This window comes from Carettochelys insculpta, chromosome 9, assembly GCF_033958435.1.
Source record: "Carettochelys insculpta isolate YL-2023 chromosome 9, ASM3395843v1, whole genome shotgun sequence".
Classification (NCBI taxonomy): Eukaryota; Metazoa; Chordata; order Testudines; family Carettochelyidae; genus Carettochelys; species Carettochelys insculpta.
The window spans coordinates 33,955,299-34,185,937 of NC_134145.1; the positions used below are offsets into that span (position 1 = coordinate 33,955,299).

The following is a 230,639-nucleotide window of genomic DNA, read 5'->3' on the forward strand; positions in this document are numbered from 1 at the left end:
TGTTGGGGAGTCTTGTGATGCGTTTTATTCTATTAATATGATATATACTTTTGCACAACATGTGCCTTGGATGCATCTATAGACTAGTAATGTTAAAACATTGACTTCCTAGTATTTCAGTTTGGAAATTGTTCTTTATTGAACAGAATAATAGCAGACAATTTGGGGTCAGGAGCATCTTAGAAACTGCTAATCTATACCATGGTACTATAGTATAGCATGTTAACGGTATTTAGAGATTTTAGTTAGATAATATTATCTATCACTGTCAGCGTATAAGCTACTGTATTATAATGGTTTAGCTAAAGCAGTTTGCTATGAGTAGTATCAAAACAAAAAAAGCAGTCAAGTAGCACTTTAAAGACTAACAAAATAATTTGTTAGGTTAGCTTTCGTGGTTGTTTTGTTGGTCTTTAAAGTGCTACTTGACTGCTTTTTTGTTTTGATAGTATACAGACTAGCATGGCTCCGTCTCTGTTACTATGAGTAGTATAGTAGACTTTGAGGGTTTTTTTTTTAAATGCCTAACTGTGGTATCCAAATTAGATATTATGATATTTAATGGTATATTTTTATAGGCACCAACTCAGAATATTTCTTGTGATGTCAGAGAAACCAAGTCATTACTAGGCCTGGTTTGTTTGTACCCTGAGTTTTTTCACCTTACATTTTAAATCTCACCTAATATTCTGAAAAAATAACCATAATGAAATTTGTGTACACGTAGAAAGGACATTCAGACAGCCCTGCTACAATGAAAGTATTAATTTATTTAAATCTAATAAATGAGTCTCTGAAAGAAAACCAAAGTAGTCATCAAAAATGTGAGTTAATGGGTGGGTGGATAATTTATATAGACACATTCTACTGCAGAGGTCAGCAGCCCCCAACATGTGTTCTGTGGCAGGACCAGGTCAGAGGGCTCTTTCAGAGGGGGAGAAATGCAGCCCAAGCAGCCAGAAGGACCTGCTAGATACAAGAAGGGCAATTGCAAGCAGCTGGGTGGGAGCTGACTCAGCCAAATTGGGGCCAGCTGACTCCACTACTGGTTTGATAAGAGCCTTTAAAAACCCTCCACAATTAGGAGGGGAGGAGAGAGAGGGAAGACTAGAGGAGAGGTATAGGAAAGAGACTTACAGAGCCTAAATTGAGAACAAGGCAAACCAGCTTTGGGGCTAGGACAGCAGAAGAGGGAGCCCCAAGAGCAGTGGCTGGGCTCCCTCCCCTGGAGACCTATTGCAAACCACAGCCCCTGGGAGAAAAGGAGTGAGAGACTGGCGAGACCAAAGCAGCTAACATGAACCATGGTCAGGGTAAGAGGGACCCTTGCCACAGTGCCAAAAGTGGCACATGTGCAGATTTTCATTGGCATGTGTGGCAGAAGCTTAGCTCCACCCTTCCTCCCCAACCCACCTAGGCAGTTGCTCAAAGATGTACCACCTGTGGATTAACAGAAGACCAGCTAATACTACCAGCCACCACCTAAATAAAGACACAGAGCTTTACCATTTATTTATTAAGCTGTTGTAAGTAGCACAGTTAGTAACTTTAAATGTATCACAGGCACTCACTGTACACAGAAGTCAAAAGGTTGAATTTTGGCACTCCACCTTTGAAAGGGTTGCTCTCTCCTGCTCTATCATATTTTTTTTGTTATGACCAAATTATTACTGTCATGAACATTATAAATAATCTGTCTAAGAATACTCAGGACCAAACTCAGACAACGAAAGAAGGGGAGAAGAAGAAGAAGAAGAGAGCATCAAAAACTACCCCACACACCTTTAACAGCTACCAGTACCTGCCCCTTCTGTGATAAGATCTGCAACTCCAGAATTGGGCTGATCAGCCATCAGCTGACGCACAAATAGCAGGGTGACAAGATGACATCCATGAGTATTCAAGCCTGGGGGGCTCCGTTCCAGCAATGGTAACTTGAAAACAACATCACAGTGGGACTGGTTAATCTGGGAGCAGCACAACCTTTGTCCCAGGGAGTTTGTTTAGAAACAGAGGCAGCATGATTAACATAAGGTTTGTCATTAAAGTGAGCCAAGGATTGCTACATGTCATCTGATGACCTGGGTCTTTGCCCACAAAAGCTTATGCTCCAAAATATCTGTTAGTCTGTATCCGCAAAAGCAATGAGAAGTCCTATGGCACCTTATAGCCTAACACGACTACTGTTCTGATACTAGGGGCCGGGAGATTATCCCAAAAGCTTTGTTAGGTACTCCAGTCAAAAAGGTAAGAAACAAAAAGTGGGCTGACAGGGGAGTTTTGTGAAAGCAGCAGCGAGAAATAAAGAGGCATTATTTAAAAATGGAAGTTAAATTCTAGTGAGGAAAACAAACAGAAATGCCATCCACTACTCAGGCAAGACAGCAGAGCTCGTCTCCCACTCTCTCCTGCACACACACCAGCCTGTTTCCTGAACCTCCCTCCATGCTCCCGGCCCCCTGCCCTGAGTCCTTCACCCCTTGTCACAGCCCGCTACCCCCAGCCTCCCTACACACCCCTAGTTCCCTGCCCTGACTCCTGCATCCCCAGGAGTAAAGGAACTTCAAAGTTGCCCCAGCATTTTGAAGTACTGGTGGGTGAGCCGCGACTCGACATGAGCCAGTACTTTGAAGTTTAAAACTTAGAAGTTGCTGCAGGGGGGAATTTGCACATGCAGAGCAGCACTTCATTAATTAACTGCCAACACCCTACTTACCATCCTCCCTTGAAAGGCGGGTGGTAGTGTAGACACAGCCTTTGTTAGTTTTTAAAGTGCTACGTTTCTGCTGCTTTGTTTTGTTGGAATTCAGACTAACACAGCTACCTCTCTCACTTTCATTTTACTTAGTCATGGTCCTGGAAGTTTTCCATTTTGTAATCATACATCTGAACACTGACACTGTTAACCATAGCTGAAGTCATTGTCCCAGATCCATTTCCGACAGTTATTAATCCTTCAAGCATAGGAGTGCAGCGTTTATATTTGTTTTGATGAGATTAACAGCTGAGAAAATGTGTTCCACTTCTGCAGTTCCATGTGGAAGTGCTAAGATCAATTTCCATGTCTGACAAGATTTGCAAAAACAAGAGTTGCTTGTCATCCCTAGTAGTTTTACTAATTCGATGCCAATATTCATCATCGGCATCTTGAATTATGGTCATAATATTGCTCAAATCTGCAACTTGGTAACCAATAAACTCTTTTTCTAAGCAATCAAAATCTGCCACAAGTACAACTTATGGAAGACACTGAGCCAATTCCAAAATGTCTGAAGCTTCCACTGTTGTTCTCTTTTGAGGCTTGAACACCGCGATAAGCTTCAAAATTGTTACCGATGCGCATTCTCTTCTTCGCTGCACTTAATGCATTCATACAGAATGTAGTAACATCAGCCATGAACTTGTTCACTGCTTGTAAATTATCCACATTTGTCAATTGTTGTCTTGTATCAAATCTAATGAAAATGAATTCTGCTAGTCTAAAATATTCCCTATTCAAGCAATCGAAGTCAATTAGTGATGTCTTATCAAATGAGAAAAGAACTTCAGGTCCGATATGTCCCATTAGAGGTTTTAGCAGCTGGGAACCCTCTGAATGTAAGTTACGTAGAATGGGAGAATTTGCTTGAAGTAGTTTGTTAAATGCGTGCAGTGTTGCCTGCAGAAATAGCAAATAACATTTGACAACTGGATCTTGCAGTTGGCTGATAATTTGATCCACTGTAACCAAACAGTCACTATCATCCCTTGACTGAAAATAGCTTGTAAGTGCATTGTATTGATTTAATATGCGGTTGATCCATTCCAGCAGACTCAGCCACTTTGTCAAACATAATTGTAATATTAGCAGATAGTTTGCCTCTAAAAACTCCTGAAATTCTTTGTAAACTTGCACTCATTTGCAGCTGTGTGCAAAATGGTTATGAATCTCTCTGCAAAGCTGTTCAAATACCTTTGGCATTGCCTTGCATGTATCAGCTGCACACAAAGCAGCAACACAGCAAGTGCAATGAATATGAAAAATATGAGACTGTTCAGAGATAAAAAAAAACACAAAAGCATTGAATTTCTAGTGCCTACCATAACATTGGCTCTGTCAGTCCCCAGCACCATTACATTAGCAATTGGTATTTCACCTTCAGCGAGACATGCTGTTGTGAGTGACTTTTTCCCTGTAAGTAGCTATGTTATATGTTGGTCTCCTGTGGGATTCCATTTTGAAAAGGCAGAATCCATTTTGTGAAGAGGTCAGATGACACTAACACAGGCAGGCTGGGTCAACCCAGGTTCAGCTGGATTTTCCCCACCTTTTTACCACAGAACTTTTGTGCCATTGGTGAAATAAAAGTCTGTGCCTGTCAATCAAGGGGGGAGCTGAGCAACAGTAGAAGCAGCAGTTCAAGATCCAGCTGCAGTTCCATCAGAGCATTCCTTCAGACAGCCACCACATAGGGTCAGATCCATCTCGTCATCTCTCATCAGCAAGTTAGTGAAGCTGCGCATCACTTTATGGGATCTCCCTGGTGTTCCTTCCAAAGAGCTTTCAAATAGCTCGATGGTAGAAGGTCCCAGGCTTCAAGCTGCCCTGCCTCACCATTGACTGTAATGTTGTTCTTCTTGCCCAGGGTCTTCGCCATTCTCTTCTTTCCTTCTCCAGTGGATATTTTGGGTCGTAGCCTTCAGGCCTAATTATTCCGGCTGCTGTGGGTTATGGTTATTGTAAGTTATAGTTGTTGTTATATGATGCTGTGTTTATTAATTGAATTGTTATTTCCCTCTCCTTACTTATTGTAAATGTGTCCCTGAATACGTGTTTTAAAACATGTTTTAGTGTCCATTTCTTTCTAATTTATTGTAATTTACTTGTGTGTGATCCTCACTGACTGTTACAGCATTGGCCAGGAGGCCTGTGCTTCTGAAACAGGGACACCCCAGATTTGGGGCTTGCTCAAATTTAATAGTTGCTTGAGTCCCTGAGGTAACAATGGGTTGAGGGCATCAAAAATAGCTTCTGCCATTGCCTACTTCAAATTGACAAAATTTGTATTGAACTTTACCAACATCAATATCAAAATATAGAATGACGAGAGCCATTTTCTCACTGGTAGATATCAGTTGACTTGCCATTTTACACTGTTGGTGGACAAGATTTCAGCTTAGTACACAATTCCTTTTTGGTCTTTTTTGCTACAACATTTTAAATCATTGATGCTTTAGTTCTTCTGCACGTGAAATCTTTTGCAATTTTGGAATCAGGAAACCAATCAATGTTATCTGAGATTTTATCCTTCAAACTCAGTGGTAGGTTTTGCCTGGCTAAGAAGGTTGCTACTTTTAGTTCACATTCTGTGACCATTTTCTGGTGATTAGTTACTGTTGTATTTTCTTTAGCAATGAAACTCATAATTCCAGGGTAAGATCTCCTTGCAGACATTATGCTTTGGTGCTTACCACTTTCAGCATGGCTACAAATACCTCACATTCCACCAGAAGCTATATGGTAGTTCCTCAAGTTATGTGAGGGTTGTGTTCCCATGCACCTTAGCATAACTTGAATTCCGTGTAAGTCGGGGCGGGGCTTTTTCCCCGGCAGAACACACATTCTGCAACCGCGAAGCGGCAGGAGCACCTGAAGCTCCTTTGGAAAGGTAAGTCCTGGGGCTGGGTGGGGGCAGTTGGGGAGGGTTAAGCCTGGCGATGGGTTGGGACTGTGGGAGGGTGGCAGGGGAGTTAAGCCTGGGGTGGGTTAGGGCTGCGGGGGTGGGGGGGTGGAGTTGAGTCAGGGCCGTGCAGCCCTGTGGGGGCTTGAGCCAGAGCTGCATGGGGGAGGGGGTAAGCCGAAGCCATGCAATGGGGTGGGGAAGGGGGTTGAGTCAAAGCCAAGCACAGGGTTATGGGGTTGAGCCCGAGCTGGGCACAGGTAGGAGGGTGAGCCAGAACCCATGGGAGGGGTTTGAACTGGGGCTGGGGGAAGCGGGATTTTTGAGTTGCGCTTAACTCATGTTAATGTGAGTTATGTGCAACTCAAAATCACGCATTGAAGGATTACTGTACTGAACACCTACAATCACAAGGCTGGAAAGGACCTCAGGAGGTCATCTAGTCCAGCTCCTGCTTCAAACAGGATCAACCCCAACTAAGTTATCCCAGACAGGACCTCGTCAAGCCAGGACTTAAACCTCTATGGATGGAGAATCCACCACCTCTAGGCAACTCATTCCCATGCTTCACCACCCTCCTGGTGAAGTAGTTTTTCCTTTTTACAGCAAATGCATTTGGCATAGTGCTTGCTTTCACTGTCTACGCAAATCCAATCTTTGAACTCACTGTCTGCTAGCCATTTGGACAAAAACCTTTACCTTTCGATTTCTTAGTAACTGGCTCATCAGGCGATAATTCACTGGAGTCGTTACTCATTCTTTTCAGTACAAGCCATTCTTCTCATAGATTTTGACATTGTAAACTTTAATGGTAAACACTGTTAAATTACATAAGTTGCCAATGTATTGATGCTAACTCTGCAGGATAATGTAGCTAGTACATGGATCATGTGACTCACGTTACATCACCTCAACCATTCAGCTAAAAAAAACAAATAACTAAAACATCTTATTTCCACTGCTCTGCAGTAAAATGGCTGAAGCAGCACAGAAGACACTTAGTTGCTATGGAATAACTGCTGTTTAACTTTTATTGCCCTTATGAAATTTAGACATCTAGTTTTAATGGACACATCCAATTTCTGAATTTTTTATTTAAAAATACGGACTGTCTGTAAATTTACAGACATTTGGCAGCCCTGGCAGGGACTCTGCAAGCTGCCTGTCCTCTTGTAAGGGCAGGAGAAGCTCAACTGTCTGTTCCCTTCCTGGGGTTGCCAGGGTCTGAGGAGTTCTCTAGAGTTTAACTTCTTCTCCAGTGCTGACATGATTTGCAGGTAGGGAAGAGCAGGGCCACTGCAGACCAAAAGCAGTTCCTCACCCTTCTATACTAGTGCAGGGTTTCCATACCCCATTACAATGTTTAAGCCCACTTTTCTAGACTATCCAATGCAAGGCAAGAAACATTGGGAGATTTCTGTACTATAGATACCACCACAACAACATAGCAATAGTGCTGCAGCTGTGCCTGTAGACACTTGCTTTAGCAATTCAAGAGTTTTTTTTTTTTCCTATTGCTGTAATCAGTCTACCCACCTGAGAGATGATAGCTATGTTGGTGGAATACTCATCAATCCTAGGTGGGTTTATACTAAAGCTTAGGTCTGCTTTTTTCTGTTTTAGGGGTTGATTGTGAATTTTTCACAACCCTGAGTAATTTGCTTTGTTGACTGTAATAACAGGTGAAAAAATCAGGTCTTGAGCTGCGTTAGGCTTTGTCTGCACTAGCACTTTTGTCAGCTAGGCATGTGAAAAAAAATTAGACCCTGACAAATTAATTTCACCAGCAAAAGTGCCAGTGGGGACAGCCCTATATCAGTAGGAGATGTTCTCTTCTGCCAGCATAGGGAGTGTCTGCATGGGAGATCTTACATCAGTGCTGCTGCCTCAGTACAGCTGTGCTGCTGTAAGGTTGTGCAGTGCAGACATAGCCTTAGAAGCAGAAAGGCAACTGAAAGTAAGGGAACGTCCCTGAGAAGGAGCAGGACAATCCCAGAGCTTTTTGGGGCAAAGGACTCACTGGAGAGGCAGTTTTGGACATTGTCAGCAAGGAAAAGCCTGCTTTTTTTTTTTTTTTTTTTTAAAAAAACTGATCAGGAAAGCAGAACTTTGTGAACAACTTTTGTAAATAAAAAAAGATTGCGCCAAAGAATAAACCTGACTTATATAATCCATTTCTCCTTCTAAGGTTGTGTCTAAACTGCAGGCTTCTGCCGGTAGCTACAGAAGTCTGCTGCTCTAGTAGCCCTCTGCTGACATCCCGGTCATCCTCGTTCCACAAGGGAGAAGGGATGTCTCAGCAGAGGCTTTCCCCCCTCCCCCGCCCAGCATTTGGTCCCGTGTGGCCAGGCCAAATGTTGGGAAAGCCTCTCCCGACAGAGCTATCGGCAGGAGATGCCCAACACATTTGTGTAGCTTTTGCCGACAGTTCTTGGCAATCTAGACATAGCCTAACAGAAACTGTTGATACCACAAATATTACCAAACACATTGGGCCAAAAAAGGACAACAGTAGTTTCTTGAGTTGCCACATTTCATTCTCATCCATGAGGGGACAATCTCCCAGGACTAAACAACCCATGGTTAACATCTTGGAGCTCAAGTTTAAACGTTTGAGCATTGTGTTGATGCACTTCAGTTGGAGCTCCACTATCAAGTATAGTATTTGTTAATTTGTAATGTTACTTTAAAATTGAAGATTGTATTCTAACCTCTTGGAGACAGAGGAGCGTTATACTCCTGGGACAGGACAATTGTCAGTCTATCACGATTGTTGACACACCATGCAATGGTCTGTCAGTAGCAGATTTCTAGTATTTTATTAATCTTTATGCATCAGATACATTTGCCTTTCTAGATCACCTTTCCAATTTTTATAGTTAGTATGCGCTGCAGTACAAATATAGCCCTTAAACATTTTTTGCTTCAGTTACAAAAATTAACATCCCCTCAGGACAGTTACTTAGCAGATGTTGCTGTTTTGTCCACAATAAAAATCTCTCCTGGACATCAGTGAGGTCAGAGGCAGGGCTTTTTTTCTGCCACAGCACCATGGAATGGCATTCCAGCACCCTTTTTTCTTGGCGCCACAATTCGTAAGGCGTCTGGGCAACTTCGAGCCTCATGTGCCTTGTCCAATATGCTCGCCGGCAGCGGGGGAGAGGGGTGTGTGTGGCAAAATATGGCTCACTAGAGCCACGCATGTGGAGCACCCCTTCCTCAGCTCTGCACATGTGCAGGTCTGGCTGGGAGCCCCTCCTTAGGTTCCAGCATGGCTCGTGTGGCTGCACCCAGGAGCCACATGGCTGCTGCTGGCTTGGCGGTCCCAAAGGCCCAGCACAGTGCTAGTGCTTGCATGGCTCCAGCATCCCAGCATGGCTCCAGCTGGCACAGCCCCTGCGATGGCAACTTACCAAGTTGCCAACATTCACTTGTGGGGGTGCGGCAAGGGCTGGGGGGTACCTGGCTCTGGAGGAGCGGGGAGGGCATTCAGGTCAGGGAGTTTGGGGAAGAAATGGAGCGTGGTCTGCAGACTCCATAGTTTTTCATTAAATTTAATGAATATTTTTTGTGGCAGCTCTCTCATGAAGATGGAAGCAAAAAAAAAAATTTATGAAATGAGCATGAGAAGATTCTGCAGACACTTCAGCAAATTAGTCCCTCCCGCCCCGGAGTTCAGTGGAACTACTCACATGTATAAGTGTTTGGAGGATCACTGCTTTGGACTTTAAATTTGTTATTAGATTGTAAATTTATTCTAAGAAAAGAGAAATCTTATTCCCAGCCATCTAATGGACTGTAAAATCTTTAGGGGACTTCATTTTGTCTTTTGTACAGCACCAAGCACTTAGATCTTTAAGAGTGTATAATCACAAAAGAAAAGCACAATCCCAGATTTTACAGTGTTATCATCTGGTAATAAGTATCAGAGAGGTAGCTATGTTAGTCTATATCTTCAAGAACAAGAAGTCCTCGGGCACCTTATAGACTAACAGATATTTTGGAACATAAGCTTTCGTGGGCAAAGACCCACTTCATCAGATGCATGAGTCATGCATCTGACAAAGCATGTCTTTGCCCACGAAAGCTTATGCTCCAAAATATCTGTTAGTCTATAAGGTGCCCGAGGTCTTCTTGTTATCTTCTGGTTATGTTATCTTTGAGTCACTTAACCTCTGTGCAGGTGGTCAAAGCATTTTTGTCTTGTTGAAAAACAAGATTTAAAACCTCACTTACACTAAGTCTGTTCTCAGTCATACCATATAATCTGACGATCCTAGTTCTGTTCTAATGCAGCGTTGCTTCTTTGTTTCTGACTGTTCAGCCATCTAGAAGCACGATTAAAGTCAATTCCCATTTCATCAGACATACTTAACTTCTGTTTTCAATTTTTGATAGTCTTTCCTCCAGCACCATATATTCCCAACCATAGATTCCTGACTATCCTTTGAGCCTGGGCCCTCTTTTTTGTTGTTTTTAATTTGAATTTAAAGAGAACTCATAAAATACAGCCTGCTCTGGGGCACTATGTGCCCTGTGATTAGTTAAAAATATCATGCAAAAATCATTATGAAAATGAACAGCAGCAAATTCCCCCAAACTCATTTATGGCACCAGCTAGCAATAATGTTACAGACCAAATATAAATGTTCTTACCAGTCACAGATCAGAATGCAAAATAACTCACCAATCCTTAAAGGTCTGCTCAAGATGATCATTTTGCAGCTTCCTTGTAAGAAATAGATTTAGGGGAGGGGAATAAATGTCAAAGTCAAGGAGCCAGGAGCACCTTACATACCAGATGTGTCCCAGTTTGAGTGCCTCTGCTGACCTCAGCTGCAGCAAAGAGCAGAAAAGCCATTTGTTAGGCAGGATAGTCCCAGGAAATTTTGAGCTTTGTTGGTCAAAAATGAATACCTTAAACAAACTCCTTGTGGAAACTTAACAGGAAGTGAGCACATATTTTGGAGCACTGGTTTTGTGTGTGCCTGACAGGTCTCGTTTAAACAAGCAAAATATTTTGTATGAGAACCTAGAGAAAAAGGAAAGCAGTGAGGTGGCAAAAATTGTACTTGACACAAAATTGCTTAAGTTAGTCTGGAGTGGAAAAGAGCACATGCACTTCAAAGAGGTCTACCCAAGCTAGGTGAATGTGCAACAGAACAGCTAATGAAAATCAAAGCTGACAAATACAAGGAAACATACATTGCAAGAAATAATTTCAATTGCTCATCTCTGATTACAGTCAATTTAGAACGTATCGACTCACAAAAAAAGACTTGGTAATCATTGTGGCCATCTCAATGTGCAGCAGGGAACAGAAAAAAAAAAGAAAAGCAATTAAAACATTAGGGCTATGGCTACACTAGCCCCACCCTTTCAAAAGGGGGATGCTAATGAGGCACTGCAGTGAATATGCAACACCTCATTAGCATAGTGGCAGCCACAGTACTTTGAAAGTGCTGCTTTCACTCACGCGTGGCTCATCTATACGGGGCCTTTGGAAAAGACCCCACACACTTGGAAATTCCCTTATTCCTATAACCTAATAGGAATAAGGGGATTTCAAAGTGTGCAGGGTCCTTTCGAAAAGGACCCTGTGTGGACAAGTCATGCGCAATCCAAAGTGGCGCCTTCAAAGTGTTGCAGCTGCCATTATGCTAATGAGGCACTGCATAGTCATTGCAGCACCTCATTAGCATATCCCAAAGTGTCTCATTAGCATTCCCCTTTCAAAAGGGGGAGGGGGCCAGTGCAGACATAGCCTAGACCATATAAGGATGTGGCCGGTTTGGGACTCCTGGAAGGGCTCCTCCACTTCTGGGTCTGTGGGTGGCCATCTTGCCCCACTGCCATGAGGGCCAGACAGCCTGAAAGTCACTAGTTTGGGGGTGTGGGGGTTCCCCACCTCACCCAGGTGGGTGAGAGGCAACAGTTCGGTCTTACCTCAGACAGACCCTGGGGAAATTAACTCAAAACTTCCAGAAAAGAGCCCAGGCCTTAGGTCAGGGCAGGCAGCACACAACAGTTCAGGAGGACCAGGCCCTGACTCAGGACAGTACAGCACACAACAGACACTCCGCCTGTGCTGAAGGGGGTGGTGGGGGGGGGGAGACTGACACTCTGCAGGTGGGTGGCAGGGGGAACCCTGGTCCACTCACTCCGCCGCATCCCAGCTCAGGGGCCCTAGTCGCAGCAGCACGGCCTGCTGCACAGGTGAGCTAGGAATCCAGACTGCAATATGCTGACCCAAGATCCTTTAAGGGTCCTCTTACCCCCTGGGCCACTCCCAGTCTCCCCCCACCCCAGCACATACCCACAGTCCAACTGACATCTTGGCTGTGTCTACACGTGCCCCAAACTTCGAAATGGCCATGCAAATGGCCATTTCGAAGTTTACTAATGAAGCGCTGAAATGCATATTCAGCGCTTCATCAGCATGCGGGCGGCAGCAGCGCTTCGAAATTGATGCGCCTTGCCGCCGCGCGGCGCGTCCAGACGGGGCTCCTTTTCGAAAGCATGCCACCTACTTCGAAGTCCCCTTATTCCCGTGAGCTCATGGGAATAAGGGGACTTCGAAGAAGGTGGCGTCCTTTCGAAAAGGAGCCCCGTCTGGACGCGCCGCACGGCAGCAAGGCTCGTCAATTTCGAAGCGCCGCTGCCGCCCGCATGCTAATGAAGTGCTGAATATGCATTTCAGCGCTTCATTAGTAAACTTCGAAATGGCCATTTGCATGGCCATTTCGAAGTTTGGGGCACGTGTAGACGTAGCCCTTAAGGCTTACAGGGTTCCAGGTCTCCCTGGGGTCCAGCTGGCCCGATCCAGGCCTGCACAGCCTATGGGTTCTGCTGGCTCTGGGTGCAGGCTAAGGCTGGTTCTCCCACTACCTCAGGCTGGCTCAGGGTGCAGGTTGAGGTGGATACTCTGGTTGGTCTTCCAGATTCCACTGGGGTCCCCAGGGCATCAGGATCAGCAAGGGCCCAGGCAGCCCATCCCAGGCCTCAGCCTCAATCAGCCACTCCTCCACCTCCCAGGCTGGGAGCCGACAGGCATCCTCTAGCTCCCCTGGGGTCTGGCCCCCAGTAGAATCCTCAGGCTGACAGGCAGGAAGCACAGAGCTATTACCTAGCTCCTCCAGAGGCTCAGTGCCAACTGAGCCCTCAGCCAGGGCTCTTATAGCCCTGGCCCTGCCTCCTGACTTCCAGTCAGGTGACTGGGTGGGGCCAGGCTCCAGGCAAAATGGCTGCCGGAAGAGCTCCTTCCCTTCTGCACCTGCCCACCCCAAAGCCATTGAGGTCCTTACCACCCACCTCCGAGGCAACCTGTTGCCCGATAAAGCTGCAATTTTCATTTAGCTACAGTATGACCAACAAAAAAATGCTTTGGCTGCAGCCCATAGATAGGGTCACTTGTGCTCACCTCATGACAAACTTTGTAGCCTTACTCAAGAACCAAAGAAGCTCATATTGGTTACTATATGCAGTATCCCTTGCTACTTTTGTATTGCTATATTTGGTTATTATTTTGTGCTGCTGTTCCTATACACAACAAAATACTATTATGGTTAAACCAATGTATCCAAAAGAGTATGTAGCTTAGCAACCAATTCTGTGTTTTTATTGCTTATATGCATGTTCATAGTAACTCTTTACTTAAATAGCGATAAAATGAACATGGCTTAGGTATCAGGAGGGAGAATATGTTACAAATCATAGGCAGTTAGCATGAGTGAGTGGTGCAAATGGTTAGCATGAATGAACTAACAGCGAATGAGCAGAAGACAAGCCAGTGCCTCAGTGAATAAGAACATAAGAATGGCCATACTGGGTCAGACCAAAGGTCCATCCAGCCCAGTATCCTGTCTGCCGACAGCAGCCAATGCCTGGTGCCCCAGAGGAGGTGAACTGAAGACAATGATCAAGTGATTTGTCTCCTGTCATCTGTCTCCAGCCTTTGACTAAAGGCTAGGCACCATACCTTACCCCTTTCTAATAGCCATCTATGGACCTAACCTCCAAATATTTATAGACTTGTTCATCAATTCAGGTCTGAGCCAGTGTCCCGATGGATTATGGACTTGTTTGGACATGAACAGAACTGCATGCTGAGAAAAGCAAAATTTATACAAAAGAAGGCCTGTTCCTAGATAACATGTTAACAAGGAAGAAACAAACACCATTGAAACTTGCTCACTGCTCAGGGTTGTGGCAAGCAGAATTGGGTGATGTAAGCAGGATGTTTCAAAGTTGGTCATGGATAAGCACCCCACCTGGACTGAGGTCCTGACCAATAAACTGAGTGGCACCCCACTCAGGTTGAGGGTATGACCAATGGACTGAGCAGCACCCCACCTGGATTGAGGGGTACAACCAATGAACTGAACATCATTCCCTCTAGACTGCCTCCTACCAAAAAGATAAATATTACATCAGTTTGCCACACAAGTCAGCGTCCATCGATTCAGCATGTTGGGTTGACGTGCTTGTTGGACTCTCTCTTCAATCAACTAACCAATGTTACTTGTGGTCTGGCCAGCCCCAGAGGGTGAGTGTGAGTGTGTATGGGTTTATGAGTGTGTATGTACTGATTGGGTTAAGAATTAGGCTGTTAAATTGCAGTAAAATTAGACAACCATTCAATCTATACATTACTTTTGATTTACTTTCTGATTGTTAACTATTCAACTATTCAGTTTAAACATGGTTTTTAAACGGTTACCGTAGGTGCACGCAGCCTCAGAGTTATGAACACCTTGGCAACAGATGTTATTCATAACTTTGAATAAAATATTAACGGTGATTCTTTCAAAAGTTTATAACTGAACATTGGCTAAATACAGTAGGGTCATGACATTTGCGAGGGTTCGGTGTTGAGAACCCTCACGAATGTCGAATTTTGCAAATAGCTGGATGCACTGCACAGGTAGCTAGGGCACCTTGCGGCGGCTCCAGAAGCACCTCACGGGTAGCTATGGTGCCTCGCGCTGCACAGTGGCAATAGCAGCACTGCCTGGACAGTTACAGTGTCTCACGCCCCACGGCGGCTACAATTCAGAGGACAATGAGCCACTCGTGAATAGCTGAATTCTCGAATGTAAATTTGCGAATGTCATGACCTTGCTGTACACCTATGAAACGTTACTATGCAGAAGAAAAATGCTGATTTTAATCATCTTAATTTAAATAAAACAAGCACAGAAAGTTTTATTACTTTGTCAATTTTTGTAAATATTTCCCCCTTTTAGTAGTCTACGTTTAACACATTACTGTGCTCTATGGGATTTTTTTCCTCATGTCTTCTGCCTGATTGTGTACTTTCAGTTCCAAATGAGATGTCTGGCCAACAGGTCAGTTCGCAATGCTGATGATCATAACTCAGAGATTCTATTATATTTCCATCCAAGATTCCTGCATGTCTCCATTACCTCTTTTACCTGTTGACAAACCACATGTTTGTGTGAAATCACATGTATTTGCGTAAGGGAGGTGGTTTCCAAACCAAAACCTTTTTACTAATGTCAGTAGAATGGTTGTCTTAAGTGGGACTACTCACGTGAATATTGCATTTACAAAATTAGATGCCTTATTTGGTCACCTCCACTCTTCTAGGAACAGTATAGTTCATTTAAATTTAGATTTCATCATAGGCAAATAGATTTTCAGCCATCTGGAAGGGGTGTATTGCAAATTAAAGATAATTAAGTTTTTAAATTAAAACTATATGAGAATTTAGCAGCTGGTAAGTGTTTTCAGTTGCAAGCTACAAGCCATCTGCTGAGTAGAATCTACATACAAGCAGAAGAAAATAAATTCAGTGATATAGAATTTGGACTTTAATTGTTTAGCATAAAGTTAGTAAATGTATGCTTTCTGGAGAGGTTCATAAGCAGGACACAAATCCCAAATAGACAGAGTTCTATAATTAGATTTCATGATCCAAGTAACAAGTGTAAACTACTCAGGCAGTATACAGACTTGACATGGAGTTACAGACAGTACCCTTCAGCATTTCTCTCTAACTTGCCATCCAGGGAAGCTTGACTGTGTAATAGATGGTCATTTTACACCAAAGATCACAGAATATTCAGGTTACTTCCAGTACCAATCACTTACTAAAGCCAATTTCTACTTTAGATCTCACACAAAAGATGATGTGTGTAGCCAATCCTTTAATAAACCGACTAGGGTTTTATTAACTAGGAAAAAATAAATAAGAGAAGTATTTAAGGTTAAAATAAATAAACGTACATACACATGAGTTGCAGTCTTAGATTTCAGGTACTGATAGAGCTCCTGAAATATGTCAGCTTTCTATGTCCATTATGGCTAAGCTAAGTTTGTCCTGGGACTCTCTTGCTTACGTTGAGGAAACTTTGCCCCTTAGAGTCCAAAGAGCCCCAAAGATCCCACATGCTTCTAATCAAGGATTTTTGTCCCTGTCTCCCTGGAGTCCAAGATGATAGGACGAGCTGTTCAGCCCAGAACCTCTTTGAAGTTGGGGTAATCAATATAGTCATCGTTCCACAACTACCCTTTTTTTTGGTGATTCAGTTGTTTTTTCCTGATTGGCAGGAGGAGCTAACACCTTCCATATGAATCCTGCATTTTGTACTAGGTAAAGCTTTTTGTGGTTTGGTGAGTTATAGCATTTCAGAACATTTTGCAATTTTAGAGTAAACACTTCAATATTACTTTATAGCATGGGATAGTGGTATTATAAATAGGAATAGTTAATACATGCAGCATCCTAAAAGCATTCCATAAAGTCTAAACACATTCTTATAAGATTAATATCTATTTAACTATACTAACCCACAGATAAGCCAGACTGTTGTCCAGTTATGCATTGCTCTGTGTTCAGTGAAGCCTGTGGTGGGGCATTGTCAGCTTTACACACATACCCAGAATACAATTGTAAATGGCTAAGGAAGTGTAAGTATAATAGAATCTCTAACATTTATTTCTTACTGGATAGATATTTCTCAGCCGTTTACTATATGTTTAAATTGCATCATTGTCAGATCCAGAGCAGCATTCCCTGGATTTTTCCTAGTAGACTTGACTTCGAAGTTTTATCTTACTGTGACTGTGGAATGATTTAAGGACACAGGTAGGTCACTTGGCATAATTGTTGTTACAATGTAGACAACCCCAAAATACACAGCTTCAATTCACAGGCTCACATACCTTTAGGGATTTAAGGACACAGTTAGGTCACCTGGCATAATTGTTATTACAATGTAGACAACCCCGAAATACACAGGTTCAATTCACGGGCTAACATACCGTTAGGGGGTTATGATCTCATTGCTCATAATATTTGCAATAACTTATTATTTATATTCTGGTAGTGGCTAAAGGCCTTGTTCTGCAAGGCCCCCATGTAAGCAAAATGATCAGGATTTCATGGGGGCAAAAGTGATATTAATTCTTCATTTAATTTGGTTTAGAAAGCAAGGTTAGCATCTAAGCTAGGCTCCAACTAAGCTTTCAGTTAACCTTTTACAGAAAAGAATGAAGGGAGAATTTTTTATGATCATCGTAGATGCAGGGATGCTGGGACTGCAGTAGAACCCTCTTCCTTGAAGTAGCAATAACAACCAAATACACGGTCTCCACCAAATACATGGTTTATAGTTTGTTCAGTGGCTGTCAGTATCCCCACTATAAAAACTGTTTTAACACCTCTGCATGGGAATCAAGCTCTGCCTGACACGTGTATACTTATTAATTCATATTTATGTTTTGGTACTATTTGTGGTTCAATATATTTGAATTGTAAGTGAAATCTATAAATTCATTTGGAACCAGAAGTGATGGCTTTATTCTAGAACAGGTGATCAAAATATTTGTAATTTGGCTGAAGGTATAGTGACACTAATGTTACTTTCCACTCTGGGTTAATGCATTGCACCCATGTTAAGCTTGTACCAATATGACTCACCCCATTTTCAAACCTAATAAGAGACTAAGATTGATTGTGACAGCTAATGTGTTAGTAAACATGTTCAATCCTGTCTATACTAGTGTTTTAAAAGGTGATATTTAATCAGTAGTTTTAACTTCTTAAAGAGTGCCCAAGAATAGTAGGTAGTCCGTCGTGTCCGACGATGACATCTTGAGCTTCCACAGGCTCGTTGGTTGTGGACTCACATGTGGCTGAGGAGTCCAAGCTTTGAATGGCATGGGCGTTCACAGGGGGGGCAAGGGAATTGTCCTGACTCTGTTGGTGTGGCTGCTGCTGTTGCTTTCTTCCTCTCACGAGCATCAATGAGGCGCACGCATCGCTGTCTTCAAAGCTGTCATACGCATGTGGTACGAGAGCTCACCACCCTGTTCGGTCTTTTGCATGCTGCTCTAGCTTATCTGGTTTTAAACCCGCATGAGCAATGTTGGCCTTCACGCATTCTTTATACCTCTTGTGAGGCCTACTTTGATTCTTTTTGCCCTGGGAGAGTTCACCATAGAGGAGTTGCTTAGGGATTCTTGACTCCTCCATTCATATGATGTACCCTGTCCAGCGAAGCTGGGCTTTCAGAATCATGGCTTCAATGCTTATGGTTCCTGCTCTGTCCAGGACTTCCAGGTTCATAACTCTGTCCTGCCATCAAATGTGCAGTATTGACCTCAGGCTGTGTGTGTGGAAGCGCTCCAGCAATTTTGTATGTTTTCAGTACAAGGTCCAGGTTTCACAGACATACAGGAGACTGGTCAGGACTACAGCCTTGTACACTTCCAGTTTAGTGGACTATCGGATATTGTGCTGATTCAACACTCGCGCTCTCAGACGTCCTAGTGCCCGGCTGGCCTGGCAGATTCTGGCATTGATTTCTTTGTCAAGGGAACCATCATTGGCTATCACACTGCCAAGGTATTCGAACTCCTCTACTGTTTTTAACTCTGTTCCTTCAATAAAGATTGAAGCAGGGAGAGCAGCAGATCCTGGAGCAGGTTGAAACAGCACCTCGGTCTTTCCTAGGCTGATGGTAAAACCAAAGAGGTGAGTGGCATCAGCAAACTTGCTGACAATGAGCTGGAGATCAGCTTCCTTGTGTGCCATAAGTGCACAGTCGTCAGCAAAAAGGGCTTCAAGGATGAGCCTCTCAAGCGTCTTGGTTTTAGCATTCAGACGACGAAGGTTGAAAAGTGACCTATCAAGTCTGTATTTTATGTAGACTCTATGATCCAGGTCCCTAACTGCGTGGCTGAGGATGCATGTGAAAAAGAGGTTGAATAACACTGGGCCAGCACGCACCCTTGCTTCACACCATTGGATATCTCAAATGGATCTGAGGACTCACCATTTGAAAGAACAAAGCCAGTCATGTCATCATGAAACAGGCATATGACGTTAACGAATCTTCTCAGGCAGCCAAGTTTTGACAGGATAATCCACAGGGCTTCTCTGTCGATGGTGTCAAACGCCTTGGTCAGGTCTATAAAGACAGTGTACAGATCCAAGTTCTGCTCTATGCACTTTTCCTGGACGTGATGAACAGCAAAGATCATGTCAATGGTGCTGTGGCCTGGGTGAAAACCACACAGTGTGGCACAGTGAGGCCGAAGAATACTGCAGTATAAAAACAACAAGAAGTCCTGTGGCACGTTATAGACTAACTTATTTTGGAGCATAAGCTTTCGTGGGCAAAGACCCCTTTGTCAGATGCATGAGTGGGGGGCTCCAGGCATCTGATGAACGGGGTCTTTGCCCACAAAAGCTTATTGTCCAAATTATCTGTTAGTCTATAAGGTGCCACAGGACTTCTTGTTGTTTTTGAAGATACAGACCAACTAAGCTTCCCCTCTGATATTTGCACCATAAAAATACTCATAAACACCAGAAGCTGAGATGATATGGAACAGAGTTTCCCAGGGCGCACTCTTACATGGTGTAAACATGGTTCTGCAGCGTGAGAGGACTAGAAAGCCTAGCATCAGAAAAAGCGTCGTTGAGAGAAAGCTGTAAACTATGTGAAGTGCATTTATGTCAGATAGTACACCAGAGATTATTTACACCTACCACCATTCTCCTGTAGTGCTGATAGGGCCCAAGGATATTGTCAAACTCTTTTTGTATTTTGATAATAACTGCAAAAAGTATCTACCTGGAGATGATTTAAAAATTACATTGAAGATTTTGAGTTGCTATCCATCTATTAGCACCCATTTGTGATGTTTGATTTAAATTTACAAGAGGGGTTTGGTAATTTTAGAATCAAGAGTGGTAGCGCAATCTAAATTCCTTCTTTCTCATTCCTTCCCTCTCACCTGCTTTCTTACATTTTAAAATTGAGGATACTGTTTTGATCTTTCCATAGTAGATGCATCATAAGTACACTATCAATGATGCTTAAAATTATGCATAAAAAATGCACCATATGTACAGTCTACAGGAAGATCTCAGGAGGGTTCCCTGACTGTTTGCATGCTTAAATAATACAGGGAAAGTAGTCTGAGATCTAATTGTTCCTCCTTGCTGAACTGTGGTTATAATGACCATCTGTACCTAGAGCTGGTTAACATGTACTGTTCTGACACTGTGTCTGATAACACAATAAGGTAGCAGAAGTTAATACTTTTACAACAGTTGGTACCTGAACTTGCATTTATATGTTCCATTATGTTAAAAGTTTTTTTAAAATTTGTTTCTGGTTATGTGGTTGTTCTCTCAGCATGCATGGGGCACAAAATTGTAAAATATTTTAAAAAGCCATTCTAGGCTAGACCAACCCCAGACAACTTCACACTATACTAAATATCTCCAGAGTATTGAACAGTCATTGTAAGCCTTTATTGTGTACATCATAGAATTATATTTTGAATCTGGGATCTCACTTTTCCTTGGTGCTGTTAGGTACATTTAGTGAAGGGTGGAGTCACTACTTCCCCTACACTTTAGGTTATGCCTCCACTGGATGATATGCTGTTACATGTTCAAATTAAAATTTTAGGGTATATCTTCACTGCAGAGTTAACCCAGCCTTTTAGCTGGGTTTTAGTCCAAACCCTACTATCCGTTCTTGCACAAAAATTTCAGACTGAAGAGTTAGTTTACCAGACTGAGCAAGTACCAGTCTCCATTTTAATTTGGATTTGAACCTGCACACAATGAAGTTAAATCACTTGAATGCTGACAGTCCTCCAATGCCTTACAACAATTCCACTTCAAGGACAGATAAATTCTTCCAGAATTGACTGGAAAAGAATCCTACACAAAGAAGTCAAAGATATGCTCCCAGACAGACAGGCTACAACTACATGAGAGGGTTTTTCTGGCAAAACTGGGCTTTTGTTGGAAAAACCTGCAGCAAGTCTACTTGCAAAATGTGCTTTGTTGACAGTCTGTTGACAAAACTTGGCACATTCTCCAACAGCATTATACCTCTCTTCATTCTGGTATAACACTTTTCTTGACAGTTTCCTGTTGACAAAACAGCTGTGTAGATGCTCCAGGGCTCTTTTGTTGATGGAAGGGCTTTTGGTTCATTGGGCAGCCCTGTTTGCAGAACTTCTCGTCAGCCATTCTGTCAAGAGAGGGCCAGGCAGTCTGGCTGCTCTCTGTCAACAGAGCAGATTGCTTTTTCAATCTGCTTTTATGTATAGCCGCAATCTGTCGACAGAAGTTTTGCTGGGAAATCCCTTCCAACAGTCACTTCTGTCCACAGACATTTCTTGCATAGCTGTAGCCACGCAGGAGATATGGTAGGGTAGGGCTTGCAGTCAGACATGTCTAACCTAGGTGGTCAGACCTAGATCAGCTGTGCTAACTTAGCATATCCTCTATAGGCCAAATTCTCATTTCTCCTAAAGCCACAGAGCTTTGAAAATATAAAACTGTAAAGTATATTCATACCCACTTTAAAACTCCTTTATACTGCCTATGCACAGTAAAGGGCCATATTTGTAAGTGGGAATCAAGTCTAACATTTTAATTTATTTGTGCAACACTCTTGAGTGACTACTTGTTAGAAATCTGCTGTTTTGCATAGTAATTTTGGATTCACTCACAGCAGTGTTTATACTAGAGTTTACTAGAGTAAAAACAATGAAGAGTTTAAACTACAAATTTTGAGTTTATATTCTGAGAAGTTTTATTGTCCATTTTCATTATGTCATGGGTACCTGGTATTATAAACATAAGGCCCATCTATACCAAGGTGAGCTGTATTGGAGAAATCACACTTAAAATATGGCCATTATCCCCCAGAGTTAAAATATGATTCCACCTTCCAACACAGAGGAAAGTCTGAAGTATGATGCAGGGACACTTAGAACATGGGGACTGTCCCCTCATGATTAATTTTGTACTATAGATCATTCATCATTCTGAAAGTAGCAGTGTGGTGAGTTATTTACCATTTATTTTTCAGAACAGTTCCCCTTACTTTCAATTCTAAACTTAGAGGCTGTGTCTACCTTACAGTGTTTTGTCGACAGACGTTACTGCCTGGCAGAATCTCTGTTGACAGAATGCATCCACATCTAAAACTGTGTCTACACTACAAAATTCTATCTACAGAAGAGGCCTTCTGTTGGCAAAACGAGGGGATGTCCACACTACAACTAACTAAACTAAACTAACCCCTGGGTCTCAAATTTTTGTGTATGAACAAATAGTAGGGTTTGGACTAAAATCTAGCCAGAGAGATGGGTTAAATCTGTGGTGAAGATACACCCTAAAATTTTAATTTGAAAATGTAACAGCATACCATCCTAATTGAAGGCATAGCCTAAAGGGTAGGGGAAGTGGGAAGTCTACTACACTAGAATCTGTTGACAGAACACAACCTTTTTCCCGGCAGAGTTATGTCTTGAAAGTTTGAGGCATAGCGCCTCTGTTGACAGATTTTGTCAACAGAAAAATAGTGTAGATGCTTTGGTGGTCCTCTGTCAACAGAGAGTGTTTCCGGTTCACTGGGCAGCCCTGTTTGCAGAGCTTCTGTTTGGCTGCTCTGTTGACAGAGGGCTGGGCAGTCTGGCCTCTCCCTGTCAACAGAGGCTGTTGATAGTGTGAGCCTGTATTAAGTGTGGATGTGTTCTGTAGACAGAGGTTCTTTTGGCAAAACTCTGTCAACAGGGACTTGTGTAGACACAACTTTGTAGAGTATACCCAGCTTAACAGAGACTTCCCATCAACGCACTCTGTTGACAGAGAGCAGCCAGACTGCCCAGCCCTCTGTCGACAGAATAGCTAACCAGAAGCTCTGCAAATAGGGCTGCCAGATGAATCAGAAGTCCTCTCTGTCGACAGAAGGTCCCTTGGAACTATTCTACTGGTGACAGAATCTGTCAACAAGGTAGTTATGCCTCGTACGGGAGTGACTTACTCTGCGAGAAAACTGCTGCACTCCGTCAACAGTTTCTCGACAGAATGCATTTGTAGTGTGGACACTCCTTGAAGTTTGCTGACAAAACTCCAGTTTTGTCAATAACATTCTGTAGTGTGACATGGACAGAGGCTTTTGTGAAAGTATGATCATGGTTAAAGTTTCTTTCTTGTTTTCTGTACATATGATATAACAGACAACCAAGACATTGTACATCCTCCCAGTGTGGATAATACATATTTTCAGGATGTGTATAATGGACAAACAATAACTAGTCAAAGAAGGGAAAATAAGTTAAGACAAAACTTGAGAGATTATCACTTTCAAAATCTTTAAGGGGGCAACACTAGTGCAGGTTTGTTCTTGTCTACACTTATAGCTAATTGTTGTCAGCCCCCGCTTCAGCTAAATCAGTTAAGCTAAGTCTACCTTACAGAGTTCTGTCAACAGAAGAGGCCTTCTGTCAACAAAACTAGGGAGTGTCCACACTATAAATGTGTCCGTCCTTTCGAGAATCTGTTGACAGAATGCAGCAGTTTTCCCCACTGAGTTCTGTCTTGACCATATGAGGCATAGTGCCTCTGTCAAAAAAATAGTGTAGATGCTCTGTCAACAGAGAGGCTTCCAGTTCATTGAGCTGCCCTGCTTACAAAGCTTCCGTTTGGCTCTGCCGTTGACAGAGGGCTGGGAAGTGTGGCCACTTTCTGTTGACAGAGGGTGTTGACAGGAATGCCTGTATTAGATGTGGACGTATACTGTAGACAGAGGTTCTGTCAAGTAATATCTGTCAACAATGACCTCTGTTGACAGAACTCTGTAGTGTAGACACAGCTTTACTGAGACGGGTCTACTTCTTAAAGTACATAGAAAAAAGTTGCAGATATTAAACTAAGCCCAAAATGGATTTTGATATGACAGATCATCTACATGATCTCTCCTCTACGTATCTTCACAGGAATAGGTGTGACTAAAGTTTCGGAAAGAGACATTTCAGTTGGTAACAACCTCTATCAAGATATTCCTGTCTCTCTGAAAGTGAATACACAGCACAGTAAGTACATTCAAATATTTTTCTGATACTCTAAAAAAAAATAGAAAATGAAGCAGAAATGTTCAATCACAATTCATAACAAGTGTGTAGACCTGACATATGTTATTACTGTATAAGGACTTATCAACCCTGAGGTTTGAGTATACCCAAGGTGTGGCTCTTCTTGATTACTTTGGCTGGTCAGAAAGCACGTAAAGGCTTTTGTTCACTCAAAATCATGTTAGTTATACATGTCTCACATTACAGTAGTCACAGCTGCATGAAGGGTTTCTGAAATAGATTGAGTTTCAGTGCTATTGTTGATTTCTCTTCACTGAATGTACCAATAGCGTTGGGAAGCCTCGTTCTACTCACAGCCAACTATAGACTTATAAGATTTGTTATTTCAGTTGTTTGTGCTCTCAGAGCTGAAGTGGACAGTGTAAATGGATACTTTAAACATTAGTAATATCTTTACTCATAACAGGGTACTTATACTTCAAGGGGTGGGGTGGGGAGAGACGGCCTGGCATAGCATGAGTTAGTACTTTGGGGCAGTTGGGTTCAGCCTCACTGGTACCTAGTTATTTGCTTCCCACGTGATGGTTTTGTGCTTGTGCTTGGATTAGGTGACCAGGCATTACATGATGATAGCTCCAGAGTTGGGCTTCCTATAACACCCAATCTGCTCCAGCAGTCAGGTGAGATAATGTATGATCTTGATTTGGCTTAGTAGCGATCTGGGTTTGATATGAGGGAAGAGAGGATTTTTTTTTTTTTTTTTGTGAAACCACAGTCAAAAAGGACTGGAGAAGAAGTTTATCTTACCAGCCAGAGGGAAAGACCTGACTGAAGCAACTTCCAATGAGGGGCAGGAAAAAAAGAAGAAAAATTGCCTCCCCCAGAAAATTAAGTGTGCAAGATGAGGGATGTCACACATTGGCTTTCCCTTACTTATTTTTAGGTTAATAAACCAGTCCCCAGGAGGAGGGAGTAATTAGAAAACATCACTGTGATGGTTCTGTTTCCCCATAGAAGAGGAAGAAAAAAATAGCTGTATTAGGCTCTGTCATTGAATGAAGTAAGACCCTGTTAAAAGACCTTAAAAACTTCATAACTGACAAGGAGAGAAGTTCCCCTAGTATAGATGCTGCACAAGGGATCCATCAGCTGCATTGCAAAGGCTGGTGTAGAGGAATGCTGGAGGTATGATGAGCATATTGAATAATGGGGTCAGATCATGCAGGACAATGGAGCTTTTTAGCAGTGCTGTAGCGCATGATGCTGTTGTAACTAATGTTTCACCCCAGCACTGTACAAATTATGCTGGAGTAGCTCTCGCCCTCAGAGCAGCACAGTACTGGAAATGGGCAAAGGTTATCTAAAGCTCAGAATCTCACCCCAATCTCTGTTCTAGATAACTGAAAAAACAAGCAGTCATGTAGCTCCTTAAAGACTAACAAAATATTTTATTAGGTGATGAACTTTCATGGGGCAGACCCACTTCTTCAGATCTGGAGATACGTGTACAGCACTGACAGTTTTATAAAACAGATCTGAAAAAAACTGAAATAAAAAAATGAAAAATCAGCTACATAGGACTGAAAGGGGGTGGTGGGGTGAAAGGTGAGGAGCAGGTGAGCAAAATACTAAGTGTCCTGCCTGAGATCCTTACAAATATCAAAGAGTGGGAAGCTGTCTTTGTAATACATGAGGTAATTGCTATCTCTATTAAGGCCAAGCCTCAATGTATCAAATTTGAGCATAAACTGCAGTTCACTCATTTCCCTTTGTAATCTGCTGTTAGAGCCTCTTTGTTGTAAGATGCATATTCTTAGGTCTTTAACAGTATGGCCCACTCCACTGAAATGCTCACTGACAGGTTTGTGTGTATTCTGATTCTTAATGTCTGCTATGTATCCATTCATTCTTTGGGAAAGTGTTTGTCCAGTTTGTCCAATATATGTAGCAGAGGGACATTGCTGGCACGTGATGGTGTGTATCACATTTGTTGAGGCACAGGAGAATGAGCCCCTAATTCTGTAATTAACGTGGTTAGGTCCAGTGATGGTATGGCCAGAAAAAAATATGTGAACAAAGTTGGCAACAGGATTTGTTGTAAAGAAAACTTCCAGTACTAGTACTACTGTGGTATGGCCTGTGGTTGCTAGTGAGAATTTTCCTGAGATTAGATGGCTGTCGGTAGGAAGGAACAGACCTGTCATCTACACCTTCTCAGACTGTAGCATCATGTTCCAATATAGGTTTTAGGTTGTTGATGATACGCTGCAGGGATTTGAGCTGGGGCTATAAGTGTTGTGTTATTCACAAGTTACAAATTGTGTTCTGTTATTCACCTTCTCTAGGCCTATCTTTAAGTAGTTGGTTTCTGGGTATTCATCTGGCCCTATCAATCTGTTTTTTTTTTAAACTTCTCCTGGTGAGTCATTAAGTTTTACAAATGCTTGGTAGAATCTTGAAATTTTGGTCTCTGTCAGTAGGAGCAGGGCAGATGTGATTGTATCTAAGGACTTGAGTATAAACGATGGATTGTGTGGTGTGTATTGGATGGAAGTTGGAGGCATGCAGTTAAGTGTAACAGTCACTGGGTTTCTGGTAGAGAGTGGTATTGATCTGGCCATCAGTGATTTGTACTCTGGTGTCCAGGAAATGGATCTCTTGTGCGGAATGGTCAAGACTGAGATTGATGGTGGGTTGCTGGATGTTAAAATCTCTGTCGAAGTCTTCCAGAGTGTCTTTAACATGAGTCCAAATGATAAAGATGTCATTGATGTAGTGTAAGTAAATGAGGGGTAATAGGGGACAAGAGCTGAGGAAATGTTCTCAGTCAGCCATATAAATGTTTTCAAAACAAAAAAGCAGTCTAACTAAATAGTTAGTCTTTAAAGTGCTACTGGACTGCTTTTTTGTTTTGATAATATATAGACTAGCATGGCTACCTCTCTGTTACTGTAAAAATATTAGCATACTGTGGGGCCATGCAGGTGCCCATAGCAGTGCTGCTTATCTGGAGGTATAAGTTGCTCCTAAATTGGAAATAATTGTGGGTGAGAACAAAGTTACACAGGTCAGCCACCAGATTTGCCATGGTAACATCAGGGATAGTGTTCTTAATTGTTTGTGTAGTACCCAGAAGCACTGAGACCTCACACCAGAGCAAGTGAAGTCTCTGCTCTACAGCCTTGGCTGAGAGCCAGCTGGTCTTCAGCTCATGGGGTAGAGCATAGGGCTTTAGCCCCTATGATCACAGGCTCAATCCCTGGTGCCAGCAACCTGGGTCTGTCACATTACACTTGTAGTCCATCTTCCTGTTGAAGATTGGTGTAGAGAGCTTCTACATCCATGGTGGCAAGGATGGTGTTGTCAGGAAGGTTTCTGAATTTCTGTAGTTTCCTCAGGAAGTCAGTGGTATCTGGGAGACCATTAGGTGTGCTGATAGTGTAGGGTTTGAGGAGGGAAAATGCTCCTGTCAGGGGTGGCAGCCTGACTCTTGCCACCCCCACAGGAGCAGGGAAGTCTGCTGCCTCTGACAGAAGTTTACCTGCTCCTGTCAGTGCTGGCAGCTGCTTTTGTCAGTGGTGGCAGCTGAAAGTCAGGCTTTTGGCTGCTACCCACAGGAGTGTGGAAACTGACCAGAGCAGCAGCTCCTGTGAGTGGTGAGGAGCTGGCACCTGGCTCACTCACTGCCCAAGTCGGTCAGTTTCCTGGTTCCCAAGTGATGGGCAGCCCAGAGCCAGGCTCCCCCCAACTCGGTCACCTTGCCCTGAGATTTGCACAACTTGAGTGAGTGTATCTCAGGGTTCTACTGTCCCTTATTTCAAGCTAGGGCTACTTAAAGGATAAGGCCTCCAGCACTGAAGCACAAGAACCAGATATCTGTGGGCAACTCCTGGGACTGAGGTTATACCCTGGCTAGGAAGTCTGATCTGCTTCTTTGATCTGTTTGTGAGGCCTTCCACATTCATGTCTGAACCTGCAGGCCAGGCCGTTCTGAGGGGGAAAGGGGAGAACTGGGATCCTATCTAGCTAAGCACCAGGAGTCCCAGGACAAGACAGGACAGGACAGGACACCCCTGCACCATCTACACGTGCTCGATGCTGCCTCAGCAGGGGACAGGACTAGGTGACCTTGGGGCATCCCTATAGCCCCGTATTGCGTCGCAGAGCGCTCCCGGACGGGGGAACTGGCTGCGTGGGGAAGGGTCAGCAGTTAGGGGGTACTGTGACGGCGACCAGCGGTGTGCGGAGGGAGGCCTGCGACCCCTCCCCCCAGAGGTGTGACTGAAGCAAGGGAACAATAGGTAAGCCTGGAAAACGAAGAGCCCCTAGCCGCTCTGCTGGAACTAGTTCCGCGAGGGAGGAGTGATTCACAGTGACTCGCCGCAATCACGTCTAAAGTGACGTCTAAAGTAGTTCCTCTTTGTTCAGCGGCGGGAAAGGCAGTCTGCGATAAGTGTCCTTCCGCGGTCGCTAGACCTCCTCCCCCGCCCCCTGCCTGGCGAGGGCCGCGCGGCCCAGGCAGGGCGGGGGGTGAGGTGCTTTGTTTTTTCCCACAATGCACCAGCTTCTCCTCCGCGGGAAACAAAAATGGCGAACGGCTGCGGCGGAGCCGGGCAGTGTGTGAAGCGGCTCTGACCCTCTCCCGCTCTGCGCCCGGCGTGGGCTGTGTCAGGCGCTGTGCACCGAGGGCTCGGCCGCAGAGGGGCTGCGTGGGGAGGGGGCTGAGCCCGCTGATTTCCCTGCATGAGGCGGTTGGCACCACTGGAGAGACCGAATGAGGTGAGGGAGGCCGGGCTCTCGGCGGTGGGGGCGCCCGCCCATGCTGGGGTTGGTGGGTCGCTAGGGCTGCTTCCCCCGCCGTTCCCCCACAGGGGGCTTCCCCAAAGGGGAGGGGGAGTCGGGCCCCAGGCTAGGGGCTGGGACCCCACCGCTTCAGCCACTCTTCCCCCGGCGCTGTACTCATTGTGGGCACGTCTGCTCTTGGGGTGGGGGGGGGAAGACGACTTCAGAAATAACAGCCTCTCCGAGACTGACTATTACACACCGGTAAAAAGGGGATTTGCAAGTCCCCTGTGGAGACTAGACAAAGGGGAGAACAGGAATAGAGTCATCTCCCCATCTTGGGGGTCCGGGAGGGAATCTGGGTGTTGGGGTGTTGCTGGCTATTCAGACTGTGGCCTTGGACAGCCGTGTATGACTATCGACAAAGCATTTAAAGTATAAGAAGAAAAAGCAACACAAAGGGAGGGGGTAGTTGTATTTGAAGGGCTAAATTTTCTGTATATGTATCTTTTACAGTAGCACATTTCATCTCAAATGGACTAATTACAACAAATGTAATAGGTTGTGCTGTGCTGAGAAACTTTTTAGATGTTTCTTTCTCAAAACTGTCGAGGTTGGAGTGCCTTAGCATAATTATAAAGCATTTGCAATACCCTTTTTCTTAGCACTTGAATCACAGAAGGAAATGGATTGTTTTCCTTGATTTTAATAGGTAGTAATAAAATGCTTTATTTTTTCAAATGGAGACCACTGTCCATTTGGCAACATTTTAAGGGATTGGCGTTACATGTACCCACTTGAAGCATTTTCGATATAATTTGAATGAACGAGACTATATAAAATGATAACCTACACCATTATTTCTGTAGGCCGCTATGTATCCCATGAATTCTGAGAGTTTCTCCTTGTTTATAAATTTAAAAATGTTGAAGCATGTTAGCAATATATTTAAAACAAGAATGATGTACTACTGTAAACAGTGTAGAGTGTGCAGGGGGGGAAATTATGATGGTACTAGACAAAAAATGTCAGAAGCACCAAAGTAATAGGGAGAATAGTTTCTTTTAATGTATATTACTTGTAACTACAGTAAATGAAAATGTTGGCAGAAATATTTAAGTTTAAAACAGATTTCAAGTTACAGTTCAGTTAAAAAGCATTTGTTAAAGATGAATGGTTAAAAAAGCATGAGTAATGCAATATTAGAATATAAGATAAGTTGACATCATTTCAGTTTGTATGAAAAGAGAAGTGGAGAGAGAGAATAAGGCGAAACAAAGAGATTGAGAGCGAAAGAAAGGGAAATGAGCAGAAGGAGGCAGTGAAAGGGGGAGGGGGAATATCTGTAAGGAGCTGCAAGCTTGTGAGATGTGAACCCTTATTAAGACTGTTCCTGAAAGAGCTTTAATGTTGTTGTGACATTTTGTGTGGCCGTGTGGGTTTGGCAGAGCTAGGCTATGGTGTTTTCCTCTAAAATGTTTCTTCCATTTTGAGGGTATATGCTTCTTTGTACATGATTTTCACTTTTATAATAGAAATATTAAGTTCCTTTCAGTTTGCTCTGGATAAGGAGCTGGGGGGGGGCAGGGCTGGGGAGAAGGCAATGTGTGTGAGAGAAGAATAATAAATAGCATTTGGCTGTTAGTAGCATTTGCTATTGAAGTGTGGGCATCCATATTCTTGGGAGACATTTGAGGAGGAAGGTGATAACATTTTGGGTATATCTGAGAGTGGCTTTAAGGAGTATCTTAATCACACTAAGTCTGGTGGCTTTTTTTTTTTTTGGTAACATTAAAAGTACCACTTTATTATATAATAGTTAAGATTAAACTTTTAATTTGTTTACATACTTACCTCTGTGTGTATCACTGACTTCCTTAGGTAGCTGGTTTTTTTTTTTTTTTTTGCCTTGTTTGTATGTGCCTCCCTCTAGGGAAGGGAGGAAAAAAACATTTCTTAAAAAGCCAGGAGAAAGATTGTAAAGCCCCAAATAATGCTAGAGGGTCCCTGAGGCAGTGTAATACCTGAAACTACTTTAACATTTTGAAAAGAGCTAGATTTCAAGCTGACAGCATCAATTCAGAAACAGATCATCCTGTTAAATGTACTGGTGGTATTTGTCAGGGAGGTTGAACTTAACCTTGAGGGAAGAAAATTAATGATGGATTTTTTTTCTCAGTCAGCTCTGGCACATTTTTAGTGTTAAGTGGCTTTAAAGATCTCTTTTTCTTCTGCTTCTTAACTGTAGATTATGTCAGAGAAAGAAACTTAGATAAGATAAATTGCTCTTTTTAAAGGTCAATCCTGTTTTAGGATGGCCTATGAGGAAATGAAGACTGAGTTCTCTTTATGGACTTTAAGAGTTGGAAGGTAGACTTCAAGTTTTACAGGTATAAGGTTATGCATTTGCAATACAGCTTGAATAGCATAAAGTGCCTTGGACCTTAGGAAGCCACCTGGATGTACTTGTCCACCTTGAAGTATTTGGATCTGGCATTACTTACAAGGTGCTAGATACTGCACAAACACAAAAGGTTGTTCTTAACCCAAGGAGACAGCACACTAAAAACATTTCAGGCAAAGGATCTAGGAAGCGAAAACAAATAAAGTGAGATTTATTAATGTTGTCTTACTTTTTCCTGTTTCTTCTATCGTCTGTTTATGGGCATGTGTATATAATATATACTATAACATGTATATATAAAAAGACACACACACAATCCCAAGTGAATGTATAATGTTACTGTTCTAGTAATAGATTCATGGAGACCAGTCCAACATTCTGTGATAAGCCTTTAGAGAATTTTATGAATCTTTGTGTACCTTTCATAAGAAATGACACTAAATCTTCCATAATTCTATAATTTAATTTTAGCGATTTGAAAATCTTCAGAGAATATGAACACAAGCTAAGAAAGTCTAATGCAGGGATTCCCAGCCTGTGGGTTGGGACCCCAACATGGGTCATGATTAGATTTTTCTAAGGGTTGCTGGCTGGACTCTTAAGGAGCCGTTTGCAGTCACTTGAATACACAGCTCCTGGTCCCTGCCCTCGGATGCTGAAATGGAACTAGTTTAATTAAATTGAGTCTTCCTATTGCAGGTGGGGGAAGGGAGTAGGAGGGCTGCAGGGGGGGAGCTGGACAGAGGTGGAGGTGGCCCAATGAAGGGGCAGTGGGGGGTCAGCAGTGGCAGCTTGGTACTCCTCTGTGAAGTTGATGGGGTTGGGGGGGGCTAAGACAGGTTTAAGCGTGTAGATGTGGGGGTGGAGGGTGCTGAAACCTGGTCAGGGCTCCATACCTCAGCCAGCTCTTGCCGCACTGCTGTGATGTCCACTGTTGGGATCCCGCTGCTGGCGCAGACTTAAGCACCTCAGCCTGCTTCAAGCCACGGGGCTGCAGGGGTTCCCCCCACAACCCAGCCAGGGGTCCTGCATCTGGTGGTGCCAGCCAGGGCTCAGTGCCCTAGCTGGCTTCAAGCCACGGGGCTTCAGGGGCTCCCTCCATCCAGAGTCCAACAGCTGGCACTGCCAGTTAGGGCTAAGCACCCCAGCCGTCTTTAAGCTGCAGGGGGTTCCCCTCCATGCCCCAGCTAGGCTCCCAGCTGCAGGGCTGCCCAGGTCCCCACCCGCTGCCCCAGGTTTTTGGAAATCTTATGCAGGACGGGCAGCCCTGGCTAGAGATCCTGCAGATAGGGTTGCCTGTCCTACCTAAGTTTTCCAAAAATATGGCAACCCTAGCTTGGAGGGGGTGTTCTGGAGCTTAGAGGGGCTGAATAATGTGGATGAGTTGTGCTTTGATGGGATAAACCTATTGGAAAAGCAGTATGAATAAATAAAAAATGTTCTGTGGGTGGTCAAGGTTTCTACCAAGTGTCTAACCAGAGGAAAGAGGAACTCGGAGTAAAAATGACCGCAGAGATTTTTTTCCAAAAATTTTTTTTAATAATCTTTTTGTGGGATAGCATATGGCATGATGCTCACTTCTGATTACAATTAGGAGTGAGGCAAACTTTAATGTTTAAAAGTAGAATGAATATTATCACTGAAATGAGTGTGTGAAGGCTTAAAGAATAGATTTGTGAGATACTCAGTCCATTGGCTTACAGTAGTCTCTTGAACTATCTAACACTTTTAAAAATTTACAGAAAGCAATAGTGACAGCCGTTTATCAGTACAGTAGATGCCCAATTTACACTAGGGTTGCATTCCTGGGCAGCCTTGCGTAACTAAAATTTTGTGCAAGTTGGGGGGGGTGGTCAGGAACCAGGCATTAGCCTGGCTCCAGGCTCCCCTGGGTTTGCAGGAGTAGGGAAACTGACCAGCGCACCAGCACTGGTCAGTGTCCTGGCTCCCCCAGTGGCATGCAGCCAGGTGGCATCCTGGCTCTCCTCTGCTGGTGGGAGCCAGGAAACTAATCAGCACTGGTCAATTTCTTGGCTCCCACAGGGGCAGGAGCCCTGGAGAGGCCACAGTAGGGTGGCTGTCTGTCCCCCAGCTGGGGAAGCTGGGTGGGCAGACAGCTGAGGCAGAACAGCTTCTCCCTAGCTTCCTCCAGCTGGAGGGGCTGGCGACTGGAGTGGGGAGCTGGTGGAGGAGCTGCGCTCCCCCCAGCCCCTGGGGACCCCAGGGTTTTGACTCGCATTAATGAAAGTTAAGCACGAGTTGAAATTGTGTATAGTGGGTGTTTACTATGTAAGAAAATCAGAAGAACATTGATTGCATAATTAGTAATACAGCAGAAGTAAGAGGGATTATCTCCAAAAATAAAACAAATAGTTTTACACTGCAAAACCAGTTATAGATGTTACCAATCAAAGTCCACCTTACTGTACATTTAATGTTCAAAAAAGCCAAATTTTTATAAAGCTGATTTGGCCAATTTTTGTCTTTGTCCTATACTTAAAATATCCTCTACCTTTTACAATCTAGCATAAGAACTCGAAGAGTCTAGCCTCTTGCAGTTCTTTGGCAGAAAGGCTATCAGATTAAAACAGTAGATAAAAATAGATTTTTTTAAAAAGTATTTGGATTTTTAAAATTTAAACAAGTTGATTTTTTTTTTAAATCATCAACATACTAGATTTCTTAATTAAAAACAGTTTCATAAAACGAATTAATGGCTCTAGTCTGTCCAGCCTAATTACTGTCTCTTGCTTCTGAAAAGTTCTGGGCTTTCAATTTCTGTTTCTCATCAGACTAAAAAGTAACGTGCAAAGAAAGACATGAGCTGGATATGATTGTTTTTGTTCTGTGCTTATGTGGCCATGAGCCTTGGCCAAGCACGGCAGAGGAGTTAGAAAAGAAACTTCTCTTAAAGACAGAGAGATAATGGGCGTGTCTAGACTTAGAAAAAAAACTTCAAAATAACCATTGCTAATCGCCAAATTGAAGAATACTAATGAGGTATTGAAATGAATATTCAGCACCTCATTAGCATGTCACCAGCTGCAGCACTTCATAAGTGCCACCTTTTGCTCATGCATGGCTTGTCTACAGAGGTGTCTTTTTTGAAAGGACTCTGCAAACCTGGAAATCCCCTTATTCCTATCAGCTGATAAGAACCACTTCTCAAATTTTCTCTTTTACCCAGGCAACAAATTTCTTCAAAAGATTCAGTTGGTAGGAATAAGGGGATTTTGATGTTTGCAGGGTCCTTTCAAAAAGGACATCTGTGCAGATGAGCCACGCACAAACAAAATGTGGCACTTTTAAAGTGCAGTGGTCAGCGGCATGATAATGAGGTGCTGAATATTCATTTCAGCGCCTCATTAGTATTCTTCGATTTGGCCATTAAGATAGCCATTTTGAAATTTTTTTTCTTAAGTGTAGATGTAGCCAATATGTAGGAAAGGATGGTGGCAGGATGGAAGGGGACAGTGGAGTAGACAAGAAAGAAATAGGGAAGACATTTATCAGTTCACACATCATTTTATACCCTCCCACCCTTTAGCCACAGAGACGCTGTCATGGCTTCTGGGCATGAGACAGGCCCTATCAGAGAATCTTTTGAAGAAATTTGTTCCCTGAGTAAACGGGAAGATGTGAGAAGCGTAAGAAATGGTTGCAGGGAGCAACTGCAAGAATGCAACCTCATAAGGAAAATAGCTTATTGAGAGAAAATTTTGTGGGTAAAGTGGAGTAGATCAACTGGTTAGTAATGTAAATGCCTTGCTTTGCAATGCATCATTCTTTAAGACTGTCTTTTAGTATATATGTTATTTGACAAGTAAATTTCCAAGCTGTGTTCTGTGTGGATGTTGCGAGAGAGAAGTTTGTTAGCTAATCCTTGTGGCTTGGTTAATTTACGCTTAGTATATGCTAGTAGATTAAGTTGAATTTAGGTTGAATTTCTAAGAACTCAGCCCACACTGCAGGGTCCAGTCTGCCAATGGGCTCCTAAATTTTAAGGGCTCCCAAAGTCAACTTTTGTACGCGTGCTTTCCACAAGGAGACACCCCAAAATAGACCTTGCATGGTTGACTTCAAGGGTGGTGCAGATGGAGCTTTGAAATTCCAGGTTTTCAGCCTCCCTAGAGGTGTCCTACCGTACTCCCATGTGATGACTCTGGCAAGCGTTTTCAGCTCCGCTGCTCTCCAGGTGTTCAGGAAATGGCCCAGGAAAGTTTGAATTAATTTCCTATTTGGCCAGCCTGGTGAGCGGAACAGGCAGAACACCTCAGGTGCACATCTGGCTGTGAATTCCCAGGGTTGCAGATGAGCTCCAGCATGCAGGAAGCAGGAAATCCTAGAACCTAACTATGGTGGTGGGGAATGAATCTGTGCTGGCAAAACTATGAAACAGCAAAAGAAATGCAGACGTCTGTGCCAAGATCTTGCAGGGCATGGTGGAAAAAGTAGACATCAGGGATACCCAATGGTGCCATGTGAAAATAAAGGAGCTCAGGTAGGCTTACCAGAAGACAAAAGAAGCAAACACTTTCTGGGTCATTGCTGCAAACATGCTGCTTCCATGAACGTCTGCATAGGGTTCTGGGGGCGGGGGGGCAGCCAGTAACCCCAAACAATCAGTAGATACTGCTGAAGAGATTGCTCAGGAAGTGTCTGTCAACAGCAAGGAGGATATAGGTGAGGAGGTTCGCAGTGGTCAGCAGGCAAATGGAGCGACTGATTTCACCAACAGCCAGGAACTCTTAGACCTTTTGGATTTCATTCCCTTCCTCCCAGGCCATTTCACAGCCAGACCCTGATGGCAGGGAGGGCACTAGTGAGTTCTCATGTTTAATCATGTTACAAGTGACTTAAGGCAATTGGGCGTGATCTCTGGTGGATGATGTTTCTACATGGCCTGGGGCTCCTAGAACAACTTGTTAATGCATCTGGAAACAGTGTGCGGATTCTCCTTACCCATCTTCGTCAAGCTCTCACAGGTACACTTCAGTACTTCTCCCAAGGTTTTTGGGGAGGCTTGCCTTATTCTGACCACCTCCATAGGACACCTTTCCATGCCAAGCTACCAGTAAGTTATCTGGTTTCCTAGCACAACAGAGCAGTGCAGTATATTGACCAGCCTTCTGCTCACATTGTCAGCATTCGTTTCTTAATGTTTATTTGAAGCAGGTTGATACCTCTCTTTGCAATGTAGAGGAAGCAGGGGAAGGAGCATTAAGCTATTGTGATAGCACAAGCTGCTCTGCTATGTCTGGAACACTCTCCCTTCCCAGTGGAGCTTGGGGAAGGGAGAGAAGGAAACTTTCACTGTTTCAGCCAAGGGAGAGAGGAGCACATGGCAAACATGAGAGATGCAGCCCTGATAGCAAAAGCCGCACTGGCATGCCTGCCCACCCTTCACCTCCCTTCCTTTCCCTATGCCCCCGTGGGGAGGGAAAGGCTCAATGCCCTGGCAAAGTGGGGAAGAGAAGCACACAGAGACTGCTGTAGCCCTTAGTGTTGCCCCCCGCCCACCTGCTTGCAGAGTGCACAGCTGCAGAAACTGCTTTTGTAATCACAGGCTTGAAAGCATGCCCCAGTCTGTGGCTTACCATGACTGGAAGCCAGCTGAGTCAAGCAGGTCCCTTAAGATCTCTGTGTAGTACTTGCTGGAAAGAGGACACTTAAAAGGCAAAATTTGCCCTGGCATGCAACACATCCCTATTGTGTTCCACTAAGGTATTTTTTTCAGGAGATGTCTTTATGTTGTAAAACTTACATCTCTGTAGATGAGATCTCCTTAATGTCCGGCCTTCACTTATGTTTTGTTGCAGTGTGCTCAACAGCAGGCTGTTCGATCACCGCTCATACCCCCTCAGCTGTTAGATTGGCATGATCTGAAGGAGAAAATGAACACAGGAAGATGAGCATAGAACACAAGAGAGCCATCTGCATGGCTGGGTCACAGTTAAATGTGTAGAGGAGAACCATGCTGGAAGCAGGCTGATTGTGAGGAGACTACTGAGAGAACATGAAGTCCAGACCCTAGAAGAGATGAGGCAGCAAACAGGTCCTGTGTGCAGGAGTGCAGACCCTCACTGCAACCCCTGCTGAACTACATGCCCTCTTCACCATGTTTCCCTAGCCTCACCCCAGAATGCGAGGGTGGGATGGTGGGGGAGAGTCAAAGCAACCTTGCATTCTACTTCCAGGGATGCTTCTAAGAGTAGAAGGCTAACATTCCTTCACCTGTGATGGCAAAATGCCCTTGCTTACCCGTGCCTGAAGTCCCAGCCATGAACTACATTAGTTTCCTCTGAATAAAAATAGTTAAACCACTGTCTCTGCTTGGGGGCAGGAGGGTTTACAAGCACACATCATTGTGGGGGGACCTCCTTAAGAGCAACAGACATGACTGGCATGTTGCTGTCTGGTCATTCATAAAGCTGTTTTTCAAAGTCTCTGATTTAGCAGTGCCCGTTGCTGTATTCTCCTTATTACCCTAGTGTCTGACTGGTCAGTGATCTGCTTCTCTCCTTCAACCTCCCTTGAAATTTTCCTGCATGCTTTTACATAAATTATGAAGTGCACAGCATGCTCCCACCGCAAGGAGAATGTTGCCTTTGCTAAGGTCCAACCAAGTCAGTAGTTTCCCGCATGTGGCTTTTAAATGGCCAAATGTACATTCTACTACCATTTTGCACTTGCTCAGCCTGTAGTTGAACTGTTCTGTACTGCGGTCCAGGCTCTCTGTGTATGGCTTCATGAGCTAAGGGAGCATGAGTAAACCAGATAATCCAGAATCTCTATTGGCATTTCCATTTGTGTAGATTTTTCTGGTCTGGGAAGAAAGTTCCATTCTGCAGCTTTGTAAGCAGACCAGAGTTCCTAAAGATGTGTGTATCATGCACCTTTCCCAATCATCCCCTACTAATGTTGGTGAAACAACCCTTGGGAGCCACCAGAGCCTGCAACTCCTTGGGGTTTATGTAGTCTGTGGTAACATGGTCTGGTGTCACGAAAAGGATGTGTATTCCCTCTTTTACCCTGCCGCAGTTATAGAAGCCCATCGTGGCAAGATGATCCACCATGTCCTGCATGTTTCCCAGTCATTGTCCTTTGTAGCAGAAGAGTATTGATTGCCTTGGTTACCTGGATGACAGCAGCCCCCATTGTATATTTGCCCACTGATCAGTGGCATTGCAGGTTTCCATAGAGCTATTGCCACAGGCTTCTGCAGTGTCAGCAGGTCTCGTTTTGATATAGCAGCACCTCAGGGCAGGGGAAAGCCATTCACAAAATTTTGTGAAAGTAGCCTCACGCCTGCAAAAGTGGTGTAGCCGCTGCTGATCATCTCATACCCACAGAAAAATGCAGTCTAACCAGTCTGAGCTTGTTTCACAGCACCAGAAGTGATGCTCTGCTATGTATAGAGTATTGAGTGCAGCCAGTATCTCCCTGTTCCTCCTCTTCAGTGTTTCACGTTCACCTATGTCTGGGTTCTCCTCAGAGCCTTAATTCCCCTGAAGGGTGCTCAAGCTCTGTGCATACTGCAGCACAATGTGTGAGGTACTCATAATACTTGTCACAACAGCTTGAAGCTGTGTGGCTTCCATGCTAGCTTTGCAATGATAGCTGCATGGGTATGAAAAAAGGCCTCAAATGGTTTTTTTTCCATTGCTTTATAAAAGGACTGGAAGGAGACAAGTGTACCATGGGATGCTGACAACACACACGCAGAACCACCCAAGGCACTTTTTTGTCCCATCAGACATGGACAAAAACCCACAATGCAAAAGTGCAGCAGGAACTATGGGATAGGTGCCCACAGTGCATTGCTGACAAAGTCAAAGCTGGAAACCCTAATGGGGACACATTCTGTCAACTTCATGTGCCAATGTGGACATGTACCCTCAACTTCACAGAATTGAGTGCTACAAAATTGATCTTAAGAAATTTGACCTAATTTCCTAGTGTAGACATAACCTCATTTAACAAGGTTTAGAACGTGTCACCTGAGTATGCAGTACAGAAAGCTTCAGTAAGAGAAATTTAGAGGTGCCAGTTGCTACTGAGTATTATTTTCTTATATAATACATACTCCTTATTTTGGAACATCGTGGCTAAAGATCATAATGGTGATACCATTCATCTATTTACTATTTTACTTCAGCATAACTTTGCTTTTCCAAGGCAACCCCATTCTATACTCTATTTTTGAAAAAACAAATATGAGTGAGTTCAATGCACTCTGTGCACCGTCTGTTTTAGCCTTTTTGGTAACTTGATTTAAATCAGTGAGGGTTTTATTTTTGTGATTGAAACTATGGTTTAAATCAATTTATTGTCTTGATTTAAAGCAGTCTCCCTGAATAAAAGGGTCATAATTAAATATTTTTAGCTAAAAAACCTAAAAATAGTATCATAGCTTAGCAAAATAGCTACAGGAATAAAGGGAAGCAAAAAGACTTTTCATAAATACATTAGAAGCAAGAGGAAGACCAAAGACAGGGTAGGCACGTTGCTCAGTGAGGAGGGAGAAACAGTAACAGGAAACTTGGAAATGGCAGAGATGCTTAATGAATTCTTTGTTTTGGTCTTCACGAAGAAGTCTGAAGGAATGCCTAATGTAGTGAATGCTAGTGGGAAAGGGGTAGGTATAGAAGATTTAAAAAAAAAAAAAAAAAAAAAAAAGTTAAAAATCACTTAGAAAAGTTAAGTGTCTCCAAGTCACCAAGGCCTGATGAAATGCATCCTAGAATACTCAAGAAGCTGATGGAGGTTTCTGAGCCTTTAGCTGTCATCTTTGGAAAATCATGGGAGACAGGAGAGATTCCAGAAGACTGGAAAAAGGCAAATATAGTGTCCAGCTATAAAAAGGTGAATAAGAACAACACAGGAAACTACAGACTAGTCAGTTTAACTTCTGTGCCAAGAAAGATAATGGAGCAGGTAATTAAGAAAATTGTTTGCAAACACTTGGAAGGTGAGAGAAGATGATAGGGAACAGCCAGCATGGATTTGTAAAGAACAAATGTCAACCCAATCTGATGGCTTTCTTTTATAGGATAATGAGCCTTGTGGATAAGGGAGAAGCGGTGGATGTGGTACACCTAGACTTTATTAAGGCATTTGAAGCAGTCTTGCATGATATTCTTATTTAAAAAAAAAAAAAGTAGGCAAATACAATTCAGATGAGGCTACTATAAGGTGGGTGCATAACTGGCTGGATAGCCATACTCAGAGTAGTTCTTAATGGTTCTCAAGCCTGCTGGAAAAGTATAACAAGTGGGGTTCTGGAGGGGTCTGTTTTAGGACCAGTTCTGTTCAGTATCTTCATCAACAGTTTAAATATTGGCATAGAAAGTACGCTTATTATGTTTGCAGATGATAACAAGCTGGGAGGGGTTGCAACTGCTTTGGAGGATAGGGTCATAATTCAAAATGATCTGAACATATTGGAGAAATGGTCTGAGGTACACAGGATGAAGTTTAATAAAGACAAATGCAAAGTGTTCCCCTTAGGAAGGAACAATCAGTTTCACACATACAGAATGGGAAATGACTGTCTAGGAAGGAGTATGGCTGAAAGGGATCTAGGGGTTATAGTGACTAGCTAAATATGATTCATTAGTGTGACGCTGTTACAAAAAAAGCAAACACGATTCTGGGATGCATTAACAGGAGTGTTGTGAGCAAGACATGAGAAGTCATTCTTCCACTCGTCTCTGTGCTGGTTAGGCCTCAGTTGGAGTATTGTGTTCAGTGCTGGGCACTGCATTTCAAGAAAGATGTGGGGAAATTGGAAAGGATCCAGAAAAAGAGGATCAAGAATGATCAAAGGTCTAGAGAACATGACCTATGAAGGAAAGAAGGCTGAAAGAATTGGGCTTGTTTAGTTTGGAGAAAAGAAGATTGAGGGGTGCATGATAGGTTTCAGGTATCTAAAAGGGTGTCAAAAGTAGGAGGGAGAACTTGCTCTCCTTGGCCTCTGAGAAGCAATAGAACAAGAAGCAATGGACTTAAACTGCAGCAAGGGAGGTTTAGGTTGGCCATTAGGAAAGAGTTCCTAACTGTCAAGGTGGTCAAACGCTGGATTAAATTGCCTAGGGAGGTTGTGGAATCTCCATCTCTGGAGATATTTAAGAACAGGTAGATAAGTGTCTGTCAGGGACAGTCTAGCCAGTACTTGGTCCTGCCATGAGGGCAGGGGTCCTGATGACCTTTCAAGGTCCCTTCCAGTCCTATGATTCTATGATCATGTGGAAGATTTTTTCAGCAATATTGTGCATTAGATCTAATATTTGTGCTGTTTTTGGTTCATTCTAATTGAACATAAGTTGAACACTTTTTTTTCAATATTCTGTACTGCTAACTATGTAAGATTGGTCCTCCAGAACTGACAATATGTTTAATGCAGCAACGAAGGGTCCTGTGGCACCTTATAGACTAACAGAAAAGTTTAGAGCATGAGCTTTCGTGAGTTAACTCACTTCTTCAGATGCATCTGAAGAAGTGAGTTAACTCACGAAAGCTCATGCTCTAAACTTTTCTGTTAGTCTATAAGGTGCCACAGGACCCTTCGTTGCTGCTACAGATCCAGACTAACACGGCTACCCCTCTGATACTTGACAATATGTTTAATGTTTTTCTCAGTCTATTTCGTTTACACTTTACTAATGGTAAACTATTTTGAGATGACAGATTTCATACCTTGAGATCTGACACAAGTAGGCTATCCTTAAAGAATCATTCTGTGGTACCATAAACTCTGTATTTTATGGACCCAGATTTAATGGACTTCAGGAACAGTGGATTCCCCCCCCACTGTTCCTGGAGTCTGCTGGGGTCCATAAAACGGCCTTCCCCCAAAAAAAAGGTTGAGACATACAGCTATCGCAGCATGGGGGAGCTGTATGTGAGCATGGGGTGCATATATGGGTAGACTGGCACTCGCGTACCTTCCCCAGCCTTGGTGGGAGGAGTTCATGGGGCTCCTGCAGGCCGTACAGTTCCTCAAGCAGTGGCAGTTTTTTTCGTTGTGGGTGAGGGGGCACTGCGGCTGGGCGAGCATGGTGCGGGTGGTTGAACGGTAAACACTCACATTTAACGGACTTTTGGGAATAGCGGACACCCCTCCCCCCATTACTCTGTTAAATCAAGGGTTTACTCTATGTCCTGTTCTCAGCACCTCAGCAAAAAGTATTCTTGACAACTCCGTATTGATAGTGCTAAAAACTACAGTTACATGTACCATCGTAGGTAAAATAAACCAGAAAAGCTGACTTTTTTTTGTATCTGAGGGCATGTTATAAATGTCTAGATTTAAGAACTTAACACACTTAGGATACATCTAAACTTAAAAAGGTGTAACAGTGCAACTATGCCACTTCAGTGGAGACATCACTTTTCTGACAGGAGAAGCCCTCTTGTTGGAGTATGTAATCTACCTTCCTGAGAAGCAGTAGGTAGGCTGGCAGAGAAATTCCATTTTACTTTATACTCTGTGTTTCTCCCTGTGCATTTTTTAATATACCAGTGTAAACTCCTGTATGCCAGGCCCTGTCTCTGAGGGAGAATAGTCATCTGTGTTTGAAGAAACTCGTAAGTGATCAAAAGTGATGTATTGTCTCTGAATGGTGTTTTATTTTTGTCTACTGTCCAGTCTTAGCACAACTATCTTAAGGAACACGAGCTCATGAGTGTTTGTGTGGTGGTAGGAGCTTAAGGGAGCTGGTTAAAAGTTGCTTTCTGTTTGTTTGTAATCAATATTCCCTGTAAATTGTGTGCTTGTGGGGATGCTCAGGGGGATTCAGATGCCTCCCACTTGCTCCCTAGGGCTCGCAGCTAGTTTTTTTTCTATTGGTGGTACAAATGCCCTAGTGGGCACAAAATTTGTTTCACATATGGATGCAAAAGATTAGGGGTAATGTTGTGTATAATCCGCTTCACTTGCTAACAAGTAACATCCCACATGTCCAAAAGCCTCCCTAAAATCAATCACAAAGGAAGACGCATTCTTAGATCCCATTTTAATCCAAATATGTATCTGCAAAATGAGCTGCACACGTCTGCATTAACATCATCAGATGCCCATGGATATCAAGTGGCTATACGTGGGTTTGCAGGGCTCTACACATTCTCCTTCAAATGATGCAATCAAGGCCCACCTCTGCTGGTGCCTGTTTAAGGGGAAAAAAAAGTGTCCATTAACTATGGCTTGAGTGGCAGATAGTTTTGGCACATTACACCTTTTCAAACTGTTTTGATCATACACTTAAATATTGTATGTCTGTGTTTCTCCCTCTGCCATTTATATGTTGCTTATTGGTGTAAGGCAACAGTTTCCAAATTTTTGTGCATTATGCCCTCTTTTTGATTTTTGAGAAACCCTCATGCCCCCGCACGTTCTCTTTACCATCATCCAACCGCCCTTTTAACAAAAAAATTCAACTTGTAATTTTAAAATAAACACACAAACTTGACATAAAACATTTAAAATTAAAAATAAGCACAAATAGTTCTTCTTGGCCCAAAAATTTAATAAAAATGTACATTAGAAATAGCAGAAACAAAACGAATTTGATGTGATGAATGATGCTGCATTTTTTTCATGAGTTGGGACATCCTAGGATTGAAAATGAGTGCGCAATGCAAGTTGTTTTCAACATCCAGTCGATTTCTTTGTTCCATTTTTAATGTGAACTTGAAAAGCTTTTTTCCCAGAGGTACGTTCAAGAAAACGGTAGAATGATATGTAGCGCTTCTTCTCCAACTTTCGAGTACATTGGGAAATGTTATCCAAAATTCCTCTAAGCATGAGTCTTCAAAATTATCTTTTGCACTTGAATCATATCTTATTTTGAGTGCTTGTTCTTGCAGTACTTTTGGCAATGAATCGACATAAAGATTGAATGGAATGCATAATAATTTACGACTGGGGTTGCCGGAAAAGTTGTCCGGAAAGTGGCGGATAAATTTGTCAGCAGGACAAACCAGATGAAACACAATTTGGTTCTTTACATCCTCTTTACAAAGTTCTTGGAAGCCTTTCATTTTCACCAAGTGATGAAAATGTTGGAAAAGATGAAAAGTTAGGCATCTGAGCTTGTGTTTGACATTTCCAAAGCTGGACTTTTTTCATAAATGCTTGGATGGCATTGTAATGTGCTATAATGTTTGTAGTGCTGTTTCCTTGCAGCTTCAAAGTGAGGTTGTTCAAAGATTCAGAAAATGTCCACAAGGTATGCCCATGAAAGTTGAAATGTTTGGTCTGTAAATACGTGATGTAACTCTTCTTTCTTCTGTTGGTTGAGGGAAATTTCCACTTTGTCTTCCAGTTTGAATAATCTCAAAAGCATATTACCTTTGGAAAACCATCATACCTCCATGTGACACAAGAGATTTCTGATGCACTCCCAAATTCATGCACAGAGCAGCAAAAAGCACTGTGCATTATTTAAAGCACTGTTTACAAAATTAGCAACTTTAGTGGCTAAGTTCAAATAGTCACATAGGTCATCTGAAAGGGTTTTAGCAGCTAACGCTTGTCTGTGTATGATGCAGTGAGTTGTGGTTACGGCTGGATTTTTTTTTTTTTTTCTTCACCAATGTCACTAACCCAAAGCAAGAGCCAAGCATCACTGGAGCGCCGTCTGTGCATATATGAACTAGTTTTCCCCATGAAAGTATTTTCTTCAAAAAAAAGTTGGAAATCATTTTCATATCAAAAGCCCTTGATATGGTCATCAGTTCCTTTGAAAAAAGTTTTCACAGTGCTATTGTCAATTAACCGAACCTAGGCAAGCAACTGACAACACTGTGCTACATCAGTGGCATCATCACACTGAATTGTGAAAAAAGAAGAAGCCAGTGCTGCCTCCACAACTTGACATTTACGATCTCTCGTCGGTCATCAATGCAACATTTAATGGAATTGTCAGAAAGCAAAATAGTGTTTTCTTGCTTCCAACACCTAGCACAATATCAGCTGCTTTCGACGAGCAAGGCGGGTAACAGACCCAGCTTTCAGGAAACACACCGGCTGTTTGGGGAGGGGAAGCAGCGCATCCTCTTCCTGGGATGCTGACTCTGGTGTGCAGCTGCGGGACCTCACTCCCCGTTCCCCGTGCTCCATTTTTGCAGAAGGCAGTGCTTTTTTCGTAGAGAAAGCGGGGGTGGAACTCAAGCCCCACCCCGCCTCTACACCAGAATTCAAGCCCCCGGCTTAAACCTCCCCACCCCACAGTCCCACTCTGCATCCCCTCTCGACCTCAGGTGGCTTACGCCTTCCCCCTCAGCCTCATATTGCCCCCAGGCTTCATCCCTGGCACCCCCAGCCTGCCTTCCAGTTCTAAGTCAATGCCCTCCCTCAGTCACCCTCTGGTCTCCTTCCCCTCCCCCAGACCCAGGCACCTCTAGCCTCACCCCCACAGCTCCTGGCCTAATCCCACCCCCCTCCTCCCGTTCTCCAAATCCAGGCACCACGAGCCCCCCACTCTTACCCCATCTCCCCTTCCCTAGAGCTAGGCACCCCAGCCCACCCTCTAACCCAGTGGAGTCCAAATGCACTTGAATGGATCACCACATGCCCCACACCCCCACCCCCACCCCGAGCTAAGCACCGCCCCACTTCAGCCAGGCACCCTACCTCCACCACCCTCCTGCATATTGCCAGTGACTCAGTGGAGCTGTGCTGCCCCAGGCAGTGTGCCAACCACCGGACCCCTGGTGGACCCTCACCTTGGCCCCAGCTGGGCTGACGCCAGCCCGGCCGCATCCTGCTACAGGCTGCGAAGGCTTGTTACAGCCCCATGCTGGATATGGCTCTGGCTGCATGGGCACCAGCTCTGCCCCAACTGGGCTGCCATCATGGCTCAGGCCCTGCAGAGACCAGCTGCAGCACTGGCCCTGGTCCCGGCCCAGAGGCCATTCAGGCTGCAGAAGAGCAGAAGGTTTCTCTGGAAAAATAGTGGTACCTGGCTCTCAGCCATCCTTAGGGGTATGGGTTTGGTTTTATTCTAGATTAGGTGGGATGAGGAGAGTCCGGGGTAGCTGTTCAGGTGTTGAAAAATGCTAGTAACTTCACTTGCTAGTCATTGTGATGTTAGGCACATGCCACAAAATACGTATTGCTATTCAAACCTGCACAGTTATCACCAAGAATTCAGACTGGTACATAGATTAATCTCTTGATTAACCTGTCTTCACAAGACTATTGCCATTTTCTTTGCTGCAAAGAGCAGCAGTCTGTTATAGTTCATCATGGTGCCTTCATCAGTCTGAGGTTTTGCAGCTGCCCCTACTTGTCTCAAGAATTAACTATAGCTAAATCTCCATTCACTGAACATCTTCAGCATAGCCAGATGCTGCACGATTAGGTAGTGCGTCCTCAATGAGCTTCTGACTTGCATATATAATTCTTCTTCAAAGAGTTTGTGCGTTTTGATATCTTCCATGATTGCTTATTCCATCAGATTGCTTTCAAATATTCCTGAAAAGCTTTTTTAACCTGTAGACCCCTGATTTTTGCAGAGGTTGCATTGTTGGCAACCTCCACGTAAGCTGAATTTTCATGTAACTTGGGGGAGCGATCTCCCATGAGTGGTGGGGAGATGGGCGCCAGACTCCAGCTCCCCACGACTCACAAGTCAGGAAACTGACCAGCACCATGTCCACCAGGTTCCTGGCTCCCCACTGCTCTGGGAGCTTGGGGAGCTAGGGAGAAGCTGCCCTGCTGTGACTGCCTGACTCGCTTCCCTCAGTCCTTGCTTGTATAGGTTTAGACCAACTACAAGTTATAGCTACGGGAACGCATTTGAGGTGGTAAGCTGTATTTTCTTTAGCACCATAGTTTTTCTTGAATGGTCCAGTGTAAGATATCATCACCACCACAGCCTGAAATTGGTTATGACTGAATTTGGAAGCTTTCGATTCAGACTTAAAAATCTGTCTTCTCCAAGACCTGACTCTTCATCTTCAGAAGCATGGCTTTTCAAAAGGTTGGGAGTCTTTTTTGCTCCCAACAGCACTGTTTTTAAACACAATAGTCAGTTCGTTATAGTGGACAGAACTGCACAGGTAGTTAACACTTGTATTGTTGATGCACTGCTTTTGGATCTGCTTTCTATTCTTGATTGGTAACCTTGACTAATCTAGTAGATCTTGTAATTGATTTCTGATTGGTTTTGGTACCCTTTCAGATTAGCTTTGGCTGCAAAGAAAGCCATGTGAGTAGATTGCCAAATTCCGGTGCAGGCTGTTTTGCACAGACACCTGAGCATCTGCAGGACAACTTTTTGGTGTGTTAATAGGTGGCGACCTCTTCTGTATTCCTTGGTGACGTCACTGATACCTGTACTTCATTCTGATGAAAGGTGACTGACACAAAAACCTACTGTTCCAACTTCTCTCAGGTCCACTTCAGTTTCACAGAAATGATGCCACCATATACTTGGATCTCCTTCATGTGAGATTTCTTCCACAGTGGAAGCAAATGGAACTGTGATGCAGATAACGTAGTGTTGACTGTAGTACTGGGTGAAGTCATCGTCTTGGGCTTATTTCAGTCTATGTAGAAAACATTGCTTGTGCTTGTTACTGATGTGCTCAGTAAAAATGGTCTTGAAGGTGCAGAGGCCACAGGAAATTTGCGCATATCCCACAATAACAGGAGTCTATCTGACTGACTGGCTCTACTATCGCTTCTTCACCTTGCGTGTGAGCCTGTTGACATCACAGGCTATGGATAATGACAGCCTTGCACACCAAAAAACTAGTGAAGTGGATGGGTTTGCTGAGTCATGTTTAGGAAAGCTCTTCATCTTGCCCTGATGTCAGTAGCTGGACATGTTGGTCAGGAAGCCCAGGGATCCATACCAGGGTACTTACGGAACTTATGGTAGAATGTCTTGTCCTTGAGCTGACTTGGAAATTTGTGGTTTTTTTTTTTTTTGGTTTTTTTTTTAATTTCCCCCTCCTCCCCATGCTGTTAGTCAGCTCACCAAAAGATAACTTTGCTTTCACGTTTGTTTCTGATGCTTACTCAAATGTAATTTTTTTCTGTTGGACTCTTAATGAAAAGTTATTTTCATTAAATATGTTTTGGGGGAAGAAAGTTCATACGTGACTTAGTTTGCATTCTTGAAGTTTTTAGAGACGTGTCTCTGACTTGATCTCACTATCAGTTCTTGGCAAACTCAATGGGTCACTGATGATCTTTTTTTAAATCACTTTTTCCAATTTACAATGTTTAGTGCTGTTTTAAATTGGCTGCTGTGAACTAAAATTTTTCTTAAACAAAAAACCCTCATCTTCCCCTATTCCTGGTTCTGTACTTGCATCTTAGTAATAATCAGCAGCCTCCATATTCAGTTTCCAGAGAGTTTTCCTTCTGTCTAGAAGTTATTTCCTCTTTATCTACAATCTTAATTCCTGTAATTCAGTTCCAAAGGTTCTTCCAGTTTAACACACTCTTGGTCCTCCTTAAGAATTTATTTTTCTTATATAGTGCTTTTAATAGAAAAATAGTTGTCATAAGTTATCTTTATGAAAACGAACGAGTGGTTCCCACCAATGGCAGGGTGGCCTAGTGGCTAGGCCCCCTTGTCAGGGCCTAGGGGCTCAGCGTGTGAGTCTTCAGCCCCCACCTGAGAGGCTAATGGATAAATTTTGGGTGTGGCCCAGAGAATCTAGTTTTCCCTCTGGCAGGAGAGAGGGTTCCCTGGGAGGGGCTTCCCCCTTTGTGCCAGGGGGAGGGTCCTGCGGTTCCATCTTCTGGCCGCGGACCAGGTTGTAGCTCTGGCTTGGGCCCTGCTTACCTCAGAGCCAGCTCCTACCTCTTGGCTGGTCATCCCTGAACTGGGCTGGCTTCCCTCCTTTTATGCTCCTGCAGGCCTGCCACTGGCTGCAGATGAACCGGGGTGGGGCTGTTTGGGTAAACAGGCCCTGTTTAACCCCTGCCCTGCCTGTCCTTCCTCTCTCACTCTTACAATGAAATATGTACCAACATTTACAATATGTAACAACTCGTACATGAGTGTGGAACTTATTTATTTTGTCTCTTAGTTTCTCTCCTATGTTAAACCCCCTCCCCCCCAAAAAAAATAAAAAAAGTAAATGAGACATACAAAGGATAACTTTGGGGTTTTTAAGCTTTGCTGCATTATTATTTGTACTGTGGTGGCACAAAGGAACCCCAGTCATGGACCAGGGCGCTATTGTGCCTAGGTATTGTACAAACACAACAAAAGATGGTTCCTTCTCTGTAGGCGTTGAGGTGAAATTTATGATATGTGAAGAGCTGGAAGGCTTATTTTATCTCACATCCCCAATTTTTTCTCCTTTTACATTAGAAATACGGGTTCTTTCTAGGATGGATGACTCTGACTGGAGAGCTAGTGAAATAAGTATCAGAGGGGTAGCTGAGTTGTTCTGTACCTTCAAAAACAACAAGAAGTCCTGTGGCACCTTATAGACTAACAGATATTTTGGACCATAAGCTTTCATGGGCCAAGATCCCCTTCATCAGATGCATGATGATATTCCAAGAATTAAGAGTCGACAGTCACGTACAGGCTTGTCTCGACTGCAGATTAAGTCGACTTAAGGCACCTTATATCAGTCGAACTACTGGAGTGTGTACACAGCAATGCTCCTCCGACTAATTTAATTCTCTTGCTAAGATGATATAATAATACCACCTTGCTGAGAGGCATAGCACTTAGGATAATGTGTAATTAGAGCAATGAAGTATTGATGCAGACTCTATATTGCTTATGTCACACTGAGTGACCTTCAGAAAGTATCCTGTAATATCTATTGTGATCACTCTGGTCACTGGCATACACAAGATTGCACCTCTTTCTCTTAAATACAGTAAACCCTCAAAATGCACAATTTCGAGTTGCCCTTAATTTACATTAATGCCTCCCATCTCATGTGAAATTCGAGTTATGTGAGAGTGGGGGGGAATGCAACTCTTGCATAACTTGAGGGACTACTGTACCTAGGACACTTCAAATTGTTCTTCCTTTTTAATAGGATTGATGAGCTCATGTAACATCTGACTAGCTGACCCTATGGGATCTGTGCAGGAAATGCATTCCTCCCTAGAGTACATCAGAGCTGATGCGTTGGGCTTATGGGGAGAGGAGGCTTTGCAGAGTTGCAGATCTGCTGCAGGCACAGGAACATGGCTTAGGGTGTGAAGGACAAGGCGTATGTTAGGATACAAAGCAGTGCTCTTCAAAAATGAAGGAAGTGAGGCAGCCGTACCAGAAACTAACAGTTGCTCGGGTATTGTTGCATACATACCACTTCTAGAAGGAGCAGCTTGCCATCTTTGGTAGCAAAACTCCCATAGCTACTAAGAGCCCCATGGATACTTTAGAGGGGAGCTGGAGTCAGTGGCCAGTGGAGTAAACCATGAGGACAACATAGTGACAAACAAGGGGAGTTGGAGGAGAATGGGGGCAGGGTCATTCAGAGGCATGGCAAGCCAGGCCCTCCTGTTTAATTCCAGAGCATTGTAGCCAGTCCCAGTACTCTGGCTCTGGTGTGCCTAATGCAGATGGAAGCGCTAGTAAGTACTTATTGGCTATGTCTACACCAGCCCAAAACTTCGAAATGGCCATGCAAATCTGCAGTTAGGAATAAGGGGATTTTGAAGTTGCCGAGCTCCTTTCGAAAAGGAGCCCCGTTTGGATGAGCCACGCAGCTGCGAGTCGCGTCAATTTCGAAGTGCCATGGCTGCTGGCATTCTAATGAGGTGCTGAATATGTATTTCAGCACTTCATTAGTAAACTTTGAAATGGCCATTTGCATGGCCATTTCGAATTTTTGGGCTAGTGTAGACATAGCCATTGTGCTTTAATTCTGCAAAGGTATATGCTAATGTTATGGTTTGCTCACCGGGGTTGAAGAGAGATTGAAGGAACCAACAGAGGAACAGCTTCTGTCTGGTTCTTATTCTCCTATGTAACGAGGCAATAGTGGTCCCTTTGTTAAAAAAATTAGTTTATACACATTTGGATGTCCTGGGAGTTCTCCATGGAGATCTCTAGCAAACTTTTATTGAGGTAATCGGCAATTCTCTGTCACAGGTTACTTGGGTACTTGAAAGCTGTTACCATGTGCATTCTTAGTCTTCTCTTATACAGAATGTTCTTTGTCCTCCCTAATAGGTCGTATTTTTTAGACCTTTAATAATTTTCTTGCTATTCTCTGGGCCTTCTCCAGTTTATTCTCATCTTTCCTGAAATGCAGTACCCAGAACTGGCCACAGTACTCCAGCTGAGGCCCAGCCACCTCAGAGTGGAAGAATTACTTCATGTGTCTTGCTTATAACACATCTGTTAATACATCCAAGAATTATGTTTGCTTTTATTTCTAACAGTGTGTTGTGCTGACTCATGTTTAGCTTCTGGTTTACTATGACCATATATCCCTTCTTGCAGTACTTCTTCCTAAGCAGTCATTTCCCATTTTGTATTTGTGAAATGGATTGTTCTTTCCTAAGTGGAGTACTTTGAATTTGCCCTTTTTGAATTTCATCTTGTTTAACCTCCGACAACTTGTCCAGTGCGTGCAGATCATTTTGAAATATAATCCTCTCCTCCAACAAACTTTCCCAGCTTATCAACCACAAATTGTATAAGCACATTCTCCATGCCATTATCTAAATTAAGGAAGATATTGGATGGAACTTGTCCAAAAATGATCCCAGAGGAACCTCACTTGTTGTGCCTTCCTAGGATGACTGAGCCATTGGTACTTACTCTCTGAGAATGGTTATCTACCAGTTAGGCACCCACCTTATACTAGTTCCATCCAGGTTGCATTTCCCAACAATGTTCATAGGAAGGCCATGTGAGACTGTCCAATGCTTTACTAGACTCTAGGTATACTGTATCTACCATTTCCCCCTTACCAACAAGACTTGCTATCCTATCAAAAAAAAAAAAAAAAAAGCTATCAGGTTGGTTAGACATGATTTGTTTTTGACAAATCCGTACTGCCTGTTACGTTATCTTTATTATCTTTCAGATGTTTGCAAATGTATTCCTTAATTATGTGCTCCACTGTCTTTCCTGGAACAAATGTTAAGCTGACTGGTCTGTAATTTCCTGGGTTGTTCATATTTCCCTTTTTATAGATCCTTTTCCAGTCTTCTGGACTCTTTCCTGTCTTCCATGACTCTTCCAAGATAATAGCTTCTCACATACCTCCTCAATCAGCTCTTTGAATATTTTAAGATGCATTTCGTCAGGTCCAGGTGATTTCAAGACCTCTTACTTTCATAAGTAATTTCTAATCTTTTCTTATTTCAACTTCTGAACCTACCTCATTTTGTCTATGGCTACATGTACACTACAGCAATCTTTTGAAAGAAGTTCTTCTGGAAGATCTCTTACAAACAAACTTATTTTCAGAGAATGTATTTACACCACAAAAAAGGTGGATTGAAAGATTGAGACGCTTTTTTGATAGAGAGCGTCTATACAGTCTCTCACTTCAAAAAAAATGGGCCAGGATCGAAAAATCCGTTGCCATGAGGACTGCCCTTCGAAAAAAGGGCCTGCAGAATGTCTACACATGCTTTTTATTTTTGAAAGAAGCTGCCCTTCCTGACCTGGGAGCAGAAGAGGGGCTTCCAGAAGAAAAGCTGCCTTCTTTTGATTTCAGATTGAAATAGTGTGTTTTGTGCATAGACGCTCCGTGTGTTCTTTCGGAAAAGGGCCAGATTTTCCGGAAGAACTTGCTAGTGTAGACACAGCCTGTCATTCACTATGCTGGGTATCCGCTCGCCACCAACCTTGTTGAAACCTGAAACAAAGAAGTCATCAAGTTCCTCTTCCATTTACACATTTTCTGTTGTTGCTTTTTCCCTCTTCAATGAATATTGAAGAGGACCCTATCCTTGGTCTTTTTCTTGCTTCTAACATACTTTCAGAATAAAAACAGAAGAGTGGTCAAGTAGCACTTTAAAGACAAACAAAATAATTTTAGGTGAGCGTTTTGTGGGACAGACGCACTTCTTCAGACCATATGTTACTGTGTCGAATTTGAATATGAAAGAGAGCTCAGCAGCTTCTCTTTCTAAAGCAGACTGAAAATTCTTCTTCAATAAGACGCAAACTCTTAAGTCGTTAACAGAATGGCCCACTCCATTAAAATGTAGACTAACTGGTTTGTGGATCAGGAATGTTTTGATGTCTATTTTATGCCCATTAACTCTTTATCTAAGAGAGTCTGAAGTCTGTCCAATATACAAAGCATCTGGGTATTTTGGGTATTTCCTATCCTTTCGGAAGGACTCCCCATAGGGACGAGCCGCGCGGCGGCGAGGCGCGTCAATTTCGAAGTGCCGCGGCTGCCCGCATGCTAATGAAGCGCTGAATATGAATTTCAGCGCTTCATTAGTAAACTTCGAAATGGCCATTTGCGTGGCCATTTCGAAGTTTGGGGCTAGTGTAGACGTAGCCTTTGATAATTTTTCTTCTGATTTGTCAATGTTGATTACTGTTTTTGGTTCTCTGTGCCTTTAATATTGAGTCTGTTCTGTTATGGCTATGGTCTGAAGAAGTGGGTCTATCCCACGAAAGCTCACCTAATATTATTTTGTTAGTCTTTAAAGTGTTACTTGACTGCTTTTTTGTTTTGATAGTATATAGACTAGCATGTCTCCCTCTCTGATACTTTCAGAATGTTTTCTTTTTGCCTGTTATGTGTCTCTAGCTAAAGTTGAGCTCATTCTGTGCCTTCGCCTTTCAAATTTTGCCACTGTGTACTTGTGATATTTTCTTTATAATCATCATTTGTAATTTGATCTTCTTTCCACTTTTTGTAGGACTCCTTTTGAATTTTTAGATCATTCAAGATCTCCTGATTAAGACAGGATGATCTCTTGCTGTGTTTTTTTACACAGTGAAACTGTTTGCTCTTACGTCTGACAAAGCGGGTCTTTGACCATGAAAGCTTATTGCTTCAAAATATCTGTTAGTCTATATGGTGCCACAGGACTTCTTGTTGTTTTAGGTTAACTTGGCTACCTCTCTGGTACTACATCCTTAATGTCTCCTTGAAAAGCTCCCAACTGTTTTCAATTTGTTTTCCCTCTTAGACTTGATTCCTAGGGGACCTTACTTACCAGCTCCGTGAGTTTGCTAAAGGCTGCCTTTTTGAAATTCGTTGTCTGTATTTTACTCTTCTCCCTCTTACCATTCCTTTGGATCATGAATTCTATCATTTCATGATCACTTCCACCCAAGTTGTCTTCTGCTTTTAAATTCTCAACCACTTCCTCCTTATTTGTTAAAATCAAATCAATACACATGAATGGAATATTGATATAGGTGGGTATAGCTTGCTCAGGAAAGTCAGGCTGGGAAGAAGGGGAGGAGATAATTTGATTGAGGTTATCTTCCTCCCTTATCTCCCTCTCCTTACCTTTCTCCACCTTCTGGAACTTAAAAAAAAAAAAAAAAAATTGTCCCCAATACATTCCAAAAACATGTTGGATAATCCACGCCCTATTGTGTTATTTTCCAAACAGATATCTGGATAGTTGAAGTCCCCCATTACTAAAAAGTTGTGAGCTTTGTGTGATTTTGTTCAGAGAGAGCGGGGAAGGAGAAAAAAAAAAAGCCTCCTCCACCTCTTCGTCTGGTTAGGTGGTGTGTAGTAGATCCCTACTGTGACATCACACCTTGTTTTTTAGCCTTTTATCCTTATCTAGAGACTCTCAATAAGTTTTTCCCCTATGTCCATCTCAACCTCAGTCGAACTATGTACAATATGTTTCAATATGAGGCAACACCTCCTTGCTTTTTTCCTAGCCTGTCTTTCCTGATCAAGTTGTACACTCCTGTACTAATATTCCAGTCATGTGTATTGTCCACCAAGTCTCTGTGATGCCAAATGTGTCATAGTTGTTTACTCACTAGTGTTTATAGGTTCTTCCTGCTTATTCCCCATACTTCTCACATTAGTGTACAGACAACAAATATAGTGATTCTTGTCTCCCCCCACCCCCTTTTGCCTTGTCTCTTCCTTTATTCCTGCTATTACAGCCCATGCTGCCCTCAATTTCTGACCTGTCTCCTGGGTCTCCATGTTTATGACTTAACTGTGGGTTTTGGTCTCCTGTCCCTGTCAAATCTGGCTTAAAGCTCTGCTCACAAGGTTAGCCAGTCTGCATCTGAATTCTGTCTTCCCCTTCCTTTTATAGGTTGACCCCATCTCTGCAGTCCTTCTTCCTGGAATAGCATCCCATGGTCAAGGAAGCCAATGCCCTCCTGGCAAAACTGTCTTCGCAGCCAAGCATTCCCCTCCAGTGTGCAGCTATCTCCAAACTTGTGTGGAAAATGAAAAATTGTTTCCCATCTCCACTTCAGAAATGTAACCAAATGACAGTTATGGCTCAGAATGTAGAGGTCCCCAAACTGGGGTGTGCCACAGAACTTGGAGGGGGATGTGTGGCTTGTGTGTGGGGCAGCCCTTGCAGAGGAGGGGAGTGAGAAGGAATTCCATACAGCTCCAGGGCAGGGGTGGCACAGGTGGGGCAGAGGTGGGGGAAAAAGGGGGTACAAGGTTATCAGGTGTGGAGACCATTACCATAGCGTACTTTTGGGACAATCTGCCACGTGTACTCTGTTGTTTAGTTTGTAACTGAGCTGTTCAAGTGGAGTTGGAAAGGAAATGTAGGAACGTGATAGTCTGCATAGGTAGAATGTTTCCTCTGCCTTTCTGTATAATCTGGAGAATGAGATGGAAGGCCAGATTTTCAGGCTGAATTTAAGATGTACAGGGTCAGCCAGAGCATAGGGGGAGATCTAAATACAGGTGGGTGAGCAGCTTGTTCTGGAAGAAGGGACAATTTGTTTAAGAGGTGAGTTGTAACTGTGTCTCGAATCATCTTATCTAGATCCATATTGCCCTTAGACAAGTAATTTCTATCACTGTAGTATAACAACGATTCTGTATGTTACCTTACAAATTTTGATGGCGTCACATTTAACCAGTCTCTTTCTTTTCCTTCCCTTTTCCCCCTTAGTCTCAGATTCCCTTGATTGGTTTTGGTGCGTTTTAAATTTTAATGCCCTTTTTTTCTAGTTAGTGATTTATCACAGTTCTAGGAATTGGCCGAGAATCTTTTTTGTTAATAACACTGACCAAAGTACAATTAACACATTTAATAAGTTACCCTAATTCAGCTTTTTCTTTTTGTTTTAGAGACTCTACAGGGGTGGGTAATTCACTGGTCCAAAAGCAGTCGTCTTTACGTCGAAATCAAAAGACCCCAACATCCTTGGCCAACCCATCCTTACAGGATGGGGAGAGAGCCAAAAAGCCAGTATGTAAATTTGAAGAAGGTCAGGATGTCCTAGCGAGATGGTCAGATGGCTTGTTTTATCTTGGAACTATCAAAAAGGTAACTAATTTTTAACCTGCAGCAAGCCCTTTAGCATCATACTTTGACTACAATGTTAAAACTTCCTTTTAACCTTTGTATATATTCACAAAGTTGTAATTGTGTCTTTATTTTCATTTTTCAGATAAACAAATTGAAACAGAGCTGCTTTGTTATATTTGAAGACAGTTCCAAATCCTGGGTTCTTTGGAAGGATATACAAACAGGCAAGAACTTCAGTTGCATTGTCGTCATTCAATTTTTTATTTAGATTAGATGTTACACTAAAGGGGCAATGGTGCTTACTTGAAATGAGTTAAAAACACATCCTAACTTGAGTAGTACATTTTAAAGATCCAGCCTCAATAAACCATGGCACGGAGAGGGAAGCAGATGGTCTTGCAGATTAGTAAAATTTATATATCAAGAACAATATATTAAATTTTAGCAGAAACCACAGGCAATTTATGCAGATTGTGAAGTGCTGATTTAAGATGCTTGCAGTGAGATAATTCTGTTATCAGTTGTATCACTGGATTTTGTAAACATCTTCAGTTTTCAGTTGGTTCTAAAATGTAGAGTAATCTTGCTGTTCTGTAACATTGAGGTGACAAGGTTGTGGATGACTGCATGATCTGCATTCTAAAGGGTCACACTTTCGTGGCCACATGTTAAGTGATAAATGGACCTGGCTATTGCTGCTACCAGTTTTTAGGCCAAACATTTTCCCTGCCATCTCAAAGTGAGATGTCCTCATCTTCAGAGTATCAGATTTTAAGGGGACAAAAGCAAATTTTTGGTTTGTTTTCTGAGAAGCTCTTCAGAAAGTCACATGCTTTGTTTCTGTGTAGCGTCTGTGGTACTTCAACTACAGCAACAGTTAAACATACTAGAATTGTCTAGCATTGGGGTTCAGGGTCTTGGAGGGGGTATAGGTACAGGAGACTATCCTGTTCTGGGGAAAGGGGTGTAAGGTCTGGGAGGAATTTGGGGTAGGGTGCTAGAAGCAGAGCAGGCTCTGGCCAGAAGGTGCTTACCTAAGCAGCTCACAACCAGCAGCACTCAGGAAGGCTTGCCTACCTGGCAGTTCCATGTGGCTTTCTGCTGAGCATGGAGGGCTTTGCACACTGCCCCTGCCACCAGCAAAATCTCTAGCTCCTGTTGGCCAGAAACCAGCAATGGGAGCTGAGAAATTTTGTGCTGCAGTGTCCCCACCTCCAACTAAATCTCAGCTCCCATTGGCTGCTTTCCATCCAGTAGGAACAAATAGGTTTGGTGGGGTGTGCAGGGGGCAACACCTGAAACACTTCCCCTCTGCAGCCATTGGGGCCGGCCATGGGCCCAATTAAAAGGTGTGACAGGCTGGCCCCAGACCATGGGCTGTTTCTTGCATGCCCCTGTGCTAGTAGGGTATTTGCTGGTTGTTTCTGAGGCACTTAAGGAGGGACTCAAGGCAGGAGCCTGAAGGTACGTGTGGCGGGGGTAGGGAGGGGGTTCAGGGCAGGGGCTGGTGGAGTCAAGGCAGGGACTTGGGGGGCTCATGGCAGTGGGTGGGCCTCTGGGGGGCTCAGGACAGGGACTTGGGTGGTTGCAGGAGTGAAGGCAAGGGGTTAAGGGTGTGTGTGTGCGTGTGCGTATGTGAGAGAAGTCAGGGCAGGGCATGGGGGGAGTGCAGGAGCTGCACAGGGGAGGGAAGCCCCAGGCCCTGCCAGAGCTGCATGTGGGGGGTGGGAGCAGAGGTCTCATATGTGACAGTTACTTTCTGTCCAAAAAATAGTTTCAGAATTTTCTGAATCTTGTGCTGTACCTGGATTGCAATTCTCTAGAATAAATGTAATCCCTCTCTTCCTCCTGTGTCCTGTCCTTATCCTCCATGGATATTCACATGGTCATGGGCATTAGAATCCAGGGGTCAGCAGCCTTTGTGAGGTTGAGTGCTGAAATTTGACCTTTTGACCTCTATGTATGGGCTTAGTGCTGGTGATACTTTTTAAAGTCACTAATAATCCTACTTAAAACATCTTCATTATAAATAAATAAAGATGCAGCGATTTACTGTTTAGGTTGGGGTGTCCAGCACATGGCTTGCGGGCCAGAATCCTACTTGTGGAGGCGTTTTATCCAGACTGCTAAGCTAGCAGCGGCACCATCTTTAAAGAGCCACTTGTAATTCTGGCCACCACTCCCTGTTCCAGCTCCTGTACAGTCTGGCAGCGGCAGCTCCCAGTGCCCTGCTGTGATGTACGTGAGGGGAGCTGGCAGGGTTGCTGTGGAGAACGCGGGCTTCATCTCTCGCGAGGGTTTGTCCCCACACAGCCCCCATAACGAGTGGTCCCAGCACGTGCTCATTCGCTCGCTCCCCAGGCGGCATGGCGGTGGAGCAGCCCCGCCGAGAGTGTCAAGCCGCTGAGTGTGCTGCTGAATGGCATCGTGCAGGTTGCCTGCTACGGCCAGGCCAGCATCACCGAGGAGCTGCTGTGGGGCCAGTTCTACCCTACCCTGAGAGGGCACCGCAGGAGTTCTGTGCCCTGCTCGCTAAGGTGAGCGGCGCCCGGATGGACAGACAGGCAGGTGCTGGATGGACTGGTTGGGCTGGAGGGACAGTGGGAGGGTTTTGGAATAGATAGAGGGACAGGCCTGGGCTGTGTTGCTGGAGGGGAGAGAATTGCTTGGGACAGAGGGGTGGTGGGGAGTTGTTGGGATAGACAAATGGACTGGCTAGGCTGGAGAGATGGGGAGAAGGGAGTTGTTGGGGTGGATGGACAGGCTGAGCTGGAGAGGCAGTGGGGGGGGTGTCAAGACAGACATGTTGAGAAGCTGGGCTAGAGGGGTACATGGGAGGGATTGGGTCGAAGGCTGAGGGTGGTTTGGGGCTGCGGATGGGGTTTAAGGCTGGGGGCAGGGTGGTGGGTGGTGGTGGTGGTGGTTTGGTACTGTTTTTTGTGTTTGGCCCCCAGACCATGTAAAAATTGCCATTTGGCCCCCAAATTAAAACGGCTGGGTACCCTGGTTTAAGGTGGTGGTTGGGAGCAATCGCTGGTCTTTTGTTAATCCACAGGCGGCATGGCTTTGAGCAAGCTCCCGGCTGCATGTGGAAGGTGGGGTGGGGTTGTGCTCCTGCCTCGCATGCCAATGAAATCTGCTCCTGTGCCATTCTTGGCACCCATGCCAGGGATTGCTGACCCCCGTTTAATCTACTAGCCGCTTGAGTAGTCACATGAGGCTTATGGCTAGCCTAACTGGAGAAGCAAAATATTTTTTAAATTAAATTTAGTTTTGATTCCCCAAATGAGAGACAGCATGGCACACACCTATCTGCATAACCTTCAAGTGCTGGTAACCTTGATATGATAAGAATCCTGATTTTTGATCTGTGTCTCAGCGAAAAAAGAAAGTGGGGGGGGTAACGGGGTGCCAGAATCTCTGCTCTAACAAAAGCTGTTTTCTCTGTTTCCCCACCCCACCCACCCAAGGTCCAAGTCTTGGGAGCCCCTTTGTCAAATTGCCCCAGACTTGGATCACTAGAGTCTCACACAAAGCACACCAGATTTAAAGACAATCTACGAAACTGCTAGAGCACTTAGTCAGGCTTTAAACAAAAAGCTTGCCTTAACGTTAATTCATTTGTAATTACAGCTTAAGCACTCTGTGGTGTATAAATGTTGCCTATTGCCAATGAAATACATGGTTAATAAACAAAACAGGTGCATGTATTCTATTCCATTGCAAAGTAGAAAAGCATGCATATCTCTACACTGAGTAACTTTTTCAGTGACTAGCGTGAATCTGATCCCTGCAATGCACACACATTTGACTTAGACTGCAAAAATAGAAATCACTGATCATCCTAACTAAAGATATCAGTCTAAATAGAGCTTTAACTGGGAAAATTCAAATATATGTAACCTGAGTTACACTTTCCTATTTTTAGGAGCCAGTGAAAGTGGGGAAATGGTCTGTACAATATGTCAGGAAGAGTATTCCGAAGCACCTAATGAAATGGTTATATGTGATAAATGTGGCCAAGGTAACTTCTGTTTATTGATGTTTGTTCTGTTTAAGACATTTTGGTTTATTCTCAGCTGTGACCATGGAAAGGCAAAAGAAGCGAGAGGTGGGATGCGTGCTTGATTACATTTGGCTTGAGTTTTTTGTAACATTTCAAAGTTCTTGTTTGTTGTAACCTGATGTACAAGGTCTGGTGATATGTTAGTACAATTTTTACCAAAAGAGCATATGGAAACACTGTTGATCTTATTAGCTGATCAGAATATTTTTAACTTAAATGAAGGGTATTTTTATGTTCTGTTTTAAACAACTTATTTTCTTTCTAAAACTCTTTAGTTCATGTAAATATGGGTAAAGGTTTTTAACGGTCTCTTGATAAGAGTAAAATCTGTATTTTGAATTCAGGTTATCATCAGCTGTGTCACACACCAAATATTGATTCCAGGGTGATTGATTCAGATGATAAATGGCTCTGTCGGCAGTGTGTTTTTGCAACAACAACAAAGGTGTGTTATGGAAATTTTTGTTTATCAGGCAGATATAACTTGTGCATCTATTCCTATGTAGTACTAATATGGTGATGAAGTCCAAAGTTGAAATTGGCAAATAAAAACTAGTCCTGTTTGAGAGAGTTCCTACAGTTCCAGGTTTTCAGGTAAAACTTCTCAATGTATTCATATGATTCGGTAAACCTTCATGTTGCAAGTTTTAAACTTTTCATAGCTACGCTTATTTTTTTTTAATAAAAACAGTAATCTGTTTTATTCCAGAGGGGTGGCGCGCTAAAGAAAGGACCAAATGCCAAAGCGCTACAAGTCATGAAGCAAACATTACCATATAACGTAGCAGACCTTGAATGGGATGCAGGCCATAAAACCAATGTCCAGCAATGTTACTGCTACTGTGGAGGCCCTGGAGAGTAAGTAAATCGAAATTTTCCTCAAAAGCTTTTTCTCCTTCATGGAACTCTGAAAACTTTGGCACTCATTCTGAAAATACTTAAGTTTGTGGTTACTGATGTGTATATTTTTGCGTTCTGATGTTGAGGCTTGGAAGCAGCTAATAAAGAGACAAGTTTTGAAGTAAATGGTTTTTTTTTTTTTTTTGTGTTTTTTTTTTTTTAATGTATCCAGTGGCATTATTTGGCTCAAGGACTATCTTTTTGTTCTTCATATAGCACTTGGCACAATGGGGTCCCCATCTGTGACTAGGGTTTGTAGACACTTGAAATAATGGAAATTTAGGTATTACTTTGTTGCATCAGGTCTTCGCGCACATTTATTGATCTGTTTTAGTTTTTATCATCCCACCAATGAAAGTGGTAGCTGTCATTGCCATCCACAAAAAAACTCTGCTTTCATGGCATTGCTTCTGATCTGCACTTGAGGTCAAAATTCTTCTTTGAGTGATTGTTCACATCTATTCTGATATGCACGTGCGTGTGCTGCATCCTTGATTATCAAAGAGTTTTCCCTAGCAGTGCCCATTGGGCCAGCTGTGAAGCCCTCTGGGGAGGTGCTGGTATGTCAATGCATGTATACAATAGCTGGCCCCCTCGCATTCTGTTCTTTCTAATACCAGTGACAGTCAGAGGAGCTCTCTGCCCTTGCCTTGGTTTTCTTAGGCTAGTCATTTATAGGTAGAATTAGCATGTTGTGTGTGTATATATATTGTTGAATGTAGTTGAGGGATTCCCCCCACCCTTTTTTTTTTTTACAATGTACCCCATGGTGCAGTTTTTTTTTCCCCATGCACCCAATTGTGTCAGCTATGGGAAGCCTATACCCACAGGCGACACACACAAAGATTATTTAAAGTGTCTGTGAGGGTCACCAGCCCGAAAAGTGCCCCAATTGCTGAGGATTCCAGTCTCAAACAAAAAAGGATAGGGATTACTGCTTCAAGTTACTCTTGTTCCAGGCCAAGAAAAGAAGCAAGCAAAGGGTGTCAGCACCACTCCACTGCTAAACCTTAGGGTTTGAGCATGTGGCGCCAATCTCACTCACCAGTGCTGCATAAAAAGAAAAAGGCTGACAGAAGATGCTCCCTGCCAGGCATGAGTGCAAAGACACTTCTGTTAAGTGGCCTGTGCACCACATTTCCACACCATTGACTCCAGCTCCGAGGCAGAGTCCACTGAGTTTGGTTCAGAGTCCTTCTCCAGAGAGGGAAGTGGATAAGGAGGTCAATCTCCCCTCAATTCTGGACATGTTTTCAAGCTGCGTGTGACTTGATTAAACTGACATTGGACAAATCTGTTAGGGTGCGTTGCAGCACTGAAGATTGTTCAGACATCATCTGTATTTGTGATTACAGCACCGTGTGCTCTCAAGCACTGGCTGCAATCCCAGTACCTGTACCACTGGCACTGGCTCCCCTCCAACCAGCAGCATTCACGGTACCAGCTGATGCCCCAACAATACAGCACTGAGGGCGGTCCTTCACTATGCGAAGGCTCTCTTCACTTTGGCACAAACAAACAGACTCTGCACTGATGACATCAGCACTGTGGTCAGCATCTGAATATTATTACTCAGGCTCTGACTCTTCAATATTGGGCAGGAGTAGATACAGATCACTCTTCTGGCGCCAATTGTGGGACTATTTGCAGCATTGGGAGTAGTGTTATTCAGGAGGTGCTCCTTCATGTCCTCCAAAATGGCCAGGGACTATGCAGTGGCCATTTTGGATTCTTTGGGCCTACCACTAGACCCAAGATCAGAGTTCCAAAGCTACATCAGTAGTTTCCACAACTAGAGGTCCACCTGCTGAAACTGAGGTGTCACACTGTTGGAGTACCTTCCCTGGATCACGTGACTGGAGGCTCAGGGACAATTACCAGTTTTAGTTGACCCTGTAGTCATTGGCCAGCCACTTGTGCTGACCCAAGGCTCTCTTGTACAGGACTCTCTCAGAGAGTCGAAGGTCAGGAGGACCCAGTGCCTAGGACATGATCTTCTTTGTCCTCACCTGACAAGGCCGTTGCAGGGGTGTTGGTCTCATCTTTGTTAGCTATAGACCTCAAAGGCCACCAGGACCTGCTATGCAGATTAGCAAAGAACCTGAACATTCAGGTGGAGGAAATAGTCAAAAGAAGCTGATCCCATGGGGACATACTGTCTTCTGATGGCCGCTCTAGAGTGGCCTTGCCAGTCATTAAGACCATCGGCACCACTTTCAAAACCTTATGGCAAACGCTGGCCTCTATACCCCCTACTGCTAAAGGGGTTGAGAGACATTATTTTGTGTCTCAGGCAGGAGATGAACACTTGTTTGCTGATCCAAAGCCACGGGGGCCAAGGGGGTTTTATTCCTTGTATTTCCTCATTCCCAAAGCTAAGAGAGGGCTATGCTTTATCCTGGACCCATGGTGCCTCAACTCCTTCCTAGCAAGAAGTCGATTTCTCATGGTCTCCTTAGCATCTTTAATCCCTTCATTGCATCTGGGGGACTGGGATGCTGCTCTTGATATGAAAGATGTGTACTTCCACATAGCCATCTCTAATGGATCTAACTCACCGCCATGGAGACTCCTGCTGGTCACAGGGATTAGCTCATCCAGCCTCCAAAGCACCCTCTTCTGATGGGGTCTTGGCCTCTGCTGCCTAACTCTGGAGGCCTTCACCTTGCAGGGAACCCTGAGCTCCCTATACCCACCTTGGCAGTGGCCCAACTCCTTGTCAATGGTGAGTGGCATTTCAGACTGTAGTTTGCTCCTCTAAAAAAAAGTTAGGTATTAGGGTTCTTTTGAAGATGAGGTTTATTTTCAAAAGAGCCTTGTCTACATTGTTTTTTTTTTTTTCTTTCAAAAGAATCTCTTCTGAAAAGATTATGCAAATGAAGCATGATATGTAAACCAGCACCTAATTTGCATTTTGATTTCCCTCATTTGCATTCCTATTTCGAAGGAAGAATGCAAGTATAGATGTAGCCCATGTGGGCACAAGTGTCAATAGCAGCCTTTATTGCACAGGTTCCAGTGCAGGGTATCTGTAGGGCAGCAACACGGTCCTTGGTGCGCATCTTCACAGCTCATTATGCCACACATCATGCTAGAGAGCTGCATTTGGTAGAGCAGTTCTGCAGTCAGCAACATCTTGAATTCTGATCTCTCCCCCAGGACTACTGCTTTGGAGTCACCTATTGGAATGGATACGAGCATTCACTCGAAGAAAAGACTGTTGCCTCTTGAAGTGTTGCTGATGTCCACTCCAAAACCCAGCTGCCTCCATTCTGTCAGAATGGACTGACTAGAAGGAGCTGGGCTCTGGCAATGTTCAGTCACCAGACTGGATCTCAGGGGACAAATCTCAATTGCTACAGCTGCCTGTTGTAACCTTCCTACTATCTGTGAGCTGAAGTGTGAAAAATTGCTTTTAGGATAGAGGTGGAATGGCTATATGCTGACTCTGAACACAAAGGCCACCAGGAAAGCTATGAGTCTGAGGGCTGTCTTGGGTTGCAGGGGGCCATTAAATACAGTTCTCCATTGACTGCATAGGGGAGTGTTTCTAAATGGACCATCCTGTAGTCAACAACAGTCTTTCACTGTTGTGTCTGCTACCTGAGAAGCCCTATTATGTCCCGGTGCATCTCCCTCTTATCTTTCTGCTGGAAATCGTGGGCCTTTCAGCTCTGTGCTCTTTCTGTAGGCTCTCTGCTATGTTCACAGTCTGTTGCAGCAGGGCTTTGCAAGACCTCAGTGAACTTGACATCTCAGTCTGCGTCTTTCTCCCCCTCAGGCTGAAGTGTTGCCTGTGCCTGACGGGTACACCCCTCCAGGTTGCAACAACAGCTTTAGAAAGCTGAAGATAAGTTTCAGAATTCTCTTCCCATATTTTGATAAGATTTTTAAATAAGACATGCTTATGGATGTTTCATCTTTCATGCCCCCTTCTCTACTTTCCAGTTGCAGCTATCATGAGTATGGCCTGCCAGTGGAGCGAATGTGTGTGTGGGGAGGAAGGAATGAAGGAATTGTTCATTTGCAAGGAAGATGTTGGCCGCTGTCCCAATGGCACTGCTATTTTCAGCAGGCAGTAATTTTAGCTGATCTTTCACTTCCTGAGGGAAATAAGGGCATGAAAAGCAGAGCTGTGGCTGATGTCCTGATGCTGTTGTACCTATGTGGTGTTAGAGTACTTATTTCAATAACGTGTATGGAAGTCATCAAGAAGCAACGTGGGAAGTAGCTTACTGTGGAGGAAGAAGTAAGGCACCAGCCCTAGAAACAGCCATGAAAGGATTGCAGAGTATTTATTTGAAAGGTTTGAGATTTCTTGGGAGGATGGAGGGGGGAATATCTGTGTACATAAATAAACTGCTCCATGTGACTTTTCGCATGCAACAGTGGACTGAAGAATAAATAACTCTACCTCTATTTGTACCTGTTACTACTTGCAGGAGTAAAGCAACAAAGAAGAAATACCTGTGTCCTGCAGACTTTAGATTGGCCTTCACATTTTAAATGTTTTAAACCAGAATACGTGCACTGCCTTATCCAAGGTTCCCTCGTTTGGATTGGGCTCGCCTGTACTCATCTAGTGGTAGTGGCTAGGCTTTAGTTGAGTCTCAGAAAAATCCTGGTTCACAGCACAGATGAAACAGATACCCAGTGTGTCCTTCTTTTTCCTCATTGCTATTTGCTGGCAGTGTGGCGATTATGTGGGGTTCTGGTGGAATCTCCAGTAAGTGAGACATTCAGCTTGTTGTAGAAATGGCAGGTTTGTGAATTGGCACCAGATCATTTGTTTGCCCCTCTGGGTCATATGGCATGCCTGCCACAGTTCCATCACTTCCATGCTGCACTGCTGATAATCCCTGTGAAATCTTTTTGTAGACTTCTTCTTTTCTGTGACTGGTCCATAGCTACGCTGACACAGCCTCTTTTCCCTACTGTCCCAGCATATCCAATACCTCCTGTCTACTTACTGAGGGAATGTTTCTAAAACATTGTCCAGTGCTCACTTGCACATAAGGAAGAGCTGATAGGTGTGCTTGCCAAATTGTCCAGTCAGGAAATGTCATTTCAAAAATACACCAGGGCTTTGAAGGGAGGGAGGCTTCCTGTTTCTATGAGAATTGGGCAGTGGAGTTTTAAGAGCAGAGTGTTTAGTATTGGGCATTGTGGGACTGGTACTGGAGAACTGTTCATGTCAACATAGGTCATTCAGTATCTGCACTTGTGCTATTTCAACAACAGTGTATTTTACCATGGCTCAGTGTTTGAGGAGTTGGTGTTACTGTAACAGGAAGTTGCATAGTCTAGACAGATTTTGAATGTAAGCATGTACAGGTAAAATGACTTACCTCTCTCTAGCTCTGTAGTGTGAGCCAGGCCTTCAGATCTGTTGTACCAGGCTCTCTCATACTCAGGCCATGTCTACGCTACAGGCACAACAGGACAGCAGCATCGAGGCTATGCTGTTCAGATGCCTGTAATGTGGATGTTTCCTGTAGTAACAGAAAGGATTGTTCCATAAATGTAGGAATTCCACTTCCTCACAACTGGCAGTAGCTAGGTTGATGGAACAATTCTGCCATTGAGCTAGGCATTTCTACACTAGAAGTTATGTAGCATAGTATGGGCACACTCAGGTTGGTGTATGTGAATTTTCCTAACTCTTGAGTACTGTATGCATGTTTGTCTAGCTTTTGAAGTGTAGACCAAGCCTAAGATAAATGACACTTTATCAACTGTTTGTTTTATATTCTAAAGCTATTTTAAATGGAATCTTAGACTATGATGTACTCAGATAACTGAGCATTGGCATTCTCAACAGAGGGCTAGAGCCTATGTCTTTTAGTCCAGTTGTCCTTTACATTGGAAACTAGGGAGTGGGTCAAACACTGCATATGAGATGAGGATAAAATAGAGTCCAGATTCCCACATTTTGTCACTTACTCAAACAGGATTATGTTTATGTTAACACTTCTTAAGATTCATAATTTGAACAATCCCCATAACAGCCTACTTTTTAAAATTTATGGGAATGGCTGCAATTATAAGTCTTTTTGCTGACCTTCTTAGTTGTCTCTGGCTAATTTTTATAATAAGTGCTGTCTGGAATAAAGCTTGTAGTTTTAAATAAAACACCTGAATCTCACTACTGTTACTGGCATTCATATTCAGGTAAGAGAGATGTCTAGTTTATATAAAAATGGTCTCTGTTGGGTGGACCTCGTTTGTTGGCATTTGGAAGAGAGGTAGGTTTTTCTGTCAAAGGTATTCAGCAGTGATGGAATAAAACTGCTTAATGAGTAAACTAGAATAATAAAAGATGTTGGTCCTAATTAAATACATCGTTCTTGAAAATTTACAGAGAATTAAAGAGGATGTTATAAGAATAAAATGTTTTTGTTTTAATTTTTAAATGTCTATGTATACGGCAATTAATTGACATTATTAAAAATGGAATTATATTCTACAGCTTATTTTAATTTCTTTCACCTAAATAAACAAGACCAGACGAGTCAGTTTCCCTTGCTTGAAGATAATTTTGTATAATTTTTCACCATGGAACTAAACTGTATTGAAATATATTGGGATATATTGATGATACACTTAATCAAATTTTATTTTGAAATGTTAGGTCAACTTTTGACCTAATAGTCTGTCTATATACAATAAACCACTGCAAATATTTTCCTCAGTACAGTGTGATCATAGTGTAACAATTGTCGTCTTTTTATTTCTGTTGGTGAAGCTGGTATTTAAAGATGCTGCAGTGCTGCAAATGTAACCAGTGGTTTCATGAGGCTTGTGTGCAGTGTCTCCAAAAGCCAATGCTTTTTGGTGACAGGTAAGCTTGAACAGAACTTCTTGATTTATCATTTTTATTTAAAATGTGGAATATTTTAATCCTTGGGTTTAAGCATAAAATGTTGTTAAAATATTCACAACTCCAAAAAGATTTTACAGTGCAATAAGGAAGACGTAACAAATTGTAGTTTGTTTAGATGCCTCCAGTTAAAAAGTCCCAATAACTGAAGTGTTTGATTTGTTAGCTTCTTTTTAAAGACAATGGTTTTTAATATCTGTTTTATTTTTTGTTAGGTTTTATACATTCATTTGCTCAGTTTGCAGTTCTGGACCAGAGTACCTCAAACGTTTACCCTTGAGATGGTAAGTATAAATTAAAGAAAGATTTAACCCTGAATGCTCATGTCTCTTTGTACACTTAACGATCCTCCACTTTATATCTTGATCTTAGTGAGTAGTACGTATTTTTTTCTACAAACAAAGGACAGGTCTCCATTGAAAGCCAATTACTGTGTTTCCTGAGTCATATTGTTAAAGCATGATATCAGGATCTCTTTCCCTGGACAATTCAGTATTATTGTAAACCACTATTGGTTTCGATATGAGAAACTCAAACATCTAAACAGGATTTGTTACCCAAGTATACGGTACTGACACTGGGTAAACCAAATTACAATGTGCACATTAACAAGAAATTTGACACATTTTTACAATAGAAATTCATAAATGAGATTTAGAAGTGAGTTGTTTTGAACTTTGTTAACTTCAGCTCTTCTATACAAATGATAAATATTTTGAATAAGTTGCAATTTGAATGAATGTTATATGGAAACTCATTTGATGATGATTTGCCCGTGTTGAATTTTTCTGTTTATCTCGCATTACTTAAGTATTCTGAGATTTAAATAAACTTTGAAGCTAAAAATACCACACGGCAGTGGAGCAAGACCCTAGGCAGAAAATAGTACATACATCAGAGAAAGGGAATGTAAATACAGATTTTGTAAGAATATTGTCTTTGAAATTTGAAACTTTCTAATTAGGCTTTGTACATTCTTAGCCATGTTGTGCTAATATTTTTATAGAAAGCTATTTCAAGGATTAATGGCTTGTAAAAAATTAAGGAAATAAAAACTTGAGGTTTTTGATTGAATATTTCTGAATTCCAGGGTAGATATAGCACATCTATGCCTTTACAACCTAAGTGTTATTCATAAGAAGAAATACTTTGATTCAGAGCTTGAACTAATGACATACATTAATGAAAACTGGGATAGATTGCACCCTGGTGAGGTAGGTAGTTGAAATATTCTTTTCTTGTTTTTGTTTCTCCTAGCAGTCAGTACATGCATGAAACTACTAGGTGAGTGTCTGTGGCCTGCAGTAAGTCATACTAAATTATTATAATGGTTCCTTTCAGCCTTAAAAATGTGAACCAAAACAATGAGACAGATGGTTTTAGTAGACGCCTAGAACAATTCAGTATAACTTTTAAGTGTCATAAAAATTTGGCGATAAAAAACTTAGTTATTTTATTGTTTTCAGATGAGCACGTTCATTGTTTCTACCCAAGCACTGTCTGTTTTGTATCTTCCATCTTTTTCCATTTAGAAATATGCGATATAACTGAAAGGCATTTTCCTACCCACTGAGGAGGCAAACTAAGTACTCAAGAGGACAAATAGATTAGTAAACTGTTAAAAGTAGTCATCAAAGTAACAGTGTGAAAACCATAAAAAATCAGCAGTTTTGTGACAACTAAACCAGAAAATGTCTGTGAATTGGTTTTAAAATAGTACTTAATAGAAAAAATGTTTGGAGAAACTGAAGTCTGCAAGCATTTTTAGTGTATGATAAAAGCTTTTAGTTAAAATACACCTAAATAAATGCTATTCTTAGTTTTAAGCATATGTACTCAATGCTTCAGAATAAATTGTAATATTTTCCTTGTGTTTCTTAATTAAAATAAACTGTAGAGTTCTAAAAAGCATTTTAAGTACTGCATTATAATAGATACATCTAAGCATAACCTCCATAGGATCTGCTGATTAGTATTTTGAGTTATTCAGGTGCTAGAATAGAATGCTGTTTGTACTCTAACCATGTCCCAAAAAATCCCTGATGTTACTATAATATTTTGACATATTAGCTGTTTTGAAAAAACATTGACTGACACCTGTACATTGTGGGGTAGAAATCCTGAACTACTTTTTAAAATTCTAAGAATTTTTTCTTTTTCTAAGAAAGAAACAAACTTTATTCTAAAATATAGCCTGCACGTTTTTCACACACCAGTGTATCATTGCCATCTAGTATTCTCATTAGACTGTTATGACTCTTTTCCAGTGATATGGCAAGGCATCCTGTTACTGTGCCACTGTGCTGCTTATTTTTAAGCTAGTTAGCTTCAAGCTAGCGGGTAATTTCCTCAGGACTAAAGAAATTTAGGGCTTGTCTACACTTGCCCCCAACTTGAAAGGGCATGGTAATCAAGGTGATGGGAGATTACTCATGAAGTGCTGTGGTGAATATGCAGCACTTCATTAGGCTAATTCTCTCCCTCAAAACTCTGGGGAGTAAAGGCACTTTGAAGTAGCTCAGGCAAGTCGAAGTGCCCTCGGCTATATGCATGCCAGCGCTTCGAAGTTTGACACTTCGAATTTGCATTGGGAGAGAATTAGCCTAATGAAGTGCTGCATATTCACCACAGCACTTGATTAGTAATCTCCCATCACCCTGATTTAACATGCCCTCTTCAAAGTTGGGGGCAAGTGTAGACAAGCCCTTAGTTCCCTTAACAAATCTACTCCCTAACAGGTCTGATTAGGGAGAGCAAGCATTAACACTTGGGCTGTGTCTACACGGGCACAAATCTTTGAAATTGCCATATTTTGAAGATAACTTATGAAGCTCTGAATTGAGTATTCAGCACCTCATTAGCATTAGGATGCTTCTGGCTGCGGCACTTCGAAAGCACTGCTTTCGAAAGGGTGTGGCTCAGCACAGCTACATGGGGGTCCTTCTCGAAAGGACCCGCACCTTTTGAAATCCCCTTATTCTGATCAGTGAGCTGGAGAAGGGGAGTTTGAAAGATGCGGGGTCCTTTTGAAAAGGACCCCCATGTAGCTGCGCTGAGCTGCGCGCTTTCGAAAGCGCTGCGGCCAGGAATGTCCTAATGCTAATGAGGCACTGAATATTCAATTCAGCGCCTCATCAGTAATCTTTGAAATGGCCATTAGCATGGCTATTTCGAAGATTTGTGCCTGTGTAGACACACCCTTGGAGTTGTAGTTCTGTGTGTAATGGCAGACAATTAATTGTTAAGCTAGACTCTGAGTAAATACCTGCTAGGTAATTTTTTTGTACATGAGAATTCTTAGGAAGGTTTTCACCTCTTTAAATATGGATACTACATTCACTTACTTTAACACTTTATATACTGATTATGCCCCAATTTGATGCACTTTGTGCAGTAACTTAATATATCTGTGTAGTCCTTTTTGCGTTGGCCAAACTAAATGAGACACGTACAATTCAGGTTTATTTTGTCTCAGATGTCTATTATTTTTCTCTGTTCCTGAATTCTGGAAAAACACATTCATGTCCAAAAAGTTTGGGTGTATATACTTCATTTGAGCATAATTTTAATCTATTTTAAATAGCTGAAATTAAATGCTAAACTATTGCGATAGAGGTATCTGAATTAATTAGCATCTGATATATAGCATCTGTTTATTCTGAAGTTGATTAATCATTTAGATCATATACCAAGTCTAATCTGTTATACATTTTTCAGGATATCTCATGGTGAAGAGCCTTTTTATATAAACAATAAAGAATGGGTCAATGAGAAGTTGTTCTGTCCTTTTCTTTAGAGTCTGTTCAGAAGTGTAGCTTATTTTAATAAGAGTAAAGATGTGTTAATCTGTAAGTGAATACTGTAGCAGAATAGTAGACAATGTGGTGGGTACTCAGTTTCTGTGGCATTTAAATAATTTTTTAAAAGGACTACTCCAGCAAGTTTCATGATCTTTTAATGCTTACACTGCATGACAAGTGGGCCCTTTCATTTTGGTTTTGATTTCTGGTTTCTTACTATTAGGTCAGAAATTTATAACTAGCATCTGTTATAAACAAAACTTGCTGATTAAAAACACTATGGCACCAAGAGAAAGCAGGACATAAAGCAGGAAAATTCACTCAGGTCTGTCATGTGGCACTTCAACCTGGTGAAGCAGCAGCATTTTTAAATTGCTAGAGGAACTTGCTTCCTTTTCAATCAGAAGGCCACATTCTATAATGAACTAAGAGAGGGTAAAAAGTGTTCTGCAGTAGAGGAAAAAAAGATGAAAAATTGTATGTTGGTCAAGTCAGTATTTTGATACTGCTGTTAAACCTTGGGTTTCTGCAAAGCAGTGATTTTATTTTTAAGTGCAGTAGAAATTTCCAGATTATGAATGTTTCTTAGATCTGTCTTTTCATTGCTGAGGAGTCCACTGTATTGAGAAACAATTTTTTTTTTAACTTTCCTTTACACCAGTGCATTTTAAATTAGAAGCTAAATTTCTTGCTATTGTGTAAAACAGAAGGAAAATAGTAGACTAGAACCAGGGCTTCTGAAACTGACGTTTCAGTGTCAGTTTTTAGAATGAATGACTTGTTTATAGAAGTTTGTGTATTGATTTGTAGCTCAGGAATTACACAGTTGCAAAATCTGCTTTTGGACATAGAATTCCAGATAGTCTAGTCACCTGGGGTATATATGTACACCCAAGAGCTAGCTTGTGTAAAGTAAACTTTTGCACTAACGTTCTTTGGCTAAATTAGTTGAATGCATTCACTACCCCTGTTTAGTAATGTATGCTGGCTGTGGGTTCTAGTAGCACTTTTACTTTACACAATCACAGGTCACTTCTGTGGGCTTTTTGATATTAATAAAAATGAAGTGTTAGAAGCAAGGTATTCCATTTATGCCACAAGTTTTACAGATGTGGGGAAATGTAAGGATTTAAAAAAAAAAAAAAAACCTGTTCCTTTTTCTTCTGATTTTTTGTTTTATTCTTCCCTTTTGTGTATTCGTGTAGAGGTATATGCTTGTATTTTGTTTAAGTTGTAAATATATAAATATATCAGTCAGCCCTGGATTTCATAGTATTTGTTCTGATCATGAATCATAATAACCTGCTAGTCCTGACTATATAGTCAAATGTCCATGTACTTACTCCACAGCAAGTTGGATGTAAAGTCTGGGAAACTAGAAAAGAATGTGTGAGGTGTTCAGTCACAGACATCCCCTTGAATCTTACCCGATGGGCAGATCACACCACCTGAGTTTGCCAGTCTACCCTTTGGGATGCCCTACCACCTTGTTCTGCTGAGCCAGAACCTATGGTCTCCCTCAGCAAAGGTATAGAATTGTATGTAGATCAATAACAGCAACAAAGGGTCCTGTGGCACCTTATAGACTAACAGAAGTTTTGAGCATGAGCTTTCGTGAGCACAGACTCACTTCATCAGGTGCACAGATATTGCTGTTACAGATCCAGACTAACACGGCTACCCCTCCGATGTAGATCAGTGTAGACGCTGAGAGCAGCTCAGATTTGGGAAGGCTCGATCACAGGGATGTGACACTGCATGCGTTGCCCCAGGGGGACCAGAACTCAAGACAAATCCATCTTACTCTGTGTAAAAGTTTTATACAAAGGAATCTCATAAGTTCTCTCCTTTTATCAATGAAAGAGAGATGCACAGATGCTCCCCACCCCGCCCGAATGGTTATTTTCATTGAACACTTTGAGCCTAATTTTGATTTCCACTAAACCTTCTTTACAGTGTTCTGATAATGAAAAGTAGTAGGAGGCATAAGAAATGTTGAGGCTCTCTTACATTTTCTGGGTGGTGTAGCACAATCTTAGATTAAGTATCAGTTAGCTCCCCAAGCAGAGTATGTGCTAAAATTACTAGCAATGAAGTAGCTAACAGTATTTCTATATAAACTCTCATCTTGTACTTTCAGGGTTAACCTGTTTATCTCAGAGCAATATTTAACACCACAAAGTCCTGATTCCAAGATATCTGCATGCCCATAAAGACAATATTTGATCAATTTATAATCTATATTTGTGAGTGATAGCTGAAGTTTTCAAAAAAATTGTAAGAGCTACAAGAATCAATTTCCTTTTTAAATTTAAAGCTTAGATTCTCTGTTAAGCATGGAATCTGCAGCAAGTCACACTGTGTAGATTCATGGAATACATGGGATACAAATGATAGCTCACTTTTGAAATAAGACAATTTTCATTATAAATTATATCTTAAAGACATACTGTGATCCAAATTCAGCAGTTTTTAAGCAAGCGGAACTCTGTTCTAGGTTACTGGACCTTTATTATTGTAAATCCCAGTGGGCTAAATTACTTCTTAATACTTTACAGCTGGCAGACACACCAAAATCTGAAAGATATGAGCATGTACTGGAAGCATTAAATGATTACAAGACCATGTAAGTTGATTGGTTTTTATTATACATGTCCAATGCTCTTTTTACATCTTACTCTAATACACTTGCCCCCCCCCCCCCAATTCTTAGAGAGTTGGTGGCTGCAGGTGGCATTTTTACTAGACGGACCAAATTCTTTCCATTTTGAATATTGTATGGTAATTGAGGTACAGATTGCACCTCTGAAATCCGGTACTCTCTGGTCCAGCAACATCTGTTGTCTGGATGTTGCTGGACCAGAGAGCCCTGCAGCCCAGAGCAAGAGCTGACCTAGGAGTCTGGCCGGAACCAGTGGCAGTTGGCTGCTGCTATTTCTCCTAGCCCAGCCGCAGGCTACCCTGGCCACCTGGCAGGCAAGGAACCAGGGTAGCCCGTAGCATGGCAGGGGGCTGGAGCCAGAGCAGTCTGCCAGACAACCCTGGCTTAGGCCAGTGGCAGGGTGCCAGCTGGGCCAAAAGTGGAGCCAGGGGCAGGCTGAGGGGCCAGCAGCGGGAGGCCAGGTCCAGCAAATTCCCTCACTTGGGACCAATGTGGTCCTGATTGTGCTGGACCAGGAAGGTCCAACTTTTAGCTTTCTTTGGAAGCCAGATCCCTAGCAAAACCCATTTTTAACTTCCATCATTACCCTCGTAGTTTGACATTACATATAGGATGGAGAGGGGAGAATAAAGTAGGATACACAAAATAGAATTGGAAGGAGGACTCTAGTTTGCTAAGTTTTCAGTGTCTGTGTATTATATTTTTGGCTTTCTCCAAGGTCTGAAATTTAATTCTTAATCACATAGGTTTATGTCTGGAAAAGAGATAAAAAAGAAGAAACATTTGTTTGGCTTGAGAATTCGTGTTCCTCCTGTACCACCAAATGCTGCTTTAAAGGCGGAGAAAGAACCAGAGGGAACATCTCATGAGTTCAAAATTAAAGGCAGAAAATCATCTAAACCCATACCTGATGCAAGGTAAAATAAATTGGCAGCACGGTGACTTAAGTATTTGTAATGGAACTCATACAAAACAAATGTTAAAAATATCAGTATTGCCTCAGCACTCTCATGCTAAACGTTTATTCACCCATGTTAGTACAATCCTACGATTAATGTGTAACTAATTACTGGGACCAAGGTAGCGCATGCCTATTTTGTAGTTCCTGCTACTTTATTCCTTCTTAGTAACGGTAGAATATTTCCCCCTACAAATTAAAAATGTTGAAGATGTTTTTTTTTCTCCAGATTAACTTCGCATTGAAACAAAGCAGCAGAAATGTAGCACTTCAAAGACTAACAAAATGATTTATTCGGTGATAAGCTTTCGTGGGACAGACCTGCTCCTTCAGATCAAGATCTTGATCTGAAGAAGTGGGTCTGTCCCACAAAAGCTCATCACCGAATAAATCATTTTGTTAGTCTTTAAAGTGCCTCATTTCCGCTGCTTTGTTTTGTTGGAGTACAGACTAACATGGCTACCTCTCTTTTACTGTTCGCATTGAAGTTTGTGTCTAAAACAGTGTTAGTTTCAAACTTCTGTAAATATTTTAAATGATCTGTTGTTATGGAGGATCTCTTGCAAGAGGTTATTAGTACATATTATACGTTATTTAACACTTATTTATGCAATCTGAGTACAGTTCTAATAATATGGAATGCTTGGTACATTTATGCAGTGTTCTTTTGAGACACTTGTGAAATCAGGATGTTGAACTAATTGACTTAACCTTTAAAAAGACCTATTTTAAAACAGTTTTACCAGTAGCACCAGGAATACAAAATGGCTAAGCAGATTTTGTTGCTCCTCAGGAAACAAAAAACACTGCTTTGCCATACTCGGGCCTGTTATGCAGCTGGCTGAACTAAGAATTTAAACAGGAGGTGGGATTTCAACTTGTAAATCAAACGCTTAGATTCCATATCAGCTTTTGAAACACAACTGATTTTAATAATCTCAGAATTCTGCATAAATTGAGTGTTCTGTATACATGTTTGTCAGCATAATACGTGCTCCTCCAAAACCATTAAGACTTGTGGCATATGTCCTTGGAATGGCTTTTAGTCTTGTCTGTTGATATTACTGTATTATGCTGCAGTCAAAGCTCTGTGACTTTTTGTCAGTTTGATTAATTTAAATTTATAAGGATAACCATGTTTACCATAACTGATTTAGAGTAAATGTGAAAACTTTTTTACAATAATTAAATATTTTCCTTGGATAATTTACTTCAGTATTTTAAAAACAAAATGTCCTCTTTCTTCTAGGGAAGTAAGTAATGGTATTGAAAGACCAGGGAAGAAAAAATCAGTAGGTCGTCCACCTGGACCCTATACAAGAAAAATGATTCAAAAAATTTCAGAGCCATCTTCTTTGGTAAGTATCCTAATAATACTTTCTATGCTTCAGAAGATAATTTTTTCTGAATGATATGACCACTGTGTTTAAAAGTTTTGGTTTTCAAAAATTTGATTATTTTTTATTGAAAACTGTTTGAATTTTTCCCCTACCATTCAGGATAAGGAACCAGTTCCAGTGCTAGAGAACACAGCCTTGGATTTACCCTGCTCTGTTGGGTAAATGAAAAAAACTAAACCATCCAAGCATCTCATTTTTGCTTGTCAAATGTCAGATTAATTAATTGGTTAATGTTGGATTACTTTCATTACATGACAACCTTGTTCTTATGTCTCAGGAGATCTGATGGAACTGCTCATTCATCCAATACCTCAGATGTAGAATCCACAGGTGCTGCCAGTACAAAAGAAACTACCTCATCTAGCATTTCCAGGCATTATAGGTAAATATTGAAATATACATGCGGAAACCTCTCAATCCTTGAAGTTTATTAAATTTTCTGAAGGGAGGAAAAATAAACTGGTGCAACAATACTTTATAGTAAATAGACAAAGCAGCACTAATGTTGCAGGCATTCTACAGAGCTGGCACTTGTTGAAACATTGAATTTTCTGTTCTAAAGAAAATCTGTTTTGAGGAGAAAATAAACCAATTTCTCCTTCATTAGTAATTATTTCATGTTGAGATATAGTCTTCACTTTAACTGTTTACAACGAATTGCGGCTACTTCTTCACATTACACTTAGAATACATTTTAATTGATTAAAATTGAATTTGGTAGGACTAAATGACACCCCTAATGCCTTTCAGTTTAATAGGCTTTGTTTACATAATTTCTATTAATGTCAAGAAAATCAAGTACAGTACAATTCCTACAGGGATTGAATCATCTTGACACACACATTTTGTAAGCTAATCAGTTACAGCAGAGTCTCAATATTCGCGAACCTACTGTTTACGAATTCAATTATTCGCAAGCGGCTGGAGCGCCTGCTTCCCTGGGGCTCCAGGGCGTGGAGCGCCAGCAGCCGCTGCTTCCCCCATGGCTCTGGGCAGGAGTGCCTGCAGCCGTTGCTTCCCCCGAGGGCTCCAGGCAGGAGCGCCAGCAGCCGGGGGCTGCCATATTCGCAAAATTCAACCTTGGTGAGGGTTCCCAACACAGAACCCCTGCAAATGTTGAGATCCTACTGTATATAAGAGGAGTTGATCTTCAGTGTGTTCCGCAGATATCTGATGGACAGTTGTCTACCTCATTAATATTCCAAAAAAAAGTCAAATTGAGAAATAAGTGTCTAGAATCATGTCTTGCAAACTATGTCCCAATTTTGTAATTTTAGATACATTCAATATGACTTGTCTTTTTTTCCCATTCTAAAGCTGGCAGATGTCTTCATCTGTAGAATGCCCAGGTTTTTACATTTCTGTAGCTTATTTTTTATGTTCAAAATATAGTGAAACATTTTTGTGCAAACAAGTCATTGTTACCAAGTTCATATTATGTCTTAGTACCAATCATTCCAGTGTGCAAAAGATGTTGGTGTAAATATGTCTTTTTGAGGACTTAAATCTCTCACGCTTATAATACTATCTCTAAACAATGCTATGTTTTGTTCTTCTCTAGTCATCAGTACATAGTTTTTAGACGATTCCATGCAAAGCTTATACTTTTTAAAAAGAACCGAAATGCACTAGATCTAGAAAATATAAGTTCTTCATGCATTTTATATATAGTCTTTACTGTTCAGTAAACTGATTGAGGCCTGATGACATTTGCTGTAACGGAAGGCTTGTCTAAATGAGACAGTAGAACCTGATTTAGCTCCTGGTGTCAGTTTAAACAGATATCGTGAAACAGGTGCAAATATCTGTGGCATGTTTACTCATTTTAAGAAGGGCAGTTAGGAACAGGTTTCAGATAAGTCAAAGGAACAGTAATTCATAAACCAAAATAAGGTGCATGTACATGGACCTGCACTCATTTAATTGAAGTGGTTTAAATCAATTCGATTAAACTAGTGCCGCTTTCTCATGTGAGCAAGTCCTTACACTGTAAGCTTCTTGAAGCACTATTTATACCTATTGCTCTATATTAATGATAAAATATCAACAAATCATGACTAATGAGTTGTACAGATATCATTAAATAGTAAAGCAGAATAAAAGGATACACAGGAGGCAACTGTTTAAATAATATTTCTATACCTTAATGTTGGTGTTTTTTTCATTAAAGTAGTTTATCGGACTCCAGAAAAAGGACTCGGACAGGAAGAACTTGGCCTGCTGCAATACCACATTTGAGGAGAAGAGGGCGCTTTCCACGAAAGGCACTCCAGCCTCAGAATTCAGAAATTGTAAAAGACGATGACAGCAAAGAAGATTATCAATATGATGAACTGAATACAGAAATTCTTAATAATTTAGCAGATCAGGAATTGCAGCTGAATCATCTGAAAAACTCAATTACTAGTTATTTTGGTGCAGCAGGTAGAATAGCTTGTGGTGAAAAATACCGTGTTTTGGCTCGTCGGGTAACCCTTGATGGAAAGGTGCAGTATCTTGTGGAGTGGGAAGGAGCAACTGCATCCTGACTGTAGAACTGAACATTATGTTCACTGCACTGTCGTCTGTAGGTACAGTTTATAGCCCAGGGCTCTGAAGGAGACATGTCTTTACTGACTGTGTTTCTTAAAAAAAAAAAAAAAACCAATTTAGCCTTAACATGTACTTGTTAACATTACAAATATTGTGATAAAGATTTTTCTTAAAATCAGATCTAATACTTAAAAATTTTTAATGTGACCATTGTTAGAGTGTTTTAGATTGGGATATTTTGAGTTACAATTGCTTACAATGTGCATGGTGTTTAAAAAGGTTTTTTTCCCCTAGATTACATTCCATGGATATAATTTTTTGTGATTAGGGAAAATACCTAGATAGCACAAATCTCTGGAGAAATCTTGGTCTGTTTTCTTACCCAGATGTTTGCAGAAATGTATTTCTATTTCAGTACACTCTAGATTCATAAAGTGCAGTGTATATAATGCCTACTGTAAAATATTGAAATTTTCTTTCAAGCAAATTGTAAAAAAAATATTGAGCCTGTAAATTGCTCTTTGACTAGACTTCATTGTCTTTTTAATATATTCTTTCTGTGTGTGTGTATAAATACACACTATATATATACACACGTGTGTATATATGTGTGTGATTGTGACCTATGCAATACAAATTATGGGATTGGGCAGCTTCTGAGTATACATCCCATAATTTTTTTTATCAGGAATAGTTGCAGTATTTACACAGCAGCATTTCTTCTCAGGCTTTATTGGGTGCTGTTGCTTTCTATGTACTAAGGAAAAGTGTCAAACCAGTGCAGTGTCTTCTGGCAATGGGTGCAGTCATTGATGTTCATATGCTCTTACTAATCAAGTCAGTTATTTTCGTTGTAAATCAGCCATTCAAAACGTAGAGAATTTGAAAATTTTGAACATCAACTCTTTACATTTTTGTGACACATTGATTGTAAATTTCATTTCCCAGTTATAAAAGTAAGTCAACCGGAGCCACACGCATACCTGTAATGTCTGTAGTGATTGTTAGTCATGTTTTGATAAATGTAGAATGAACAAAGTATTTTATTGCACAGGGTCAACAAACAGTATGTTGCCATTTGAAGTAACAGTACTGCTTTTATGACAACTTTACCTCTTTTGTTTTTATAAAATGTACCAAGTTTTAAATTGATAACTTTATTTTACTTGTAAAGAGACAGTTTATCACCAGTGTTAGATGTATTTTTCTTTGTCTGCTATTTTGAGGGTTTTTTAGCCAAAGAGTAAACAGAAGAATATTGTTATTTTGGTGGTTATTCACTTTACTGTCTTTCTTACATACTTGGAGTTTTCCACCAAAATAATATTATGTAATATTTGTTAATTACATAGTGGTTTAAATGTACTCTCTGTTTTAGTACTTATTTATTCCATTACTACTTATTTGACTTTTTTTTTTTTAAATTTACACCCTGTCTTAAACATCTTCAAAACATATTTGCCCCCTTATTGCCAAAGGAAGCAGAGAAAATTTTGTTGCCCTGTGCTTGGTTCACTGTTGGCCAGGTAATAAATGAGCTTTACAAAAGTGTAAATTAAGATCTGCCACTTCTGTTTATCTTCACTAAAATGTGATTTTTTTTTTTTTCTCCCCCTCACACACACACACACACACACACACACCCTCAGCTATTAATTTAAAGTTGCCTTGCCTGTAGTGGTAATATTTTAATAAAAGCAAGTTTGTTAATTTTTGAATTTTTATATCTTGGGGTAATGCAAAATGTAAAGCCTTTGTAAGCATACTTTCATGTTTGTATCTGTCTTCTTTCACTTTATCCAAATCCTTTAATTCTAACTGAACACCAGCAGTATTTTCAGTGATGCTTCTGTTTGAAGATGAATATTGGAATACACTGGGGAAACGGAGGGGAAAACAGTAATTTAGACAATGTCCATAGACTTAAATATTGTGACTGTCTTTGCTTCATTTTATTGTGGTGATTGACATGACTCTGATGTTCAGTTTGTATTTTTGGAATTGCATTTCTTAGAATTAAAAAAGACCGACATTAAATGTGTGTATTTTTGAGAAAAGGAGTTTTGCTTCTGTATTCATGTGAAATACATACTAGTATTTTGCATTTTTTCTCTTGTCCTGTGTCAAACGATAGGAATACCTCTAACTTTTTTGAGCCTGTTGCCTTCCACAAAAATGCAGAATTGTTAATGTTTGGCAAATGTAGAATGAGCCAAGTAATTGTATTGCACAGGGTTAACAAACAGTATGTTGCTATTTGAACCCTGAAAATGTGCCAGTATGTCCAGGAAATGTTTTGGTCATTACAGTTTGCATTGTGTTTGTATTCTCCTCCTGTTGTGAATACAAATATATTTATGGTAATGCATTGTTAGAAGAAAAAGACTAAGATAACTGTGTAGCAACAATTTGTTTATAATGTGACTCAGCAATCACTGTCTTCCATTACATGGGCCTAAGAATGACTTTTCTTACTGACTGATTTTGCAGCTCTTACCAGGTGTCTTAGTACTTTGTCCTTATGTATTCATTTCAGGTGGTGGTGTAGTGCTCAGAGAGTAGAGCTCCACTGTTTTAGGCTGAGTACAAATATAACACAGGCTCTCTCTGAGAACTTACAATCTAAGTGATGGTGGATAAAACACAAGGGGAGCACAACACCACAATGGAAGTATGTTGGCTTTTCTGGAATAACAGTGGTTTCAGCAAATCAGCTGGTCAGATTTTATGTTGGCACTTCAACAGAAAGGAGTTTCAGGGAGAGAGCTGAAAGAGTACAAGGAGGTTACTTTGCTGATATTTACAGGAAACTCTTCCAGAGTGGTGGTTAAAGAGGCTTTTTGGTAAATTTTTAAAAATGGACAGTTCATGCTGGTGAATTTGGGAAGTGAAGGCAGGGATTGACATCTTGCTATCCTGTTAGAAATAATAGGGTAGAAATAAACCATAAAGAGCCTTGAAATTGAAGACAAGTAGTTTGCAATGAGGGACAAGTAAGTGGACAAATGCAAAGAGAAAGGTGGCATAGTTGAAATAATGCAATAGGAAAAATATGTTTACAGCAGTTTTGCACAGAGATAAATGGTGCAAAACGGGATTTGTCAGGTTTGGAAGTGGAGTCATGTAGTACTCAAGGCACAGGTGAAGGCTTGCACAAGAGAAGTAGGTATGTAAATGGCAAGAAAAGGCTGAGGTCTTACAGGAGTTAAAGGAAATAGTAGGCTTTAGACAGAATAGGACTGTGGAGATGGTGGTGTGTCTGATTCTACCCAACGTTGTGAATTAATTACTCCAATCAGAGCTCTGTTGTAAATAGCATTATGTTGACAGGAAGGTTTCTCCTATCAATTATAACCAGTACCTTTTGAGATGTGGACTAATTATGCTCACCATAGAGTTGGTAGCATCTTCACTAAGTGCTACCGCTGTGTTGCAAGTGTAGACAAGCCTCAAGAGTTTAGTTTGGATGTGAGGAAGACAGGTCAGGAGAGAAGTAGATTCAAGGTTTGTCATCATGGAAATGATATTTGAACTTGTTCTTGCGTACAAAACAATGAAAGAGCAGTTACGTAGAACCAAGAGGGAACAGAATCATGAAAACAGAAGATAGGCTTTTAAGATGTAGGAGGTGGTTAACATCATCTGTAGCAATTTGGGAAGTTTATGAAATTGTTGTATAATGGAATCTCTGGATCAAAATCAGTCCCATACTGTCAGGTCTAATACATATTCCCAATATCAGAGATAACAGAGTCATTTAACTTCAGTGACTGTACTCGGAACCAGTGGTTTGCCTTAGGTGTGACCCAAGATGACTGCTTGTCTATATGGCTGTGGTATGGAGATATCCAAAGAGGAGAACAAAACTGATATGGAAATAACCAAATAGGTGAACTGTTAGAAATTCAGGCTAAGTCTGCACTTAAAATATTTTAGTAGCAGCAATGCCGCTTCAGTGTAGATGCTACAAGGAGTTCTCCTGTCAGTATTGATACACCTCCCTGAGAGGCAGGAGCTAAATCATCAGCATTCCTGTCATCCTAATACTGTGTTCTCCAGGCGTTAGGTTGGTTTAACTACATCATTGGGGGATACACGTGTGGTGTTTTCACACCTCGAGAGACATGGCTATGCTGATGAAGTTTTTCAGTGTGGATCAGCCTTTGGAAGTTTGGGAAGTTTAAGCTGGAAAGAGGAACTGAGGAGCATACTTTTGTACCAGATAGTCTTATTCTACTGTGGGACCACCTGAGGAAGAAAAGCTGGCCTATTGGAGGCTGAGCTGCCCACAACTGAAAGGTCCCCCTTGAGGGGGAGAATCCGTTAAAATGATGCAGTCCCCAAATAAGTGTGGAGGACAACTAGAAAGAAAACAGGAATGGGTGTGGGGGTCAAAGGGCTCAAATAAGGGAGCCTGAGGGATATACTGAGGAGAGAGCCCTGGACAGCGCCCACAGCTCCTCAAAGGTGTTGAGGGAGCCAGTGGGTGCTGCCAAGAGGAACTCTGCCTGGATTTGTGAGTGGATGGAGAAACAGAAGTAGACCCCACAGTCGCCGTCCCACCCCTCAGCCAGCCTGGTCTTATAGATGGCCACCTGGGCTGTTGCCGGGGGAGGCTGACAAGGAGGTCCCATGACTTTGTGGGGCCATGAATGGATCAGGAGGTGCAGGGAAAAGTGCAGCACAAGAGACAACTGTGTTTTGGAGGAGAAACCATGAGCTTCATGAGAGAGGCTCCTGGGTGGCAGTCCTAAGCCCAGACTGCTCAAGAGTGATGAGGAAACTGAGGCCAGGCATTTTTTTTTTTTTTTTTTTTTTTTTTTGCCTGGATCTGTCACTTTCATGCTAAGTAAAGAGCAATTATGTTTAGAAACCTTTGAGGCCTGTGTGTGTGTGTGTGTGTGTGTGTTTCACCTGTTGTGTGCGTCTAAGTTCCTGGACAAGTATAACCTTAAAGTTACTGAGAAGACTGAGATGCCAGCACTGGTCCTGGGGCCCATGGTAGCTTGGCTGTGAAGTCCCATATCCTTGAAGCCTTTGCCTAAGAAGTGTGCTAGGAAAGCCAAGGCAAGAGTGGTGCAGCATACTCAGACCAAGAAAAGCTTAAGAACATCAGGGTCTCTGCTGTGTTGGGGACACAAATACAGTAGGCTGGTGTGTGTCCAACAGAAGGAAATTTACCCAGGCAGCATGTGGTAGTGGAATTTTGAACTCTGGTCAGGAAAAGATGGTTAGAGAATAAAAAGCTGCATCACTGAAGCAAAAAGGACAGAAGCCACATTGGAAGCTATTTATGATGGATTGGAAGAAAGCCATTTCACACAGATTAGCATTTGGAAGAGGATGAAGAAAGGATGGGGGAGGGGTAGTTGCGGGGCGGGGGGGTGGGGGGCAGCCGGAGAGAAGAATTTCCTTGAAATGCAAGGAGTAGTTGAGAGGGGGAAGTTGGAGGGGGCAGGGACTGGGGGACTCTGAAGCAGGTGCTGAGGCTAGAGAAGGAGAATAAATGTGAAACTTGAATCTGCACCAGTGATGGGAGAGCAGAGAGGATGTTACACTTGAACCCGTTGATCTCTTTTGAAAAAGCAAGATTCTGTCCCGAGAGGAAGGTGAAATGGTGGAAAGGATTTGAAGAGGTGAGAGTAGAAGACAGCAAATAATCATTAGGATTGTGAGTGTAGGAGTCAGTCAAGGTGGAAAAGCCGTTATTTGTTGAAGAAAATTGCAAAGTTCAAGAGAAATTTGGGGGGGGGAGCAAATCCATGTGGTCGTGGGACATCTGTTTTGAGATCCGCTACTGCACAATGGCAGAAACAGGCACTAGTCCAAGCAAAGACTAAAGGTTGGCAGCACAGCTTGTGATGATGGGGGGAGAGTGTAGAATGGACTATCAACTAATGTCACTGGCAGAGATCAGTAGAAAAATATTTGAAATTGATTGGATTGGAAATTGCAGGAGTTGGATGATAGATACATAGTGTTGAAAAAGAGGACATGCTGGGATCATAGGGGGGACTTAGCAATGGAGAGATCAGAGAGCATTGTTTGGTCAAGACCAGATCAAAAGTAGCTCTTTTGGTAAGTGGGTGAGGAGTGGCAAGTGTAATACTGAAGCATCATCTGAGAGAGGTGTGGATCTGGATTTGTACAAGTGTGGCAGTATGGCTGGGATGGGAGCAGAAGAGGAGTATGTGGAAACCTGTGGAAACGAAGATAAAGTTGGAAGAAAAATGGGGCTGTGACTGGGAGAAAAGGATAGAAGCTATAATGCAAAAGGAGGGGTGTATTGGCAACGGGTAAATCGATGAACATAATTAGAAAACAGTTGAGCAGAGAATTGCTAAATGAGAGCCAATACAATCAGTCAATTTGATATGAGATTAATCAGTTGTCTGCTTAAATAGCTGTTACACCCACAATGAGTGGAGATGCAGCTGTAGATGGGTTGGGGACAACCAATCGGGGAGTAGGTGTTTGTGCAGGTTTGCTGAAAGGAGGAGCTGGCTGGTAGGAGACAAGAGAAAAATACTAAGTGTTTGTGGCCACAAAAAGGTAAGATAGGGCCCGGGTCACTAAGAACAGCCCTTAATATGACAGTGGTTTCAGTCATTTGGGGTAGCCAATGGGAGTGAGAGGAAATTAGATGCCAGTTTTGAAGGTGGCAGTGAAGGTATGAATAGAGACCCCGGTATGCAAAGTGACTCAATGTATTGCTCTGTCTTAAGAAGAATGTAGGTCAGGCATTGGCCCCGGAAGGCACAAGAGAGAAGTAACTGGTGCTTGTAAGGATCTCTCTCCTCTGCCCCCTAATCATTTACAAAATATCGCTGCCAGAGGTACAGAGAAAGGTGAGTGTATATGGTACATGAGGCGAGGCCATGAGTGCATGCAGGGCTGAACTATGCTCATGACATTGAGTTGTGCACCTTTCTCACTTCACCTGGATGGCGCCATTGATTTTTTTTTTTTTTCCCTTCCTTCAGTGGCTGGCCAAAGTTTGTGGTTGAATAGGAGAAAGTTGTCAAAATCAAATCATGCTGAAGCTTTCTTCTGGTGGACAATTGCCTGTGCCCCTACCTGACTTGTTTCACGAATCCTCCCTCTTCCCCACCTTTTACTACATTTGGGCGGATTGAAGAAGGAAAACTTGTTTACTAAAAATAAATGCAGAATTCAAAATTTGCATTGAAGTCCTAGGGAACACACGTACATCTATGCCTCTGTAAATCCATTTTTAAATCTATACGTGCACAAATTATATTAGTCTCATGTAAAGAGTAAAGTCTTACCTATTTAGAATTATTAACTCATATGATGAACTCTACAGTTGCAGTAGGCACATGGATCACATATCACCATGATGGATTTGGAGCTGCTTTGTAATTTATGAATAGTGCATGTAAGTATATGAATACCCATAGTTTTGGGATCTTCATTGTATGAAGAGGAGACTTGGGGAAAACAGGAAAGGAAAAACTGGCTCAATATAAGCCACTTAATAGCAATGGATTGAGAGTGGTTGAGAGACATTGCCAGGAGGGCAAATGACCTGTGTGCACCAAAGATCAAAAGAGCTCCAGCGGCTTTTAAAAAGGAATACGCTCTTGGAAGGAGGAGCTGAACTGAAACACAACCTGGTTGGGAATGTTTAGAGAAGTTTGGCCTGCCTATTAAGGGACAGAGGTGTGGCAGCTGAGTGGCTTAAAATGCTTGTCTACAGTCCTAAATGTCATGCCTTAGGCTTGCTCGGTTTTGCACTGAACGACCACTTCCAGTTCACTCAGCTGCAAAATAGGCCCTTGACTAACAGTTTGGGGCAGTCAAAAGTGGTCTGACATGATACTGGCTCCATAGTGCTCATGTGCTATTGGCTGTGAAACAGGTGTGCCTTAACTGCCTCAGTGGGATAAGTCATAAGCTTGTGAGAAACTTTGCTGATAACCCTTTAGGCAGTCTTGACAGGCATAAACTGTTTTAAAATCCTGCTTCTCTAAATGCTTTGTTCCTTCTGTAAATTAATTTATACTTTGCTTTTTAGAACGCTGACTGATCACTATAGTCCACTGGTCTCAGACCTCTGAAGGGAAGAACGACAGCTATCTGAATTTAAACTGGAAAGGTAAGAACAGATGACAGACTACTGGTTGTCAGGGGCCTAGTTCAATAGTAGGAGAATTGTGGAATTGTCTTGGGCGAGATAGAAGCACAAGGCCTGATATTTGAAGGATGCAAGCAGAGGATAGAGGTCAAGCTAGTCCCTGTTACTGATACCAAGCCTGCAGTATTTTTCACAAAGCTGGGTTTAAAAAAAACCAAAAACTTCAGTTTGACTCTCTCTTTTTATGGATACATTTTTCATCAGAATGCTTTATACAATTTAGTTTCCTAAACTCATTGCTAATTGCTGCATCTAATGTAAAAATTAAATAGTAATTATATTAATTCATTGTACTGGAATTGTAGTTCTAGTTTGCCTTTGCCTATTTATGATACTACCAGCCTGCGAATTTGTACTGACGTTAACACAGTAGACAACGCTGAGCAACTTCATGAAGTTTTTTTTCCTCTTTTAACTGATGGGCAAGAAGTTAAATGTTTGGTTTGGTTTGTACAGATAATTTTAGCCCTTTCTATTCCTTCTGAGGAGAAGCTCACTAGGCAGGCAACTGAAGGTTATTGATATCTGAAAGAACAGTGGATTATTGTTGGATTCTGGAAACCGGAATCTTCAAAATCAGCTGCTCTTTGAGCGAGATACAAAGTTATTAAATGATAATAATCAATTATATATAATACTAAAACATGTAAAATCACTTCTGTAGTATCACTGCAAAAGCAAATTAGTTAGCAAAAATACTCCAGTGTTTGTTACAACAATGCTAGGCCTGAGCCAGGTGGACGTAATTATTTGGTTTTATACTAAAAACCTGTACTTACAGGCAAGCTAATTATAAAAATAAAAATTGCCAGAGAAGAAAGGCAACATCAAATGAGGGAAAGCTTGAGGACGTGTGTAATTCCAGCTTGCTGTATTTTGAGGTTAAGAAAGATCTGGGGAGCAAGTGGAGTGGCTCCCTTTCGATGCAGTAGACCCCCGAGTTACACGGGGGTTGTGTTCCTTGCAACCCCCGTGTAACTCAAATTTCATGCAAATCGGGGGAAACACCGCCTGGTGTAACTCAAATTTCACACAAATCAGTGGAGACACCACCTGCTTTCTGCAGGAGCCAGAAAAGACCCACAGTATTGGGGAGCAGGAACCAGGCTGCTGTCTGGTTCCCATCTCCCTGCCATTAGCAGGACTGGGGAAACTGACCAGCCATGTGGTTAAGCATGTTCATGAGTTTAGCGCAAATTGAAATTGTGCATACTGGGGGATTACTGTACTCTTAAACCCTCTAGTGACTGCAGTGGACCCTGTAACCTAGAAATTCCACAGCTCAGCACTTCATGGCATCGATCCCACAAGTAGGAATATGTAGTGACCATTGAAATAATTATTTTGGAAAACACTTTAGAGGTAGATATGAGAGATTTACCTGTCCCCTTCTTGGGAACATATGCCCCAACCAAACATAGGGACCTTACTTGTGGCTTTAAGCTGTTCAGTTCAGTGTAGGCAGTTTCAATTGACTGTGGACCAGAATCAAGATTTGGCTTGTGTTACCTGCCAGGACACAGGCACTTTAACAGAGTCCATTAAACTGATACAGAAAGCTTTCCAGAAAGTAGTCAGGGATTTTAGATATAGAAAGATGTATCTTAGGTTAAGGTCTCCATCAGATAAGACCACTAGCATTTTCCAGACCAGCAGATTAGAGGCCTGCTCTTGTTCACTTCCTCTTGAGCATGATAGGACCTGCATGCGACTGTATAATAGGATGTGTCTGCAGGCAGGGTAGTGGTGAAGAGGTGAGGATGAAAGGCCCCCTCCATGGAAGGCAATGGTTGAATGATCCTGCCAGGATCCAAAGTGAGTTACCTAATAATCTTGTGAAATGAGAGTTATTTCTTGTCTCATTCTGTTACAACTTTTTCTCTGTTATTTTAAAATCATCTTTAGGTTTGTATGAATTCTGGTGGTGATAACTGCGATAGAACAGCCAACCTCTTTTCTGTTGCTTTCAGCTAGACATGGAATGTGATTTCAAAAGGTTGTTATTCTTGCAAATAGAGACAAAATTGGACCAATATTTTCCTTCTCTCCATGCGAAAAGCTTGTCTAGTCTTGTGACCATGTGTCCCACTGATTTTTTTTTTTTTTTTTTTAAATGATCATATAGGACCAAGTTCTGCTGTCCCCACTCATTCAGACTTCTTATTAAACATTTCAAATTGAGTATAGCACTGGAAGTTTTGCCTGACTAAGAACTGTGTGGGATTCAGCTGTTAATTAGAAATCTGACAGTTCAGCTGAGAATCCAGAATTCCTATGTCATCTCCCCATTCCCTCCCCCACACTCCCGGAAGAGAGGCAAATTGCTTTATGGAGGTACGTAGCATTTTTCATGAGTACCATGTAACTGTGTAGCCCTTTTTCTCTTACTGAACTTCCCTAATTAAGTCTATAACACACATCCCCTGAAACTTGGAAACAAGCCTAACAGATGGAGGATTGCCTATTTTTGCATGTATACAAGCTCCTGGCAAAGACAAGCTCAAACAGTAAGGAAAGGCTTTTCTGCAACAGATGGCAAATGCCATGTTGCCCCTTTTTGGAGAGTGAGAATGCTTTGCCACCTGCAAATTTCTGGCTTAACGTTAGGATGTTTCTGCATTCTTTCGTGTCAAGGGGAACAGAATAAAAGGTCAGGGATTGTTTCTGTTGGAATGGATTATGGTGGTCTAATTGTCAAAGGGAAGGTGGTATCTTGCAATAGTTGACACATTGCATAATCTCCAACCACTGCATTACAGACACACTCTGGTTCTTAACTATATTTTGTCTGTTAGCAATCTTAAAACGAGACTAAGCTTGTTGCAGTGGCACTTTTGAACTTTACCACAATTTAAGATTGCACACACTGTTTCCTAAACGCTGTTCTATCCTCTGTTATACACTGTATTGAAAGCTAAAGAGTTCAAAAAATTGTTGCATTTTTTCACTTTCCTTTTCCCTAAAATACAGGGGGAGTTGTGTGTTTCAAAGACAGGATGAAATAAACATACACATCTGGCAGTTTGATTGCATAGTGCATAATACCCTAATATTTTCTTGGGGGGGGGGGGGGGGGGAAGTTCAGCTCTTACTATCCAGTCACGTGCACATGTGGAAGATTAACATTTAATTAAATGTAAATATTTAAGTATGACTATAGTAGGCATCATAAATTATGTATGTTCAAAACTAAACTTCTCCCCCCTACTGTTCAAACTAAAGAGGGCATGTGTCTAATTGTCTGGCTATGCTTAAAGGAAAGGACATATTTGTGGCCTGCTTAAACCCATATCAAATTTATTATTAGATGTCTGGGACTACCTGGCAGATATTGGCTTTGCCTACACTACAGACATCTTTTGAAAGAAGCCCTTCTGGAAGATCTCTTTTGAAAGAACGAAAGAGGGAGTCCACACACAAAGATGTGGAAGAAAAGAGTGATCTGCTCTTTGCAGAATGTCCACGCAGTCTCCGCTCTTTCAAAAGAACAGACCAGGGATCTCAAGAGGACTGCGCTTCAAAAAACAAACAAAAAAAAAAAAAAAAAAAAGTCCAGTGTCTACATGTTTTCTTTCAAAGGAAGGTTTCAAAGCGGGGCACTCGTCCTGAAACAGGAGGAGAAGAGCACTTTTGAAAGGAGTGCCACATTCTTTCAATTTACTTTTGAAAGAACACTTTTGTGCGTAGATGCTCTGCAGAACCTTTCGAAAAAGCCCGTCATTTCAAAAAAATCTTTCAGAAGAACTTCCTACTGTAGATGCAGCCAACATTGTTTTCTCTCCTCCCCAAGCCATAAAGAATCACTTTCCTCTCTCAGCCAGCCAGTGAAATACCACCAGCTTAAGACGCAGGGCAGCGTTTCTGATCTCACATCATTGTAATGCTGGAGTTTTGCTCAATGTCAGTTAGCTGGCTTCTGCTTTAGGGTAACTGAGTAGAATTTCACCATTAAATTTAGAGGAGACTTCACCTTAGGAAAGAAATGTCACAAGTGAGTATTATACATTGGAGAAGTGTGGTACACATTTCAATCAAGGCACGAATTCAAAGGTCAATTGATCTTTCTTGAAAATAAATTCTTTCTATGGGTTTCTCTTTTAATCCTTTTACGATAAAGCTGCATTTACAGGTCTTACCAATTATGGTTATGAAGTGATTACCTGATCTCTTAAAAGAACACAAGTTTAGGAAAGTAGGCCTTTGACTTATTTGTTTTGTAATTATGGAAGTCATGACACTTTACTGTGTGCTGCACCACCAGGCTGTGTCACAATGCTTGCTCTTCTTCTAGCTCTAGCCTGGACAATACCAAGCAGTTGTGTGACCTATTGTGCACCCTCAGATGCCGTTGAAGGCAAAAGGAACTGACTTAGCCCTTCAAAGGATCCTGTCCTTAGGGCAGAGTACACATAGATAAAGCGTTCTTTCTGTAACTGTTACACTCAAGGCACAAACACATTTAGCCTTTTTATTTATTGTAAAATCTGTTTCTGTATATAATCTTATTCATTATCCACAGACCTTAACCATTTAATACTTGGTACAGAATAAACAGTTCCTCTTACACACTGGATTTATTTTCCTTACTTCAGTTAATATTTGATGTGTACCTCTTATACAAAATATAACAACTGATGCCAACATCTCTTAAAACATCATTTATTGCATCTAAGTTTGAACACCATATCCTCCTTTCACCTGTGGTGGACATTGTAAGTATTTTTCTGTTTACAAAATCTTATACAGTTGCATCTATAGTATATCTGCTGTTTAAAACGGTGAGATGATGATGTTAAAGAAGGAAATGTTGTTCTAATAACTGAGCCCTAGTCTAGAATACAGTGGCCTAGTATCAGAGGTAGATGACTTAGTCACATCTTCCGAGAAAAAATACAGCATTTGACAGCTGGTGTTACAGCACCACATTTGTGGTACTAGGTTTAAGGCTGTGTCGCTTCTGTGTCTTATTAAAAAGACATGGCTCTAGGAATATAGGTCTGCCTGTACTCAAAAGGATGAGCCAAAGCTTAGTAAAGTCAGAGGGAGCCTTTCCAGTGAATGCTTTCCATGTGCTTTGGATCAGGCATATAATTTTCTGTCCTACTTCTAGTAGATCTTTTTACCACTTGTTCCTGGGTCTGCAACCCCTTTAGGTATAGGAGAAGTGGAATCTCTGATGCTGCTTATCACTTCCCCTCTCATTAACTAAGGGAATAAGTCACTTGTTCTGAAGGGAGTCCTACCTTGAAGAATGATGTGTTCCACTGGTTCCCAACCAGGGATGTGTGTACCCCTGGAAATACACAGAGGTCTTTCAGGAGTATGTCATCTCAGTGATAGCAGTTCCTCAACCTATGACTATGGGGTAGTTTTAAAGAAGCTGCCAGGGCAGCAGGGCTGGTGTTAAAGGTGACAACTGCCCCAGACTCCACACAGCTAAGCTGCATGTTTGAGACTTAGCTGGCAGGGTTTGGGCTTCAGTAGTCTGTAGAGGTTGAGAACTACTGATCTAGCCCATTCGTTATGGGAACATGGGTAATCCTATGCCCAAATTAATAACAGAACGAGAACGGTGATGTAATCCAGTTCATAAAAATCTCCGGCTCAAACTCAATGGCATCACCCCTGCAACAGAGCAGAAGGAATCTGGGACTTCCTGCTGACCACCTCCACTTGGAGGTTTGATAATACAAAGTCATTTGAAATCGACTGGTTATTGTGGAAAGCCCTTTGGATCACAAACAATGGTATCAACACAACCATCTAGACCAATTACATAGCTATATATTTGAGACAATTATGTAAAACTCTCCAGTGTTCTTTCAATTATACTTTCACATAAGGATGCATTGCTTAAACAAAAGATTATTCTTTAGTACTTCTAGGAATCGAGCCATGACATTTATAGCTGAGAACATTTATTCCTCAGTCACCACTGGTGTTCTTTCACTGTAGGGCAGCACTGCTTGATATTTCACATTGATCCTTGTCTGTGCCACCCTCCCACTTCTCTGTACTAGGCAGGCTGCTAGTCACACACTTGCAGAGAGGTGAGCATCTGGTCCTTGGCATGCAAGCATTTGATGAGTTGCAGGCTTGACTTGGGAACACAGTATTCACGAAACCCCTGTAAAGTGAGAGTCACAACTTGACCCATTTCCAAAGTAAACACCATTGAATTTGATTCTGTAAATTTTTATGGAGCTAATGACAGCTCCCTTTGACCTTTCTATCACTAACTTGCCAAAGGCATGAGATTTGGAGGATGCTTAGGACTCAAAATGATCTGTTTTTTATACATTACTACAGAAGGGAGAATGGTCCAACAGCAACAAAATTCATACAGTGATTAGCAACTTTTCAAACTTTTTTAAAGCATTTTAAAAGCGTTTTTGCTAGCTTCAGTCCCATCTGAATCAAAATTCCTCTACAGTAAACTCTCAACTAGTATTCAGTCTACTGGAATTCTCAAAGAGCTGTCACCAGGCACCACCCTGCTGCTTAGACCACCTCCTCCAGAGGGCTGCGCTGCTTGCAGCAGCCGCATCTTCCCCACAGCGCAGCAGAAGCCAGCCACCTTCCAGGGAGCAGCATGTGCCTGGCTGCCCTGGGCTATGGGGTGCCCCTGAGACAGCAGCCTTGGAAGTGCTGCATTAGCTGAGTGGGGTGGGCTGCTCTGACTCGTGTGGCAACAATGTGGCTGGAGAGCACTGCCCTGACCTCACGAAGAGCCCCATCATTTGAGGCAAGTGTGATGAGAGCTGGAGCCTTGCCATGGGCTGCCCAGGAGGCGCTGATGAAGATGGGTAGCCCTGCAGTGGAGCTGGCGGTGAGAGGCACTGTCGCCAGCCGGGGAAGGAGGAGGAGCAGAGTAAGACTATCATGTTGCAGCAGGAGTGGGATGAGAGCCCCCGGCAGGCAGGCAGGCATGGAGCTGGATCAGGGATTTGGGTGGGGGGGGGGCAAGACAGCTCTGCATCATCCAGCACATTTGAACACCTGGCGCCCTGCCAGTGCAGGATATGAAAGAGTTTACTGTGAATTACTAGCCACTGCTCGAGAAAACTGTCCCATGCAACTATCCCACAATGACTTTTAATGAGTCTGCAGCACTGAACCAAATATTTCCCCCCCCATCTATTTCTAGGGGGATAATACTGTCCCTTCCAGTGTAATGACCTTCAGGCAGATCTGATCACAAGAGTCTAGTTGCAATGTTGCAATTCTTATCAATTTCAAACACAGGCAATACATTTGTATATGTGGGCTAGAACAAATTGTTTAAAACCTTTTTGAAAACAGCAGATGTAGACAGTGGTACAGCCCGAGTAGTCTTCATATGGACATTTCCACCGGCTTGGCACTTGGCTTGAATCTAGTCTAATTACAAAACACATATTGTACTCTAAAATACTAAGGTTATGACAAAAGGAGATCAAAGCACAGGTGAGAAATATATTTTTCCACTCCCTCAGCAGAAGAATGCTAGGTTTGATGCAAGCAATTTGCCTTTTGAGTGAGATAGCAAACAGCTTCTGTGCTCAGGCCGTATCTTGCATAGTCAATACGCGCTGCAAACAAATTTCAAAATTTCAGACTTTTTATTATGCAAGTAGTCCTGTTAAATTAATAGGACTAGTCATTGCAGTAAAATAAATAGTTATGTGACTACAAATTTGTTTTTTTTTTTTGTGAGGTTCAGCTGAGCAACTTTAGCTCTGAGGTTCATGAACTTGCTACAAAACTCTGCATAAACCTGGCTGATTTCAAGGAGCAAAACATTTTACTAAAGTTAGTAATACAGAAAGGATTCTGGAAGTATATAAACACTTATGTGAATGTTTCCAAATAATTTTACTTAAAGAATTATAAAAGGAACACAGTCATCTGAAAAAAAATCAATTCTCTGAATTTATCTACTATTGTAATATGGTTACAACAGCTAAAAGATTAAATCATTCCCTTTCTTTGTGCATCTGCCTGTTCCCATGGACCCTTTTATATATCAATCAACCACCCGTTAAACAGGAAAAATGGGATTGTACAATCAGAACAACCAGCAGAAGGGACTCTGGTTTAGTACCTGATGCTGCTTTTAATTAATTTCACCTTAGTCTCTTTAAAGTGCTGATTTATATAAGTGAAAAATAGTTCTCATTTTAACCACTTCACAAATGTTAACCCAGTGTTTCTGTATTGTGCTGTACAATAAAAACTCCTCAACTGAGGGTTTTGAAAGAAATTTTATACCTTTATAGAAAACTGACAGTTACAAACTATTTGGATGAGCCTCACTCCTTTGACATGTGTAACTTTACTCCCTGCTTATTTAAAAAATTGTAAAAATGGAAATTATGTAGGCAGAAAACAAGGTTTTTCAAGTGACTATGAAAAGATAGGGACTCTATAGCAGGTATTCAAATTGGTTTCCATTTGATCCATCATTCTGTGTATAATGCATAATCTAATAAATCATTATAAATGCAATAAACCAAAAATAGATTCCCTGCCAGTAAGACTGTTAGCAACGCTTGTGGAGACGATAGTATAGGGGAAGGGCATTCTGTTCATGTTAGTAACGTGAATCAAGAACCTGATTATAATGTCTATTCAAAAGTGTCAAGGTAATACCAGTCTCTTGCTGAAGTAGTTTATTGCATTTTCCCCTCCTCTCTGGTTATTGCTAATGTTCCCACTAGCTGTTAAGTTCTACTTTTCCTCTTATCTTCAAAAAGACTTTTCAGCATGTAAACCTGAACAGCTGAAACCACCACCATTACTCCCAAGTTGACCATGGACCAGAAATTCACTCTGTCAGAGTTGCTTTCCTGTATATTGCGATCACGAGCTTCAAATGCTCTGAGCAACGTCTGAATCTGGAGGCTCTTGCTTAATCTGGCTTTGACACTGTTGATGGATTCCTGGTAAAGGACAGAATAGTATTTTTAGAATGTAAACATTATTTGGAAAGAAAAGTACATTTTCTGCTAATATAAATATATATCACCTCAGTTGAAAAAAATTCATTGTTTGCTTTTATTTGCACATGTATCTATCACTTTTTTCATTTGGTGGTTAGATGACAGTTACCTCACATACGACTTATGTAATTATGAACTTTGTTAGCCTTATAGTGTGTATTTTCATGTTTGATTTTAAATAACATTTGTTCCAGGCTCCACTCATCTTGACAAACTGAAAAATAACCCACAAGTATTTAACAGAAAATGCCACCCACAGGAAAAAAAATGTAGTGCTGAATGCCCTAACAGTAAACTAATTTGGACTATGTCACACTCAAACAGAACAAAGTCCACAACCGAGGCCCTCACAGAGAGCACTCCTTCCAATCGAACGGCATGTTCTATTTGTACTGTGTTAAGAAGCATCTGATATGGCAACTACAATATTAGAGGAAAGAGATCCTATTGTCCTCTGAATGTTTAGATTAAGTTTTCCATACCAGCGCTTTACTATGCTTAGAACGAGATGGACATAACCAAACACTGCTATATTTGATTTAATAATCCAATTGGTTAAGCCATTTCATGATGTACAGTTTCAAATCAGTATCATGGTAAAGCTATAGCTTTTAAGATATCCCAGAGGTCCATTATGTGCATATGACTCAAACAGGTTTCTACCAAATTTATGGTCATAAACACGTCAGACAATAAAATCTGATTGTGTGTGTGCTTTTACCAATTTAACAGGGGAGACCAGCATCTCTAAAACTACAGCTCTTCCTGACAAAAAGGCGGGGCGGGGGGGGTTCCAGAAGGGTCACAAGGTTGAGGGGATGGCAGATATGGTATTGCCTTACTTCTACCTGCCTTCAGAGCGGGGCAGGCAGGCAGCTATGTCTATCAGCTGGGAACTCAGCTTTGGAGGCAATACCCTGCCAGCAACAGCGCAGAAGTAAGGGTGGTAATGCCATGCCACCCTTACTTTTGTGCTGCACATGGCAGCAGCTCTGCTTTCACACCTGGGCTCTTGCCCAGCAGCTGCCACTATCCATCAGCCTAATTCTGAACGTAATGCTGCTATTAACTGCACAGAATTAAGGGTAGCAATACCATAACACCCCTGCCATAAATTTGTCACCAGCCCCATGTCTGTATCCCTCCCAAGCACTTTCTAATGCCTTGGGACATGCTTTAGGTTATGTGCATACTTTGCCAGTTCAAGAAACTACAGGAAAGTTAACTCAACAGATGGGCTTCTGAATATCACCAGCAACAGAATACCACACGCAGCATCTTTTCTGGTGGATTAACACTGCTCTCCCTTAACTCTCATCTGTATTCCCTCCAAGGTTGAGTCCAGCAAGTGCTTCTTCCTCTACAACAAACGCTAAGCAGAGCATACCTACAAGAAGTATTACCTCTCTCTAGAGTACTGTCTAGATAAACAGTTCCCACCCCCGCCTAAGAATGATGAATAGGGAACATTATCTTATGAAGGTGTTCGCTTTACATCTGTGTATAGCTACAAAGAAGGGTCATATATATGACTTGGTTTGTGCCTTCAAGTCATTTGCTCATTCAAAATTAGCTTGATCCCAGATTGTATGTTTACATGAACACAGTTAACGGCTCTAGGTCGAAAATAAATTTTGATTCACTAAGTACAGACACAAAACAAGGTTACTGTAGAAAAGTGAAGAAGCCTGCTGCTATGCACACACATCAGCATTCTGGTTTAGTAACACTAGTAATATTTTTCACTAAAGGAACTTATTCAAACACATTAAGCAAAACCTCAAAGCTCCCCTTGATAGTTATTACTCACAGAGGAAAGACACAGTATGTCTACAGTGCAATCAGAGACTCAGATTTGGCCTGTTAAGGCCCAGGCTAAAGGGTGTAGACATTTGGGCTCCAGCTGCAGCCCAAGTGTTGGAGCCCTCCCACCTCAAAGGGTCTGAGAGCCAGAAGTTCCCAGGCTCCAGCCTGAGCCCAAATACCTACACCACAATTAAACAGCCCCTAAACCCACTTCTGCTGGAATGGCCCAGCCATAAAGGTCTAACTGCAGTGTAGAGACACCCAGTGAAATTGAATCATGTGCTGTACACTATGCGACAAATCCATGGCAGAGCTGGAACTAGAATCCAAGTATTTTAATTCCCAAATGGAGCTCTTTCACCACAGGCCTCCCTCCATATGGGACAGGTGAACATAATGTCATACGAGGAATGTAGCTCATCACTCTGCCTCCCAGCTGCCCAGGTCATAACATACAAGAACAAGACTAAGACAGAATGAACATGAGTCTTTCAGATCTCTTAAATCCCAATCATCTGATTCTGTCGAGCAGAATACTTACCAAAATATCTTCAAGTTTCATATCCAACAAATCTGTGCCTGTAATAAACTTCTTCCAGTCCTCTTGCTGCTCTTCTCCCATATTATCTAGGATCAATTCAAAGAAAATCACCTTCTCTGAAATGGTGCTGAATGTGTTATCAAAGCAGAACATGTAATCTCCATCTTCTGTTTCCACCCTGTATTTGAGCAAACATACATCTTTAAATTATATTGTATTCTTAATGTTGGCTTTAAAGTTACATTAACATTTGTCCTTATATGACTGACACTCATGCAAACAGAAATAGTTAGCTATGCTACAGAAATAGAAACACATGAAATACCAGGACTCATTATCTAATAAGACAGCATAACTATAAGTTACAATATTTCCCTAAGAAAACAAGCTCCTAAGATCTTAGAACTTAGTACGATGAGTAGCAGCTTTCCTTCACTTGATTTTTTTTAAAATTAAAACTCTGAATTGTTAACATTCACAACCACTTTTAAAAATAAAAGACAGCAGCCATTTCTTACAGCTATCAATAACAGAAATACCTTTTTAAAGTTTAAAATCGATCACCGGCTGCAAAAAAAAGTATAAAATCTTCATCTTTACACATGGTTACTGCTCCAGTCAAGTTATATAATTTTACTTGTACCAGTATTGGACCCAAATATCTGAGAAGTTAAATTTGATTGTTTAAAAAACCAAACCAAAACCTGGGAAGAAAATCAGACTGTCAGTTTGCCAAATAAATGATTGCTTGAAAGGATAACTAGATGACTTAGTACAGTGAAATGCCCTGCCCCCTGCTCCCCCCCCCCAAAAAAAAAAAAAAAAGAAAAAAAAAAAAGCCTGAAACTCCCCATTAGAAAGTGCTTGGCTGCTGACGGTCAATAACATTCAGCCATCGTGGTAAGTCAAAATTCTTCAGCCCTGGAGGAACCTATTTAGGAAATGTTACAGTAATACAAAATGAAGTGCACCTAAATATGAAATATTTGTGTACACAAGCTGCTTTGTTTAAAAAAACTATGGTATAAAAATAACACGACTATATCAAGCATTTTACAGTAATCACATTAACAAGCTTTTTTATTCTACATTCAAGGAGTGATTTAGATAAAAAATGCAATCAATTTTTAGAACCATTAAAATGTAATTTTAAATACTCAACTCTAAGTTTCACATTTGTTTGAAATAAGTATTATACTGCTGTAGATAATACTGAGAATCAAATTTGAAGCTTTTAAACTTACGTGTGGACGCCATCTGATTTTCTCTGATGAAAAACTAGAATTTCACCTTTTGGAGATTCCAAGTAAAAGTCAACATCTAATCCGGCTCCGTCTAAAACCTGTGAAGTCAGCCAACAATTTTTTTTTTTTTAAATTCTTGTTTGAGTTGTTGGGGAAAAAAACATTTTATGTAATGGAACTGATAGAATTTAAAGGGCTAATTCATCTACCACAGAATTCAAAATAACTCAACTGGAACCAGGTTTTTTGCCAAGAAGCTGTTCTACTGTTCCAACTTCTAGCATAGACATGACTAATCATGTTAGGAAAGCAAAACTGAGCTTTTTTCTAATACTTTCTACTATTGCTTTCTCTAGTGCAATTCCACCAATGTTGGAAATGGTGAGAAAACTAGTATAGACAAAGCTTTGGAGGACATTTATTCATTGCGTCACCTAGACCTGCTCTGAGCAGGGTTTAAACAGCTTGGTAGTAAAAATGCCAGAAGATGGTCCACATGTGCACTTCCAATATAGATGTCACTGGTGGAGCTGTACCAGTGTTGATTAAATTGTGGGAAATTTTAAGAAAAATCTCATTATAGATAAACTTTTATAAAATAAATCACACCTTGATTTTTTTTCACAAGAATAGTATTTAAAGAAATTTCTGTATAACAAGAGTTTAACTGATGTAGAAACATCTCAAGGATGTTGTAGTTTGAGGATCAGAGTTTGTAATGCAGGAGAAACCACCACGCTTCCCCTGCTCTCAGAACCATCAGAGATAGGATTCCTGTAGCTTTCTCCCATCAGGTAAAGTACAGCAGATTTAGGATCCCAATCCAGCAAGATACTGAACATTCTCATCTCTCATCAAAGTTAAAAGGAACTGAATTCATTTGGCATGTCACAGGATCAAACCCTTTGTACTTGTCAAACTGGAAAGTTACACCATTTGAATGATAGCAGTATGGCTGCAGTTAGAGAGAGAGAGAAATAAAAATGTTCTTTATACTGGAATAGCTATTTCCACATAGGAAGGAATACAAATGTATTGATGTAAGTCACCTTTATGCTGGTATTACTAGTCCACACCAGAGCTTTTACCAATTTTTTTTTTTTTTTTAACAAAAACCACAAAAATCCACCTTTTATCCAAAACAGTTAAACTGGTACAGCTTCTAAGCGTAGACTAGGACTTCCTCACTTTGAACCCAATCCTTCTCCTACTTCAGTCAGGGGCAACTCTCACAATGATTCCAGTAGGTGCAATATTGGATCTTTAGTGAAAGGGGAGGGGAACTAAATAATTAAGAAACAAAAGTGTCCAGAATGAAGAGTAGTAGTGATATAACTTTGATACTGCAACATGATTCAAGCAGATCACATTCTGGCCGTGTCTACACTAGCCCCAAACTTTGAAATGGCCATGCAAATGGCCATTTCGAAGTTTACTAATGAAGCGCTGAAATACATATTCAGCGCTTCATTAGCATGAGGGTGGCCACGGCACTTCGAAATTGATGCTCTTCGCCGCCGTGTGGCTCGTCCTGACAGGGCTCCTTTTCGAAAGGACCCTGCCTACTTTGAAGTCCCCTTATTCCCATGAGCAGATGGGAATAAGGGGACTTTGAAGTAGGCAGGGTCCTTTCAAAAAGGAGTGCCGTCGGGACGAGCCGCGCGGCAGTAAGGCGCGTCAATTTCGAAGTGCCGCGGCCGCCCGCATGCTAATGAAGCGCTGAATATGTATTTCAGCGCTTCATTAGTAAACTTCGAAATGGCCATTTGCGTGGCCATTTTGAAGTTTGGGGCTAGTGTAGACATAGCCTCTCAGTTTCATATCGTTCTACTACATTGTGAACATGTCACTGGAGAATTTCAGTCAGAAAAACTTTTTGTTCTTTATCAATTTATAATTCATAACTGAATTAGTGAAAATAGTTGCATGTCAATTACTTTGCCTGCATTGATGTTTTAAATTAACCAAAAGCGTGTCCAAAGATTATTTAATTTTTGACTATTGCATTGGCAAGGCCATGCACAGAGCTATTTAGCCTCAAAAAAAATCGAGCTGGCAGTATCTGCTAGAATTACTGTGCATTCTCAACAGTGACATGAAGGATTAGCGCATGCATGGGTTGGGTCTGAAGAAAAGTGTCAGGACAATGAGAAGTATGCACTGCTGTGTGGTGCTTGTTCTCTGAAAAAAGGACTTTAGTTAATGTAAAACCTGTCCTTGAGGGGCAAAGAACATCTTCAGTCCCTCCCAGAAGGCATTTTCCAGGAACTAGAGATGCCGGATAATAAGATGTGCTGGTTGGCAGAGCTGGGGCAAGCAGTCAGCCCTGCTCTACCCCACACTCCCAGCCCGGCAGGGGTACTTGTCCCCATGGCAGTGGAACATTGGCCCTGTGGCAGCCAGCCCCAGCTGGCAGCCCCAACTCAGCATGCCAGTTAACTAAATGTGCCGATTAAATCCAAATGCTGGATAACTGGGCTTTTACTGTATACATAAAGTGCTGTCAAACATTCAACAAATGAAAAAGAAAATACTTTCTTCTCTTTAAATCTCTTCAAACTGTAACAATCTTAGCTTTTTCTGGTATCAATAGCCAAAACACATTGAGACAGAAATGCAATTTTTCCTTTTACAGCAGCCAATTTAAAATGGGAAGATAATGGATGCTTTAAAAAGTCAATAGAAATAAAGTACTGTGATTGTATTAGAAACAGCTCACAACCAATATGTACCTTACTAGATACAAAAGCACTCTCAATTCTACAGACAAAACTACATCCACACTGCATGACTCTTTCCAATACAGGTTGAATCTCTCTAATTCGGAACTCTCTCATCCAGCAAACTCGATAATCCGGCATGATTATAGTTAGCCAGATGGCCACATATCATGGGAATGGCCAAGTTTCCCTATGGTCCCTTAGTTTAAGGCCATCAGTCCTGGTTCTCAGTATTCTGTGCTGTTATTTAGCTGTAAGTTACCCTTAAATGTCTTGGAAGAGCCCAGTAAATGGTGGAAGTTAATTTATTCTTTTGCATAGAGACTGTCCAGTTTGGTGAAAGAACCACACCATCAGGGGCTCTTTCACCTGCACATCTACTAATATATGCCATCATGTGCCAGCAATGCCCCACTTCAATTTACATTGGCCAACCTGGACAGTCTCTACATAAAAGAATGGACATAAATCAGGAATAGTAACATACAAAAACCTGTGGGAGAACACTTCAATCTCCCTGGACACTCAGTAACAGATTTAAAAGTAGCAGTCCTACAACAACAACAACAAAATTAAAAAATAACACGTAAAGAGAAATTTCAGAGCTGCATTCATTTGCAGATTTGACTCCATCAAGCAAGGATTGAACAGAGGCTGGGAGTGGTTGGCCGATCACAAAAGCAGTTTCTCCTCTTGATGTTCACACCTCCACATTAGCTACTGATAATGGGCCACATCCCTCCTAACTGATCTGAACTGATTTCTCCTCTCTTGATGTTCACAACTGCACATCAATTACCAATAATGGGCCACATCCACCCTGACTGAATAGATCTTGTCAGCTATGGCCCTCCCCTTGACTGAGGCTCCCTCCTCTGAACAAATGAAAAAGAAAATCCTCTGCTGAAACCCCCTGGCTTATGCACTTGACTTTGCTGTTTTTTTAAATTTGCTGCATGAAGCTCTTTCGAATAAAATTTGAACCTGAGCGCCTGGCTGTCCTGTGAAGAAATTAAAGCCCCAGCTAATCTTTACCATGATTTTTGCCCTTTGTTTCAGTCCTGAAGGGGGGACTGATTTCCAGAGGCACCTCTGAGATGTCTGAACTAGGGTTACCAGAATTGGCTGGACATGATCTTGGAGGTTTTAATCACATATATAATCTTTAATTCCTGAAGTCTCCTGGTAAGATTTAATCCTAGGGTATGCCTGACTATCTCCTCTGCCTTTCTCAGGCCCATCTGCCCTCCCAGTAAGTGGGTCTTAGCCTTTCTTGGATAACATGGCTACCTCTCTGTTACTAAGAATGCTCATTACTTAATACACCCATCCCTCATTTAAAGAGTACTTTACTTATGAGTGTTTGCTAAAATGAGGGACATGTATGCCTGCCTATGTTCACTAAATGAGTGAACTTCCCCCACTCATATGAGCAGGCTGTGGGGTCCCTGGCCAGGAAGTGGGGAGACTCACACCCCCCAGCAGCCCCAAACTGCCCCCAGCCTTAGAACCCCCTGTAGTCCCAAACTTAGCTCAGCCTTAGACCCTTCCATCCCTAAACCCTCACCCAGCTTTAGACCCACCCCCACCCCACCACAGCCCTAAATGGCCCCAACATTAGACACTCCTCCTCCTCCTCCTGCAGCCTCTTCACTGGGGCTGCTAGGCCAGGTGTTTCCCACAGCCCTCCTGCTCCCAACAGTCATTAAAACCCATTAACTCAAGAGTTAAACTTTCACTACCTAGACATAAGGTAATTGCTATCTCTAGGGATAGATATTTGCCTGAGGCAGCAGCGTTAAGAAACTGCAAACGACTTCCTTAACAGCCACAGGCAGCTCGGAATGACACCGCTGGCAACCCTTAAATCTAAGGGTGACCCTCCTCTATATACATATATTACATCCTATTTCTGGTACCAAAACTATTCAAATACATCAGAAAAGTATCTAAACTCAACTGAGAATAACAAGAAGTCTTGTGGCACCTTATAGACTAACAGATATTTTGGAGTGTAAGCTTTCACGAGCAAAGACCCGCTTCATCAGATGCATGAGTGAGGGGGTGGTTTCAGAGGGGTGTTTAAAGAGTCGGGTTCCAGTAAGAGGGAGGCCCAGAGCTGACAAGGTCTATTCAGCAAGGTGGAAATGGCCCAGTATCAACAGTACTTATCAAAAGAGGAAGAAACAAGTCAGATCAGACAGGGAGATGTGAGCCTTTGTCAGAGTCTAATGGGGAGTTATTAGCACCCAGAGCAGAGAAACTGCCTTTGTTTACACAAAGAAACTACACAACTTGAATACACAAAGTAACTACAGCATCTACTCAAGACACTCCCTATAAAAACACAGGAACAACCGTACACAGACACGCCCCTTGAACCCAAACCAGGTTTATTCTACCTGCTACGCAAGATCCATAAACCTGGAAATCCTGGACGCCCCATCATCTCAGGCATTGGCACCCTCACCACAGGATTGTCTGGATATGTGGACTCTCTACTTAGACCCTATGCTACCAGCACCCCCAGCTTTCTTCAAGATACCACCGACTTCCTCAGGAAACTACAATCCATTGGTGACCTTCCTGAAAACACCATCCTGGCCACCATGGATGTACAGGCCCTTTACACCAATATCCCACATGAAGATGGACTCCAAGCTGTTACGAACATTATTCCTGATGAGACCGAGGCACAAATGGTGGCGGAGCTTTGTGACTTTGTCCACACCCACAACTATTTCAGATTTGGGGACAAATTATACCTCCAAATCAGTGGCACTGCTATGGGCACCCGCATGGCCCCACAGTTTGCCAACATTTTTATGGCTGACCTGGAACAAAGCCTTCTCAGTTCTCATCCCCTAGCGCCCCTCCTCTACCTGCGCTACATTGATGACATCTTCATTATCTGGACCCATGGGAAGGAGGCTCTTGAAGAGTTCCACCGTGATTGCAACAGTTTCCACCCCACCATCAACATTAGCCTGGACCAGTCCACACAAGAAATTTACTTCCTGGACACTACTGTGCAGATAAGCGATGGTCACATAAATACCACCCTATACTGAAAACCCACAGACCGCTATGCTTATCTACATGCCTCCAGCTTCCATCCAGGGCATACTACACGATCCATTGTTTTCAGCCAGACACTAAGGTACAACCATATTTGCTCTGAGCCATCAGACAGAGACAAACATCTACAGGACCTTTATCAAGATTTCCTCAAACTACAATGCCTACCTAAGGAAGTGAGGAAACAGATTGACAGAGCCAGATGGGTACCCAGAAGCCACCTGCTACAAGACAAGCCTCACAAGGAAAACAAGAGAACACCACTGACCATCACATCCAGCCCCCACCTAAGGCCTCTCCAGCACATCATCAGTGATCTGAAACCCATCCTGAACAATGATCTTTCACACTCACACACCTTGGAAGGCAGGCCTGTCCTCACCTATAGACAACCTGCTAACCTTAAACAAATCCTAACCACCCACTACAAATCACAAACCAGTGACTCTAGGCCTGGAACCAGCCCCTGCAACAGACCTCGCTACCAACTCTGCTCACATAGCTACACCAGTGACATCATCACAGGACCTAACACCAACTATACCATCAGGGGCTCCTTTATCTGCACACCTACTAATATAATATATGCCATCATGTGCCAACAATGCCCCACTGCAATTTACACTAGCCAGACTGGACAGTCTCTACATAAAAGAATAAATGGACATAAATCAGACATCAGGAACAGTAATGTACAGAAGCCTGTGGGGGAACACTTCAATCTCCCTGGACACTCAATGGCAGATTTAAGGGTGACAGTTCTGAGACCAAAAAATTTCAAAAATCAAATGGAAAGAGAAATCTCTGAGCTGCAATTTATTTGCAAATTTGACTCCATTAACCATGGATTAAACAGAGACTGGGAGTGGCTCACAGCTTACAAAGGCAGTTTCTCTGCTCTGGGTGCTAATATCTCCTCATTAGACTCTGACAAAGGCTCACATCCCCCATCTGATCTGACTTGTTTTTATCTCTTTTGATAAATACTGTTGATACTGTGCCATTTCCACCTTGCTGAATAGACCTTGTCAGCTCTGGGCCTCCCTCTTACTGGGACCCCACTCTTTCAATACCCCTCTGAAGCCACCCCACTACTCGTGCATCTGATGAAGCACGTCTTTGCCCACGAAAGCTTATGCTCCAAAATATCTGTTAGTCTATAAGGTGCCACAAGACGTCTTGTTATTCTCAAAGCTACAGACTAACACGGCTACCTCTCTGATAGTTATAAACTCAACTGGTTTATATCAAGTTACAAGCACTTGGAATAAATCGGAGACTTTTACAGGTATTTTAATGGGAATTTAGTGTCATTTTTATGAGTTTTTACCTATGAGCAGAAATTTGGGAACCAACTGTGCTCATATAGCCAAGGATGAGTGTACATAAATGCCTTACTCTTTAAGGTGGTAGAGGACAGCTTGTTATTTGAGTAACTTCAGGGACAGGCAAGAAAACTTATGGGTTCGCCCTTCCCGTTGCTGCCGATCGCTGCAGTGCGCGGTGGGGGAATAAGCTTTGTGCCCGGGTAATAAATCTTCCTCACAATGGACCGATGGGGCTCTGCGAGAACACCCAGCGTCCAGCCTGCGGGCAGGGCCCGCTGCCGCCTCGGGAGGCTGCTGCAGCGAAGGCAGCGCGGAAAAGCGGATCTCCGCTCGGCGTGCAGCGGAGTCTGCAGGGCCAGGTCGGCCCGCGCCGGCTCCCCTCACCTGGTACTCGATCTCCAGCGAGGCCCCGTGCCGCATGGGCTGGAAGAAGCACTCCTTACGGCCGGCGGGCAGCGTGAAGGTGAAGTCGCTGTCCAGAGAGGGAAGGAACCCGAAGGCGCCGGGCAGCAGCAGCAGCAGGCAGCGGAGGCCGAGCAAGCGGGAGGCTGTCCCCATCCCGCGGGCAGTGCTGGGCCTGGCACAGCGCGCTCCGGCTCTGCCCAGCCCACACCTGACAGGATGTTCTCACGGATACGAGGGCGGCGGAGGATCCCGCCTGTCCGCGCGCCAGAGGGGTGGCAGCTGGCCGGAGCAGCCCACCCTGCGAAGGAGCGGCCAATGCCCGCAGCCAATCGCACAGCAGCAACCCCTCCCGGAAGCGTTCTCGACACCACCCGACCAGGACGCACACCTCCACCGTCCTATAATGCACCGCGGGAGGGAGGAAGATATCCCGTTGCCAGGGTATTTTTTTTTCTTCAGGGACCGTCCCAAATGGTCTTCTATGTGGGGGTGCTACTTGACTGCTTTTCATGTCGGGGTATTGTGGGAAATGTAGTTCGATGCCTGTTGAAGTGGGCGGATGTGCCCCGAGGTCAGACCAGCATTCCCAGTGAGGCAGTAGGGGGAAAGGGGAAATGCGCATGCGTGATAAGAGAATTCGGACTCGCTGTCTCCGGAACTTAACGGCCCGCGCGCTTCGAACGGGTGCCGACGGAGTGCCGTGTGGGACAGCTTTAGAGCGCGAACTTCACTTGCCAGGCATCAGCAGTCCCCTCCAAAGGGTGCGTGCACAAACTGGGCTTTCCCGTTGTTAGAGGGAGGAAGGTGCAGGGTGCTGTACGGCCAAGGCACTCCGCAAGTGGGGCCCGGGTCTCGCTCTGCGGGGGGTGGCATGAGGCCCATTCCAGTTCCAACTCCAGACCAGCCGCGTAGGGAAGCGGAGTGCTACGTTACTCAGCAACGCGAAGTGCCGGGCTGAGGGAGCAGGAGAGGCCAGTGCTAGGAGTGTAGAGTGTAGAGTGGGGTGCCAGGGGCTGGTGTCGGGCTGGCTGGGCTGGTGTCGGGCTGGGTTTCTTTCGGACGTGCCAGAAACAACAGCCGCTGGCTTTTTTTCCGCCTGGCTTTACGAGTACAGTGCGCTGGGCTGGATGGCTAACGGGCCGAGCATCGGCCTCGGGCTGACGCTGCCGTTGGGTGTTTCCACTTCCCCGTTCCAGCAGTGATAGGGCAGAAGTGTTTGAAAATGCTGCAGCTGCCGGCTCTCCGAGAGGCCAGCCCACTGCGCACATGCGGCGGGTCGGGGAGTTGAGTTGCGCTACTGCCAGAGAGCGCAGTGCTATCAATCGTATCTGTAGGTGCTTCTCTCTCTGGGTATTTGAAAGTGGGGTGGGGCTATTTAGTTGCCTTGTGGCTGGGGTTTCAGGTTGCAACAAGCTTACTTTTTAGGATGGTGCTGTATTTTTTGCACTTGATGAAAAGTGATAACCCCAGGGGCTGGGTAGGATGAACTCAGTCCTGGGGTCGGGGCAGGGTGCAGAAGAATGTGGTGGTGGTGGTGGGCTCACACTGGGAAAGAAAGCACCAGGCCACACTGAAAAACAAAAGCTTTGGAAAAGCCAGGTCCTAAGCTTATCTGAAAATGCAGCCATTGGAAACTCAAGCAACAGCCAGTACCGTGCAACAACTTTTCTCTTCTTTCTGCTGCTTGTTGCAGATACTTGTGAATAAAACTTTCTTCCTCCCCATGCACCTGTGTCTGTTTACTTGTCTGATCTAATCACAGAGAGGTAGCCCTGTTATTCTGTATTTTCACAAAACAAACCAGCAATCATGTTGCACTTTAAAGACTAACAAGTTTTTAGGTGATGAGCTTTCGTGGGGCAGACCTACTTCTTCCCATCTGGAAATAATGAATGTATTTGTTCTGCCAGTTCACTATTTCCAGATGGGAAGAAGTGGGTCTGCCCCATGAAAACTCATTGCCTAATAAATTATTTTGTTAGTCTTTAAAGTGCTGCATGACTGCTGTTTTGTTTTATCTCGTGTGTGTGTGTGGTGGCACTTTGGAATACTTGCTGGTGAAATGTGCCAGTGTACTCAAATAGGTAGAGTGGAGGCCCGTCTCTCCAGTATTCCCTGCCCAAAGGTCTTAACCTAGACCTGAAGGAGTCACTTTAAGGGTGAAATAAGAGTTCAGCCCGCCGTACCCATGCAGTGAATGCCCTCTGTAGCAATGGTTAAAAGTGCCTCTGAGAAGGATAACTATCAATGTTAGTGAAGAACTCATTAACTGTAGGCTATCCAACAACTAGTCTGGTCTGTGTTTGAACTGTGAGTCACAAATCAATGAAGCTGTAAATCAGAGAAATTTTGTTGATTTCTGTGGGAGTTATCTCTTTGCTTACCAACAGGTTAAATGAGTATATTATTTATATACCCTTAGCACATTTGCCAGTGCACGTTGCTTAAATATAGTTTCACTTTCACATGACTGGGTTGTCTGGAGAGGTGGAGGATTCTCCATCCCTGGAGGGTTTTAAGTCCCAGCTTGACAAGGTGCTGGCTGGGATGACTTAGATGGGGTTGATCCTGCTTGAGCAAAGACTTGAGCAAAGATCCTGCTTCAGAAAGACTTCTTCGGATCACGCTTCAAACTTGCGCCAGTCCTGTCCACCTGATCAGCGCTTAAGCTCCAACCCTGTACACCACACCAGAAGTAAAAGACAAGTTCTATGACATGCTTAGTGCTGCTGTAGAGCAAATACCTGCTCATGAACAACTGTACATCTTGGGTGTCTTCAGTGCAAGAGTTGGAGCTGATTGGGCCTCATGGCCTGCCTGCTTAGGACACTTCGGTGTGGGAAAAATGAATGACAATGGACAGCATCTCCTTGAACTGTGCACGTACCACAATCTGTGCATCACAAACACATTCTTCCGAACGAAGTCACAGCACAGAGTGTCGTGGAGACACCCACACTCGAAGCACTGGCATCAACTAGACGTGGTCATCACTAGACGTAATAACCTCAAAAACGTCCTTCTGATACGCAGCTATCATAGTGCTGACTGTGATACAGATCACTCGCTAGTTTGCTCCAAGCTCAAGCCGAGACCCAAGAAGCTGTACCGCTCTAAACCTGCTGGAAGGCCCCGCATTTACGCCAGAAAGACGGCAAACTCAGAGGAAGCTGAAAAGTTCAGAGAGACCCTCCAGGAAAATCTGCGCAGCGGCCCTGGGGGCGCCGATGCGACATCCAAATGGCAACATCTGAGGAATACAGTTTACAACACGGCCTTGTCGGTGTTTGGAAGAAGAGCTAGAAACACGAATGACTGGTTCGAAGCTAACTCCGATGAGATGATTCCAGTCATTGAAAAGAAGCGCGCTGCACTCCTGGAGTACAAACGCTCACCGAGCCAGAGTACCCAGCAAGCACTTAGAGAGGCCAGAAGAACAGTACAGCAGACAGCCAGGCGCTGTGCCAACAACCACTGGCTCCAGCTATGCAGCAGCATCCAGACCTGTGCCGACTTTGGTAATCTCAGAGGAATGTATGAGGAAGGGATTAGGACCCACCCAGAACAAGATAGCACCTCTGAAATCCAAATCTGGTGAAGTCATTGCTGACAAAGCCAAACAGATGGAGCGCTGGGTTGAGCACTGCTCCGAGCTGTACTCACGCGAGAACGTTGTGGTTGACGCAGCCCTCGATGCCGTCGAGCTCCTACCAGTAATGGACGAACTGGATTAAGAACTGACTGTGTATGAACTGAAGAGAGCCATCGACAGCATTGCAGCTGGAAAGGCCGCTGGTCAGGATGGTATACCACCAGAGGTAATCAAATGTGCCGCGGACACACTCCTGGAACCCCTACATGAGCTACTGTGCCTGTGCTGGAAAGAGGGTGAGGTTCCACAGGATATGCGCAATGCTAACATTGTAACATTGTATAAGAACAAAGGAGACAGAAGAGACTGCAACAACTACCGTGGAATCTCCCTCCTAAGTGTCACTGGTAAACTGTTTGCTCGCGTCATCCTTGGCAGACTCCAGAAGATTGCTGAGAGGGTGTACCCCGAATCGCAGTGCGGATTCCGTGCAGGGAGGTCTACCATTGACATGGTCTTCTCTCTAAGGCAGCTGCAGGAGAAGTGCAGGGAGCAGAGGAAACCACTCTACATAGCCTTCATTGACCTGACCAAGGCCTTTGACTTGGTCAGTAGGGATGGTCTGTTCAAACTGCTCCACAAGATAGGCTGTCCTCCACGGTTACTCAAGATGATCCAGTCGTTCCACAAAGACATGAGAGGAACCATTCAATATGACGGTACATTATCGGATGCTTTCAGAATCAGGAGCGGCGTCAAACAAGGATGCGTGCTTGCTCTGACATTGTTCGGGATGATCTTTGCGCTCCTCCTGAAGTATGCCTTTGGATCTTCAACAGAGGGCATCTTGCTGCACACAAGATCTGATGAGAAACTGTTTAACCTTGCAAGGCTGAAAGCGAAGTCTAAGGTGCGAGAAGTCCTCATCAGAGACATGCTGTTTGCAGATGATGCTGCTGTAGTGTCTCACACAGAAGACCAGCTTCAAAAACTGCTGGATCGGTTCTCCAAAGCGTGCAAGGACTTTGGGCTTACCATCAGCCTAAAGAAGACAAACGTACTCGGTCAGGATGTTGCTGAATCCCCATCAATCAGCATTGACAACTGTACATTAGAGGTCGTCCACGAGTTCATTTACCTCAGGTCCACCATCACTGACACCCTGTCGTTGGACACTGAGCTAAATAGGAGGATTGGAAAAGCGGCCACAACTCTGTCCAGACTCAGCAAGAGAGTGTGGAATAACAACAAGTGGTACACTCACACCAAAATGCAAGTCTACAGAGCCTGCATCCTCAGCACCCTCCTTTATGGCAGTGAGACTTGGACCCTGTGTGCCCGTCAGGAAAAGAGGCTGAACGTCTTCCACTTGCGCTGCCTCAGGCGCATCCTTGGAATATCATGGAAGGACAGAGTGACCAACACCGCCGTCCTCGAGCAAGCTGGAATCCCAGCCATGCACACCCTCCTCAGGCAGTGTTGACTCCGCTGGCTTGGCCACGTCCACAGGATGAATGACGGAAGGATTCCAAAAGACATCCTGTATAGTGAGCTAGCCTGTGGCAAAAGACCTCCCGGACGCCCCCAGTTGCGCTACAAAGATGTCTGCAAGAGAGACCTCAGAGAAGTAGACTTCGAGCTGGACAACTGGGAAGAACTAGCAGATGACCGCAGCAGATGGAGGCAGGGGTTACACAAGGGCCTTCAGAAGTGCGAGATGAAGATCAGACAGCTAGCAGAGGAGAAGTGAGCGCACAGAAAGCACAATAAGGACTTGCCAGACACCCACTACATCAGCAAGAGATGCAGCAAGGACTGTCACTCTCGTGTGGGTCTTCGTAGTCACAATAGACGCTGTAAATGAAGTCCTCAATTGAAACTTTACAGGGTGCGATCCATAGTCTATGCAGACTGAAGGATGCCTACTACTACTGCTTGAGCAAGGAGCTGGACTAGATGACCTCCTGAGGTCAGTTCCAGCCTTATGATTCTGTGAAGTTCAGTGCAGGCATGATTGAAGTGTTACTGTTACAAATGTAGATGTAATAAACTGCTTGCTCTGTTATGAAAGTATGTTTGTTCATTGTTAAGTCATCTTACAAGATGGAAGTCCTCTTGATCCTAAAATTTAAGTAGCAGCAGTAACTGAATTTGCTGCCAAGGGACCAGTCTTTCCTGAGATGGGGAGCTTATTGTGCAAAAGATTACATGGGCGCACTCTCTTGAGTAACGTGGTAACTTCAGCTAATGGAGACTATGATATATTGTTCCATTGTTTTTCAGTATGACGGTAACTGAGTGATTAAAACACAGATAAATATACTTGTCTGAGACACACAACTATTGTACTGTGTAGACTCTACTGGCTATCTTTGTTTCTTCCCCCCCCCCCCCCCCGAGTGCAGCATAATGTTTGGGTCTTAACTTATAAACTCCTAAGTGGTTTGGATTCCAGCTATATTTTGAGATGATTGTCTCATGATGTATCATTCTGGCCATTGAAAGTAGTTGCTAACTTGCTAATAGTCTCCAGTGTGAATTGTGAAAGTACAAGGGTTAGTGTTTTCAAAATTCACTTCTGCCTTTGATTGAAAAAAAATTAGGGCACCTTTCAATGTCTGTGTTCCTCCAGGCTTTCCTTAAGTGAGGTTCATTGAGTATTAAAATATTTCATTTATTTCCATTGTTTCTTTAATTGGAAAGAACAGATGTGCCTAATGACTAACAGTTTGTATTTCATTCTATTCTGTTCCTATTCTATTTCTTTTACAAAAATAAATCTATTCTTCAGCGATTTGTGCACAATAAACCTAGTACAGTATGTTCATTCCTGTCACTTCTCATACAGGAAAGATGTGCTTATTAAAACACAAGTTTATTTGCTAACAGAGAAAAATGAAATACCCAAGTAAAAGTAATTGTTTATGGCATTGTTCTCAAGATTTTATTGTTAGGAAAGAAGGAAATGAGAGAGTTTGCATGCATATAAGGAATACCTAGATACATAAAGCCTGTTAAAATAGTGGAAAAAAACCTGCAACTTTCTAGAAATAACATATCATGTTAAACTCAATATTAATATCAAAAACTTATTTTAGACAAATGTAGAGTACCAATGGAATCCAATTTTCCGACATACCAGGAAAAAGAGGAGGATGAAGACCTCTTGCTTGCAAATGTAGAGGCATTAAGGAATCAGCTGAGAAAAACTGAGAGAAACCTACAAAATCTCGGGGAAGAGCTTTCCAGGTATGTGTATATTTAAGAGCAAGAGCAGAACTAGGTTCTAAACATTTCCAGTAGTTTAAAACTATATTGAATCTATTGGTATTTTGTTTCTGGTATATTTGCTAAAAACACTGCTGGAGGGGAAATGCTTATTATTGTTTTGTTTTTGGTCCTAGTTCTAGTTCGGGCGAGCAATCCGTCCACAGCATTCATTTCAGTCAGTTTGTTGGACTAACTCTGGAAGATCTTGAAACAAGTTGCAGTGAATTTCAGAATCATTCATCTCATAAGAGTGCTGGTAAAATATCTCACCAGAGCAAGAATTCTCAGAGAAAATCTAAAACCAAAGTAATTATTATATTTATTGATTATTTTTGTGCTGTGTTTTACACATTTGTGGTCTTGTGAACATTCAACTTTATTCTTTCATTTGTAGGCTTCTTAGCTAATATATAGTAAGCACTTGAGAGCTAGGCATTGTAACATATTGTTGATAATTTTTACATGTATTATTTCTATGCCTTAAATAAGATTGGCTTACAAAGATGCATCATTGATATACATATATTTTTTACCTTAAGTCTTACCCAGTGTCCACTCCTTTGAATAAAAGTATGGAAGAAGAAAATGAACAGCTTAGAGTGAAGCTGAATGCACTCCGAGAACAAAACTCATCTTTGACTTCCCAGAACTACTGTCTAATGAATAAAATTGAAACTACTAACTTTGAACTAACTCAGTCAAAAGCAAGAGTAAGTATCTTAGAAGGATAAATACGTGGTCTCTAGCAACAAAAAACTTCTTAGACAAATAAATTACTGGTGATGATATTATAGTTTTGAATAGAACATGCGATTCACTCTGGCCTAATTAATTTAAAATGCATCAATACTTGATCATATTATTCCAAGTTTTAAATGTTATTAATTTGTATAGCAAAAGTATCTAGGTACCCTACTCATAGACCCATTGTTCTAAGTGCTGTACAAACAGAGCAAAATGGCGGTTTTTTCCCCTAAACGTGCCCTGTAACCTTTACAAGGAGTAACTTAGTAAGTTTTTTAGTGTTTTACATAAATGTATTTGAGTATATCTGCTTAAGCTAAATAGGCCTCTTATACACAGCAGGGCTGACAGCTGCTGTGGGCTCCAGAGCAAGGTAGGAGGGGGTCACAGTTCTGTGCTTCTGGATGGGTCGGGACAGAAGGAGCAGGGCCTAGGGCAGTCAGCCCTTAGTGCAGCCTGGACTGCAGCACTCAGACCCCCTACCCACACCACAGCCACGTAGAGTGGCAGAGCCAGTGCTGCCTTGGCACTTCAAAGGGGCCTAGAGCTCCACCTGCCAGTGCTGCCAAGGTAACAGCAGTGGAATCCGGAGGACCTGGGACCCTTTGAAATGCTGAGCCCCAAGGCAACTTCCCCTTCTCTCCCCCCTGCACCAACTTGGCCTGCCTATGTACATCTTGACAGTGGAAGCTGAAGGATGGTCTGACTTCCAAATATAGAAAGTGTCTAGTAAATAGAGAAAGTAAAGATGAGTTATGAAGAAATATTGCAAACACTGGAGAAAGGCAGACCACCAATATAATTTGCACGCATTTTAAAAATGCAAATACTTGAATTAAATGTTTTGCTTGTGCTTACTTTACACAGAATCTTGTTACAATTTTTGGAGACTACAACATTGAAGTAATAATTAGTTACTCAGAAGTAAGCCACTGTTGTGTGCATGTTGGTTTGCAGAACAAAAGTGATAGTATAGTGTAATTTGCAGCTGTGCTTCTCAGATTCAATATTGTGGACAACTGATGTTGGAGAAAAAACAAAGGGGAAGAGATAAGAGCTAGTGGGGGTGAGAGAGCAAAGAACAAACTGCTCATTATTCTGGCTTCTTAGGGAAAAAAGGAAGAGTAAGGTTACCATCTATAAAAAAGAGGATATGCCTGAGAGGAAGTGTATCTTCATCAGTATCTAGCAATTCACATTAGTACAATGTGTTATAGTATTTGTAGTACATTAATACAACGTAAGTTGGTAGATACTGGTACAGTTAGGGGCCTCTTTTTTGAAAGCTCAAATATGGTAACCCATTTTGAGAGAAAAAGTTGACAATGAAATGTAAAATTCTTTTTCAATATACCAAACCGGATCCCAGTATACCTAAAACAGTGGCACATTACTGGTTCCATATGTACCAAACACAAGGAAAAGCTTGACGTCAGAGGCCGTTTCTGCACAGGCCACTTTCTTCGAAAGTTGCATGGTAATACGTGGCCCGAAATGAGCTAATGAGGCGCAGATGCAAATTCCCTGCACCTCATTAGCACACGGTCACGTGATTTGGAGTCCGGAAGAACGGTCTTCTGGACTCCAAATCACGTGACCGTGTGCTAATGAGGTGTGGGGAATTTGCATCTGCGCCTCATTAGCCCATTTCGGGCTGCATATTACCATGATATTTTCAAAGGAAGTGGCCTGTGTAGAAAAGGCCAGAGCGAATATGGTGTGTCTTAGCAAGTTCTATAGCAGGATTAGGCAGACAATATCAGTCATGCACCAGATGCTTTTTGCACAATTTGTTTTAGGGTATATTTGCAAATTTTAATCAAATCCCAAATATGTTTATATTTCAGGTCTCTTTTCTTGAATCAGCTTTAGGTACACGTTCAGTCAGCATTCCTATGTTAGAAGAACAGATTGCACAATTGGAAGCAGAAATTACGGCTCAAGACAAAGTCCTGAGGTAATGAATGTACTCTTTCCGTTCCTTTTGAACCTTTTGGTATATTTGTTTAATTCACAGTTTTTCCCAGGAATGGGCAATGTGGATTGTTTTGAAATCTTGTGATTTTTTCTTCATCAGAAAATTATGAAATTTTGAAATTTGTCCTCAAGAAATTTTCCATATCTGTATGTTTGGTGTTTTATGTTAGTATATATAAGATATGATGAAAATGTGTCCTAAGAATTGAAGGAAATTGATGAACATTCGGTAAAATAAACTAAAGAATTCTAAAATGAATAACTAGTTTATAACCTTGGGTAAACATGAATGTGCTCCCAGCACTGAGATTATGTATGTTTCAGATATATGGACAGTTGTACCCATTGTACAATGAGCAAGCTTTTTATCTTCTCAGATACATTCACTTACTACACTAGAATCAATCAATCATGATTGTCCAAATAAAGCTTACCAAAGCTAAGTGTCCTGATTGTCCCCAAAAGTTGTCAGTCACTAAAGCTGATAGTCTTACACCAGTCCATCCATTGATTTATATGCTTCGTTTGCTCTCTTATTTTCACTCCGAGGGCTGGTCGACGCTAGCCCCTGTCTTCGAAGGGAGGATGGTAATCAGCCTAAGCGGGGAATAGCATTGTTTTTTGGGAGTAAGACCACTTCGAAGTTGCATGCGTACTTTGAAGTGCCTGCAGCGGGACCGCTTGCTGGCACTTCGAAGTTGTGAACTTCGGAATTCACATGGTGACAGTTAGCTTAATGAGGTGCTGCGTGTGCATCACAGCACCTCATTGCTTTACCCTGCTTGGGCTGATTACCATGCTCCCTTCGAAGAAGCCCTAAGACAAACCCTAAGAGCCTCATTTCCCTATCCAAGCAGAATTATCAGTGTCTGTGTAAGCGACATTTGATTGAACCTTTTCGACACACTTGTAATCTTCACAACCATGGAATACTTTAAAAATAACAAAACTTCTCCTGGCAACAAATAGAAAAAATACTCCACCTTTTTTTGCAATAACATTTTTATCTTAATCATGTGAAACAATCCTGTTTAAGCACAGAAAGAGAGAGAGCTGCTGCAAACCTGTTGTGGAAGCAGGTTGAGACACTATCTTTCCAAATGTATTTTAAATTACAGTAGTTAAAAAAAAAATCCGACATCTATAAAATAATGTAACTATGCATGATAGAATAATAAGATCTTCGTTTTACTTAGTGTGGCAGGGGTATTGCAATAACACACTCTGTCCTCTCTCCCATGTATTGCTAAGGATAAAACAGATGTACATAGTTGCGATCAGGGGAACATCTATAATGATTATATACAAATGAAGGCAATGGCTTATCCATAGAATTGGGAGGATCAGATTTTTAACAACAGATGTTGGTAAATGTTAATTTCACCATACACATGCACATAAACAACCAGAAGAAATTTTTCCATGGATGATAATTAAAATCTACTGGTAGGCTAAGTAAGAAAAGTGTTGCTTGATAACTTTTTATAGTCAAAATCCAGTGATTTAGACTTTTAAGTGATGCTTGTTAAAAGTGGTCTAGCAAATAAATAGTATAAACAGGTATGGTTTCTTAAGTTAAAGATATTTGATATAAGGATATTTGATGTGATGTTGACAGTTTTGTGGTAATGGCTTATAAAACATTTTAAAGGTCATTGTCTTCTGTTGTTAAATAATTGTGTGTCCACTTCTGTGCAATTTTCAGTAAATGTCAAAATATAACTAATTTAAAATTAGGTAAGAGCTTAAATATTGATGTTATCCCTCAAAATATTAATCAGATAAAAATAAAATTCTGCCATGCCTGTTTATAAATGTTGACTGAATTTTGTGGAAGATAACTTTCCTAATTATTTTTTTATATGTATTCATATTGCTCCCAAAATTTGGACCAAAGTGGGGCCACACTGTATGCTGTACAGACACGTAGTAAACAAAATTCATATCCCCAACTGATCTCAGTACACAGGTGAAAGAAGGCAAAACTTACTTTAAAAAATAACCATTAATTTTAATATCTTTAATTGGGTTACTCTTTATTGAATTAGATCAAATACAGAACTTGTTGCTTTCTTTGAGTAGAGAGTTTTGTAAAGTGGTTTCCCATATATCAGACTAGAGAGTCCTTTATTGAACTTCTTATGTAGAAAAGAAAAAAATATTCTTTTATCCATCAAATCAAATGCTTCTGATATACAAAGCTCCCAGATCAGTGGTGTTAGACAAAATTTTTTAAATTAATTTCTTTTTCTAGAGATGCAGAAGATAAATTAGAACAAAGCCAGAAAATGGTGGTAGAAAAAGAAAATACTTTGCAAAGATTTAAAGAAGAATATAAAAAATTGAGAATGGATTTAACTGAACGCAGCAAGCAAAGGAAAAGGTGATAATGTTATTAAAAATAATGTAATTACAAAATCTTTTCTAGTAAAAATACTACATTATTGGATCTTATTTTGTGCCACTAAGTTTTCTTTTCTTTGCGTGTATTATAAAAGAAGAAGGGAGGAAAATTGAATTTGTGTACAGGTCAGCTTTAAAGATTTTTTTTTTAAACTTAGGGGTGGTTTTCTTTTTTGATCTGGCAATATCAAATGACCCCTGTCCCAGTATCACACAATAATCCACACTTTTATTTGATTGTGATAGGTTAGCTAAATAAACAGACTAACACCTATTTTGGGGAGACGTTAGGAAAACAACCCTGATGCAGTGGTGAGGTTGAGAGTTGAATTGCATGTTCAAAGTCTATTTTTGCTACAATAATTTTAACCCATCTACACTGCATTTATGTAGAAATATAAATATGAAAACATGAGTTTATAAAGAATTATACATCTAGTTAATTTTGTACACTCAGGCTACATCTACATTAGAAGTTGCTAGAAGTTACTGTTGGAAGAGATCAACAAGAAGTCTTGTGGCACCTTATAGACTAACAAATATATTGGAGCATAAGCTTTCGTGGGCAAAGACCCACTTCATCAGATGCACGAGTGGGGTGGGGAAGTGGTTTCAGAGGAGTGTTTAAAGAATGGGGTTCCCTTTTTTTGGGACCCCATTCTTTAAATACCCCTCTGAAACCACTTCCCCTGCCACTCATGCATCTGATGAAGCAGGCCTTCTCCCATGAAAGCTTATGCTCCAAAATATGTGTTAGTCTATAAGGTGCCACAAGACTTCTTGTTGTTCTCGAAGCTAGAGACTAACATGGCTACCTCTCTGATGTTGGAAGAGATGTTCTGAGAAAACTTCTCTTGAGAGATCATGTCTACACATAAAACTAAATCAATCTTCTGATCTGCTCTGTCAACAAAAGGGCCTCCTGGAGTATCCACAGGGTGTTTTTGCTGATAGTTTCCGTGTGTAGATGCTCTGCAAGTTTTGTCAACAAAAGCCCCGTTTTGTCAGAAAAACTCTATCATGTAGACATAGCTCAGAATAGTTCCAGTGAAGTCATTAGGACTACACACAGTATGTAAAGTTCTTTATATAAGTAAATCTTTGCAGAAGTGGGGTAATAAACAGTAGTAAAAAATACTGCATAAATGTAATGTCATAGTCAGTCTTGCTGTAGGTATATCTTTTTGCATTTCTAGAGGTTTGGAATCATTTCACAGGTTTAACAATGCAGTAATAGCTTGTTTTTTTTATTTTGTTTTTTTGAAGGCAAAAGAGAAGAAGAAATTAAATAAAACAGATAGGCACTAATCTGTTCATATCATTGCACTGTCACAATCAAAGATGTATTTTAAGTGTAGTGGATGCCTTCTGGACCCAAAGAGAGCTTGGGTCATTGGTTCATTTTGAGGAGGTTCCGTGGTGGCTTTGGTTTTAAATGCCTAGCCCTGTTATTGCTTGGATATACCGGGTGTGTTTTTAAACAAGAAGCAATAATTCAGATAAGTTAAAGTCCATTTATTTAAAATATTGTATCTAAAAGAACAGGACAGTTAAAAGGAAGATTGGTTACCATGTACAATTAATTTATTCTTGTATTTCAAGTTTGGGTAATTTGAGGAGACAGTTTTAAAAAATGGCACTTTTTTGTAGAGCTGAACAGCAAAGAAATGAGGCTCTGTTTAATGCTGAAGAGCTGACAAAAGCTTTTAAAAAATACAGAGAGAAAATAACTGAAAAACTTGAAAAGGTAAGACTGCATTGTGAGTTTTTGGCCCATACTATTAGGATTTAAAGTGGCAATTGGAATCCATTTGGTCATATCTAAATGCTAAATGTCAACAGTGTTGGTTCCATCATATTAAAGAGGGGATTGAATGAAGCTATTGTGTCTTATTTTTACTTATTCATACACTTCAAATTGTTAGATAAAACTTACTTGTAGCCATCCCTATGTTCAAAGTGTTATCAGAAGAAAATTTTGTTTATACGTTTTTAATTACAAAAGCTTCTTACGTGAATTTGCTGCATCACAGTATCCATTGTAGAAACAAATGATTAGAATAGAAATTTCAGTTTGGTGTGGTATGACTACTGTGGGAGAGCAACTCTCATAAGCAGCCTTAGCAATATATAGAGAGATTTTGGGGGGAAAAAAAGTCTTTTTGGAATGTTTAATAATGATAAATATTATTACCCCTTTCAAGCCAAATAACTGACCAGTTTGGAGTCTTGCAGATTGTTCCAGTTGGGTGGAGAAATTAATAATGGTGCGGTGTCTTCGACGTAATATTCTTTATTTGCAAAGAAATATCCAAAGTCCTCTTTCTGTCATCACAAGGACCAAAAAAAAATATATATGTATAGTTTCCTTGCTAACAGAACCAAACTCTTTCAAACAGCTTGTTCAAGCTATCCTGTTTAGGTCTCTTTCTGGTTCTCTCAGTGGTCCTTCAGTTTGACCTCTGTGTATCTTTTTTTCCTCTCTTTCCTCCTCTTAGTGAGAGACTGTACTTTATGGCGTTCTTCACTCATTAAGTCTGCTTACTGTGTAGACTCACTTGCCCACTTTGTCTTAGCGAGTGCTCCATAGCTGTGTCTGACAGAGATCTTAAATGAGGGATGGCCGTCATAAAAATTCAGATGAGGTTTAATTCAACAAACAACAGTTTCATACGAATATATTTTTATACAAAACTCACTCCATCTCCTTCTAGTTATAAATTAAGCTCTGAACGCTTGCAACCATGTTTTGTCTTTTTTGTTTCATGAATACAAATGGCAAAATTACAATGACGGGGAACCTATATTTGACTAATCCATCATATGCCTCCAACAGGAAAACCTACTCATTCACTATGGCTACATCTACCCTGGAAACATTTGTCTACAGAAGCTACTGTTGGAAGAGATGTTCCAACAAAACCTCTGTCAACAGAGCCCATCTGCACATAAAGCGGATTGATCTTTTGATCCTCTCTGTCGACGAAAGGGTCCCCCAAAGCATATGCAGAGCTTTATTATTGACAGCTTCTGTCAACAAAACACATTTTGTGTGTGGACGCTCCACAATTTTTCTCTACAAAACCCCAGTTTTGTCAACAAAACTCTAGTGTAGACATAGCCTATATGTATCTAGAAAAGAGGTGTCTTCCATAGGTAGGGTATATGTCCAGGGTGTGTTTTAACTTTAAAAAGAGTAAGTATGGCCATCTTGCTAGGTAGTCTGTGCCTCATGTGGAATCTCATCTGAAACCACTTTTATTTGATATCTAAACAAAACTATCTTATTCACCTTCCCTGCAGTCTGTAATGGGAATGCTAAATCAGGGTGTCCCTTTTTAGTTCTTCCTGCCTTGACTGTAAGTTCTAGAATAACCCAGGCTGGGAGCAAAATTGAGCATGCACTGTTTTTCCCTGATTTTATCTCCCAGAGCTATTATGATGTAAGTCTGTAACTTTTTCATCTTAGGTAGGAAAAGTAATCATGAATCACTCAAGCTTTTAGCAGTTGCCCCTAAAAGAGAATTTGCCATTGGTTAGGCTTATTTGGTTATGGAGATTGGCAAGACTGTGCTTAATGCCTTGCTATCACTGCTGAATTAAAGTATGCCATAAATTACTAAAGAGATTCTTACTTTTTCTTCGTCAACTGAAAGAAAAAAGTTTTTCTCCTGCTTTCCCATGTCTCAAAACAGCAGCCAGCATGGTTATGTATCTACTCCAATAAAGGAGGTAAGAGGGTAGCATCCTTTGCAATATAAAGTAACTTTTTTTATTCTTTGCCATAATACTTTATTTGCAACTTAAATCATTGTTTTCATTATTGTACAACAATGTGTTTTTAAGGTTCAAGCTGAGGAAGAAACTTTAGAGAAAAATTTAATTAATTGTGTAAAAGAGAAAGAAAAGTTGCATGAAAAATGTGTTGCCTACAAAAATGAACTTGACTTCACAAAGGAACAATTAAGGTAGAAGTATTTTTTTAATTTACATATGTTAATTTTACCCTATTCCTGGATTCCTCTATCTTCAGAAAAGTTAGAGTGGCATTTGCATGTCTCTCAGAACCGTTTTAACATTTCAGTCATTTCAGAACCAGTGCTAAAAATGAAAGGATAATTTAGTCTCCCAGTTATTTTATTCCTTAGCTTCTCTGCTTGTGACACAGAAAAGACTACTATGAATTTAGTCTCTCTTAGGCTATGTCTACACTAGCCAAAAACTTCGAAATGGCCATTTTGAAGTTTACTAATGATGTGCTGAAATACATATTCAGCACCTCATTAGCATGTGGGCGGCCACGGCAATTCGAAATTGATGCGGCTCGTCCAGACGGGGCTCCTTTTTGGAAGGACCCCGGCTACTTCGAAGTCCCCTTATTCCTATCTGCTTATAGGAATAAGGGGACTTTGAAGTAGCCGGGGTCCTTTTGAAAAGGACCCCCGTCTGAACGAGCTGCGCGGCAGCGAGCCGCGTCAATTTCGAAGTGCTGCAGCCGCCCGCATGCTAATGAGGCGCTGAATATGTATTTCAGCACTGAATATGTATTTCAGCGCTTCATTAGTAAACTTCAAAATGGCCATTTGCATGGCCATTTTGAAGTTTTTGGCTAGTGTAGACACAGCCTTAGACTCCCAGATGAACAAAGACAACTGATCATTTTTTGTGGGGTGCTTTTCTGCCAGTGTCTCCAATAGCCAAAGTCCTAAAAAGTTCCAACCTTCTGGAGTTTTTGTTGAAATATAACTTTATTCTGTGTGTGTGTTTTTTTCTTCTTGTAGACAATTAAAGAATGAGAATTGTAATGCAAAAGAAGAGAGGAGTAGTCTAGAAGCAAAAAACGCTGAAATCATGTCACAGCTGACACAGTCTGAACAGAAAATCCTGAAGCTTGAGAGTGACCTTAAAGACAAAATATTAGTACTTAAAGAAAAAAGCTCCCTAGTAAGCGAAAATGCCGAGCTAAAAGCACTTATTGGACAGCAAAATGATCGCCTAAAATTATGTCATCAAGAAATTGAGGATTCAAGAGAAGAACTGAGCACTTTGGAAACCATTATCTCCCAGTTATCGTTAAGTACATCTAAAGAGGTACAGTAATTGATACATCAATAATTTGTACCTCGCATCTTGTAAAATCCTAAGGTATTATCTGGTGCAAGTATTCTGGCAATGAATCAAGTACTATCTGGAAATGTTTCTGAGCTTATTTAGAGCTATCTTTTCTTTCTGTCTGTCTGTCTGTCTTTGAGCTTCCAAAATGCATTGATGAAGATACAGTAATGTTTGCTAAATTAAATATTTTACTTTATCTGAATCAAGAGTGGGTATGTACATGCATGTATTAACCTTCAGGAATGTAGAAACTGCAGTACTGGAACAGATGAATAAATGTCCATCTAGTCTGGTAACCTGCCCCTTCAGTGGTCTGTGTTGATTTTTCAGAGGCAGACTTAATTTCCAAAACACAACTAAGGGCACATCTATACATGTCGGAAGATAGATGTGCTGCTGGTTGATCTTCTGGGGTTCGCTGTAGTGCACCTAGTAGGGTTACAAGGAGTATGATGGTTTGACCGGAAAGTTTCTCCCATTGACCTCCTGCTGTGGGGATGGGGGCAAAAATGATTTAAGGTGTGTTGACTCCAGCTATGCAATTCTCATAGATGGAGTTGCATATTTTAATTTTTTTATTCCCCCTTAGTGTAAACCTAGTCTAAGTAATAGAGAGTGGTGCTGCTGCTGCTGTCTCTTGAATAGTATGAGGTTTCCTACCTGGTGAATGTACACGTAGAAGTGAGAGCAAGAGAGAGACTTGCTGATAAGCAGAACTTGTCGCTCGTTTTGGTGAATGGCAAGCTTTCTGTGGCTCACCAGAATGAAACTCTGACCCATCAAACTAGAACTTGCACTTAAGAAATTCATTAGAGCTGCAAGGATTTTGGTGGATAGGGCATGGATGGGAAGGAGTCACAAAGACAGGTAAGATCAGGTGCTGTCTGGAGTTTAATTTGATGAGGAGACCTAGGGAGGTGGACTGGGTAGCAAAGCCTGAGAGACTGCACAGGAGAGCAAGAATACATCTGGATGGCTCATCTCTTTGTCTGCTTTTTTTCCCCATAAATGTATAGGGTTATGAACAGGGGTCTGCAACCTGTGGCTCTTTAAGGATTTCTTTGTGGCTCCAGATGCTATGAATGCAGAGCAGAGGGAAACTTGATTTATTTTTGATAAACCTTGAACGTCTAAAAGACCGACAATGCACAAATGTTATCTAAATAGCAAACAGTATGTGATCTCAAAACACTGGATAACTCCCCCTAGCGTCCACCTGAGAGAGAGAAGGTTCAGGAGCAAAAGTCAGGAAGAAAGTGTTACAAACACGCACATAAAGTGTGAGGAAATAGAATAGGTAAAGAGTTTGTGAATGCCCTGCAGAAAACATGTATCGTATTACAAATCATTGTGTGTGTGCGGTTCTTAAAATAGGAGTTAGAGAAAGTATGGTTTGATGTTATTTACAATGACCATCTCATATTCATATGCATTGCGGCTCTTGAATTACTGAGTTTTTAACCAAATTGGAAAAAATGGCTCTTCTTGCTATTTTGGTTGCCGACCCCTGGTTACTCAGAAGTTGAATAACAATTTTTTTTTTTTTTTTTTGTAATTTTGAATCTCCAAAGTAGCTGTCTCAGAAATGTTGTAACATTACCAATTTCCAACTGAATGGCTCCTAATCGATTTGGGGTGGGTGAGTTAATAATTACTGTATCCAAATAATTTAATCTAAAATTAAAATGTCCTTTCAGTTGTAATTGTGAAAAATTGGTAGATTAAATTCACTTATTGAAATAAATTTAGGCATCGAAGTGCGTGACCCCAGTTTCAGGGTACCCGTTGCACAAAGCTCCATTTGATGGGACCTCTGATGTTTACCCCCCTCCAAATGTCACTTTTGTTTTACTCTGTCTGTCGGTACCCACTCAGGCTAGGATATTAAAACCTTTGTGCCTTGCAAAACATTCTGCTTGTACAGTATCTGAGTTTATCTACACAAAGTTTATATTTTCACTAGTTCTTTTTTCTTAACTTTCAGTTTAAATTGCCTCACTGTAAACGTCAGATGGCCAGTTCTACCTCAAAGGAAGCCTCTTGTTGTGAATCAGATAAATCTCTGATTGCAGATCTAAGGTATACTTTAAAGGTCCTAAATTATAGCAAGACTTTAGATTGGTATTTGGGAGGCATTGCTACTAGAAAAGGGAGAAAAATATTTTAGAAGAATACTCTCCAATACCATTTTATATCTTTTTCTTTGTGCTAGAATCAAACTGGCAATGAAAGAAGCAGAAATTCAAAAGCTGCGGGCAAACCTAACTGTTAGTAAAGTAGCACAACATCTTTCAAATGATTATGAAGGACAAGAAAGTGTCAGATTACATGGCTTAGAAACAGAACCTGTAAAATTAATTGGAAATCAAACAGGTGAGAATGATGGAAAAATAGCGCACATAAAAGCTGTAAAATATCTTCTGACATAATTATTTTAAATGACTGCAAGAATGTAAAAGTTTTTGGGGGTTAATTGTGCTATTTTAATTTCTGTATTAAGATAACAGATGCTGTCATGGAAAGTAAGGGTTTAGCTACTCACTGGTATTTATGACGGCTTTGAGCCTTAATGTACCCTTTAAAAAAAGTTTTTTTTTTGCTTATGGAAGTTTGCTTGCTTGGTCTGACTCCAGACACAAAATCTATTAAAATGGAAAACTTACATTTCTCCCTGTATTGTTACGATGTGGTCACCAGTTATTCATTCCTTTGTCCTTTTTCTACTGTTATGAGGGTTCTTTAGCTCTACAACAGTAGGGTTGTAGTTTTTTTTATTACTCTCAGTGCTGCACTGTAGAATTACTTCAGATGTACATTCATAGCACTGTGTTTTAGACTTGTTTTCTCCCAAAGTCCAAGCATAACCTCCACAACAGACAATGACTTCTGAGAACAGAGTTTTCTTTGGTTAGTCTTGAGACTTGGCACTTTAACATGCTGTGGTCAAACTTCTTGTCTTCGTCAGGCATGTATTTTTTACAACTTGGTTTGCTCTAATTTTAATTTTTATCTACAAGTAACCTTTTTCTTTAAAAAAAAAAAAAAAAAAAAAAAAAAGAAGGGAGAAAGTGTCAACAATTGGAGCTCATCAGCAAGCAGTTTGAAAAGGAGCGTCGAAGGCTCACGAGAGAGAGAGAAGAGTTACTAGCTAAGCTGTCAAAAGCAGAAGAGGAGAATTCTGCTCTGAAGACCAGCATGGCCCAGAGAGCCAGCCAGTTTCAAAGCATACAACAAGAACTACTGGAGAAGGCTGCAAAAACCACTAACTTAGAACGAGAAGTAAGTTATTAAGAAGGCTGAAAAGCATGAACCCTTTGGTTGCTGAATTAAATCTAATATTTTACACAGATTTTCCCTTTTTTTGAAAACTTTCATTGCCGTGTTTTGTTTTCTGATGCAAGGCTATTTAGAGATAATATAACTTAGTTACTTTCTTGAGTTGCAGTAGGAAGTGAAGGCAAAACTCAGAATTTAGTATGTTAATAACGCCAGAAATCCCAAGTTACAAAGCTGTAGTGTAAATTACTATTTAAATTGTCAACATGTGCCCTTTTGAAGTAGATTTGTGTGAGTGTGTGAGAGAGAGAGAAAGGAAGACCTATTAATGGACACCCACATGCTGAGTATGTATTTCACAAGAAATACACTGGCATATTTACCAGAGGCCAGAAATACTACTAGATAATCACAAGAGAAAGTAAGGCAATGAAAGCTATAACTCCTCAGTCTCATTAAGCTGCATTAGCATTCCGATTCCTAATGTGTATGCCCAGTTTGAACATAATTTGTTTTATAATGACCCCAAAATACTATAGAGGTCTAACATTTGATTCCCAGTTGTGGCATTCAAGTAGCAGCTTTCACTGCCTGATTCATAACTTCGGGGGAAGGGGTTTCCATGTTACCGCAGATGACACGCGAATATGTCATTTTGTTCGGCATTGAAGTTAAATTGCCTTAAAATTTCTTTTTTTCTACAAGTAATAAAATGTAATAACTAATGCCAAGTCAGACTTCTTCAAAAAAGCATTCATAAGTAATTGAACACATCTTAAACAGCTGTCCTACATAATCTTCACCTTATTACTCTTAGAAGGCTGTACTTATGCTACATGTATACCATTACAGAAGCATCACGGTTAGAAAAATATACACATGCATATGTTGTGAAAATGTTACTTGAGAAAGGAAAAATGAATCTTTTTAAATGGTTTATATTCTGTTCATCTTCAGATAACAATGAAATCCTCCCAGCTTTCAGCACTTGAAAAGCAGTTGGAAAAAAAAACAGTTGCTTATTCTGCTGCTGCTGCAAGATGCACTGAGCTGGATCAGGAGCTCATAGTAAGAAATTTTCACCTAGAAGTCATAATTGTGTAAAGTCACACAATTGCGGGTTGTTACTATGTATGTTTAGTTATTGTGCAGACATTACGCATATAGAAAACCAAGATAGAATGCAAGATCTGTTATGCTGTACAGATTATACCATTTTAATAACCCAAATAATACTGATTTCAACAGAATAGCCTGGAATTTTCTACCCTTGAATACCCATGAAAATTCTTAAATAGTTGTAAAATTTTTTCTTTAACTACCATGTATTTTAGAGACTTTTTTGATCAAGAGCTCCTCTTAAAGGGTAAGAGCTAGGACCACCAATTTCAGTGTACAGCTTCCGCTTACTATAACTTAAAACAATATAAGGGTTTTGTTGTGCCAGCAAAATAGGATGTGCCTGGAATGGGATTGCTTCTTATACAGTAATCCCTCGAAATGCACAATTTTTGAGCTGCGCTTAACTTGCATTGATGTGAGTTAAGCACAACTCAGAATTCCGCTCCCCTCTGGCCCTGGCACAACCTCCCTGACCCCGTGATTCAACACCACCCCCCCAAGCCATGCTCACGACCCACCCATGGCTCCAGCTCAACCCCACCCACCATGGTTCAAACCCCCAGCTGGCTCACCACCTGAGCATGGCTCCAGCTCACCATCCCCACTTGTGGCTCCCGCTCAACCCCCCATCTGTGTGTGTCTCTGGCTAACCCCACTCTGCCCCTGGTTCAGACTCCCCACGTGTGGCTCCAGCTCACCAACCACTCACATGGTTTGGTTCAAACCTCCTTGGCTCCAGTTAAAACCCCCACGCGCAGCTCTGGCTCCACCCCCACAGCCTGGCACACCACCCCGACGTGGCTCCGGCTCACCACCCACATGCGTGGCTGTAGCTCTACCCCACCCCCATCTTCGTTCAACCCACCCCCCACACATGGCTCTGTCTCAGCGCTATCACTCTACTCCCCCTGTAGCTGTAAGCCCCTCTGCCCGCTCCCATGGCCCCACCACACCACCAAGCTTAACCCTCCCCAACTGCCCCGCCCAACCCCAGGACTTACCTTTCAAAAGGAGCTCCAGGTGCTCCTTCTGCTTCCCCAGCTGCAGAACATACATTCCAATGGGAAAGAAAGACGCCCCCCCGACTTCTGCAAAATTCGAGTTCTGAGAGGGTGTGTGAACACAAACACAAACCCCTTGTAAATCGAGGCACTGCTGTGTAACCAAACAGAATGACCAAATCAAGTGTACAGTGCTGAAAACTGACAACTGAGCGAATGGTGAAAGAGACTGAACAAGGTGAGCCAGAAAAATAGGATGAACCTAAATCGGATAGCTTCTCAGCTGCTAGCAGAGCTAAATTAATACTTCAGGCTTGAAAACAAGATGATGTTATTGGAAACCAAAATGATTAGAGCCCTTTTTGTTAAAACATGGCAACTGATAAAAGTTTATGAGGATGAAGGAAAAATACATTTGAAGGACTTCCCATTTAAAAAAAATCCCAAACAGTAAATGGACAGATTTAAATACAGCATGTACATTTTCCATCTGTAATTTTACATACGGAATGAAATTCTGGCCCCATTGAAGTCGGATGGTTTTGTCAATTACATCAGTAGAGCCAGCATTTTATTCATACTTTTTAAATCCAAGAAGCAGCCACTTTTGTAAGCAGAACTAGAAATTAGAAATACAGGCAAACCCTGGTTATGCAACTCCCAGTTATCCAACAGTCCATTTTATCTGACAATGCCTGAGGTGGTGTGGGATGAAATGGAATGTTGGATAATCTCCTCAGCACCACGCAGGTGGCCAGCAGCAGCTGCTCACCCAGGCTGGCTGGGACTCCATGCCCTGGGCTAGTGGGATGGCTGCCTGCTTGGGGTGGCAGGGGCTGACGCCCAAGGAGCTGAGCCAGGGAGATGGCCAAGGGCAGCTGGCAGCCTGCCTAGCCTGCTGGGGCTCCATGTTCCACCTGCTGGGGCTCTGTGTCCTCGGGCGGCAGCAGCTCCATGCTCCAGCTGCTGGGGCTTCGTGCCCCAGGGCAGCAGCGGCTCTGAACCCCAGCCACCAGGGCTTCGTGCCCCAGGGTCGTCGTCGTCTCCATGCCCCAGATGCTGGGGCTCTGCACCCCAGGGCTAGCAGCAGCAGCTGCCCACCCTGGGGAACCGCTCTGCAGCGGCCAGCATTCTATAGCCCACCCCAGGGAGCCGACTGCCTGTACTTCAGAACGGGCTTAGGTAGCCCTCCGCAATCACCACTCCACCCCCACTACCTGACATTTTCAGCTATCCGACCATAGGACTGTCCCAATTATGTTGGATAACTGGGGTTTTACTGCATATTAAAATTGTCCATTTTTTCTGCAGTATAGGAACATATTTGTCAGTTAAAAATATTTAATAATTGAAAATCCACATCTTTCCTGTACTGTTTCAGTTGAACAGGAATTAGAGTGAAAACTATTAAAGTGTCATTTTAGTTTTTACACTCAATGTTACCCTCTGAACTTCTTTTGTATTTAATATTCACTGTAATAAAATTACTTTTTGTTTTCAGAAGAAGAATAATGTAGAGCAGAGTTTTTTGCATGGAGCAGAGGGAGAGAAGACTGGGAAGGGATGGAGTTTTTAAAACAGTATTCAAATTATTTCAGTATTTAATGAATTTTGCAATAATTCTCAAGTAGCCAAGCTGTCTTTGATGTCTTATTAGAGACTTTGCGTAGCTTGGCTTGTGGGGAACCTGGGTTCAATTACTGCTCCACTGCAAAACTCTGTGATCTTGGGCATATGGGGATAATTTTGTTCTGAGGATAAACAAAAGATAATAAGGTACTTGGATACTTTGGCAGTGTCAGACCGTACAAGTTCCTTCGATAGATAGATATAATGATACATGGGTGGGGTACATGCCTGGAAGTCAGGAGCTCTGGGGGGTATTATTTCTGGCTCTGCCAGTGAAGCTTTACATGATTTTAGGCTAGTCACTTCACTTCTTCAGTTTCCCTATCTGTAAAATAGGTACCTTTTATAAAGGACTTCAAGATCTATGAATAACAGGAATTATAAAGAAAAAATATTAGCAATATTATACTGGTTGCACCTCCGGAAACCGGAATTCTCTGGTCCTGCAACAAGGGATGCTCCTGGATCACAGGGCCAGGGCAGGAGGACAAGTTAAGCTGGTTTCCTGGCATCCCTGCAGGGGACAGAGGGGTTAGGGCCAGTGGCAGTGTGCCTGCACAGAGCTCCGTGCTGGGCAGGAAACCACGCTGCTGCAGTGAGCTGCAGGAGGCCAGCAGAGGTGGTCAGGGACTAGGGGGGCATTAACCGCCCCGCTCTGGCAAAATCCCTCGCTTGGGACTACTGAAGTCCTAAGGGTGCCAAGCCAGAGAGGTGGAACCTGTAACTGGAAAGTGGCTCTTACTGGTTAAAGTATCATGTTAAAATACTTAGATTCACAGATTCAAGTCCAGGCATTGTTGGTTAAGTTCCTTTTTTTTTTTTTTTTTTTTTTTTTTTTTTTTACTTTTGATGTCTATATCATTTATTGTGTACTGTCTTCAAATCAAATCTTAAATCCAAGGTCCTGCCTGTTGAATAGTAACAGAGAGGGAGCTGTGCTAGTCTATATCCTATCAAAACCAAAAGCAGTCAAGTAGCACTTTAAAGACTAGCAAAATAATTTATTAGGTGACCTTTTGTGGGACAGACCCACTTCTTCAGACCATAGCCAGACCAGAACAGACTCAATATTTAAGGCACAAAGAACCAAAAACAGTAAGCAAGGAGGACAAATCAGAAAAAAATGGTCAAGGTGAGCAAATCAGAGAGTAGAGGGGTGGCAGCACTTCATTAAGCTAATTCTCCCCCGTGGCAACTTAGAAGTGTTAAACTTTGAAGTGCCGGCTTACATGTAGCCACAGCTAACCTGCAGGTACTTTGAAGTGCCTGGGCTACTTACCATGCTCCCTTCGAAGTTGGGGGCTAGTGTAGACACAGCCTGTATGTTTTTATTTTTATTACATTTATTTGCACTGTAAAAATGAAAAATAGTATTTCTTTTAATTTACCTCATGCAAGTACTGTAATGCGACCTCATTATGGAAGTGCAACAAACAAATGTACATTGTTTTGGTTTTGAATGAAGTTATACAAAACAATATAAAATTTAGTGCCTGTAAGTCCACCCAGTCCTATTTGTTGTTCAGACAGTCCTCAGACAAACAAGCTTGTTTGCATTTGCAGTAAATACTTTTGCTTGCTTCTTATTCAGTGTTGCCTGAAAGTGAAAACAGGCATTCTCATGGCAGTTTTGTAGCCAGGGTTGCAAGACGTTTATGTGCCAGATATACTAAACGTTCATATGACCCATTTTGCTTTGGCCACCATTTCAGATGAGATGCTTTGATTATGATGCTATTTAAAAAAAAAAAAAAAGGCATTTAATTACATTTGTGATGGAAGTCCTTGGAGGAGAACTATACATCTCTTGTTCTGCTTTACCTGCATTCTGACATATATTTCATATTATAGCAGTTTTGAATAGTGACCAAATCATTTGTTCTTTTTAAGAATACTTTCACAACAGATTTGCTAACATGCGAAGAATGTATCAGTGTGAGATTTCTAAAAATAGTTATAGCACTCAAACCAAGGCTTAAGAATCTGAAGTGCCATTGAAAATCTGAGAGGGATAAGGCATGGTGCATACTTTCAGCAAGCTTAAAAGAGCAACACTCCAGTGTGGAAACTAAAGAACCTGAAACGCCAAAAAAGAAAATGAACCTTCTGCTGGTGGTCTTTGATTCAGATAAAAAAAATGAACATACATTGGTCCTCTCTGCTTTGACTCATTATCTCATTATTGAGCAACACTCATCGTCAGCATGCTTGCATGTCCTCTGAAATAGTGACTGAAGCATGAAAGGACATAGGAATCTTTGGTGTATCTGGCATGTCAATATCTTGCAACACGCACACCTGTTCTCACTTTCAAGTGACGTAGACAAGAAGTGGACAGCATTATCTCCTGCAAACTGTAACCACGCTTGGAACAGACTTGTTTGTCTAGCTGGTTGGCTGAACAAGAAGTTGAACTGGATTGATTTGTAGGCTCTTAATATTTACATTGTTTTATTTTTGAATGTTGGTTTTTGTACAGAATTCTACATTTTTGTAAGTTTAGCTTTTATGATAGGGATTATACTGCAGTACTTGTGTGTTAGCTGAATTGAAAAGTATTATTTCTTCTATTTTTTTTGAGTGCAAGTGTTTGTAATCAAAATAAACATAAAGTGAGACAGTGCACTTTACTGCTGTTTTGTAATTGAAAACAATATATTTGGAAATGTAAGAAACCATTCCAAAATATTCAAGCAACGGGTATTTTGTTATTGTTTAACAGCTCAATATTGATTAATTTTTAAATTGCTTGACAACCCTATTAAATTCCACTTTTTTATTGTTCTTATGAGTCTGAGCCCTTCATACTTCCTTATTGCTTACACAAAAAGTAACTCCTTACTTGATATCAAAAATACATGTATTCCAATTAAGGGTTTTAAAATGTATTTCTAGGAAAAGAATGGCCAGATTCGTCGCTTGGAAGCAAATATCAGTGAAGAACATGAGCAAGTAACTATAGCCTTTGAAAAAGCAAAGTTAATTCATCTTGAACAACACAAAGAGATGGAGAAACAGATTGAAATAGTAAGAGATTATGCACTAATGTGTGTCATCTGCATGTCTAATGTTTTCTGTGTAAATTTAATTACCATATATGCATTCCTCAGTAATTCTGGGGTTAAAAAGTTCATGGCATATCCTCCATACACTCCCTGTCTTTAGCATTTGGCATTATAAAATCTGTCCTCTGAGATGAAATGGAAGTCAGGTAAGTCTATGTACCATTACTCTACTTCCCTGAATACAATGAAGACTTCTCCTCAGGGTCAGTAGTGAGGATCATGAAAGTGGAGACTGACTTGGCATTTCTCTTCTGCTCATCAGGAGAATCCAGAAAAAACTTTCCTTTTTCATTAAGACTCCCCCCCACTGGTTGGGTCCTGGGAGTCAGAGTGATCTTTGATAACATTGCTTCAATCATTTTGGAAACAATAATTTTGTGACAACCTTTTTTGAAACTGAAACCCCTTATTGTTGATTGTTTGCAGTCATGGGAGAGTTCATCATATTTTGTAAATGTAGCATTGTATGCTTTGCTGTCCTGATCATTTTCAGCATGCATAGGCAGCCTATTCCCCATGTTCTTCTGTTGCTTTAATCAGTAATGCAACTTTTGTGCCTGGTCCTAGGTTGTACAGTGTTATTGATGGCATCAGTACAATCACTTTTATGTTCCCTTTATGGGTGACTGCATTTTGGTGGTGAATGAACCAAGTGGAACCATACGTACAGATGGCTTGTAAACCTCAAAAAAGGCTTGTATCAGAAAAATACATGATACAATAAATAATGTGTTTTGTGCATGTAGCTTCAGACTCAGCTGGATATGAAACACCAGCAAATGAATGAGCTAGAGAAGACAATGGCTATTTTACAAGAAGATGTTATATGTAAACAGCGTCATCTTGAATCATTGGATCGTCTGCTGATAGAAAGCAGAGAGGTAATATTGCCTATTAATTCTATCAAAAAGTAAACAAAATGTTTGTTGACTAATTTTTAGAGATGAACCTGCTGCAATGTTGATCAGTCCCAGAGCTGCTCTAAATTGCCCTGACTTTAATAGCTTGTTATTCCAGGAGAGAATAGTATGCTGGCCACATTCTGGCTTGTGCCTCAACATGCCCCCTACGCTAGGGACAAGGAAGGAGAGTAGTGCAGAGCCTTAAATCCACTCTGTCAGGTGGAGAAATATGTTTATAATTAAGGCCTTATGTACATGTGATATTGTAGATTCCACATTTTTAGGCTTCTATTGCTCTTTTGATGATGGGAACTCAGGCCACCCCAAGGCACAGAGCAGGAGCCCCCTTTGTCAGATCAGGGTGGTCGTTGTCTGCCTCGGGGCCCCTGCACTCAATCCTGGGTGGCCAAAAACGGGGAGTGCTTGCTCTCAGCCTGTCAAGGCTATTGCCCACTCTAGCACTGAGGATATGTCTACACAGCAGCATTATTTTGAAATAAGATACTCTGGAAGAGATTTTTCAGAATAGCTTATTTCAAAATAACGCTGCTGCACACAAAACATATTTCAAAATAGCACATCTTCACACTGTAGAGCCTATTTTGAAACAGAACCACTGGATGCACTTACGGCTTATTTTGAAATAGGCTCTATTCCCTGTCTACACATCCTCTATTTTGAAATAGGCGCTATTCCTCATGAAGTGAAGTCTACCTATTTTGAAATAAGCCAAGCAGCATTTTGAAATAATTATTGTAGAGTTATGTAGACAGTATCAGTGATGTCAAAATAACTTTATGTAGACATACCCTCAAACTATGTCTACACTACAGAAAACTGTCAACAGAATTTACTGTTGGAAGATTTCTTTTGACAGATTGTGGCCACATATGAAAACAGATTGAAAAAGCAATCCACTCTGACAGAGAGCAACCAGATTGCCTGGCCATGCTCCCGACTGAATGACCAACCGGAAGCACAGCAGACATCACTGCCCAGTGACCCAGAAGCCCTGTCTGTTGACAGGGGGCTTCCCGGAGCGTCCACAGCTTTTTTTGTTAACAAATTCTGTTGAGAAAGGTGTTCTGCCTCGTGGGGAAGAGGTGTAAGGCTGTCGACAAAAGTTTTGCATTCTGTTGATATAGTGTCAACAAAACACATTTTTAGTGTGGACGTTCCGTGAGTTTTGTTGTCAAAACTCTCTAGTGCATATGTAGCTTCAAAGTGCAGAAGGTGGGGATCCCCAAGAAACCTTAAAAATACCTTGTATCTATAGGCATATACTTAAAAACTTCACAAGGTCACAGATTTCCTGACCTTGGGAGATAGCTGCCACCCCCACGTGAGAAAACCCCTTTATGGAACCCAGGAAGACATACTTGAGATGTCTACCTTTAGGCTAATTTCAAACTCTTAACCTTCCCTTTGGAGAGAGCTTGAAAACAAACCAAAAACCAAGCTGCAATCTCTGATAGCTCACATTTCACTCTTAGGCATATATATACACAGAACCTCCTCTAGGACACAGAAATCAAATCATTGCCTAAAAAAGACGTTTTTATTAACAAAACAAAGAAGACCTACTTGTTAAGTATTAGAGACAGAGAGGAAGCCCTGCTAGTCTATATACTATCAAAAAAAAAAAGCAGTAAAGTAGCACTTTAAAGACTAACAAAATAATTTATTAGGTGAGCTTTTGTGGGAATATTGAATCTGTTCTTGGTATGGCTATGGTCTGAAGAAATGGGTCTGTCCCATGAAAGCTCACCAAAAATTATTTTGTTAGTCTTTAAAGTGCTAATTTACTGCTTTTTTGTTTTGTGAAGTATGCTTGATTGTTAGGTGTTATAGAACAACTAAAAAAGGTAGATTAAAACAATTACTCCACCGTGACTCAGTTTAAAAATTAGTGTACAGAGAGTACATGAGCCAGCCTGAGAAGTCCTCACCCACCCGCCCCCTTCAAAAAATCATATGCTTACCTGTCTCACAGAAGTGGAAGACACCTTCAGAGGTCATCGAGTCTCTCTTCCTGCCCTCACAGCAGGACCCATCGCCATCCTTGACAGACGTTTTTGTTTAAATGTATTTGTCCCAGATCCCTAAATGGCGCTCTCAAGGATTAAATCCTGGGTTTAGCAGTCCATAATATTTCCTTTCTACTTACGTATCTGTTATTTCAAAATTGCTGTCAAGACATGGATATTGTGGAAATCTTCCAAACTTGGTTTCAGACTTAAGCCATTTCTGTATCTCTCCTCTTGCCACACAAAAGACTCTCTCAGCAGATAACTGCTCCAGTTAAAAAATCCCCCTCTCTTCTCATTGGCTCACATAGCTGCTTGTTAACACTGGACCTACTATCTCTGGGTTTAACCCGTAACAGGCAAGTTAGTTAAAGTAATACTGGGATGTCTAGAAAAGTGCTAGCTCTTCCATTCATCACATGCACCCCGCAAATCAGAGACAGTGTTGGCCAGCCCGGTCCACACTGGCTGTGATTTCTTCCTGAAGGTCTCGGAGAAAACATAGGTAAGAGGATACACGAACATGCTTGAAGAACTAAACAAGTGTCAGCCCTCCAGACCCTAGCACTAAGCCCTAGGTGGCCAAAATGAGGCGTGCCCGCTCTCAGCCAATAGTAGAAAATTGCAGAAAAGTAATAACGGATCTTATTATGGCAAATAATGAGGTCCATTGTTACTTTTCTACAAATTTCATGGTTTGGCCATAATGCAGGTACTTTTTTTGACAATCATCCTACAATTCAATATTTTTCATTTTCTAGTATGCTGGTTGTCAGTAATATAATTTTGATATCATCATAGATGTTATTTTTGCTGTGTCCATCTGTCTGTGTCTGGGCAAGGTTCTACCATGTTCCTACCTGCACTGTGCTGGCCTCAGCCCCTCTCCCAGCCAGCGCGGGGCATGGTCCAGCTGCCCTGATAGACCCCCCCCAACACACTGTGCCAGCCTCTCACCCCACCCAGTGCAGGGTCCAGTCCAGCCCCCAAAGGAGCCTCTCCCCTGGCCCGCATGGGGCCCGACTCAGCCCCCGACAGAAGCCCCTTCCCCTCTGCACCATGCCAGCCCCTCCCCCACCCTTCATGGGCCTGGCCCAGCCCCCAACAGAGCTCCTCTCCCAGCCACTGTGGGGTTTGTACTACAAGTTTCTGTCTAGAACTTTCTTCCAGCCCAGCTTCTGCTTGCAAGCAGAGCTGCAACAGGGCCTCTAGTATGCACTGATAGTCACATCTTCTCTTTGGTAAATCTATGCAAACAGGAAATGGAAAAACAAAATGTCAAGAAAGAGGAAGCTTTGAAAATATTGCAAAGCCAATTAACAGAAGAAACGATCAAAGTAAGTGTGTGTTTGTTATTTTTGAAAAATATTTTTTCTTTTTTGAATTGCAGTATTTATTTAGCTTTTTTCGGGTATGTCTGGACTCCAGACTTCTGTTGGGAGCGTGGAGGTCTCCCGACTGCAGTCTGCTGCTCCGGGAGCCCTCTGCCAACATGCTGGTCATCCTCGTTCCATGAATAAGGGAGGTGTTGGCAGAGGGGGTTTTCCCGACATTTGGCCCTGTGTAGATGGGCTGAATGTTGGGAAAGCTTCTCCTGACAGAACCATCAGCAGCAGGTATGCAAATACTTTACACAATTTGCATAACTCTTGCCAACGGATCTCTCATCTAAATACAGCCTTCCATTTCTTCTTGATGAGATGCATCCAAATTATTTATAGAGCTCATGTAAATATTCCAAAAAATATCATTACCTTCCAGTCCTCCTCTGAGCCTTAATTTAAGAAAGAATTAAAGTGGAAATTTATAGTGAAACCTGCTTTAAATAACTGCTGTACATAAAAACAAAAATCATTTGCCTGATTAAGATGCACACCTAGTACAAGTAGAGCAGAATTAGAAGCAGTGCATTTGGAGATAATTTGGGATAGTCTCTAAAGACAAAGGTGACTAATTAGAATAAATCGTAACTCTAAAAGTAAGTGTTGAATTCTGTCTTCCTCCTCCTAATGTCTGTCTGGCAAGCCTCTTCAATGCAGTACTGGCAATAGTAGTTTTACCAGGCAATGCCATCTTGTGCCAGAATGCTACCTGAATTCATAACCTAAAAATGGTTGTGTTGGGAGCCATGCAAGTGTCATCTCAGGCTATGTCTGCACTACAAGATAAATTTGAATTTATTAAAATAGATTTTATAATGCTGGTTTTACTAAATTTGGTTTTGAGTATCCTCACTTCCCACAGCCTCCCACAAAACTTGACACATTGCTTCCACGCTGAAATCACCAAACACTGACTGTAGCAGCAGTGCATTATGGGAACCTGTCCCACAGTTCCCTCAGCCCTGCATTCTGATCCAGGAGCAGCAGAGCTGTCAGTTTCCTGGGTCCAGCAGCTTGGGGGACCCAGGAAACCGACAGTGCAGCAGCCCTGGTCAATTTCCCGGCTCCTGCACCTACCATAATTCCTCCATTTAGTGGACTAATAGGGCTGTCCATTCTTCCCCATAGTCCCTTAAATAGGAGGGTTCACTCCCCCTCCCCACAGGCTCCTCCAGCCCCAGTCCAACCCCAACTTCTCCCCAAAAAACAACCTCCTGAAAACACCCGCCCCCAAAAAACAGCCAAAACCACTCCTGCCCCTCCAAAAAAAAAAAAAACCCTCTTCAAAAAAAACTCAAACCCCTGCCACTCAGTAACTCTGGTGGAAAGGCTGCTGGAGCCTGCTGGTGGGGGGCGCCTGGTCACAGGTGGCCAAGGGGGCCTGCAGGATGGGTGCCTGCCTATGGGCATCTGGCCTCGTGTGCGGCTCTGGCAGTCCAGCGGTGGGGTGCCTGTCCCCACGTGTGGTTCTGGCAGCCCAGCAGACAGGTGCCTGCCTCCGCACAGCTTGAGCTGCCTTCCAGCAGGGTGCCTGGCCCGGTGCGTCTTAAGCCGCTGGGCTGCGGGGTGCCTTGTCCCTCCCATCCCCCCACAGGAGTACAGTAGCCTAGTCATTTTCCCAGCTCCTGCTAATAGTGGGGAGCTGGGAACCAGGTGCAGCACACGTAGCTTTGTGGGGTAGAGAGGGGACATTTCCAGAAGCTAATAAATTTGATTTTAGGATGTGGTGCTTTTACACTGGCCTTTAATCAAACTTCTGAATTCAAGCTTGATGCTATACCCATCAGGTAACTGTGATTTTGTAATCTCAAGATTAGTGCACCCTAAATTGAGCTAATGGTATTTTCAGTGAAGACCGTCACCTGGTAATCGCGAACTAACTCCCTTAATGCAAATTTATGTCATAATCTACATGCAGCCTAAGTGCTGTAAAAAGTAATCTTGCTGATTCAGTAGGTGGCTTGCTTCTGTATGGAACCAGTGGTCTGTTGTAATACCACATGGTACTTCCACCAGTAATGTTTTTGCAGTGAAATATAAAATGAAAATCCATGGCTCTTTCTAATCAGAAATAACTTGAAACCTTCTTCATAAAGGAAGGTGGATAGAGTGAGAGTTAACCCCATGATCTCGTAGAATTCTAATCTGGAAAGCTGTAGAGTGTGTATCTAAATTTTCCACTGCTGTGGCAATTCGATAAAGCTTTTTAATATTATAGTTGCTACATTTCACGCCAGAGGTAGTTGTGCTGCACTGTGGTGGGAGTTCCTGAGTTGTTGCTGGATGTAAATTGTATATCTAAGTTTGTAATTTCAGGGTGAAAGTCATTATAGTAGTCTAAATTTGTAGCAATATAAATGTAAAATGCATTTATTAAATTGTCGGTGTGATCATCATGCTGTGCTGTTTAGTGTTTTATGTTAACCTTGTCCTTTTCCTCCTGATGAAACTCGGGAACTATATTCTCAATGCAGAAAGTAAAGGTGGATCTGCTGTTTTGTAACAGCACAAAAAATGTTGATTTTAGATATGAATCTTCTATTTTTAGTGTTGAGTTTTCATAATCGACATAAGTGCATCATTCTCAACCTTATGAGTGTAATCTCATACATATTATCACTTTCTGTATATGACACACAAGTGGTTACCTAACTCAATATTGAGAAATCCATCTATCCTTAAGCTGTGGCTGCTGACAGGTATGTTAATGTCTTTGCTTAATTAACAATTTCTTATGACTTAAAAGCATACATTTTTTAAGTTTTTATATGAATATTTTTCGTTATTTGCATGTTTTGTTAAATGTAATCTTCAGAGAAATTAAAGGTTTTTTTTTTTTAAACCATCTTTGGAGTAATGATGCACAAAATGGCAGAATTAAGGTGATATTAATGAATTAATTTAGACTTCTTGACCAATTCTGCACAGCTAGTCATTTTTTATTTTAAATGGTCTCTCATACCTAACTAGGTCAGACAACTAGAGTCTGCGCTAGACATCTGTAAGGAAGAACTTAGATTGTATTTGAGTCAATTAGAAGAAAATAAGGAATCATTTGAAAAGCAGTTAAAGAAGAAGTCTGATGAGGTAAACTTTAACTTGTTTTATCGACTTTGTTTTTCTTTGTTATAGAGAAAACTGGTGTTACCCATTATGAAATATTCGAATTTTTGTCTAGATGAAGAAGGATATAGTAGGCAAAGGGAGAGATGAACAAAATGTTAGCACTAAGAATTGTGACAAGGGAGGACATTTTGTGACAGAGAGAGAAGTAATAGGACTTTGTGAGAGTGGATGTGGTACATGAAAAGTAGTAGTATCCAAGATAAGGGAGTGGTTAATAGAGCTAGAGAAATAGGATCGGGAGGAAGGATACATTCAGGTATGAAATGACTAAGGCTTTATCTACACTAGAGTCGTCTGTCAACAGAAGCTACTGTCAGAAGATATCTTGTGACAAAACTTCTGTTGACAGATTGCGGCTCGACCAGAAAACAGATTGCAAGAGCAATCCACTCTGTCGGCAGAGAGCGGCTAGGCTGCCTGGCTGCTCTCTTGACAAAATGGCTAACCAGAAGCACAGCAGACATGGCTGCCCGGTGTCCTGGAAGCCCCGTCTGTCGACAGAAGGCCCCCCTGGAACATCCAGACTAGCTCTCTGTTGACAGGTCTCTGTGAACAGAGGCATTCTGCCTCATGAGGAGCAGCAGAATGCTGTCAACAAAAGTGATGCATTCTGTCGATTTACTGTCGACAGAACACCTTGGGAATGTGGCTTCTCCACAGGTTTTGTTGACAATATACCAACTTTGTCAACAAAACTCCCAAGTGTAGGTATAGCCTAAGACTGAAAAGGCTGTGGCAGGCATATGAATACTTACCTAATCTAAGAGAACAAAGTAATTTATTACGTGATGAGTTTTCCTGGGACAGTATTGATCTGAAGAAGTGGGTCTGTCCCACAAAAGCTCATCACCTAATAAATTATTTTGTTAGTCTTTAAAGTACTACAGGACTGCTGGTTTGTTTTGTTAAAATACAGACTAACACGGCTACCTCTCTGGTACTAATTTAAAAGAAGTCAGTGAGCAGTGTTCTCTTTAATTTTAATGTCCATGTGCAGAATGACTTTTATGTGCACCTGTGTGAAGGTGATGTATCGCATGACAAAGTCATTCTGCCCAAGGCCAGCGTGTGACAGACGTGGAGTTGATGAGTAGGTGTGAGGGATCAGAACGGGGGCTGCAGATGTGGGAAGGGGCTCTGGGCTGGGCCTGGTAGTAGAAGTGTGGGAGTGGGTGAGGGGTCTGGCGTGTGGTTGGGGATGACAAATTTTGAAGGGAGCCAGGCTGGGAGGTAGGGTTGGGGGATTTGGAGGCTGGGGTTGAAGGCTCTGGGATGAGCCCAGAGTTGAGGGGTTGGGCTGCAAAAGAGAGTTCCAGGTTTGGGAAAGGGCTCAGGCCTGAGGGTTCAGATGTGGGAGTGGGGATGGGCTCTGGACTGGGGATTAAGGCCTTTGGGGTGGGGCTGGGGATGAGAGGTTTGGAGTGCAGGGGGTGGTTCTGGGTCTGGGCTAGTTCAGAGTGGGGTGGAGAGTTGGGGCTTGGACTTTCCTGGGCAGCGGTGCAAAGGCAGGCTGCCTGGTGCCTGCCTGTCTTGGGGCACTGCACTGCACCCCAGCTGCCAGCAGGTCTGACTCCTGGGAAGGAGGGGACGAGGCTCTGTGGCATGCCTCATAGGCTGCTCTTGCCGGCCAGCATTGCCATTTCCTCCCCTAAGGGTAGTGTGGAGCTCAGGATGGGGGCAGTGCATGGAGCCTCGTGGTCCCTTCACCTAGAAACCAGACCTGTGGGTCTCTTCCTTGCTGGCCCCAGCACAGAGCTAACCTGTCTGTGGGCTCCTCCGTGCTAGGCCAGAAAGGGGCCTCTCTCCCTGCTGCAGCCCTGAGCCCCTTAATAGCCAATGCCTGGAGCTTAATAGGAAGCTGTGCAGCCATGCATCTTAGAGAGGACTTAGTGAGGTGGCTTGATTATAGTGTAGGGATACTTTCATATGGCGGCAGGACAGATACTATATGGTTCTTGAATTTTATGGTGAAAAGCATAACAAGAGCCAGTTGTGGGACATTCAAGCCAGACAAATTCAAATTAGAAAAATATTACTAGTGAGTGATTCATTATTAGAGCAAGCTATCAAGAGAGGTGATGGATTTCCCCCTATCTTAAACCCCTCTCTGCTCCTCGCCCCCCACCTACCTCATATGGGAATTCTGCGTTGCTGCTTCTCCTTTGCTGGGCCACTGCCGCTTTCTCCTTCTCTGCCCAGGTCCTCCCAGTCCTCCTACTCCCTTTCCCCACCTGCAGCAGGGTAGTTCCCTGCCCTGCCCTGCTGAAATAGGATTAAGTTTAATTGGTTTAAAGGTGGGATCCCTCCTGCCAGCCGTTAAACCAGTTAAATTGAGTTCCATTTCCACACAGCAGGGCAGGGCAGAGAGTTGGAGGAGGAGTCAAGAGGCAGTGTTCGGTGCTCCAACTGGCTCCTTAAAGAGCCACATGCGCTTGGAGCCACCCAGCTGGCAGCCCTCAACAAATCTAATTGTGATCCATAGGTTGGTAATCCCTGCTCTAAATGATCATGACTTTTCATAGAATGTTGAGCATCTACCCCTTGAAAATTATGCTCCTTCAGGGTTTCTCACTTTGGGCATGTAAAGTCTCTAATTGTTGAAAAACTTGCCTGCTTTTCTAATGGGGCGTGGGAACAGATGGGGGTTACAAAAATAGAGAAGAGAGGACCCAGGAGAGACTGTGGGAGTGATAACGATTTGCTGAAGGATAGGAGGAGAACAGGAACCACAAAATTGCAAAGCCTACAGAGAACAGAAAGCTGAGAGAGAGTGACCAACTGTTAATTTTATATTCTCTCTTTTTAGATAGGAAATGAAACTTATAGCTAAAATCCTATGTAAATCACAGATTTTTTTTATTTCACTGCAATGTCATGGATTAGTGTTTTGCATTTCACAGGATGTGCACACAGCTGTTAAGCCTTCTCCCGCGCCTGAGAATTGCTGCAGTTTTTTCCCAACAGCCGGAAGGCAGAAGTGGCCAGCTCAGCTTCCGCTTTGCTGCTAAGGCTGCTGTTCTTTTTGGAGGGTTGGCATGTGGGGAGGTGGCAGGCCAGTCCTGTTCTGGAGTGTAAAAGTGGTGGTGGGGAGAAAGGGTAATGATGGGCAAAGTGCAGTTATTAGGATCCCTGGACTGCTTCCCCACACTAAGGGCCCCATAGTCCCTGCTGGTCAAGGGAACACACTTACAGGGATGGTAAGAAGCTGAGAACAGGATCCATTGATTGGCACATAAGAAGATGTGTGAGGGAGCCATGTCCTGGTGCAGGGATTCGGGTGTGAACAAGTTGTGCCCTAGCTAGGTAGCTGAGAGGAGATGGGAGCTGTTCACCAACCCTGGTTCCACATGTCTGCCCGTGCTCCATGCAGCAGATTGCAGTCTCAGCTTCTTGCCAGCCAGATCTGTAGAATCTCCTTGGCATTCCTCATAATAGACTTCAGCAGAGTTGAGAGCCATTTTCGTTTTTACGTGATGGGTCTGATTATCCTTTCACAAACAACAATAAGATTGACCAACTGAAATATCTTTCTTTCACTGTAAGGGAAATTAATGTATTTTCAGGTGCACCGGTTACAAAAAGAAATAAAACTAAGAAACCATAATCTTCAGGACACCACCGAACAAAATGTCCTTCTACAGCAAACTCTGCAGCAGCAGCAGCAAATGTTACAGCAGGAGACAATTAGAAATGGAGAGCTGGAGGATAGCCAGATTAAGCTTGAAAAACAGGTAAAAGGCAATCATATTGAGAAGAATTCAGTTGTGTAGGGGTAAACATAAATATTCCTATGGCATTGCAATATCTATTTGATAGCTTACTTTCAGAGTGGTAGCCATGTTAGTCTGTTTGATCAAAAACAACAGGGGGTCCTGTGGTACCTTAAAGACTTAACAAATTTATTAGGGCATAACTTTCATGGGCTGCGCTTGACTTCACTAGATGCACGAAGTGAAAGAATCAGGTGGCAGTGACATATAAATACAGAGATGAGAGTATTACATCAGTGTTAATGAGGCTAATTCAGCAATGCCCCTCTGCCTTATACATTGGACAAACTGTTCCCTAGTAATTTTGTAATTATCAGATGTGGTTGGTATAATTACCACTGTAGACTGAGAAAATAAGAGGGTGAGTGTCTGAAACAACACTTACTTTCAGGTGAAGTAGTGGGCACTGAGTAGCTTGAAAATCAAACCATAGATGTTTAATTAAATATCAGTACACCATTATAATATGGAATTTTGGATCTACAGGTTAAAACGCCAAATCTGGCATTCTCTCATCTGGCAACATCCATTGTCCAGCATGACCATGGATCTTGCAGGACCAGAGAATCCCAGGGCTGGGAGGAGGAGGGGCCAGCCAGACCATCAGAAGGAGCCCAGGGCAGGGCAGCCACAGCTGGTCTGACGGCAACAGGAGGTGGGGAGCAGCAGTGAAGGGCAGGAGTACCAGCAGGGAGCAGTGGCCCAGGTCATTAGGTTGGCAGTCCAGGCTCATGGCAGCTCATCACAGGGGCTGAAAGGGAAGATATGGCCAGAACTCATGCAAAGCCCAGGCACCCGGAAGCTGTGGCTGGGGCCGAGCAGGAAGCTGCAGCATGGAGAGAATGGGAAAGGGTGGCTGGAACTGAGAACCAGTGGCTGGGGAGCCTGCTAGATGGGTAAGAGGGGGCTGGGAAGCTGCTGCAACAGCAGGAAAGGGAGCCCAGGAGCTGAGGCTGGGGGCAGGGGCAGAATTGACTACCCTTGGTCTGGAAAAATCCCTCGTCCAGGGCCACTCAGGTCCCGAGGGTGCTGGACGAGGGAGTTTGAACCTGTAGTTATGTTAGTAGCCCTTATTAAACTAATGAGAAATAATTTAGTCTCTAAAAATACCTTTGCAGATTTGTTTTGATTTTTTTATGTTCAATTTTAGGATCTAACCAAAGAAATTAAATATTTTTAACCCTTTCACATGTGATTTTTCAAGAGGGAGATCTATATTCTTTTATATGCTTTTAAACATTTAAATATTAAATACAACTTTTAAATAGGTATCAAAACTGGAGCAAGAGCTTCAGAAACAGAAAGAAAACTCTGAAGAAGAGTTGAGAAAGGCAGAAGGGAAGCTCCAGATAGTCTCTCAGGAAGCAGATTTAAAAAGACAGAAGGTGGCTGAACTTACTAGCACAATTGGGTATGTCTAGAACTTTTTCCCCCCATTTTGGTGTATTTTGAAGATCTAATATTGTAAAACTATTATTTTTTATTATAAAATGTGATACTTTTATTGAAAGGTTGAGTACGTGCCTATTTGTAAACATCTTAATAATCCTATGCACCTTGTTGAATTGAGACCTTTATTTCTATTTTAAGGACACTTGTATTTTTTGTTGATCCTTTTTTTAGGATGTACAGTTTAAAAGGTGCCTTACCAGAAAAATTAATTTTGTGGCCCTTTTAAAATGTGGCTTTTTCTGAGTAATGTCTATGAAAAGACATCAGTAGGTTTCCCAATGGGACCAATCCTATTCAACATATTCATAAATGATCTGGAGAAATGGGTAAACAGTGAGGTACAGATGATATATAACTGCTCAAGATAGGTAAGTCCAAAGCAGACTGAAGAGCTTCAAAAGAATCTCACAAAACTAGATGCCTGTGCCTCAGAATGCAGATGAATGTTAATGTTTATAAATGCGAAGCAGTGCACATTAGAAAACATAATCCCAGCTATGCAGATAAAATGATGGGACTAAATTTGCTGTTACCACTCAAGAGTGATCTTGGAGTCAATGTGGGTAGTTCCCTGAAAACATCCACTTTGTGTGCAGCACCAATTGAAAAGCAACAGAATGTTAAGAATCATTAAGAAGAGGATAGAGAATAAGAGAATATCTTATTGCTGCTATATAAATCCATGGCACGTTCACATCTTGAATTGTGCGTGCAGCTGTGGTTGCCTCATCTCAAAAAAGATACCTTGGCATTGGAAAAGCTTTAGAAAAGGGCTCCAAAAATTATTAGGGCATGGAACAATTAGTAAGACTGGAATTTTTCAGCTGGGAAAAGAGATGACTAATGGGGTGTTGATAAAGAGTTATAAAATCAGAACTGGTGTGGGAAGAGTGAATTACACTTTCCCATAGAACAAGATCCTAGGGGTCATCAAATGAAATTAATAGGCAACAGGTTTAAAACAAACAAAAGTAAATACTTCACACAACACTGAGTCAAACTGTGGAACTCTGTGCCAGAGGATGTTCTGATGGCCAAGATTATAACAGGGAAAAATGCTAGATAAACAAATGAAGGATTGGTCCATTTATGAGCAGGGTTGGTGTCCTTTGCCTCTGTTTGTCAGAAGATGGGATGGATCACTTGATAATTACCTGTTCTGTTCATTCCCTCTGGGGCACCTGACATTTGCCACTGTCAGAAGACAGAATATTGGGCGAGAAGGACCTTTGGTCTGACCCACTATGGCCATTTTTATGTTCTTAATACAATATGTTAAATTGATTTGTTTAACACGGTATTGTTAAAATGATGTACAGCTCTGTAAAAAACTAATATGCTGCAGCCTTTGTATCAATTTCACTGTGTTTGTTGCATACACAAAGCATTCAATCACATATGAAAATAATAATCTATCAGAGAGTACCTGACTCTTTCTAGGGAACATAGGCTCAACTTCACCTCTGGTAATCAGCTACTTTCCAACAGAGGCTCTGGGGTAATGGATCAGGTGATAGTCTGAAAAGCACTTGCTTCTTTTAAAGGCAGCAAGAGCTCAGACGAACTGGCAAACTGCAGGTTGCTATTCCCTTTCTCTTAAAGGAGCGGAGAAAAGAACCCAGCTACGAGGTGACTCCTATGTATGTAGCCTAGTGTTTGAGCACTGCAGGGAGCAAGAGGCCCTTGCTAGAATCTCTGGAGTGGGGCAAAGACCTTGGGAAGCACTGACAGGTGAGGGGAAATTATGTTGCCTTTATTATTCCAACTGTGATTTGTTAAATGTACTTCCTTTTGTGTTTTGTTCAGGCAGATTAAGCTGGAGATGGATCAGTGCAAAGATGAATTAATTGGAATGGAGAAAGAACTAATACATTTAAGACGAGATGGTGAAACTAAAACAGTGCAGCTAAATCACTTAGAAATGACTTTAGAGCAGATGCAGTCAGAACTCAGTAAAAAAACACAGCAAGGTAAAATATCTACAATGTGTAAAACTTTCATTTTTAAGACTTATTTGCTTATGCTTCATGTATTAAAATGGATTCCTCCCTGTTTCCCCACCACTTATTTTGTAGTTAGGTGCAAGGGACTCAACATATGACACTTTTGGCTCTTAGTAATATTGCAGTTTGTAAAGATATTGGTCATAAAATGCTACATGGGCTTCTTCGTTTTAGGTGCCCTTTCTCCAGGGAGCTTCAGGTACATGCAGAATCAGTGTTGCTAATTATCAGGCTACCATGCTCTAATATCATCTTTAAATACTTTTTCATTCCAATAAATTTTCACCATGACTATGAAGATACTGGACAATTGCATCAGAAAGTTCAAATTCCTATTGTATCCCTGTGTGACTGGCTCACATCCACTGTCAGTTTCTGGACAGGCATCCGCTCCTTATGGTTGTAACAAACTAGTGAATCCCATGTGCTTCTGCACCCTCTTCATCTGCATAATGACTGATCATGGCTTGTAGCTCTGTGTCTTGAGGGCAGTCCCATGTGCATACCCATGACTGGGGTCAGCAACCTGCTGCTCTGGAGCCACATGTGGCTCTTTAAGGCCTTCTTTTCTGGCTTCTGACGCTATAATTGCAAAGTAAAAGAAAAAATCCCTCTCCTGATTATTTTCAATATTTTGGTGAACATCTAAAAGCCAAGGCATGAACAACTCATATCTAAATAGCAAACGATATGTGATCTTGAAACGCTGGATAACTCCTCCTTTATATGTGCAGTGCATTTTGGGATATATGTGTGCAGTGCTCTTAAAACAGAGTTACCAAAAGTATGGTCTGCCATTATTTATTAAGGACCATCTTATTCATGTGCATTGATGCCCTTGATTTATTGAGTTTTTTACTGAATTTGAAAAAAAAAAAAGTCTCTTCTTGCTCTTTTGGTTGCCGACCCCCCACCCATGACTGACATACTTTGCACTCTGGCTAGACTCCATAGCCAGTGCTGTAGCCCTCCTTTGCCCTTAATCATATTGTTTCCCAGATTTCAAATGCCTCTGAAATTTTTGATTTCCCAGTTATACCATTCAGTGTCAACATGGAAGTAAAACAAGGCAGACAGGCATAACAATAGAATTTTTGTTAAGAAACACTTTACTCTTAAAAAAGGACACAACAGCTATAGAAAGATGGAAAATAGCAAGCACTTAAACCCAATCTGTCTCTATTGATTTTTATCACCTCTGCGAGTTCTGGATGAGGTTTGAGTCCTTAGATCAGGCAGTCCTTCTGGGCTTCTTGGTCTGGCTGTTCTGCTTCTGGCTTTCCTTGGAAAATCACCACCACTTAAAACTGACTGTGTCTCCTGAGTCCTTATGTGCTGCAGGTTTTGGATGGGGAGACTCTACTCCTGCCCACATCAGTTTCTATGTAAAATGGAAGTTAAAATCATTGGTGCTTCTGGTAGAAAACCCATTGTTTCGTTATAGACGAGCTGTTCAATATCAATGACACTTGACTGCTCTATCGCAACTTTTCAACCATTGTCTGTCCATGGGAATATCAAATCTCAGGTATGAAATAGATTTTTGGGTCCATAATGAAGGTTACATTCAGAAACGATATTCACAAAACAGGATGGAATTCCAAACTGGATGCAAGCATATCCCCTAAACCGTCAGAACCCCTCTCTGCAAAAGATGCATACTTTCACATCACTGTCAGACTGGTTCACTTAAAATCTTTATGTGAGAGAAAATCACTACCAGTCTTTAGGCTTCTGTATAACATTGATAGGGATAAAGAAGATGTTTAAAAGGGCATCTGAACCATTTGTAGCCATTGAGGATCAGTGTGAGGGGGATGCATTTCCATTTAATATCTGTCAAAATATATTAGATTTTGTTCCAAGATATGCTGAGCTAGAGATCCTAGAATTCTTTCTGTCAAGGTGGTCTTAATAGTCTGCCTCCGTAATGTTGTCATCACAGATATCTGCAGGGAATTTTGTAGATGCATTTATGTGGTACTGCATACACAACAGCTTGGTATTTAGATCAGATTCATGTTTGGGGAGGAAGTCCTGTGACACCTTATAGACTAACAGATATTTTGGAGCATAAGCTTTCATGGGCAAAGACCCGTTTCGTCAGATGCATGAGTGGGGGGGGGTGTGGTTTCAAAGGGTATTTAAAGAGTGGGGTCCCAGTAAAAGGGAGGACCAGGGTTGACAAGGTCTATTCAGTCAGGGTGGAAAAGGCCCATTATCAGTAGCATGTATGGAGAGAGGAAAAAACAGGTCAGATAATGGGCCATATCTCCCTTTATCTTATCTGACCTGTTTCTTCCTCTCTCCATACATGCTACTGATAATGGGCCTTTTCCACCCTGACTGAATAGACCTTGTCAGCTCTGGCCCTCCCTTTTACTGGGACCCCAAGCTTTAAATAACCCTCTGAAACCACCACCCCCCCAGCTCATGAATCTGATGAAGTGGGTCTTTGTCCACGAAAGCTTATGCTCCAAAATATCTGTTAGTCTATAAGGCACCACAGGACTTCTTGTTGTTCTCAAAGATACAGACTAACATGACTACCTTTCTGATACATGTTTGGGGAGGGTAATTCTGGCACTCCTGTTTAATTAAAACTCTTACGGTTGTCTTAGGAGTTATGCTGTTTTACTAAAATCCCACATTTAGGAATACTCAGAGGCCATCTCAAAGAAAGATAAATTGCTAAACAATAAGTGGGACCCACAAAAGGTGCATATAAGCCTTATGTACACAAGCTTAAAGTCTTTTGAAGAGAATGGCCACCTCGGCCATCTGTGCATCCTATTTCTTGTCCCAGGGCATAAAGGGCAATTCAGCTGTGCGCCTCCATCAGGCTGGGTCTGTGCTACACAATGAGGTTGATGTAAAGCAGATTACATTGATGGAATTACATCAGTGTCTAAACTACAGCCTTGCTCCCACTGTTGTAAGTGCTCTGCTACCCTGACATTGTAACTCCATCTCCACAAGCGCTATAGTGCTTGTGTTAGTGTAATTAGGGTAACACAGATTCTGTCAGAAGACACCTGACTTAAGTGTTACTTGCAATAACGCAAGTTGAAATTGTGAGTGTTGGGGAGCCAGGAACCAGGTGACAGCCTGGCTCCCAGCTTCCCTCTGCTTCCAGCTCCCTTTAGCTTGTGAGAGCCGGGAAACTGAGCATTTTGGGTATGCTCGCTGGTCTTGACATCTTCGCCCATTGCGTTTCCCTCATTCTCCTCCCGAGCCCTGAAAATGTGTCAATCCCTGGAAATAATACAGAGACCCTCAAAATTAGAAGAAAGAATTTTTGGTTTCCCTCCACATTACATTGCCAACACGGGTGCAGCAACTGTATTCTCAAATGGCCATCCACTTGTTCCACTTGCCATCGTTGAGTTCATGTGATCCCTGAAACGAGTGCAGGGGCCCAGACTGATCTTTAAAGGGAGAAGGAAGAGGATCAGAAAGTATAAGAAAAAAGAACTTTTGGTTTTCCCCTTCACTGTATTGGTGTTGGGGAGAGTCTTTGGCTTTCCCGTGCATTATAAGGTTTCCATGCAACAGCTGTTCTCAAGTGGCCATCCACTGAGTATCCCACCTCCTGTCATTGCATGCGTGTGATTCCTGAAAGTAATACAGGGGCCAGGACTGTATTTGAATGTGAGACGAAAGAGGATAGAAAAAGTTCAGGAAGAAACAATTTCTGGTTTTCCCGTTCATTATGTTGGTATCGGAAAGGGTATTTGGCCTTCGAGTGCATTATAAGGCTTCCACGCAACATCTGTATTCTCAACTGTCCATCCACTGAGTACCCCACCTCCCATCATTGCATGCATGTTGTGGTCCCTGAAAATAATGCAGGGGCTTGGACTGCTTTTTAAAGTGAGATGAAAGACAATAGAAAAGTCTAGCAAGAAAGTATTTTTGATTTTCCAACCCATTATCTTGTGCACATGGGTTTAACAACTGTGTTCTCAGCTGCCATCCGCTGAGCGTCCCATCTCCCGTCACTGCATACATGTGATTCCTGAAAATACTACAGGGGCCTGGACTGTATTTGACAGTGGGAAGATAATGGATAGAAAAGTATAGGAAGAAAGAATTTTTGGTTTTCTGACACACTGTACAGATATTGCCCACACGGGTGCAATGACTGTGCTCTCAACTGGCCTTCCACTGAATGTCCCACCTCCCATCATTGCATGCATGTGATCCCTGAAAATAATGCAGGGTCCCATGCTGTTTTTTAAAGTGAGAAGAAAGAGGATAGAAAAGGGCAGGAAAAAAGAGTTTTTGGTATGCTCTGGTATTGGTTAAAGTAGGGGCTGCAGTGAGGGGTCAGGTGAAGTGGTACCTCCCCACAGCAGCAGCCAAACCCAGAATTTCTTAGTCTCCAGGGAAGACTTTTCCCCAGCGGCAGCAAGCCCCAGTATGGGTCAAGGTAGGGAGTGTTCAGTGGGGAGCAGTTGAGGTTGTCCTTCCTTGGTGGCAACAAGCCCCTTAGCCACCGGGGGAGACTTCCGCATGGCAGCAGCAAAGCCCCTAGTATCTTAACCACTGTGGGAGACTTCCCCATGGCAGCAGCAAAGCCCCTAGTATCTTAACCACTGTGGGAGACTTCCCCATGGCAGCAGAAAAGTCCATAATATCTTTCTCGCCATTGAAGCCCTAAATGCACAACTGGCAGCACTGGCAGCACCGAATGGCAAACACATCCTTTTTTTATCATAGAATCATAGAGCTGGAAGAGACCTAAAAAAGCCATCAAGTCCAGCCTCCTGCCCTAGGCAGGACCAAACCCATCAGATCAATCCAGCCAGGGCTTTGTTGAGCCAAGACTTAAACACCTCCAGGGATGGAGACTCCACTATTTCCCTGGGTAAACCATTCCAATGCTCAGCCACCCTCCTAGTGAAGAAGTTTTCCTAATGTTCAACCTAGACCTTCCCAACTGCAACTTGAGACCCTTGTTCCATGTTCTGGGTTGGGTTGGGTTGGGTTGTGGGCTACCCACATGATGTGTCTGAGTGCAGGAAAGACCCAGACTCTGTGGTGCCTGTGGGGATGGAAGGGTTTGCACACAAATGTAAACTGCTGAGAAGTTTCTGAGTGTGTTATGTAAGCACGACCCCCAGCACAGCCTTGTTGCCGTGTGGTGCGGTGGGGCAGTGGCTGGTGCCAGGCAGCTCAAAAAAAAATAGCAAGTGTACAGACAGAGCTGCAACCTTCCTGCAGGGCCTGTTTGAATGGATAGATGCACTCACAATGCTAATAACACAGAAAGAAAGAAGCCATTCATCAGGCTCTCATACTAACACAAGCCCACAGCTAAAGGCTTGCTGCTCCCTCTTGGAAATTCTGGGTCTTCCTGTTACTGGAGAGCAGCAGCCAGTGCAGAGCAGTGAGAGGGGCATTGTGGGTTACATACAGGACACCTCTGGAGGCTAATAAATTCGCTTTTAAGATGTGGCATTTCCACACTTGCCTTTAATCCAACTTCTGAATTCAAGCTTGACGCTGTACCTGTCAGGTAACTGCGATTTTGTAGTTTTGAGATCAGTGCACCCAAAATCGATGTAATGGTCTTTCCAGTCAAGACAGTCACATGGTAAAATTGAGCTAACTGAATTAAATTCAAATTTGTCTCATAGTGTAGAGTCAGCCTAAGAAGAAAACCAGGCTGCCTTCTGGAGAGCTGGGCAGCTGGCCTCCTCCCCACCTTTTTGCTGGGAACTGGGGCAAGAAATTTGGGATGCTGGTAGAATTGTCAATTTGATGGGTAGAAGAACTATGAAATTGACAAGGCTGCCTGTCTCAGCTTCTCAGGTATGAGTAGCCCCAGGTGGCTTCCCCCTTCCCCCGGGGGGGAATGAGGAGCTGGACAGCAGTGAAGGGGCCTATGGGGAGACCAGGTTCTCAGCTTCTCATATTCCATCTCTTAACATGATGGAAGTCCTCCTGGTGAGGATGTGCGTCGTGCACCACTGCAGTAATTACTGTAGTGGCTGTAAGCCAGCCTAATATAGTGTGACTTACCTTTCTAGTGCAGACGTATCCTCTGTTCCCCATCTTGATGCCTGTGGCATCAAGGTGGAACGCAGTGTGCTCTTCTGTTTCAAATGCCATCTTTTTGTGAAGAAATCTCCTTCACTTCACCCTATTATTCAATTTTTTTCACATTATTTTCATTGGATAATTACAAAAAAAAAAGATGGAAGAAATGCCGTCTCATATTTCTTTGAATGGAAAAGCAAAGCACTTAGTTAATAATGGCAGACTCTACGCTCTGTAAACTCTAAGGGTTTATAACTCGTTCTTTGTGTGATGGATTTATGCCCTTAGTTGATGGGCACAGCATCTCTTTCTGCCTCAGAAAAGGGTGTATCCTCAACAGATATTTTTGGAAAATTCCTTTGAAGTTAGTGTCCAATCCCAGAGAAGAAAGATTGTCCAAGGAGCCAAGGAGACTATCTTTAGTCACAGTCCTGGTAGCTGGGTAGCAAGACACCCTACTTCTCATTCTACTGGGGAGAAGAGATCTAAAAAGTGCCAATAATTCTGTCTGCCAAACTCAAGAGCACCAATTACTTCAGTGCCAGCATTGAGCCCAGGAAAGAGAATCTTTATGCCATTCTCTTTGGGTGCCTAAAGACATACCTGCTCCAAATGTAAACACAGCTCAGAGCAGAAAATGTACTGATTCCTTGATGAGGATTTGAGGTCTCCCCACCCCTCCCCCAGCATTAAGAAATCTTTTTATGCTTTTACATGAAGAGCCACAGGGGACTCAGGTGGCCCCAAAGCCCCACAATGTTACTATTTAAAACATTCCTTGTTTGCATAAATACAAGATAAATGCACCTGCAGTGGCATCCACACTTACTTCAACATCTGTGTTGGTAGAATAACCATTCTTTCTTTGAATGTTTCCTCTGCATTTTCCCATTATTCACCTATTTTCGCTTCTTAAAATTCAACTCTCTTAAAGACTAAGATTAGCAAATAGAAGTGAAGAGGTTGGAGAGTGTGCAACCTTCATGCCTTCACAGAGGGGTTGGTCGTGCAGTCTTGAGTTGGAGTCTGATTTTCTAGAGTGTCTTCAAAGTTATGTGAAACTCAGTATGGGTGCATACTGCAAATATGAATGTTTAGAGGCCACAGTTAAAGTTGCTGGAACGTATCTTTAATTCTCAATTTCTATTCGCATAACAGTGCATGATCTGGAAGATAAGCTGCTGCAGAGTGAGACTGGGCAAAAGGTTGCTTTACACAGAATAGAAGAACTAGAGGCTGAACTACAAAATGCCCATGGAGAATTAAAAATCACTTTGAGACAATTGCAGGAATTGCGAGATGTGCTACAGAATGCACAGTTATCTCTGGAGGAGAAGTATGCTGCTATCAAGGATCTAACAGCTGAACTTAGGTGAGCTAAAACCTATTCAGGTCTTGAAAATTTAATTCCATTGATCTGATTTTTTTTTTATTTTGTTTTTGTTCATTTTTGTTCTAGGCACAGTGAGGCATGCTTCTTATTCTTGCTGATGCTTTCCATCTTTCATCAGCCTCATATAATCCAATGGATTTATGTAATTCATGGTCTTTCGATAGCTCTTTAGTTTACTTTTATTTTCTAGAAGCAAAAATGCTGAGACTAAAGTATTTATTGGGAATGCCTTAAAATAATAAAAAACTTTTAATCTGTTGCTCAAGTTTAGAACTGTTAAATCACATTAAAAAGAACAACTGTCTTGTACAATACAATGGTTTAATCTTTACTACAGCAAATTAATGATACTTTCTGATACACACTTTTTATTGCACTGTAGTTCTGCTAACAAGTGAATAGTGGGAAGTCCTTATTTTGACAATGGTCATGAAATGCATTCAGATTTTTTTTGTTCAGTTCAGTGTTTACCTCTATTTTAAAATAATTCAGTGTGTGATAAAGAACAGGGACCGACATTTTCAAATGTGTTGGCTTAAAGTTACACACCTTCATTCACATTAAAGCACCTAAAATGTAAGTGGACATATTTTCTGAGTGCTAAGTAGCTAAACCATCCACTGAAGTATGTGCCAAGCACTTCGAAAATCAGAACAAGTATGTTTGAGGCTTAATTCAGTTTACTCAGTCTATAGCTAAGAAGTGTCATACCATGAATGCACTATAAAATGTATTTTAAAATAGTTTTAAATTTAATTTCACATTCCTGGTTGAGAAAGGATCTGCCTGTGAGTTGCTTTGCTGATATAGAAGGCAACACTTATGGCAGACCTATTTTCTGTCTCTATGGACCTGTCCTTATGTCTTAAAGGCGGCAATGGCATGGTGGAGGGAGGTGCAACATGCTACTACTATTAGGAGGAGAGAGCAGAGGGACCTAGAGACAACAGACTTCTCTCTTCCATCTCTGATGCTTATGCAAACTCACTAGGCACTGGGGAGAAGGGGCCTTTCGTTTCCTGAGTTACATACTCTCACCATCTGTTTATATATCTCAGTTGTAGCTTGTAAAGGCTTCACTTAATTGTTTTCCATGTAAATGTGCACTTCCACTTCCCCCATTGCACTGCATGCTCTATCCTTCTTCTTATCTCCTCTTGACTGACCCAGACAAACCATATGAAAGCAGGAGTGCAGCATGCAACAACACCTGACACCAGGCTGGGGACAAAGAGGCTGCTAAGTAAAGCCTGAAGAAGCTACCATTAAGGCTAGACAAAAATGGAGAAACGGGGGCCTCACAAGATAAGGAAGCTCCAGATAGGGCATTGGTGGAATCTCTCCCTCCTTTCTCAAGTACCCATGTATCCCCCCACTTTCAGATTTCTCCCCACCAAAATGTGCAGTCAGAAGCAGGAAGTGCCCTGTGTCGACAGAGTAGAACTGAGGCAGAAACTGTTCGGCCAGGAAGTTGGGATTGATAATGCTAAGTATGATCAAAATTGAAATAACAAACATCTCAAAAATGAATAAAATAACTCACTTGGCTTTTTAGAATATAAAGTTTATCAGATTCATGAAAACTTGATTCTTTGAAATCTGGGAGGGTAGTTGATAGATATAGCTTTATAAAGGAGAGAGAACATCTACATTATTTTATGTGGAAATTGCAGACACTGTAAGGGTGAAATAGAGGACAAAAAGCAAGAACTTCTTGACATGGACCAGGCACTGAAAGAAAGGAATTGGGAACTGAAACAAAGAGCAGCTCAGGTGAGATTTAAGCATGTTACGTTAATATCCTACACTGTGATTATTTGAAGTATAACAAGTCCAGCATTTACTCACGCTCAAGTAATCACTAAGACCCCTTGCTACGTTTCAAGAAATTAAGACTTTATTGAAACTGTTCATTTATCCCTAGCTGCATGTTATGTTCTTGTTCAAGGGGTTCCGTGTCTGTTTGCCTACCATTGAGACATTTGTAAAGGATGTGTCTAAATTTTTTCTGTGTGCCTTTGTGAGGCTTCAACCAAATACTGACTAGCCTCATGGACTCCCCACTGCTCTCTCTGGAGGAATTTTCTCTCTGTCACCTGCCCCAAAGACTGTTTATCATGGCAGTTAGATTAGCTAAAATGGCCTGTGACTTCAAGCTAAAATGGATTGACTTTCCTTACCCAACTTGCTATGAGGATAAAGTGGTAGTATATACTTCTCCCTTATTCATTCTTAAAGTGGTCACTTTCCTCAAGCCACCCATACTACCAGGAGATAGTTAGGTGGTATGAGAGCTCATAATTACTTCTGTAAAAGAACAAAACCCAGCTGTCAATCCCCAAGTTTTATCGTCATAGTAGTGAAGTTATGGCACGGGCAACTTCCTGTCAGAATTCGTCAAAATGGATTAAGACCTATACAGAAAAATCAGTCAGCTGGAAGGCCTGTTCTCCATTGTAGCTGAGCACATTTGACTAGGTCTACGACAAACTTGGAATGTGCTTTTGTAATGTTCCTATTTTATAAATATGTAGAGCTGCTGATTGCAGCTTAGTCTGTATTTTTTTCAAACTTCACTCCTTGATCTGGCTTGAAGATCTGAAACCAGTTTAGGAGAGCAGTCCTAGGCTGCTTCTATACTCTCACTCTCCCATTGGAGATGGCATTGTAACGAGGCAATTTGAAGCAGGCTAATGAGGCACTAACATGCATATTCAGTGCCTCATTAGCATAATAGTGGCTGTGTGAATTTCGAAGTGCAGACTTGGAATTCCAGATTGATAATGAAGATGGGGGCAGCTTCGAAATAAGCACCCCACTTTGACTTTCCCTTACTCTAATCTAGTTTTGTGGGAGTAAGGGAATGTCGAAGTGGGGTGCTTATTTCGAAGCTGCCCCCAACTACGCTGCCAATCCGCAGTTCCGAGTCTGCACTTGGAAATTCGCACAGCTGCCATTATGCTAATGATGTACTGAATTTGCACGTTAGCACTTCATTAGCCTGCTTCAAATTACCTCATTAAAATGCCACCTCCGATGGGAGAGTGAGAGTGTAGAAGCAGCCCTACTGTTATTCTTTAAATAGTCTTCTGAAACCTCATATTAGAGAGTTGTTACTGCCTGCCATTCTCCCACAAGTGGGGATTTGTACTGACAGTACTCAAATAAAAACGGAGAAAGGTTCCTACAGAGTTTCAGGTGGAATCTGAAGAAGGTGAGGTAACTGAGGGTGCATGAAGATCTTCTATCAAAGCATTTTATCTCTAAACATATCTAATGCTTTAGTGCATTAGAAAGGCACATTTCAAGAATGAGGCTCTACACTGACAGTCTGCTCACAGAAGTCAGTGTAAAGCTGAGTAACCATACTGTCTTAGCAGCACCGAAGGGTCCTGCGGCACGTTATAGACTAACAGAAAAGTTTTGAGCATGAGCTTTCGTGAGCAGAGACTCACTTCATCAGATGCTGGACACAGAAATCTTCAGGGCCAGGTATAAATAAGCCACAGCAAGGCTGGGGATAACAAGGTTAGCTCCGTCAGGAAGGGTGAGGCTTACTACCAGCAGTTGATCTGGAGGTGTCATTCTGTCTTACTGCCTCTGTGTTGAGGTATGGACAAAATCAGTGAAATTATGGAACTAGAATTGTTTTTCCCTTCTCTCCATGGCTGTGTCTACACAGTGCTCCACCCAGTACTGCTGCTGGTAGAGCTATGCAAAATGAGCTTCTTGGGATTGCAACTGGTGTGCCCTGGGAGTTCGGCATCAGCAGAAGGGGTGCTGGCACTGCAGAGGCCTTGTGGACGTGCCTCTGCCAGCAAAAAGCCCCTCTGTCGCCAGACCCTTATGCCTGAAAACATTTTTTTAGGCATAAGTGTTTGGCGACAGAGGGGCTTTTTGCTGGCAGGCACACATCTACATCGCCTCTTTACTGCCGGCACCCCACTCTGCCGAGACCGAGCTCTCGAGGGCTATGCTAATGAGCTGCAGGACCATGCTAATGAGCAGCTATTTGCAATTTTGAGGCTGCTCATTAGCATGGACCTGCCAAGAAAGCCACACCATGCAGACCCAGCCTATGCGTTTAGCCTCTAAGGATAAGCTTCTAAATGCCAGACCTCTAATCCATTCTTAGGACATTTGACTGATAATACTTGGAACCACATTCTCAGGGCCAAAAGTGATTAGTTTTATTAAATATTTTGAATTAGCTTATGATCTAGAGTAGAATATTTCTAAAATTCTAAATAGTACTTCAAAACAATGTTGCTTTATTTTTTTTCCCTCTTATGTTTAGGTTACCCAGTTGGATATGACTATTCGTGAACACAGGGGAGAAATGGAACAAAAAATAATTAGATTAGAAGGAAGTTTGGAGAAAACAGAGTTAGAAATTAAAGAACGCAATAAACAGGTATTGTTATTAATGACTCAAAGTCAGTCTGTCATGATAGATAGAATAACTAGAATCTTCATGAGATCGAGGAATGGATGCAAGCAACCACTGGTATAGCATAAGACCAAAGTGATGTTGACGGTTTAGGGGTTTCTTAATTTTTTTAGTGTGATTTTTCTTACCATTGGAATTACTTAGAGTACACCATTTAAATTTTTTTTTCTAAATTGCTCTATGGAAAGAGAAGGCAACCCTCTTACTTTCTAAAATATGCTCCACACATGATTCTATAAATTTAAAAAAATGTGTTGGTAAGGGAACTCACAGGAAGGTGTAGAATTGGAACTACTTCTAAGTTTTGAATTTGTTAGGATTACATGGTGTGCCTTAAGGGGAAAAAAAACCTGTTCTTCTGACTTTAAATGTTTTTTCTATTTAGCTTGAGAATTTAGATTGCAAGCTACAGCATTCCAAAGATGAGCTTCGTGAAAAAGAGTTTGAACTACTCCAGAGAGATCAAGAAATAAATCAGCTAAAAAAAGAAATTGAAAGAAAACAATATAGAATAACGGATATTGAAAAAGTAGGTTGTTTTCTCAGATAAACATGTTTTTCCAATTATTAGTTTTCTCACTAAATGTTATTTAGGCTCAGTCTAAGGAAGTGTTTGGTTTACTAAGTAATACTCAACAGAAGACAGTTGTCTTCTCATTTAATGTAAGGCTTTCAAGAAAGTATATTATTCCTAGAGAAATTATTTGGTGGAGTTCTCAACTGAAGTTTATTGTATTTTCTTTATTGGACTGAGATGGTATTAGAGTAACTAGTTGTTTAGAAATAGTTGGGTATAGAGATCTTCCTTACCTCGCTTGAAAAATAGTGTTTCATATATTTGTCTGCAGAATCCTGAATCCCCTAAATTAACCCAGATTCCAAAGCACTCACTGTAACTTTGCATCAGGTGGGACTTCTAGGCCAGTCAAGCTGATTGCTCCAAATTCTAGCAATCTTCTGACTTAGGTATGAAAATCAGTTTCACTGAAATGCAGTTGAAGAGGCAAAACATTTTAAAAAAAGTAATTTCTTTGTACATGCTGCATAACTAGCTTGTGGAACTTATTGCCACAAGATATCAAAGACTATATGGATTTCAGAAAAAATAGACATGTTGTATGTATAGTGAGAGCATAAATATTGTACCCAATCTAATTTATTTTGCAAGGGATATAGATTTTTATATATTTTATATTTTATATTTATTTTGCAAGGGATATAGATATACTGCTTCACAGTATAAACCAAACACTGACTGATGTGAGTTAGGAGCTGCATCTACACGTGCACGCTACTTCGAAGTAGCGGCACCAACTTCGAAATAGCGCCCATCGCGTCTACACGCGTCGGGCGCTATTTCGAAGTTAACTTCGACGTTAGGCGGCGAGACGTCGAAGTCGCTAACCTCATGAGGAGATAGGAATAGCGCCCTACTTCGACGTTCAACGTCGAAGTAGGGACCGTGTAGAAGATCCTCGTCCCGCAACGTCGAAATTGCTGGGTCCTCCATGGCGGCCATCAGCTGGGGGGTTGAGAGATGCTCTCTCTCCAGCCCCTGCGGGGCTCTATGGTCACCGTGGGCAGCAGCCCTTAGCCCAGGGCTTCTGGCTGCTTCTGCGGCAGCTGGGGATCTATGCTGCAGGCACAGGGTCTGCAACCAGTTGTCAGCTCTGTGTATCTTGTGTTGTTTAGTGCAACTGTGTCTGGGAGGGGCCCTTTAAGGGAGCGGCTTGCTGTTGAGTCCGCCCTGTGACCCTGTCTGCAGCTGTGCCTGGCATCCCTATTTCGATGTGTGCTACTTTGACGTGTAGACGTTCCCTCGCTGCGCCTATTTCGATGTTGGGCTGAGCAACGTCGAAGTTGAACATTGACGTTGCCGGCCCTGGAGGACGTGTAGACGTTATTCATCGAAATAGACTATTTCAATGTCGCAACATCGAAATAAGCTATTTCGATGTTGGCTGCACGTGTAGACGTAGCCAGGCAGACATGTCCATTAGAGGCAAGTTGCTTGATAAATATTATCTATAGGATTTCTTGTTCAGTATCTGTTTTATTTAACAATTTAAATTACTTACTGGTTACAGACAGTGAAAGATCAAGAGAAGTGCATTGCAGACCAGTACAAGGAAGCATTAGATTTAGGTCAGCAGTTGAGGTTAGAACGAGAACAGGCACAGCACATTCACTTGGAGCTGTTGGAGACACGCCGGCTGTTGGTTCAAGCTCAAAGAGAAACTGACAGACTCTCGCAAGAACTAGAAGAAATGAACCATCAATCTCGAGAAAAGGTGACAAAACATGTAATATATTCAAATAGCTTTGGTTTTCGTGGCAGTGGAGTCATTCCCTGTAAAATGGTGATTTTTAGAGCATGGAGTATATCGTTTGTTTGGTGTATAAAGTTGTCAGCAGAGCTACTTGTTTAGCTTTGGACTGACAAGGGACTGTTGTTATTTTCTCAATTTTATAATAGGGAGCATATTGTTCAGTTGAATTTCAGTTCCAAAACCCATACTCTTGGCAAAATTTCAACTGTTTTATGGGTATCTTGTGAATTCTCAATGCCCTAATTTAAAATACTGATGACTAGAAATGTTTTTTGTAAGTGGCTTAGGTCCCTTTGGTACATAGAACATAAAGGAAGCATTTGAAATATTCACATGTGAAAACTAGCTACTAGTTTTTTTGTAGATTGTGGCTGTTTCTTGCAAAGTGAGCTTTTGACCCATCTTCCTCCTTTTTCCCTTCTGCCTGCACAGTGATCAAACTCAGATGTAGTTCCTGAGCTCTCCTTAACGTGACACTGATCCCTCCTAGTGCCCTGACAGTATTAGGCAACACAGATATGCGTGTTGTCTGCTCTTAAGAGATGGTCATGAACCACCTCATTCCCACCATGCTCCAGAGGGATTGTGTTTGTCTTAAGCATATTAGCATCCAGCTGCTCCTTAATCATTCCGTCTTGCTTTGCAATAAAACTATACAGAAATCTGCTGTATGTGGGTGAGGCTCAGTTTTAACTTTTAGCCAATTCAGAAAGGGAAAATTCTAAAAACTATAAATGAGCCTTGTGCATACAATGTGCATGTGTGGGTTGTAACTATATTACAAAGTAAGACACAGTGATTAAAGAAGGAGAACGAGGCTTATTTGCTGGAGATAAAGGAGATCTGAATTCTAGTCCTGACTCTTGCCTATTAACTTCATCTCTCTGCCTCTCTTCCCCATTTGCTCACCTATCTCACCGGAATGTTATGAAGATAAATATATCAGTGTTTGGGATGTGCTCAGATACAGCAGTGGTGGTGGCTGTAGAAATATCAAAAGAAAGTGAATCTTACAGGTTGTGATGAAATATTTGCAGCAAACATAATATTTAACTTACTCCTGTGCCAGTCATTAGTCTTGGGACGTACCTACTTGCACAGCCACACTGTTGTAGCTGATTCTATTAGCACCACTTTGTATGAATAGTAAAACAAGATTTAAAAAAAGTTTATCGATAAAGAAACTGATTTTAATAATAAGTATCTTAATTTCTAATGATTGAATAATAATTTGGGATTACTGGCCATTGTGATAAGTAATGTGACCACTTTTATTACCAATAAAAGGCAGTCAAAAGAATATGAATATACAGTAAAACCCTGGTTCTCCCAACATAATTGAAACTAACCATTGGTTGGGTACCTGAAAATGTCAAAAAAGCAGGGTGGGTTGGGGTCGTGGAGGGAAAGGCTGGTGGGGGCAGTGAGGGGTTGCCTAGGTCCCTTTTGAAATGACGGCAGCTGGCTCCCTGGGACCTGAGATCTGGTTAATCCCAAGCCAGAGCCACAGCCGGTCCCAGGGAGAAGAGCCCTGCTGACTGGGACATGGAGTCCCAGTCGTCCCAGGTGGGCAACCCCTGCTGGCTGCAAGGCGCAGAGCCCTGGCTGACCCCAGGGTCCGAGCTGCCACCAGGCCCAGGGAGGGCTGCTAGCTGCCCTGAGCTGGCTCCCTAGAGCCAACTGCCCAGCAGTCAGTCATTGCCAGCCCCAGGGTGTGGAATCCCAGCATCTGTGGCACAGAGCCCCAGCCGGCCCCAGGAGTGGGGAGCTGCCACTGGCCCCGGTGTGGGGAGTTGTGGCTCCCTGGAGCTGGCTCCCTGCATGGGCAGCTGCCACCTGCTCCAGGGCACAGAGCCTCAGTGGGCTGCTGGCTGCCCTGGCGCCATCTCCCCTGGGTGGGCAGACCACGCTGTCCCAGGTGGGCAGACACCCCTGGCTTGGGCAGGGAGCCACTGGTGGGCCCTGTGGGGCTGCTGCCTGCCTAGGGTAAGCTTCTGGCTGTACAGTGCTGGGGAAGATTATCTCCCCCCCCCCCGCCCCCGTTATCAAACATGCCATTTCATACCACACCGCCTCAGTGTATATAAAATGGAGAGTTGGTTCACTGGGGGTCAGATAAGCAGGGTTTGCCTATATTCTGGTAGTATTCAGTTGGCTTGGATTTGCTCTAGAAGCTAACTATAAAGAAGTTGACTGTGGTTTGCTAGCTCCTGGGTGCAGTTTCTGTGCTGCTACTGATCCAGTGTGGACAAATGAGGTAAATGTTTAATTTTTCTGTGCCGCGGTGCATAAAATGGGAACGTAATGTTGATCAGTCTTAAATAAAATGTTTGGATGTAAGTTGCCGTATAAGTGCAAAGAACCATCAACATTATTTATTATGTTCAATCTTACAGGAAGCTCGGGCAAACCATTTGGCAGAAGAACTTGGTGCTGCCCAAGCACGTGAAGCTCAGTTACAGGCAAGAATGCAAGCTGAGATAAAAAGTCTTTCATTGGAAGTAGACTCCTTAAAGGAAGCTTATGAGCAGGAGGTAAAAGATAAAACTGAACTGACCTAGCATTGTACTGTATTGTGCTAATGGGTGTTTTCCTCCACTCAGTCCAGCAGAGTTCCCTCTAATTTTTTATGTCCATGTGCAGAATGACTTTTGTTATGTGCCTCAGTATGGAGGTGATGTGTTGATATATCACGATCATATTGAGGCACATAACAAAAGTCATTCTGCATATGGACATTGTTGTGGGATTTGGGCCAAGGGGTTGTGGTGTAGTAGGGGGCTCAGGCCTGACACCAGGGGTTGGGGGCAGAACGGTGAGGCCTCTGGCTGAAGTTACAGGTTCTGTGGAGGGGCTGAGGGTGAGGGGTTTGGGGTGTAGGACAGGGTTCAGAGCTAGGGCAGAGGGTTGGGTGTGGGCTCGGAGTGTGGCTGAGGATGGGGTCTTTGGGATGCAGGCTGTCCTGGTGGGAAAGACTCCCCAGCTCTCTCAATACAGCATCTCATGGCCAGGTGAGAAGTGCCTTTCCATTTCCCTGGCAGCTCCAGCAGTCATGTCTGGGGGATGAGTGCCTGTCCCCCAGGTCCACAATAAGCTGAGGGGGTTGTGGAAGGGGTTCCTGTGCCCCAGCAGCTCTGGGTCAGCTCTGTGTGGGGACCAGTAGGGAGAGCTGCCTCTTCCCCAGCCATGGCACCTCTGGCTTGGGGCTGGTGGAGAGTGGCATCTGTTCCCTAGCCATGGAAGCTTCAGGCCAGAAAGGGAACTTTGCCATAACTACTCCCAATCTGGTGATCCTTGCTAAGCCCGGGGAAGAGGTCGGGAGTCTGGAAGGCAGGTTTTAGGCTCTCTTCCTTGGCATGTTAGCTGAGACTCCCCTGCAGACTCCTCCAAAGCTAAGTAAGTTCTTCTTGATATTCAACAGGTGGGTCCATCTAAGATTCCAAAGAAGTCTTCAAGGGAGTCAGGATGTCTCCTCAAACCCTAAGACCAACCTGAAAGGATCCCTTCTCACATACTTTAATGAGTAATTGAGTAATTGGTTAAAGAATCCAACATAGTATCAGATTTCCATCCATTGTGGAATTAGAAGTAGATCCTTATGAAGACATGCTTGCTATATCTTTCAAATTATATGTTTGATAAAGGGGAAAACTTAAGACCCTCACTCAGACTAGATCTTTCAGTTGAAAAGCCATAAACAGAAAAAGGGGATACTGTTTCCAGAAAGGAAGATTCCTCCAGAAGTCAAAAGAAGGATAAAGAATTAAAATCACAGAAAAGAAAAGGAAAAACAAACAAACAAACAAACCTCTAAGAAAATGTCCAAGAGGTCCTCTCTACTTCTTCCATTCTCTCTTCTGGGAAGTATGGTTCAAAAACAATACTCATCACTCCTAATTCTAAGGGAAGGGTATATTTTCTTTACAATGGCTTACCCAGTATATCTTCCCTAGCAGCAAGATCTCCTATCACAGTGTCTGCTCTCACATACAAACCCAACTTAACTGATCTTGACAACCCTTGCACTAAATGTCTAACCCAAATGAATACTCTTCCAGGATGATAAAATTGCCTCCTGCTCTCCTGCACCCCATCTACCTTGTGTACCTATGTAAGTGTGGACAAAGTGTTCTTGATAGTTGTTAAGAAACGGAAAGTAACTCAAAGAAAGCAGGCATTTCAGTTCATTTTGATTTTCTTCATGATAGTCAAGACTGAATCTTAATTGTTTCATCTTGTTGTCATGGGTATTGAGATATGACCTTATTATAAATACAGGCTTATTCAAATCATTAGTGGACCACTTCTGGGGTCCAGTTTTGTGAAAGCAGTATAGCTAGCCAAAACATCAGTCAGATCTATATTTCTAGAACTCATCACCTTCCCACCAGACTACAAGCCCTTGCATCCCACTCCACTTGGAGATATATGTCTCTTTTTATCATTCTTATTTCATGACATCCTCTTCTTACTAGGAATCACACCAACAAGGCAAGTCTCAAAAATCTATCCTACTTAGATACAAATTCTTCTACATATTCCATAAAGACAAGGTTGTGTTTCTTATTAGCAAATTATTCTTATCTGGGGGCAATGCAGCCTTTCATACTAACCATGAAATCACACTATTCCCCCAAACCCTAATACCAGAAAGAGAAAACATAGCACAGGATTGAAGTGAGGAAGGCAAGTAATATCAGCTTTCCACGTGTGGGTGGGTAGTTGGTCTGGTTTGTTTTTTAAATGACATCTGCTCCATTCTTTAAAGGCCTACAAAGGTTATGTCTTCAAGTGAGAGAACCCATTCTTTCCTGGAACCAGAACTTGGTCTCATAAAAGCTTATGGTACCACTGTTTGGATGTCTGGCAACATAATTCTTGGGATACTTCTCCTGGAAAGTGGTTTTCTTAATAGCCATCACGTCAGCTGGAAGGGTCTCAAAGCTCTGTTCTTTCACATCAGAGCCGCAAAACATCATCATCTTCAAAGATATTTTTGCCATCATCTCAGTTTCTGCCTGAAAGTGGTTGCTCAATTTCATAGCAATCCAGCAGTCTACCTGCCTGATTTTACCAGAAGCTGTGTGCAAGTAGGAAGGAACGCCTTCAATCATTGAACATTAGACTAATAATAGCATTCTATGTAAAGAGAACTAAACCATTTTGAAACTCCACCGTGCTGTTCATAGCTGTGGATGACAGGATAAAAGGCCTCCCAGTCTCTTTTCGCAGATAATTTCATCCTGAATTACTTGATGTATTTGCACTTGTTGTGATCAGGCAGATGTTTTGCCACAGTCATAGCACAGTTCTGTATTCAGGACATTTGTGATACAATGATCTGGTCATTGATGCACATTTCTCCTCTCACTATGCTATCACTTAGGATTCCGAAGATGATGCCAGATTTGATTCTGCACTGTATGTGTATACTAACTCTGATTCTTCTTCGAGTGGTCCCCCTGGGTGGTCCACAATAGGTGTTGGGCTCACCCGGCGCCGCAGATCGGAAATCTTCCAGCAGTTTCTCCTGGATCACACATGCGCTGCCCCCCCCGCGCGCGCCCGGCCGCGTGTGCAATCTGGTCCCCGCCAGTTCCTTCTCAACCGCCATCAGCTGCAGACGGAATCCACTCAGGCTAAGGCCAGAGTCAGATTAAATAGTGTTTTTTTCCTATGTGTAATTTGTTGGTTTTGGTTATTAAAAAAAAAAAAGAGAGAGAGAAAGCAAAGACAAAGAGAATATCAGCAAAAAGAAAAAAGAGAGGAGTTGCAGCAAGCGGGACGAGCGGAGCACACAGCCCCCAGCCGCATACTCAGACAAGCGGCAGCGCGCGTGGCAGAGGCTGAGCCTCCGGTTATACAACAGCCGGCACGCACGGCGCCTAGAGCGTCAGCCAGGCAAGCGCCAGACCCGGCGGCACCGGCCCCCGCAGCACCAACGGTGCAGGGGCGCCGGGCACAGAGCCTGCAGGCACCGGAGGAGGATACCCGCGCGGCACTGACAGCGGGGCCGAGATCCCCGGCACGGGAGGGGGCGGTGCCGGCCCCACAGGGGAGGGGCAAGGCAAAATCAAAAGCCCGGCACCGCAGTCCATCTCCGGACAGGGCTGCGCTGCTGTTAGCACCAAGCCCTCCCCCTGTGATACACACGCTGCACCGAAGGCCTGTGTCTCCACCGGCCCATCCGGAACCTCCTTCTCCGTTCCTCCAACCAATGTCACCCTGGCTTGGGCCACCCTTCACCATTTCTGGGATTGGATCCCCTGGAGTACTATCACAAGCCAGTTTCACCTCTATCTGTGTCGTCACAGAAGTCTCGCTCTCCCAGACATTGGGGGTACACACCCCGTGAGTGGTCTAGGTCTCCATCCCCGGACCCTTGCCCATGCTGCCATGGTCGTCCTTATCATGCTGGACACAGACACCACAGGCCTACACCCAGGGGCAGGTCCCCCCCCCGGCTGCTCAGTACCCCCGTGGGCACTCCCGATTGGGGACAGAAACACAGTTGTCTCAAGGGGAGTTAATTTTAGAACCCCGAGACTTTCCTTCACAATCCTCCAGCGAGCAAGTGTATCATCGACCGCAGGAGCCCGAGGGTTCGAGGGAGGTTTACCCTAGTGGTTCCTCCTCATCCTCCCCAGATGAGGCCATGGCCCCCGGGGATGTCTCTCCCCCGGATGACCTTAAACAGTTTCAGGAGATGTTTAAAAGGGTGGCTTTCACGCAAGACATTCAAACGGCAGAGGTGCAGGAGAAACATCACAAACTCCTGAAAAATTTGAGACCCCCGGCTTCATCCAAAATTGCTATTCCGCTGGACGAAGCCATTTTGGAGTCAGCCACTACTATATGGCAGACTCCGGCCTCTGTTCCGTCTATGAACAAGAGAGCGGATAAGAAGTACTTCGTCCCAGCAAAGGGCATGGAGTTCCTCTTCAGTCACCCACAACCAAATTCTTTGGTGGTCGAGTCGTCCCAGCAGAGGTCAAAGACTTCTCAGTACAAATCGGGGGGATCGGACAAAGATGCTAAAAAGCTAGAGCTGTTTGGCAGGAAGGTATATTCCTCTCCTACCCTGCTATTGAGAATGGCAAACCTAGCAAACCATAATTTTGATAATTACTCCAGGCTTACTCCCCTCATGGATTCACTTCCGGAAGACAAAAAGCCGGTGTTAAAGGCGATTATTCAAGAGGGCTATGCAGCATTGCGGACGGGAGTCCAGATTGCCCTGGACGTGGCGGACATGGCGGCACGTTCAACGGCTACAGCAGTGGTCATGCGTAGAGAATCCTGGCCCCAGACGTCGAGTATCCCGAGGGACCTACAGGCGAAGATCGTGGACCTTCCCTTTGATACACAAAAGCTGTTTGCAGACTCAACCGACTCGGTCCCTCACTCCAGTAAGGACTCGAGAGCTACACTTAGAACCTTGGGCATTTATACTCCCCCATACAGGAGAGAAAAAGTTTATCCTCAGCAAAGACGCTACGCTTACAACCACAGCGTGCTCAGTATCAACGGGGCTACGGCCAAGGGTGCTATCAACAGCAGCAACAGTACAGAACTCGTAGGCGACGTTCTCAACAAAGCCGTACGCCCTCGGGTCAGGCCCAAAGGCAACAAGTTTGGTGGATATGTCGGGGGCTGCACTATCAATACCCTCGCTCAATGCCACTCTCATCTCATGTTCCATCATCGCCTCAGACCGTTCCACTCCCAATGGCAAAAGATCACCACAGACAAATGGGTGCTGGAGATCATAGCCATGGGTTACGCGATCCCCTCCCAGTCGCTTCCACCGACGAAGCCTCCCACCAGGCCTCACTTCAGGGACGCTGCCACGAGGCAAGGCTCAAGCAGAAGGTGAATCACCTTATGTTCATAGGGGCGGTGGAAAGAGTGCTGGAATAATTCCAGGGGAAGGTTTTTATTCATGCTACTTCCTACCAGAGAAGAAAACAGGAGACTGGAAGCACATCTTAGATCTTCGGGGCCTCAACCGTTATGTGCGCAAGCAATGTTTTCGGATGATCACAGTTGCCTTGATACTCACGGCACTGGACGATGGAGACTGGGTTGCAGCACTCGACTTACAAGATGCTTACTTTCATATAACAATCCACCCGGCACACAGACGCTGCCTTCGCTTCACGGTCGGCCAGGAGCGCTTACAGCACAGGGTTCTTCCATTTGGCCTCTCCTCGGCCCCCAGAGTCTTTACCAAAACCCTGGCAGTGGTGTCAGCCTACCTGCACAGACAAGGGGTGTTTATTTTTCCCATATCTGAGCGACTGCCTGCTAAAAGGGGCCTCGAAGGCAGAGGTCTCACGCATGATACGCGTCACAGCGGACACGTTTTCTTCGCTGGGCCTAGTCATCAACCTCGCAAAGTCAGAGTCCGAACCCACACAACATATAGAGTTCATAGGGGCACGCATAAACTCTATCACAGCAAGGGTGTACCTACCCGATGCCCGCTTCCATGCCATCAGTTCGCTGGTGCAAGTCATCACATACAGCCCCACTGTGCCAGTCTTAATGTGCTTACAGCTGCTGGGCCACATGGCGGCAGTGACGTTTGTGGTACAGAATGCCAGGTTGCACGTGTGAAGCCTGCAGCATTGGCTGGCGAGCGTTTACACACCGGCATCCCACACTGTCCACAGGGTGGTGTCGCCCACGACAGAGGTGCGCAGATCCCTGGCGTGGTGGGAAAACCCCGAGAATCTGCTAGTGGGGGTGCCTTTTCATCAACCACACATTTCTATTTTTCTTACTACCGACGCCTCCCACATAGGATGGGGAGCACACATCGGCGACAAGGTAACGCAAGGGCTATGGTCCCCTGCAGAACAGACACTGCACATATCCATACTGGAGCTCAGAGCAGTGTTCAACGCCTGCAAACATTTTCGAGATTACCTACATGGCAAAGTAGTCGGAATTCAATACCGACAATACCTCCACTATGTTTTACATCAATCGACAAGGAGGAGCATGATCCCATGCCCTATGTGTAGGATTGTAGAATTGGTGCATCGCCAACAACATAACGTTGAAAGCCTTGTACTTGCCCGGTGCTCACCCCATGAAAGCAGATCAGCTGAGCAGGCGCTTCGCAATCACGCGCGAATGGCAGATCTGCTCCGATCTGCTACGGCGCATTTTTCATACATAGGGGTTTCCCCAGATCGATCTGTTTGCCACCCAGTACAACAAAAAGTGTCCCCAGTACTGCTCCAGGGCAGGAATGGGGCGGGGGTCCCTGGGGGACGCATTCATGTTTTCATGGAGGGGCTCCCTACTTTACGCGTTTCCCCCTCAGCGCTTATCCACAAGGTCTTGCACAAAGCCACAAGGGAGAGAGCTCGCATGATATTCATAGTCCCGCTTGGGATCGGCAGCAATGGTTTCCCTTGCTTCTGCGCATGTCGGACCGCCCACCGCTCCCTCTACCGGTGGCGCCGGACTTACTCAGGCAGGCTCAGGGGTCCATAGTGCACCCGCACCCTCAGGGTCTGCACCTACAAGCAGGGCTAATCCATGTCTCAGCTCCTTAAAGAGCACGTGTATGGAGGGAGTACAACAAGTCCTGGAATGTAGCCGAAGGACCTCCACCAGGAGGACTTACAAGCAGAAATGGACTCGATTCACAGCCTGGTGTTCCGCCAAGCAGTTAGCTCCCCTTGACGTTCCTATACCTGTAATACTAGAATACTTATTGGACCTCGAGAGGCGGGCTTTCTCTATCCTCGCTAAAGGTCCACCTTGCCGCTATATCAGCCTTTCGGCATATTCCCACGGTATTCGCCCATCCTATTGTTACCAGGTTCTTGAAGGGGCTGGTAAACCTGTACCCCCCTCAGAAACCGCTTCCACCATCGTGGAATTTGGACTTGGTGCTCAGCACGCTATCGGGTCCACCTTTTGAACCATTAGCCACAGTTCCCATATGTCTCCTTACGATAAAAAAAACCTTCCTCCTTGCAACTACGTCAGCCCGCAGGGTGAGTGAGTTCACGGCAGTGATGGCAACGCCGCACTGCACAGTATTCTCAAAGGAGGCGGTAAGCTTAAGGCTGCACCCAGCCTTTGTTCCAAAAGTCTCTTCGGAGTCCAATCTTAACGAGCCAATAGTTTTACCCTCGTTTTACCCGAAGCCTCACAGCTCTGGCAAGGAGGCACGCCTGCATCTCCTGGATGTGAGGAGGGCGTTGGCCTTCTATATAGACAGAACTTAGTCCTTCCGGACAATGGACAGGCTTCTAGTCTCTCTCGCTCCCAGGTCAAAAGGAGAAGGTCTCTCTTCACAGAGAATCTCAAAGCACATTGTGTCCTGTATAAAAATGTGTTACGAGCTTCAAAATACTCCTTTGCTGGCCCTGCCCAGGGCTCACTCCACCAGGCGGTGGCGGCGTCAACAGCCTTCTTCAAGGGCATCGCGTTAAAAGACATCTGTAGAGCGGCGACCTGGTCATCCTACGACACCTTCGCCAAGCATTATGCCCTGCCTTGGGTATTGGAAGAGGATACCCGTCTGTCGACAGCAGTCTTCTCGGGGGCAAGCTGCACGTAAACCGATTACCCACCTCCTTACTTGGGTTACTGCTGGGTAGTCACCTATTGTGGAGCACCCACGGGGACCACTCGAAGAAGAAAGAGAAATTACTCACCTGTAGTAACGATGGTTCTTCGAGATGTGTCCCTGTGCGTGCTCCACCACCCTCCCATCCTCCCCGCTTCAGATCTCTGTCTAGTGTTTTTCAGGAGCATCTGAGGCGGTTGGTCAAGGAACTGGCAGGGACCGGATCACACACGCGGCCGGGGGCACGCAGGGGGGGCGGCGCGCGCCGGCGCATGCGCGATCCAGGAGAAACTGCTGGAAGATTTCCGATCTGCGGCGCCGGGCGAGCCCAACAGCTATTGTGGAGCACCCATGGGGACACATCTCAAAGAACCATCATTACTACAGGTGAGTAACTTCTCTTTCCTCCACCTTTTCAACTGCTTGGGAATCCCTGTGCGTGGAATAATACACATGTGCAATTACTTGGAAAATTAAAAATGGTTCCTACTCTTTCCATAACTGTTGTTCTATGTGATGTATTGCACGTGACCTGCCCTCCGGCACCTCTACATTGGAGTTCTCCAGAAAGAAGGAACAGACCCGTTACTGAGTTGGTTGGGCACTTTTTACTGGCACTATCAGTATGCAGCAGTACAAAACACTCAAGCCACCCTGAGAGGTATCGCTGAGGGAAAAATTTCTGATAACTGTGTTCTGGGCTTGCACACACCTAGCATGGAATGGACATGTGCAATCTGTCTCCAAGAACAACAGTTAAGGAACATTGGTAATCACTTCTCATTAGTCAAACATCCTCATGTGTTAAGGATGATAAGTTTTTAAATTGTTATTTTTACCCCTTCCAGTTTAAAACAAAATCTGTATAATTTTCCTCACTTTATTTCTCAAAATGTCTAGAAGCTTGCACATCAGGCAAATCAGGAAACATGGCTGATGTCCGCAGACAGCCAGAAATCTGGCTCTCATCATCTAACTGGACAGCTGCAGCAGCTGAAGCAAGAGTTAGAAGAGGCTCAGGACACTGTCAATAATCTACAGCAACAGCTTCAAGCCAGAAATGAAATGGTTCAAGCTGCAAATGAAGCACTGCTTGTGAAGGTGAGTTAACACAGCAGTGCATTGTCCATGAGACATTTAAGGCCTCTGTAGGCAAAAAAAGCAGCTTCGCTATGTCAACAGAAATTAAGAAAATGAAACTAATTACCCTGTTTAAATATGACGCCCTTTTGCTTCATTTTTGCTTTTACAAGGAATGAAAAGTCCATAAGAGTTAGCAGAATTGACCTAGAGTTTTACTCTGCCATATGGAAGAATTGGATTTGAGAGCAGTTCAGTCCACAATGAATTAAGGCATCTACATATCTTAAAACTCAGTCATTTCATTGTGTGAAAAAATATTTTTGAGAGACTAATTTGTGTTTTACAAATGTAAAAATCCTTAATACGTTATTCGTATATATAGTGTAGCAATCCTTGTAACCCCTATTGTTTTACTTAGCTTTAAAACTATCATTGAGCTGTGCCATATAGATAATGTGTATAGGATGTAAATAGCTTGATGGCTCCATTGTTTTAAAGTGAAAAGGTGGCAGAGTCTCAAAATTCCAATACTACCACCTAGCGTGTAACTAGCTGGAGCAGCTGTGTATGGTGAAGTCTAGCTCTTCCGTAACAGTTTTTTTTTTTTTCCATGTGATAGGTTAGATAAAAGTTTCTTTCGTAGATGTTCTACTTTACAGGAAAACCATTCTGCTCCTCTGGGACCGTGCAGATCACACAGTCCAGAATAAAGTACCTACGAATTCAGGGCAAACCCTTCTCAGTTGAAGGGATCCAGCTGTAGATTGATGTTTCAGAGAAGGTTAGATTAATCTGATTGCCTTAATGAAATCCTAGAAATGTAGGTCTGGAAGGGTCTTAGAAAGAATTTTGGTCAGGAGTGACTCTTGAAGAGCCCTATTAGATAGGCATGCCCCCGCAACACCCACCCGCTCCACAAGTTTGTCTGCAAACCATTCATAATTACTTTTAGAAATGATGTTGCAGCCTGTTGTATACCCACCTAGTTATTTTGTCTACCACGTCTCCCTACCTGCTTATTGAAAATGTCATGGATTGTGTGAAAAACATTGCTAAAATCAAGAAATGGTACATTATCTGCTTGTCCCTTATTTTCTAGGCTGGTAACCCTGTCAAAGAAGGAACTAGTTTAGTTCGGCATGATTTGTTCTTGACAAATCTATGCTTGGTTACTTCCAATAACCCCATTATACTCAAGATACTCTGAAACTTATTGGTTAATAGTTTGTTCTGTTACCTTTCAAAGTTAGGATGACTGATCTATAATTCCACAGGTCCTCGTTGTTCACCTTTTAAAGATAGGTACTATGTTTGTCCTTCATCAGTCCTCTGAGACTTCACTCATCTTCCATGGTTCCTCAAAGATAATATCGCATTTATCTTTCTATACAGCTTTTCCACCATAAACAGCATGATGTTCACAATATCAATCACCTGCCCTTTCCTCTTCACAGGAAAGAAATAGAAATCCTAGCCCCTGCAGAGTTCCCACTCCCCAGTAAAGGAGCAAAGAGCATGAGGCCCCCTAAGGACATAACTGTTGCTAAATATAGTTTAATGTGGAAGATACTCAGATACTATAATGGTAGATGGGAGTGTAAAACACTGAGAGATGATGGCATTTTACTGCTAATGCCTATTGCTAGTACATTTCCCACTCCATTATTTACAACTTTAAAAGGAAAGGCCCACGTTTCATTTTCCTGTTCAAATCTGTTGATATTTGACTAGTGCTTCCTGTTTCACTGCTTTTCAAATTCTATTTCTATAGTCATCCTAATTTTCCCAACTGCCTCAAACTTATTGCTCTTTTCTATATCAAAATTTTTGCAGTGACTGCTGGCAAGAGGCTCGTCTTTTTTTTTTTTTTTACTGATTTTTGCTATCCATAATATGCAGTGTTTAAAATGCAGTGTTTGAGTTTTTCAGACTTTTCTTCCCACAAGTATTCACATTGTGTCTGATAGATTATGGAGTTTCTCAGTCCCAGTAGTCTTTTTTTTCTCTCAAAAAAAATTTTGATGAATTATTGTTGTCACCAAGGATTGGCAGCTCTAATAAAATTTCTGTTTTTACGGAAAACATTACCTCCCTATGCTCCAACTCTAGTTGAGGGCTGGCTCCCTTCATGGAAGTGCTGAGTGTGGGTTTCACTTAACTCCCCTCCCCTTATTTGGGGTGGCAGTTGTTTTCTGCTGTTTTATAGCCTTTCTTTATTGGCACCTCATGGTGTGACACACTTGTTCTGTAGATTTAGACAGCAATTATTCTCCATTTTTTTCAAATGTCTTTCGTTTTGGAAATATATATATTTTTAAAGGAAGAGTCTTTTGAAGCCAGAAACATAGTATCACACTGTTGTAATAAGAGCTGCTTATAGTGAGACTACCTTCCACATAATCTTCTGTACATGTGCATGTAGGAAATATTGTAACTCTGTCTTCTGTGTGCTTTTAACCATATTGTTGCTGATTTCTGTTTGCCACCAAATCAAACTTAATCCTGATGTTTGTACTAAGAGACTTTGCAGGAGAAAAGGATTCAGTTGTTTTTGTATTGGTAGTGCCAAAGAGTCCAAGAGATAACCAGGACCCAATGTGCTAGGTTCTGTACAAACACAAAATACATAAGACATTCCCTGCCCCAGAAAGTTTACTATCTAAATACATGCCAAGAAAAAAATGGATGGCTGGAGGAGGGCAAGGAAATGGGACAGTATTAGTTGGTGTGATTTGCAGTAGTCTCAGCATGTTAGCAGCCTAACCATTATCAATTGTTTGTAGGCGTGATGGCAATGGAGAGTTTTAAGGAGGGGTTTGAAGAAGGATAATGAGGTAGCTTAGTGGAAGTCCACAGGGGAGTGCCTTACAAGCATTAGGGGCAGCCTGAAGGTGCTTGTTTGAAAATGTGACCAGTAGATGATGGAGTCTGGCATCATTTGAATCAGAGACAAGATTTGACATCTGTCATGAGTGAGAAATGATAGGTAGGTAGAAATAGGCCAAGAAGGGCTTTGAAAGTGAAATCAGGTATCTAATGTTTTATATAATAGAGGAGGAGAAAGCAGTGGAGGGATGCAAAACTGGAGGTGCTAATGATGGAATGGGAAAATTATCTTTGCAGCAGCATTGTGAGTAGCTATGACCAGTGCAAGACTGCAGTTGTCAAAGGCAGAGAAAATTGGGACTTGAGATGAGAATCAAAATGACAGTTTTAACCCATAGAAAGAATAGGCAAAATTTAGACATAGCCTGAACATGAGAACCTAGGGAGAGCTTCAATTCCAGGATGATGCCCAGGTTATGGGATTGAGTTGCAGGCAGGATGATGATGCTTTCACATTGATTAAGGAACGACTGGGAAGTGGATTTACACATGATACCGAGGACAGTTCTATTTGACATTATTTTTTAAAAATGCAAACATTTGTTTTATTGCATTATAGGAATCTGAAGTAACGAGATTACAAACCAGGATTGCTGGGCATGAAAGAACAGAAAGCATCAAGAAGCTACCAGTCCCACTCATATCATCAACTCATACACTCTGTGATGTTGAAGAACAGGATTCTTCCAAACATTCTCATACTTCCTACTTCAAACACAGAAAACTGCGTCGTTCTATAAGTGCTAGTGACCTAAGTGTCAAAGATGATTCTCTAGACCTATCAAAAACCATGCTAAAAGACTTCAAACAAATGCTTACGTTACAGTCCTCAATGATTCTAGAGAGTCAAAAAGATTTTCTTCATACTCCACCAAACAGTTTGAATGAATCTTCATTTGATCCTTTCACATACCACGTAGATGATGTGACATCAGACAGTAATGATTTTCAAACACTTAGTGGAATGCTAAAATATATCAACAAAGAAATGAGGAAGTCTGAAAATGCTTCTGTCCAGATATCATGCGACACAGACTTGAAGGAAAATCAAGAATGTGCTTTTGTGGTACAGTAATTCTTTATTTAATTATAACTGATTACATAGGGATGGTTCATTAACATTTGGATCTATTTATGGCAGAAAATTCGCAAACTTATACAGAGTTTGGATCACATTTTAGTAAGACCATTCCATAAATCACCACCTTTCCCTCCGTGGATATTTTACTTAGTTACTTTAAAATAAATAAAGCCCCAAATTTAACTTTTTATTTAAGACATTTGCACAACATAATGGGCCTAGTTCTGTTCTTGGTTGAACCAAAATAACTCCATTAACTTTAATGGAACATTTCCCAGTTTATATTGATAAAAATGACAGCAGATTTTTCAAAATAGAATGTTTAATAAAACATATTCCCCCTACAATATTAAGGACTTGAACACAATACTGTTCAAGGTGAAGTTTTTGTTTGTTTTTGATTCATTGCCTTTAAAGTCTTATGCAATGTACTTATTCCTAGAATGGTTCCTGACAGCCAACACTTCCTTATGGAAAGTGAAACCGATTTATAAACCAAATGAAACTGAGTAGTTCACTTTCATTATTGAACCTGAGTGATCTGCAGAATAAAAATGGCACAACTAGAGGGGAAAAAATCTGATTTTTAAAATTCTTACCATTTTTATAGCTATAGTAGTGTGGCTAATGATATTAAAACATTGTTTATATTAGTCATTCTTTAAAATGTATAATGTCTAAGGGTTTAATAGGATTTTAAATGAGTATCTCTTCACAAACCATTCTGCTTAATTTTTCTTATTTACAAGCTTATTGTTTTTGTATACATATCAAAGTACTGTACAAGTATGTTAGTGTGGCATCTGAGCAACTAGTGGATATCTATGGACTAGAAACAAAGATTTTAGTTGATGGGCCTTTTGTGCTATATTTTGGATCTAAATGCTGGCACTTACAGATTTACAGAGAAATTGTCTCTTATGGTGATAGAAACTATTGTGAAGCAACAAATATTAATATTTCCAGTCCAGTTTTCAGGATGTGAGAAGGGGAGTATGTAGACATCAAATATGCTGTAAATAGTTGATTTGAATGTTTCCTCAGTTCCGTAAGACAGATCTTATTTAAGAAGAAACAAAAAGCAGTCAAGTAGTACTTTAAAGACTAGCAAAGTAGTTTATTAGGTGAGCTTTCATGGGACAGACCCACTTCTTCAGACCACAGCCAGACCAGAGCAGACTCAATATTTAAGTCACAGAGAACCAAAAGCAGTAAGCAAGGAGGACAAATCAGAAAAAGATAATCAAGGTGAGCAAATCAGAGAGTGGAGGGCTGGGGGGGAAGGTCAAGAATTAGATTGAGCCAAGTATGCAGACGAGCCCCTATAGTGACTCAGAAAGTTCCCATCACGATTTAAACCATGTGTTAATGTGCCGAATTTGAATATAAAAGGCAGCTTGGCTGCTTCCCTTTCCAGAACGGTGCGATAATTCTTCTTCAGTAACACACATACCTTTAGGTCATTGACAGAATGCCCCATTCCATTAAAATGCTGACTAACTGGTTTGTGGATCTGGAGTGTTTTGATGTCTCTTTTGTGCCCATTGACCCTTGGCTCAGTCTAATTCTTGACCTTCCCCCCGCCTCTGCACTCTCTGATTTGCTCACCTTGATTATCTTTTTCTGATTTGTCCTCCTTGCTTACTGCTTTTGGTTCTCTGTGCCTTAAATATTGAGTCTGTTCTGGTCTGGCTATGGTCTGAAGAAGTGGGTCTGTCCCACGAAAGCTCACCTAATAAGCTATTTTGCTAGTCTTTAAAGTGTTACTTGACTGCTTTTTGTTTTGATAGTGTATAGACTAGCACGGCTTCCTCTCTGTTCTTATTTAAGAAGGAAACCTATAATAAGATATTGCTGCAAGACCACTCTCAGGACAAAATGGAGTGTGATATGTAAATTAAACAAAAAGTTGAAAGTAGTATTTGTGGTAAGAACCTTATTTTAAAAAGCATTCTTATCTATTTCAGGGACAAAGTTTGTGAAGAAAGACTATCACCAGTCTGACAACCACTGAACCATAAGTGGAATGGTTGGCAAAACAGCATTGGATTCATAGAGGAGATTTTTAATTTAGTAGTGTTGTACATAGTTAAATATATTTATAATGATTGTAGATCCCAACCCTCCTGTTTTTCCAGTTCTAGTTTTTATTTCTTTGAAATAATTTGTATGGTACTGTAACTTTACGTTTTGGAAATAAAAGATCTTCTATAAGTTTTCTTGAGTTTTAGGGATATATTTGAGTGGCCCTTTGTTACTAGGGATTTTAAAATCAGAGTCCTTAATTTTATATTTAAATTCTACCTAAAAGTGTTCCTGAGTCATTGCATAATTAACAGTTTTTGTTGAGAGTGTTTTATCTTTTGTGTTGCACAAATGTACTGTTACTGACAAGAGACTTTTTCTTCAAACTGTCAAATATAAGGCAATTTAGAATATAGGCTAAGAATATTGAGTCAAGAATTTATACAAAATCTTGTTGGTTTCACTCCCTACAGGTAGGTTCATTCACCTTTAAGGAAATGAAATTCATGGCCTCATTCTGCTCTTTTGGAACTTCCTGGAAATGTTCCCATTTACTTAATTAGAAGCAGAATTTTGCATTTATTTCATCTTCTTTTAAATTGAAACACATGAAACTATATCATTTTGGCTTCCCAAAAAATCTCACTGAACTTAGCCATTAAAATGTCTTCACTATGCCCAGTCTCTGAAGTTGTTCTCTCTCTCTCTCACACACACACACAGTCACACACAGACACAGAAAGAGAGACACAGGGATCATATACAACAAATCAGTGCATAGTTAGAAATCGTTTAAAGGTGCAGCTCGACCAGCAAAATTAATACTTGTATTACAGCAATTATACAGATTAAATTACTACATAGATCAAATGTTTAGGTATATTTACCAGTGTCAGGAACACTTGCTCCACCTGCAACTGTTCCATTGCTGTCAGCACCTGAAATACAGCTGGAGATTTTGCTTGCATAGACAAAGCCTATATGCACAAGGTACATGTTTCTACAGTTACAAATAATATATGACTAATTGTTTTGGCTGTTTGGATGGATATATGTAGTATAACAAAAGGGCTTAGTTTACTTTTGGAAGCTACTACATTTTTAAATCATCATTTTTTTTTAAACAGAATAATAACAATTGAAAAAAAATCTGTTAGAACTGTGTTGGCCAGTGTGGTATCTGAACAATAATTCAAAAGATTTAAACCATTTTTTTCTAAACAAACCAGTTAGCCGCTAAGCTAATAATTTGTATGCCAAGTTTCAGACAGACCTCTCTTAAAACAATAGAAATTCAATTGTTAAACCCCACAAACCACGATTTCAAATGGAAGATCTAACCCGCCCTGAATGAGCGTTGCATTACCACATCCCTGGAATTTCATCATTGGAGGTTGTACAAAGCCCAGCTTGCCCCTCTTACATGTGCTAAATATAAATGTGCTTGAACAGCAGAAGCATTTTTGTCTACTAGCTGTATCAGCTAAATACAGTAAGCTGAAATTTTTTATCTAGACATTTGGTTTCTGTTCTGAAGCCAGGATCAAACCTGATAGCCAAGTTTAAATTATAATTACATTCATCTCATTAATTTTAGATGTTGGCATATTAAATTGTGCTTTGAGAAGCTAATTATTATTCTGCTTCCTACAATAGCAAATGTATTGGTTTGGAAAGCAGGGAAAGCCTTTGTGCCAAATCATAATTTCCACTTTAGTAGGGAATCTAACGAGCCATTTCTTTGTATGCCTGTGTAAATTGATTAATACCAATACTGCACCATTGAGTGCACCTTTCCACATTGTATTAAATAATATGGAATTACTGATTCTTGGAAAATATTCTTATTCTGTGTATGCTGGACCACACTGTCATCCTGAATGGTATTCAGAAGTATAACTGTTAGTATCATATTATGTAGCTCTAAAGTTTCAAGGGACTCAGATATTTCTTACTGAATTGTAATTAATCCAGTTCATAACCATACCTATTAGCATGTTGTAACATTAAGGATGGACCCATACTTCTCAGGTTTAAGTGCCCCCAAATTTTGGAGAAATTCAGATCTAATTCAAGCTTTGCAGCAAAACCTGTTTGTGTGTAATCTTCTGTCCTTAATTAAAATTTTTGGTTGGTAAGATCTCAAGGCAACTGCATTCTTTCAACCTGTTTAGTAAGCATAAAGCAAGAAACTTGTGCACCTGGCTGACTGAGGGCTAATCTACGCTACCACAGAAGATCGATTCTCTCAGGGTCAATCTTCTGCGGTTTGATTTTGCGCATATGCAAAATTGAGCTCTTGGAGGTCAAAGTCTCCTTGTGAGAGGCAAGGAATAAGGAAGGTTGATGGGAGAAACTCCATGTTAAAACAGTCAAGTTAGCGGAGCATAGATTTGTCAATGTTAGCTATGCAATGGGCAGTCGACTTCTCTGTCTTGTGTAGACACAGCGTAAAACTATATCAGAACTGTTGCATTGTAACCTTGTGCCCCCCCAGATGTTGTTAAATGCTCTTATACCTCCTTGAGGGATGAAATCTGACCCCCACCTCTGAGGTTGTGGTGAAATCTGGCTATAAGAGTGTACTCCTGTTACAGGGAAGAAGCCAGTACCTGAGCCTAGGAAGTCTGAACAGCAGGAAGCTATGATCCACGTGCACTCTTTGTACCCTGTTGTGGAGGATAGAGCAGGGCTGGATAATTTATCTGTAACTGCATGAATCACTAATCACCACATTCTTGTGTGTGACTGTTAGGTACATTCCCATGGGGGCTGTGATGGAGGCAGCAGAATACGGTAAAGAGATGATTGACCCCCTGCCTGGATAGGCATGGCATTAATTACTTAATTATTTAAAATTTTTAGCACAAGTGTTTTGCAGAAGTTAAAAATGGATGAAATTTTTGTATTGAATGTATTGCACATCAATTATCCACATTGGAGGCCATTGAAGAAGTCTTCCATTTGGGTAAAATATCAGTGTTCCTCTCAAATTGGGCCCAGTCACCACCCTGTCCTAACAGAAGTGTGGCCACACCACACGTGCTTCCCTGGGCAACTGCCAAGTTTGTCTGTACCTACAGCAACCTCTGATCCAGATTATGTATCCATGCAGAAACATCTGCTCCTATTTATTAGTGTCCAGCTAGAGATTATCCTCCTAATCATACAATTACTAGGTGTGCATTTTCAGTTTTGTTGGCTCAGTGAAGCTGTAAATAGAGCATAAAGGACGAAGGACACTAAGCTGTAGCCATGACACTTAGATGATTGTTCATCAGAGTAGCAAGGCTTCCCTCTACTTCTGTTGCCATCCAGCGGAAAATAATGGCTCCGAAAACTGTACTCATCACAGGTTGTTCCTCCGGAATTGGACTTGCCTTGGCTGTAAAAATGGCCAGAGATGAACAGAAAAGATTTAAAGGTAATGATACTTCTGATATTAAATACCATACGGGACTGTGACTTCCATATTGTTAGTCACTTTCATTTTGGTGTGTAACAGAGTAGACTGTACTAAGTGGTGGGTGTCTCGTTAATGGATAGATTTTCATCAGTCTGTCCCTGAATTCTGTTCAACTTCCCTTTTCCTGCACTCTTATCAATTTGCCCTTTCCTAACGGGAATATCCAGTGTAATGAAATGTGCAAATTTTTGTAAACGGATGATGATTCTGTGACTGCTAACTTGAAACATTTATCTGAAATTAACATGATAAATTTGGCACTGGTATAAAAATGGAAACTTTTAAAATAAAATGGGCTGAATTTGCAGCATGCTAAAAAATGTGGTTTTCACTAAACAAGCAAGCAGTCCTGTAGCACTTGAAGGACTAAGAAAATAATGTATTAGTTGATGGGCTTTTGTGGGATAGACCCACTTCTTCAGATCTGGAAAATTCTGAATGTTCTGAATATCAGAATTTTCCAGATCTGAAGAAGTGGGTCTGACCCATGAAAGCCCCTCATCTAATAAATTATTTTTGTAGTCTTCCAAGTGCTACAGGACTGCTTTTTTGTTCTGTGAAGATGCAGACTAACATGGCTACCTCTCTGTGACTGGTACTTTTTACTAGTTAGGTCTTCATACAGCTGCAGCTAGCTTTATATGGCACTTAGCAAAATCTTGGTGTAAATGCCATTGCTAATTTTAGGTGAAAAACCTTGGGTATAGGGGCCGTAACTTAAATTAGCAATTTGTTTCCAAGAGGCAGAATTCAGTATTTCTTCCTTGACTTTACTCCCGTGAGAGAGGAGAGGAAAAAAAAATGGTTTGTCAACCTTACAAAAGGGAAATATTTGCTACAATTGTATGTAGCCGACTAAATGAATTCAGCAGTTCAGATCAGGTTCACTCAGAGTATTGTCTTACAAGGGAACAACTGTATGGATTTACGGAAGTTAGAGGAATTAGTATGAAAGTTGATCTATAGTTTGATAAATATCTTGCAAAACCTAGCAGTTTTGCAATCTGAAGAATCACTTGTTTCACTTTCATGTAAAATTCTGGTTACTCTTCTAAACACACTGGCTCTGATTTTCAAAAATGATTGCCTAAAGGTAGGTTTCTAACTCATTATTTAGGTGCCTAAATGTGGATTTAGGATCCTAACCTTGGCACCTGTTATTGAAAATATTGGGCATAGTTTTTCTGCCATATCTTCCAGAAATAAAAGCATACAGTTATGAACGTGGCTGTACAAGTGTTTTGTTTCTCCATTTACTCTTTACCCAAAACCCAATTTAGCAAAGTTAGAAGCACTCCCTAGAAATTGAAACGACATTCTCTCTGTTTTAGGGCCTTGATAACAACCTATCCCCAAGGTAGCTGAGTACCACAGTATGAACTTAAAGGTTGTGTGCACTGTAACGTGTGTGCTATCATTCTCTACAGTTACATTTCTGATGACATACTTATGATACTTTGCAGTGTATGGTACCATGCGGAATCTGGCCAAGAAGGACAAACTTGCAGAAGCTGCAGGCAACACCCTGGGTAAAACCCTAGAAATTAAACAACTGGATGTCTGCAGTGAAGAGTCTATTAAAACTTGCGTCAGTAGCATCCCTGACAGAAGAATTGATATCCTAGGCAAGTAATGAACACAAATGAAGGATAAAAAGTCAGGATACAAGATTTAATTTGAGGATTCTTATAAATATTTCATAGTTGTTTCAAAAGCATACTATTATTTCTAAAATATGTATAATTATAAATTAAGCATAGATATATCAAGAAAACCATTAATACTATGCACTTCTGTAAAGTCAAGTTTCTCAAGCCATTTTACAAATGTTAATTAAATTCAGGTGTAAAGACATTAATGACTTCTACAAAATCATAACAGTAGGCCTATGGCGAGGCTGAGAACAAAACTTGGACCTCCTGACTTTCCATCCTGAACTTGAGACCTAAGACCACCTCTGTCTCTGAACACAGTACACCCCTTTTTATTTGCGCTAACAATATAATCCTTTGTGAATTAGCAAGTAAGTGAACAAATAATTAAAGACTAACGCATCATCAAATGCACAAAACAGTTACTGGGCCATTTTATTTGATACTTTACTAATAAATAATATACTTTATAAAAATGAATTGTAATATGGCAAATAACTACACCCTCAACTGTTAAATCTTAGCTAAGAGGAAGCAGAGCCTACTTTTTGGAAAAGATGATAGGGAAGCAGCAGAATAGACAGGTGCAAATTAGCATGATTTTCCTGCAAAAAGCAATAAGCTCCTGTCTGATGTTTCACTTTGTGCTACAGAGTGCTCAGATTATGATACAATCATTCTGCATTTTTGAAACCATGAGCACTCAGATGGACTCTTCTCTTGACCCACATGTAGTGACACAGATCTCAACAGATGCCATTTAATTTTTTAAAAAATCTGACATTATGGGTATGTCTAGTCTTGAAGGCTTTGGTGACAAAACCTGGGGAATGTTCAGATTCCCAAGGTGTTCTGTCGAGAGTAAATTGACAGAATGTGGCACTTTTGTTAACAGCGTTCTGCCATTCCCCCATGAGGCGTAACACCTCTGTTCACAGAGATCTGCCGATGTAAAGCCAGTCTGGAAATTCTTGGGGGCTCCTCTTTCTACAGACAGGGCTTCTGGGACACTGGGCAGCCCTGTCTGCTGTACTTCCGGTTGGTGGTTTTGTCGAGAGAGTGGCTGGGCAGTCTGGCTGCTCTCTGTGAATGGAGTGGATCGCTCTTGTGATGCACTTAGTAATTTGGCTGTGATCTGTTGACAGAATGGTGTAATCTAGACATAGCCTTTGAGGCGCTAAGCACAAAGCAGACCAAAACCAGCAAACAAATACACTAAGGCCTGATTCAATATTCAGTGAAGTAAATTAACTTGGCTTGATTGGGCAACTAATTCTTAATACTTCATTATAAGCCAATATTAGAAGTTTTTGCTCTTTTTTTCCCTTATCCTTTCCAGGTTTAAAGAAAAAAATAAGGCAGAAATAAACAAGAAAAACTTCAGAATAGTAGATATTAGAATACATTTTAAAATAAAAGCAAAGGCATTCCACGTCAAATGTAATCTCAATATTTTGATAAGAAACTGAATAACTAATTGCTCTTCTGTGTGTTAATCCAATGTTCCAGTGACACCATCCATTTTCCAGGAAAGTGCCCAGTTAATATGTACTGCAGTTACTGTTCACTACTGTGTTTTGTATCTGTACAGTTAGCAATGCTGGAATGGGACTCATTGGACCTATTGAATGCCAGACCATAGAGGAGATGAGAACCGTGATGGATACAAACTTCTTTGGATTGGTTCGACTCTTGAAGGAGATTTTACCTGATATGAAGAGGAGAAAGAGTGGACATATAGTTATAATAAGTAGTGTCATGGGAATACAAGGCAAAGTATATTATGTAGTAATTGTTCATAAGTTAAAGTTTATATTTTATAAGCTGAAAAATGTAAGCAACCAAATGTAATTAAGCTGTTGTTTCCAGTTTACAAACATGGGCCTCAGTTCTACACTCATACTTACACTGAGGCTGTGTCTACACTACCACCTTCCTTTGAAGGAAGGATGGTAATTAGGGTGTTGGGAGTATACTAATGAAGTGCTGCCATGCATAGGCAGCACTTCATTAAGCAAGGTCCCCCCTGCAGCAACTCTGAAGTTTTAAACTTTGCAGTACTGGCACGCGTCTAGCCTGAAGAGTAAGGGGACTTCAAAGTTGCCCGAGCACTTCGAAGTACCGGCGGGTGCGCCGCGGCTAGATGCATGCCGGTACTTTGAAGTTTAAAACATCAGAGTTGCCATGGGGAGGAACTTGCTTAATGAAGTGCTGCCTATGCACGGCAGCACTTCATTAGTAAACTCCCAACACCCTAATTACCATCCTTCCTTCGAAGGAAGGTGGTAGCGTAGAGGAGCCCTGACTGACATGTCAGTCCTCTCAATACTTTTACTGCAACCACTTGCATAGTGAAATACTACTGCTTGTGACTAGTGCTGGAAAATTTAGGACCATAATAACTATATTTGAGTTTTCAGGATAGTACTACTTTTCATGTGAAATTACTTTGTGAAAAGAGCAAGCCTTTCTCTGTCTCTCACTTCAAGGGGCTATAGAGGAAAGAACAATATGTTTTAATACACTTCTTTATGAACATGTATTTTGTGAAACTAGCCTTTTAAAGAATATCTCTGCCTTAAAAACATTTAGCGTATATATAGTCTGTTAGCAGGTCACATACTCACCCAGGAAAGTATTCTCAGAAGTATATACAAAGCTGGTCTTCCAACACTATCTCCTCTGCCCCCCCAGCAACACACACAAAAAGCCACCCAGAACTAAAAGATGGAATCAGTGGGTCCATACTGAAATATTCTCTGATTTTTCATTATTACCACTTCCATTGGATTCCTCCATGTTTAAAGTCCTCCATATTCCAGATTGTCATATCAGTATTTGTTTCTGTGAGGGAGTGTTAATGCTAAGGGAAACCATCAAATGGCCATTGCTTTAGAGTCAGATAAACGATGCTCCACACTTACTTGTGTGCATAGTCTCAGTAATTTTAGTGGGTCCCTCGCATACGGATTATTCATGTGAGTAGGCAGTCATATTGTCAAGTCCTCAGCTATTGAGTTGCTAATGAGCAGTGCAATGCTCATCATCTGTCTTAGAGGGTTCCTATATTGCTTCCTCCATGTACCCAAGAAGTGATAAACGCAAATCTCTTAAATCTTAGATCTCTTATATGCATTGCAACACAGATGCCATGCCAAATGATACAGATTTTAGTACACATGCAATAATACTGTATTAGACCACAAAATAGCTAGCATAACGACGATCGATTAGATCCTCTGCTATAGCCGAACAGCTCTAATCTGTGTTAATTGTCAATGGTATGCAAGGATCGTAGTAGCCAGGGTGTAAAGAAGCCCTGGCCAAGTCTCTTTCTCCATGACAATCACGGCTTAGCATGTATCTAAAAAGAGTTTGATCACCACAGTGCATTTAATGGGAGTGTTTTTAATGTCTTCATAACTGTTGAATTAGCCCACCATAAATCATGAGGATTTTTCCAATGCTCTCAAACCCACAAACAGCTTATGAAAACTTTTGAGAAATATAAGCTGTTCAAAAAGTTAAAATGATCTTAGCATGTTCAGTAATGATTTTGGTTTTGCCTTCAGGTATTTTGTTCAATGATGTTTACGCTGCATCTAAATTTGCTGTGGAAGGATTCTGTGAAAGTTTAGCGATACAAGCACTCAAGTTTAAACTTCAGTAAGTGTTGACCCAAAGGTGTGGGCTGCATATCAGACTGTACTCAAAATATATGGAGCTACGCATCTCAGAGAGCTGGAAGGGACCTTGGGAGGTTCTGGAGTCTAGTCCCCTGCCTTCTTGGCAGGGCCAAGCACTATCCCTTTTTTAATCTATTTGCCCCGATCCGTAAATGGCTTCCTCAGGGACTGAGCTCACAACCCTGGATTTAGCAGGCTAATGCCCAAACCAACGAGCTATCCCTCCTCTCCAGCACATATCTTGAAACGTGTACCTTGAGCCACAGATGGCAGTAGAAATATAGCAGGCAGCTGTCTCAGAGAAAAAGGATGTTTTTTCTATTTAATTCAACCAATTGAAGCCATACATTCACAAGAAGCCACTGAAACCTGTTCCCTTGCCCTCCCTCTCAAACAACTGCAAATCTGTAAATGGCAAAATAACTATGACCTTTTGCATTCACATAGGGTGTGTATATACTAGGAACTAACTTTGAAGTTAAGCGCTGCTTCGAAGTAGCCTGCAGACAGTTTACACACATTTTCCCTTACTTCAAAGTTAACTTCAAAATCCTTACTCCATTCCTGGGATGGAGTAGTGCCCTGCTTTCTAGTAAGGTGTGTATAGACGCTCAGTTTCAAAGTCCATTACTTTGAAGTTGTACTTCAAAGTGAGCAACTTCCAAGTAATTTTTGTAGTGTAGACACAGCCACTGAGAGTGAGTTTAGCTTTGAAAAAAACGTCTCTCTTTCATATTCATCTTTTGAAACCTAGACACTCATACACAGTGCTATAGGGATGTGGTCACATATTATTTTTGCCTCAAAGAGAATATTTTCTCTAATCTGTAGTAACCAAGACAAATTAGTGAGAATGCTGAATGATGACTAATAACGATTATATGACTCTTTTACTTAACAACATAGTGGTGTGTAGCACATTCAATAGTGAGTAAAAACATTGGCCTTGCCTCAAAGTACATGCAATGGAAATCAGCAAAGCAACACAAAAAGGATATGCCTCTAGTCCAAGTAGACATAAGATGAGCTGGAAGGATACACAAAATAAGATTCTGAAGTAGTTTATGTGGTAGTTTCTAATTTCTTTATATGATTACCTATGAGTTAATTTTATGAGTGCTTAATGAGAATTAATTAGAGGATTACTGTCTGGGTAAATAGGTGGGCTCTGAGAAGGGGTATAAAGAAGATAAATGTTTGTGGCACATAGGGCTAGACAGAGGACATTCTAGGCACAAGAGGCAGCATGGAAGAAGCTGAAAAGTGTAGGACAGAGAAATGTAGAACTGACAATGTGCAGGATCCAAACCAGGAGACTGACTGGTGACCATCTAGGCAGGGACAGCACTGTGTAGAAGATTTAATTCAGATTTATTTACAGCCACTTGCTACCTATATAAATGATATTTTTGCACATACAAAAAATATCTTTCCTGTATAAGAGGACAGATCACCAATATGTTCTTGTTCTTGTAACAGCCTAAGTCTGATTGAGCCAGGCCCAGTGATCACAGAATTTGAAAAAAAGGTGTTTGAAGATGGAATGAAAATGGATCTTTCGGCTGCAGATGAAGAAACTGCTGACATGTTTACTAATATTTACCTTAAAAATTACACACAAATTTTCCAAAGCTTGGGACAAAGTGCAGAGGACATAGCAGAGGTAATTAATCAAATTATTTTGGTCAGTGTTAGAATGCTCTGTGGCTGTTGAAATCCTGAACTTTGGTAAGCACAACCTCAACAAAACACTGGATCTAGAATTTAGATAGAACGTGAAGTTCTCCCAGTTTTAAAAGGCAACTGTGAATTGTAATACATAACACCACTGAGCGGACATTTGCAATATGATCTAACATCCCAGTGAAGTCAGAATGACACGAGTGGGCACTGTCACCAGAAATCTGGATGGGTTACTACCATTGTTTATGGCCCTCTCTTGCTGAAGATTCCACTAGTGCAAACCCCTACACTCCTGTGAAGGTACAGCAGACTATCTCAGGAATCAATGACATCAACATCACCAGGTCACAGCAGAACATTGCTAGAAGCAATCTTTGATATGTGAGGCTTTCTAGACCACCGCCAACACCAGGAACTAGTTATAGAAGCAAAAAGATACATACGGTAGAGCATGGAACATCTGACTGAAAGACTTCCCTCTCAAGTTGTAAACTGTTGCATTGTGCTAGCTGTCATGCTCTTCAAAAATAGTTCATTTTGTAAAGAACTTCTGTGCTTTTGCACAGCCATATTTGCTTCAGTATGACACTGCCTTGGCATAAGGATCCGTCTGTGCAAGATGGGAATACCTATATAGAATCCCAGTGATTTGTTTGTCTTGTTTTACATATATAGGGTGTGATTCTTAACATACTCAGTATTGGCATAGTACTGCTCCCAGTGAAATTAAGGAGAGTTTTACTACCAACTTCAACAGGAGCAAAGTTAGGTCAACACTGAACAATTGTGAAAATCCCAAGCAATGTTTTTTAAGTTTGTATTTGATTTAAATAGTGTCACACTGCTGAATCACATTGGGGGCTGGTCTAGACACAGCCAACTTTGAAGGGGGCATGGTAATTAGAGTGTCGGGAGATTACTAATGAAGTGCTGCAGTGCATATGCAGCACTTCATTAGGCTAAATCTCCCCTGCGGCAACTATGAAGTGTCAAACTTTGAAGTGCTGGCTTGCGTGTAGCCGTGGGAGTAGAGGGATTTTGGAGTACCCGCAGTTACACGCAAGCCAGCACTTCAAAGTTTGACACTTTGAAGTTTCTGTGGGGGAGATTTAACCTAATGCAGTGCTGCATATGCACCGCAGCACTTTTAATTAGTAATCTCCCGACACCCTAATTACCATGTCCTCTTCAAAGGGGGGGGCTAGTCGAGACACAGCCATCTTGTTGTAAACTGATTAATATAGGAAAAATTGATTTTCACATATGCTACCATATCTGTGAATTCAGACTTGTTCTGTGTTGTTTCTTCCACCAGCAGAAGATTGTTCAATAAAAGATGCCACTTTACCCACCTTGTCTCATTGATGCAAGTTTTAGAGTGAAAAAATAGTTGTGGGAAGAGAAAACAGATTTCTGACTTTCTAACCAGATAGTCCACCACTGATTTCAAATTCAAATATTTTAAATATTTAATATATTACTTTTGTTTAGCATCAACTTTAATTGTATTTTCTGATAAAGTTGCAAAATAAAACTATGCTGATTAGCCTCCAAGACAAACATGTTATTTGAGGTTTCTAAATTATTAACCTTAATGGATTAACTGCCTTGTTAAAATGTGATCAAATTTACTTAGAGGACTTTACAAAGCTACCTTTAGCATTTTGCTCAGTCGTTGTTTGATTCTTTCAGATTTGGATAAGTGATCTTGTCTAATGGTCCCATTTCTTATTCTAACAGCATACAGTAAAGATAATTCTTTCAGAAAATCCACCGTTTCGCCATCAGACTAATACCCTGTACACCCCAATGACAACCTTGAAATATGCAGATCCAAATGGAGATCTACCGATTGATACCTTCTACAAAATGGTTTTTCACCATGATAAAATCTTCAGTGCAAGTCTTAACTTCATCAAACTGCTAAGGTGGAGAAGCAGAAAAAGCTTTGATTTGGGAAACCCTTCACAATGAATGTTTGCACTATTGTGTGTGCATGGATCATGAGTTCTAGTCACCGCTGATGCATTATTTTGAAAAACAGCTTTGAAATATAAATGATTACAAAAAGATATTCAAAATGTTTGGCTAGCAAGCTCAACTGAAGTATTAATGTTGATTTATTTTTATTTTGAACTTCAAGCTTCCAATGCTTCGAAAGTAAAATGTTTGATTCACATTAGTTATTTAATCTTGGCTATATGCTCTTTCCAGATTTGTTCCTCAAGAAATGTATGACCACTAGTTTTTGAACATCTACCACTCAATTGTCAAACAGCTCCCTTCAATATTTACTAGAAATAAGAAGAAAAGATATTGAGATTAGTACTACGTATATATCTACTTTGTAGAAAAACCTACTTTGTTGATATTGTAAAACAGACTGAATTGCTTTGCTTAACATTCTAGTGAGTCATCTACTCATCTTGTTTTATAATACTGTACTTAAAAAGTTTAGAATAAACTACTTGTTAGAAACCTAAAAAGTGCAAGCATTTTTATAATTTTAAAAAATATTTATGTCCATATTTTAGGCATCTAATCAACATAATCAATCAACCATAATAAAGAATGGGTTATAATTATTTCTGTGATTTCTTAGGGAACACAAATTAATCAACATTTTTCAAACCTGTGGGCTGAAGCAAGGGTCTTAAATCCATATTTAGACATCTGAGGTGAAGTGGTCTGATCTTCAGTGGTATTGTGCACCTACAGGTCCCACTGAAGTCTGTGTGAGTTACATGTGTTCAGTGCCTTTGAAAATCCAAGAACTAAATGTCAAAATATGAATTTAAGACATGACCTTTAAGTATCCACATTTGACAGTTTTGTAGGTGTTGACTAGATAAGTGTATTTAGGCTTTCAGGTTTGAAAATGGTGGCTTTTAGATTTTACAAACAACTATATTTGCATATCTGGGTAATCGGTGTTTATACTGTATGTATGCAGGTAAGCAGATGTACCAGTTGCTTTGATGAGGTCAACAGTGTTCTTGGGGATTGGATTTGATGACTATGCTATACAATACAAGTTGGGGTTCTACATAGTGGCATTTTTAAATATCTTACACAGTATTATTTAAAAAAGATTAGAATTTGAAGAATGTCATCACAATAATGGTAAAGTCAAATTTTAAACAATGCAATAGTAATCCTTTAAATTTCATGCTTCTTTACTGAAATGAGTACGAAAAATTGTTTTTCACCTATCAGTCATAACAATTTAAATATCCGAATTACAGATTTAAGCTCAAGACGTGCTGTTATCAGACTTTTGCTTTTTTACAAAGTATTGCTTTTTAGAGAGCGTTAACTATACAAACAGTAAAAAAAAATGAATGTAAGAATGGCCTGATAAGTTCAGAACTAGTGGTCCAGCTAGCCACTATCTTGTCTCTGACAGCAGCCAGTACAAGACGCTTCAAGATGAAATTAACAGAATGGGGCAATTATCAAGTTTCATCCTCTGTGACCCAGTCACAGCTTCTGGCAGTTAAGGCTGTAGGGTTGAATCCCTGACCGCCTTTGCTAATAGCCAGTGATGGACCCGATGGGCCGTGTCTACACTAGCCCCAAACTTCGAAATGGCCACGCAAATGGCCATTTTGAAGTTTACTAATGAAGCGCTGAAATGCATATTCAGCGCCTCATTAGCATGCGGGCAGCCGCGGTGCTTCGAAATTGACACAGCTCGCCGCCGCGCAGCTCCTCCACACAGGGCTCCTTTTTGAAAGGACCCTGCCTACTTCGAAGTCCCCTTATTCCCATGAGCAGATGGGAATAACGGGACTTCGAAGTAGGCGGGGTCCCTTCGAAAAGGAGCCCCATCGGAACAAGCCGCGCGGCGGTGAGCCATGTCAATTTCGAAGCGCCGCGGCCGCCCGCATGCTAATGAAGGGCAGAATATGCATTTCAGCACTTCGTTAGTAAACTTCAAAATGGCCACTTGCGTGGCCATTTCGAAGTTTGGGGCTAGTGTAGACGTAGCCATGGAGTATGAACTTCTCTTCTTTTTTAAGTCTGTTATGTTCTTGGTCTTTACAACATCTCAAGGCAAGAAGTTCCACAAAACTGGCTGTACGTTGTGTGAATTAATACTTCCCCTTTTATTTGTTTTAAAACAACTGCCTGTTAATTTTATCAGGTGACACCTAATTCTTGTGGCAGGTATAGGGTAAATAAAATTTACTCATTTTCTCAATACCATTTATCATTTTATAAACCTCTGTCTTAGTCATCTCTTTTCATAGCTGAGCAGTGCCAGTCATTTTCATGGAAACTGTTCCCCATGCCTTATCATTCTTAGTGCACTTTTTCCAATTTCAGTCTCTTTTTTGAGATGAGGCATGCAATATTCAAGGTGTGGACATACCAGGGATTTCTGTAGTTGCATTATATTTCCTATTTTTTTAATCTACCCCTTTTCCAATGGCTCTCAACACTGTTTGCTTTTTTGCCTGATGCAGCCAATTGAACAGATGTTTTCAGGAAACTGGATAGTGACTCCAGGCTGGCTTTCTTGAGTGGTGAAGGCTAATCTAGAGCCAAGTATTTCATACTTACAGCTGAGAATATTTTTTCAATGTGCTTTAATTTGAGTTTATCAACACTGAATTTCATTTCTCATTTCGTTACCCCATTGAGTTAGATCTCTTTGAAATTCTTGTTAAAACTATGCTGAGTAACTTTGTATCCTCTGCAAATTCTTCCACTTAATCACCCATTTTTCCAGATCATTTAAGAACAGGAGCCCCAGCACATACCCTTGAGTGATCCTGCTATTTACCTCTCTTTACCCTGAAAACATGTCTACCCTTTGTTTCCTAGCTTACATAACAGGTGCTGATCTATGGGAGGACCTTCTGGCTTATCCCATGACTGCTTAGTTTGCCTAAGTGTGTTTAGAGGAGAATCTTGGATTTTCAGAAAGTTTCGGACAAGTACTCTATATCGCATGTGCTCTCTCACTCAAAGAATTCTGATAGGTTGGCCAAACTGACTCTCTCCTACATCTCTCTGATAATTGTTTTACTTTCAACTAATTTGCCTGGCGAGGAATTAGGCTTACCTTCCCTTTATTGCCAGGATTATTTCTAGAGCCTTTTTCACAAACAAGTACAGTATTATGCTACCCTCTAGTCATATGGGTACAAATTAATTTAAGTGATAGGTTACATGCCACAGTTAGTAGTTCTATAATTTCATGTATAGGTTTTCGGACGTCTTGGGTGAATACTATTTGGTCCTCATGCCTTATTACTATTTGTTTAATGAATTTCAATCTGGAACAGGTCCTCAGATTTGTTTCCTAAAAATAATCACTTAGATGGCTGATTCTCCCTCATATCATCTGCAGAAAAACGCTGATGCAAAGAATTCATTTAGCTTCTCTGCAAAAGCCTTTTTTTGAGTGCTCCATTAGCACCTCAATCATCTAGTTGTGACTGGTTGGCAGGCTTCCCGTTTCTGATGTAAACTGTGTTGGTCTTTATGTCCTTAAATAGTCGCTCTTCAAATTCTTTCTTGGCCTGTTGTAGTATAGTTTGTACATTTGACTTACCAGAGTTCCTATTTTCCTCACTTGGACTGGACTTCTAATTTTTAAAAGCTGTCTTTTTTAATGTCTTTTATTCTGCTTTTGGATCGTGGTTGTGTATTTTTGGTCTGAGGTATGCATTTAGTCTGAGCCGCTATTATGGTGTTTTTAAATAGCTTCCCTGCAGTGCAGGCATTTCACCTTTGTGACTGTTCCTTATTTCCATTTAACTATTACCTCATTTTTGTGTGTAGTTCCTCTTTTTGAAGTTAAATGCTACTGTGGTATGTTTCTTTGACATTTTTCCCCTACAAGAATGTTAGTATAATTACATCAGTCCTATTAACTTGTTCATTCCCCTACAGTCATCTCTTAGGCCAGATCCTAATAAGGAGAAAAATCAAAATTGTTTCTCCCCTTGTTAGTTTCTGCTCCAAAAAGTTGCTAAATATTATTGCACTGATGTTCACACAATTATTTTCAACACCTAGCAAGGAAATTGGAAAAAAATTTTTTTTTATTCTAGTTTGCACATATATCACGTTTATTCTGTGGTGAGAGCTGATTTTTTTTTTTTACATACAGTTTTTACCCAACCTCTATGTTTACCCCTAAATACTAATCTACCACGAGGTCAGCAGTTCAGGGCTTGTTCTCTAGGGAGTTACAAGAGCCTTTCCTAATTAACTATTTCTAAAAGAATAGTAACAAGAGAGGAAGCCATGCTAGTCTATACACTATCAAAACAAAAGGCAGTCAAATAGCACTTTAAAGACTAGCAAAATAGTTTATTAGGTGAGCTTTCGTGGGACAGACCCACTTCTTCAGACCAGAACAGACTCAATATTTAAGGCACAGAGAACCCAAAGCAGTAAGCAAGGAGAACAAATCAGAAAAAGATAATCAAGGTGAGCAAATCAGAGAGTGGAAGGGTGCGGGGGGGAGGTCAAGAATTAAATTAAGCGAACTATGCAGATGAGCCCCTATAGTGACTCAGAAAGTTCCCTTCCCGGTTAAAACCACATGTTAATGTGCCGAATTTGAATATAAAAGCCAGCTCGGCTGTTTCTCTTTGAAGAACGGTGCGAAAGTTCTTTTTCAGTAACACACATACCTTAGAAACTTGGCTTAATCTAATTCTTGACCCCCCCCACCCCTGCACACTCTGATTTGCTCACCTTGATTATCTTTTTCTGATTTGTCCTCCTTGCTTACTGCTTTTGGTTCTCTGTGCCTTAAATATTGAGTCTGTTCTGGTCTGCCTATGGTCTGAAGAAGTGGGTCTGTCCCACAAAAGCTCTCCTAATAAACCATTTTGCTAGTCTTTAAAGTGCTACTGAACTGCTTTTTGTTTTGATAGTGTATAGACTAGCACGGCTTCTCTGTTACATACCTTTAGGTCATTAATAGAATGCCGCATTCCATTAAAATGTTGACTAACTGGTTTGTGGATCTGGAGTGTTTTGATGTCTGTTTTGTGCTCATTAACTATTTTTGCTAGTCTTTAAAGTGCTATTTGACTGTTTTTTATTTCTAAAAGAATATGTCAGTTATTACAGAATGGGGACACCCTCTCCTGTTTGCTGACATAGCAGACCTAATATGTGGAAGAGCTGATGGCATCACAAATGGAATAAAAATAAATGTTCAAACTGTAAAACTAAAAGCAGAACTCCGATCAAATCATCACACTAAATTTACATGCTGTAATAGTGGGGGTAGTCAATTGCCCCAAACCGACATGACTGATTGCCTACTCTATTCCCTCTGTAATCCATCCCACTATAACCTTGAAACTGCTACTATATCAAAACAGGTTAAGAAGATTTAATTTATTCTGAAAGACATTTTTTCGTTGTGAGTTGTGAAAAAACAACGGCAAAGTCAGCTGTTGTGGCTGAAAAAGCGCCAGAAGCCGCAAACTATACTGAAGCGACAGAGCCTATACACTTGGCCCACAGGGGCGTCTCAACACTGACAATCGATGAAAACAAAAGATCGGGCCCGGGGGGAGCGGGGGACGTGACGTAGCCCTAATAGGGGCTCGGTTGACGTGCCCACACTCGGACGAGACGGGGTTCAGCGCGTGTCAACTCAGACAAGACAGCGGCAGTTCCGGCTCAGAGAAGTCACACTACCCCCACCCGCCGCACAGGGGCCGCCGGAGCTAACTAGCGCGGGGCCCAGGCCGCGCACGCAGCAGCGCCACGCTCGGGACCAACCCCGCCTCCTTCGCCTGGCGCAGCCCCTTCACATTCCGAAGCCTCGGCAGCGCGGAGCGAAGTGGGCCCCCTGGTTGGGCGCCGCGCTTGTGCCAGAGCTCTTTCCGGTGCTCGGGACATGGGGTCCCGGAAGTGGAAGTGTCAGAGGACGACTTCCGGCGGAAGTGGCCTTGGTGCTTCGTTGTGTTCCTCGCTGGCTCGTTTCCCCCTCCCGGCTGCCCTCGCTTCTGGGTGAACGGCCGTCGCTGGGTGAGCTCAGAGCCGGGACGGGCACGGCGCGGGCTTTTCGGACTGCTCTCTCCGGCTTCCGTTCTCAAGGCGGCGGCGGCGGCCAGTATGGCCCAGCTCCCCAGCGGCGGTGCGTGAAGGATGTGGCGGAGGCTGTAGCCGAGGGAGCCCTGAAGTCCGGGCAACGCCTCTCGCTGCTACTCCCGATCTCCTGGCACCGGCTCCGGGGAGCAAGCAGCCGGCCCCCGCTCGCCTTCGGGCGTGAAACGCGCCCCTTCCTTTCTCCTCGCGCGCGGTCCCCTCCGCTCCCGCCCGCAGACTCACGGCACCTGCTCTTCGCCCCGCTTGGTTCCGCCCCCAGGGCGCTCCGAGCAGCGGGTCCCTCCTGGGAGAGCTGGTGCCCGGTCGGTCTTGCTCTGGGTCTGAAGAGTGAGTTCAAAGAGAGTCGGGGAGAGAGCGTGAATTGAAGTATAATGGCTTCCTCGTCTGGAAACGACGACGACCTCACCATTCCTAGAGCTGCTATTAACAAGATGATCAAAGAGACTCTCCCCAATGTCCGGGTGGCTAATGATGCTCGGGAGCTGGTGGTGAACTGCTGCACTGAATTCATTCACCTCATCTCCTCGGAGGCTAATGAGATCTGTAACAAGTCTGAGAAGAAAACCATTTCCCCAGAGCACATCATTCAAGGTGAGTTCCAGGGGGTAGAGGGGACAGGGCAGTCATCGAGTAGATGACAGACCATTTCTTTTAATGTAGTGTCGTTGTCCTGTCTGTCTTAGGATAATAGAGAGGTAGGGAGGATAAAGTAACTTTTTTATTTGAGCAACCGCATTTGATGAGAGAGGCAAAAAAAACCTGCCTTCAGGTCTGGGACCTTAAAATTGTGTTCCCTCCCCCAAAACTATGGCCAGAAGTCCATATTTTTAAAACATGTATACAGTTATTTGTTGCCTTTCTTACTAGTTTGAATTGCAAGAAAGAGGCTAGTTTTGTGGTGAAGGGAACAGGAGTTCTCAGTTCCTGCTCATGTGCTCTTGTGTGACTTTGAGCAAGTTGCTTACATTTCTGTTCTTCATTTTCCGTGCCTGTGAAAATAATAAGCTCTTGCCAAAGAGAGGCTGACACTGTATATAAGATGGGGATGGGAGGTGAACTTTACCAGGGCATTTGTCTCATGGCCCTGATGATAAGCCCATCTGCTAGCTGATGTAAAAAAGAAAGGTGCTGGGATTCCTATCAGGGTGCCCATAGACTTGTTTTGTGGCTTCATCTTTTATTTCAGTTTCTGATGTAACAGGCATTTATACTTTACAAGATGCCATTGCACTCCATTCTGACTGTTGGATCCCACCTTCTGTGGCTTCCAACTGGAAAAGTTTTCTGGTTTCCACTTTATTTTTTTTTTCTTGGCTCTCAGAGCCTCCTGATTTTGGTGAGAATCTGCTATTCTAGTTTTCTCCAGCCTTCATATTTGGGTGTTTGTTCACTATGAATAGAACTAGTGCCTGCTACTGCTGTTCATGGCTTTCCCAAGCAATGATACAATGAAACTAATGATTTGAATTATTTCCACAGCTGTTTTTGAAAGCCACATGGGTTGCTCTTGTCAAGAATTGCATTTATTTTACTCAGATACTTTAGAAAGCTACCACAGTTCTTGACAGTTTCATTGCAGCCCACAGAGTTATGAAGGAGGAGGTAGTGAAAGTGACCTGAGTTTTAGTTTTACTTGGCTGTTTGGCAAACCAGTGAACAGGGCATAAGCAATAGAACATCATGCTCTGGAGAATAATTCATTATTAGTCTTTATCTTTTCACATGGAAAGTTTGCTCGTGTAACTAAGTACTAAATGCTCAATTAGTTGACAGAATATAATTATGATGGGGTATGTCAATTCCACTCAATAGAAAAAAGCTTTGTGAAAATTCAAATAAATGTCAGATCTACTTTGCCCATTATTTTATCAGCCATACTAATATTTTAATAAGTAAACTGGTGTTGCTCTTTATTTCTTATTCCTCTGCTATTTATAATTACGACTGAAACCATTTTATTTGGTACTTAAATGAGGCTTACTGCTTGGCGCTAGTCCCAGGATCACCCAGTGTTTTTTAAAAATTTGCTACTCTCCAGAGTACCGGTACAGTAGATATCTGAAGGAGAGATCACATCTCTTTACTGGCAGCTCTGCCACATTATTTTCTCTCTCACTTTTTCAGATGTCATGGATCTGTACTATCAGGCTCTTGGGACTTTATTTTATCACATTGTTTCTGTGCCATCTTGTTTGACGTGTTGGTATGTTATCGTAAAACCTCAGAGGAGAAGGTGTAGGATAGGTAACACCTTCATCCTTTGTGAGGAAAAATTGAAAAAAGAAATCATTTAGCTTCTTTGCTTTTTATAAAAATCTTAATCACTTTATGGTATTTTAGACAATTACCATTTCTTCTGTAGCCTTTTTGGTTAATATATATTTAAATCAAAATGGATAGAAATTGATTTGAAAATCAGATTTTTTTATTTAAATTGGATTTTTAATTTTTTAAATTTTCAATGAAATACTAAATTTATCATTTAAAAATAAGTTACAATGAACTCTCATCACAAACATGCTACAAATGCACTTAGTCTCATATAAATGAATTAATGTTTCTAGTCTGTCCAGCCTAACTACTAGCTCTTGCTTCTTGAAAGTTATTGGCTTTCAGTTTCTGTTTCTCAGCAGACCAAAATATAACATGTGCAAAGAAAAATATAAGCTGTGTAGGATTGTTGTTCTGTGCTTTTGTGGTTGTAGACCTTGGCCAAGTATGGCAGAGGAGTTAGTTTAAATGTGTTAAAGACAGAGAGAGACACTATAAAAAAGATGGAGACAGCATAGAAAGGAACAGGAGAGTGGGCTAGAAAGAAAGAGGGGAAGAAAGTTACTCAGTGCACACAGCTTCCTATATTCCCCCCACTTTTGCCACAGGAAAAACTGTCATGGCTTCTGGGCATAAGACACTATCTGGGAATCTTTTGAAGAGAGTTGTTTCCTGAGTAAAGAAAGGAAAAAGTGTCAAATGTAAGCAGTGCAAGAAAAAGATGCAGGGCCTACTTGCAAGTAGAGATGTTAACAGTTCAATCAGTTGAGTGGTAAACCCTACCCTAAACGGATGAGGCTTATCACTTATGGTTAACCAACAGGGTCTGGAGCAGTGTGCCACAGGCAAGGGCATTCCAGTGTAGTCCAAGTCTGCAGTGGACCAGGAGTGCTGTGGACAGGGGCTGCTCTATCTGCATAGGGTTGGAGTAGCGCTCTGTGGCTGCCCCCCACTCCTAGTTGAATTAGTTAACCGGTTAAATATAACATTTAATTGGTTAACTGATTAAATGGGATTTTACATTCCTAGTTGCAATAATGAAGCATCATAAGGAAACTGCTTATTGGGAGAAAATGATGTGGATGAAAATGTGGGCATGGCTGAGTGGTCAACTGGTTAATAATTTAAATAATTCCTTTTGCAATGCATCATTCTTCGGGATTCTCTCTCTGTGTCCTTTAGTACAAAAGTGATTTGACAAGTAAATTGCCAAGCTGTTTGCCGTGTTGATATTGGTAGACAAAAAGTTTAGCCTAGCAAATCCTTATGGCTTGTTTAATTAGTTGACTAGATTTAGAATCTATCACTCAAGTACGTAATACAGAAAGTTGCAATAAGAGAAATCTAGAGCTGTCCATTGCTACTGAGTGTCATTTTCTTATTTTACATTACAATATATGTATATATTGCATTTACGTTTTATATTTATATTACGTATCCATTGTTTTGGAACTTCATGGCCACAAACCATAATGGTGATGCCATAAATCTTTCCCTATAACTCAGCTTTCTTGAGGGAACCCCATTCTGTACTTTATTTCTGAAAAAAAACAGAAGTGCCGGTGGCTTACTTCAAAATTAAGTGCACTCTAAGCATAGTTAGTCTTTGGTGTTCTGCTAACTTGATTTAAATAATTTTTTTTGGTGATTTGTCTCAGTCCACCCTGACTTAAAGAATTCCTTGTAGCTTGGTTTTATGACTTTGGATATTGGTTCTTCAAAATTTCTTATCCCTACTAATTTCCCCTGCCATAGTTCATACTTTCTTTCTGTGGCTTCACTCAGTGTAGAGCTGCTTTTCTGCAATATATCTATGCGATATCTATTTTGTGCATTGCTACATAATCATACTTTTTATAGTTGAACTGTTTTTTCTTATTAGGTTCTTTCTGTTTAGATACCTCTAACTTTGTTCTCGCACGTTTTATGTGGCCTCCAATGAGCCTAAGGATTCTACTGTATTTACATTTGATTTTTGTCTTTAAGTTGTTCCTCCTCTTTTTGAAGTCTCCTTTCTGAAGTTTTATGGAGCACTGGTAGATTTTTGGTGTGATTTCTTGCCTGAGCCAGCTTTAGTCTTTTTTTTTTTTTTTTTTTTTTTTTTTTCAAACTAATGGAAATTCTATTTTAGTTTTGAAAGCAAGATGCTGCAACTGGATCTTTGTGGGTAGCCTTCTGTAGTTGCTCAGAGCCCCACTGAAGTCAATGGCAAATGTGCTATTTGCTTTGTACACTGCTGTATGTCACTCGATATTGACAGCATACTAGCGCAGTTTCAATATATTGTGATAAAATTGTTTTGTTCAATAGCAGAAATGTTATAAAATATTAAAGTTTCTAGGCTAGAAAAACACTTATTTGTAAATCATTGTATTTAAAGCATTATATAAGTAGTATGTAAAATGGATTACTTATTGTATTTTTTAGGTAAAATATGTAACAGTTGAATATTCCATACATTGATGAAAATATAAATTAAATACATATACAATAAATACAAACTTTCAGCCAAGCTGTCATACACAAGGAACCTTGCATTGTAGCTTAGATTACCCAATACATAATACAACTGTGTAAAACAAACTCTGCCATAAAAACTAAAGGTCCGCAACTGAACAGACTTAAGTGCCAGCTGGTTAAAATTAATGCTTTGACCCTCAGACTCACTCTTCTGAAAGAGTATCGGAGGGGTAGCCGTGTTAGTCTGGATTTGTAACAGCAATGAAGGGTCCTGTGGCGCCTTATAGATTAACAGAAAAGTTTTGAGCATGAGCTTTCCTGAGCACAGACTCACTTCATCAGATGCTGGTCTTGGAAATCTGCAGGGCCAGGTACAAATAGCCAGAGCAAGGGTGGGGATAACAAGGTTAGCCCAGTCAGCAAGGGTGAGGCTTACTATCAGCAGTTGATCTGGAGGTGTGAACACCAAGGGAGGGGAAGCTGCTTTTGTATTTAGCCAGCCATTCACAGTCTTTGTTTAAGCCTGAGCTGAGAGCATCGAATTTGCAGATGAATTGTAGCTCAGCAATTTCTCTTTGGAGTCTGGTCCTGAACAAACCTCATTGCCAGCTCTGCCCACATATCTACACCAGCAACACCATTACAGGACCTAACTAGATCAGCCACACCATCGTGGGTTCATTCAGCTGCACATCTACCAATATAATTTATGCCATCATGTGCCAGCAATGCCCCTCTGCTATATACATTGGACAAACTGGACAGTCTCTATGTAAAAGAATAAATGCATACAAATCAGATATCAGAAATGGCAATATACAAAAACCCATAGGAGACTACTTCAATCTCCCAGGCCACACAGTAGCAGACTTAAAAGTAGCTATCCTACAGCAAAGAAATTTCAGGACCAGACTCCAAAGAGAAATTGCTGATAGTAGGCTTCACCCTTGCTGACTGAGCTAACCTTGTTATCCCCACCCTTGCTCTGGCTTATTTATATCTGGCCCTGCAGATTTCCAAGACCAGCATCTGATGAAGTGAGTCTGTGCTCACGAAAGCTCATGCTCAAAACTTTTCTGTTAGTCTATAAGGTGCCACAGGACCCTTCGTTGCTCTTCTGAAAGAGTTCTTACAACATGCAGGAACAGAAAAGACTAAGAGTTGAAACTTTTACATAGACTATCTCTAACAAGAAGATTCCAGGTTTGAAGTTGAGAGATCATACCCCTCTAATTGGCAGAGCAGTTCAGTTCTACATGTGAAGCATAGGCCAAGAGGTAGTTATCAGTTTACTGATACCGCTCCTGAAAAATAACTTCTCAGAGTTTTTGGTACAGTTCTGTAAAATGAGACACCTGATAGTCATTGAAGGGGACATAATATACATTGTCTGTCATCACTGCAGAGGGACTGCTTTTTTTTGTGTATGATTGGAAGGCGAATCTAGACACACCACCAATCTTAGTCACAGAAACAATATGATTTGATCACTTAAATGATGTTGAGACCCCCAACAGGACCAAAAATGGCCATCAGATACCACTCTACAACTAGAAGATAATTCCTAAATCAGACTAGAGTCTACATACGTAGGCCATCATTGGTGTACAAGGGCACTTGAACCATCAAATCCACATTCTACAGAATCATATTCCCTTAAAAGAAAGCAAAGTTTGTGAATGGGCTCTGACTGACAGAAATTCTAGCCTATAGGCATGGCTTTTTGACAATGTGGACCTTTGTGGGTTTTTTGTTTTTTTTTTAACAATAGCTGATATTCTCCCTATGGTGACAATTGTATTTGTCAGTCCTGCCAAACCTGGGTCTAAAGCTTCCTCCAGACCTCTGTATACGAAGTTGATTTAGCATATGCCACTAAGAGTACCGTGAAGTCATGCAATGCATATTCAGACCAAAACTAGCATTACAAAATCAAAAACTCATTCATGTTACTTGTCCCATCATGGCTATGTAGTTTTTCATCATGAGAGCCAAGGTTTCTTTGGCCAATCAAAATGAGCTTGAGCTTAACATACAACTTCAGAATACTCTATTTACAGCTGTTGTTTAAAATCTGTCAACCTGGGCTCATAGACTTCTACAGAATGCTGTATCTTGCTATTTGGACAGTACTTAGCATAATGGGACCTCAGTTTGGTTGGAACTCTAGGTGCCAATGTAATGCAATAGTGATAACAAGTAATAAACTAAACTTCACGCATTCAAATCTTAAAATCTAGTGATTTCTAGAAACTCTATTTGCTAGAAATAGAATAGCAAACCTGTTTTCTTGGCTCTGAAATTAGGACAGCTGACAGATGATGGCTGTTTTGGATTAAGCCTGTGATACTTAAAGTAAATCAAACAGATCAGAGGGCTGACACCTATGTGTGTACATAGTAATAACAAAGCTGATGAAAGTTGTGCCATTAATTTCATCGGAAAGTATTTGTCAGTAATACTGGTATGTCAGTTGGCCTTTTCTACATTAGCTTGTGAAATGAATTTTGAAACAGAATATAAAGTTTCTTTAAAAATAAACTTAGATTAGAGGTGTTATCAACTAAATTTGGCCAATTTAAAACTGATAGTAAACAAAAGGAAGACTTTATAGATTTTCATTCACTGAGATTAGTGAAATACACAAAATGAATTATGACAAGTAAATTCTATTTGTACAGTTTTTAGTTTTAATCAGATAAATTTAACTCATAATTGAATGAGACAAATGCATACATTTATTTGTTTAAAATTAGTTTTCAAGCACTTTGGGGCTGGTAAAGAGAGAACCAGACATCTTCCTCTTATTTTTTTAAACCAACTTCAAGCCAGGAGCTGTTTATTCCTGTACTTACATGACACACTCAGTAGTTGCATAGGGTTTCCAAAGTATATTAAAAATGGCTAATCTGTTTTCCTAGTTTAATCTGAGATGATTTGTCGTGTGTGAAGAGCTAAGCTCTCCCTGGGTAAATTGGAGAAAATAGTGTTTACACTGGTTTTAGAAAGTGGGGAGATCCATAGTCATTCTTCTCATCAAGTCTAAGATCTTTCCATGCCAAGTCTCACATTTTGTTCAGTGAATGTTACTGTTGTATATGGTCATGGAGCTGAGACGCAAGCTCTCAGGTAACTTGGACCAGTCCCACTGAGTGCCTGGAGTACCAAGACAGACTACATTCTAGAATAGAGTTTGAGAGCAGAATGCTGGTATGGGCATGATGATGGTGGGTCTCTGTTAAGCAAATGCATTTTGTACCAGAGGGAGCTTTTTATGCGTTTTGATATTGTGCCTCAGATCTAGGAATTAAGTCAAAGGACAAGAGTCACTAATGAATCAGTCACTGTGGATTGGTCTCTGTTACGGTGGAGTGCAATTTTCTAGTAGTAAACGGTGATTGTTACTGCTCATCTTTGGGCATCTAACAGCATTGAAATGTACTTAAGGAGCCCATGGCTGCAGACCAATTTAACAGGCTAAAGGCAGACACTTTCTGTAGTACAAAGGCAAATTCTTCCAACTATTTCTGCAGCTTTCCTGCTGTTTTCAGTGGCTAGCTGAATAATATTTGAAACAAGTGTATCCAGGACCTGTTTTCCAATAGTTCAAACTAATTTAAAGCATGGATCAAAGCTCAGTGTAAACGAGAGTTGGGTGCTACCTACTATAAAACAACTCTTACAAATCCAGCTACAGCAGTTGTTCCCTGTCTGTCCAACCCTGTCGTATGTTTTGTGGAGACTCTTAAAAATGGATTGTAGCTGGGATCTACGTATAAAACAGAATATTCTCAGCATATGAAAGGATGGGAGGACAGTTACTGCATTTCAGTTAGGTATGCAGTATTATATTGTTTGCATTCAGGGTGGGATATTAAATTAGCAGTCTTTTCTCTCCTGGAACGGCCAAGTTGGTCCATGTCTATGCTGACTTCACATATTAACATATATACTTTTCTGTTTGGTCCATTTTTCTTACATGGTCAAAAAAGGGGACTTTGGGCAGATGTAGCACACACACTACTATCTGTCTGTTCTTAGGCTATCTCTACACTAGACATAGAAATTGACCAAATAATGCAATGTTTCCCGTCACTCTTTCTTAATCCTTGTCACTTGCAAGGAGTTCTAGTAACAGAGAGTAAGCCGTGCTAGTCTATGCACTATCAAAACAAAAAGCAGTCAAGTAGCACTTTAAAGACTAGCAAAGTAGTTTATTAGGTGAGCTTTCGTGGGACAGACCCACTTCTTCAGACCATATCCAGACCCGAACAGACTCGATATTTAAGACACAGAGAACCAAAAACAGTAACCAAGGAGGACAAATCAGGAAAAGATAATCAAGGTGAGCAAATCAGAGAGTGGAGGGGTGGGGGGAAAGATCAAGAATTAGATTGAGTTAGGTATGCAGACTAGCCCCTATAGTGACTCAGAAAGTTCACATCACGATTTAAACCATGTGTTAATGTTCCGAATTTGAATATAAATGTCAGTTCGTCCACTTCCCTTTCTACAAAGGAGCGATAATTTCTTTTCAGTAACCAAAAACTACAAGAACTTTACCAAATATTCATAAACCTGAATTACCCACCAGGAGAAGTGACACAACAAATTGACAGGGCCAGACGCATACCCAAAAACCAGCTACTCCAAGATCAGCCCAAAAAAGCCAAGAACAGAACACCACTGGTCATTACCTACAGCCCCCAACTCAGACCACTGCAATGAATTATTAAAGACCTACAACCTATTCTTAATCAGGATGCTACACTCCAGAAGGCCCTGGGTGACATGCCTGTTCTCTCCTACAGACAACCTCCCAACCTCATGAGGATCCTTACTAACAGCCACAGTCTATACCCCAGGAACACCAGTCCTGGAACCTTTCCTTGCAACAAAGCCCGCTGCCATCACTGGACCTAAGCAGGTTACTCACAGAATCACGGGCACTTTCTCATGCTCCTCTACTAACATCATGTATGCCATCATGTGCCAACAATGCCCAGATGCTTTGTATATTGGACAGACTTCTAACTCCCTTAGACAAAGGGTCAATGGGCACAAAACAGACATCAAAACGCTCCAGATCCACAAACCAGTTAGTCAACATTTTAATGGAATGGGGCATTCTGTCAATGACCTCAAGGTATGTGTGTTACTGAAAAGGAATTATCGCTCCTTTGTAGAAAGGGAAGTGGACGAACTGACATTTATATTCAAATTCGGAACATTAACACATGGTTTAAATCGTGATGTGAACTTTGAGTCACTATAGGGGCTAGTCTGCATACCTAACTCAATCTAATTCTTGATCTTTCCCCCCACCCCTTCACTCTCTGATTTGCTCACCTTGATTATCTTTTCCTGATTTGTCCTCCTTGGTTACTGTTTTTGGTTCTCTGTGTCTTAAATATTGAGTCTGTTCGGGTCTGGCTATGGTCTGAAGAAGTGGGTCCGTCCCACGAAAGCTCACCTAATAAACTACTTTGCTAGTCTTTAAAGTGCTACTTGACTGCTTTTTGTTTTGACGAGTTCTAGGATTGGCTTTGACCCCAGAAAGTGCTATTTCGTGCATGCGCAAAACAAAACCCTGAAAGATTGATGCTGAGCGGGTCAGTCTTTGTGGTAGTGTGGTTCTAGTCTTAGGCAAAATGGGAAATATGGGACTAGGTTGGTTCATTTGTCTGGTTTATATGAATTGTCTCTGTCTTGCTATTTTCTTGTTTTTCTGACTAGTTCCCTCAACTTTAAGAAATTTAAAATGCAAAGTATTTTCTGGAAGTCAGGGGTGTTTCCTTGGTCACTAAACAGGACAGATCAAGGGTAAAACAAAAGTGGTTTGGTGATCTGAGCTGTCAGCGGAAGTTGAAGATTAAGTATTGTATTTGATATTGTACACTTTTGAAAATGTTGCTCAGGCCTTATGATGCAGTTCAGTGTATATACCCTGAGCTAAAGAAATTGAAAGGAGGGGTTCATCTCACTGTGCCTAAAAATGGAGTTACCTTTGGCAGTGGTCTCATAGAAGGGATTTTACTTTCCTGGTGCCCAGGCACATATTTTTTCTGTATGTAATGCTGCAACTAGAGGAAAGCAAATATGAGGGGTGAAGATCATAATATAGTATAGTATAAGGTAACGTAATATGGAGATACACATCACGTCTCATAGAACCAGAAGGGACCTCGGGAAGTCATTGAGTCCAGTCCCCTGCCCTCTTGGCAGGACCAAGCACCATCCCCCGCAGCCTTTTTTTTTTTTTTTTTTTTTTTTTTTTTTAAATCTATTTGCCCCAGGTCCTTAAATGGCCCCCTCAGGGATTGAAATCACAGCCTTGGGTTTAGCAGGCCAATGCTCAAACCACTGTCCCTCCCCCCATCCAACCATTGTTCATACAAAAGGATGCCGTTGTGCTTCTACTGGAATGTATCATCCACTTTTAAAAAGAAAGTGTTCTAGTGTCACCCTGGAGTGGCATTGAGCTTTAGGTGACAGATGGTATTGCAGTCCCTTAAGCAGTTATCTTCAGTTAGGACAAATTAGGCTGTTGAAAGTTGAGGGGTTCCTTTTAAGTTAGATGTTACGTAAATTCATTCTCCACGGTAAACAAAAATGTCTTGGAACAAAGGGAGTTATTAATAAGACTCTAATGGTAATCTACTGCCATGTTTAAAGGGGCGTGGATCAATTGTTTTGCGGGAGCTGAACACTGCTCCTTCTTTTGAGATGTTTTAGTAGATTTTATGTCCTTTTGGAGTTTGGTATTTTTAAATCTTTGTATTTTTAAAAATTTTGTAAGCCACCTCAAATATTTTAAATAGAAAGGTGGGGTAGAAATATTTTTAATAAATAAATCAGTAAAATTGACTTATGGAATGACTTGGACTGAATATTTGCCTGAAATAATGACATACCTCCTTAGGTAATGGGAGGCAATAAATTAAGAGATTAACTTTGGAACATGATTACAATGTACATAAAAAATTTAGGGATTAGTGAGTCATTGTTTGGTGGTAGCTACTGTGAATTTAAGAGTGCTTGTCTCTACCACCAGGTTTTGATTTAATTTAAAATGGAATAAGGCTAAGACTGTATTAAAGCTATGCTCACATGAGAGAAAATTGTTAAGAATGCTGTCAGTGAGCCAGTTGTCTAAACAAAGTTGTCTGCAATGTCCAGTATTACTTCAATGTGGCCGTGTCTATACTAGCCCCAAACGTCGAAATGGCCATGCAAATGGCCATTTCAAAGTTTACTAATGAAGCACTGAAATGCATATTCAGCACTTCATTAGCATGTGGGCGGCCGCGGCGCTTCGAAATTGACACAGCTTGTCCCGACGGGGCTCCTTTTCGAAAGGACCCCGCTTACTTCGAAGTTCCCTTATTCCCATCTGCTCATAGGAATGAGGGAACTTCGCGTGGCCATTTCAAAGTTTGGGGCATAGCCTGTGTGGTATAGTTTTCAGATTTTAGAGGTAAAAGGTCGGGGGAGGGGGACCACAACTGATAGATATTAGAAGAAAATTATGACTGTACAAGAGTATTTTTAATTTTGTTTCAAATCAGTTGATGAATACATGTTTAATTCAGTTTATTACTTGAGCGAGAGGACATCGTCAACGATTCAGTCCCTGACACGTCAGGTAAGGTGTGAAATGCATCTGAGGCCTCCAAGGCGTCTTCAGGCAAAAACAGGGAAGAGCACACCTGATATTTTCAAGTTTTGAATCTTTAATAAAATGCACTTTGGGCGCAGGAAAAGAGTAGGGGAATATGACTTACCCCAGAGGTTTTCAGACTTTTGGAGCTGACGCCTCCTCTCTCTCCTCCCAGCCCTTGAATTGCAAATTTTTGTTGGGTTGCCCCAACCAATACCAATGCAGACACAATACTTGCCCCCATGGATTTCAGGGTGGAGGAAGGCATGTGTGACAGTCCCTGTGGGCTGGCCCAACAATGGGCCAGTTGGTTGCCAGGGATGGAAATCTGCACAGCTTCAGTGCATGTTGACACTGATACATAGAGTAAAAAAGTGCAATTAAAAAACAAAACAAAAAAAACCCCAAACTGTTGTAGGTCACTTTAAATAAGGAATCTATAGAACAGAAAAAGTTAGTGTCTTGGACACTTTTTTGATGTGATTAAAATTTTCATTATGTTAATTGACTGAGGTGATTTTTTTTTTCCCCCCCAGCACTAGAAAGCTTGGGTTTTGGTTCCTATATCAGCGAGGTAAAAGAAGTCTTACAAGAGTGTAAAACAGTAGCACTAAAAAGAAGAAAGGCTAGTTCTCGTTTGGAAAATCTTGGCATTCCGGAAGAAGAACTTCTAAGGCAGCAGCAGGAGTTATTTGCAAAAGTGAGTATGGCCGTGTTCCTGAGATTTCTGTCATGGATATTTTTCCTGTTAAAATCTATCAGTGAGATTGAATTAACTAGATCAGTGGTGGATTGGGGTTCCATGTGTGGCTTGCGCATCTTCTTTTTGTCATCTTTGTCTGTGCCTCTCGCACACTGTGGGCCCTACTCCTCCCCCTGCCTTTCAGCACTCAAAGTGCCATGAATCGGATGATTCATGCCCCACTCTGCGCCTCCCCTGGCCTCCCATAGCTTGAACACTGCACGTTAACTGATCTGTAGCATTTGCGCTCTGAGAGAGGGGGAGGTGCGTGGGAAAGAAGGCAGAGAAGAGGCTAGGCAGGATCTAGGCAGGTGTCTATTATTATTATTTGAATTTGCTGACTGGTCTACTATATGAATGGTTAGAGCATTTGTTTATTTTGAAATATTCAGTGTGCCGGGTATTAATGTATTTAATCTTATTTTTGGGATCATGGTTAGTGCATGTGACTGATTTCAGTCTTGCAGCCCATTGAGATGAAGGGCTACTGAGGCAGCCCACTTACTAGCCTTGGTTGCCCATTGCTGAACTAAATAGTCCTTGATTTAGATATCACAGAAATGATCCCCTGTTTATGGGGTGCATGGCCTTGAGTGATTTGATTGAATCTGACCCTGTGCAGTCAGACTAAGTAATGCATGTGGATAAATAAGATACCACATTTTCTTTTATTTCTGTGATCTGACACCCCAGAGATGTATAGAAGTCTGTGGGTTTTATGCGTCTGAGTTTCAAATGAAAGTATTACCATTTGTGATACCAAACCCATGCTACTCAATCATAATTTGTTTTACAGAAACTTTTTCAAATGTTTGGGTTTTAAAAAGATATTTTCAGCTACTTTTTGTATTCTTTTTACTTGTTTTACCAGATTTTGTATTTAGTCCAATGGTACAGATGAAGGGAAGAGACAACTGCAATTTTAGGAAAACATAAAAATTTGTAAACTATAATCATAGCAGCGTAGTGCTGGAAGAGATTGAGAGGTCATTTAACCCATCCTCAGGCTCTGTGGCAGGGTGGCATATGCAAACGCCAATTCAAATATGTGTGTATAACCTGGCCTTAGAAACCAGCTGTGACAAGCATTCCCGAGTCTCACTTAGAAACTATTCCAGAGCATAAATGCCCTTAAGTAGAAAGTTTTTAATATTGAACCTAGATACCCTTTGCTGTAGATTAGCCCATAACTTCTTGACCTATCTTTTAGAACTGATAACCACTATCTTTATAATAGCCCATAACATATTTCAAGGCTTACGTTTTTTCTGAGTTGTCTTTTTTCCCAAGACTTAACAGTTCCAATTTTTTTTAACCTTTTGTCATAGCTCTAAACCTGCTGTCATTTTTGTTGCTCTATTCTGGATTCTCTGATTTATCCATTTCTTTCCTAAATCATGGCATTCAGAAACGGTCTGAGTATTCCGTCCGAGGCCACCTGAGTGCTGAGTAATGCAGCGTAGTTACCCTGTGGCTCTTGCATATGACACCTCTGTTCATGTACCCTTTCCTGCAACTGTATCATGTTGTTGACTGTTTAATTTGTATTCTGTTATAACACCAGGATCCATTCAGAAGTGCTACTAGGTAGCCAGTTATTTCCCATTTTGTAGTTGTGCATTTGGGGGGGTTTTGTTTTCTTTCCTTTTTCCTGCTTAAGTGTGGTACTTTCCATTATTGCTTTTTTGTCTTGTTGATTTCAGGCTGATTCTGCAATGTCAGGATTATTCTGTATTCTAATTCAAACTTTCAAAGTGCTAGCAGCCTCTTCCAGTTTAGTGTCCTCTGCACATCATAAGCATACTCACCACTCCATTATCCAAGTTATTGGTGAAATATAAAATAAAACAAGTTGATAGTTATTCTTTGAATAGGGTCTTAAGTTGTACATACAGAAATAACTGAATTTAGACGACATTATGAAAGTTTGCTTATAAGAATGGCCAAATGGACTATGCGAAAAATATACTGAAATTAAGATATGTCACATCTATGGCTTCCACCCTTCCATTAGGCCAGTAATACCATAAAAGAAGGAGGTAAGGTATATTTTGTCATGATCGTTGCAGGTCCATGTTCAGTTTTACTTACATGCTTGTCCTTCACGTGCTTGCTAATTATAATTTGTTTGACTATCCCCCAGCTCTCACATTTAGGCTGATCTGTAGTTCTTCTTTTTAAAGACAGGAACTACGTTTGCCCTTCTCCAGTCTTCTGGGATCTCACAGTCTTCCATGAGTTCTCACAAGTAATTGTTAATGATTTGAGATTTTCAGCTAGTTTCTTAGATACTCATTGGTCCCTGCCAAATTAAAAACGTCCAACTTATTTAAATAAGTTCTTTGTGTGTCTGGCTTGTTCCTTCCTCCTTGTTGTGAATATTAATTATTTGGTCACAACTTACTTTTTTAGCCAAGGCTGATGAAAAGTAGGGAGCAGTCCAGCCTTCTTGATGACACCTGTTGTTAGCTCTCCTTCTCCACTAAGTGAGAACCTATTCCTCCCTTTGTCTCTTTTCCTTATATCTTCATAAAACTTTTTTTTATTGCTTTCTATGTTCCTTGCTTCATATAACTCATTTTGTGTCTTAATCATTTCAGCTGACATTAGGGATATAAAATCCTGTTTAATTAGTTATCCCCTAGGTTTAACCATTTAACCAATTAAATGGGCTGTGGAGGACAGAGAAGTCCGCACCCACAGTGGCCGAGCCCGGGAGCGCCACAGGCAGGGGTGCTCCAGTCTGGCCAGAGCAGCCCTCGTCCACAGTGGCCTCAGACATCCCACAAGGTGGGAGCACCCCAACGAGTGGGGGAGTTGCATCCTGGCTGGAGCAGTGCTGCCCACAGTATGGGGCCACTCTAGCCCAACTGGGCTGCAGAAGCCTCCCCAGCTACTCCTTCCCCACTGAGGGCCGCTGGGGATGGGCTACTCCTGCATGGCTGGAGTGTCCACCACCTATGGTGGCCCTGCACGGCTAGGGCAAACTCCCTGTCTGCCGCAGCCTGGGGCCTACTCTAGCCATACCAGTTAACCATACTCAGTAATCCTCATGTGTTTAGGATGAGGATTGCCAGTTACTAAGTTAACCTTTAACATCCCTATCTTGAATGTCTTTTCTGTTTTTAGCTCTGTTGCTTCATGGTGGGAAAAGTATAATTTCCAACTCATTAGTAGTTTGTTTTTCAAGAGAATGCTAAATCTCGAACATGTCCTTCCGCTGTTTTCCCCTTACCCTGGACTGCCATTATCTAATCAAGTTGATTTGCTTGTGAACTCTAAGATGTAATTCTAATGTATTTCTCTGTGCTTGACTTAATGTGAGTCTAGTTTGTGCCTCTCAGCCTTTTCTTTCAGCAACTGAGATGGTTTGCAGGACAACTTAAGTGTAACTAACTAAGACCAAAACTGTCCTCTCTTCTTGCATTCTGGTACTGATGACAGCATGACCATTCTGCCAGGCTCGTAGTGTGGTAGTCCTCGGCATGTCCTCCCTCTTGCACGCCTCACATCCAGGCCATATGCAAATCATATTGCTTTTTTTTGGTCTCTACATCATTTTAAAAATCCATCCTTTCCTTCTTTTTTGTTCTGTTCTTGAAAAAGCTTATTCAGGTCTGGTGAGCTCACATCTTGCAACCTCCTCACTGACCTTGCTGAAACTCCTGTAGTTCCAAAATCCAGATAAACTTAATTTTTGTGTATTGTAAAGTACATGATAGCTAAATACATGACGATGGTGGTGAGACAGTTCAGGTTTTCACCAGGTTAGCCATTTGATAAATGGCCAAACACATGTAATGCTGTAGTCCTCTGGCAAATTGATACATAAATATCACCCACCCCAAGTTAACATTTTAAAAAGGTAATGTCGTGGCTGCAGAGTCAGTATTTGGTTTTATAACAAACTCATTAGTTTTCCAGGCTTTTATGTTCTTTTAAGTTTAATGCAACAAAGTTTTAACCTGGACAACTTTTAATAAAATTTTACTCTATGCAGGTCAAAAGCAGTGGGGGAGATGGGCTAGGGATATTACTCTCCTGAAAGTGCAGTATAAACAAAGGAAGTTAAAACAACTGAATTAAATTTAAAGATGTATTACCAATTTATATCTGAATTTTTTTATCTGCTTTAAAATTGTTTAATCTAGTAGTTCTAGTATCTGAACGCATACATTTCATTTTTTATTTATTAGCAATTAATAAAAATGCATTATAAAATTGTTAAAACATGCCAGTTCCACTAGTCTGCATATTCAGTCTGTAAATGAAACTTAAAACATTTCTTGTTGGATAAAATGCAAAAATCTCTGATTAGATTCTAAAACAATGCATTTTAGTTGTTCAGTTGTTTACCAAAATAAAAAAGCAGTCAAGTAACACTTTAAAGACTAGCAAAATAATTAGGTGAGCTTTCGTGGGACAGACCCACTGGCTGCAGTCTGAAGAAGTGGGTCTGTCCCACGAAAGCTCACCTAATAAATTATTTTGCTAGTCTTTAAAGTGCTACTTGACCGCTTTTTTTGTTTTGATAGTATATAGACAAGCACAAACTCCCTCTCTGTTACTTTATCAAAATAGTTTGTGGATATATTTTTGGAACAAGTCCTGTACTTGCACTCTAGTCCTGCAAACACTCATGTATGTGGTTAGTCCTATTGACGGTCCAGAATTTACTGGTGGTTCTATACAGAAGGAATACTGATTGATCATCATCATCATCATCAACAATAACAACCAGCATAGGCTCAGCACCTGTTGGTGTCTGATGCCTCTCTCACTGTTTCCTTGCATCTTTCCCTGTCCAGTGTGGAGTGGCTTAGTTTCTGTAGACTAGCTCCTCACCAATCTACTGTATCATCTACCCATTCTCTGTGGGGTCTGTCTCTCCTGTTCAAACTGACCACTATGCCAAATACCAGAGTCTTGATTTTTTTCATTCATTTTTCATTCTGCAAATATGCCTGAATAGATGTAACGCGCGTTGTATAATGTTCTGCAGTAGGTTCTGTTTGGGCTGTATCTTCTTGTATAATTCCTCGCTGGTGACCTTCTGCATCCATCCTATTCTCAGGATTTTTCTATAACAACTCCTCTCGGATGCCAATATTCTGCTCTTTGAATCTTTTGTTATCACACATGCCTCACTGTACAACATGCTGCTGAATACACATATTGTCAAGATGCTAAGCTTCGTTCCTAAGCTAATCGCTTTGCTTTTCCAGATCTTCATCTCTTTCAAACTCTCTCCTGCTGTCGCTATTCTATTTTCTGTTTCCTTCTTGCAGTCAAGATCATATGTTATGTTGCTCCCCAATTATATGAACTTCTCTACGTTCTATAGTTCAATCCCATCTACGCTGATCTTCCTTTGTATTTCCTTATTTCTAAACACCATTGTTTTTATAGATATTCGTTATCAGTCTGTACTGCTTCCCTTCCTCATTTAGCACCTGCACCATTTTCGCTAGCTTCTCCTCATCTTCCTCCATGATAACTGTATCATCTGCAAACCTCAAGCTGTTAATTCTTATACTGTGCACTGATATCCCTTCCACCTCTTCCTTGATCTTATCCATCGCTCTCTCTTGGTGCATGATGAAGATACTCAGTGATATCGGATCTCCTTGTGTTGTACCTCTAATCATTCTAAACCAACTTCCCATCTCCCCGCACATTCTCACCGCTGCCTCCACATTGTCGCTGATATCCTTCAACAACTGTATCCATCTGCTATCCACTCAGTACGACTCACTTTCTGATCTATACTGTCAAGTGCCTTCTCAAAATTGACAAAGCAAGTGTGGATGTTCTTGTTCTTTCATCAAGCTTTTTCCGCTATCAGTCTTAGTGCTCATATCTGCTGTATGGTACTTCTGTCTTTCCTGAACCCTGCTTGCTCATCTGCTAGGTAGATGTTCTTCTACCTGCGATTTTAGTCTGTCCGCTGGTGTCATCATCAGCACCTTGCATAGATGACTCGTTAGGGCAATCGTTCTGTGTGTCTTGCACTCCAGTGCACTTCCTTTCTTGTGTATTGTCACTAACATGTATGTTGTCCATCCCTTAGGTGCCTTTCTTTCTTTCCATGCTGTGTTACGTAGTCAGTGTATTTACTGAATCATACTTTTAATCATCTCTCCTGTGATCTTATCATTTCCAGGGCTCTTGTTGCTCTTCAGCATTTCACTGCTCTTTCTGCTTCCTCCTTCGAAGTATCAGTCTTGGTCTCAATGTTCAGTGGAGGTATCTCTTTCAGTTCTTTGATCCTTCTTGCTGAGACACTCAGGTCCAAGTGTGCTTTGTGTAGATCGGTGCAATACCTCATCCATCACTGCACAATCATCTCCTTGTTCATGAGTACCCCTTCTTTCTGATCTTTGATCGCAATCTGCTTCAGCTGCCACGTCCTTTTAATATATCTAGTCATCTTATGTACCTCCCTGGTCTTACATTCACTGTAACACCTCTCTATATCTTCACGCTGTTTCTCCAAGCATTTCATCTTATCCTTTTTGGCTGCTTTCCTTACCTCATTGCATTTCACCCTATATTGCTATTTTGCCTTCTTGGAAACATCCCCTCTGATCTTCACTGCTCTCTTCTCTTCGACCAGCTTCAGTGTCTCCCGAGTAATCCACTTCTTGCTGGTCGTCTTCTGGAACAGTCTGCTCAATTGTCTCTTCTGTTGCTGTGGCTATCGTTCTACTCTCTTATCTAGGTCTTCCTCTATGGCCACATTCCTAATCTTCTCTTCAAGCACTGCTCTGAATGCCTTCCCTATTTCTTCCTTGCCTAGTCTCGCCAGGTCTCTTCTTAAACTGTGTCTTACGCTTTCTGTTGCGTTTCATCTTGATGATTGTGATCACTAGACTGTGATCCGAGTTTATATCCACTCCTTGCAAAGCTCAGCACCACTGTACTGATGTTACCCATCTTCTTCTTATCAAAATCATATCTGTCATGTTGTTGGACCTTCTATCATATGATCACGTCTACTTCCTAAAGTCCTTTTTGTTGGAATCTTGTGTTTTGTAGATCACCATCTCATGCTCCATAGCAAACTCTAGTAGTTTCTCGCCTCGTTCATTTCTTTCTCCATAGCCAGACCTTCCCAGGACTTTCTCCCAACCTTTGGTATCTGGAACGCAAAGGTCGGAACAATTATATCTGATGATCAACACATCTCTCTTTGGTAACTCCTCCAGCATTTTCAGAAAATTTCTGCCTGATAGGCAAGGAATGGGAATTTTAAACTTAATGGAAATGTGCACATAACTTTAAGAGCCCTAATAAAAGGGTCAGAGGGAGAATGGGCTTTTCCTCATTTTGTGTTATATATAGAAAGAAGGCCTGAAGGATTTTTTTTTTCCTGCTGGTTTGTTTGGAGTTTTTGTTTTTGATTTTTGGCTTGTGAATTTTTTATTTTTATTCTCTTACATTGCATATTCAGGATCTAAGTGGACTTGGCAAGCTGTTCAAGCAGTCACCTATGGTTTGACCTCTGCCAAATAGTTTCATATATTCCTGAAATAATACCTTGATTTAAGCAGTGGCCTACTTTTTTGATTGCATCATTTTACCATTCTTTCTTGTTCAGAAGTTAATTTATTTGTGATCCATATTTTTCTGCATTAAAATATCTGTGAGGAGCTAAGGCCTAATTACAAACATAAAAAAGTATCTACGTAAAGTTTAAGCTGAATGGAGAAAATGAAAGCTTACTCTTTCTATTACTGTTCTAATATATTAGTGCTTTGAAGTCTTTGGCCAATATTTAAGTGGTTAGCTGACCAATTATTTTTGGTCTGACCAAATTCCCTACCCTAGTCTTAATTATCCCAGAGGAGACTATAAGGACTAAAGTACTAGGAAAAATTATGACATTACAAGCAATTGAAAGTTGACGTTTGAGGAGATGGGTCTTCTAGTCAAACACTTTATTATGTTTGTGCTTTGTCATATGCTTAACTTTAGTACCAAAGCAATCATTTAACAGAAACTTCCTATCAAATATTAAATATCCCCTCCCCTTTTAATTTAGGGAGATGAACTCGCAACAAACTTCTGAGAAGCAGGATGGTTGATCCAGGGAAACCAAATTTAACATTCCTGGTATTTATGTAACAAAAATAAGCAATTTTTTAGAGTTGGGAAAAACTTTTATACTCCTTTATTTCAGAAGGAAGCAAAAATGGTGTTAGGAAGTAGAGGATTATAGGGTTCAATTTAGCTTTAGCAAGGGTTAGGCCCTGGTATTACAGAGAAGTAGTTACACCAGTTTTCTAGTTGTAACACCTTCAGACTGTAACATATTTTGCACATTTCACTTTCCTCACCCTCCATTTTTCCTTTTAATTTGATTTCTTGCCTTTATTTTAGGTCACAGGAAACAAACATACTCAGAGTGAAGTGGTTTCTAAATGTGGAATGTGAAGAACTAGCTCAGGGGTTTGCAACCTGTGGCCCAGGAGATGCGTGCAGCTCTTTAAGGACTTGTTTGTGGCTCCTGAGGCTATAATTGCCAAGAGTTTTTTTTTATTAAAATATATATATGGTGAATATCTAAAAGTCCCAAAATTAACTCACCTCTAAATAGCAAACTATATGTGATCTCAAAACGTAGGATAACTCCCTCTAGCATCGTCCAGAGAGCGAGAAGGTTCGTGAGTGAAAGTCAAGAAGACAGTGGTACAAACACACATGTAAATAGTGAGAAAATAGTACATGTAAAATGTTTGTGAACATCCTGCACTAAACACACATTGCATTACAAATCATTGTGTGTGCACTGTTCTTAAAATAGGGGTTACAAAAAGTATGGTTTGACATTATTTAGGGGCCATCGCAGATTCACGTGCATTGCAGCTCTTGAGTTGTGTTTTTTGCCAAATTGGAAAAAAATTACTTTTGTTGATATATTGGTTGTTGACCCCTTGACTATCCCAATATGTGTACACTGTCTTTATTGTCTAAGGTTCCTTAGTTAGAACTACATTTTAATAATTTCTTGCTTAAAGGAAGGCCTGGACTTCCCAGTTAGTATTTCCTAAACTGTGTGGGCAAGCGATGGAGGGACTTGTTAATGCTAATTGCACTTATTGCACTTCTAGGCACTTTACACCATTCCTGATTAGTTTTTCATTTGAAGATGGTGCTCATCTGTGTGCAACCCCTCAAAAGGGTTCCCCCCCCCCGAGTATGCTTTTGTTCATCCCAGCCTCTAAATGCTCTAGTGATGGTTATGGTTGTACAGCATACTGTAAAAATAGGTTATGGCAACACCAAAGGGGAAAAACGGTTTTTTCAATAGTAAGAAGTTTACATTATGGATTAGAGGGAAAGAATAACTAAACTTTGCCGTGAATACAAAGCATTGCAGTGTTCTAAAAACTCTTTATGTACAATATTTTTAGGTATAAATCTTGTAGTTTGCACCTGTAGTTTTTGCTAGATTGCTGATAAAATCTTTGTTGTTGTGCTATACCGGTTCCTTAAAAGACTACTGGAGGACTTGGATTTTGTTAACAGTTTAATTTTTATGTCCTCAGGCTAGACAGCAGCAAGCAGAACTGGCCCAGCAGGAATGGCTACAGATGCAACAAGCAGCCCAACAGGCACAGCTTGCTGCTGCGTCAGCCAGTGCATCCAATCAGGCAGGATCCTCTCAGGATGAAGATGATGAAGATGATATCTGAAATTCACCAGCTGCGTTTTCCGTTCCCACTGAGAAATATCTTTCCTGCACAATGAAAACAGCAAAATATGAATGCTTACCTGTCATTTTGTATACATCTTGGACTGGCCGTTGGTATTCTAGGGATGTCTGCTGTTGTGAGCTGTACATGTAAAAACTTTTTTTTTTTGAACTCTTTAAAAAAAATTTAAGATTCAGTACCATATCAACTTTGGATTTTTAATGGTGTATATGGAAATTTTAGATAGCAGTACGTCATTTATTTGATCAATAAACAGTGTTAAAATAAACAACAAGTTTATAAAATAGTGAGATTTATACAGGAGATCTAAATCCACATTTGCATTTCTCTTCCCTTTTAACTAATCTATAAATCTTACATAGAAAATTTTTAATTGGTTTTTCCTTTGTCGGGGGGAGTGGTTCATTAGACACTTAACTCTAAATAAAAGAAAAAAACAGAGGTCAGCATAGTGAAGTCTGAATTCTCTGTCCTTTTTAAAATGAGGATATATATATGGCAATAAATATTATATGTGCTCATATACCACATTTGCTACAAATTTGAAAAGATACACTTTCACTAAGCTAGGAAAAGATATGTTTCATAGGAGCTGTAGAAATTGTCATTTTTTTTTGTATGGGGGGGGTGAAAAAATAAACCCATGATTTTATTATGACATATCTGAAGAATCCTGAACCAAATGGGTATTTCATTTCAAAGACTGCCCAGTGTTGAGAACTAGTAATTCTTGTTCTTTCACTCCAGTTTAATATTAACTGTTGTTGATGGTATTACTTGCATAGTGCAGACATGTTCATATTGTTCAAATGTAAAGCTGGAACTTGGTGAAACAGAATTGTGTTAGTTCCGTTGACTTAAGTGGGAATTATTAAATGTTCAAACCTAAGCAGGCAAAAGTTGAAGCTAATGAACATGCTTTCAGTAAAAGAGGGATTTTATTTAACCCTGATTAGTTAGTTGTCAGCGTAACCTCAACATTTTCCAGACTAGTTTGCCAGTGGATTCGTCAGCTACCTTATGAAACAATAACATTCAAACAGATTAATAGATGTACAGGAATCTGTCCAAGTTTGATAAGGAAAGTATGCTCCAAGAATAATCAGCAACATGTAGAACAGGAAAGAGATAGGAACCTTTTTGAGAGATTGACTTTGAATTCTGTTTATGTAAAATGGGCAGCTGTTCTTTGTGTAGAAATAGAGCACAGTTGTGTCTGTTACAGAATTTTAATGTTTCAAGAAGAAATGTTGGCCTTTATTCTGGTATTCTTTTTTTCAGCAGAATGGAAAAGCCACTTGCATAGTAGTTGAGATGATCAGATTAGACAGCTGTGTAAGAATGCATTGTGTTTCTTCTTTAGAGAAGCAAAACTTCTTACTATGATCTTGACAGGTTTCTCTTGTTTAAAAAAAATTAAGAGCTGTGGGTGCCGTAATCTGTTTACATAGTGAAGTAAGCAGCAAACAATGTGCCCATGTTAAGAAGATATCTGGACAAGGTACAGTTGGCATATATTCAGCTCTCCAAGGATCATCCACTAGCTTTTGATTTCAATTTTAGATATGTGAGGTTACCTGTTGAATAAACTTGCACATTTTCTAAACGCATCTGTGCAGCGATGGCTCAAAAAGTAACGATTAGTTTGTTGAATGTTAAGTTGAAAAACTTCAATGAAACATGTTGGATAAGATTTGACTAAGGAAGAGGTTATCTGTCAAGACTTAAGTACCAAAGGTAGTGAATCTAGTCTAGTGAAACAATGAAACAATGTTAATGTGCAGTGTTGGCTTTTCTGATTTGTACTTTAACAACTTACACTTTCTATTTTAAATGAGTCATTTTCTTTTAAGTAAACAAAATTAGGTATTTCACACTTTTTTTTTTCTGATGCAGAATTCAGGTTAACATTTTACTGCATCTGGTATGTGTGGGATAGTATGTTTGTTTTCTTGTGATTTTTTTTCTCTGGACGTTCTTGTGCTTTTTTTCTTATGCTGTATTCTTCAAGCAATAAAATTCTGATGTGTTTTTATAAATGGTTTTTATATTTAATGTTGTTATATAACCACTTCATTGCATTTGCAGAGTTATAAAGAAGAAACTTAAGGTTACTTAAGCACTGCTGCCATTTTGACTGGTGAGCAATGTTTGTGACAAAGATAATGCAACCTAAAATCTGCTGTATGATATACCTGCTCCTTTGGGCTAATTATGTACTTGCAAAAATTCTCTGTTTTGTCATGTTGATTCTTTCCAGGAAAAAGATTCTCCTTCTTTGCAATATTTGCATGTTTGTAAAGTGAACAGGTTCATTTTTTTTAAAAAACTGCATGTGTCCCGCTTTTTGATTCTAAAGGGATAGTCAAAGCCTCTAATGTTACTGTTGCGTCTTTTATAATTATATGGTGAGAAGAAGTTTGCATTGTGAATTTTAAATTTTAACAAGTGAGCCATTAGTTTTGTAGATCTTACTGCCTTTTTGTCTTGCCTCCTTCTGCTGGGTGTTCTGTGCTCAAGACAAAGCTATTTCTAGACCTGTGATACTACTGATGCTGGTACACAAATCATATTTAGGCATAAGATATCATAAATGTGGTGAGTAAACCGTATGTCAGTACTTAGTCTGTATTTGAAGTAGGGTCAGGAAATCAGTGTAGTCCTAGTGAAACAAGAGAGAATGCAGATAATATTGCAAATAAGTTAAATTACAAAAATTAGTTATCATTTTTAAGCCTGGTACCAAATACAGACCTCAGATATTCCCCAGGAAACTTCTCATTCTCTTGTGTCAGAATTAGGCTTTCCATACAAAATCCAAAATGCAGCTCAGGGGATGGGGGAAAGGACTTCAATTACTTATTTGAAACTTCAGTTCCAAATGTGAGCCTTTGATGCCTTTTCAAGGTAATGCTAATAAGATAACAGTAGAAAGAAGGAGCAGAGTGGTTTGCTATGTAGTCATTTGTCATATGTGTAGCTGAGTCTTTTCAAGTTCAGTGTGGCATTAAACTGACAGTATCTCTCAGTTCAAGACATTCATTGCTGAGTGACACTTTCATTTAAAGGCTGTTATGGAATTTAAGTAAATCTCTGCTTTCTATTATTTTAATGAAATGCGTGTGCTTGTCATTTTACGTGGTGACTAAAGTAGTTCCTATTAATATTGGAATATTTCTTGTTTATGTGGAAATGTTAAGAGTTTAAGACTTTTTTAAAAAATCACTTTTGTAGGAGTAGAGAAAGCTGAAGTGATAGTGCACTTCAGTTTTTGTAAAAGTGCCTTAAAGAAGACTCTTCTATATGCATAATAGTAGATGTTCACTGACTTTCAAATTACTTTGAAACAGAGTATCAAATTAAAGAAATAATGACTTCTTGTAAATTTTTCATTACGTATATGTATATATCGTATATGTCAATTACTTCTAAACTGAACAGCTTCCACAACTTTAGCAATATTACATTGTAATGTAACATTGAATTTGGATGTAAAATCTAAAGTTCCATCATGTTGGTTTAAGATCCTGAAGTGAAGTATGATACTGTGTGTGTAGAGACTACAGCAAAGTCTGCCAAGGGTGACTTGAGCTCTGTAGTTCAACTGGCTAAATAGTAACGGGTTTACTTTCAGTATTGCTTCACTATGTATCTCCTCTGTATCATTCCTTTTGTATTTTGACTATTTTTACTCTACTCCATTTAAAGAGACATTTGTTAAGGTTAATATGGGGATCCAAAATTCATCTGTTTGCAAGATCTATCTAGATGTTAAAAATTCACAGTGCTCGTGATGCATAGAGACCTTTCAGATATATGGACCTTCCACCCATACTAAACATGGCCATCATAGCTGAATGTTCCTGGCATAATGACCAGTACCAGTTGAACCTCTCTAATCCAGAACTCCTCTCTTCCAGCAAACTTTGTAATCCAACATGATTTTAGTTAGCCAGACAACCACTTGTAATCTGTGTGGCCAAGTTTTCTGTGGTCCCATAAAGTTTGTTTCCAGCCACCAGTCCTGGCTATTAGTGTTCTGTGCTATTATTTAGCTGTAATATACCCCTAAATGTCTTCTAAGTCATGGAAGTGCTGGTAATGTGCTAGAAAATATTGACCTTCTGTCGTCCAGCAATTCTCTCATCCGGCACCAGTCAGGTCCTGAGGGTGCTAAATGAGAAGGGTTCAACCTATAGTGAAAAAGGTCTGCCAGTAAGTTTAAAAGTTGGTCTGTTAAGGTGCATCTGTTGTCAGAGAAGCAATTAACAGTGGCACCTTCATCAACAGATGTTCTCTATGCATGATGTTTACTTTATTGGCTAAGATTTTGATGCCTTTGTCTTCCAGCTCTACAAAGCCAACACAGGCACAGAAGTGAACTGAACTGTGTTATGGGTCAGAGGTTGGCAACACTTACTTGCATCCTGTCTCACCTCTCAGCGTGCAGTGTTTTAAAAGTGATAGAACTGAGACAATTTCACTGGAAAGAAATAATCAAGGCAAGTTTTTATAGGGAGAGCTTTATGCTGGGGCTGTCTCCCCCCCGCCCATGTAATATTAATCCATACCACCATGTAGGTATTTAACAAGTAGAGATATACAAGCAAGGGGGAATCGAAATTGGGTCTGTCTGGATTCTGCCTCCCTTCCATCAAACTTTTGTGATTGGCTTGGCTGCGGAGGCAAGACTAGCAGAAAATGTAATAATCTAGTATACAAATGTACAATTGCTATACAACATCAGACCCAGTCTTATGTACACTTCATTATACATTTGAGAAGTAACACATATAACATCATAAGTACACTGAAGGAACTTGACTTAAAGAAAACATAACTTGAATTTACACAGTAGATGCTTGGGTGTAAGATACTTGCTGTAATTTCAAGCTTTAGGTATGGATACTTATGACAAGTGAATACTGTCAGACCTGGTAGCAAGGTCTATGTGATGATAGCCATCTTAAACATAACATCTTGTCATTGAATACTATGACATATGTACCTTGTCCTCTGATGCAAGCCTACCAAATCTACTGCTAACATTCCTACCATTTGAACAGCTTCACACAGCTTGTTTTTGAAATAACCCAGCAGATACATGTGTTCTTCCTAACATCCTTAACAGAAGGGCGGGCAATTTGTACTCATTTAAATATCTACACATTTAATGTATGTAGTAACTTCTCTAACGTGGCTTTTTTTTTTTAAACCCTCTCCCTTTAATACCCAATACTTCTGTAGTAGTAGTAGTAGTTGCTACTTATGTGTTGCTTGGCTACTTTTTGGTGTAGATGAACCATTCCTTAATTTCCACACTTACAGAAACTGATAATGAATCTACATTTATTTTTAATTTATTGAGAGAGTTTTTCATTGGATGCGATTTTTTGTTTTTTGTTTTGTTTACAAGACTAAGCTTTGTTGGGTCGGGGCCATATTTGTAAGGCGTGCAAATTTTGCAGGACAGGACATATGTATCTTTATTTCACGATGTGCCTGAATTCTTTTTCTAACTGCTTTTTTTAATGTAAAATGTTTGAAGTTTTTTTATGATTGTGTAGAAGTGGTGAGCACTCACTCATAATCACAAATAGATTTCACCTGATGCTTATGATAAATAGTACAACCATATTGCTTAGGCAGATATCTTTTTCCTGTCTGTAGGTGAATTATTATATACATAGTTAAACATTCATTGTATGCTGTTAATCCCCTCTGTGCAGAGATCATATTTTTATTATTGCTGTTAAGCAGCATACAGGCTGTAGTGAGGAAACAGATGGTGATAAGACTAGATTCAGAGGTTGCCTGTGACATTTTTGTGACAGTACTGCTAAAGAGCCTCAACAGCACAGATGGCCCATGCAACATTTGCAGAACCACCTCTCCGCTGTTGCTGTAGCAGAAGGCATGTTGGGGTGGGTTCAAGGCAAAGCTGAAAAGGTGTCTGTGGCAATTTTGACCTTTTGCATTTGTTCATGCACACTATTGTAAGAGACATGTATATTAGGGCAGCTCTCACTTCTTAGAGTCTGTAGGTGTGGAAGTGATGTGTAAACTAGGCCAGAGCACTCTTTGGGGAGATGCATGTCTTTTCTCCTGTCCCTCTCCAGTGCCTGGTTTAATCTGAGCTGAAGTCTCTGTTACACAGTACAAGGGATCTCTATAAAAACAGTTACCAGGAAGCCAGATGGGAGTCTAATTTCTGAGTTGGCCGCAATACATACACAGTTCTTGAAGTGCTAGGTTCTGTGCAGAACTGGGCTGCTTCTAATTGTCTCAATCATCTTTGGCACTTCTGCACCCTAAATGGCAAGACTGTTAATTCTCAAGAAGAAAAAAATCAGGCTATGTCTACACTACAGGCCTCACAGCAGCACAGATATGCTGCTGCAGCTGCACGGCTGTGAAGTATCCCATGTAGTTGCTCTATGCTGACAGGTGAGAGCTCTCATGACGTAACTAAGCTACCTCTAATGAGGAGCGGTAGCTATATCAGCAGGAAAGCATCTCCCTCCCGCACAGTGCTGTCCACACTGGTGCCTGTCCACACTAGTGCTTTTGTTGGTGAAACTGATGTTGGTCAAAGGGATGGGTTTTTTTTTTTCCCCCATGTGCCTGGCCAATAGAAGATTTACCAACAAAAGTGCTGGTGTAGCTGTAGCCTTAGTTAAACATTAGTCTTGTTACTGGAACAGCAGCTTACAGTGTAGCAGTACTGCGTGATAAGGCAATGTTAAACTGCCTGCCATAATGTCACTGTTCCCAACTAGTCTTTGAAGTTAATTCCTGTTCACATACTAGGGAAATCAATGGTGCAGAGTAAGATGTTATCTGTATCTCAGGGGGAGGAATAGTAACTCATCTAAACAGCTTGTTATAAAGCATTCTACAAGGATTTCTCTGAAGAAATTTGGAAACTTACTAAAACCATAATTTTCTAAATTGAAGGTGTTTGTTGTATTTTCTCATGCCTGTAAATCATTCAGCGAAAAGCATATTTCCCAAACAAACCCAGAACAGAAACCCTCAAAACTGAATCTCTCTTCAGCACAAGAACTGAGCTTTGTGCAGTCAGGCAAAAATATAAGCCAAAGAGGAGACTTTCATCAGAGTATAGCAGTCCTTGCAATGTGCACAAGATGGAGAGCCTGGATACTCCTGTACACTCCACAAGTAGATCTTCCAGTTGATGTCAAACTTCCAGATTTTGTCTCTTTTTGGAGAGGATGATTAAAGAGATGAGTATGGGAAATGATCAACAATGGCTATCCCATGCAATCGGGACAGCTAGCTGCCATGACTGTTCTTCGGAGGCTATCACTTCCCAGACAAACCTTGGAAATGTGGACAGTAGTGGCATATTTTCTTATTTCTA

At 41.6% G+C, this 230,639-nt stretch overlaps 5 protein-coding genes across 6 annotated transcripts; 4 read left to right on the forward strand and 1 right to left on the reverse strand.

Annotated features, from left to right (window-relative positions):
* The first annotated feature begins 28,626 nt into the window (after positions 1-28,626).
* Positions 28,627-81,498, forward strand: MTF2 (metal response element binding transcription factor 2). 2 transcript variants are annotated; one of them, XM_075002954.1, is made up of 15 exons: positions 28,627-28,817; positions 56,443-56,641; positions 56,766-56,847; positions 60,552-60,647; positions 61,034-61,134; positions 61,399-61,547; positions 68,335-68,430; positions 68,685-68,753; positions 69,560-69,683; positions 74,828-74,895; positions 75,678-75,848; positions 77,139-77,247; positions 77,389-77,447; positions 77,567-77,671; positions 79,460-81,498. In XM_075002954.1, exons 1-15 carry the CDS (start codon positions 28,813-28,815, stop codon positions 79,815-79,817), a joined length of 1,791 nt encoding a protein of 596 aa, XP_074859055.1. In that variant the 5' UTR covers positions 28,627-28,812; the 3' UTR covers positions 79,818-81,498. The 2 variants fall into 2 exon arrangements, with proteins under 2 accessions (XP_074859055.1, XP_074859056.1); XM_075002955.1 differs by lacking the exons at positions 28,627-28,817; positions 56,443-56,641 and adding an exon at positions 58,985-59,160 and having other exon boundaries at positions 56,775-56,847.
* A 15,131-nt stretch (positions 81,499-96,629) lies between these two features.
* On the reverse strand, positions 96,630-108,426 carry TMED5 (transmembrane p24 trafficking protein 5). Its single transcript, XM_075003150.1, has 4 exons — positions 108,062-108,426; positions 100,552-100,649; positions 99,308-99,485; positions 96,630-96,900 (listed from the first exon to the last, which is right to left on the reverse strand). Exons 1-4 carry the CDS (start codon positions 108,233-108,235, stop codon positions 96,682-96,684), a joined length of 669 nt encoding a protein of 222 aa, XP_074859251.1. The 5' UTR covers positions 108,236-108,426; the 3' UTR covers positions 96,630-96,681.
* Positions 108,427-108,742: 316 nt separating this feature from the next.
* CCDC18 (coiled-coil domain containing 18) lies at positions 108,743-181,906 on the forward strand. The gene is made up of 29 exons (XM_075003545.1): positions 108,743-108,843; positions 114,773-114,923; positions 115,079-115,250; positions 115,484-115,654; positions 117,536-117,645; positions 119,920-120,048; positions 121,719-121,815; positions 123,915-124,036; positions 124,850-125,159; positions 127,168-127,262; positions 127,396-127,556; positions 128,242-128,462; positions 129,417-129,527; positions 135,107-135,238; positions 136,023-136,157; positions 139,465-139,542; positions 142,558-142,674; positions 146,277-146,444; positions 147,752-147,894; positions 149,742-149,905; positions 157,142-157,355; positions 159,050-159,149; positions 161,674-161,790; positions 162,212-162,355; positions 163,914-164,117; positions 166,553-166,690; positions 175,651-175,851; positions 179,279-179,785; positions 181,768-181,906. Exons 2-29 carry the CDS (start codon positions 114,790-114,792, stop codon positions 181,780-181,782), a joined length of 4,410 nt encoding a protein of 1,469 aa, XP_074859646.1. The 5' UTR covers positions 108,743-108,843; positions 114,773-114,789; the 3' UTR covers positions 181,783-181,906.
* A 3,212-nt stretch (positions 181,907-185,118) lies between these two features.
* Positions 185,119-194,791, forward strand: LOC142018066 (retinol dehydrogenase 8-like). The gene is made up of 6 exons (XM_075003548.1): positions 185,119-185,249; positions 186,755-186,916; positions 188,535-188,714; positions 190,516-190,609; positions 192,109-192,292; positions 194,053-194,791. Exons 1-6 carry the CDS (start codon positions 185,153-185,155, stop codon positions 194,284-194,286), a joined length of 951 nt encoding a protein of 316 aa, XP_074859649.1. The 5' UTR covers positions 185,119-185,152; the 3' UTR covers positions 194,287-194,791.
* A 5,474-nt stretch (positions 194,792-200,265) lies between these two features.
* DR1 (down-regulator of transcription 1) lies at positions 200,266-227,263 on the forward strand. The gene is made up of 3 exons (XM_075003547.1): positions 200,266-200,994; positions 213,331-213,494; positions 223,088-227,263. The coding sequence occupies exons 1-3, from the start codon at positions 200,775-200,777 to the stop codon at positions 223,232-223,234; spliced, it is 531 nt and encodes a 176-aa protein (XP_074859648.1). The 5' UTR covers positions 200,266-200,774; the 3' UTR covers positions 223,235-227,263.
* The last annotated feature ends 3,376 nt before the right edge of the window (positions 227,264-230,639 follow it).

What these genes read in the sequence shown, in the direction of transcription:
- DR1 (XM_075003547.1), top strand. Translation starts at nt 200,775, where the DNA reads ATGGCTTCCTCGTCTGGAAACGACGACGACCTCACCATTCCTAGAGCT. An exon ending in CCCAGAGCACATCATTCAAG is followed by an intron (nt 200,995 to 213,330) that starts GTGAGTTCCAGG and finishes TTTCCCCCCCAG; the next exon opens with CACTAGAAAGCTTGGGTTTT. An exon ending in AGCAGGAGTTATTTGCAAAA is followed by an intron (nt 213,495 to 223,087) that starts GTGAGTATGGCC and finishes TTATGTCCTCAG; the next exon opens with GCTAGACAGCAGCAAGCAGA.
- MTF2 (XM_075002954.1), top strand. An exon ending in AAACGTTTACCCTTGAGATG is followed by an intron (nt 68,754 to 69,559) that starts GTAAGTATAAAT and finishes TCTGAATTCCAG; the next exon opens with GGTAGATATAGCACATCTAT. An exon ending in ATAGATTGCACCCTGGTGAG is followed by an intron (nt 69,684 to 74,827) that starts GTAGGTAGTTGA and finishes AATACTTTACAG; the next exon opens with CTGGCAGACACACCAAAATC.
- CCDC18 (XM_075003545.1), top strand. Translation starts at nt 114,790, where the DNA reads ATGGAATCCAATTTTCCGACATACCAGGAAAAAGAGGAGGATGAAGAC. An exon ending in CTCGGGGAAGAGCTTTCCAG is followed by an intron (nt 114,924 to 115,078) that starts GTATGTGTATAT and finishes TTTTGGTCCTAG; the next exon opens with TTCTAGTTCGGGCGAGCAAT. An exon ending in CGCAGCAAGCAAAGGAAAAG is followed by an intron (nt 120,049 to 121,718) that starts GTGATAATGTTA and finishes ACTTTTTTGTAG; the next exon opens with AGCTGAACAGCAAAGAAATG.
- LOC142018066 (XM_075003548.1), top strand. Translation starts at nt 185,153, where the DNA reads ATGGCTCCGAAAACTGTACTCATCACAGGTTGTTCCTCCGGAATTGGA. An exon ending in TGAACAGAAAAGATTTAAAG is followed by an intron (nt 185,250 to 186,754) that starts GTAATGATACTT and finishes GATACTTTGCAG; the next exon opens with TGTATGGTACCATGCGGAAT. An exon ending in TAGTGTCATGGGAATACAAG is followed by an intron (nt 188,715 to 190,515) that starts GCAAAGTATATT and finishes TTTTGCCTTCAG; the next exon opens with GTATTTTGTTCAATGATGTT.
- TMED5 (XM_075003150.1), bottom strand. Translation starts at nt 108,235, where the DNA reads ATGGGGACAGCCTCCCGCTTGCTCGGCCTCCGCTGCCTGCTGCTGCTG. An exon ending in AAATCAGATGGCGTCCACAC is followed by an intron (nt 99,486 to 100,551) that starts GTAAGTTTAAAA and finishes GCTCAAATACAG; the next exon opens with GGTGGAAACAGAAGATGGAG. An exon ending in TGAAACTTGAAGATATTTTG is followed by an intron (nt 96,901 to 99,307) that starts GTAAGTATTCTG and finishes GTCCTTTACCAG; the next exon opens with GAATCCATCAACAGTGTCAA.